Consider the following 288,358-nt stretch of genomic DNA (forward strand, 5'->3'; position numbering starts at 1 on the left):
TCCTCCCCCCCCCCCCCCCCCCAAAAAAAAAAACAAAAAAACAAAACAGCATTAAGAAGAAAATTCAAATATCTTGGATACAATTTGATCTTCATTTTTTGTGAACATGAAATGTTGCATGTTAAGCTGTCTAAAAGCATAGTATTTTCTACCAGAGCTAGTGCAAGGTATTTTCACAGGCATTTTCTTCAAAATGGTGTTGCTGTGGTCTGTGTTGCATAGAGTCCCATTTTACCCAGAAAGCAGAGATCATATGGGTTGGGGCATGCTCAGTTCTGGTGGTATTTTAGAACATACCCTGTTGACACTGAACCTCCTTTAACGTGCCTGCAGGAGTGCACATGTATTTTGTCTTCATATGCAGCGGGAGCAGCCTTTTTATAAACATACACATTGAAGATATGAATGGTGTGGACTTGGCAGCTTCCACACGGAAGTGGCAATCTCACAACTTCCACCTCTTAGTGCCAGCACTTCCAGATGTAGCTGTCGAACTTATACCATTAAGTGCTGCCAGTGAAGTAGTGAGGCTGCAATTTTTAGTTAAATTGTGGAGGTGGAAATACTCTATGGGATAAAGAAGATTGACTCCTTTAGTCCCTTGGATAAAACCCTTACGCATTCCTTCGATGTAGTGTAAAACCAGATGTGGAAACTTTTTTCCCTTACACACATATCCTCTTTGTAAAATGGAAAATACACATGTAGGGGTCTATTCAGTGTTTTTTGTGTTGGAAAAAATGTACTGGTGCTGAACCTTAAGGGTGAGGTCACTATGGCTCCACACCTAAAGTAGCCACACCCATGTTACCAGCCACGGAGCATATAAAATGGCACCATTGAAAATAGTACACAAGTCCCTAGGGCCAACAAAAGAACCCCTAAGAGTGACAAACTTATAACATATGTAGATGAAAAATCAGCTGAAACAGGATAACTCCAGAAAAACAAAAATATTTTCCCCTTGTACTGCTGTAAAGATAGCAGGTGTAAATGACAAAAACTGATATGTTCCATTCACTATATTACAAATTAACAACTACAAATAAAACAAAAAATTAACACAGCTACCACACTACTTTGTTAAACTAAAAATAAAATTCTTTTCTACCTGTGTTGGTCCCGGTTTCTGGTTTCTACTTTCCTCATCTTCTCTTAACTCTACTTTCAGGATTTCCTGTTTATCATTTTTCGGCTCCTTTTCCTCCCTCCCCCCCCCCCCCCCCCCCCTGTCTACACTTAGTTCTTTCTTACTATCCAATGTTCAGTTTCCCTCTTTTGACTGTCTACCGACAGCTTGCCCCTCTCTCAGTATGTGTCCCCTCTCTACCCATCCGGCATCTCTTCTGCGGCTGCTGCTTCTTCCAATGAGCAGCAGCATTGGGCAACTCGGAGTAAAAGGTGCGAGGCCGCCGTGCTCAGATGCGCCTGTTGGCTCTGCACCCAATCTGGGCACAATATATAGAATCCAGGGGATGATGTCTTAAAAGAAAAAAAAAAAAGATATAGGATTAAAGGAAGAAAGATGCGATTTGTGATTAACTCATTTTATGATGTCAAAATGTTCTTTAGTTCAAAAATTAATTTTAAGAAACCGATTCTTCAATCTATGGTATTACCAGGGCCGCCGAGAGGCAGGGAAGAAGGGCAAGATTCCCCAGGCCTAGCCTGCAAGGGCAGTTCAGTGCTGGCCATAGAAACATAGGTGGTGTTATGGAGCGGCAAGTGCCACCCCACACAAATGGCTCACCACCCCGATTGGCAGATCTGACAGCATGTGTCCCAGCACTGCAGCCCCGCACCTGCTACTCCTTGCTTTGCCCACTGCTGCTGCTCATTGGGAAATGCAACGGGAATGGGACTTATATATACCGCCTTGCCGTGGTTTTTCCAACTACATTCAAAGCGGTTTACATATTATATACAGGCACTTATTTGTACCTGGGACAAAGGAGGGTTAAGTGACTTGCCCAGAGTCACAAGGAGCTGCAGTGGGAATCGAACCCAGTTCCCCAGGATCAGAGTCCGCTGCACAGGCTAACAGTGAGAGATGGGAGGGGGGGATGAATTGGCAAAGGAGAAAAAGTTCCGGTACACTGTATCAGTTCAGAAAAAAGCCCTGGGTCTATTCAAAGTGATTTAACCAGCAAGAAATGGCTCCTGGTCATTTAAATGGCTTTTCTGTGGCTAACCGGGCATATTCAGTGACACTTAACCAGTTAGTGTTGCTGAAAATGCCTGGCTAGTACCTAAGCTAAAACCAGCTACTTTGTTGTGTGTTGGGGGTAGAGCAGGCACTTAATTGGGCTGGGATAACTGCATAAATAGGACTTCATAAAACAGTCCTTTCTTTATGCAGTTATCTTAGCCAGTTAAAGGATTTGAATTAGAATAATGCTGGCAATGGTCAGAAAATCGCTGACTGCTACTGGCTCAATATCGGGCTTGTACATTTTTAGTTTCGCCCAGCCCCCCCCCCCCCTCAAAATGTCTGTGCGCTGTGGATCTCTGCGTGTAAACAGAGACTTTCTGCAGTCAGTATTTAAATGCTGCTATTTACATGTGGATCTGTTCTAAAATAATGACCGTAAGTGTCCTCCTTTCATTCAGTGACGCACAAAAAAGGGCAATTCTATAACCTAGGTATGCACATTTAGTCGTCTAAATGTTTAGAATAGTAGCATTTACATACCTATGTGTGCACATAACCTAAATGCTAGTACAACACCTAAGCACTATTCTGCAAATACCGCTTAACTTGCATAGCACATACTTACAAGGGGGGGTGTACACAGAAGCAGAGCATGGGTGGGACACAGGAGGGGCCTCCACTTAGTTACCAAATACTCTGTTTTGCATGTAACATAGTAGATGATGGCAGAAAAAGACCTGCACGGTCCATCCAGTCTGCCCAACAAGATAAACTCAATATGTGCTACTTTTTGTGTATACCTTACCTTGATTTGTATCTGTAATTTTCAGGGCACAGACCATATAAGTCTGCCCAGCACTATCCCCGCCTCCCACCCAGCCCCGCCTCCCACCACCGGCTCTGCCACCCAATCTCAGCTAAGCTTCTGAGGATCCATTCCCTTGCCATACACTAGCTCTGTGGCTGGCTTAAGTACAGGCACCTAAATGCCGATTTCCTTTTACGCTAGCATTCTCTTATGCAGGGGTTCTCAACCCAGACCTTGAAACACACCCAGCCAGTCAGGTTTTCAGGATATCCACAATGAATATGCATGAGAGAGATTTGCATACAATGGAGGTAATTAACTTAGCGGGGTTTAAAAATGGACTTGGGAGGGGGGGGGAATCCACTGCTTATTTCTAGAATAAGCAGCATAAAATGTATTGTGCTGTTTTGGGATCTTACCAGGTACTTGTGACTTGGATTGGCCAATGTTGGCAACAGGATGCTGGGCTTGATGGACCTTCAGTCTGTCCCAATATGGTAATACTTGTGTACTTCTATTCATTGTGGGTATCCTGAAAACCTGACTGGGTGTGTCCCGAGGACTGGGTTGAGAACCATGTTCTAATGGAACCTAGATGCCTGTGTCCTATCCTCCGGTCATCTAATTGGAAGTGCCCAGTCATCCGATTACCCCCAAATGGTACAAAGCTAGCACCAATTTAAAACATGTAAATTATCAGGCTTCCGCCTTGGCTGCTATCTATTCACTTATCTTTCGTGCATGTCATAGTTGCATCCAAGTGCATATTTCATATTTACTCACTCTTGTGTTTTGTATCAGAAATCAGAGAATGGCATTGGGAAGTTTAAATATAAATAGGTGAACTGGATTTGTAGGTGGATAGGGGTGGGGGTAAGTACCTGGGAAAGGACTGTGAGAAGAACACACTTCTTTTAAGTTGTAGGAATCTGAGGCACTATTGTGAAAGCTTCTACTTTAGCCAACTTAGCTGTTATTTGAGCTGGTGGTCTGGAGGTGTTAAATGTCTATGCTGTGACCATTCCCCTGAGCCATTCCATCTCCACTAGCCTCTGTGGTTAAGGGAGGCAGGGTGCTGTCTCACTGGATACTGGAGTGATACCTTCATGTAAAAGTATTTCTAGGTGGGGCCTGCTGCCTGGATCATAGCAGACATTAAGAAGGTGCAGCCAAGGCACTTGGGCCTACCGTACCATGATGGCCCCAAGCCTGCCTGATACTGAAAAAGATATAGTCTGCCAGTGTTCTTCAGGACCCAGATTTCTGCCCTGGGCTCTGCCATGTCTAGCACTTGCTTTGGCTTTGATAAGAATGTATAATATGCTAGTGAAAGTTCTATGTTATATTTTTGTAGGTGGCTGCCTCAAATGAGGGATATATTTCTGCACCTGAAACCATTTGTGAATATCAACAGTGTACTTCAGTACCAAAAATGGAAAGAGGTAATAGAACAGTGGCTTGATTGGCTTACTTCATCTTGTGTTGAGAAATGCTGATAAGCATCATAGTGCTTGAGTACAGGTACAGTAGGAAGGACTTGTTTGGTACTGTGGCCAAGGATGAGAAATGGAGCTGACTGGGCAGTCTCCTCAGGGAGCAGCCCGCTCTGATGCTTAAAGGATTTACCTGAGGCCCAGTAAGCACTAACCTTTCTCTTGTTAAAGAAGGAATGGCTGCAGGCACTTAATTGTATGGGCTGCAGTAATCACTAGATGTAGAGGAAGGATGTGCTAATGAATAAGCAGTGGGTGATTATTTATTTAATTTTGGTAGCGGTGGTGGTCATTTTGCTAGGATTGTGGGAACTGCAGTGTCACTCGCCTCTTCACAGGTAAAGTGTATCCACTGTCCACAACATTTACTATGTCTGAAATGCCAGTGCAGCTCTCTGAAGAATACTTATTTAGTGAATGACAGATGGCTGCTCTTCTTTTTAATGTTTAGATGCCAGCTTTAGGGAAAAATCTGAAAACTATGGGTGACAAGTTTTAGTCCCATGTGCAGACACATGGGTAGGACTCTACCTTGTTTTGGCCAAGTCCTGAATGTTGTTTAAAATTGGACTTTGGAACATGACCTCACCTTGAATAAAGGGGAAATGAATGTTATGGGTGGGTAGAAACCCGTGCGATGAGGGGAGCTGTCTTTTAAGGTAGAAATGGACGAATACTGCCAGGTCTCGGAGGAAAAAAGTTTGGGAAGAATGTTAGATTTGGAGCTTTCTCTGGTTGGCAGACACGAGGTGCTGTGCAAAAATATTATCTAAACTGAGAACAGTTAAACACCTTCATACAGTGGAGTTTAGGCTGGTAGAAAGTGCAAAAATACTTCTTACACTAGATCACTGCAAGTGCTTCTAGATTGGTTTCCTCCTAAAAAGTGAACAAGCCTCTGATCATTCAGAATGTGACAGCCAGCATAACACACTGCCATAAACGAGAGGGCATCTTCCAGTTTAATATCTCTTCGCTGGTTTCCTATTACTTTTTGAATAATACAATTTATGATACTAATATTGGCCTTCAAAGCCTTACATGGGATTGGACCAGGATTCTTATTGGTTAATTTGGAGACTGTTAAGATCATGCAAGTGAAAATCTTCAAATTCTCTTTTTTTTTTTTTTTTAAAGAGAGTTAGGCCCTTATTTACAAGCTGCATTAGAACATGTGAATTGCCATGTTGACTGCTAACAGTTGTGGCACCTTAACAGCGGGTGGGGAGGGGAATATACAGCACAGTTAATGCGTGGGTAATTACCATATGTTAACTATTAGCATAGCAGATAACAGTGGAGCAGTTAATATCAACTGCCTCAAGTAGAGTAGCTGACTCTTTGCCAGTCATTAACCTGTGATAAACAAATTTCCTGTGCGTTAACCGAATAGCATTTCCCCACCAGTTAACCCGCAGCCTTTGCAGTTAACAGTGTGGTAAGTTTGGCAATTAACGTGCAGTAATAGACTTCACACTCGAGAAATGCCTTTTAAAATCTATACTTTTGGAATCTGTCTCTAAAGCTTAAAGAACTGAAAGAATGCGGTATTTTTCATAAATGTTTGCACAAATTGCTTGGTGGTGCAGAGATCCCAAGTTACCCAGTTCCAGGCTGGTTTGGAACTTGCATCCCAAAGCAGTGTGTGATTTGTGGGTCCTGATCATGTTCATTTAAGTCTGTGCTGCAAGTCCCATAATGCAAAAGGATTTGGTGGTGGTGGTGGGGGGGGTGATCAGAAATTCAAATGTCTCAAAATTTCCATCCTGGAACTGGGTAACTTGGCTTCTCTGGTGATGAGAGGTTTTTAGATCTTAAAGATTTTGACTGAAAAAATGTACTTATCGTGGAAGTGGCAATAAGAGCAGTGAGTTGTTTTATTTGGTCTTAAATGTTTGGTTTTACAATTGTTTAATGAATTGTGTATTAACGAGAGAGTTATCAACGTGGGCTACTGTTAAGATGAATTATTTTATCACAAGTTGTGCTACTTTAGCATACAGCCCATTGTTTTGCAATCAGACCCTGTGGTAGAATAACACGTCTTAACAGTAGCCTACATTAATAACTTCCCTCCTAAGTGCTGTAACCCACCTCTTTTACTAATGCCACATTAATTCATGTTAAGCACACAGTAGATTGATGGGCCTTGTCTTACGTAGTGGGTGTTTAATGTTTGCAGTTGTAACTGAGGGGTGTAATTTTTGTAATAAAATTCCAAACAAGCTATTGGTGGAGGCAGTAAAAGGAACCAGCACTGGGTGAGGGTGGGAAGGCAAAAGGTGTGAGGGCCAGCTTGATCGTGAGCACCTGTTCTGCTATGATGATTTATTTAAAATATTGCCCTTCCTGCAACCATCACTGGATGGTTTAATAAAAGAAAAGAACGCCAGTGTTAAAACAGGAAAGTAACCATTCACACAACACAGAAGACTAAAGTGGGAGACAGAGAGAATAAACAGATAATTTAATGTTTAGTGAGTGAAGCTGAGGAAGGCTTTTTTGTATGATATAGGTAGATGGTGCTATGGGATAGGGTGCTAATGAACTGTGGGTATGGATATGCAGTAGACAACAGGATTGGACAGAGACACTGATGGTAATCAGAGTAGATGACAATTGAGGGAGAGCACAGTGGGTGGAAGGATGCAGAATATTCTACAAAGGGCTTATATTTCTTTCTTCCTTTTATATTTTATAAGGGGACCATTCCGCAATGCAGAAATGAAGCTGATGCACTAATGTTCACAAAAGGTACACACAAATTGAATCTCAGTTTTGTAATGTTCCTGAGTCTCCTTTTTAATTTTAATACTAAGTTGTGCAATAAAGGGTGGTACTTGAAGCCTTTACACTGCAACATGAAACAACAACCTTTTTTTTTTCTTGGCCAGGAATGAAAATCTTGATCCGACAGGTCTTATTCTAGTGAGCATCCTGTTTGGTGATTAAAGGATTTACCTTGAAGCCTTTTTATTTATTTATTTATTTATTTTTTGTTTCTCTCTTTCTGTGAAAGTTATGTGGTAGTATAAACTCTTGCCAGTTTTTTTTTTAATTGAGTTGTGAATTCTTACGTTTTTCCAAAAAATGAGACATGAGGAGCAGGACGGAGGTGGACCCAATGGTTTTTGGAAGACTACTCAAATGAGGATTTGAAATCTGAGTCAAGACTGCTGTACTTGCGTTAAATCAAATCAATCTGGTGAAATTACCACAGTTCTTTAATAAAACAGTGTAATGTCTGAAGTTACTTAAGATACTTTAGTGTTTTGTTACTTAACCTAATCACAATTTCTGTGGCTCACCTGACAAAAAATGGGCTTGTGACAAATGGTTGGCTTACTAATTAGTAGCTTTGTGGGGAGAAATTAGTAATTTTGAGAAAGGAAGAAAAAAAACCTGTCAAGTTCTGTCTTCCTCTTCAGTTCAATTTTTACGGTGCTTTTTCTCACCTTATGAGGCTCCAATGCTCAGAAGCACCCGCATTTGATAGTACTTGTGCCAGTACTGCTCGCTGGCTCTGAGCGCAATGAGCATTCAAATGCATGTTGATGAGGTGTTTCCCTATGTCTCCCCATTGCTCAGCAGACAGAATGCTCCAAATAAGGGTGATCTTTCTGCTGTCAAACCTATGCCAGCTCGGAGCTGGCATTAGGGTTGTGTCAAACATGAGAGGAATAGGGAGACCAGTGTTGCTGGTGGCTAACACTGTAAACCCTGATGAGATTTCTTTCATAAGTTTACAGTCAGTAACCCGATGCCCTCAAGCACAACTGCAAGGCAGAAGCCAGCTTAGTACCATTGCCATTGGAGCTACCAGCACTTTAGATCCCGTCCATTTCCCCAAATGGTCTAACAAGGAACATATACCAGAGAAATAACAATAGAATATGAAAAAATACCACAATTTATGCTAAGCAAGAGACACTCGTCCTGCCAGACCTCAGCTCCCCTTTAACAGGGGCCAGGGGTCCTTAGGCTGGCAGAACTGCTTGCTCAAATGCAGTGAGTCTGTGATGCCTCCTCCTTCCCTTCTGGCATTCTGAGCATGCGTTTAAGAGCTGTGCTTAATGCACAACTCTCAAGCTCATGCACCAGACACTACCCTCCTGCTGAGGTCCCTAATGCTCAATGATGTGAGTGTGCCTAAATTTGCATCTCATTAGCCTTAAACATTAGGGAGTTCCTTCGCCACACTGTTTGGAACAGCACTGGAGATTTGAGCATCTTCCTCCTCGTGTGTCACAACCAATATCCTGTCTTTTGATGTGATGCAATGTAGAAACTTCTGGGTGTCTTAACTGCGTAGATCAGTGGTTCCCAAACCTTTCCTGGAGCAATTGCAGTCAGTCGGGTTATCAGGATATCTGCAGTTTTAATATTTGAGTTAGAGTTGCATGAATATTCATGGTATCCTGAAAACCGGATTGGCTACGGTTCCCCCAAGAGAGGTTTGGGAACATAAATTTTGGCCACAGCAAGACTGGCTGTGGGTTAGTGCATCTTGAGGAGTTACAATAACCTAGTTAAAATCAAAAGGAACTGTTCTGTGTTCTTCAGTTTATATTGCCTCAGCTTACTTGTTACGCTGGTTTATTTTTCCAAAGCGTTTTAGCTATGTAATATCACCCCTTTTACAAAAGTACCTAAGGCTGATTAGCTAAATTTAGCCACAGCAAGAATGGGTGTTGATAAAGTTAAGTCAGATCTGACCTACATGTTGGTAGGTAGTATGTTGCACACGCTCTGTGCACAAGACACATCCCTCTGGAATTGTATGTGCACATTCCATAGAGGCCTATGATAAGGGATAGGTGAATGGTTGGGAAGGGGGTGTCATTGATGTTTTATGTCAGGCAATTGGAAGAGGAGATCATAGAATACTGTGTAAGACCAGGGGAGGGGGGGGGGCAGTGGTTTTTGTTTCATCAGGGAAAGGGCAGCAGAGAAGGAAATTTGAAAGATTGGGGCTGTTGAGAAAAGGAGACGTGATATCAAACAATCTGCTTGCCTATTGTAAGGATTTATAGGTTGGATTTTTTTCAGTTCAGCCAAATAGTAAGGGACTGTATTGGAGGCATGTTTTAGGTGGGACCTGCATGGGCTTACAATAGAAAAGGGGGGAAGAAAAGGAGAAAATATCCAGGGTAGAAAAGAAATATGTTTGTTTTTATCTAGACCTGTTTAGTCATGACTAAGTCAGAAAAACATGCAGTAACTGACCAGCTGACTGATGGAAGGATGACACCCCCATCCCACCTCCAAAGATGTAACAGTAAATAGCTCCAGATAGTATGGCCATTCCAAAGAAAGCAGCACCTAAGTGGATGGAGTAGCATTGTGGTCGGTGAACAATGGGACCTAGATTCAATTCCCACTTCACTCTTTCATTTCAGTACAAATATGTGAGCCCTCCTGGAACACAGAAATACCTCCTGTACCTAAACATATAAGTGTGTGTGTGTGTGTGGGGGGGGGGGGGGGGGGGGGGGGGCGGCTATCGTAATGGTGAACCTCCTAGGTATAGTAGGTTTTCTCTGTTCCCTGAGGGGCTTACATACAAGATGAAGGGGTTTAGGTAGGATTTGTACCCGAGTCCCTTTGTGTGACGTCCACTGCACTGAGCACTAGGCTGCCCTGCTGGGATGTCTGTGTGGTCAGTTTACTAGGAATGCTTCCAGACAGACATTTTCTACGTTCTCCCCCCCCCTCCTTTTTTTTTTTTTTCTTTGAAAATGGGAGTTACAGATGAATGTGTTGAACATTAAGCTGTCTAGCTCAAAGCCATAATTGAAGCAGAAATTTCATTTTTCTGGTTTGGTTATGGCTGTGAGCTACATGTTTCTTCTGAGACATTTTTCGGCAAAATGTCTCAATTTGGAGTTTGATGTCATATCAAAAATGCCCCTCCCCCCCCTTTTTTTTGTTTAGTTGAAAGAATTTTCAGTCTTACTTCAGGACGTCCACCACCTGCAATTTCATACTATGGATAGGGTTCAGTCAGCCCATTTTGTATAGGCACCTGCTGGAGCAGGGGTGCATAGAGTTTGCCCCTGGCCCACGTACCTAACCCCCACAGCCTGGCTTACTCTCCCATTCTTCCCTTGTTGAACTTGAACATAGACTGAAATCATTTCTGTGCCAACTTAAGACTGTGGCATGGTTTAAAAAGGGTTCTTAACCTTTTTTTGTTTGTTTCTTCACCCTTTTAACTGATTAATTAAACCTTGTACTCCCTAAACCAACTGCCACCTACTATACCTGTCACAATGGTTAACTGATAACAGTACTAACTGTTGCTAAAATTACAGTAGTACAGTTATACTACCAAAGAAGTAACACTATAGTGCTACAAGAATTGTACATAATATTGTTGAATAAAATAACCACTTACCAATGATACATACCAGGAAGCATTTTGTTTGTATTTATTTCAATAACTTAATTTCAGGCAATAGAGCGTAGTAAATTGCCTCAAATTTTAAGACCACCTCTACACCCCATTTGACTTCTTCCTGCACCCCTTGGGGTTGCAGGCGCCACTGATTAAGAACTTGTGGTTTAGAAGAAGGGGCAGTGATGGGTTAAAGGAAGTTGAGTAATAGAGGAGAAAGAAGGGTGAATGCTATGATGGTGCAAGGAGGGGAGAATAGTGCAGTGCTGAAAAATGGAGTGGGGGGGGGGAGTGAGGGAATAGGGTCTAGGGCTGATGATCACAGGCAGAAGTGGGGCTGGTGTGCTGAAGGCTGAAAGGAGGGATGATAGTTGGATCTGCTGAAAGTGAGGGGGGATGCTAATGAACAACTAGAAATCTTGGGTGACACATGGCAAGTGATTCATTTTCAAATCAAATACATGCTTTTCCTAGTGGTTGGAGTGGCAATAAGTCTTATGTATGGTGACAACATTGGCAAAGGTTGCATTCAGTGTGTCTTAAGTACTGGGAATTTTCAACATCTGAAAGTTGGTAATGTATTGCAGGTCTGGAGGCTGAAGTGTTTCCTAAAAGAAGGAAAAGTTCAAACAAGGAAAAAAGTGAACCAGACATCTAACATGAAACAGTTTCAAGATGGTCTGATAATCTGAAGGTACTACAAGAGAATCAGCAGAAAGCCATTGAACTGGATGAAGAGACGGAGGGTTAAAGAAACTGAGATTTCTGTGATGGCTGGCTCCTTCTATCACCACCATCATTGCACTTCAGAAAGCTATGCCATTGGGCACAGAGAATTTCAAAAGTTGACTTCCCAGTTCTTGTGTTTCCTAAAATACCACTTTCAAGGAAGATATATCCTGTGGCTGTGGGGTCCGTATTGTCATGACTTAGTTGCCAGTTTTTCTGTAATTTGTACAGGGAAGCAAACAGAAATCCTTGTGGATGAGCAATTCAGGATGAAATTGGAGTTTTAGTAGTATTGCAACAAGAAGGGGGGAATGGGCAGAGTAAATGAGCTTTGCAGTCATTCACTACTGGTGTGTTTTTATGTTTCTATAAAACTGAAAGCAACATATGAGTGATTAATGATTAGCACAGGAGACTAGTCACAGTATTAGTTGATTTAAATAAATAGTATGGTGCTGCTGTTGGGTTCTGCACAACACGCATTTGTTTAGGATTGGTCTATAGAATGGAGGTAGTTCTATAAATTGGCGCTTCTAGTTAGGTGCACCGATGCTGGATGCCAAGATACTGTCATACCAGTGTGTGTTGGCATGGGCACACTTCAGATTAGGCATGACCATTTAGCTCATGTCATCATGGCAGGTAGCAGTGGGTGCCCTTACATTCACCAAGTGATGCATGTAACTGATAGTATTCTGTAAGTTATGGGCATCACTTGGAAACATGTCCATGCTCCACCCCCCACAGTTAGCCATTATACAGGTTAGGTACTACATTACAGAATAGTGTCTAGTGCACATAACTAACAAGTGTTGGCACCTATGATGCTCATAAATGGTGCATACATCTAGGCACCAAGTTACAGAACTACCTCTGCTGTGACCAGAAACCCACAAATGGAAGAAAACGTTTAAAATAAATTCAACCTGAAACAGAAACAAGTCAGCAGAGTCAATTCTGCCAGTTTACGATGTAGAGTGGAAGAGTAAATTAATGGTCACAGTAGTAGGCCAAGAACCAGCAAAAACAGGTTCAAATCCCACTGCAGCTCTTCATTATCTTGGGCAAGTCACTGAGCCCTTCCGATACAGAAAAATACCTGCTAGATCTAAATGTACACTGCATTAATAAGTTTCAAGCTTGCTGCTGGTATAAAATAAAATAACTACTTTTGAAGTGCAGTCTTTTGGTGGTCTCCCCAAAATGTATTTCTTTATGAATCAGCATCAGATTTATACTTGAATCACAGTGTACAAAAGACGCTGGTTGAACTTGGGTGAAGCTGTTAGGAAGGCATGTTCAGCAAACTCATACTTCATCTTATTTTAAAATGGTGCAAGATCAGCAGGCAGGCGAATTCTGTGGTTTCCTGTTTTTAAATTCTACATATTTCTGCATAACAGTAATTCAGGGCATAGCCAGCTGTCACAAACCATACAGAAGTGATTACCGGTAGACTATTGTTCAGGAATGGATGAGATTAGTGTGACTGGTATGAGAATGTTCTCACAAGGGAGTTGTCAGCATCAATAAAGTTCTGTGTAGAGACAGACCCCTAGTGGCTCTACCAATTGTAAGAAGTAACCTTTTCAGCCAACCAGCTACTTTGCAAGAATTGAAAGGATTCTTCTTGCCATTGAGTTAATGGTAGGAGAAGACATTGCACCAGAGTGGAAAATGACTGGTATAATTAGTACAGCTTAAAGACTCTTTGTACTCTGGCAATTTAATGTAAACCCCAGACCTGTGGATCTGGGAAACCAATTTTACTACCTTCTATTTATGTTACATTGAATTACCTTGGAATGGGACACAGATTAGTGTGCAAAGATCTGTTAAAAATGAACTCAGCCTAGACACAGTAGTTACAGTTATACCCCAAGGTTCTCTGGAGGTAGATATTACACTCAAATTGTATGTACTACATAGAAATTATGGTGCATAGTTTAGAAGCCCTAGTTGTACTGGCATTTAGAGGTCCATATTGCATGGACGTTCAGGTTTCTATTTTAGAAAGGCAGGATATGGATTAGAGAGTGACATGGGGATAAAGTTTGTCTCTGTCCTGTCCCAAGCTGCAGAAGTCTTAACCACTTATGATTTCATATTGAAATCTTTTTATTAAAGTATAAAAAGGAACAATATGATGTGGAACTGTTGCTTAGAAATCACAAATAGAAAATAATAATAAACCTAATCAACTTGTCTTCTTAGAAGATGTACTGGTAGTAGGAATGGACAGGATCCCCCCATGCAAATTTTGCAATTTGTGGCCAGCATGTTTTTCCAAATAATCAAACTATTGTCTTTATCATTCAATCATAAACATGCTTCCATTAACATGCATCAAAATAGAAAATTTTGTCCTCATCCCTGTCCCATTCTCTAATATTGATGTGTGAAACTGCTCTATGTCAGTGGCAAGGGAGCATGGTCTGGGGGTGTTTGGCACAAGACATGGATGGGCTTAAAAAAATGAGTGTTCATTCCCCCTTTCAGAAAGGGAAGGAAAAAAAAATCACTATCCAGAAAGATGGACGTCTGGAGTTAAGACCTGTCACCTGGAATATTCAGGGCACTCTTGTTGGAAGGGTCAGGAACTAGGGCCAATACCAGGCAGACTTGTATGGTCTGTGTCTCCTATATGGCAATCTGGTTTAGGTTGAGCTGGAAAGGGCTTAGACAACAACTTTAGTAGATGGAACCTGAGGTCTGTGTCCCGCAAATGAGAAGACAAATAGGCTGGAGTGGGCTTTGATGAAAACTCCAAAAGTTGGAACATGAGGCTAGAGCTGGGCTGACTTCTATGGTCTATGCTCCAGCAACACCAAAGAAAGACCATAATCAAGTATATAATATCACGTTCATTGTTGATTTAATCATGAATTGATGAGTGTGACTATTGGGCAGACTGGATGGACCGTTCACTTACTATGCTACTATTAATCCTCTCTGCTAGTGGGCTGATGTGCAGACCTCAGCTCTGACCCAGGTTTGAGCATCAGATATCACCTGACCTGGCGTGTGGCAATCTCTTAGCACACAGTGCCAGTGAATCAGAGACAAGTCAGATATGTGCACACCACCAGAGTTCCAATTTCTTTCCTTGCATGCCTGTAGTGCTGCGACATGAACCGAAAGAGAGAGGAGCAGATTTTTTTTTTTATTTTTTTTTTTTTAAGTACCATTAAATTCTTGCAGGACTGGGTGGGGACAGGTTAAATTCTTGTGGGGATGGCTAAGACTTCTGTCCCCGTACAACTCTCTACTTCAGATGTCCTAACTTGGATTTTCCTTAGCCTCCCTCCGGACCGGCCCAGAATGTGACTGATGGGTTGTGCACGCCTTCCAGCAGGTGGAGACTGAGAAAAAACTGTGACTCTAGAGAGCCAATAAGAGCCCTTGTCAGACAGAGAAAGATCCAGTAATCTCAGTCTCCAGCAGGTGGAAGGTGGTGAGTCCTTCAGTCTCATTCCTTTTCTCTTTCTTGGTAATTTCTATTTTCTGCTGAAAGGTTCAGGTTATATCTGTGCATTAAAAAAAAAAAAAGCCAAAAAACCTGCTTGTTAGGGGCTGAGGTCCGTGGGGGTCTCTGTTTGCCCCGGGGGTGTCACACTCGGTGGGCGAGTCCCTCCCCTCCTATTCCTCCCTGAAGTAGCAGCATTCTGTGGTCACTTCTGCTGTTTGGTAAAGCAGACTGTTGTCAGGAGCAGTCTGACTAAGTGTGTTTTCCTCCAGCTCTTACTGTTGAGAACTGTTAAGAACTGTTGAGGCAGGGAGAGGCAGCTACCTTTAAATTTTAAAAGCTTGAAAGATTAAATTCTAAGCAATCCAGACTTTGGGTCTGTGATTGCTTACAGCGTTGCTGTGTTTTCTGCCTGAGATTGGGCAAGCAGGGCAGCTCCAGATCTGTTTTAGCGAGTTAGCGGTTTTACTTTCGTTTTCGCGCCTCTTTGTTTACCTGATCAGCTGTTCGCGATGTCGGAGAAGTTGCGGCGGTGTTCTGTTTGCCAGCGTCGGGGCCTCGCTTCGAGCGGGGTGTGTAAATTCTGTACGGCGGTTGACATTTCTCAGGTACAGGGTGCAGGTCTCTCTGTTTCGTCAGCGCCGGTGGGCCCGCTCTCGGGAGGGTCCGATTCTGGTGGCGCTCAGGCGGTCGCATCTCCCGCTCCTTCACTGCCGGTTTTGGCGGGAACATCTGCCATTTTGGATGCGGCCGGTCCTAGTGTTTCTCGGGCTCCTCAGGTCTCGTTGCCCGCTGCTCCTGCTGCGGTCCTAGCTCAGGGGGCGGTCGGTTTTCCCCCTGCTTTTGTAAAGCAAATGTATCAGGCTTTTTTGCTGCAGCAGTCTGCCCCTGCTGAACCTCCGGTAAAGAATGCTGTGGAGGTTTCTTCTGTGCCTGTGAAACGGTTCAGACCGTCTGAGCAAGCAGAGCAGGATGATTTCTTGGAGCCTGAGCAGGAGTTCCCTGCTCTGGCAGAGGATTCTTGGGGTCCTGAGGCAGACTTGTTTGAGGATTGTTCTCATATGGGTGATGGTGAGGAATCCCTTCCAGTGGGGGAGGATCCTTCGGTAGTCAGAATTTTTCATAGGGATGACCTTCAGGAGCTTATTTCTCAGGTTTCTTCTATTCTCCGTTTTGAGGATGAGGATAGTAATGTGGTGGAACCTAGGAGGGTGGATTTGTTGATTAAAGGAGTTCGCAAGTCCGGTAAGTCTTTCCCCATGCATCAGGACATTAGGGATGTTGTCCAGGCTCAATGGGAGCGCCCGGACTCTGGTTTTCGGCTTGCTAGAACCATGAACAGGCTATACCCGGTCCCGGATTCTGATAAAGAGCTTTTAAGTCCTGTGGTTGATGCAGTGGTATCCGCGGTGACTAAGCGCAATACCGTCCCGGTGGATGGCGGCACGGCTTTGCGGGACCCCCAGGAGCGTCGGATTGAGGCCCTTCTGAAAAATGCCTTTGATGTTTCGGCTCTGGCTGTGCAGGCCGCTATCTGTGGTTCGCTGGTGGCACGGGCGAGTTTTCGGTGGTCGGAAAGGATTTTAGACCGTTCTGATGATGACCTTGCTGCTATTGATAATGACGTGGCTAAGCTGGAGATGGCTTCAGCTTTTCTGGTAGATGCTATGTATGATTTGTTGCGGGCCTCTTCAAAGTCTATGGCTTTCTCGGTGGCTGCTCGCCGTACTCTGTGGCTGCGGGGTTGGTCAGCAGATGCGGCTTCAAAATCTAAACTTAGTAGGTTTCCTTTTAAGGGTTCCTTTTTGTTTGGTCCTGAGTTGGATAAGTTGGTAAGTAGCCTAGGAGAAGCTAAAGTCCCACGGTTGCCGGAGGATAGGCCTAGAGGTTCTGGGCGTGGACAGTTTTCGGCTCGTAGCAGAGATCGGGATTTTCGCCGTTTTTGTTCTGCACGAGGGTTTCAGGGCCCGCAGTCTCGATTCTACCAAAGGACTCAATCCTTTCGGGGAGGTCGTCGGAGAGGTCGCGAGTCCGGGGGTTCCTTTTCCTCCGCCTCCAAGTCCCAGCAATGAAGGTGTGCGGGCCCAGCCTCTTCTCCAGGTCGGTGCTCGGTTAGCGCAATTTCAAGAGAGGTGGGCCCAAGTTACTTCAGACCAGTGGGTCTTAGAAGTTATTCGCGACGGGTACGCGTTAGAGTTTGCTCGTCCCTTGTCAGAGGCTTTCCTGCAGTCCCCTTGCCGATCTCATGTCAAGGCTGCCGCGGTTCGGCTTACTCTTCGCAGGCTGCTGGATCTTCGAGCGATTTCTGTGGTGCCAGCAGCAGAGAGGGGCCAGGGCCGGTATTCCATTTATTTCCTGGTACCCAAAAAGGACGATTCATTTCGTCCGATTTTAGATCTCAAGGCGGTCAATCGAGCTCTCAGAGTGCCCTCGTTTCGGATGGAGACTCTTCGGTCCGTCATTGTTGCAGTGCGGGACGGGGAGTTTCTGACTTCCCTCGATCTTACAGAAGCCTATTTTCATATTCCCATTCGCCCGGCTCATCAGCGGTTTCTAAGGTTTGCTATTCTGGGGCATCATTTTCAGTTTCGAGCCCTTCCCTTCGGGCTAGCGACCGCTCCCCGCACATTTACCAAGGTCATGGTTGTCGTGGCGGCAGCGCTCAGAGCAGAAGGTATCTTGGTCCATCCTTATTTAGACGACTGGTTGATTCGGGCAAAGTCGTTCCAGGAGAGCGTTCGGGCGACGGCCCGTGTAGTCGAATTGTTGCAGTATCTAGGTTGGGTAGTCAATATGCAAAAGAGTCGTCTTCAGCCTTCTCAGTCCTTAGAGTATCTGGGAGTCCTCTTCGATACACAGCGGGGTCGTGTGTTTCTTCCTCCGGCCCGAGTGCTGAAACTGCAGTCCCAGATTCGGATTTTCCTGCAGAGATCCAGCCCAGCAGCGAGGGATTACCTTCAGGTTCTGGGTCTGATGGCAGCGACGATAGAGACAGTGCCCTGGGCCAGGGCTCACATGAGGCCTCTGCAGAGGTCTCTTCTATCCAGGTGGTCTTCCCAGACCGGGTCGCTTCTTCACAAGTTGTCACTGTCGTTGTCGGTGAGGGCCAGTCTACGTTGGTGGCTTCGGGAGGCCAACTTGACCAAAGGCATGCTTCTGGATCAGCCCGACTGGGTAGTGGTCACGACGGATGCCAGTCTTCAAGGCTGGGGAGCTCATTGTCAGGGGCAAGTGGCTCAGGGTCTTTGGTCCCTTCCGGAGTCCAAGTGTTCGATCAACTTGTTGGAGACCAGGGCTATTCGTCTAGCGCTTCGGAGTTTTCTTCCACTGCTCGCCGGTCGGGCAGTGAGAGTCATGTCGGACAATGCCACAGCGGTGTCATACATCAACCGGCAAGGAGGGACGCGGAGTCTCCCGTTGGAGCGAGAGGCGTCACTGCTCCTACATTGGGCAGAAGTCAATCTGGTGGCACTCTCTGCGGCTCATGTAGCAGGGGTTCTAAACGTTCAGGCAGACTTTCTCAGTCGTCACATGCTCGATCCCGGGGAGTGGGCGCTCAGCGACGTGGCGTTTCGTCTGTTGGTAGATCGCTGGGGAGTTCCCAAGATGGATCTATTGGCGTCCGCGGCCAATGCGAAGCTTCCTCTGTTCTACAGTCGTCGCAGAGATCCCAAAGCGCTCGCAGTGGACGCTCTTCTTCAATCTTGGCCGGACGGTCTAATGTATGCTTTTCCTCCATGGCCTTTGATCGGGCGGCTGCTTCAGAAGGTAGAGAGTCACAAGGGTCGTCTGATTCTGGTGGCGCCGGATTGGCCTCGCAGGCCGTGGTATGCCGACCTTCAACGTCTTCTGGACGATCTTCCCTTCAGGATTCCGGTCACGCAAGATCTCTTGTCGCAGGGTCCGGTCGTTCATCCGGATCCGGGTCGATTTTGTCTTACGGCATGGCTCTTGAGAGGGCTAGGTTGATCAGAAGAGGTCTCTCTGCTCCGGTCGTTGCTACAATGCTGCGTTCTCGGCGGCGTTCCACTTCTCTGAGTTATGTGCGCACTTGGAGGATTTTTGAGAGTTGGTGTGTGGAGTGTAGTTTGTCTCCTTTTCGGACTTCGGTTCCGCAGATTTTGGATTTTTTGCAGCGAGGGTTTGACAAGGGGTTGGCCTTGTCATCCCTTAAGGTGCAGATTGCGGCGTTGACGTGTTTTTGCGTGGTCGTATCAAAGGGAAGTCGTTGGCTAGTCATCCGGATGTCGTTCGCTTCCTCAGGGGGGTGAATCTTCTTCGGCCTCCCTCTCAATGCTCGTTTCCTACTTGGGATCTGAATGTAGTGCTTTCGGTTCTTACCAAGCCTCCTTTTGAGCCTTTAGCATCCTGTACGTTAAAGGATTTGACTCTAAAGACCGTGTTTTTGGTGGCCGTTGCTTCCGCGCGGCGAGTTTCGGAGCTGCAGGCGTTGTCGTGTAGGTCTCCGTTTTTGGAGTTCTGTCCCGATCGCGTAGTGTTGCGGCCAGTTCCGTCCTTTCTGCCCAAAGTGGTATCTCGGTTTCATGTCTCTCAGCCGGTTGTTTTGCCTGTGTTAGGTTCGTTCGGTTCGGAGGAGCAGCAGAAATTGAAGTGTCTGGATGTCAAACGGGTCCTGAAGCAGTATATTAAGTCGACAGTTTTCGGCGGTCGGATCGGTTGTTCCTCTTGATTGGAGGTGCGCGTAGGGGCCTTATGGCTTCTAAGCCTACTATTTCTCGGTGGCTCAAGGAAATGATTGCTTCAGCCTATTTGCTTTCCGGGAAATCTGTTCCGGAGCATGTTAAGGCTCATTCGACGAGAGGTCAGGCGGCTTCTTGGGCAGAGCGTTGTCTGGTGCCTCCAGAGGACATTTGTAGGGCGGCGACCTGGTCGTCCTTACATTCCTTTTCTAAGCACTACCGTTTAGACGTTCTCAGTCGGCGACGGGTGGCTTTTGGAGAGAGTGTGTTATCGGTGGGGCTGCTAGGGTCCCTCCCATAATGGTACTGCTTTGTTACTTCCCATCAGTCACATTCTGGGCCGGTCCGGAGGGAGGCTAAGGAAGGATAAATTAGGCCTTACCTGCTAATTTGCTTTCCTTTACTCCCTCCGGACCGGCCCAGATCCCTCCCTTCAGATATTCTGGTGTGTTTTGTTCGGATGTTCGTGGTTTTGTTGTTTGGAGCTGTGTTGCTGGTTTATTTCTCTAATGTAGGAATATATAAGCAAATAAATAAGTAACTTCTTGGTTAAAGAAGGCACATAAAGATATAGAAACAATACTGTCCAAATTTCTGGCTGTTTGTTTCAGGCACACACCCTTGGTTGGCAAGGTGCCGGTGGCTGCTCAGGTTTTTGGATGCACAGAGTAAGTGTTTTGCTTTCTTCTGCTTTGGTACTCTGTTACTGGATCTTTCTCTGTCTGGCAAGGGCTCTTATTGGCTCTCTAGAGTCACAGTTTTTTCTCAGTCTCCACCTGCTGGAAGGCGTGCACAACCCATCAGTCACATTCTGGGCCGGTCCGGAGGGAGTAAAGGAAAGCAAATTAGCAGGTAAGGCCTAATTTATCCTTTTTTTTCAACTTGCATGGCCTCTCTCAAATCCCCTCTATATAGTTTTAGATGATGATTAGTGTGTGTGTGTTCGTTCTTTGGACAGATTTTTTTTTGTTACATTTGTACCCCGCGCTTTCCCACTCATGGCAGGCTCAATGCAGCTTACATGGGGCAATGGAGGGTTAAGTGACTTGCCCAGAGTCACAAGGAGCTGCCTGTGCCTGAAGTGGGAATCGAACTCAGTTCCCCAGGACCAAAGTCCACCACCCTAACCACTAGTTTTAAGACCAGACAAATAGGCAAAGTCTCCGATTTTAAATACCCCTACTTTAGAACATAAGTATATCCAGGCCTTCATTTTCAAAGCATTTAGACTTACAGATTTCCATAAGTTACTATGTAATGTTGTAAGGCTGAGTGCTTTGAAAATACACCTAAATTTATATCCCCACCTAAGCAGTTCACAATAAAACATACAGGGTAGGTCTATTACTAGGTTTCAATTTACTGTTTTCAAGTTTACCTCTTTTATTGTATTTGTTTATTCTTAGTTATTGTTATGCTGTTAAAATTGTAAGTTTTATGTTAAACTGTACCTGCTGGACACCACCTTGGCTGAATCTCTTCAGAAAGGCAGTTAATAAATCCCAATAAATAAAATTGTACCAACAAAACTCATTATTATAAAAATGTACTTGCATCTGCTAACATCTTATACATTAAACTGCAGCAATAACACAGAGTATACCTCCCTCAAACAAAAGGCTTACATTTTAATCACTTCTTAAATTATACTCTAGGTACACATAAGCACAGTTGCCCTGTTAACTGATTCCAACTCAGCAGACCAGCCAGTAAAGGTGGCCAAGGACCATTTTCAAAAGTATGTTTCAAACAATTTTCTCTAGATAAATATTTGTTTCCAAAGAAATTGTAATAAATACAATTGTATCTTAAATACTACTTTTCTTCATCAAATTGGAACACAGCTATGTTTTAAAAAGCCTGACTTTAGGTACGAGTGCAAAAACTAATTCTAGTGTTTAATGTGAGCAGATAAGTATATAAAGTAAATTATGTTGAGATAGCACACTAATTTGTTGTCTCTTTAACAACATAGGGCTCCTTTTACAAAGGTGCACTAACAGACTTAGCCATTTTATTTCTATGGTCTTAGCATTTAGCACAACTTAGTAAAAGGAGCCCATAGTCTCATTAGTTCTTCTGAAGTCTTCCAAAGCTACTTTCTTATGTTGGGTGTCTGAAGAAATAGTTCCAATTGCTCCAGCTGTGAAGTTGTCTGAAGATCTGCCTTCCAGAATCATACTATACTAACAAAAGAAAAACCTCTCTACTCTTGACAGTATGTGTAGTTTTGCTTAATAGTGTTTTTTTTTTTTTTTTTTTACCTACACAAATAGCAGTTATGGAAAAATGGTTTCCACCTACTTTAAAAGCAGTGTCACTCTTGATACTTTATTGCTGGTCCAACACCAAGGATGCCCAATGGTCATGACTGAGTGGGCTTTTGTTCAGAAGAGTTTTTCCTCTCATTCAAAGCAAAAGTAAGCTATACACTAATTGCTCTCACTTTTCCAGCTTCAATTGAAATTCACCTATACAAACACAATAAATCTATTTTATATTCACTTCTTTCACACTACAGTTCTCTTCCAAATATAGCCAGTCTTTTCCAGCTATAATTTCAGTGAAGCCGAGTTAACTAAGATGCCCTTTTACCAAGCCACAGTAAAAAGTGGGCATGTGGGATTAACCATACACCGAGGCTATTCTTTACTGTCGCAGAAGAAAACATTTTTTTAACTGAGGTCCTTAATAGCCACATGTTAATTTTTCTTTTGGCACATGGCTATTTACTGCCTGAGCCCTTACTGCCACCTGTTTAGTAGGCAATAAAGGCTCACATGCTACTCCTGCACTAATCAGGCAGTGATGGCCATGCATGGCCTGATTACTGCTGGACATATAAATATAACTCTCAAAGAAATTGGCAAAAGAAAACTAAAAAAAAAAAAAAAACAAACCACACACACAACTGTAACTCTGTGAGGTGCATTCATATTGTTCTAAAGGGTAAGGGAAAAAGCTTCTGATTCAAGCCCAACCTCCAAACCAATAGTTATAAGTTAATGACAAGGGTGGAGTTTTTATGTATATAATGGGTATATTTTTCATCATAGCATTTATGTATATGACTATCTCCACAGAGTATATGAGGGATCCAAATAAAACATGAAAGAATCAAATCCAAACTTAACTTTCAAGTGCAAGTGCAGGGAAATGTGTGAGTCATTGGTTCAGCACGCCAACTCTGGCCATAGTTTCGCTAGAGAAGTGCTGTATCAAGGCGTGAGTAACCAGAAGTAATCACTCATGAACAAACTTCCTGCTCACTAATGGGGAGAGTGTTTCTGAGTGACTCTGGTAGGTGATTATCTGGCATCCAGGATCACCAGATGGTGTGATTTAATATTAAGCTAGATGTGGAGAGGGTTCGTTTAAACATGAATGTTCTAGACTTAAAAAAAAAACCACAGGGAATTACCTCAAGTAATTGCTGTCTTGAAGAGAACATCTGGAAGAAGTTGGAAAGCAGTGGGCAAAACTGAAAGGAGGTATTGTAAGGGCAACAAACCTTTTTATAAGGAAAGTAAATAAAAGTAAGAGGAAAAGGAGGCTGCTTTGGTTCTCAAAAGTAGTAAGCTGATAAGGTAAGGCAAAAGAGGTTAATTTTTATAAACTACAACGGATTACAGAAAGAGGAAGACAGGTGACAATATCTGGAAAAGCTAAGAGAAGCTGGTAAAGTAGTCAGGAAAACAAAGATAACAACGGAAGAAAAAAAATATCCAGTATGGTAAAATGGGGGGGGGGGGGGGGGGGGGGGGGGGGGGGGCTGATATGTTAGTGATAGGAGGAAGTGACATTGTGAGTATCAAAGGTGAAGGGGAGCAATATGTAGAAGCTGATCAAGGCAAGGCAGAATTGCTTAACAAATTTTTCTGTTTTGTGTTCACAGCTGAAAGGCCAGCAGCAGGACCACAGCAAACAAATAGGAATAGAGGAGTGGTAGTCCCTGAGAACTGTGTTTGTGAGGAGCTGGCTAAACTAAAGAACATAGCGATGGGGGCAGATGGCATACATCCAAGGGTACTGAAGGAACGTAGGGAAATTTTAGTGCTTCCACTGGCTGACCTTCTCAATGCTTCTCTAAAGTCAGGAGTGGTCCTGGAGGACTGAAGAAGAGCAGATTTTACTTTACACTGGGCTTATATCCCACTAATACAGTGATAGTTCAAAGCTGGTCACAGAACAAAATAAGAGTGAACCATATGTTCAGATGATATAACTTGGACATTTCAAGGTACAATAAACATTAAAACTATAGAACCATAAAAATCAAGATAATGCATTAAAATATTTCTGAAATTAAAAAAGCCTTCCATGACTTCTTAAAAAGTAAACAATTTCTCATTAAAGTTCTAAAGGTAATAAATTCCAAAATGATACTGCCTTATAAGAAATAGAAGTTGTCAACAGACTCTTTAATCTACCATCACATACAGACAGAAAGTGTAATAGATATATGTAACTTTTTAAGTCTAAGTGCTTTGAAAATACACCTCAAACAGTAGCATACCAAGGGTGGGGTGGTCCACCCCAGGTGCAGGCAGCAAGGGGGTTCACAGAGCAGGCACATGGCTGTTGGCTCTGCCAGTCCCCTCCCCCTCTGTTAGTTCCTGTTCCGGGACAGGGGACTGGCAGAGCAGACAGCCATGCACCTGCTCCGCACATCCCCTTGCTGGAAGGAAAGGTCTAGTGATGCGCTTTGGGGGAGAGGGGTGACACGCCAGGGTGTGTGTGTGATGCGCTTCGGGGGAGTGGGGTTGTGCAGTGGTGGTGAACAAGCTAGGAACACCACTGGCCTGAAAGTCTCTTTAAACATATTTACAGCTAGTAGAAATAGTGACCATTTTCAAAAGATAATATGGGGCTTCACCTTGCAGTACCTATAAATTATAATCCCTTATTTAAACAGCACCCACAACTGCACTGGCAGCCAATGCAGATCATACAAATATGGAGTTACATGAAAGTAGATCAACTTGACTACCGTGTTCTGAACTATCTACAACCTATAACAACGACGTTTTCGTACAGAATGAAAAAATACTACTGCAATAATCAATTCTGGAGAGAATTAGGGATTGAATCTAAAGGCAGAAAAAGGAGCGTGCCAAACGTAAGGAAGACAGCAGGCAGGCAATGCGGAAGTGCCAATGACTGGCGCTGGACAATGCTTCAGCTGGCGGTGGGTGGGAAGCGGCGGGGCAGCAGACCAAAATGTGCTCCCCCACCTCGGGCTCTGCCCCCTCCCACCACAAGGTCAGGCTACGCCCCTGGTTCAACTGATCCCAACCATACAAATGTAGTCTTCTTTTTTAACTTAAGCCTTTAAAGTAGTGATCCAATTCACTATGATACTGAAACAATTTGCTGGCCCCTCTCAAGAAAGCGAAAGTAACGAAGAGGTTGGGAACTTCAGGCCAGTAAATCTGACCAGTAAATTAATGAACATGCTTTTAAAACAGAATAGTAAAGTTTTTTTTTAATACAGTGGATTACACGACCCAAGGTATTATGGTTTCACTAAAGGCAGGTCTTCTCAGACAAATCTGAGTAATTTCTTTGATTGGGTGATCATAGAGATGGATTGCAGGAGAGTGCTAGATGTGGTGTATTTATTTATTAGTTGTCTATGCAGAACCATATCAAAGGCTTTGCTAAAATCTAAACTTAATGCCCTCGGTATTGACCCTAAAGTGACCAACTTGGTTAGGAACTGGTTGAGTGGAAGGTGACAGAGGGCATTGTTAGATAGAACTCATTCTGAGGAAAAAGATGTTACCTGTGGTGTGCCACAAGGTTTGGTTCTTAGGCCAGTTCTTTTTAACATTTTTGTAAGCGATTGCTGAAGGGCTGTCTGGTAAGGTTTGTTTTTCTGTAGATGATACCAAAATCTGCAATATGGTAGACACCCCTGATGGTGTGAATAACATGAGGAAGGACTTAGCAAAGCTAGAGGCCTGGTCTCGAATTTGGTAGTTTAGATTTAATACTAAAAAATGCAGGGTCGTGCATTAGGGCTTCAAAAACTCAAGGGAACCGTACAGTTTAGGGAGTGAAGAACTTTTCAGCCCAAAAGAGGAGTGGGACTCTGGTATGATCGTATGTGATGATCTTAAGGTAGCCAAACAAGTAGAAAAGGTGATGGCGAAAGCAAGAAGGATGCTTGGGTGCATAGGGAGAGGAATGGTCAGTAGGAAAAAGGAGGCGATGATGCCCCTGTATAAGACTTTGGTGAGACCTCATTTAGAATATTGTGTACAATTCTGGAGACCACACCTTCAAAAACATATAAACAGGATGGAGTCGGTCCAGAGGGTGGAGGAGTGGCCTAGTGGTTAGGGTGGTGGACTTTGGTCCTGGGGAACTGAGTTTGATTCCCACTTCAGGCACAGGCAGCTCCTTGTGACTCTGGGCAAATCACTTAACCCTCCATTGCCCCATGTAAGCCGCATTGAGCCTGCCATGAGTGGGAAAGCGTGGGGTACAAATGTAACAAAAACAAAACAAAAAATACTAAAATGGTCAGTGGTCTTCATCATAAAGCAGATAGAGACAAAGTTAAATATCTCAATATGTATACTTTTGAAGACAGGCAGGAGAGGGGAGATATGACAGAGACATTTAAATACCTATGCAGCATAAACATATAGGAGGCGAATCTCTTTCAACTGAAAGGAAGCTCTGGAATGAAAGGGCATACGATGAAGATGAAAGGGGACAAACTCAAAAGTAACCTGAAGAAATACTTCTTTACAGAAAGGGTGATGAATTCAAAGAATAGTTTCCCAGTGGAAGTGGAGATGAAAATAATATCTGAATTCAAGAAAGATTGGGACAAGTATATAGAATCTCCGAGGGTAAGAGGAGATGGCGGCATGGATGGGCAGATTGGATAGGTCATGAAGTCTTTATCTGCCTACATTTTTCTGTTTCTATTCCCACCACTGGCTGAAATGAGTAGAAAAGGCCCCTGTTGACACAAGCTCTCCTGCACGAGCCAGCACATGCACACCTCCTATTTACTCATATAAGCTTAGCATGAACATTTTCATGTTTTACTCTGACGCCTGAGCATGCATGTTTTGGATCTGTTGCCATCCCATAGTTGTTGTAAAATCCATCCCTTGAAAGCTGTTGTCAGTGACATCACTAGCATTGCACTTTGTTTCATTATTCTTTCCAAAATCAAGAGGGTTTGGGTATTCCTCCATTCAAACCATCCCTTTTTCTAACCTGGAGGAGAGATGGGAACTATATAGATGTGTACACATACATGCCTTTGTGGCATACATTCTGAAATGACTGATATTTATAGAATGACTAATTGTAGAAACACCTTTGATTTTTATTTCCATTTGTTCAATTATTTATATTCCCCCATTTGCATAATTATTTGAAAATGCAATATCAATGTACTATAATGAACAAATATATGTTCTTTAAAATACCTTATTTGCTTATAATTCTGTTCAGTGGTTGTGAGTTTCATCTGTTAAGAATCTATTTTAAAATAGAGTCAGATGACCCTGTTAGTAATTTTAGGTAGGGAAATTATTGCTAGTTCTAGTGCTAAGTCACAAAAGTACATTTTAGTTAGAAACAGTGAAGCAAACTACAATGTTTAAGTTAGTAAGATTCATGGCAGCAGACAGTTACAGGAAGCAGTCTGTGCCAGGTCTGTTCAATTTTTGTAAGAGAATGTGTCAAGCTTACACTGCAGGCTGCATTGAGGTCTGAATGAACAGTGTATATGCCCTGGGCAACTGTGAAAACAAGGAACCAACATTAAAAAACAAAACGAAAAAAAAAAAACCAAACAAACCAAAACAGTGGAGCTAAGGGAAAGGTAGATTATAATGACTATCCAAATTATCTGATAGTCCTGTGCAATACTAGCATTCATCCAAAAAAAGTTGTGCATGAAAGAGAGAGATGTGGAATTAAGTGGAGGCCTTGCTTTAAGGTTGCTATGGAAACTGCATGATCCACTTGCTGCAGGTCAAGTCGATAGAGAAGGCTTTCTGCAAGTGAAGCGAGCAGAGAAATATACTGCCACAGTACACTACAATCTTCTTAACAAACCACTCACTTGAAATAGTTATGTGACAGAAATAGACAACCAAGCAGCAGACTAAAAATAAGGTCTGGTATTATGTGTGAAAGATGTTTCTCGTTCTTAAAACAATTAAGCTAATGTAGCAGGATTTTAACTGTATTGCCTTTGGCTTTTTTTTTTTGTAATAGATTCCAAGCAGAACATCTGAGTGGTTAGTTGAGGATGGGCAATACAAGGGCTGTTATGTTACTGCCCAACCTAATGTGAAGGGGAGACAGTGATGTGAAAACTATTTCCTACAGAGGGCTCCTCAGACATCCATGTGCCAGACACTCTGAACAGAAGATTTCAGCATATTATCTACAATGACACCCAGATGTGCGGACTGTGAAATATTGCAGGAAGACTTTAGGAAATTGGAAAACTGGGCATCCAAATGGCAGATGAAATTTAATGTGGCCAAATGCAAGGAAAGAATAATCTGAATCACAGTTACCCGATGCTAGGGTCCACCTTGGGAGTCAGCGCTCAATAAAAAGAGGGGCCACATCTGCTCTTCTCCAATCCCACGGAACCTCTCCTGTCTACAATGATTTATTAAACAAATCTTTAAGAGGCCCCTCCAGAACCTCTCTGTGCTCCCTCAATATCCTGGGGTGGATCCCATCCAGTCCCCATGGCTTTGTCCACCTTTAGATTTTCAAGTTGTTCACACACACTCTCTTCTGTGAATGGTGCTTTATCTGCTCAATTCTCATATGTACTTTTGTCAGTCAATCATGGTCCTTCTCCAGGATTTTCTTCAGTGGAAGCAGAAATATTTGCTTAGCAAATTTGTTTTTTTTCTTCATCATCCACATAGCGGTTCGTAGCATATTTGTCTCATAATTCCATTTTTAGTCTTCCTCCTTTCACTAATATACCTGAAGAAATTTTTGTCGTCCCTCCTTACATTTCTAGCCATTTGTTCTTCCGCTTTCACCAGACATCTCTCTCTCTTGGCTTCTTTCAGTTTCGTGATCAAAGTGATGGACATTGTGGTTGAGTTTGTGTTCTGTCAACGTCAGCCCTGAAGTGTCTCAAACTAGTTCAGGCAAGAAGGCACTGCAGTAGACTAGCTCCGGTCTTAAATGTTCTTAGGGTCTAGGAGCCAGACTTGGAACAAATTGAATAATTATGCACATTTATTAATCACACATTGATAATGTGCTCAATGTGATGTACTGCAAGCTAGCTATTTATTAATTTATTATGACATTTCTACCCCGCATTTTCCCAAGAAAGCGCAGGTTCAATGTGGATTACAAAACTATGAAGCAATACAAGAATTACTATTTTAAAAAGTACACTAACAGGGAAGGAATGCATAAGAGGTGACTGCTCTTCTCCACTGCCTACCCATGTGCAGCCTATTTAGAAATAGAGAGAGACTTTAGGCTGTGGTTGCTAAGGCTAAAGTTGCAGCTGCTAAAGGGGTGGGGGGGGGGGGGGGGGGAGGCAATGCACTCACCCACCTAACCCCAGAAGCTGCGGCCTCAGCCTCTCTTCATTGGCCATCTGTCCTCAGGAGCTACAGGTTTTAACTCCTTCCCACTGCTTGCACACCTACTCTCTTTCATCATCACCTATCCAGTCACCCCAGCAGCAGCCTCTCTGCATCTCTCCTTCAACAGAAACTCAGGGCTAGATATGCTGAAATGCAGCAACACTGCTAGCATGATTGATTAGTAAACAGGCCCCACTGCATAAGATGGGACATTGCAGTAAATAATGCTGTTAGTGTCTTTTAATAGATCTAGCCCTTTTTGTTGTGAGCTGAGAACAGAGAACTACTGTACCTGAATGTAACTCACTTTGAGTGGCTAAGGAAAAGTTGGGAGCTAAATCTAACTGAAATATTCACCATTGCAACTCACTACTGCAAAGAATGTACTGCAGAGTACAACAGTCATGGATGCATATTTGCTTTTCTTAAAACAAACAAAAAAAAGTCAATATCCAGTCATGCTGCCTGTACAAAGAGTTAACACACTGGCTCAATTTTACCATATTTTATTTTTTCTGAAGGCAGTTCCAGATCAAATTTTCAACATTCTGTATCTTAAGAAAAAAAACCCCCAAACCATGAATACAGAGCAGACAACCTGTCATTTGATTATTCTGGTTAAATGTTATTTGTACGGAACGGCTTACATGATAGTAATATAGAGGCTCATTTTCAAAGCACATAGCTTTACAAAGTTATACAGTAACCTATGTGCTTTGAAAATTAGCACCATAGTGTCACATTTTAGTCAAGATGCTACATTTCAGAGCTTTACCCCAAAAGAGACACTCCTGGTCTAAGAGCCTAGAAACCAGTTTAATCATACAGATTTTATTTCAATAAAACTAGAAAGAGAACAAAAGAGAATGTGTGCAACATATTCATGTACAGAGCATATAAAAAAACTTCTAAACATATCAAAATCTAAAACATGTACAGAACAGAATACAAACTATTCTTACTTTTGTCAAACTACAACTGTACAAATATCTGAAAAATGGTGTTTACCTCATAGAAAAGCAGCAATGTTGCAACAGGCAAGAGGGGAGGATACATTACAGAGTGCATGGGATACATATGAAAATATGGCACATTTGAAATTCCGTATTTAAGATTTGCTCAATATAAAAAGTGTCTAAAAATGATTTAGATAGAAATATCATGCCTGAGACTCCATGGGCATCCACGTTGGCAGTGAAAAGCACCATCCCAGTGACATACTGACATCACAAGTAATGGCAGAATACTGTAACTACGTATACACACAACCTTATACTATAAATGCCACACAACACTTCAAATCCTTGAAAAATGCAAATAAAAAAATACAGTTGCACTGAATTTAACATTTTACATTAAATAAATCTTGCTAGTCTGTGCTTTATCTTTTAATTAAAATTCTCCCTTAAAAATGACTAATTTTAATGGGTATTTCATCCAATTTTACCTTTTCCAACTGCTAAAAGAATTCCTAACCCCTCCACTCTATTTAAAATCAACATCTTCTAGGACCTGCAAAATAAGGCCAATATAAGCATCTCATTTATATCAAGTACTCTATGTTTTATTATATATATATATATATATATATATATATATATAATATGAACGTACTACATTTATGACAAGCTTTGGAAGTTACACTCAAAGTCTCAGGTTTCAGATTTTGACACATATCTATGTAATATTTTTAATAAGAAAAGTTAACAAGTTTCCCTTTAAAAATAAAATTTTGGGAGTTATTGTGCTTAAATCTCTTTTCTGTTTTCTTATTTTTAAAATTTTATCTACTTCCTATAGATACCTTGCCTCTTACGCCACTCTTTATCCCTTCTTGAAGGTGTCCCCCTTCCTGTCTGCTACCTCTGCTCTCTTCGTGCCTCATTCCAATATTTCATCTTTTCACCTCTCCTGCATTTCCTTCCCCCACACTCATCGCTTTCCCCTTTTACCTCTATTCTCCTCTCTCCTTCCTTAAACACTGCCTCTTATACAGTGGCAATCTCCCGGAGCCTAAAATCACTGATAAATCTAATGTCCTCACTCCCTAGTGAGAAATAGCAGGGGATGCTACAAAGGTAGCATTCTTAGCCCTTGGTGGGTAAAGAATTAGTCCTCAGATGGGGCCATTGCAGCAGATCTCCATTATATGATGGCTATTACTGAAATACCTAAAGTTTACATTTTTTGGGGGGTGGGGGAGAGAAAATTACATCCTTGACTAGACTTGAATGAAGGGTCCTGGTTCTGACAAAACACTCCCTCCCCTCTAAAAAAAAAAAAAAAAAAAAGGACAGTACCCTGGAGTGGAAAAAAAAAAAAAAAAAGACAGCACTGCTGCCCAGTTTTAATTAAAAAAAAAAAAAAAAAAAGAGGAGAGGCAGCAGACTACAGTGATCTGGCATGAGAGGAGAGAAGAATGTTACAGCCTAGCAGAAGGGCTGGGAAGAATTAGGAGACTGTGGAATGACCACTGGGGACAACGATACAACAGAAGAACCAAAAAGGACCCTCACAGTCTTGAAGACAAACACCACACAGCGAAGGTGACAAAAATGGGAGTTAGATGCTGCTTGCTGTACTAAAATTTTACTACACTGAGCATCGTCTAGCTCCCAATTTTGCATGACCATTGGGGAACCATAAATTCTGCAGCAGGAAATTAAATCTCTGCAATAGAACATCCACCTATTGACCTTCAGTTTTTCACTTTTACTAACAATGGCTAACTTCCTTTTATAATTTCAAATGGAGAGTCTTCCTGATGTCAGTTATTACATATTTGCGTCCCTCATTTTCCACAGGTAAAAGAACTCCAGACAATTTAAATTCAACACTGTTACCCCATCTCCCACGTCTGTCAAGCCAATATTAATACAATGTTGGGCTGGTATCAAGCATCTGGCACTGTGCTGCAGCCAGCCACATCTCATTCTGCTTGCTAAAAATCAACGTATCTGTTGACAAATCCTTTTTTTTTTTTTAATTTCTTTTTCTTCAAGTCAATTGGCAAATACTTTATCAATAAAAATTGACATTTGTTGAAAGACTATTTACTAGAAAAATAAACCCTGAAAACTGGGCTAAGTTATTTTCAAACAAAAAAGTCCCTTAAAAATATATCAGATTTGTACCATAATTGTACATTTCTCCCAAGCTACAGTTACATTTACAGAACTCCAAGCCCCGACTCTGAATGCCTGCGCACAGTGTGCAGAACTTGGTCAGCAGTTCTGGAAACATTACACTGCTTCTCACAGACCGGTTCTCATTCCACAGCTCAGACCTCATCCATAGTGTCATTTTACAGTGCTCCCCAGTTTGACAGGAGCTCACTAAATTAGAAGTCAAGTAGCAATCTGGTCCCTGTTATCCTTAGCAGTCAGATATACTAAAAAGATTTCCTCCCATTTTACATCTAGAGAGAAAAATTACACAAGATTCTAATGCCACTTCAGATTACTGACTGGCTTGTAATCCTATGGTGGTTGTTTTTGTCTTTTGCAGCTGTTGCAAACCAGTGCATTAAAATGATTCAGTGGGAAATGGATAGCTCCAAGTATTCACAATACAAGCCCTTCCCAACCATGGATTTTCAGTACACAATGAAATTCTTTAACAGCACACAGAAGAAATCTGCCAAATTTATGAAACTATTGGTGTGGGATACAAATAGCCTAAAATCCCACCACCACCTTAAACTTTCCTTGGCAGCAGAACCCCAACTGAATCTTGGTATCTCAGTTTTTCTAATACTTCATCATATACAGTGCTAGCAAAGAACACTAGATAATAGTACAGAGTTCCATCACTCACTGTCCCTCTTTTCAGCTCAGCATTCAAAAACTCCATTGGTCATGCAAAGCATGTGTTAAATCGGAACTTGACCTAGTATTACACAGTTTCTTATGGTATTATACTTACATTTAACTGAGCTTTTATACTAAGGAACTAGCACAGTGTCATTAAATACATAATTCATCTTCAGTGATAGTGATTTTGTTCTTACTGGCTCTTAATATAATCAGAACAAGCATCACCTATCTTGTAAGGCTCCAAAAACACAAGAAGGTAATGCTGCACCAGAACACTCACCCACAGCACCAGCACAAAGAGAATTTTCAAAGTGAGGCCAGTCTTAAAAACTTCACTCCCTCAGCTCAACAGTGGGCTTGACTTTCCCCAAGTAGGGCCTAATTCTGGTCAGTCTGTGAACAGTAGCTCTCAGCCACATTTATAGCCAGATGAAACCTGTGCACATAAATGACATTTTTACAAGTATATGCTTTATTTTTCCACCTTTGGCTGCCTGCACAGAACAGTGAGTGCAAAATAGGCAGACATTTAAAAAGTATGCGCACATTATACTAATTATCAAAGAGAAACTACCCACAAAGTAATATGCACACTAGAACAAGCCGTATTTGGGCTATTTGAAAACTGCTCCCATTTACACTGTGCTTAATTTACTGACTCAGATATCCTATTACAAATGTTATCAGCCTGTAACAGATGGCATCACAACTGACAAGCAGAAAGGCACTTCTTAAGAAGCATGATACATGATTTTAAAAAATACTTTACAGATGCATCAGAGTGACAACCATACATGAACAGTTTTAGCTGAAACACATACATGATGAAGAGCTGATAGCAACTTAACATATTTTGACAATCTTGGTGCATGCATGGGTTGCCATGTTAACACGCACGTGACTGAGTTGACATGTGCATTCTTCTACTTATATGAAAACACAGCTCCTATAAGACAACATGTGCTCTTTAATATGGCTAGAAGTAAAACACCAATGCAGTGCAGGAGCTGATCACTACCAAGTCTTGAAAATGCCAGTAAGTTAAACAGTTGTCAGTTCTCCATTTACAAAGCATCAATAATGAAACATTTAGGGCCCCTTTTACCAAGCTGTGTTAAAAGGTGCCCTGTGGTAGCACTGGCGCATGGATTCGCAGTGCACCGAGGCCCCCTTTTAGCTCAGCAAGTAAAAGGGGTTTGGAAAAAAAAAAAAAGCAAAATGGCCATGCAGTAAGTGAACCACTTGCCGTGCGGCCATTTCCCCAGGGAGCCCTTACTGCCACCCATTTAGTAGGCAGTAAGAGCTCCCGTGCTACTCCGCTGGTAACTGGTCGGCAATTACTGCCGGGTAAGCCCCCAGCACTAAAAAATAAAAATGCATTTTCTAGTGTCAGAGTTGGCATGTGGCAGGCAGAGGTCGAGACTACAGCCAGGCTCCTGTAGTAGGCTTGATTTGCCATGCGCCAACGAAGAGGTACCCTATCGCCCTTTAGTAAAAGGGCCCCTTACTGAAAATATACTAACAAGAGTAGTGAAACAGCAGCCTAAGAACTGAGGAAGCTGGAATTCAAATTCTGCTTCTCCACTAATGCTCCTTAAGATACTGGGCAGCTCGCTTCACCCTTCATTGCCTTAGAAACAAACAAAGCCCAAATTACTAAGATGCATTTAAGCAATAACAGAGTTTACTGGCAAAAACTGAGTTATTTTCCAATAACACAGCTTAATGTGGGATTTACCACAATGCAAATTAAATAATGAGCTGCAAATGCATGCAAAACATCTTATAACACAAGCAGTGGCCACCACCACTGCTTGTGCCAAACCTTGAAAGCTGCATTATTCATGCAAAGTTAACACATGGAAGCACCAACCACCAATGCATGACCAGATGCTCCTATGGAGCAACTTAAAAGGGCCACTGTTTAGCAAGAGATTTAACGCCCCCCCCCCCCAAACTCCATTAAAAAAAACTGCAACCCCTGGCCCCCCATCCCTTCAGCATTTACTAGACCTTGGGGGGTGAGGGGGAGGGGACAAGGTGTCTCCTTCCTGAGTTGAGGGTGGGAAACAGAAGTGAATCTCAGGCATATTCCAATCAAAATGGCACCTCAGCCCCCCCCCCCCCCCCCCACAGCAATATCACAAGATCACAATTACCGGGCTGAACCCACTATTTTGACTGAGGGAGCCTCTGGGGCAGGGGTATATCCCCCCCCCCCCCCAAACAGATCTCAGGTAGGTGCTAGGCAGTGGGTTCAAAAAGTTATTTCTTAAGGGATTGGGAGGTTGGGAGTATTTTATTTCTATCATTGATCTGGTCCTTTAAAAAGATAATAGGTCCAACTTGAAGTCTGCTGCCTCAGCATTGCTGCAGACAAAACAATTAATGTTCCTAACTGCAGCAACACAAAATTACACATTTTAATGTAGTAAAGTGGTACAAGGACATGTTATTTTACTGTGGATTATTTGAGAGGGACCTGAATGTTAACACCTTGAGCTGCTAATGAAAAGAGTGAGTTTCTTCTTCCGGTTGACACCTAGTGCAACAGCCTGCACTTGTGCCCCACTTGACCCTTTTCCCGTGTATATTTTGTTCTAGGGGGACTTTTGTGCATAAACAATTCAAAATTCTGCATACTTTATTTGCAATTTCTTTGTTGAGAATTACTCATAAGGCCTGGCTCCTCCCTTCCTCAGACCAGACATCTCAGTTCCACCTTCCCCATCTCTATGCCTCCAATCTAGCTTGAACCACACTCCCTAAATCTGATCCTCCTCCTTCTCCACATAAGACCAACTCTCAGTTTTGTCTACCCTTCTGAAGTGAACATCTCCCAGCTTTCCCTCTGCACCTGTTTTCCTCCCTCTCCCCACTCCCTGCTCAACTATTCTCTTTACCCCCTTCAACAAGAATCCACAGCGCTCTGACCCCTACTCTACCCTATGCCCCTTCCAGTTCTTTCTCCCTTTCTCACAGAAGACCTCCAAGTTCTACTCTGTTCCTCCATGGCTTCTCTCCCCTACACCAGAATACACCCCCATTCTCTTCCTCTCCTCCCTTGTTCTCTTCACAACCCCAGCTCTTTCTCCCCCAGAACACACAACCTGCCCAGCACCCGAGGCATATATCCCCAGCTTGCTCTCAAATCCCCCCCCCCACTCTTCAATTGAGCACACTGCAACATGGGAAGAAAGCTGTAGCATATGGGGCTCTGTCCTCCCCTCTGCTGTCAACCATCAGACAACTAAACGTGTCCTGCATAGTTAAAATCAGCAGTTAGGCCCCAGTCGATTGAGGAGGAGGATGCAGCTGGACATGCAGTCACTCTCAAGAGAAGGGGTCCATGCAATCATCAGGCAGCTTTTGCCTCCTAGTCCATTTGCAGAATTCTGCTGCCCTGAGACAATGCATTGTGTATAATTCCTCCAATATCAACAATTAAAAAAAATAAAATAAAAAAATGTGATGTTACCAGATTTCATAGGTGGTACTAAATAGAGTCAGTCAATGCCCTTTGCACCCCAAGAACTCATCTTGATGCCAAAAGATCATCCATTGGTGCAAATACAAGAAATGGGAATATTATGTGAAGGCACAAATTGCTAATGTAATTATTTGTACTTGCTCTAAAATATGCTGTGACTCTCCAAGGAACTAGGCTGCGACCAGGAAAAAAAAAAAAAAGCTTGGTTTTAACAGACGTTCCCTGGAAACTATCAAATCCCTCAGGAATAGGCAGCACAAAATGCAAACATTCTCTCCCCTCATCAAATTTGTTCCCATAGTTGAATTTATTATAGAAAGAAAAAAAAGATCACACCTACAGTACAAACACAAATGAAAAAAATAAATACAAATGCAAACAATGATCTTATTTGACAGCTATGCTTTTTTTCTTGGGGTTCTGGTTTTGTTCTATTAACAGTACTGAAAAGGAAGGGTCATCTTTTATGGTCTGTGCTTTTGCATGTCTGTCCTTTATATTACTATCTCTACAATACTGACTTCATATCTCACACTCACTACCTCCATTACTTCAAGAGTCAAATTTTCTAGCCTTCATGAAACTGTTCCAATTAACTGACCTGTTAAAAAGAAAAGATATTTAAAATGTCAAATTGTCATATAAAATATTTTTTGGAAATGTATAGTGCTTTTACACCAAAACTGAAGCATTCTGCTAATCGTACAATTTGAACAGAGTCAACTGAAAATGTACTTTGTGAAAAATATTTTAAGTGTCTGCAAGAACAGTGGCATGAACAGCAGCTACTGTCCTACCATGAACATTTCCAGGTGTACCACATCCTTTTCTTCCAAGAAGGGTACAAAAAGGTTTGGATACAGAGGCAATCCAGATAAGAGACACTAAGGACTGGAGTTAACTGCGCTTGCATGCACTAACATGGTAGCGTAGTTTAAAATGCATTATTAGGCACCAAGTCCCAATGTATAATATGGGACACATGGTAAATAGCATGTATTAACCCATTAGTGCCCAACGTTCCCATAAAAAGCCATATGGGAACAAATTGATTGTTAACATTGGGCACTAATGGGTTAATGTACTGGTGCACAGTAATGCCTTTTAGTAAATCTACTCTTACGTATATCAGTCCTTTACCTTTTGTCTATATGATAAATGGAAACTTCTGTTTCAAATTCACAGCCTTAATGGGCAACTCAAAAATCATGCAACCCTTAGATACCTGAGAGTCGGGAGACCTTGCCTCAGTTACCAGCAACTCTATCTACACACAAAAAGTGTGGGGTTATGGGGATTTGTCTGTTACAGCTGTTGATCGTTAGATTATATTGGATATATTATTGACAACTTTCAATAAAGTATTTTGGAACCCCCCCCCTCCCCCCCAAAAGTAAAGTGTAATAAGGGTGGGAGGAGAGACAGGTAAAAGATCTTGCACCAGTGTCATATCTGGAGATAGAGGTTCTTTTGTCTCTGCTCTTCCCAACACAATCACTTCCAGTATTTTTAGATCTACTCTGGGACTGTATCATAAAACACTTAGCATAAAATCTGTTAAACGTATAGCTTTGGTAAAGATGACAAAAGGTTTCTACTTACACTAGCTAGAAATTTAACACTGGAGTGCACGCAAACACCCACAGAAGAAAATATTTTATAATTTTAGCCCACTTACCAGAGGGAAAGGGACTCAATGTTGTAAAATTTAACACAATTGTAGTGGCATATTACATAAATCCTCCTTTAAACTCTAACATACACTTGGAACTTTCCTTCCCGAGACATTCAAACTTTTTAGTGGGCTCTTCTCTTTTCTCCTTACACACATGTACACCACCTTGCTCTTACAAAGCTCCACCTTCTGCGATTGCCCATGTGAATGTATCATTATACTGAATCCAGCCCTGCATCTTAGAATAGTGGCAGGGGACAGATAGCAAGATAGCTGTAGTTTGTCCTGGGGTCTGCAGCCTTCTGATGTGCATCTCCATGCCTCATTCTTGTGTGTGCAACACAGGCTATGCTGCCAAGTACAGCACACCATGCAGGATCTGGGGCAAAGTTCTAATGACTCTTTCCAGCCTGGTCACAATCTGACAAAGCAGAGGACAACTCGGCACTATAGCAATTGAGAAAAAGGACTCAGGTGCTTCTGGCTTGTTAAACTTTCCCCTCTGCAAGAATATCCCACATAGAAATCAGGATAGAGGAGAAATGGGAGTTTAATGCCAAACCAACTTCTTTCCCAGCCTTACAAATGTACCTAAGTGTTCAAGTGATATTCAAAGCAACAGGTTGATGTGTATGAGCCTTGCAAGACAGCGTCATCTAAATTTTAAAATATTTTCCTACCAATGGCTTCTGTTTTATAAAGATTGTTTGTGTTTTCTTCTGCTATACCCTGGGTTCATACCCATTCTTATTCCTATGAATGAGTACGAGAGGTTTACAATTTCACATTTGCTAAGTTGACAAGCTGCACACCAAGGAAGACTTTGGGAACAATGCTTGCCACAAAAGGGTAAAAATTAGTTCACTGTTCTGACCAGAGTCATCCTGATGATGGAGTATGGCTTCTTCCCACCAGCACCTGCTTCTAATTACAGGACCCCCCCTCCCCCCCCCAAGAAAAAAATCACTGACTAGTGCAAGAGAAGTTTTCCTCTAAAAGCTGATAATCTCAAATAACCACCCAATAAAGTATCCAGCAGATGTGCTCAGGAGTTACTCATAACACGATAGCCAGCGACTCTACAGATGCACCCAAGATTCACAATGCAGTTCAGGTGCAAACTAGCACAATCTCTGACAGTAGATTAAGTGCTACACACACAGATAACTTGCTTCTCCACTAATCTGTTGATAGCGTGATACAGATGCTAGGAGATCGCTGCTGGTTGGGCTGGTGTTTGCCTGGACCTGGAAGATCTGTCCTTTCTGAGATGTAGATCAGTTTCTCCTCCTGCAGGCTACAAGCTGAAAATCTATTGACTTCTGTGCCAGTCTCTCCACCTCCACTTCCAGCAGTGCCGATACTGGCTGGGTTGCTGGAAACAGACGAGCCACTCACCTGCTCAAAGGATTTACTGAACACGGTAGTAGCAGTGCGGACCAAACTGTGGCTGCCAGGCTTGGGAAGTGACTGGCTAGTGGTTAAAGTCAGTCTCTTCATGGAGACCAGCTCCAGGTTGTCACTCATGGCTCTCTGAGTTTGCTTTCGAACTAGGTAGTCTCGACAAGATTCTCCGGTAGCATCTCTCTCCCTCCCCCCAGCTCTTCCTCCTGGAGACCTGCGTTGGCTCTTCCCTACAGCAATCTTGTTACAGCTATTGCTGCTGCTGCAGCTATTGCTGGATAAGGCAGACTGACTTGTACTAGAAGTTGCCCGAGAACAAAATCCTTCATCCACCTCAGAAATTTCCATTAGCTCTTCTTGAAGTGTTAGATCGGTAACATCTGGGCAAAGACAAAAGAAAAAAAAAAAGTCAGTCAACATTCAGAACATGTAGTAAAACAGGAATGAGAATGACAGATTTCAAGCCTGAAGCAACCAACTGCACCCAAGCAAAATATTCACAGAAGCAGCATCAAAATGTTTACCAGCTCTCCCTGTAGAACGTGATAAATGAACAGCATATTATTTAAGCAGTAACTAAAGCTAAATGGATCAAAAGAGCATGCCAGATTAAATCACTTTTTGATTATACCTAAAATTTCTCCCATTATTCATGCAGGTTAGCAAGATTAGAATAGCAGATGCCAATATGAAAATATAAAAACCATTCATGGACAGTAAACATATCAAACTGTCCAAGCCAAATTAAAATCACATTAAAATTGACATTCATCGGTTCTTCTCCCACCACCAAGTATGATTCTTATAGCTTTAACAAACTCCAAAGTCATTGCACTACCAAAGAATGGAAAGGGTCATACTGCATGTGAAACGCTTGCTGCCAACACTGCCTGTTCTAGGGGCCTCGCTATAGAACAAGGTATTACACAACTGGAGGCTTGTGAAGGTGCATATTTTAAAAAAAAAAAAAAAAGTGCTTCCAGAAAGAAGCCTAAATTCAAAAAGGGAGGATGCAGACTTTTAACAACTTTAAAATCCTCTTTAATAAGGTCTTCAACAATGATTATAGTAGCTCATTACAACGTATTGTGAGCTCAGGGGCTTTTGGAATATATTTGAAATATGCCAAAGATAGCCTCAACTTTTCTCCTGCTCTGTGAATGAGATTCTTTGTTTTTCTTTATCTATTCATAAATATTTTAACTGCTTAGATGTGTGCCCAGTACATGGTATATCGAGCAATAGGGCAACTTGAACCTTTCAGTATTGCTTATTCTTTTCATATAGTTACATACTCATTCCAAGACATGCCATGGGAGGAACAGAGTCAGGTTTTCAGAAAGGCATGCAGGTTATATCTCATTTCTTTTGAATGGGGGAGGAGATTAGACAATATCATGCATATCTACTGCAGAGCTCTTTAAAAGGGGAAGGCAACAGCTTTTCTCCAAACCAGAAAATCCATGCAGCAGTGACCCTTTCACCCTCAGGTACCTTGGAGCACAGCTAGTACTGTACTCTGCCAGGTGAGTTTACTCCATCCTCCAGCATTTTCCTTACAGATTTTTGCCTTCTGATCTCTGCCACGCCTCTGCCCTCAGCAGCTGTGTCCTGCACTCCCTGTATGTGTTGTGCCTCATTGTCTGTGAGTGCTTTGCCTCTCTCCCCATTCCCGCTCCTCTCGCCAGTCACACCTGTGATACTAATCTCAGGAATGACTAAGGTGCCAAGCTCAGACGTATCATTAGAAGTGTCGGGTTGTTCTAGAATGGAAGATGACACACCAAAAGAACAACAACAAAAAAAATCAAATCAAAGATGAGTGAAACAAAAGATGGTGAAAACAACAAAGTAAAAACTAAAACTGTGCCAACATAAAAACAGCAAATGAAAACTGCAATGAGATGTAAGGTTATGGAGTTTTCACACCCAATTATACATAAATGTTAAAAGTAAATTGAAACAGCAGCAGCAGCATTCATGAGAATGACAGTTATCAGTACAATGATGTGCACAGGATGATCTCAAACTCCAGTCAACCCAGCCTCCCCCCTACCCACACCCCTCAAGCACAATAACCAACCCAGGTTTAACTTTAACATAGCCAAAATTATGCAAATAAACTTGAGTTAGACAAAATGTAAGCAAATCTCTCATCCTGATGTGTTCTGGCTAGCATGATGTAAAGCACTGGACCTGTTGTTGCTCTTTTTGTTTGTTTTTAAATAGAGGTCTTATGAGACAGGGAGCCTGAAACCTGACCCCCAGATAGCTGCTGAACAGCACCACATACACCCAATAAGCAAAGCCTATGCAGAAGGCATCACACCTGCACTAGGCCAATAAAGAATTAAGGCTAACTGCTGTTTCCATGGGCCCACATCTCATAGAAGCAGAGAGGCCAGTAATGATGGGTAGAGAACTCAATTTTGATGGTTTTTCTTTTTCTTTTGAGAGATCCTTGAGAGTTCTGGGTGCCACTTTAGACCCTATGATACGAATTTACAGGTTTTTGCCTTGCTTAAAAGAGTTTTTTGGAAATTGAACAATTTGAAGAAAATCAGACATTTTCATGTTGAACAGTATACACTTTTGGATCAGGTTTTGGTTTTAGCACAGCTTGATTAGTCTAATTGTGTGTGTATGTGTGTGTATATACGTGAAAGCCACGGTCAAAGAACATTTCACCTTACGATCACAAAAATCAATAACCTAAAACAAGAAATAAGACACTTATAATACATATAATGTTATAAATTAGAACAGCACATCCTGTAAAAATGTATAATAGGCCATGATTAAAAAAAAATATTAAACTGACATATCTGTATAGCAATGACACGAGTGTTTGAGGGGGAAGACTACAATTGAGCCAGATTTGGTGCATACCTGTTTTCACACTGATCTGGTTATTTTAGCCCCTGAAGCAGCCATTTGGCTATACCTGGCCAAGTTGGGCTCTATGTTCGAAACCCTCCACTCTCGTTTGCATAATAAAGATGTTTTTGTATTATTTTGGACTTCTGCAGTCGTTGTGGTCTGCACACCATTTCCTTCTTCCTGCTGGTAAAAGTATGTGCTGATGGATCTCTGAAGATTTTTTTTTTTGCTTTGACTGCAGCTGCTGTTTGCCATCACCCTAGTTGACTGCCTATTTACCTAATGGTTAAGCCGTTGCCATCAAAGCTTCTGAAATAATGCTATTTCCTAGTCTGTGCTGAGGTTTTGTATGTAATGCCTACTAACAGTCAATACTAAGATATGTTAAGTGCAAACCCTCTGCAATAAATTGGTGTGAATGTTCTCAACTGTTAAGGAAGGCAGCCAAGCAGTTTACACAGGACAATTAGCTACACCTCAGCTGCATTATCAGTTACCCCAGGTTAAGGATGTCCACATTAACTGCAAGGCTCAAGCCCCACCCAATCCAAAGCCCCTAATGCAAATTTCACTGACAGGTGTTTAATGTGGCAGTTGGTGAATATTAACAGTTAACATGCATTAAAACCTATGTTAAACACCTTACACAGCTTAGTAAATAAGCCCCTTTGTCAGGCAACAAGCATGAGCAGGTCAGCATTTCCTATGTCTCTATCTGACAGCAGAACTGCCCTGAAAAAAAACCCCTCTATTTGGAATTGTTCTCTTGTTGAAGGCCTTTGCTGCTGTGCTTGCAGGTTCTTTGTAGTGCTTATAATACCAGCACAGTAACAAAAGAGAGGGTAACAGCATACAAATATAAACAGAAACACACAAAAAAGCAAACACTGGGCCTTCAGGACTGAGAAAATGCTGTCCTTTATTCTGACAATGACCCAAGTCATTGTCAGAATAAAGGACAACATTTTTCTCAATCTTGAAGGCCTAGTGTTTGCTTATAATACCAGCACACCAGACTGCCAAAAAAGGGTCGAACAGACACGAAAAACATGAACAGAGCATGAGAGTGATCCTATCCACATTAGGGTGTGTGTCATTTCTGAAGTGCTCATAGGAAAGCAGCTTCTTATGCACAGTACTTTTAAAAGTAAAACGTTTCTGCCCCATTGAGGTGTATCCTTTCATTGAAAATCATCTTGCAGCAGTTGTTCAAAGCTATTAAAGTGTTTTCTTCATAGATAAAAATACATATAACCTCCCCAAAGCAGTGCTTATCAAAATTGTGTAGATGTGACCACATTATTGTGGCCACACAGTATGCAAACCCAGGCGGCCTACCTTTTTACCTGTGTAGCAGCTCCCTGCCTCCTACAGCATCATCATAGCTAATATCATTATCCTCTGCCTTCCATGCAGCCCACACTTACCTAATAGCAGAAGCAGCTCATTAGGAGGTGTGGGCCGCTAAGTTATTTTCCCCCCAGTCTGCCCAAGTCACTACCCAAATGAAGATTTTATGACCCCATTTGGGGTCATGACCCACAGTTCAGGAAGTTCTAAAAATTAAAAAGGTACTTCTAGCTAGCTGAACAAACGTTATGTAGATACACAGGCAGGAGCAGTGGCTTAGCTAGGTGGGGCGCAGGGGGAGCGGTTGCTCCCCCAAATGGATTTAAAAAAAAAAAAAAAGGCGCCTATCACATGCACTGTGTCTTCCCGCTTGCATGCGGTGCCACAACGAACACAGGATGCGCTGGATCGTTGTCGTCGCCTGCCAGTCAGACGCCATCTGCTCTAACCCTAACAGCACTGAGACTGAAAACAGACTGCTGCAGTGCTGCTAACTGAAGAAGTCAGTGATTAGCCTAACTTCTGAGCCACCCGCACCCCCAACGAACGACCTTACCACAAGGAAAGACGCTGGCTGGCTAAATAACCGGCCGCTGCTGTGTGCGTGGACAACCTGCTCTCAGAGAGCTCTCTTGACTAAGTTCTCATCTTCACACTTCTCCAAGCAGCACTGTGGGGGGCGGGGCCAGGCCCAGGGATCCTTCTCAGGCACAGGCTCATGGTGTGGTGCAGGCTGCAGCCCAGCTGTTCAGTGCTCTGAGCCTCGACCTCAGTTTTGGCTGTGTGATCTGAGCTCTTCATCTCTGACTGAGATGAGGTAAGGGACCACGCTGTGCTCTGTCTGTGCTGGCTGACTGTGTGGGCTGGAAAGTGGAAGGGTTCCACCTCCGCAGCACTGGCTGTTTCAGCTAAAATATCTTGTTGGAGGGGGGGGGGGGGGGGGGGGGGGGGGTTTACAGAAGGCAGATGAACAGTCTTCCTAGCCCATACAGCAGGAAAACAGGGGGGAGCCCAACAGAATACAAATCAATGGACAGTCTTCATATCTCGTGCAGCAGAAAAATGGGGGAAGGGGAGAGAGACACTCTTTTGCAGCCTATAAAATAAAATTGTAAAATTAAAAAGGGAAGAGGTGGGGCTGCACACACAGAGCCTTTTTTTTGCAGCCCATAAAATAAAAAAGGGGAGGGGCTGGACTGGAAAGGGTGGTGAGTCACACACACACTTTTTTTCAGCCCATAAAATACATGGTCAAGACAAGAGGGGTCATCAAGGGAAGCAAGGGGAAATGTCAGACAAGGAGGTTGAAGAAAACAGGAGATGAGATGTTCCTATCTAATCCATTATACAGACTTTAGCTCACCCAAAACAATAGCAAATTCTAAAGCAATAGCAAACGTTTATTAAAAATAAATGCATGGTCTAAAGCTGTTCTAGTTGGATAGGCAGTGCCTTAAAAGGTGGAGGAGAAAAGATTTTGTTTTCTTATTTGACAGCTTTTTAATTTATTCTGAAAGCTTCCCTTATCTAGATATATCATGAAATAAAAATTGAACATCACTAAAACAGGTTAAAAATTATTATAGCTGGTAGAAACAACAGTTATCTCTGTATTTTGTGCGCATTTTTCTACACTGTTCTATACAATACAGATGGCAAAATTTCAGTAAGACTATCCTGTTTCTTGATCTTAACTGTTCATCTTAACTGTTGCTGTAATCTGCCTTTGGGAAGCCTGGTGTTATAAAGGTGGAATATACTGAAATTAAATGGAAGTAAAAATTAAACTCTCCTTTTCGTTGGGGCACATGGAATCACATCTGAATCTGATGTCTGTTTTGGTGGCCCTTTACTAGGTGAAAACATTTCTGTATGAATACAGGCGGTGAGGGAGGGGGAGTCCCTATAGCCAGCCCCTCCAAATGACACAATGATTTAAAATGTAGAACAAATTAGTACTCTAACCAATGAAACCAATACTTCCTCTGTGTACATCCATATGCTGCACAAGCGAGCATGTTTAATATAAGTGAGATTAAATAAAAATGCTACCAACAGTAAAGAACAAGGATGTAGCAGCTCATAGGTTTGCTTGCTTTATTTTGAGTGTACTAAATGACGGCTGCACAAGGAAGGAGGAAACAGACTAACTTAATTGGTTTCAACTTTTTTGACATCATCCCATTTCCTGTTTTCTTCAACCTTCTTGACATTTCACACAGTATCTGGCAGTGGAGGGATTTTGTATTGCTGTTACTGAGGGAAAGGATATCCATGCATTCTATCACAGTTGTACCAAGGATAGTGAAAAGAAAACTAGGCAAAAGGAAAAATGGGAGGGGAGAGCAAGGCAATCAAATTCTCAGAGATAGGCATAACTCTCAGTAAAGAGCATAAATCCTTTGAATATTTAGCTCATAATTGTTACTTTATGCTGGGTTTTCTGCATTTGAGTTCAGCTTTGTTTATTCAACTTCAGTTTTTCTCTGTTTTTTTTAAGAGGCATAATAAAAAACTTGTAAGTTGATTAAAGTGTTTTAAGTTTCAATAAAAAGGTATCAGCGTATATATTTGCTTTGTATTTATTAACCTGTATTTCTTTTTTTAATTTTTATTTTATTATTTATAATTTTTACATTATTCATCAAGCTTTACATCTTGAACAGAAAAGGTACTTCATCAAAGAAACAGAGAAAAAAAAACAAATACATCCTTAATTCACAATTAAGAGTTAACAGATAAGTACACTTAAGTCCTCAGTTTTGTGATCCAAGAATTACACATGTGGAAAATAAAGAAGAATATAATATTAAAAATTATTAAACCTGACTAAACAAAGAGTTCCTATTTCAATCATAGCTCTATATTCCCTAAAGATCTCAAACTCTTCTGGTAACGAGAAAATTAACCTGTATTTCTGTGCATTCAGATTCAGTACTGTACCAGCACTATCACTAAATTCACCTCAGCATTTTTTGCTGCCTGTTGTATGAAATCCCACTTCACAGTACACAAATGCCAACATCTTACCATGCTAATATAAACTTCAAGTGTAAAAAAAAAATTTCTATGTTTGTATTAGTGTTTGCACTTGGCTGCCACTTGGCAGTACAGTGTAAAAGGTCAGAGAAGTTCCTGTTTGGTTGTTTCCTTTATAGGGGAGTCAGAGCCTAGGTACATTCTCCTTCGAAGATGTGCTAATCCCAATGAGAAGCAGCCACCAGTGTCCTCGACATCTGCATAGAGGTTGGGGACTGCTGTGAGACCCATGAACATTGGGAGCAGTGGTGCGTTAAGTGGGTCTCTACCTGTCTTGACGCCAACTGCTGGGCAGGCTCCCTGGGACTGTCCAGCGTCGGACCCAACCCTAAGGTGACGTGAGGGTTGATGTCCTCGTCAGCATCGAGCAGCCTCAATGCTGAGCTTCAGGCAAAGGCCAAGAAGCATTGGCATCGGTCATCCTTGACAAACAGTGCCAGGAGTTCTGGGATGTCGAGGGATTTGGCACCCGAGAAGCATCGGCGCCGGGAGGATCGCTCCCCCTTTATATAGGAGGTGCTGATGTGTCGGTCTCATAGTAGCCAGGACCAGCCTCCCATCTCAGTCCCATCAATTCTGCAACCTGTCTCGGAGCTCGCACCCCAGCCTTTCCTAGCGTCTGCTCTCGATCAGTGCCTCCGGGCCCTGCTTCTTGAGCTGCTGGATGGCCTCTTGCAACGGTGTACATCAACCTACCCTGTCTCCAGTTACGATCTTGCTTGGCCCTCAGCCTGGTGTGTGGCATCTGATGCCGGTGTCAACATGTGCCTTGGGTGTTGACTGCCACACAAGTCATTACTCCCTCGACATTGGTAGAGGAAGCTTCACAGAAGTCAAGGTGTGAGCAGACTCCTCAACGACCTCTCGAGGGCATGGCTCCTCTAAGTCAAGGCAGGCTCTATCTCAGCCCTCCCACTAGGATTTGCTGTGACACCAATGAGGAACGCTCAGGGAGGCAGAGGAGGATCCAAGGTACTTTTTGGAGAATGAGTCCTAAGACATCCTTTCTGAACCCTCCCCTACGCTTGAAGACCGCATGAGGTCCCCTCAGAGTTTATATTGACTGGCGAAACTAGCATTATGTAAAAACTTTTTGTTGTTTCAGGATAGATTATTTCTGCAAACCTCAGGCGTGGCGATGGGAGCAACGTTTGCCCCCACATTAGCAAATCTATATATTATTGCCTTTGAGGACAGGTGGCTTCATCAATCGCCGTGGCAGAGCAAGGTGTTTCTCTGGCGTTGTTTTATCGACGATATATTCATGCTATGGCATGGCAGCCCTCGGGAGTTGGAAGATTTCAAGAAGTGGTTACAGTGGGGGAAATAAGTATTTGATCCCTTGCTGATTTTGTAAGTTTGCCCACTGACAAAGACATGAGCAGCCCATAATTGAAGGGTAGGTTATTGGTAACAGTGAGAGATAGCACATCACAAATTAAATCCGGAAAATCACATTGTGGAAAGTATATGAATTTATTTGCATTCTGCAGAGGGAAATAAGTATTTAATCCCTCTGGCAAACAAGACCTAATACTTGGTGGCAAAACCCTTGTTGGCAAGCACAGCGGTCAGACGTCTTCTGTAGTTGATGATGAGGTTTGCACACATGTCAGGAGGAATTTTGGTCCACTCCTCTTTGCAGATCATCTCTAAATCATTAAGAGTTCTGGGCTGTCGCTTGGCAACTCGCAGCTTCAGCTCCCTCCATAAGTTTTCAATGGGATTAAGGTCTGGTGACTGGCTAGGCCACTCCATGACCCTAATGTGCTTCTTCCTGAGCCACTCCTTTGTTGCCTTGGCTGTATGTTTTGGGTCATTGTCGTGCTGGAAGACCCAGCCACGACCCATTTTTAAGGCCCTGGCGGAGGGAAGGAGGTTGTCACTCAGAATTGTACGGTACATGGCCCCATCCATTCTCCCATTGATGCGGTGAAGTAGTCCTGTGCCCTTAGCAGAGAAACACCCCCAAAACATAACATTTCCACCTCCATGCTTGACAGTGGGGACGGTGTTCTTTGGGTCATAGGCAGCATTTCTCTTCCTCCAAACACGGCGAGTTGAGTTCATGCCAAAGAGCTCAATTTTTGTCTCATCTGACCACAGCACCTTCTCCCAATCACTCTCGGCATCATCCAGGTGTTCACTGGCAAACTTCAGACGGGCCGTCACATGTGCCTTCCGGAGCAGGGGGACCTTGCGGGCACTGCAGGATTGCAATCCGTTATGTCGTAATGTGTTACCAATGGTTTTCGTGGTGACCAGTGGTCCCAGCTGCCTTGAGATCATTGACAAGTTCCCCCCTTGTAGTTGTAGGCTGATTTCTAACCTTCCTCATGATCAAGGATACCCCACGAGGTGAGATTTTGCGTGGAGCCCCAGATCTTTGTCGATTGACAGTCATTTTGTACTTCTTCCATTTTCTTACTATGGCACCAACAGTTGTCTCCTTCTCGCCCAGCGTCTTACTGATGGTTTGTAGCCCATTCCAGCCTTGTGCAGGTGTATGATCTTGTCCCTGACATCCTTAGACAGCTCCTTGCTCTTGGCCATTTTGTAGAGGTTAGAGTCTGACTGATTCACTGAGTCTGTGGACAGGTGTCTTTCATACAGGTGACCATTGCCGACAGCTGTCTGTCATGCAGGTAACGAGTTGATTTGGAGCATCTACCTGGTCTGTAGGGGCCAGATCTCTTACTGGTTGGTGGGGATCAAATACTTATTTCCCTCTGCAGAATGCAAATAAATTCATATACTTTCCACAATGTGATTTTCCGGATTTAATTTGTGATGTGCTATCTCTCACTGTTACCAATAACCTACCCTTCAATTATGGGCTGCTCATGTCTTTGTCAGTGGGCAAACTTACAAAATCAGCAAGGGATCAAATACTTATTTCCCCCACTGTAAATCAGTGCCACCCAAGGATACAATTTACTATGGCCCAGATGCACTAAACCTTAACAACCCTTTAACGACCCTGTAACGAAGAAATTCCTAATCATTGCATGCATTAAAGGCCTTTTTCCGACGAAGCAAGCACCTAACGAAAACGGAATACAAACAAATAACTACCATTGTAATGCGGACGATTCGGGATGCACTAACAATACCGACGATTACACTGAATCATTACCGTGACATATTAAACGTATGGTCAGAGCAGTCGTAAAGGCCTGAGCTGTCATCTCCCCGCTTCTTCCCTGCACCTTAAAATTCCAAGCTGGCATGTTGAAAAACAAAATCAACAACACAAACATGTGGCTCCCCGCTTCCCTCTGCATACAATACAAATGAAACGAAAACAAAATCAACAACACAAACATGTGGCTCCCAGCTTCCCTCTGCATACAATACAAATGAAACGAAAAACAAATCAAAAAAGGACCGGGAGGGGGCAAGGAGCGTCCTGTATGGACCGGCCTTGCCCCCCCCCCCCCCCCCCCCCCCCGAGGTCGCCGCTACTCCCGCTTCTGCATGTATTAAATAAAAATAAAAACAAAGAAACAAAGTTTAGCAGCCACGGTCCCCCTCCCTTCCTCTCTCTGTTTTTCTCCTTCTCCCACAGCTCTGCCTTCCCGCCATCCTCTGCCCCCCGTGCCCCGCCCCCCTGAGCTCATCGCTGCCGCTCCCCCCTCTACCGGAACACCTCCGCTTTACCGGCCTTGCAGCGCCTCTCACCTCTGTGTGAAGGCGCTGCACGGGCAAGAACAGCTGATCGGCTATCAGTGCTGCCTTCTCCGACGTCCCTCTGTTCTTCCTGGGCCTGTCCTCCTTTGATGTAAGTTACCCACATCAGAGGAGGGCGGGCCCAGGAAAAACAGAGGGACGTCGGAGAAGGCAGCACTGATCGCCGATCAGGCTGTTCTTGCCCATGCAGCGCCTTCACACAGAGGTGAGAGGCGCTGCGCGGTCCGGTAGAGGGGGGAAGTGGCGGTGGCGATGAGCTCAGGGGGGCGGGGCTGTGGGAGAAGGAGAAAAACAGAGAGAGGAAGGGAGGGGGACCGGGGTAGCGGCGACCTCGGGGGGGGGGGGGGGGGGGGCAAGGGCATCCATACAGGACGCTCCTGACGAGCGCCGTTGCCCCTTTTATTTTCAACGTGTTTTTTTTTGTTTGGGGTTTTGACGTTTTTTGGCATGTGCACAGCAGCCAGCATAACGCTTGGCTGCTCTGCGCATGCTTTACGGGCAGATTAACGACGGGGATTAAACTTCTGTAATGCATTTGACTTTCAAATACCGAACCGAACATGTGGGACTTCTGTTTTTAGTGCATTCTTCGTTTTTTTCTAATTCGGTTTCGGAATTTAACGTGTTCGGTGTTTTCACGTTTGGTTGATGCATCTAGCCCTACGTCCTGTTCAAATGCTTCGATTAATTTTTTTGATGTAGAAATTCATTTAACGCATCACACGTTTGTAACGAAGGTATACACCAAACCAACAGACAGTAATACCATTCTCGAGTTTAGCAGCTGTCATCTGAGAGCATTGAGGGAAAGCCTCCCTTTTCACAATTTCTTAGGTTCAGACAAATCTGCACCAGGGAAGAGGATTTTAAAATTCAATCTAAGCTCTTTCAAGAAAACTTAAGACAGAGGATGTATCCGCAAAAAGTTCTGCGGAGAGCATATTTACGGGCCAAATACAACAATAGAGACTTACTCTTACAAGGCAAACCACAGATTGACCAGTCAGATCCAATGATGACATTTGTGATGCGGGTTGTTCCAGGAGGCAAGGGGCAGCCAGGATTATTAGACAACACACCCTCTATTTGCACAACATCAACTAAGAACAGCTTTTTCTAGGGCAAGAAATTTAAAAGAACTATTTAAGCCCTGCTCAGCTACCAACAGAGGACAATGCAGTAATGGATGGGACACCAACAAAACCAACTGTAAAACTTGTGAAATAACATTGGAGGCAAGTAGCTTTTCACATAATGGACGAGTATACCATTTAAGACACCGGACTACATGCCACACTTTGAATGTTATATATTACATCAGATGTCCATGCAATAAAGTCTATATTGGTAAGTCAAGCAGAACACTCCATACCAGGATACCAGAACACTGTTCAAGAATCTCGACTCAAAACATCGGTGCACCGTTTGTGCAGCATTGTATACAGCACCAGCACACGGTATCTGACCTGAGATGCATGGTGATAGATCATGTAGTCCCGTCAGTGAGGGGTGGTGATCTAAACAAAAAATTGTTACAGCAAGAAACATTTTGGATTTTCCATTTAGATACTGTGGAACCCAAGGGATTGAACACTTATGTCAATTGGGGATGTTTTATGTGAAGCGAACCGGGAGATGAGGTATACATTATGACGTCAAACCACTTCCGGTCCAGGTCACCTTAAATGAGACGCCGCCAAGGGTGAGTTCGGTGTGGCAGTCGAAGGAAGAAGGTGGCACAGTGGAGGTATGCACAGGCCAGGAACATGTTTGCTGGGGCAAAATGGTTAATATAAGGATCGACAGGCATTTTTCTTTTTTCTAACAGACCCGATGTTTAGGCATTCACAGCAAAACAGGCACCTGTCGGGGTTGTCAAGATTCGGGGTGTTAAGACTCCACAACAATGAGTCCAGATAAGTGACTACCACAAGCCTGCCATCACTCAGTACTGTTACAATTTGAAATATATCTGCAAGGACAGTGGCAAAAATTGCCAAAGAATTAAAAATTCAAATAAGAGTAATCAAGAGTGAATATAACAGTTTGACTCCAGATTGTTTTACCTACCATTAAGTTATATACACTAATAGTGATAAGTAGATTTAAGTCGCACAGGTTGACAGTTATAATGTATTACACAAACAAGCAGAGGGACACCAGATCACGCTCTGTGGCAGGAGGCTGTCTGGATGTGGCACTGGGTTCGCTAGCATGGCATGTTCCTTCGAACCACTTATCTGACAGGCAAAAACAACTGTCCTGGCCGACAGGATGAGCAGAGTTATGCAACCACACGAGTGGTCCCTCAACATGGGCTTTGCCCACAAGATCTTCCGAGCATGGGGCACCCACTCATTGGATCTCTTTGCCACTCAAATGAATCACAAAGTCTCTCAGTTCTGTTCCAGGCCCACGACAGACTAGCATGGGATGCCTTCCTCCTTCATTGAGGACAGGTCTTTTGCATGCGTGTCCTCCTACTCCTCTTGTGGGGAAGACTTTGTTGAAACTTGAGCAAGACCACAGGACCATGATCTTGATCGCGCCTTACTGGACTAGGCAGATCTGGTTCCCTCTTCTTCTAGATTTATCCTCCAAAGAACTATGGAGATTGGACTGTTTCCCAATCCTTATCACGCAGAACAAGGGATCTCTTCTGCATTCCAACCTTCAGTCTCTGGTCCTCACAGCCTGGATGTTAAGAGCCTAGAATTATCTTCCTTGGGTCTGTTGGAGGGTGTCTCCCAGGTCTTGCTGGCTTCTAGGAAAGATTCTACCAAGAGGTAGTATTTCAAGAGCAGATTTGCCATCTGGTGTGAGGGCAAGGCCCTTGATCCTCTTTCTTGCACTACACAGAACCTGCTTGAATACTTTCTACATCTTTCCGAGTCTGGTCTGAAGACCAACTCCTTAAGGGTTCACTTCAGTGCAATAGTGCTTACCATCAACGTGTAGAGGGTAAGCCCATCTCTGGACAGCCTCTAGTGTTCGCTTCATGAGAGGTTTGCTTTTGTCAAACCCCCCTTTATCTGTGTTATGGAACCTCAACGTCATTCTCACCCAGCTGATGAAAGCTCCTTTGAGCCACTGAATTCCTGCCATCAGAAGTACTTGACCTGGAAAGTCATTTTCTTTGTGGCTGCGCCATGGTCTTCAGTCCACATTCACATCTCATTACTGCCTGGAGCAGGATACCCGACGCAACAGTCGGTTTCAGCATTCAGCATTGCAGAATCTGTTTGGGGTCTAGAATCCAACTCCATCCTCCAGGCCCATTTTATTATGTTCCAGGCTGCACTCTCAATCAGTTTGTATATACTTGCAGGCTAATCTGAGTTATGTCCTCGCCGTTGCAAGGCCTAATCAACCAATGTTGTTATTTTTGATGTGCCTGGATGCTAGGGATACTCCAACTGTGAGAATTAATGGTCTGCTTGTCCTCTGAGAAAGCAAAGATACTTACATGTAGCAGGTATTCTCTGAGGACAGCAGGCCTTAATACTCTCACAAAACCTCTCGCCTTCCCTTGGCGTTGTCTCCTATTTTTTTCCTTTTTTTTAAATGCTGTATCTAAATGTGGTAACTGCGCTCTCATGGCGGGTGGGAAGGCACTCGCGCATGTGCGGTGGAGTGGCTCCTGCACTCCACAAAGCTCTATTTTTTTAGCACGTTACAAGCTCCAGACCAGGCAATGCGGGGATCACGTTACCCAATTGTGAGAATATAAGGCCTGCTGACCTCAGAGAATACTTGCTATAGGTAAGTATCTTCGCTTTTCTCACAAGTGGTGCTCCAAGGTCCTGTGCCTCCACAGAGGCTCTTGAATATATGCATGGATCCATAGGGCAACCAGACATATGCCAAACTGAGAAGTCACTGTGAGAACCTTTAACAGATGCAATAGTGCTATAGTAATGCACTACACCCCCCATGGTTAGCATGGCAACCTTACCCACTTGCAGCTACACTGAAATGTCTATTAACACAAATACCATTAATGCTAGGCACAACTGAATCCTGTCTGAAAGACTAAAGTTATTGGAGGGGAAAGAGGAGTTATATAAACGCATAATGCTCTATTATATATTGTGAACAACCTTTATTATGGTTCTGAAAATCCAAAAGGTTCTTGTTTTTATTTTTTTAAATAACTACATACATTGCTTTGGTTAGAAAAGGTAGAAGAGGGAGGGACATGCCTCTGGCTCTCTTGTTTTAGCTGTTTCATACTGAAAAGCATATGTACTTTCACTATGAAAGTGGGTGCAGAATTCACAGGTAAAGTATGTCCATGGACTTTGTAGCTATGCAAATAGTATGAAAATTGTCCTTGTGGCAGGTAATGTTCTAACTGTTTACATAGGTAAAAAGAGCATGCATACTTCTCTTGCAGAATTTGCCTGATTTTCAGAGCAATAGTATATGCATATATCTGCTTTGAGTTGAAACTTATCCCAGGAAAACACTGTGCTTACATTTGAACACGCCCCCTAGAATGCTCTCCCCTCTAACCTCCATTTAGAACATTCCTGGACTTCATTTATAAACTTCTCTTTTTCAGGATGCTTTTGAGCAAGGTCAGCTATCTCCATGCCATGCAGAGAGACTATCTCGGGGCGCAACACAGAACCATGAAATTGGACTTTTTACTATGACTTAACATATGGATTTCTGTTCTCTCTAAATATTAGTTTTTGTACACCACTCTGAAAGCCTTCTAAAGGCTGGTATATCAAATTGAAGTAAACTTGAAACAATTTTGCTTAAGTGTACAGATTTCTAAACGTGGCCCTGAGAATGCCTGTGCTCACTGCATGTGAAGTACAAGCATGCATGATGCACATATGCATGCACTTTTACCTGTATGTTGGATGGGCAATTTTTGTAGCAGATCATTTCTGCAGGTAAAGTACTGTCTTACCTATGGAAATAGCCTCAAAGGTTACATACTAAACATAGAAATCAAACTTTCTCTACCTACTATAAGGGGCCAGCCCAAGGGGTAATTACACCCTAGGCAAACCTTCAGCTTGGCACCCCCAACCCCATCAAAGGGCAGCTCAAGACCCTCCTCCCCTTCTTTCCATATTCATCTCCTCTTTCTCTACCTTCTGTAGTCCAGCATCACCTGCCACCCCACCACTGTAGTGTCCAGCATCTCTCCTTTGCCTACCCCCCCCCCCCCCCCAAACAATGGTGTTCAACTGCTTCCCTCTCTTCCGGATCTCCACTTTTTTTTTTTTAGTGTACTATAAGATTTTTTAGCTGTTTATTATTGTTACCTTTAATGTTGTATATATGTAGTGTTTGCTCTATCTGTAGACTCCTGAAGCAAGCCCTTGCGGCCGAACATGGCTTGAGTCTTTTGTTACCCACCAATAACGTTTCTGCACCACACTGCTTGCTTCTGGAACTTTTTTGTCACCTTTGCTGTTGCTTCAAAATTTACAGTATATTGTTTTAGAAACCTAGCTATGAAATGGAAGGCTGGACTGCATACCTTTGGCACCCACACTATATGAAAACTCCACATGGGGTCAGGGAGGAGGAGTAATGTTGTTACTTCACTTGTAGTTGGGTAAAGTGAGGTGCAAACTTGAACTAGATTTTGTGGAGGGGACAGTGTTGCTTAACCCTGCACCATGCCAAAAACTGATGGCCACAGATTTACTTCCATGTACAGAAGGCTCACTAAAAGATATAGTGAAGATACATACTTGTAGGCAGGTATTCTCCGAGGACAGCAGGCTGATTGTTCTCACATGTGGGTCGACGTCTGCGTCGGCCCGGAAAGCGGCAATTTTGCAAGCAAAAAAATCAAAAAAGTTAGCCAGAGCCTTCTGGAGTGTGAACCATGCACACCGCGCATGTGCGGAACGATTCCCGCCCGTCACGCGAGCGTTCCCGCTCAGTTTAATCAAAAAGCAAATAAACTCCTCCTCCAAAGGGGAGGTGGGCGGGTTTGTTAGAACAATCAGCCTGCTGTCCTCACATTGGGGTATCCCTAGCACCCAGGCTCATTCAAACAATGAACATTGGCCAACTGGGCCTCACAACAGCGAGGACATAACATAGACTGACCTGAAACCATAACAACTAACAGAGTGCAGCCTAGAACAGAACAAAAAAGGGTCGGGGGGGGGGGGGGGGGGAGTTGGATTCTAAACCCCGAACAGATTCTGCAGCACCGACTGCCGCGTCGGGTATCCTGCTGAAGGCAGTAGTGAGATGTGAATGTGTGGACTGATGACCAGTTGCAGCCTTGCAATCTCTTCAATGGAGGCTGGACTAAGTGAGCCACTGACGCAGCATGGCTCGAACATTGTGAGCCGTGGACATGGCCCTCCAGAGTCAGCCCAGCCTGGGTGTAAATGAAGGAAATGCAATCTGCTAGCCAATTGGAGATCGTGCGTTTTCCGATGGCGACTCCCCTCCTGTTGGGATCAAAAGAAACAAACAACTGGGCAGACTGTCTAAAGGGCTTTGTCCACTCCACATAAAAGGCCAATGCTCTCTTGCAGTCCAAGGTGTGCAAACTGCTTTCGCCAGGGCGGGTATGAGGATGGGAAAAGAAAGTTGGCAAGACAATTGACTGGTTCAGATGGAACACCGACACCACCTTAGGCAGGAACTACTCTGTTATGATGGAACTTGATATAAGGTGCATGCAACTACCAAGGCCTGAAGCTCACTGACCCTACGAGCTGAAGTAACAGCCACCAAGGAAAACAACCTTCCAGGTCAAGTACTTCAGATGGCAGGAATTCAGAGACTCAAAAGGAGCTTTCATCAGCTGGGAGAGAACACCGTTGAGATACCATGACACTGGTAGAGGTTTGACAGGGGGCTCTGACAAAAGCAAACCTCTCATGAAGCGAACAACTAAAGGCTGTCCAGAGATAGGCTTACCCTCTACAAGGTGATGATAAGCACTAATCGCACTAAGGTGAACTCTTACGGAGTTGGTCTTGAGACCAGACTCTGACAAGTGTAGAAGGTATTCAAGCAGGGTCTGTGCAGGACCAGAAAGAGGATCTAGGCCTTGCTGTCACACCAGATGGCAAACCTCCTCCATTTGAAAGAGTAACACCTCTTGTGGAATCTTTCCTGGAAGCAAGCAAAACCTCGGGAGACACCCTCTGAAAGACCCAAGGAGGCGAATTCTAAGCTCTCAACATCCAGGCTGTGAGAGCCAGAGACTGAAGGTTGGAACGTAGAAGTGACTCCTCATTCTGAGTGATGAGGATTGGAAAACAATCCAATCTTCACGGTTCTTCGGAGGACAACTCCAGAAGAAGAGGGAACCAAATCTGATGCGGTCAGAAGGGGTGCAATCAGGATCATGCTTAAGTTTCAGCAAAGTCTTCCCTACTAGAGGTATGGGAGGATACGCATACAGAAGGCATGTCCCCCAATGCAGGAGGAAGGCATCTGATGCTAGTCTGTCGTGGGCCTGAAGCCTGGAACAGAACTGAGGGACCTTGTGATTGATCTGAGTGGCAAAAAGATCCACCGAGGGGGTGCCCCACGCTCGGAAGATCTTGTAAACTACGCCCATGCTCAGAGACCACTTGCGAGGTTGCATTATCCTGCTCAACCTGTCGGCCAGACTGTTTACACCTGCCAGATAAGTGGCTTGGAGGAACATGCCTTGACAGCAAGCCCAAAGCCACATCTGGACGGCTTCCTGACACAGAGGGTGAGAACCGGTGCCCCCCTGCTTGTTGGTGTATACATGGCAACCTGATTGTCTGAATAAATAATGATTTGGTTGGACAGCCGATCTCCTGAAAGCCTTTAGAGCATTCCATATTGCTCTTAATTCCTGGAGGTTGATCTGGAGACCTCTTTCCTGAAGGATCAGGCTCCCTGAGTGTGGAGCCCATCTACATGAGCTCCCCACCCAGGAGAGATGCCTCCGTCGTCAGCACTTTTGTGGCTGAGGAACTTGAAATGGTCTTCCCATGGTCAATTGGATCGAATCGTCCACCAGTGGAGAGAATTCTAAAAGCCAGTGGACAGTTGGATGTCATCCTCTAGATCCCCCGCAGCTTGAAACCATTGGGAAGCTAGGGTCCATTGAGCTGATCTCATATGTAGATGTGCCATGGGCATGACATGAACTGTGGAGGCCATGTGCCCCAGAAGTCTCAACATTTGCCGAGCCGTGACCTGGTGAGACGCTCGAACCATGGACCCCAGGGACAGAAGATTGTCCGCCCTTGTCCTCGGGAAGATGAGCTTGAGCTGTCTGAGTGTTCAACAGGGCTCCAATGAATTCCAATGCCTGGACCAGGGTGAGATGGGACATGGGATAATTTACAACGAACCCTACTAGCTCTAGCACCCGAATAGTCATTCGCATGGACTCCAGAGCACCCTCCTTCAAGGTGCTCTTCACCAGCCAATCGTCAATTTAAGGAAACACAAGCACTCCCAGTCTGCGTAGCAACGCTGTGACTACAGCTAGGCATTTGGTAAGCACTCTGGGCGCAGACACCAGGCCAAAAGGCAGTACACAGTACTGGAAGTGCTGTGTTCCCTGCCGAAATCGAAGATACTTCCTGTGAGCTGGAAGTATTGAGATGCAAGTGTAAGCATCCTTTAAGTCCAGAGAGCATAGCCAATCGTTTTCCTGAATCATGGGAAGAAGGGTGCCTAGGGAAACCATCCTGAACTTTTCTCGGACAAGAAATTTGTTCAGGGCCCTTAGGTCTAGGATGGGACGCATCCCCCCTGTTTCTTTTGCACAAGGAAGTACCTGGAATAGAATCCTAGCCCTTCTTCCCCGGTGGAACGGGTTCGGACTGCTTGGGCCTTCAGAAGGGCGGAGAGTTCCTCTGCAAGTACCTGTTTGTGCTGGGAACTGTAAGAATGAGCTCCCGGTGGACAATTTGGAGGTTTGGATTCCAGATCGAGGGTGTATCCTGACCGGACTATTTGAAGAACCCACCAGTCGGAGGTTATGAGAGGCCACCTTTGGTGAAAAAATATCAACCTTCCCTGACCAGCAAGTTGTCCGGCACAGACACTGAGTCAGGCTATGCTGAACTGGAGCCAGTGAAAAACCCGTCCCTTGCTTTTGCTGGGGAGCCGCAGAGGCCTTAGGCGCAATGCTGTTGACGAGAACGAGTGCGCTGGGATTGAGCCTGGACAGGCTGCCAAGAAGCAGAAGTGTACCTACTCCTAGGATAGGAATAGGGAGCACTCCTCGTCCCTCCAAAAAACCTCCTAGATGAGGAGATGGTAGCAGAAGACGGCCCGCCGGGAGAGAGAATCCATAGCATCATTGTACTTCTTGAGCTGGTCAACCAGATCTTCTACTTTCTCACCAAAAAGGTTATCCCCACGGCAAGGAACATCCGCCATCTGCTGCTGGGACCGAATGATCCAGGTCAGAGGCACGCAGCCATGACAGTCTGCGCATCACTATACCTTGGGCAGCGATCTTGGATGCTACATCAAAAGTGTCGAACACATACCCTTGGCTGGGAATTTGCGACACGACTTCTGCTGCCTGACCACCTGGTGAAAAGGCTCGGCCTGCTCCAGAGGGAGTGCATCAACCAAGCTAGACAGTTGCTTCACCAAGTTCCACAAGTGGATACTCGTGAAGGGCTGGTATGTCTGGATTTTGGCAGCGAGCATAGCGGCCTGATACGACTTCCTCCCAAAAGAGTCCAAGGTTCTAGATTCTCTGCTTGGGGGCGCCGAGGCATAGTCCCTAGTACTCTTGGCTCTTTTGAGAACGGAGTTGTGAGCTACCTGAGACTTCATCAATCCAGGCTCCCCATGATCCGATATGGGATTCCGTTCTTTTCGGGATCACGGGATTAGACAGAGGGAACGACCAGTTCACATAAGACTTCCTTCAGTACATTATGCAAAAGGAGCCGTTGCAGCCTCTCTAGGTGGAGAAGGATAATCCAGAACCTCAAGCATCTCAGCCCTGGGCTCATCCTCAACCTCCATAGGGAAGGGAATAGCCGCAGCCATTTCCCTGGACAAAGGATGGTAAAGGATAGACTCTCCAGTGGAGAAAGTCTCCTTTCTGGTGGAGGGGAAGGGTTCAGAAGGAATCTCATAGGACTCATCAGAAGAAAAGTACCTGGATCCTCCTCTTTCTCCCACAAACGCTCATCTTTAGTATTGTGCAAGACATCTCTCAGAGCAGTCCGAAACTGAGCCTGCCTCGACACCGAGGCGTCCTCGATGGCGGGTGCCGAGAAGTCGACGCCCACCTGGACTCTGGTGAAGCTTCCTCCACCGACGTCAAAGGGGAGTCGACCTGGGTGGCAGGCGGCACCGAGGTCGGGCACCTCACTGTCATGATTGCAGGAGGTCAAATTATTGCTGGACATACTTATATTAATATGAAATCAGTTGGACAATGTTAAACCACCTTCTGACCTCTGATAACTCTCCCCCTCCCCCTCAGGAATCATTGAGGATGAAATGGACCAAATGGTGCTCAGAGAGGCCTGATAGCCCTTAGGTTTTCTCAATTACTCCTGATTAACATACCTTTGTTCCATCTGGGAGCAGAGCTTCAGAGCAACCAAAGCCAGACATACAGGCTCCATCACTAGGGATTTCAAACAGGACAACCTGTGAAAGTTGTCACCTTTCCTGACTTCAGAAAGTATCTGGAGTTCTGTAAAGGAAATAACTGGGAAAGAGAGAAGTTTTTGATCTCTCTCTGCTCCTGTTCCCTCTCAGTTCTTATTAGGTATAAAGCAGAGCTCATGAGGGCACTAGGGCTCTCTCTCTGTCTTTCTCTGAGCACAGGTCTACTGCCCCCCCTCTCTCTGTCCGGGCACTTCTCTGTGTCCAGGGCACTAGGTCTCCCTCTTTCTCTCTCCCTGCAAGCAGAGCACACCGGGCTCTGCATGCACTACTTCTTCTCTCTCTTCCTAAACACACACAGATACAGGCATATACCAGCTACCTGTACTAAATGCTGTGAGCCAATGCATATATGCAAATACAATATACTTTATATATCCAAATCTGTGTGGATTGCGTATTCTTTGGGAACCCACTGCCTCTGTGAAGTGGACCCCGCGACCAACCCTAGACAACGATAGCTGACATCTTGGGGGCTCGTCCGGGATTTGGGGAGCTCGTCTCGGTTTCAAAAAGAGGATCTCCAGCTGGTTTTTGTTCTCAGATTCCACCTGAAAACAGCACAGACGACTGATTCCTGAAAACAGCACAGACGCTGCCCTCCGAACAAAAGATGTTTGAAGAGTGGTAACTATAGTAGCCACTCATAATGTATAGTATCTGTATAGTTGATACAAGCATTCAATAGTGATAATACTTAGTAAACATTATTTCTGTTGAGGTGTTATATAAGTTTATAAGTAAGTGAGTAGTTAGTATACTTTAATAATCAGTGTGCTTCTAGTATGGCACAGTTTCCGTTTAGTGTGGGATGTGTTCTCCTTTACCCAAGTCTCATTACAGGAACTATCGTCCGAATATGCACAATTGGTTTGACCAATTGCACAGATGGGGTATATCGCTATCAAGAAATACCCCCACCATTCCCTGAAGGAAAAGACCTGGTTATCCTGAGTTTCTGCAATGCAGCATATTGATGTTTTCTTATGTGATGCCCTTGCTGTGCTAATACATCTATATTATGGATGTGCTTAATGCCACACACCTTAGTTTCTACTCTTTTATTTTTCTGTGGCTAAGGGAGTGAATATTCTTTCATCGCATGTGAAGGGTGTATCCCACCCAATTAAAAGAAAAAGAAACTTCTATATTCAAAAAACGTTTCATCCGGACATAGTTTTTATACAAGAAACCACAAGAAACCCATTTGTCATCAGTGGAAGCTAAGAAAATGAAACAAGACTGGATGACTGTTTTGCTCCTGTGTCAGGAAAAAAGAATGGTGTTGCCATTCTCCTTGACAAATCCGTGAAATACTCTGTTTTACAATTAGATGACTACATTAGTTACTATACAACAAAAATAGGCTTTACTTAATGCTTATGCACCAACATTGATGACCCTGACTTTTCTCTGCATTGTCATCACAACTAGCACTACTACATCATCTTTGGTGGAGATATGACTATACCTTTAGATACCATACTAGATTGAAAATCCAAAGTAAAGGCTAAACCTTTGAAGGCTACTGAGGCCCTCTCACATCTGCTCAGATCTTGGAACCTTATTGATTCCTAAGGATTACTCATCCTGCTGACTGAATTTTACATTTCATTCCATACCACATGCCTCTTTGAGGCTGGACTACTTGTTCATTTCTAAAAGTTTAGTATCTGGTATTATGAAAATCTCTATTGAATCCGTTCACATCTCAGATCATGCCTGCATAACACTTTCTTTATCCACAGACATATATAGACAGTTAATTCGAAAGGATGGAGGTTCAACCCCTCCCTTCTTCAGATGAGGAGTTTTGTAAATCCATTGTAAGATGGTCATCAGAATATTTTATGGTAAATGATACTCAGGATGTGTCCCTTTAGTTGTGTTTGGGATGCCTATAAAGCCTATCTGAGAGGAGAAATTATTAAATACACCTCTTTCAAAAATAAAGCAAGAAAGAGGAGCTTGATAGGCTCAAAGTGGAAATTAAAAAGCTTGAAGCCGAGTACTTTCATAAAGCAAATTCTTCATTACTGTTGTCTATATAGAAACGGAGATTCTAGTTTAATCAGACACTTAGCAAATCAGCTGATTTAATGCTATTTTCTCAGCACTCCACATATTATGCTGGCTCTAACAAAGCTGGTAAACTGTTTAGCCAATTTCCCAAAGGCTAAGAGAAAATCCACACATATATCAGCCATCCAAAAAGATAAAGACACAACTCTTACTAAAAATGATGACATTCTAGAGTATTTGTGATTCCTATTCAGGAATTTATAACCCACAATAGATCATCTGATTCTCAGGTCTCTGATTTCTTGAACAGACTTCAGAATCAAACCTCCTCAAGTCTGATATTGATAAACTGAATTCTCCTATAACTACAGAAATCGCTTCTATTTCTTCTCTAAAATCTGGTAAGACACCTGGAAGTGATGGTTTAACTACTGAATACTATAAAACATTCTCATCTCTTTTAGCACTCAAAGCTTCTTAATCTTTATATTTCATCTCCACAACTCAAAGTAATGGTACATTTGCAGAAGCCAATATTGTAATCCTAGAAAAACATTGCAGGAATCCCATGTTACCTAAGAATTATAGGCTGATCTCCTTATTAAATTATGATTGTAGATTTTTGTGAAAATCCTGGCAGAGAGGCTACCTAAAATTATATGTACCATTATTCATCACCCCTCTCAACCAGGATTTATCAAAGGTAGACTAGCTTCTGATACCAGAATTTGTCACATATCCTTAACTATGCCCAAAATATGACTGACTCTGCTTGTGTAATATCATTAGATGCTGAAAAAGTTTTCAATTATATAGACTGGAAATTTCTTTTTTTTTGTGATGATATGGTTTAATCCATTGCCCGCTTTTTCATAAATGGTTCCTTAACACCACAGTTTTCCTTAACCTGTGGAACCCGTCAGGGGTGTCCACTTTCCCCACTGCTTTTCATTATTGCTCTTGAACAATTAATTGCTATAAGATCTTCCCCCAACATACAAGGTATCTGTTGCCAACACTCAAGTAAAACTGTCCACGTAGGCTGATGACTATATATTTCTGTACTAGTCGTCTTCCAGATTATCGAGAATTTTGGTGAGCTCTCTGGATATACCATTAATTGGACTAAAATGTAAATTTTTCCCATGAATGTTCATTGTGTGCCAGAAAATTATATATCCCACCGACTGTGTTGGTGTAAGAAGGGCATAAAATATTTAGTCCTCACTTTTAAATCAACTTTACAAGAAACTATACAAGAAAATATGGATAGGGTTTTAGGTTTACTGAAATCTTCCTGTCAAATCTGGAACTCTGTTTCTCTCTTGGTGGGGCAAATTGGAATCTATAAAAATATTATCATCCCCATTATTTTAAGTATGTTACCTGTTAAATTTCCTAGATCTTTTAAGATAGACAACTTGCTGTCTAAATTATGGCGTGGGAAACCACCTCATATAGTTCTTAAACTAATAAATCCAAGGGTGGGATTAGATTCCCTGACTTTGAATTGACTTCCTGAATCAGTACATCAAGCTCCAGCTCTGGCTGTCTTCAAATCTAGGCTAAAAGCTTACTTTTTTGAGGCTGCTTTTAAATCCTAACTCCACTTGTTCAGTACCCATGTCTTTTATTCATTCCCACCTTAAATAATTCCCTTATCCTTTACTTGTCCTTGTTTGTCTGTCTTGATTAGATTGTTGGCTCTGTCGAGCACGGGCTGTATCTTACATGTTCAGTGTACAGCACTGTGTGCGTCTAGTAGCGTTATAGAAATAATTAGTAGTAGCAGTAGTAGTAGTATAATCAGTCTTATCTATTAAAAGCTGCCACATGGTAGATGAGGGATGATACGGATCATTCTTTACCAGTATGGTTATAACTGGAGTTAACAATGGTCTTACCATATACCCTTGAAAAAACAGAATGGGAACCACTGGATTTAAATCTATTGACGGTCATAATGTTATGCATGCTACTTTGCTATTAAATGTTTAGACAAAATACAGAAGCACCCCATTATGCATACAATTTATAGGCCTCTATGGGGAAACCCCATTTATAATTATAAATAAATTACATAGTGTGGTCTGAATGGTGTTCGTTGGGCATGTTCAGACTTTCTGATGTTATGGATGGGAGATTCTCTCTACACTCAGTACACTTAATTCCAAATTTCTCTACCAAATTCCCAATGCCTTCAGATTAGATCTGCAATTGGCTCTCACTTACCCGTTTCTGACCTTGATACCACTCCACTGGTCTCCCAGTGAATATAAACATACACGCAGGACAGCTTGCCAGAGTTAAAAACATGATTTAAAAAGCATTGGTCAGGAAAGAGACCGTTCATGCCTGCTGTACCACAAATTCTGGTTGAATTCGGGTTCAAATTATATTTACATTCAAAATTAAATCTGTGAAGAAAACCGATGCCCCCTCCCCCCCAAACCATCAAAGAATATGTTTCATAACAAATTCAAACCATATGGAAGAGAAAAATGCAGCCTTGCTTCATCCTTGGAATTAATCAGCATTTATACAACTGATGCCCTGCCAAATGGCAACCAGAAATCACACAGCACATAATCATACCTTCGGTTTCCCTGGCTGTCTTGTCTCATTATTTCCAAGCTATGCCCACATCCACCTTCTCATGCACTCTCTAGTTTACTGTTATGTAAAGGAAAGACAATGCAACTCAGTGTTCAAAGTCACTTAATTTTGCACCTGAGGCAACACTGGGAACAGCATATTATTGATTGCTGGGTGGGAGACCTCCAACTGTGGGTTCTATCAGGTAAATTAACCCTTTGAGTGGGTCCCAGACAAACATGTGTGTTGTTCCCTTATTTGAACTTCCCCCCTACCATGGCATAATCGGATCATCTCCCATCCCAAGGCACAATCAATTTCATCTTGCCATCACTCAACCATGCCCGCTGTCCAGAGTAGGGGGAACAGCAACTTCTACAGAGGAAAGCCACCAAGCAGGAGAGGAGGCAGCAGATAAAAAGCACTAGTTACTAACTTCTGCTGGAGAATGGCAGAAAAGAGGGAGAAGGGGAAAGGATATATTAGAACTTCCATGGGCACCTGCTGACTTACTAAAGCAAAAAATCTGCCTTAGTAACATCTAAACTTAGTACACCTGACAACCCCTCCCCCTCCAATGTTTGGGCTTAGGCAGATGCTAATTTGCCTATGCCTTAACCTACCCTGCTTACTCTCTCACCCACCCATCCCCACTACAAAGTCCCCATAGAGCAGAGAGCAAGAGCAAGGAGAAGACAAACTGCACATGCCCAGGCCTTAAAAGAAGCAGTGCATGCCCCAACATATGGAACACCACACCAAATATCCTCAGTCTCTTTCCTTTGGTTTGGGACCAAATACTGGATGTCCTGATGTAATAAAGGAAAAACTCATTAAGGACAGCACACGCTTCGGTGGTGGGCTGCAATCTGTAATATTAGCAGTCACACTGCTTAATTTTAGAATATACATATTTTAAGCAACTAAAACACTATAGGGTTGATATTCAAAGCGATTTAACTGGCCAGAAACTGTCTGGGGTTATCTATTAATTCAGTGGCACTTAATTTGTTAGTACCACTGATTATCACCACAGACCACTAAATTCAAAGGGGGTTATTTTGCGGGCAGAGTCAGTACTTATGCAGTTAAGTGCCAATATTCAGTATTAAAATGTGTTAAATTTAGCAGTTTAATCAGGCTGCATAAAGTCAGTCCTCTCTTTATGTGGCATTGCTTATATGGCTTAAGTGCTGAATACTGCATTTTAATCGCATAAGAGATAACTGGCCACAAACCCGGATACTTCAATGCAGGTGCTTGGACTTGGCTTGGCTTTGAATATCTGGAAAGAACACCAGCAGCATTTAAAAAAAAATGCTCACCCACCACAGGCTGAATATTAACCCCTATATAACTATTTATGAATGTAACAAATGTACAAGTCATCACTTATAAAGCTTAGCTGGCACTATGCTAGACCAGAGGTGGGCAAACTACAACTCAGAGGTCAGAAATTGTCCTGGAATTCTCTACGTCCCAGTTGGAATTGAAAAAAATTACATATTTACCAGCTTGCTACCATCAGAAAAAGACCAGTGCCACACATGACTCTATATGGACTTGAGGGAGCTAGTGTCAGTCATTCCAGTGATGTATTGAGCTATGGGGATGGGGGCACAGTAAGCATGCAAGCTCAAAGCCCCGCACTGATTTACTTTTCTGCTGGTGCTGCCACTACCACCCAGGCTGTGTGAGTAGGGTTACCATATTTTGTCCCCCAAAAAGGAGGACACATGCCCCGCCCCCCCCACCTCGCCCCCTTTCATGCCCTCGCTCCACCCCGTCACATTTCCCCCTCCCCCTGTCAACACCACCCCGTCACCCCCCCCTCCCCCGTCACCCTCCTCCTCTTACCTTACTACTGCCCTTGTGGTCTAGTGACCCTCTTAGGGGCAGGAAAGAGCCCCTTCTTCCTGCCCGGAGCGCTGCCCTGCATGCATCCTTCCATCCCGTTGGTGATCTCGGCACCGATTCAAAATGGCCGCTGAGAGTTGAAGTCTCACGAGGTCACTTCAACTCTCGGCGGCCATTTGAATCGGCGCCGAGATCACCAACGGGATGGAAGGATGCATGCAGGGCAGCGCTCCGGGAAGGAAAGAGGGGCTCTTTCCTGCCCCGAAGGCGGAGAAGAGGTCACTAGACTACCAGGCAGTAGTAACTAAGGGGAGGGGAGGCTAGCAATCTGCCCGTTTGTCCGGATTTCTGGACAAACTGGCAGGCTGGTTGGGCGGGCCGTCATAGCCCACCAGCCTGCCCGTTTGTCTAGAAATCTGGACAAACGGGCAGATTGGCAAAACCCGCCCGGTTGCCCGACATGTCCTCAAAAAGAGGACATGTCCGGGTAAATCCGGACATATGGTAACCCTAGGTGTGAGGGCTCTTACTGCAGGGCCTGTCTGGGTACACTAATATGTTCTGAGCACAATGACAATTTTGTTGCTGCCAGGCCCAGCCCTGGAAATGTCAAGAAGCTGGGGGGAAAGAGGGTTTGGTTCAATGAAGCTGGGAATGAGGCCAGTGGAGGGGGCATAAGGATAAAAAGTTGAGAAGGGATCACTAGGGATGGAAAGGCTTTCATCCCATATCAATATACACTTGGGGGAAATTAAAGCTGCCAGCTAAGAAAAGAGGAAGAAGGAAGAATAATTGCAATTATCTTGGAGTAAAACATTTTACTGTCTGATGGCAGCCCACTTAATTTTCAATCATCATGCTAAAAACAGCAGTATGCCCCCCAGGCAACTGGAGCAGGCCATAACTGTAAATGACCCCAAGGATAGAAAAATATTTGCCCAACTTGCGCTACACACATTATAACATTTTGAGGGAATCTTAAAAAGGCTTACATGATGTACCTGATACACATATAAATTAAAGTGTGCCTAGGCAGTGACCCTATGCATACCTTTAAACTTTAAGGGCTCCTTTTACAAAGCTGCGCTAGTGATTCTGGCACGGCAAATGTGACAAAGCACATTCAATCCCTATGGGCTTCATCATATTTGCTGTGCTGAAATCGCCAGTGCAGCTTTGTAAAAGGAGCCCTAAATTAGCAAGTCCTGAAGTAGAGTTCATAATTCACATGTATACTCTGCATTTTCCTTCAAGGAACACCAGGAACCAGGGGAATAGCCACGGATAGGCCTGGGTCCATCCTCTTTTGGCTCAGGCCATTTAGCATGAGAACCAAGCATGCACATAGCAAATGCCACAGCCTAGAGGTTCAGGATTTCTTCTGTTGGCAGTGCTTGGGGGATCCCTGTCAGTCAAGGTATTCATTAAAAAAACCAAAAAAAAAAAAAAACTTTTTGCGCAGGGAACCACAGAGAGGAAATGCTCATGCTCACATATACACATGTTGGCCCCTGAAAAATTACGTTCTGGTGCCACTACTGGGTACATACAGCACATTTCTGAATGCAGTGAATCTGTAAGTCCCCAGCAGACATGTATATTTACATCTGCTCCAGAGTAGACAAATATACGTGTCTTGCTGCAATGAAATGGCAGTTTTAAGAAGGGATGTATGCTGCTGACAGCCACTTATATGCCAGTTCTAAAACTACCTCCTCATGTTATATGTGAGGAAGGAAGGAAAAAAATAAAAGGATTCTTTGCTAGGAGAAAAAATGAACTGCAAGAGTCTGTGGTATGTCATCCTATACTGAGCTGATATGAGCACACCTCTTCATTCCCCCAGGGCCTCAAGTTTACCTAACAGTACTGGGGTGAGAATGCTAATAACAGTAATAGTGCTCCTTTATTCTTCAGTCTGTCATTCACACCCACAACCAAACTGTTAGATCACTTGCTGTGCATGCGTGCTAGAAAACTAGCAGCACTATGGGGTGCCGGTTAGATGACGGATGCTGTACAAACAAATTATTAGTAGCAGTGGCAGTGAAATAAATAAAATTGAAACCTTATTCTTGAAAAAGAAAACCTTTAAAAAGAACACTATCGTGTATTAAAAAAAACACAAAAAACTATGGTCATATCAGAGAAAGTCTCTCACGGTGCACACTCCTGCTCAGTACAAAGCCCCTTAGTTTCTCAGGCTCTACCAACAATAGCAGCATGTGCATCTGTTCTATTTTGGAACATTATATTAACAAGGCACCATGTGATTCTAGATTATCGTCTTAAACACCATCTGTCATCCAGGGTATTCCTCAACCCACTTCTGTTATCTTCTCATGCCACGAAAGCCTCTCTCTTCTGGATATCAATGGATTGTAATGCTTTCTTGTGCTAAACAGAAGACAACAGGTGTAATGGCTAATTCACCCATCCAATCTACCCAGTAAGGTGGTTAGGATTTTTAAACTGCTGTTCCAGGTTGCTTTCTTCCATTTAGAAGTGCAAAATGTCAATATTCTGTGGATCACAAATTTAAGCAAGATTCTTTTTCTAATCTGAAAGTTTATACCCCTGGTAGGTATATGGTTAAGTGTAAAAACTGTCATTTATCTTCTAAACTTTTTCAGCTTTCTCCTCATCCTGACCTCAGCTCATTCTGTGTTACATATTTTGAACATTCTTTAAAAATGATGGGCAAGACTCAGGTTTCCACCTCCCTCACTGCCCATAAAAAAGGGACTTCCGCAGCATCTAAAAATCACTCTACCCGAGGACCTGGAATTCAGCAAGTCCAAGTGTTTTCTTAAAACAAACAATCTCTCTACTTAAAACAAACAAAAATTAGTGCAATCCACACACAAAACATGAGGATATCTGGAAAACTGTCACAGCATGGGCTCCCCGGTTTTCATCTTTAGATTAGGTATCTATAATATACGTACACCCTTTAAACACACACTAATCCATTTACAAAAAGGGACAGTACTGCCTAAACTGCAGATATCTTGCTACTGAAGGTGCTTGTGTTTAGTCAGAAGGGCATATTTCTTACCGTGTCTCTTCCACCTATGGCCTCGGATTGACATGCTAGTCACAGGCATTTCTCGATATCCTAGATGAAGATGGTGCAATTTCTACCTGAATACATTTTGTGCCTTCCTTATTAGACTTCATGGCAGCCCTTGGGGTAAAAGATGCCTTTATTGCATTAGCAACCTGAAATGGAGAAGAGAAAAAAAAATGCTTTTTCAACTTTAATATCAGGAATTAATTTCAGCAAAATAATACTGACCACTTAAGCACACTGGGCGCTGTTTAAAGGCAAAGCACACTGATTTAAACATATTGTATATATATTCTCCTGAGGCATACTAGGAAGGTCCACCAAGACTTTACTGCAAATTTAGGAAATTGTCATCATTCAGAAGACTGGGCATCTGAAAAGCATGCACCAGGGTCCTATTTAGGCCATTACTTTAGATTAACCGATTTTTCATTTTATAGCCTGCCTTTTTGAAGACATTTATCCAGGCAGTGTACAGCATGATTTTCTTGTCGAAATACTGGCACATGTGAAACAGCATCCATGTGGAAATGATTGTAGAACTGCACATTCTACATGTGTAAATGCTGGTCATGTTATAATATCCATGTTTAGAACACAGGTGTACTGGATGTGGCATGGGTGGCACTGAGGTCTACATTTCTATAATGTATTCCACAAAGATTACACATCAATGGTGGAAAATCTGAATATCAGTTCACAAACAAACCCAACCTCATTTATCTTTTGGACCTAGAGTTTGTATAAGGGGTTGCTGGAGGAGATCAGAGCATTTCAACTGCCTAATTGTCATCCGTGTCCACAGAGGTATGTCTGACTCCCTTTCCTTGTTCTTGCTTACAGCCCAGTTGGTGGTGGAACAGAGAAGTGGTGACTGACCTCAATAGCTAATTGCAGCAGGAACATGGCACATAGGATATATAAACCCAGAGTCCAGTTCTAGGATCTTAAAAATGAAAAGTACCCTCAGCAGTTGGACAGCTTGACATGTTTGATAAGACTGTCATACATCGTGTCAGCAGCTGAACCCCTTATTCTGCACCAAAACACAGAGGGAACAGCCCGTGCCCATCTACCTAAAGGTTACCACAGCCCTTGCCTTTCTAGACACTAGGAGCTTTCAGTCTGTATTGGCAATCACTGCAGATCTCAGCCTGTCTAACCTCGTTCATCACAGTTGGCTCAGGGCCTCTTTTCTCTTAAACCACACCTCAGATATATAGCCTTCCCCCACACTGTACAACTCAGACAGCAACTATGACCTAGTTTATGAAACAGCCCATCCATCCGTGCTGGGGGTTCAGTCTGTACATCTGGGCATCAGTCACTACAAGGGAGGAGACCTACTGCAACAAAAGCCTTTCGCTCTTTTAACATGTAAGGGCATATCACCGAGATGTCTTCCTAGATCCCAGGCTCCTGCCATGATGCGTTATAAATCTGGACTCACTCTGACATCCATGACAGGTTTGAAAGCAGCCAGCTCACTGGGGGATGGATGCTAGGTAAGCCCTGTACTATCCAACACACACAATACTGCATGCACATGCTATAAAATTCCCTATTTTCATTACATTTTCCTGATGTCCAGTGCATTCCTGTCCACAACGCCCAGTATGTCTCAACACACGACTGTTGATAGAAGATCCCACAAAGAAAATGGCTCATGACCCCCACAATTATACCCCATACTAAGGCAAAAGATCAATACACCAGGGTCCACTGCAAAACCAGGGTAATAACAGAACCTTTAGCCTCCTCAAAAACTGCTTCTGCTCTCTGGATGGATTGGAGGAGAACTACTCTACTGCCCCCGCAAGGTGTGCAACATCTTTCTGGCATGCTGCATGCTCAACAATCTAGCCCTATGCCACAAACAACCCCTTTTGGAAGGTGGTAAGATAGAACAGCACAGTAGTATAAGGAGTTAGCTCATCCCACAGCTGGGTCTGGCAACAAGAACTTACCTCATCCATAGCATTTCCAGTTATCAAGGTGCACATTAACAGTGACTGAAGAACATTAACATTTTTCCCTTCTATAACTAACATCTTTTTTTCCCTTTCCATCTCCTTGCTCCCCCCACTGTCAACTGGGCTACTATGACACACAGGGTGTGGGGATGGGATGAGAGAACTCGGAAGGAGCCAGTGATTTCTCATCCAGAATCAATGCACATCATAAAACCGCTTGAAAATCATGGAGGTCCCAAGAAAATATATGCTGCTGAAGTTGTAGCTAAGGGTGTAGGGTGGTGACCTTACAGGGCACCATGGCTGAGAGGTTGCATATAGTGCAGGTGTTCCTAGAGGTGCCACAGTGGGGTAGCTGGTATGTAGTTGACCTAGGTCACTCTGTAGCCCGCTCACCTCTTGCTGCAGGGACACCCCCGCCACAGAATGCTACCTCCTGCGACAGTCCAACCAAAGTCAGCAACCTCTCTGTCAGCTCTATCTGCTGTTCTTGTAGGGCCAGTTTCCTATATCCCCTCTGGCCAAGGATTTTCCTCATTCTGTGCCAGAAGCACCTCATATCGAGGAAGTTCTCTGCTCCGAGCTACACTAGTCATCCTATGGAACTGCATCAGGGGAATCTTCAGCTAGCTCTAGATGGACAAGGTTAGGGTGAGGTGGATGGCGGAGTTTCTCTGCTAGCTCATAATCCCTACAAGGGGCAAGGAAAGCAGCTTGCTTCCCCTCAGATGCTTTATCACCTTGCTCTGTTCCAATCTCCCTGCATGTCTTCTCAGTAACCTGGTTACTTGGTATGTCATGGCTGCACACTATCTGAGGCCAGAGGAAGGTGGAAACAGCACGGTGTCAATATCCCATTGTCACAGTCATGTACACATACAATGACTGCATAGATATCCCAATCCCAATGCTCCTCCATGCCAGGGCAGGCAGAGGGTGTTATTCCTGATGAATATAATACAGCATATAAAGGCTGAGCTATCTGGTAGCTCAGGCCTTCAGTATGAATCATGTATAGCGAAGATACTTACCTGTAGCAGGTATTCTCTGAGGACAGCAGGCTGACTATTCTCACAATTGGGTCGGCGCGATCCATGCCGTCACAGGAACCGGCATTTCATATAACAAAATGTTTGCTAGCACTTTCTGAGCACGCTGCGCGTCGGACCGTACATGTGCCGAGTATCTTCCCACCCGCCGTGCTCCACAGTTCAGTGAAGAGTAAAAAGTGAGAGAGGGATAGAGGCGACAACTCCAAGGGGAGGTGGGCGGGTATGTGAGAATAATCAGCCTGTCCTCAGAGAATACCTGCTACAGGTAAGTATCTTCGCTTTCTCTGAGGATAAGCAGGCTGTATTATACTCACAATTGGGGTATCCTTAGCATCCAGGCTCAACCAAAACAACAAAGGTTGGACAATCTGACCTCACAATGGCGAGGACATAACATAGATCACCTGAAACTATGTACAACTAGCTGGGAGTGCAGCCGGGAATAGAACAAAAAGGGCCTAGGGAGGTGGAGTTGGATTCTAAACCCCAAACAAATTCTGCAGCACTGACTGCCCAAACTGACTGTTGCGTCGGATATCCCTGTCAAGGCAGTAATGTGATGTGAATGTGTGGACTGAAGATCATGTCGCAGCTTTGCAAATCTCTTCAATGGAGCTGACTTTAAAGTGAGCCACTGACGCAGCCATGGCTGACATTATGAGCCATGACATGGCCCTCCAAAGTCAGCTCAGCCTAGGCATAAGCAAAGGAAATGCAATCTGCTAGCCAACTGGAGATTTTGCATTTTCTGATGGCGACTCCCCTCCTGTTGGGATTAAAAAAAACAAACAACTGGGCGAACTGTCTGAAGGGCTTCGTCCGCTCCATGTAAAAGGCCAGTGCTCTCTTTGCAGTCCAAGTGTGCAAGCTGCTTTCGCCAGGGTGGGCATGAGGATGGGGAAAAATTGTTGGCAAGACAATTGATCCGACACCACCTTGGTAGGAACAGGGTGAGTGCAGAGGACTACTCTGTTGTGATGAAACCTAGTATAAGGTGCATCCACTACTAGGGCCTGAAGCACACTGACCCTATGAGCTGAAGTAACAGCCACCAGAAAATGACTTTCCAGATCAAGTACTTCAGATTCCAGGAATTCAATGGCTCGAAAGGAGCTTTCATCAGCTGGGTGAGCATGACGTTGAGATTCCATGACACTGGTGGAGGTTTGACAAGGGGCTTTGACAAAAGCAAACCTCTCATGAAGCGAACTAAAGGCTGTCCAGAGATAGGCTTACCTTCTACACGTTGATAAGCACTAATTCACTTTACCCGTTCTACACCACTCAGGATTTTTCACACCTCAATTGTATTTCCCTTCAGCCATCTTTCCAAGCTGAAAAGCCCTAAACTCTTTAGCCTTTCCTCACGAAAGGAGTTCCATCCCTTTTATCATTTTGATCTACTGACTGCCTGGAGTGGCAAACATGGTCATGAAAGCAGATAGTGTTTCAGAAGATGTGTTTCATTACAATGAAAGGGGTGTTAAATAAGACATTTTATTTGTTACATTTGTATCCCACATTTCCCACCTATTTGCAGGCTCAATGTGGCTTACATAGTACCGTAAAGGCGTTCGCCAATTCCGGTATGAACAAATACAGTAATGTTGTGTAGAATAAGGTTTGTGTGTACAGACACATTAGGGAATCGTAGAGAGGAAAAGTTTTTATATGTCCATTACTGTCAGGTTCTCAGGTTCAGAGCCCGCGGGGCCGGGCTCTGAAGCAAACGTGAGCCCTTGGGCTGCTGCCGAGGAGCGACAGCAGCAGGAAAAACCCACCAACCAACACTGGGCAAGCACACCGGCAGGGACTGCAGGCACTGCCAAGCGAACCGGAACACATGGACTGGAATCCCCCGGACTGGAGGACACAGGACTGGAACACCGGACTGGAGCACACCGGACTGGTCTACACAGCTTCACCTGCACTTAGCTACTAAGCCCCCCAGGAGTTGAGCTCCTGGGTTCGAGTAGCCGGCAGGACTTACTGGATACCGGATGACACAGGGACCAGGACTGAAACAGAAGTGCTCCTAACTTAAACTGATCTACGTGCTCCCAAGCCCTAAACCAGCAGGAGTGTTCCTAACAGTAAACTTACAAAAGGACTTCCTAAGCCCTATACTAAACAGGAGCTCCTAAGCCCTGCTCAAGAAAGGGACTTCCTAAGCCTAAACTAACAGAGCAGGGAACTAAACACAAAGCTAACACAGGTGCTACTAAGCACCAAGCTACAAGCAGAGCTCTACACTAACAAGCTAAACACAAAACTAACAAGCTACCTAAGCACTGCTCTAGCCAGCTAGATACAAAACTAACAAGGTGCTTCCTAAGCACTACTCTGGCAAGCAACCAGAAGAGCTCCTAGCACTAAAAGGGAAGACAGGGTTGCCACAAGGAAAAAGCAGGGAAGCTAACACATAAGCCAAAAGTGCTTCTAAAGCACCAAACACCAACAGCAAAGACTGCAATGCTCCCAATAGCACAAACACCAGAAGTACTTCTAACAGCAAACTCTGCAGTGTTCCTAACACCACCAAACCCTGAAGTACTTCTATCAGCAACAGAGCTTCCAAAGCCCTACACACAGCAATGCTTCCAAAACCAAGAGGGAAAAGCAGGGGAACCAAAAGGGAAAAGCAGGAAAGCTAAACACACAGTCACCAGTGCACACTGCACTAACACTAACCTGGCCCTTAGCAAAAGCAAGCAGGGAAACTAGACACAAAGTCAGAAGTGCACACTGCACCACCCTACCTAAAGCAAACACCACTGTTGCAAAGGCCCTGAAGGAAACACCACCACTTCCTTATTAAGGCCCTCCCTGATGATGTCACACTCCCTAGACCCAGGCAACAGCACAATGACCCAGAAAGCACACTGAAACCCATAGAGGCCCAACCCACACCAATGCAAAACCGTGAAGCACTTGAAGCCAGTACACCCAAAGAGAGGTAGAGCTAACTCAGTCCACCCACCCACACAGCTGTAGTAAAGTGAACCAATTAGCTCCATGCTGCTGGAAGCTGCCAGCACAGAGAGACAGAGCCAGCAGCTCAGAAAGAACAGACAAAGAAACAGAAGCCAGCTAAGAAGCTGACCCCCAGGAAAGAGGTAAGTTATGAGAGGGGTTCTGACCCCAATCATAACAATTACGAGCTTTGGTTTTGTTGTGTTGCAGGGTACAGGCATTTAAGCTGGGTTGGTAGGGTATGCCTTTTTGAATGAGTTACTTTTAATGATTTCCGGAAGTTTAGGTGATCATAAGTTGTTTTCACGGCTTTGGTAATGCGTTCCATAGTTGTGTGCTTATGTAGGAAAAGCTGGATGCATAGGTTGATTTGAGTCCTTTGCAGCTTGGGTAGTGGAGATTTAGGTATGTTCGTGTTGCTCCTGTTGTGTTTCTGGTTGTTGGGTCTATGAGGTCTGTCATGTATCCCAGGGCTGCGCTGTAGATAATTTTATGAACCAGGGTGCAGATTTTGAAAGCAATACGTTCTTTGGGAGCCAGTGCAGTTTTTCTCTGAGGGGGTTAGCGCTTTCGAATCACATTTTTCCAAATATAAGCCTGGCTGCTGTATTTTGAGCGGTCCTGAAGTTTCTTTATAATTTGTTCTTTGTATCCCGTATAAATTCCATTACAGTAGTCTACATGGCTTAGTACCATTGATTGTATCAAGTTGCGAAATGTTTCCCTCAGGAAGAATGGTTTCACGGGTTTGAGTTTCCACATTGAGTGGAACATTTTCTTTGTTGTAGATTTCACTTGGTTCTCTAGTGTGAGGTTATGGTTGATTGTAACACCGAGAATTTTCAGGCTGTCTGAGATAGGGAGGGTATAATCTGGGGTGTTTGTATTGTATTGGGATGACAGGATGTTTTTTCTGTGTTGAGGTTTAGTTGAAATGCATTTGCCCATGAGTCCATGTTATTCAAGATGAGCTTGATTTTCATTGGTGATTTCTGTCAGATCACGTTTGTAAGGAATGTATATTGTGACATCATCTGCATAGATGAAAGGGGTTAAGGCCTTGGTTGGGTAAGGATTTGGCTAGTGGGGTCATCATTAGGTTGAAAAGGATCAGTGATAGTGGTGATCCTTGAGGTACTCCGCATTCTGCTTTCCACGGTGGTGATATGTTTGAGGTTCATTTCACTTGATATGTTCTAGTGGTTAGGAAACCCTTGATCCAACTAAGTATGTGTTCCGCCAATCCCGTAGTAATCTAGGAGTCTTAGTAGTATTTTATGGTTTACCATGTCGAACGAACTGGACATGCCAAATTGGAGGAGAAGTATGCTTTTGCCTGTTGCTATTTCCTGCTTGAATTTGGCTAGGAGGGTATTAGTACTGTTTCAGTGCTATGGAGGGGGCGAATCCTGACTGTGATTCATGTAATATTGTGAATTTGTTTATATAATCAGTAAGTTGTTTGGTTACCATGCTTTCCATCAGTTTGACAACCAGTGGGATTGATGTTACTGGGGCGGTAGTTTAGTGATTTCGTTTGATTTTTTTCTTGGGATCTTTTGGTATTGGGGTGAGTAGGATGTTGCCATTTTCCTTAGGGAAGAGACCTTGTTGAAGCATGTAGTTTAAGTGGGATGTAAGGTCTGCTGTGAAGTGGTGGGGGCGGATTTTATTAGGTAGCTGGGGCAGGTATCCAATTTACAGTGAGAGTTGGAGAACCTATTAATCGCCTGGGTGACTGTTTCCGTGGTGAGGAGAGCGAAGTTACCAGATTCAGTCCGCTGGGTATTCACAAGGGGTTGGGTCCAAGCCAGTGATGAAATTTTCGATATCAGTGTTGTCCTGAGGTAGCGCGTTATGTAGGTTTGCAATTTTTTCATTGAAGTATTTAGCAAGGTTGTCTGCAGATGGGATGTCTGTATTGGTTGTGGTGACCAAGGTGATGTCTAGTAGTTTGTTCACGAGTTGGTATAATTTCTTTGTGTCTTTGTAATCTGGCCTTATTTTAGTTTTATAGCATGACCTTTTGGTCTGTCTTATTGCATATTTGTCTTTTCTTCGTATTTGTTTCCATGTGTTGAGTGTGTGTTCATCTTTTATTTTTTTCCAACCTCGTTCGAGTTTCCTGGATTGTGTTTTATTTTTTTCAGTTCTTTGTTGAACCACGGTATCGAGTTATGCCTATGTGACGTTCTTGTTTGTAAGGGTTGCTATTTCGTCCAGTATGCTTCTGCATCTTTTATCCCATTCTGAAAGGTAGTATATAGAGTCCGTTTGTGCTGTCCATTTGTTTTTGTATCTGTTGCCAGAATGTTTCCGAGTCTATTTGGCCTCTTGTGCTGTAGGTTGTGTGTTCTTGTATACAGTGTGAACCCTTTTTCTGCCATTTTAGGGATAGGTTTAGTTTGTAGTGGTCGGTCCATGGTGTTTCTGTCCATTTAATTTCTGTTATTATTAGGTTCTGGTCTGTGGACAGATGGTGTGAGATGAGGTCGAGTGTGTGCCCTTTGACTTGGGTTGATTGCATGTGTGGCCATTTAAGATCCCATTAGTGGAGGAATTCCTTGCATTCTCGTATGTTGGTAGAGTTCGGGTTTGTATGAAAAATACTTACAATGATGTGACAGCAACCCAGATAACCAATATAAAGATCTAACAAAAAAAAAAAACACTTATAAATAAATGTATTAAATACTTTACTCTTTTGGCTTGGGAGGGGCAGCACTATATGCCTCTCTGCACTGCATCTGGGAGAGCATGTAACCATGTGGTCACCAGCAGCCAGAGTTATGGTGATGCTTAGTTAGGTTACGAGACAATATAGAGGGTAAGATGTAGGTGGATGTGTGTGGGGGTGGATACTGAAAGAGCTTTGGTGGTGCAGCTACTCCTTTGGAAACATGGAAAGCTTGGAGCTAGCAACAGCTGCAATTGCACAAAGGAACTGGTGGGATCAAAAACTCTCAGTCTTCAAATCCTATTTTTCAAAGAAACCTTTACCTTTTTATGGGCATGTTATCTCAAGGTTTCCTGATGTGGCAAGTAGTACTCAATTAAGACAGAAGTCCTTCCTTAGCTGGAAGCCAAAGGTTTCGGCCTTGTGTCTTGTCACTCATGGAAATAATCATGGAAATATGTCTTTCGGGAATCCAGTCAGTTGGAATTGTTACTTAAAGAAAACTCTGATGTATCTTGTAATTCTTGAGGTACTTATGGATAAGTATTATTTTTGCTGCAAAGTCTTAATTTAATTCTTACATCTGTATCCCGCATTTTCCCACCTATTGGTAGGTTCAATGTGGCTTACATGGAACAATGGGGATGGTTACAAGGTAACAAGTGTGTGTGTGTGTGGGGGGGGGGGGGGTTAATAATTCAATAAGTATAGCGAGAGTTTATAGAGGTCTCTCATAGAAGTAATGGGTTGGGCAACGGCCTTAGGAAATTCAGTTCGGTTTGCATGAATCATTGTTGGAGAATTGCAAAGAGAGTCAAATAGGATCGCAACAAGTCGAGTTGGGTTGACTTATTGGTCGGTCAGTAGCAGTGACGTAGCAAGGGGGGGCGGGAGGGGCGGTCCGCCCCGGGTGTCAGCTCGGGGGGGGGGGGGGGTGCTCTCTGCCAGCCCCCCCCCTCAGCGAAGCGACACCCCACCCCCCCACCAGCTCCCGCACCCTACCTTTAAAAATAATATCAGGAGGCGAGGCGCTGCCCTGCACGTAAAAGAACTGTGGACCGACGGGCCTTCTCTCACTCTGTCTGTCCCACCCTTGCGGAAATCGGAAGTTGCGTCAGCGGAGGGCGGGACAGAGTGAGGGAAGACCCGACGGTCCACAGTTCTTTTACGTGCAGGGCAGCGCCTCGCCTCCCGATATTCTTTTTAAAGGTAGGGTGCGGGAGCTGGTCGGGGGGGGGGGGGGGGGTCATCGTGCTGCACCCGGGGGGGGGGGGGGGTGCAACGGCGAACCCCCCCGCCACTGGTCAGTAGTTATGAGTAGGGATGAGTTAAGATAAGTGTTTGGGTCCAGGATGGTTGCTGTGAGCTTGTGCCTTTTTCATTCCATCTGTCAAATTTATGGATAGATCTGATTGGTTAGGTTGGTTCAGTGGGGATGTGTTTTTCGAATATATGGGCCTTTAGGTGTTTTCAGACAGTTAAATAGTTGTCTTTCAATTTTAAGTCCTTTGGGAGTGTGTTCCAGATTTTGGTACTGATATAGGAAAAACTAGCTGCAAGAGTCTATTTATATTTGATGTCTTTAAATGATGGGAAGTGGAGGGTGAAGTATGATCTTGCTGATTTGTTAGTGTTCCTAATTGGTAGGTCTACTAGGTTTGTCATGTAGCTTTGAGTCCAGGATGTAGTTAGTGTTTTCTTTATGTATAGGCAACTTTATTTGTTGGATCTGAACAGACTATGGCGCTCATTTTCAAAAGCACAGACTTACAAAGTTACATAGAGGCATATTTTCAAAGCACTTAGCCTTCCAAAGTTCCATAGGTTTCTATGGAACTTTGGAAGGCTAAGTGCTTTGAAAATATGCCTCATAGTAACCTATGTAACTTTTTAAGTCTATGTGCTTTGAAAAGGAGCCTCCATATGTATTTATATTTTTTTTCTTTGCTCTCTTGGAATATGCTGATTTCCTCATGATGTGGACTTGATGATCGTTGTTTTCTAGGACCATGTATGGTCTATTATGTTGTTTGACTTCTTTGAACTTTTATTTCATCTGCCTGTATACTTAGTTTTATGCTCATTGTGAAAATAAATAATAAAAAAAAGGAACCAGTGATGTGGCAGTGGGCACATATCAAGGTCAGATGTACATGTTGCTATCACCAGTCACAATGGCTTTGGAGAAAGGCACATTCAATAGTTCTCATAACAAAGCGACTAGTGAATTCCTTCCAGGAGGTCAATATAAAGGCATGTGCTTGATTGCCAGCTCCACGGACATTGGATGTAATTTTGCGATATTGTATGGTTTATGTATTTATTCTGGAGTTAGCTCACATCTTTTTCAGTAGACATTCAAGATAAGTACCTAGAGTATATGAATGTAACTTACCTGTCCCAACAGAGTTTACAATTTTATTTTTGTGTCTGAGACAATGGAGGATTAAGTACTTGTCCAAGGTCACAAGGAGCAGCAGCAGGATTTAAGCCAGGATTCCCCGGTTGTCACCCTAGTGGTCTAACCATGAGGCTACTGTATCACATCCCTGATTACGTGCTGTTGATAACTGAGCAGCAAGATGCTACTCAGCATGCATGTCATCAATCATGTTGATGGTCGTGAAGAGGTACACTGGCAGCTCCCTTCCTCCCAAGTGTGTGTGTGCCAAGGCTATGGCTGTGTGCACATCTTATAAGAGATCAGTGTTCTAGTTGTGTGGTGTCAGCATACATCTAATGGCCTGGCCCAGTATAGATCTTCATATTTTGCTACCATGACTGACATAAGATGCACCGACCTTCTAATCTAGATACTGGTATGGCTGTTATATACCTTCATCTGCCAGCTGCTGTCAGAGCTGCTGCAGCATGTCAGGCTGGGTTCCCTAGATAGCTCTGAACCTGGTTTTGAGGGCCTCAATGTTCCCCAAGATCTTGACAATATCTAGAGCATGAGAGAAAAGCACATGCTTTAGCAGATGTCTACTTTCCAGACACTGCTCCCTACCATCCTCAGACCCAATTTAGGTAATCATCTACAAAATCAATGCAAATTATGGAACAAGTGTTAGTGCTGTTGGTAGAGAGTTCGGCACATTAACAGCCAGGGTTTGATTCCTGCTCATGCCACCACCACCCAAAAGTAAATATTTGATACAGAAAAAGATGCCTTGCACTCCTGGCCCTTGTATTAATGTCAGCTATTTGGATGTGTTACATTATCCCTGTATGTCTCACTTTATGAGCACAATGTGCATGAATTTGCTCTGCCACACTGATGATTGTGGCATGTGTTATTTAATCTTAATCTTTTTTGGGGGAGTGTGTGGGAGGATTCTGCCTGCATGCCTTGCTAGCTGCTGCCCATACCAGATTCAGTGTGAGCTTCACCTATGTTTTTATTGCTCTCTGAAGTGTAGAAAATCTCAAGAGATCATGGCACTATATTTTGGTGGGGGAATGTGATGCAGGATGGCTGAGCATTACTGGTGTTAGCTGCTTGTTCATGCTTACCTTGCCAAGATCATCCAAATTAATTCCCAGACCTTCTTTGCTGCAGCATGGCCTGGCCTCTGTCCCCTGGGCACCAGACATGCCTGGAGGTTGCTCTCTGTGTCAAAGAAGTTTCTCTCGTTACTGGCTGCCACTCTGGTAGTCTATAAAGGTGGTGTACTAGATGCGACATGAAACCTGAAAAACCTCTTGGCTCTGCAAGCAGGATCAGGCCAGCCCAAGGGTATCCAACATACAAGGTGAACCTTCAGCCATGTGCCCCATACTCCAGCATCTACCATCCCTTCCCTACCCATCCCCAGGCTCCCCCTTCTCTTTCCTCCCTCCTCTCCTCCCGCATCCAGTATCTCATCTCCCCTTTCCTCCTTTGGCCCTATGTCCAGCATGTCTCCCCTCCCACTACTGCTATCACCCTCTTTCTGCCCAGGCTGCTACAATGATATTCTGCACCAGCATGGGACTCCAGCATCCGTGCTCAAGTGCTGCTGGGCTTTGCCATCCTTTTGATGTATTTCCTGTTGGGGGAGAAGGGCAGGACACAGCAATGCCTGAGTACAGGACTGTACTGGTTGACCCCACAATGGTCCAGGAAGAAGCAGGTTAATGACAGCAGGAGGGAAAGAAAGGAGGGTGCACATACTGGCTATGGGACCGAGGCAGGGAAGGGGAGATAAGAGAACATTTCTGTCACACTGCCATCCCTGAATGCTGCCACTCTAGGACAATGCTTAGTCTGCCTAGCAGCAGGGCAAGCTGTGCCATGCATGTGGGGAGTGCATGGAGACACGTGCAAATAGCTAGCACAGCTTTGCATACACATGTAGCCTATACAGTGTAAAACACCACCACTTGCATGTGGATGCAACCATAGGCACCCTGGCTATTTTCCACATGCAGGTCATCTGCTATGCCAAGATCCCCTTGAACCCTGATCTTCAAATGCCCTGTGTATGCTGCCTTCCTGTTGGGCACAAGTATTATACATGTATATCTGTCTGCCATTTCAAAATATTTACATGTTGATGTCAACCACTCACTTTTTTTCACATCATTGTCAGAGGGGGTGGAGATATCCATATTTTAGACTGGTCTTCACGTTCACCACCGTTTGTTTTTGGGTTTGTTTTTTTTAACACCGTCTCCAGCCTCCATGTGCACACCTAGACATCTCTTTTCTCTCATATGTGTGTTTTCTAAAATGGGGATCTTTGTTAAAATATGCCCAGGGAATATGTTGTCCTTGCCATTATGCAATAGGGTTCTGCATGAAGATGGGTGCATGTTGCATTTTCCATAAGATGAAAAGCCATTTTTCAGAGTAGCCACACTATTACACTCACGCCAATAAGCACCAAACACAGGAAAATACCCAAATCAGAGGCAGAGTTTGAGGGTCACACCAAAGGCCAAACATTATCCGACCTTTATAAAATCCAGTTCCTACTTGCTATAAAATTAAACTGTTTAAATAGCATTTTAGATGTATATATACTGAACACTAGCTCGTAATAGAAATAATGGTGTATATGAATATGCTAACTGAAAAATATAGAAACAAAGATGCAGAATGTTACCATAGATGGAGATGAGTAATGACCCTATCACCTCATCTTGTTAGGAAACTAATCTAATCCCAATACACATGCTCCTTGTTATGACCACCATGTTAGAGCTGTACAAGGATCCTTGCAGTCAGAAATCAATTACTTTATTAGGTAATATCAGTATGAGTTAGAAAATGGGGCAAGCTATCAAAGTAAAGTGCATTTTACTATCCAATGACAGTCTACATTACTTGGCATCCAGTATAAGTTATATACACCATAGAAGCTCTTAACTGTAAGATCACCTAGGGCAGTGTTTCCTGACCCTCTCCTAGAGGCACACCAATCTAGCTGTGTTTGCAGGATTGGCACAATGAATACGCAAGAGACAGGTTTGCATTGACTCTTGAGTACGCAAATTTCTCATACAGACACATTACAGGTATCCTGAAAACTAGACTGATTAAGGTTGCCTCCAGGAAACAAATCTAGAGATTCATCCCCTTGCAGTCTCTCCCAAAACAGTACTAAAGAATCTTCTAGGTGCTCTGGGTTTCAGGATATTCATAATGAATATGCATGACAGATTTGAATACAAGGGATGCACATTTAATCTCACACATCATCATTGGGGAGATCCTGAAAATCAGATTGGCAAAAGGAATACTCCAGGCCTGACTGCACATACAAAGATTTTCACAACAGTTAATACTAGTGGTCTAACAAACATTACACACACAAAAAAAAAACACAAATGGCCAAAAACAGACCCTACCAGCAGCGGTTCTGGATACAGCTCCAGCTGGGCTCTATATAACACATCATCCAAAGCTTTCCGGGCAGGATCCCACGCTCCATTGTAACTATGAAAGAGAAAATATCACCCCCCGCCCCAAAGAATATATATTAAAACCACTGCAAAATGCTAAACAAACTCATCCCCTCTGCTATCATGCAGTTCTGCACGATGGGCAATTTGTCTTTTGCTGGCAGCTGGGTGGACGGGGGCAAGAAAGGGGGTGCTGTAAAAGTCTTTAGGATAAGCAGTATTTCTAAAAAGTCCCAAACAGTTAAGCAGCAAGAAGTTAAATGACTCGTGTAAACAAATGACATGCGTTATACTACTGGGAATCAAAGCAGAGTTTTTCATAGCTCTGAACTTTTTAATTCTGCTGCATTAGGATGTGAACCCAGGAAGCAGTATAGTTTCCACAATAAATATGCAGGAGGAGATAAAATTAACAAATACTGCATTCCCAATGTTGCAGGTTCACCAGCACAACTTTAGAAACCACTGTATCAGTAAACATTGCTACCTCTTTTCTGAGAAGTTCCAAGAAGAAGAAGAAATTTCTCTGGTAAGTGAACACTATTTTGCTTTGTGGTTTGGGAACTTAAAGATTGGGGTTTAAAGGAGGAATTGTAGGCTAGTGTTAGGCAAAATAAAAATATAAAAAGCAAATTTTATCAACTAATCTCCATAGTCTTTTCCACTTAGTTTTAAAAACTCTGTACCACAACATTAACAGATAGAATCTAGCAGGCACTGCAGGATCTAGTTTAGTATTAAGGGGGGAATAAAACGAGAGAGAGAGGGAAAAGCAAGCAGGACCTAATTTAGTATTAAGGGGGGGGGGGGGAATAAAACAAGAGAGAGAGAGAGAGAGAGAGAGAGAGAAAGAAGGACCCAACTTAGTATTAAAGGGGGGGGGGGGGGGGGGAGAAAAAAAAAAAAAAAAAAGAAATAGAGAGAAAAGCAAGCATCATTAACTAGCTGCCATAGTGTACAAACCCTTTTACCATAGCTTTAAAGTGAAATTTTCTCTAGAAATAGGCATTTTCCCCATAGTTTTAAACTGAAACCTTTTCTAGAGGTAGAAGCTGAACAGCCAAAAACTCTTCTAAAAGGCAGTTATTTTCTGTTCCATGGCTGCTGCAGAGGTAGCTCATTCAGTGATCTCAATTAAGTGTTAATTAAGGTGTGGGGAAGTAGAATACTTGCATAGGTTGCTGAGGGAAAGATGCACTAAAGACTCGTTAAAGCCCTTCCTTTACCGATTCCCTTAGCGAATCTGTAAGGAACGGGCATGCATCAAGGAAAAGGAATCTAAATGAGCTGCTCATTGTAGCTCACTTGCATTCTCTATTCCATCGGTAAACAGTCGGCCAGTCGAACATGCGCAGAGCAGCTAAGTGTTACGTCTTGCCCCATCCTTGGCCACCTTTAAATCTAGACTGAAAGCCCACCTCTTTAACATTGCTTTTGACTCGTAACCACTCGCCTCCACCTACCCTCCTCTCTTCCTTCCCGTTCACATTAATTGATTTGATTTGCTTACTTTATTTATTTTTTGTCTATTAGATTGTAAGCTCTTTGAACAGGGACTGTCTTTCTTCTATGTTTGTGCAGCGCTGCGTATGCCTTGTAGCGCTATAGAAATGCTAAATAGTAGTAGTAGTAGTGTTATGCTGGCTGCTCTGCACATGTCAAATACTCCTCTGTGCCGCCCAAAAGGAAGATGCCGCGCCGCTCAACCCCTCCACGGCCTGCTGTAGCAAGGCTCCAATGCGGCTCGATCCTAGCAGGAGAGTGCAGTTGAGGACGTCCATCCAAAAAGACGTCTTTTTTGGACGTCCCCCCCTCCCCCCGCAATAATAAAAACGTCCTTTTTGGACCTGCTTCACTCAGCTGAGAGACCTGGAAGTCTCTGAGCCAATCACAACGCGCTGTGATTGGCTCAGAGACTTCCAGGTCTCTCAGCTGAGTGAGCACGTTGAAAAAGGACGTTTTTATTATTGCCGGGGGGGGGGGGGGGGGGAGGACGTCATTTTGGATACACGTCCTCAACTGCATTCTCCTGCTAGGATCGAGCCGCATCGGAGCTGCTAAACGCTATTTGCCTGAAACCATGAAAACTCCTTTTTATTATCTGGCGGAAACGTGAAGGCACATTTTGGGTAGAGAACGGGAGCATCTGAAGTTTCAGAGAACAAAAAAAGTAGCCCGGATTAAAAATCAAATTTGGGCTCTGGTACTTCCTCCTGGACCATCTCTCGCTGCCCATTAGTATCTACAGGAACACAATTTTAAATGCAACAGTATTAAACAAGACAACTAATAACCAGCTCTAAGGCTTTTTAAGGGTGTTTTTTTTTTTTTTTTGTTTTTGAGTGAAAAGCACTTGGATGCTTTTTTTTTCTTGTTACATTCATAGAAGTTTTTCAAACCTGCGCCGCCCCAACAAGAGGTATAGACCTCTCGTTAGATTTTCCACGGTTAGGCAATCGGAAAACGGTAGTGCATCTCATTACAATACGGTTTCTACACATTATAATACTAATTTGCTCATCTGCATTCAGTTTTCGTTAGCTGCTACCGTGATCGGAAAATGGCTGGGAAAAGCCTTTAAGTGCATGCCAGGGTTTACTACTTGCTCGTTAATGGCTCGTTAAGTTTAGTGCATCTGGCCCTGAGTCAGCTTCAAAGAGCCTGTTTAAAAAAAGTCCCTTAGATTCAAAACTATATAAAGAGGAAAGGTCCCACTGAACTTTCTTTCTGAAAAATTCCGAGAGAAGAGGACATTTCTCTGGTAAGTGAACGCTATTTTGCTTTGTGCTTTGGGAACTTAAAAAATGGGGTTCAAAGGAGGAATTGTAGGTTAGTGTTAGGCAAAAAAATATATATAAAAAGCAAATTTTATCAACTAATCTCCATAGTCTTTCCCCCTTAGTTTTAAAACCTTTGTACCACAGCATTAACAGATAGAATCTAGCAGGCACGGCAGGATCTAGTTTAGTCTTCCCACCCGCCCACCCCTAGGACAACTCTTCAAGTATAGTCAGTTACTGTAATTAGGGTAACAAGCAAGGAGTGCTCGTACAGAGTTTTAAATACATTTCATTACCATCTAAGAAGGAAACACTAAATAAATCATACAATATACTATATAAACTAAAAGACACTTTTATATTAGGCTAATTTCCTTAATACTGTAGCAAGTTTTAAATTATTGAAAAACTCAGATGGAGTCAGCAGTCCAGCAGGGAGAGGGGTGCTATCCAGTCTTTTGCATTGAGTTGTCACTTGTATGATTATCTCCCAGTTGGTGAGATGTCATATGTGTGTGTCCGATGCAAAGAGCTCCTAGCTCTCAGAGAACGTGACCGTTCTCTTGAGGCTAGAGTAACAGACTTGTTGGAGCTGAGGGAGACAGAGAGGTACATAGAGGAGACCTACAGGGATGCTGTAGAGAAGTCCCACTTCCAGTCTGGTAGCCCATCCCACCTTGGAGGAGGGAGGTCTCCTAGAAGGAGAGCATCACCCTGGTGAAGTAGGAAGTACTCCTGTAGCCAGGACCTGCCCACCAGGGGATGTACTATCCTCTCGCACCGAGGATATGTCTCCAAGTGCTGCACGGGAGGGAAGGGTTAGGACAGCTGTTGTAGTTGGTGATTTGATCATTAGGCATTTAGATAGCTGGGTGGCTGGTGGACGTGAGAATCGCCTGGTGACTTGCCTGCCTGGTGGAAGGTGGTGGACCTCACGCGTCACCTAGATAGGATTGTAGATAGTGCTGGGGAGGAGCCAGCTGTCTTGGTACATGTGGGTACCAATGACATAGTAAAATGTGGGAGAGAGGTTCTGGAAGCCAAAATTTAGGCTCTTAGGTAGAAAGCTCAAATCCTGATCCTCTAGGGTAGCATTTTCTGAAATGCTACCCGTTCCACGCGCAGGGCCCAAGAGACAGGCAGAGCTCCAGAGTCTCAATGCATGGATGAGACGATGGTGCAGGGACAAAGATTTTAGATTTGTTAGGAACTGGCCAACATTCTGGGGAAAAGGGAGCCTATTCCAAAAGGATGGGCTACACCTTAACCAGGCTGCTGGCATCGGCATTTAAAAAGGAGATAGCAGCTTTTAAACTAGAAATGGGGGGAAGGCAGACAGTCAAAAGCGTATGGTTCGGGATAAGGTATCTTTGAAAGACATCACCAAAACAGGGAAGAAAGGGTATCCTGATAGTGAGGTTGCAAAAGAGACTGTAGTAGATCAGGTGTCCATAAATAAAAATAAAAATCAGGCAAAAGATTGCAAATTAATACTGTCAAGTACTGAGCATGATGTATATAGGAACAAACATACTTTGAAATGTCTATATGCGAATGCCAGGAGCCTAAGAAATAAGATGGAAGATAGAATATATTGCACCAAATGAAAAATTAGACATAATAGGCATCTCTGAGACCTGGTGGAAGGAGGATAACCAGTGGGACATTGTCATACCGGGGTACAAATTATATCGTAGTGATAGGGTGGATCGAATTGGTGGAGGGGTAGCATTGTATATTAAAGACAGCCTTGAATCAAATAGATTGAAAATTCTGCAGGAAACAAAACACTTCTTGGAATCACTGTGGATTGAAATTCCATGTGTAATGGGGAAAAGGATAATGATAGGAGTGTACTACCGTCCACCTGGCCAGGATAAACAGACGGATGCAGAAATGTTAAAGGAAATTAGGGACGCAAACAAACTGGGCAACACAATAATAATGGGTGATTTCATTTACCCTGATATTGACTGGGTAAATGTAACATCGGGGCACGCTAGGGAGGTAAAATTCCTTGTTGAAATCAAGGACCGCTTTATGGAGCAGCTGGTACAGGAGCCAACGAGAGAAGGAAAAATTCTAGACCTAGTCCTTAGTGGAGCGCATGATCTGGTGCAGGAAGTAATGGTGCTGGGGCCGCTTGATAACAGTGATCATAATATGATCGGATTTGATATTAGCTTTGAAGTAAGTATACACAGGAAATCAAACACGTTAGCGTCTAACTTTAAAAAAGGAGAATATGATAAAATGAGAAGAACGGTGAAAAAAAAAAAACAGAGGAGCAGCTGCAAGGGTCAAAAATTTACAGGCCAAATATATTTCATGTATTAAAAAAGGAGGACGGAAGACCAATTGACAGCCGGCGTGGTTAAAAAGTGAGGTGAAGGAAGCTATTAGAGCTAAAAGAAAATCCTTCAGAAAATGGAAGGAACCGACTGAAAATAATAACAGCATAAGGAATGTCAAGTCAAATGCAAAGCACTGATAAGGAAGGCTAAGAGGGACTTTGAGAAAAAGATTGCGTTGGAGGCACACACACATAGTAAAAAAAATTTTTTAGGTATATTAAAAGCAGGAAGCTGGCTAAAGAATCGGTTGGACCGCTAGATGACCGAGGAGTAAAAGGGATGATCAGGGAAGACAAAGCCATAGCGGAGAGATTAAATTAATTCTTTGCTTCGGTCTTCACTGAGGAAGATTTGGGTGGGATACTGGTGCTGTAAATGGTATTTGAAGCTGACGAGTCAGAGAAACTTAATGAATTCTCTTTAAACCTGGAGGATGTAATGGGGCAGTTCTACAAACTGAAGAGTAGCAAATCTCCTGGACCGGATAGGCATTCATCCCAGAGTATTGCTAGAACTGAAAAATGAGCTTGCGGAGTTATTGTTAGTAATATGTCATTTATCCTTAAAATCGAGCATAGTACTGGAAGATTGAAGGGAGGCCAATGTAACGCCAATTTTTTAAAAAGGTTCCAGAGAAGATCCGGGAAATTATAGACTAGTGAGTCTGACGTTGGTGCCGGGCAAAATGGTAGAGACTATTATTAAGAACAAAATTACAGAACATATTCAAAAGCATGGATTAATAAGACAGTCAACATGGATTTAGTGAAGGGAAATCTTGTCTCACCAATCTACTACATTTCTTTGAAGGGGTGAACAAACATGGATAAAAGTGAGCCGGTTGATATTGTGTATCTGGATTTTCAGAAGGCGTTTGACAAAGTACCTCACAAAAGACTCCAGAGGAAATTGGAGACTCTTGGGATAGGAGGTAGTGTTCTATTGTGGATTAAAAACTGGTTAAAAGATAGAAAACAGGGACTTCCGGTGGAGCCGAAAAACAACATGGCTGCCGTGAGCCGAGCTCCGTGAGACCCCCGAACGAGGCCCCCAGGTCCGCGGAAGCGGGACCACCACCCGAAGAGAAAAACATTGGTGGAAATCAGTGGGAATTCAAGGCGGCAAACGGCAATATTTAAAAAGCTCCGACGGAGCAGAGAGAGAGGAAAGAGTGACCGAATCGTGGTGAGCTTCAAGATGGCGGCCGCTGCCGGGACGAGCCGCTCAGGGAGAGAGCACTGAGAAAGAGGTAGGCGGAGAGCAGCAATAGCAAATTCCTGTGGTGGCCCTAACGTGGGGTGAAGGCAGGAGCTGCGAAGGCGGGAGAGAAAGGGAGTAAGATCCCCAAGTAAGCTGCCCCTCCCTCCCCTCCCCGTCGTGGTAGAGCAAGCCCACAGCAGCAGCAGGGGAACCCTGCAGAAAACAGAAGGAGAAGGGATCGAGCTGTGGAGCAAGAGAGCAGGAGGAGAAGGGGGAGAACGCTGTTCTGACCCACAGGGCACTGGGGGAGAAGGAGAACTGGAGTGAAAAGTGGAATTAAAGCTGCCGGGAGAAGAGCCCCCCCCCCACACACACACCGGTTGAGCTACTGCTTTAAGTAGAGATACTAACTTTGGATTCTAGATAACAGGAGAATATTAAGCAGTTCCAGAGAGCTGATGTGGTGGGAAGAATACAGAACGTCAAACACTACAATTGAATCAGCATCCACTACCCAAGGGGACAATATTCAAGGTGACACCGGAGGTGTATAAAGGTTCCTATCACGCAAGGGGCGATAAGAAGCACAAGGAGCACAGCCATCAGGAGTACAGAGACTGTTTTAATAACGTACGCCTGGCTGAAAGAGACAAAGAATGCCACCGAAAAAGAGTTTGGATAAATTCAGATACGGAGCAGACCAGGCGGGGAAGGCGAAGCAGGAGGTGGCAGGACCTGCACAGGACGCAGACAAAATGGTTACGATCCCCTCGGACTCCGAAGATGACATCCATAGAGAGACGGGGGAGAACTCTGAAGAAATCACCAAAGCTGATGTGGTGGGATGGTTCAAGGAGCTGAAGGCAGACCTGGAAGGATACCGAAAGAACATCCAGGGAACACTCAGAGAGATCAGGACGGAAATTAAAGACATGGGGATTCGGGTGGAAGAAATAGAGGAGAAGATGGAAACAGTACAGGCTGAAGCTCAGAGGAAACATGTAAAGTCCCAGAAATCAGCAATAGAGATCCAGCAGTTAAAAGATCAGGTGGAGGACCTGGAAAATAGGTCCCGCCGAAATAATCTGCAGTTTAAAGGAATACCAGAGCTGGACATTTTCAGCAATTGTGAGGCGGTGATCCAGGAACTGTGTCAATACGTCTTAAACCCGGAGGGTGAAGCAGGGCAAAGGACCATTAGTTTGCAACGAGTACAACGCAGTGCGGGCCCTCAAAGAGGAACAGCCCCGAGAGATATCATAGCCTGTTTTTTGGATTTCCCTATTAAAGAAAGGATTTTGACAAAGGCAAGGCAACAGAAGGGATTAACTGGAAAAATTACAAAATAGGAATATACCAGGACTTGGCAGGAATAACGCTGCAGCATCGAAGAACAATGGGAGAAGTGACTAGTTACATAAAAGATAGAAAACAGAGAGTAGGGTTAAATGGTCAATATTCTCAATGGAGAAGGGTAATTAGTTGGATTCCCCAGTGGTCCTTGCTGGGACCGCTGCTTTTTAACATATTTATAAATGACCTAGGAGATGGGAGTGAGGTAATTAAACCTGCTGATGACACAAGTTATTCAACGTAGTTAAATCGTGGGAGGATTGTGAAAAATTACAAGAGGACCTTACGAGACTGGGAGACTGGGCGTCTAAAATGTGAGATGACATTTAATGTGAGCAAGTGCAAAGTGATGCATGTGGGAAAGAGGAACCTGAATTATAACTACGTCATGCAAGGTTCTACGTTAGGAGTCACGGACCAAGAAAGGGATCTAGGTGTCGTCGTTGATGATACGTTGAAACCTTCTGCTCAGTACGCTGCTGCAGCTAAGAAAGCAAATAGAATGTTAGGTATTATTAGGAAAGGAATGGAAAACAAAAATGAGGATGTTATAATGCCTTTGTATCGCTCTATGGTGCGACCGCACCTCGAATATTGTGTTCAATTCTGGTCGCCGCATCTCAAAAAAGATATAGTGGAAATAGAAAAGGTACAGAGAAGGGCAACGAAAATGATAAAGGGGATGGGACGACTTCCCTATGAGGAAAGGCTAAAACAGCTAGGGCTCTTCAGCTTGGAGAAAAGGCGGCTGAGGGGAGATATGATAGAGGTCTATAAAATAATGAGTGGCGTGGGTAGATGTGAAGCGTCTGTTTATGCTTTCCAAAAATACTAGGACTAGGGGGCATGCGATGAAGCTACAATGTAGTAAATTTAAAACGAATCAGAGAAAATGTTTCTTCACTCAACGTGTAATTAAACTCTGGAATTTGTTGTGGTAAAGGCGGTTAGCTTAGCGGAGTTTAAAAAAGGTTTGGGTGGCTTCCTAAAGAAAAAGTCCATAGACCATTATTAAATGGACTAGGGGAAAATCCACTATTTCTGGGATAAGCAGTATAAAATGTTTTGTACTTGTTTGGGATTTTGCCAGGTATTTGTGACCTGGATTGGCCACTGTTGGAAACAGAATGCTGGGCTTGTTAGACCTTTGGTCTTTCCTAGTATGGCAATACTTATGTACTCTTACTATGCAAAAGAGATATGCCCAAATATATAGGATGTCGGGTTTAAACTTGCCCTTGTTTATGCTAGGTAGGGCATTATAATCAGGCCATCAATTTTTAGGTGTTTATAAATTGTAATTTAGGAGTTTCATTTTCCAACTAATTATGGGTTCTTTGAAGGTACAAAATAAATTGTGTTTACTGGTGCTCTCAATCTACAGGTCCTATTGCTGGGCACCCTTTTCCTGCAGAATCAAATACATACATTTGTGTCATTTATTAGTGAAGAAAGGGAGGAAAAATTGAGCAAAGGGAGACTGTGTTAAGGGACTTGGTATTTTTCCAGTGTTTATTCAATAAACAGCAAGGGCCCTGTTTACTAAGACACACTAGAATTTTTAGCAAATGCTAAACGCTAGAGACACCCATATATTCCTAAAAAGGCTAGTGTGCCCTTAGCGCTGCTTTTTAAACAGGGTCCCTAGTTTAATTTTTTGAATCAGGGTTGTTTTATCCATATTTATTAAAACTAGGGCTGCAGATCAATTAAAATTCTAACTGCGATTAACGGTATGATGTTTATTGTTTTTCCCCTACTGCAGGTCCTTGAGACTCTGGGTAAGTCATAACCTTCACTAACCACTCACAAGAAGCTGCAGTAGGGGGAAAATAAACAAACATACCTTTAATTGCGCAATTTATTGTAATTATAAATTTTAATCGAAATGCAGCCCTAAAAAAAAGTTAAAGAATAAGAAGTAATGAAAGGATAAGAAATACAAAACTGAAACATTACAAATTAAAAGTCTAGAACAGCCTTACAGTTTTCACAGTCTATTTGAAACCTAAAATAGTGTTCAAACTTACAAGGCAAAATAAATTCCTGTTAACATCTGCACCATAAATTCTGGCGAGACTGGTATTCTGCTCTTCATTCCTTTATATTTCCTCACATGTTGCCGAGGATAACCACAAACACAGATTCTAAGAAAGGAAAAAAAATGTTAACATTAACAAAAGTAATAAGTAATAAAGTCCTCATGAATATAATGAAAGCTTGCTGTGCACAGTGCAATTGGAGTCGACATGAACTATATATACTCAAATAGAAACCATGATTTTTGGCCAAAAAGAAAATAAAAATGCACTTTGGTTTATATTCAAGGCTTCCCCCCTCCCTGGTGGTGTCCCTCCTCTTCTACTGCCATTCCCTCCGAAGTGAAAGAGCTCCCAAGGCTGTTACTGGAGGTCACAGCAGCCATTTTGACTGCGGAGATGGCATGGGTAGAAGCAAGTAGGAATTGCACCTACCCCTAACTTGTCACCTGACCACGAGAGCAGCCCAGCAGGCCTGGAAGAGGGGGAAGCCTAGGAGTAGGGTCTGAGAGGGAGAAAGTGGGAGCTCTCTCAGTTCGGGGGGGGGGGGGGGGGGAGGCGCGCAGCACTGGTGGAAGGGGGAGGGGAAGGAGAGAGGAGGGAAGAGAAGGAGAAGAATACTGGAATATAAACTCTTGGTTTATATGGGAAAATTAGGTTCTTACCGTGATAATTTTCTTTCCTTTAGTCATAGCAGATGCAGCCATTACAGATGGGTTGTGTCCATCAACCAGCAGAGGGAGATAGAGAGCACACTTTTTCAGTGCCTCATACCAGCTTGCTCCACTGCCTCTCTTCAGTATTTGAAGCTTCCAAAGCAGTATGGCAAACCGCAATGGGAATAACATGAGCTTTCCTCACAGCGAACGATGGCCCTACAACAAAGGGCATTAACTCAGAATGGAGGGAATGAAATATCCTCCCGGAGGGCATAAACTCATCCTCCAAAACATGAAACTGGAGGGAATTAAGTCATCCTCCTTTAATTGAACAAAAATCCTGAAGACTGTTTTCCGACTTTCTCCCAAGGCCGGAATCTCCAGGAAACATGAACAGAACCTGAAATAGATTTACAGCAGATAGCAATCAGACAGGGAGGGATCATGGCTGCATCTGCTATGACTAAAGGAAAGAAAATTATCACGGTAAGAACCTAATTTTCCCTTCCTTGTCATCAAGCAGATGCAGCCATTACAGATGGGATGTATCAAAGCAATCCCTAGATAGGGTGGGAACAAGCCACACCACGCGCCAGCACTTGCGCTCCAAAATGTGCGTCCCTCCTGGCAGCCACATCCAGCCTGTAATGTCGGGCAAAAGAGCTTAGAAGCCCATGTTGCTACACTACAAATCTCTTGAAGAGAGAGTGCTCCAGTTTCAGCACAAGAAGAGGAAATTCCTCTAGTGGAATGTGCCTTAAAGGCATCAGGCGGAGGCCGGCCGGCAAGCAAATAAGCTGAAAAGATAGATTCTTTGAGCCAGCGGGCAATAGTGGCTTTAGACGCTGGAGACCCTCTGCGAGGACCTGATAGCAAAACAAACAGATGATCAGAGGTCCTGAAAGAGTTAGTAACTCGCAGATACTGCAGCAGAGTCCTGCGCACGTCCAACAGGTGCAATTGCCCAAAAGATTCTGGAAACTCCTCCTTGACAAAGGAGGGCAAGAAAATAGGTTGGTTTAGGTGAAACGCTGAAACCACCTTAGGCAAGAAGGAAGGTATGGTCCAAACCGTGACCCCGGACTCTGAAAATTGCAGAAAAGGGTCTCTACAGGACAGCGCCTGGAGCTCTGACACCCGTCTCGCCGAAGTAATGGCCACTAAAAAGATGGCCTTCAGTGTCAAATCTGTCTCTGAAGCACACCGAAGCGGTTCAAAGGGAGCACCCTGAAGGGCTTTCAGCACTAGCCCCAGGTTCCAAGCTGGACAAGGTGCATGCACGGGAGGACGGAGCCAAAGCACCCCTCTAAGAAACCGTGCCACATCTGGATGAGCAGCTAAAGACACGCCTTCAACCTTGCCACGCAGGGAGGCCAATGCTGCCACTTGCACCCGCAGGGAATTATAGGCCAAGCCTTTTTGTACACCATCCTGCAAAAAGTCCAGAATCGGCGAGACAGGAGCCCACAGGGGTGTGATCTCTTTGGAAGCACACCAGACTTCAAACTGGCGCCAAATCCTGGCATAAGCCACGGAAGTGGAATGCTTGCGGGCTTGCAGGACAGTGGTAATTACTTTATTGGAATAGCCTTTGTCTCAACTGCGCCCTCTCAATCGCCAGGCCATAAGACCAAATCGGCCGGCGTCCTCCATGGTCACCGGACCCTGTGACAACAGGTTGGGAACCAGAGGTAACTGAAGGGGATCCTCTACGAGCATCTGTCGGAGGTCCGCATACCAAGGCCTCCTGGGCCAACCGGGGCGATGAGAACCACTTCTCCTGGATGCGGCCGAATCCGCAGGAGCACTCGCCCTAACAAGGGCCACGGAGGGAGCACATACAGTAGGCCCGGAGGCTAGGGTTGAGCCAAGGCATCCAACCCCGCCGAGCGAGGATCTCTCCGTCTGCTGAAAAAGCATGGGACTTTGGCATTGATGCTTGTCGCCCTTAGATCCATCACGGGCTTGCCCCACTTGGCACATATCTGCAGGAATACTTCATCTGCAAGTTCCCACTCCGCTGGATCGATCTGATGCCTGCTTAGATAATCGGCTTGCACGTTGCTCTGACCTGCAATGTGAGCTGCCGACAGAAACTGTAGATGCAGCTCGGCCCAGTGGCAAATTTGTTCGGCCTGCGCGGCTAGAGCTCTGCACTGAGTGCCGTCTTGTCGATTTATGTAGGCCACTGCTGTCGTGTTGTCAGACATCACTCTGACAGCCAATCCTTACAGGGTCACTTGAAAAGCCAGAAACGCCTGAAACACCGCTTTCAACTCTAGGCGGTTGATGGACCACTCCGACTCCTCGGGTGTCCATAGACCCTGGGCACGCTTCCCCTTGCAATGTGCGTCCCAGCCTTTCAGGCTGGCATCTGTCACCACTAGGCACCAATCGGGGTGCGCCAGCAGCATTCCTCGCCGCAGCATGCTGTCTGAGAGCCACCACTCCATACTGAGTTGGGCCGCAGGGAGCCAAGAGAGTCTGCATTGATAATCCTGAGATACTGGAGACCATCTTTGGAGTAGAGCATACTGTAGAGGTCTCAGGTGCGCTCTCGCCCAGGGCACCAGTTCCATGGTGGCCGTCATCGATCCAAGCAGCTGGACAATGTCCCAAGCTCGTGGGCGGGGCATCCTCAGGAGCAGACGGACCTGATTCTGAAGCTTACACCGCCTTTGCTCGGGTAGGTACACATACCCCGAGGCTGTGTTGAACCTGGCCCCCAAATATTCTAGAGACTGCGAGGGGGTCAGGTGACTTTTGGCCAAATTGACAACCCAGCCCAGAGATTGAAGTACTGAGACCACTCTGGCTGTTACATGCTGACTCTCTGCAGCAGAGTTTGCTCGAATGAACCAGTCGTCCAGGTATGGGTGAACCCGAATACCCTCTCGCCTTAGAAAGGCAGCTATCATCACCATAACCTTCGAAAAGGTGCGGGGAGCTGTGGCGAGGCCAAAAGGCAAGGCCCGGAACTGGAAATGCTTTCCCATCACCGCAAACCTCAGAAACTTCTGGTGCGGGGGCCAAATTGGTATGTGCAAGTAAGCTTCTTTCTGGTCCAGAGACGTGAGAAACTTTCCTGGCTGTATCGCCGCAATGACGGAACGCAGGGTTTCCATGTGAAAATGCCGCACTCTCAGGGACTTGTTTAATTCTTGTAAGTCCAGAATAGGGCGAAAAGACCCTCCTTTTCACGGCACCACAAAGATGGAGTAGTGGCCGCAGCCGTGTTCGGCGGGAGGTACCAGGGACACGGCCCCTATCTGAATCAGACCTTGCAAAGTCTCCTCTACCGCCGCCCGTTTGGCGGCAGAACCGCATTGGGACTCCACAAACACGTCTCTTACAGGGGCATCAAATTCTATTCTGAAACCGTCTCTGATCAGGTCCAAGACCCACTGATCTGAGAAAATGTTGGCCCACTCCTTGGCAAAGAGGGAAAGACGTCCTCCGATGACAGGACTCGAGGAGAGGGCCGGCGCGCCATCATTGAGAGGGTCGCCCCTGAACTCCAGGCCTTGAGCCAGTGGCTGTGGAACGTTTGTCCGAGCGAAAGAAGTTCCTCTGCTGAAAACGGGCACGAAAAGTGAACCCAGCAGAACGCCCCAGGCGGTACCTTCGAGCTTCACGGAAGCGAGGTCTGTAAGAGGAGTGGACCGCCGCACCCTTAGAGGAAGGCCGAGGCCTATCTTCGGGCAAGCGCTGGGGTTTAGCCTCACCCAGGCCCTTCACAATTTTCTCCAACTCCTCACCAAACAGGAGAAGGCCTTGAAAGGGCAACTTCACCAACCTTTGCTTAGAGGCCATGTCCACCGCCCAATGCCATAGCCAAATGCCATGTGTTTAGCCGAAGCACTGACAATATCATAAAGGGCGTCAGCAAGAAAGGACAAGGCCGACTCCATCCACGGAGCCACATCTGAAAAGGGCTCAGCTCTATCACCGGGCTGTTCCACTGCCTGTTGCAACCAAGCCAGGCAGGCTCTAGCAGCATAACAACTGCATGCAGACGCCCGAATAGTGAGACCTGCAATTTCAAATGACCGTTTAAGTGCTGATTCCAGTCTACGGTCTTGAATATCCTTCAGGGCAACACCTCCTTCAACAAGGAGGGTAGTTCTCTTTGTCACAGCTGTAACTAGGGCATCCACTTTAGGCATAGCAAAGCGAGCCATATGCTCCTCACTCAGAGGGTATAATTGCCCCATAGCCCTGGAAACTTTCAAAGGTCCCTCGGAGTCAGCCCATTGAGCCGAAATAAGCTCTTGGATGGAGTCATGCAAAGGAAAGGCTCGAGCAGGCTTTTTGGTACTAGCCATCCTAGGATTCACAGAGGAGGCTGTGCCACTGGCAGGGTCCTCAATAGAGAGAGCCTGCAGGGCATCAGAAATAAGCACTGGCAGCTCATCACGGTGGAAACTCCTCACCGCGGAGGGATCGTCCAGATCCTGAGTCACTTCTGCACCAGACTCTGGGTCCTCAGACCATGAATGCCTGCCAGAGTCCTCCGAATCCTCGCAGCCCGACCACGGGGGGGGGGGGGGGAATGGAGGTGCAGCACTCTCTGAAGGGGAAAGAGCCCTTCTGCGCTTCATATTCTGCCAATTGTCAGGGAATAACGCCTCAGAGGGCATACCCAGGCTAGAATCCATCGGGGGGGCATTAGAAGAGGCCCCTGCAGGGCTTTGTGGGAGAGCTCTTTTAAGCATGTATGCTTTATGCATTAATAAGACAAAATCGGGGGAGAAAAACTCACCCTGGGCACCCGGATCTCTGCCGGGGCTAGTAGCTCTCATATCAGCCTCACTCCGAGGCCTCCCCCCCGGGCTCAGGACTCTCCGTCTCAGCGGAGGTCGCGCCATGTGGTAAATTCAAAATGGCATCTGCTGCCAGCTCAGAGCGCGAAGAATCGTCGCTCGCCATGCTCGGGCCGGTTCTAACGTCTGTACAGCACGATTTACAGAGCCCCGCTGCTGATCTGCGCTTGCCACACTTGGAACAGCGCTTTACTGTCTCCGCAGCCATCGCCGAAAACGGCGGTAAAATTCAAAATGGCGGTTCGCGCCAAATCGCCCCGATCGCGGGCCCACCCCGGAGGAGTCACAAAACACTCTTACCTCACTGGACCGAGTATCACAGCTCCGGTCCCACAGAAAAAGGCAAGGAAAAACCTCTGTTCCCTTTTTTTTTTTTTTTAACGCTGCGAGGATAGCAGAGGTAAATAGAACTCCGGAGGCTCAGGTGAGTGGGGAAGGCAGGGACAGGGCGAACCTATGTGCCTTTAAAGTGAAGCTGCTATAGCCTCCAACACCCCTGCTAACAACTGGCAAAAGCACAGGAGCAACCTCCAGGCAGATTTTAGATGGAGCTCGGAGAAGCTGCAGCCACTCTGCTAGTGGAGACAGAGAATACTGAAGAGAGGCAGTGGAGCAAGCTGATATGAGGCACTGAAAAAGTGTGCTCTCTATCTCCCTCTGCTGGTTGATGGACACAACCCATCTGTAATGGCTGCATCTGCTTGATGACAAGGAAGTAAGTTAACATTTTTCTGCTAACAATAGAAGGGCGGGGGATGCGGACAAAAGAATGGGTTTATATGTAAATATATATGGTATTCCTGTGTCTATTAATGCCCCCCATTTTTCTGTTTCAAATTCAGCTTTTCCTGGTGTGATGGTCATTCTGCATATAAATATTCACAAACCACACTTCTTCCTCCTCCTCAAACTCTCAAGTCTCATCACATCTATTGAACTACTATCCTAAAAGCCCTTTCACTAAGGCATATTAAAATTTTGCAATTATGGAGTGTTAATGGCCCAAATTAATACATAGAGGTGAAGCCTCTGTGTTAACTGCTCAGGAACGCGAACTGTGTTGTCTACTGCATTAACAGTCAACGTGAAGTACCACACCACAAATTAACCCCTAATTCTATACAGCTCACCATACGTTAGTCACTCAAATGGAAGTTAGGCACTTAACTGCACTTAGGCACAATCCTATAAGCGAGCGCCTAAGTGCTTTAGCGCTTACCTGCAAAGGGGGTGTGCATGTGAGTGGGGCATGGGCAAGTCAAACACTTAGGGACCAAACTAATAGAATACTGTCAGATGCACACTTAAATTCCAACATTTAGGTGCTAACATTTACATCTGCCCTTTCATATGATTTTTTAAAAACATTTATAACCTGCTCAATCCACAATGTTCTAGGCAGTTTACAATATATGTGTTAGCACCTAAATGCCAACAGCCTGTATTCTATAACAGAATCTGGGCCCCCAGACACTATTATAGAAAACTCTCTTAGCACACAGGGTACCTAATTTTTGGCACCCTTTATAGAATTGCCCCCCTGAGTGTAAGGCACAGTGCACACCCCATTCTGAATGTGTCAGTTAATGCAGGAATTACTGTGTGCTAACAGAACAGTTCTATAAAATATACTTGTAAGGCACGTTAATTTAACACATTTACATCCCACATTATCCCACTTACTTGCAGGCTCAATGTGGCTTACTCAATGTAGCGCCCAGCCCCGCCCAGTGCATCCTGGGATGCGCTGGGCAGGGCTACAGACCATACAAGGGAATCGCTCCCTTATATGGTCTGTAGCCCTGCCTAGCACATCCCAGGATGCACTGAGTGCCGCCATTTTGCGGCGGCGTCAACCCAAGGAAGAGGAGGGAGGCAGGCTTTCTCCCTCCTCCAAGGTATGGGGGCCGGGAGGGGGTTGTCTTTTACGCTGGACCACCAGGGATTGGTCAGACAACGCTGGGGGGGGGGGGGTGGAGTTGGGGTGGGCTTGAGGTCCGCCGGACCTCCAGCCCCCCCCCTCGCTCGCTGGGTGGGAGGGGGCTTGGCTGGCGACCACTAGACCACCAGGGACCATTTTCTGGGGGGTTGGGGGGCTGGAGACCCACCGGATCTCCAGCCCTCCCTGAACCTGGGGGGGGGGGGTGGGATCGTCGGGGGGACCGGAGGTCCGCCGGACCTCCAGCCCCCTGTTGGAAGGTTTGCTTTGGGGGGGGGGGGGGGAACGGGGGCCTGCCAGCATGCAACTGCATGCTGTACAGGTCTCACCATTCCTCCCCAATGATCTGCAAACCCTAACGCCAGCTTGGAGCTGGCGTAGGGTTTGCTGCGACCAGCGACCCAAATTTTGGCACGCTGGCCACTGATCATTGGCAATGAATGCGCTGAGCCCTGTTTAGCATGCATTTGCATGCTACTTGCGCGCGAGGGCTCTAATCATGGGGTGGTAGCAAAAGACGGTGCTAGTATGGCGCTAACAGCCTCTAGCATCGGCGTTTGCTTTTGATCATGAGGGCCTAAGATTTCTAACGTTAGAGAGCCTAGTTTTCTGTTCCTTGTGCTCCAATGATCTGAAAGATCAGAAATTTGAACAGCACACTTACTCGGAGACAACTGTAAAAGCAAATTAAAGAGAGTCATGTCCAAATGATGATAACAAAATATGTTGAGCAAATAAGCCACCAATAAACTAATTCATAATGACACAAAGGATGTTTAATAAAACATCTATATTACTGCTATATCATGAAAATAAAAAAAATTATAGTGTAAACAAAAAGCTAACAGGAAAATACTATATAATTACAGGCTGAGTAAATAAAGGGTCTGCTTTTAAAGAATGAAGCAGTTTAATTATCTGCTCTCTGAAAGGTGACCTCAGCAGAGTAACTCTGGCAGCAAACACGACTCTCATGCCATAACATGAGTCTGGTCCAACAATCTCATTCTATAGAACAGGTAAAAAAAAAAAAAAAAAAACCGGGCACTTTGCTACACCCTTACTAACACAAAATAATTGAGAAGAGGCAGCTGTAGGAAATGCAGGAAAAGTGCAAATGTTGAAAAAATACTGCTAACCTAAAAGAACTTGTTATAGGAAAACTAAAATGGTTTTAAAATGCAAGCTTTCAGGACCAATAAGAGCCTTTCTTGGCAAACCAGCAGAGGGTATGAAACTACAGCCCTAGAGATCCGATTCACAGATCAAATTCATCTGTTCCATGTTCATGAAACCCAGATCCATTTTCAGTACTCGGAATCATGCAGTCTGTATAAACAGGGTGTGGTTGGAATCTTGAAGCATCTACTGCAGAATACACACACTTCTCCCTCCTACACAAAGGCCACCACCCTTCACAAAAGTATAGTTTAAATAATACCTGCTGTATACTTTAATTACTCATGGCTGTTCTCCATTTATGAGAAAATACCCTTCAACACATACACCCTGGAGCCAGACAAAAAGACGACTTCTGCTCCCTTGCCAACAATTTAACAACTCAATACGCTTACTCTGACCCCAATGTTATACTCAATCCCTCATCTTCTTCCTTCCATCCTTTACCATTTCCCTCCCATTCTCCTTGTCTACCTTCCCTATTCTAGTTCATTACGATCTTTTCACATGTCCTTTGTAATGCCTTTCATAATGTAAGTAGTTATGATCATCACAATTTATAATACTGTTCCTACATTTTCTTCTTTTTACTGTATTCTTTACCATGTAAGATGCTTTCCTTTTACTATATAAGCAGCACTGGACCTGCTGTATGTGGGAAAGAGCAGGGTACAAATGTAATAAATAAATAAATACATTTGCATTATTCCAGTCAAGAGAGATGCAATTTATATTGTCCAGCACCACTCAAGTTAGGTCTCTATACAGAAGATGAACCTTTCGGGCCAAATTGAACTTTTTAGATCATGGAAAGGGCTGGGGAGTCTGTGAGAGGTGGATGGCGGGGAGAAGTGGGAAGTGGGATTTCCAACCTAAATAATAACTTCAGTTGCTCAACGTTTCCTCTCTTCCCAACTGCTCCAGAAATTTTAGAGAGACTCAAAGTTAACAAATATATTAGGCATACATTTCTGAGCAACAGTTGTCTAACCAGTCAGCCAACAGTCTAACCATGGAGCAGAGCTATAGTGCTAAATGGACCCCTAAATGGTTTGGTCCCAAAAAGCAACAAGGCAAACGATCCACAAACTCCAATGTGGAAACAGAGCAGAACGATGAGAGATACAAACAAATCTTTATTGTAGAGTTTCAACCTAGTACAATGCCAAATACAGGCTGTGTTTCACCCAAAGGGGCTGCACGTCAGAAGCTATAATATCTTCACCAGTAAACAACTGAGGGGGTCTTTTACTAAAGATTAGCTTGAATTATCTGCAGTAGGGCCCATTTTATTCCTATGGCCCTACTGTAGATAACTCAAGCTAATCTTTAGTAAAAGACCTTCTAAGTGATGTATTTACTATTTTCCACCTTACAAAATTAATTACCAGATTAGTATGGCACCATAGTAGGAAAAACCAGCACAATCAAAGGCGTTCTCTGCAGGAGTTACAGAGAAAGAAACAACAGGTTTTAGCAGTCTGTTGGATATGTGCACAGAAAGAAAGAGAGGAGTCAAAGATATCTCATCGGCTCCTAATCTTGGTGTTAAGGAGGGTGAGAGTTATCTGCAGAGCTTTAGACACTTCTGGCCATAAATAACCATCATGCTGGAGCACCAAGTGGTGGATGAGTCAATTTTAATGTGTTATTGTTATATTATTATTTGTTTGAAGATTAATAAATTTTGTTTTTTTAAGAAAAGATAATTTGGTTCCATTCTTTGGATAGCCTGGCTTATTTTCCCACCTTTTTATTTTTCGTTTCACGCTTCGTGGGATCTATTGAGTTCTCCACTGTTTGTGGATTCTCTTTAGACTGGAGCACCAAGTGGACCACGGAAAGTTTTTCCATAGGCTGGTTGTGGCTCACAGCTATAGTTTGGGAAAAGCCTTTTACAGAGCATCAGCTGCTTTACCTAAAATTGTAGGTCATGCAGCTCCTTGTGACTCTGGGAAAGTCACTTAACCCTCCATTGCCCCTGGTACACAATAAGTACCTGAATATATGTAAACCGCTTTGAATGTAGTTGCAAAAACCTCAGAAAGGTGGTATATCAAGTCCCATTTCCCTTTCCCAAATGGCTAACTTGTATAAGCTCCTGATAACAGGACAAAATGTGTATAATTTTTCTGAACAATCATGCTGCCATCTGATCGCACACTAGTACATGTGGAATAAACTGCAGCTCTTCCATATAATCCAAGTCCCCCCATTTACCCCTCTACAGCTAGTGGTTGGCAAGCCTGACATCATGGTGCCACAGTACATCTGCTGAAACGTTACAGGAAAGCAGAACACATGGTATTTGCCAAGACTCATAAAAATATCAAGTCACTTCTTGGAAACTATTCATGTTTCCAGGGAGAGCAGCACACTGCTCTGCAATCTTTTCAGAATGATTTCCCTAAATTGGCTGGCTCAAGTCCCTCATCCCTTTTGAATTTTCTTTTTTTTAACCTTTAAGACATTGATGACAAAATGTAAACCAATGATCTATATTCCACTGACAATCAGAATATGAAACCCATAGTTTTCAGTAGAAGATTTCATCTTGCTTTAGCACCAATCATGTCCCCAAGTGGTTGGGGTGGCAATACATTAACCCCACATATTCTACGGGCTCTGTCAAAATACCAAGGCACATCCTCTGCCCAGACCATGTGCTTGATCTTACCATAAAGAGTACAAGAATCAGGCGTCAAGCTTAAGGGTAGTAACCAACTTTTAGTCTTAAAATAAACTAAATTACTAGTAAGAAATGAGAATTTGGCTTTTTATTTACAATCAGAATGAGATTTATATATTCATACATAAATGGGAACAGCCAAGTAACACATCATTGTTTAACCAACTCTAACCAGCTGAATTGCTATGCCAATGCAGTCAGGGGAGACATTAAAATATAAGCCTGTAATCATAAATGTGTGCTTTCTCCCCAGGGAGCAATTAGCAGCTCTTTTCTCTTTCCTGTCTACCCTCTGTGGATCCCTGGCAGAAGTGCTAATACTTTTAAATGAACAATGTGGTCTCATGTAAAGAAACATGAAGTTATAAGTCTTTAAGGCAGCATTTCCAAACACTGGGGCAGATGCAGAAAGCTACCGTAAGCAGAAGTGCCTGGTTACTGTGAGGTGTACCCACAGGTTACTAGACACAATGCATAAAAGAGTTCAGTACAAAAGTTAACTCGTGCAGCACACAACACGAGTGCACAGTATGGGGTCCTTTCACTAAGCTGCAGTAAAAACATGGCCCTCGTGCGCCCTTACACAGTTCTTTCCCCATGCGCTAAAGGGCACTTTTACTGAAGCCATTAAAACCTCGCTTTTCTATTTCCCCATTAATGGCTGTGCACTATTTATTTACTTTGATTTTGCTCACACCTTTTTCAGTAATAGCGCAAGATGAGTTACATTCAGGTACACTGGATATTTCTCTGTCCCAGGAGGGCTCACAATCTAAGTTTATACCTGAGGCAATGGAGGGTTAAGGAGTAGCAGTGGGATTTGAACCGACCACCTCTGGATTGCAAGACCAGTGCTCTAACCACTAGGCCACTCCTCCACTCCACTATTGTTACCATTAGCGCACGGTCATTTACAAAAATTACTGCAGGAGCACATACCGCCACCTATTTGTAGGCAATAACAGCTCCTGTGTTACCTAGTGCAAGAAGGCTCTCTCCACCCCTGACATGCCCTCAAAAAAAAAAAAAAAAACCATCACCAAAGATTAGCACGATTAGTGCATGCACTTTCAAAAACTACCGTGTGATGTTTAGAATGTCCCGAAGTAGTCCATTTGACTGCAAACTGCTTAGCAGAACTGCTGTGCGATGGGTAATCAAATTTTTCTACATAAATAAAGGTCAACGTATTACTACTAAGCAAGGATGGCTAATTTAGGGGGTCTTTTACTAAGCTGTGGCAGCGTTTTTAGCACGTGCTAAACGCTAGAGACGCCTATAGGAATATATGGGCATCTCCAGCATTTAGCCTGTGCTAATCATTAGCGCACACTAAAAATGCTACCAGCTTAGTAAAAGACCCCCTTAGATCTGGATTTTGAGGCTCAAGATTTCCACAATCTGAGTCTACTGCCGAAAGGAAAGAGCTCATTCCAGACATACCAGAAGTAAAATGGAAACTAGTTAAGTGGTGCTTAATGACAGCAGATGAGGGATGTTTGGAAGCAGAAAGCTTACTTGTCCCTCATTCCCCTTTGGCTAGCTGTTGAGTCCACAGCATCTCTCATTACAATTATATATAAGGCTGGCTGATGCTGGAAAAGAAGTAGTGTACCTGAAAACCATGTGCTACTACAGAAATTTAATCCAGACTTTTGCTCAGTTTTTTCAGCACATATTCACTTCTGATCATGAGAAAAGGAGAGAAAGGAAGGGACTGAACCTCTGAAACTGCCTTCACCACAATGTAAGGAAACAAGAAGGCAACCGGTCCACTCGATCCAACATGGAAAAGAAGAGAGAAGCAGACATTATGTAGAAAATTAGTTCATTTATTGGTTATCAAAGCTTCCATGATTCACAAACCAATGCCCGACACAGCCATTTTTCACCTGGGAGCTTTGAACAACATAAAGACTGCTTCATTCTTCATCACGTTACAGTGAATCAGTGTATGCATATTGCAGCTATAGGTGTTGCTTCTCCCATAGAAATGGATTGTGGGTTTGTTGTTGTTGTTTTTTTTAAGAGTTTGTGCTTTCCACTACATACAGAAGCTCCACTTCTACAGTACTGAAACTTTCTACAGGCCTTCCTCCATACCTGTATTAATGAGGTGCCTAATATTATATCACTACTTAAGTACATAAGTATTGCCACACTGGGACAGACCGAAGGTCCATCAAGCCCAGCATCCTGTTTCCAATAGTGGTCAATCCTGGTCACAAATACCTGGCAAGATACCAAAAAACCTCAATACATTTTATGCTACTTACCACAGAAATAAGCAGTGGATTTTCCCCAAGTCCATTTTAATATGGACTTTTCCTTTAGGAAGCCGTCCAAACCTTTTTTAAACCTCACTAAGCTAACCGCCTTTACCACACTCTCTGGCAACAAATTCCAGAGTTTAATTACACGTTGCGTGATGAAAGATTTTCTCAGAATAGTTTTAAATTTACTACTTTGTAGCTTTATCGCATGCCCCCTAGTCCTAGTATTTTTGGAAAGAGTAAACACACGCTTCACATCTACCCGTTCAACTCCACTCATTTTATAGACCTCTATATCATATCTCCCCTCATCCGTCTTCTCCAAGCTGAAGAGCCCTAGCCGCTTCAGCCTTTCCTCATAGGGAAGTCATCCCATCCCCTTTATCACTTTCAATCGCCCTTCTCTGTACCTTTCCTAATTCCAATATGTCTTTTTTGAGATGTGGTGACCAGAACTGAACACAATGGAGTGATACAAAAGGCATTATAACGTCCTCATTTTTGTTTTCCATTCCTTTCCTAATACCTAACATTCTATTTGCTTTCTTAGCCACTGCAGAACACTGGGCAGAGGGTTTCAATGCTATCATCAATGACGACGCCTAGATCCCTTTCTTGGTCGGTGACTCCAAATGTGGAACCTTGCTTTAAGTAGCTATAATTCGGGTTCCTCTTTCCCACATACATCACATTAAACATCATTTGAAATTTAGATGCCCAGTCTCCAAGTCTCGTAAGGACCTCTTGTAATTTCTCACAATCCTCCTGCGATTTAATAACTTTGAATAATCATTATACGCAGGTACTTTCTCTGTCCCCAGAGGGCTCACAATCTAAGTTTTTGTACCTGGGGCAATGGAGGGTTAAGTGACTTACCCAAGGTCCAAGGAGCTGCAGTGGGAATTGAACCCAGGATGCCAGGCTCAAAGCCCGCTACACTAACTATTAAGCTACTCCTCCAACCCTACCTGTGACTAGAGCTGCCTTCCACCCCAACTGCCAGATGAAGGGGAAAGGGACTACAGAACTGTAGACAGAGGTTTTAAACTCTGAAAAAGTGTTTTGACATATAAACCTGTCATTTTGCCATTTGAAACAACCTGAGTCTGAGCACATCTCACAGGGCTGCCTAAGCATACGGGCACAAAGTATGTTTAAAGTTTACCAATGGCTCAATCTAACCTTATCCACAACAGATGAAAGAATTCCTAAATTTTCTAGCCCTGTTCTCCGCTACATTTCACTCTGAATTTCTATGGTTAGTTTTAGAAGGTTTTAGATACATAGAATGGGCTAATACATGGAAAAATAGGCTGTACTGTAATGACGGGCTACATCTTTTTGTGACGGGAAAAAGGATCCTTGGGGCGAAATTCAGACATTATGTTTCTAGAGATTAAAACTAGAGGGCGGGGTGACAAAAGGAAACAAGGGAATTCAGAAAGTCACCTCCAAAATAAACATGGTGGCATAGGGGAAGCGCATTCTAAATATAGAAAACCACCTAAACTCACTAAACACTGAGTGGAGGAGTGGCCTAGTGGTTAGGGTGGTGGACTTTGGTCCTGGGGAACTGAGGAACTGAGTTCGATTCCTGGCACAGGCAGCTCCTTGTGACTCTGGGCAAGTCACTTAACCCTCCATTGCCCCATGTAAGCCGCATTGAGCCTGCCATGAGTGGGATAGCGCGGGGTACAAATGTAACAAAAAAAAAAAAAAAAAAAACAACACACGGAAAGCAATGAGCACAAATGCTTGTAGTCTAGGTAAAAAGGTTCAAGACTTGAAAGCCCTGATATTTGAACAAAACTTGGATACTGTTGCTATTACAGAGATGTAGTTCAATGATTCCCATGAATGGGATGTGACCATACCAGGCTATAATCTTTTTAGGAAGGATAGAGAGAGCCGTAGAGGTGGTGGAGGAGTGGTGCTGTATGAGAGAGACAATATCAGAGCGGCTGAAATGTGGGAACTTGGGGGAAAGGAAGCAGCTTTATGGATCATCCTCAAAAAAGATGGAACCTGTATCCACACGGGGGTTACCTACAGACCTCTGGGACAAAACTGAGAAGCTAGACAAGGATCTGATAGAAGCTATTCAAAAGATTGGTATGAAAGTGGAGGTGCTACTGTTGAGAGATTTCAATTTGTCTGATGTGGATTGGAATGTCCTCTCTGCAGAATCGGAAAGAAGTAGGGAGATTGTGGACGCCTGTCAAAGTGCCTTGCTCAAATGGTGACGGAACCCACGAGGGAAGGGTCAATGCTGGATCTAGTGCTCACGAATGGAGGAAGGGTTTCCAATATCCGGGTGTGTGCTCACCTATGTAATAGTGAACATCACACGATATGGTTTGATATAAGGGCAAAGGCGGAATGCGGACACAAAACTCAAAGTACTGGATTTCAGATGTACTGATTTTGATAAAATGGGGGAATACCTGAAGGAGCTGTCGGCGTGGGAAGGCATAGGAGAAGTAGAAAATCAGTGGTCAAATATGGCAACTGATCTTTACACAAGGAAAGGAAACAAAAACAAGAGAAACAGGAAATCTATATGGTTCTCCAAAGAAGTAGCTGAAAAAATAAGAGCAAAAGAGGCTTTTTCAAGAAATACAAAAGAATGCAATGAGAGGATCACAGAAAAGATTACCAGATTAAACTCAAAGAAGGGAAATATGGCTAGCGAAAGCAAAAGCAGAAGAAAAAAATGGCTAAATAGCTAAAGATGTAAAGAGAGGTGACAAGACCTTTTCCAGATACATTGGAGAAAGGAGAACAGATAGGAATGGAATTGTAAGACTGAAAGATGCTAAGAATGGCTATGTGGAGAGTGATGAGGATAAAGTGAATGTGTTAAACTATTACTTCTCTTTGGTGTTCACGGAGGAAAATCCTGGAGGAGGACCGCGGTTTGCTGCCGAGGGAATATCTGGGAATGGTATGGATACTGTGCTGTTTACGGAAGAAAGAGTTTATAAACAGCTTGAGAATCTGAAGGTAGACAAAGCTATCGGGCTGGATGGGATACATCCCAGGATACTGGCGGGACCTCTTAAAGATTTAACAGATCTTTAGAGACGGGAGAGGTTCCGCGAGATTGGAGACAAGCGGATGTGGTCCCTCTTCATAAAAAGTGGAGACAGGGAAGAAGTAGGAAACTACAGAGCAGTAAGTCTCACGTCAGTGGTAGGAAAAATAATGGAGTCGCTGCTGAAAGAAAGGATAGTACAAACCATGAGAAGAGATCTCCAAAAGTTAGAAGAATGGTTGAGGGTCTGGCAGTTAAAATATAATTAGTGTGCTCTATTAGACGTTAGTTAAAATTTAAATGCCAAGAAGTGTAGAGTGATGCACTTGGGATGCAGAAACCCAAAAGAGATACCAAATAGGAGGGGAGAGATTAGTAAACGCGACTCAGGACAGAGACCTTGGGGTGTTGGTGTCGGAGGATATGAAGGTGAAGAAACGATGTGACAAGGCAACGGCCGTGGCCAGAAGGATGCTAGGCTGCATAGAGAGGGGTATAACCAGTAGAAAAAAAGGAAGTGTTGATGGCCCTCTACAAGTCATTGGTCAGGCCCCACTTGGAGTATTGTGTTCACTTTTGGAGGCCGTATCTTGCTAAAGATGTAAAAAGACTGGAAGCGGTGCAAAGAAAAGCTACAAAAATGGTATGGGGTTTGCATTTCAACCCGTATGAGAGACTTGCCAATCTGAACATGTATACCTTGGAGGAAAGGAGAAACAGGGGTGACATGATATAGATGTTCAAATATTTGAAAGGTATTAATCCACGAACAAACCTTTTCTGAAGGCGGGAAGGTGGGAAGAACTAGACATGAATTGAGGTTGAAGGGGGGCAGATTCAGGAGTAATGTCAGGAAGTATTTTTTCACAGAAAAGGTGGTAGATACGTGGAATGCCCTCCCGCGGGAGGTGGTGGAGATGAAAACGGTAATGGAATTCAAATGTGTGGAATAAACACAAAGGAATCCTGTTTAGAAGGAATACATCCACAGAACCTTAGTGGAGACTGAGTGGCAACGTTGCTAATTGGGAAGCTAAACAAGTGCCGGGCAGACTTCTACGGTCTACGCCCTGATCGTAACTGAATAGATATGGATGGGCTTGAGTGTAGAATTTAAGGGGTTTCGACATTAGCTTCAGAACTTTTAGTACAAGAAGAGTGCTGGGCAGACTTCTACGGTCTGTGCTCTGAGAATAACAAGGACAAATCAAACTCGGGTATACATATAAAGTATCACATACCATGTAAAATGAGTTTATCTTGTTGGGCAGACTGGATGGACCATTCAGGTCATTATCTGCCATCATTTACTATATTACTATGCCAGAAGAGTTGAACTGAAAACATACCTCTTAAAAACTTTATAACTAAGTGAACTATCCATGTTCTTTCCGCTTCCTAACTGCAAACCAGTCTTGTCATTTTCAACCTAATTGTAAACTGTAAGCTACTTTGAGCCAAAACCTGTTTTCGGGTAACAGTAGGATGGGTAGATAAGTAAATAGATAAAACTCCTTTTCCCAAAGAAAAATGCATTGGGTCACATTTTGAGTAGCTCATTTCTCTAAGTCGAAATCCAATCTGACCCATTTTCAAACTTGTGGTGTCTTTAATGGTTTTTCCTCTCATGCCAAGTTTCACCACTCAATTTTTGAAGAGTTACTTTACCCAAAAAGACATTCAACCTCTTTTGTATAATTTTTTTCCAATTTCAGTTTGGTTGAAAAGACAAAAAAAAAAAACCCCACACCTTCTAGATCGGCCTTCATGTATTTTAGAAATTCCGTAAAGGCAAACAAACATGATTTCAGAATAAAGCATCCTTCAGATCTGAAATGCAGCCTACTTTACATGTAAAGGAATCCCTCAGCACAATGATTTAAGAGCAGTGGAACTCATAATGAAGCTGCACTGCCACATAACAGAGAACAGTGCCCTACTGTGAAGAACAAAACACTGCTCAGCAGTTGAGAATTCACTGACAGACAGCTGAAGAATTCACACAAATTTATGAGCAAGTGGAAATAATTTTGGAGAATGAGTTTTGGATAAGGGAATCAATTGCCTGGCAGACAGATGCACGCTTCTGTCCCTTTTCTAACAGGAACTGGATGTGGGACTCCACAGAGCAAATGTTCAGGTAGCATAACAGGTGCTTTAATGGCTTGAAACTGTACAGATCCTGGCGTACAAACCTTATCTCCTCTTTCTACAGGAATTGCTGAAAACTAGCTCCTGTGGCAGATGCCTGCCTGGCAGCACTAAGAATAAATGCACTGTTTTAACAAGTGGATTTTGTTGACAAAAAAAAATAGTATGAATAAAATAAAAACATGTGTCATGAGAAATTTAAGGTTAGCTTAGAAATCTAGTCAAAAGTTAGTTTGTGATCAAGACATCAAATAAAATCTGTAGCTCTCATGAATGGCTCATCATATTTGTCAAGAGGCGAAACGGAGTTCATGTCCAAAATAGTGCCTTTGCGCAAAGAAAGGTCAGAATTACACACTCAAAAACATTCATAGTTATGAACTACTTTCCTTATAAAATATGTTTCAAGATGGGCCCGAGATCGGGGCGTGTCAAGATGGCGGCCGGAGCGTTCGTGGATCGCTCACGGTACTTTTGCTGGGAGCCTAATTTTTGTGTTTTTCCTCTCAACTGAAATGCCTCACACCAAAAGGAAGGGGCTAGTTAAGGTAGTCAAGGGCCTGACGCCAGCGGCCCGAACTTCCTCCCCATCCCAACAAACACTGGACCGATTCGCGACGCCTATCCAAGGAAATAGGGCGAGCGAAGCTGAATTGGGAGCTATTGGAGGAGCCATATCTCCCTCAGCACTGGAAATATCTCTTTCGCCGCCAGATAATCGACCTCCGCCGCCAGCGATTTCGGGGCGGAGGGAGGAGGATGAAGCCACTACGGAAGGCGTGTTGGACCAAACCTCAGATGGCGCTAACTCCCCCCCGAACGCTGAGGATATTTCTTTGGAGGGGAACCCTCCGGCGGAGATAAATCTGCAGATGATATGGAAGATACTGCAGGGTTTGAGCCAGACGGTAACAAAATCTGCTCGAGAGACTTCTCTGTTAGTAAGTAAAATTGACTCTCTGACTAATTCCCTTGAAAAAACTAAGCAGGAATCGGTCTTACAAACTGAAGTACTTCAGCAGGAAGTTAAATCTTTAAAATCTGTGACTGAATCTTTAGTAAGAGATAAAATAGTAATCCACAAGAAAATTGAACAGTTTGAGAACTTTAATAGAAGATTGAATCTCAGAATATTGAATTTCCCCTGGATTAAAGAACTGAGTCCTATTGAAATGTTCAAGAAATATTTAAAAGAAATCTTGTTATATCCAGATTCAGCTATTCCTCCTTTAAATAGAATATATTACCTTCCAATTCCTTTGCAAGCTGAATCGGGAGACAAGGGTAAAACAACTGAAATGGGGAATATAACTTTGGACCCTCAAGCACAACTGGACATTTCAGTAATATTAGACTCATCTCTATCTGAAATTGAACAGCGCAGAACTCTTTTGATATCTTTTGTTTTTGAACAGGATTTGAATGCTGTGCTGAAGTTATATTTCAAAAATGCTTTAAAAACCTTTTGTGGCCAAAGATTGTGGATATACCCGGATGTTTGTAAGACAACTCAGGACAGGAGAAAGATATTTCTTTCATATAGAGAAGAGACCCGAGCTTTGGGGGCAACATATTTACTTGCTTACCCATGTAAATGTCTGGTTAAATATATGGGAGTAAAATATATATTTTTTGAACTGGAACATCTTAAAGCATTCTTAGCGATGAAAAAATTAGCCATTACACCTGCAAAATAATTGATGTTATCAGATTATCAATAGTAGTAAGGGTAAGATAGGCCAGGCCATAAACGATTATTTTCTTTTTCTTCTTTGAGATCTCCTATAATCTAATTCACGTTCCCCCTGGAAGTTATAGTTGTGGTCTAATTAATTGTATAACCTGTTCTTACTTGGTGAATTTGTGTATTTGCAAATTATTAATAATATAATTGTTTAGATTATTGATCAAGGTATACAATGTATTACTATTTACATGTTTTACGTGTAAAAAATTTTGAAATCTAATAAAAAAAAAAAAAAATGTTTCAAGATAACCTCAATTGTGATTTCCTACGTCTAAAGAGAATCTGAAAAGATGTAGCTCACTGGGTCTGTCCATGGGCTTTATTTTATTTTTTTAAATTGAAGTCTTTATTAAAGTTTCGGAGAATTAACAAGTTATGTACATTTAAGTAACAGTCAACAGAGTCAAAGTAGCATAGCTTTTAAATCTTATAGAACCCCAGGTAGCACAGTAAGGAACTCCCAAAGAATAGGTAACAGCACACAATTAACTTTGAAATTTATCTGACAAGTACTAAGTATCCCAACCTCCCCTCCCAACCCCCCCAAAAAATAAGGGGGGAGGGGAGGGAAGAAGGAACCCCCCCTCACCTCCAGCCCTCAACAAGAACAGTTGGAAATAAGGGTGCCAAATAGCTTCCCATTTAGATATCATTATACAGCGTTGAGCCCAAAGCCTCTCCATTTCGCACATGTACTATAGCTTATTAAGCCACTTAACCACTGAAGGAACCTGCGGGGACTTCCATGAAGCAGCCAAAGTAACCCTGGCCGCCAACATAGCTTGACGAACCAGTAGAGATTGTGAAGTAGTCAGGCCAGGCGGTTTCTTAGGAAAAAGAAAAAACTCAGGAGACCACTTTATTAGCTTAGAGAGCCACCTCTGGAGTCTGTACTACACCAACTTCCAGAAGGCTCGAACTTTAACACAAGTCCACCAAAGATGTCCCATGGTGCCCTCCTGCCCACAGCCTCTCCAACACAATGAAGACACCTTCGGAAACATATGATGAAGGCATAGAGGAGTCAGATACCACCTATATAAAACTTTTAGTGCATTTTCTTTAAATGGTATAGAGATAGAAATCCTGGACAAAGCACATTCCATAAAGTTCCAATCATCATCACCCAATGTCACCCCCAGCTCCCGATGCCAACGCACTCTATACTCAACAGGGGCCCGAACCCGCCAACACTGAAAAGCGTACAAACAAGTGATCAAACCCCTTGTCCCCTTAGAATCCTCACACGGGTCTTCCAAGAAAGAATCCTCTCGCAAAACTTTTGCCTTTATTCCCCCAGCAGAAAGAAAGTGCTTCACTTGTGTATAAGCAAAAATATCCTTAGAAGAAATTGCATAAGTTTCGGTCAAGCTATGGAACGGAATAAAGGCATCCTCATCAAAAAATTGGCCCCAGGTCTCCAGACCCACTGAGAACCAATTCGTAAAAGTCCCGGATTCAAGGCCTGGAGGGAAAAGTGGATTATTAATTACTGGTGTAAGCTTAGAAAGTATCAAGTCCTGCTTAACATATAAGCTATCCCAATAATGAAAAGTTATCAAAATTGAGGGACAATCTATACTTCCGAGGAAGCCATATCAATGAAAGCAACTGACACGCCAACCAAGTCCTGTTCCAAGTCAATCCACCTCTTATGGGGGCTTGCATGATACCACTCAATGGCAGCCTGTGCCTGAGCAGCTTTATAATACCAGTACACATTCGGAACACCTAACCCACTCTTTTTTTGGTCCCGATATAACAACGTTCTAGAAAGACGCGGCTTTTTATTGGATCAAATGAAATGAAGAAGGCGATTCTGAATGCCCGAAAGGAGCGAGACAAACAGAGGAAGGACTTGAAAGAGATACATCAAGCGTGGCAGCACGTTCATTTTCAATGTAGCAATCCATCCAAACCACGATAACTCAATGGCACCCCAAGCCTCCAAATCTTTATATAAATCCCTCATCATTTATCATTTATTCATTTTATATACCGTTTCTTATTGCTGGTGCAAAACAGAACTGTTTACATTTTTAAAAAAATACAACCCATACATACAAACAAATAAGAACTCCAATCATTGACAGAAAAGCACAGCAACCCAAAATGACCAAGAAGGACATAACTAGTAAAATCTACAAATTAAATACAGTTAAGCCTGAACTCCTGCACCTTCTCTACTATCATAAGTTCTATTCAATACAGTTTATGAAGAGAAAAGTTTTCAGAAGTTTTCAAAAGTGAATGTAGGACTTATCTAATCTAATCAAAAGAGGAGGATAATTAGCTGATAATAATTCAGAGAATTTGCTAGTAAGGAAAATCCCCAAATATTTAATACCTCGGGTCACCCAGCAAAATGAAAAGGCTTCTTGTAAGGACGCTAAAATTGGGCCAGAAATACCCACTGCCATGGCCTCCGATTTAGACATATTAAGCTTAAAACCAGAGACAGAGGAATATTCCGTTAGAAGCTTAATCAGATTAGGCAATGAAATTAAAGGTTTAGTTAGAGAAAGCAATATATCATCAGCAAACATTGCCAACTTATATGCCCTCCCGCGAGAGGTGGTGATGAAAACGGTAACGGAATTCAAACATGCGTGGGATAAACATAAATGAATCCTGTTCAGAAGGAATGGATCCTCAGAAGCTTAGCCAAGATAGGGTGCCAGAGCTAGTGCTGGGCAGACTTCTACGGTCTGTGCCCTGAAAATGGCAGATACAAATCAAGTTAAGGTATACACAAAAAGTAGCACATATGAGTTTATCTTGTTGGGCAGACTGGATGGACCATGCAGGTCTTTTTTCTGCTGCCATCTACTATGTTACTATTAGAGTTAGTACGAATAGCAATGGCAAGAGGCTCCATGACCAGTGCAAATAGCATAGGCGAAAGGGGACATTCCTGCCTAGTCCCCCTAGATAAAGGGAACATAGGAGAATTACCTCCATTAATACGCACACATGCTCTGGGAGAATTATAAAGAGCTTGAGTCCATGGGTTTTATTTTAATAAAAGAATAAAGGAAGCTCCATCTTCAGCAAAACAGAACTTTTCACGATTGTAAGAAAATTTACATCAGTAAATATGCAAAAACAGATCCGTCCACAAGATTTTGCTAGTGAGTTTTGTCTAAAAGTTCAGAAGATAGCTTCTCATTTTGAAAGTAATCCTCTTCAGTAGAAACAAAAACCTGTGAATAAATCACAATCTTGGTCTGAGTTTTCAGTTATTTCAGAGTCTCATTTAGAAAACAAATTCTAAAACCATTAACAATTCTTTTTGCAGACTAGATAGTGTTCATCCATCCATAGCAAAAGCTTTGAAAGTTCCTTTTTTGTCTTTAAATGAAGGAGTTATGCCATCTGCATTGAAAGTAGCAGCATTCAAACCTTTGATCAAAAATTCCAAATTAGATCAATCACTGATAATTATCATCCCATCTCTTCATTGCCCTTTTTTGCAAAAGTAAATTGAGCGAGTTGTGTTTGAGCGATTAGATGATTATTTTAGATCATCAATTTGGCTTTAGAAAAGATCATGATACGGAAACATTGTTGATTTCTTTACTGGATGGTGTCAAGACTGGTTTTGACAAAAGGAAAAGTTCTTATCGATTACCTTAGACAATACTGCAGCTTTTGACACTATCATAAAATTTTACTGAACCAGTTGCAATCCATTGGACTAGCCGGTACTGTACTATGTTGGTTAATTATTTATATATATTTTTTAATCTAGTAGGAGGCATTGTGCATTTAATGAACCAGAGAAATCTGAGTTTGTAGCATATTCGACTGGAGTTCCACAGGGTTCCTTGTCTGTCTGTGGTGCTTTTTAAATCTCTCTTATATCATTATGCATGTTAATGTTTTGGGAAATATTTCTGAGGAAAACTTTAGGAGTCATACCTGGAGCTCTGGGAAAATCAATACTCTCAACATTAATCATCCACAATAACATCTACCTTATCATTCAAAGTTTCTGGTCCAATATCATTTTCAGGATCATAACCACTTCTAGCTTCTGTTGAACTTCATTTATTATATCAATTTTTCACTCTCAAAGGGTTCAGTCAAATTGTCCATGTAACTCTCCAATAAGATTATATCTGAAACAAAGTTATTTACTACCGCTGTCAGGTCCCGAAGCGTCTTCCAGATGACATTCAATGTAACCTCCATGGAAGCCAAAAACTCAAAGGTGATTTCTCTTGAGGTGTTTAGAAGTGGTTCCGCTGATTCGGGTTCTGCTGTAAACGTCCTCCGTTTCAGCATATGCCTCTAACTTACTCCTCCACTCCTTTGGACATGGTGGTTGAATAATTCGGGAGCGATGGAGTTGCTTTTCCAGGTCCAAGAGCGTCGATGCTCCTTCACCAGCGCTAATCAAAGGACTCGCCAACCCTTTCATCTGTGAAGCCTGTGAAAACTGGGATTTGAATTAGAGACTTAAGTATATGTATTGTTAAGTAATTTCTGGTTTTTAAGAGAGAGAGAATGTAATCAGATGTATTATTTCTAACTAAAATCTGGACAATAAGTATGTTCACATCGTATTTGGTCTTGAAGAAGCCAACCAGATGAACAATGTGGAATAATGAATTAGATGAGTAATATCTGGGGATAATCAGGTTAATACCATGTTTTCTTTTTTTCTGTTTACTGTTTAATTGCTTTCCTTGTCTTATCTCACCCTCCCTATTTTTCTTCACTTTGTGGTCTAAGAAAGAGAAAGATTGTATATAATCCATATATCTAGTTGGGATTGTTTTCTTCTTATCTTGTATTAATGTGCAGTCATCTCTGTATTACTGTTTGCAAGTGACCCTTGTAAAATGAAAAATTATAAATTAATAATAAAAAAAAAAAAGGAATGTTTTGGCAGTGCAATACAAGTTGTACAACGATGACATTCAATTTTTGTTGCTAAATGAAAATTTCTTTTGAAGACACTTTCACAAAGTTGTTTGTCTTATGAAATCATTCAATGGATGGAAGGTAATCGTTTAAAAATAAACACCTCTAAAACTCAAATTCTTATGTTATCAGGTTTTACTGAGGTGGATTTCCCCAATGTATTTACCATGAACCCAGTAGAAATCCCAATAATGAAAGTTTGGGTGTCCAACTTGATACTACATTTTCAATGAAGAAACAAGTTCAGAATGCAACTCCAAAGGTCTTTTATAAGATTAAAATAGTTAGACGTATTAGACCTTTTGTTACAGAAGATAATTTTCACAAGGTTGTTCAATCAGTCCTCTGATAGACTACTGCAATGGCCTGTTTATAGGCATTACAAGTAGTTTGCTTAGGGCTCTACAAGTTACTCAGAACTCTATAGCAAGAGTTATTATTGTGAAGTCATATTATGATCATAATACTCCCATCATGAAGTCTCTGCATCGGCTTCCTGTGAAGTTTCACATTGAGCTTAAAATGTTATTGTTGGTTTTTAAAGTATTGAATGGTTGTGTCTCCCCAACACTCAGCTCCACTCTAAGATGTTATCACCCTTCATGCTCTCTGAGATCTTCTCAAAAACAGTTGCTTAAGATTCCATCATTTCAATAGGTTCACTTGGAGGAGTATAGATCTTCTATTTTTTTATGTTAAAGGACCCAAGTTGTGGAACTCTTTGCCTATTGAGCTCTGTGTTGCACAGAATATTGCGCAGTTCAAAAACAGAATTAAAGGCCCATTTGTCTGTTCAAGCATATGGGTTGTTAGATTAATAGTGCTGTTTTGCTTTGTAGTAACATATGATCCTGTATTTATGTTGAGTTTATTTTAAGTGGTTTGATTTTGTATTGTTATATTTTACTTTGTATGTATTTTTGTACCCCACTTACAATGCTTCAGATATAGCGGGTAAGAAATAAAGTTTTATTATTATTATTCCACTTAGTACTACTCATTAAGCAGAAAGCTGTCAGGGGTGCAAGAGGCACTTGAGCAGAACTCTACTAATCACATTACCCAGCAAGCTTTGACTCATTTGTTCATTAAGCTTTCAGCCACTCAACAATGAGAACCGCAAATCATACTCTTGGAATACCACATTGTATACTCTGGAAGTACATTTTACAATGCTTATTTGAGAAGTGATTTGTACTTAAGGGGAAATAATGCACAAGCAAAAAAACTCATCCACTCCTGAATACATTTCTTTATTTTTTTTTCATATATGTTGGCCACTATATCACAATCTCATTCCAGTGCCAAAAACTGTGTTCCCCTCCCCTACCTTCCAAAAGCCCTCAGCTGCACATTATTTCCAACGGCCAGTATATTGAGAAATAAACTTATAACATGAAAAAGACCTCTTGCTTACGTTTTAATTTGCCTTCTTGTTCTGGGCACCAGTAGCTCCCTTCACTAGCCCATTTAATCTGCAGGCATTACATTACAATATACTTCTATATCGCTGATACTCTCAGGTTCTTAGTGGTTTACAATAATTAAAAAACCAAGACAGTCTCTTGGGAAGCAAAAAAACAGAATCTTACTCAAGAACTAATTTTGCCCCTACATGGTATTTGTCACTTTAAGGATTAAAATATATCAAAGAAGTGGGTTAGAGGCACCAAAGCAAGGGGGCACTTCCTATGAGCACATATTGACAGAAGTTGTGTTGTGGCGCATACTCCTAGGGAAGTTCTGTCGAACTGCACAATTCACACTGAATTTCTCCCAGGGCATAGAATTTGTATGTTTTTGTGCAGAATTTTCTCAAGCCAGTAGGTGTAGCCATGATTGAAACATATCCTTTGCCATCTTCTTCCTGGCACCAGGTGTATCTTGTGGCCTGCAATTCATACAGTGCCAACGTCCTATTTTGTTCTTGTGTGATTGAACAGTGAAGGATTTCAGCACTAAATGGCTCACTTTGAAAGAGCTGTGCAGCACAACATGCAAAAACCTGCACTGCTGGAAGGCGAGCAAGAATGGCAGGAGACCGAGTAGAAGAGTTCGGGGAGAGAAACTGGAAGAAACTAGGTAAAAGGATGGGTGTGGAAGAGGAGTGAAGGTCTGTGGAAGCTGAGGGGGGGGGGGGGGGGGGGCAGAAGACAGGAATCGAGAGAATTGGCAGCTACAAGAAATCAGCACTACCGGCAACTCAGAGCTCCTCTGACTCTGGATTACTAAGAAAAAAAGTTGCTGAAAACCACAAGAATTAGTTGTAATCAACTACTGCATTAATATACTCCTGAGGAAATATGCACTAAGCATTCAAAAAAAAAAAAACAATCTTTGTTTTGAAGTTTAAAAGTACTATTCAAAGACAGTTATACTGTATTTTGATAATTAATATGCACAGAGAGGTGTGGTAACAAAAAAAGGGGTGGGGAAAATAGGCTCTATTCAAACAATGGGGCAGACGTATAGATTAGTTAAAACAATGATTTTTATTGTGAATAGGTGACTCAACACAGCCGTGTTTCGGCGCCGTAGCGCCTTCCTCAGAAGTCTATAAAAACAAATATAATGACAGATATAATACATAAATACTGCATACAAAATAAATATATCAGTGTACGTATATACTAAATGAAAATCTCAAAACATACGAGTTAAAACCAAATGAACATATACAGATGTAAAAAACAGCAAAATTATAACCAATTTCAAATACATAAAAGTAATATTAAAATAACAGTCATGTAATCTCTAAAAGTATTAAATGTGAAAAAATGGTGTTGCAGAGTAAATGCATGCATCAGTAATGCAAAAACAAATGCTTATACAGGGAGTAAGGTAAAATTATGTATCATACCTGATAATTTTCTTTCCATTAATCATAGCTGATCAATCCATAGACTGGTGGGTTGTGTCCATCTACCAGCAGGTGGAGATAGAGAGCAAAGCTTTTGCCTCCCTATATGTGGTCATGTGCTGCCGGAAACTCCTCAGTATGTCAATATCAAAGCTCCAACCGCAGGACTCCGCACTTAGAGAATTACACCCACAAAGGGACACTCTGCCCAGCTCACCACCGCCGAAACGGGGGAGGGGAATTAACCCAGCTCATCCCCACACAAGTGGGGGAGGGGAATCCGTCCAGCTCATCCCCGCGGAGCGGGGGAGGGACACCACCCCGCCGATGCGGGGGGATCTGGCTTATCCTGCAACCGCAACCGCGGGAGGAGCTGACTGACCCTAACACCGCCGAAGCGGGAGGGGTACAAAGCTGCCCTACAGCCGCACGAAGCGGGAGGGAGCGTCGGCAGAATTTATGTCTCAATCCAGCCCCGTAAAACGGAGGGGAGAGGAATGCAGCAGCTCACTGTAACACAAACTCGTCTCAACTCTTGAAGAATCCAATTGAAAAAACTTGAACACGAAGACCTCCTGAACAGGAACTGAAGACTAAACTTGAACCTGAAATGCAACCAGAATATAAACAGTACAGATATCTGGGAGGGGCTATGGATTGATCAGCTATGATTAATGGAAAGAAAATTATCAGGTATGATACATAATTTTACCTTCCATATCATCATGCTGATCAATCCATAGACTGATGGGATGTACCGAAGCAGTACTCACCCAGGGCGGGACATAGAAATCCCTGACCGCAACACTGAAGCTCCAAACCGGGCCTCCGCCCGAGCAGCCACAGACAAGCAGTAATGCCTGGAGAAGGTATGGGCCGATGCCCAAGTTGCCGCCTTGCAAATCTCTTCCAAGGAGACGGACCCGGCCTCTGCCATCGAGGCCGCCTGAGCTCTAGTGGAGTGAGCCTTCAGCTGGATAGGGGGCACCTTCCCCGCGGCCACATAAGCCGCTGCAATGGCTTCCTTGACCCATCTTGCCACTGTAGGCTTAGCAGCCTGCAGACCCTTACGAGGACCTGCAAACAGGACAAACAGATGATCCGATTTCCGGAAATCATTGGTCACTTCCAAGTATCTGATGATGACACGTCTCACATCCAGATATTTGAGAGCAGAATATTCCTCTGGGTAGTCCTCCCTACGAAAGGAAGGGAGACAGAGCTGCTGATTCACATGGAAGCGAGAAAATCTTGGGCAGGAAGGAAGGCACTGTGCGAATAGTCACTCCTGCCTCAGTGAACTGCAGAAAAGGCTCTCGACATGAGAGTGCCTGGAGCTCGGAAACTCTTCTGGCTGAAGTGATAGCCACCAAAAAGACTGCTTTCAACGTCAGGTCTTTCAAAGATGCCCTCGACAAGGGTTCAAAAGGCGGCTTCTGCAAGGCTCTTAGCACCAGGTTGAGATTCCACGCAGGCACCACTGAGCGCAGAGGAGGGCGCAGGTGATTAACTCCCTTGATAAAACGTACCACATCTGGCTGCGAAGCCAGGGAAGCACCCTTCAGGCGGCCCCTGAAGCAAGCCAGAGCCGCTACCTGGACTTTAAGGGAACTGAGCAACAGGCCTTTCTCCAGACCTTCTTGCAGGAACGCCAGCACTGAAGAAATTGGAGCAGTGAAGGGAGAAAGTGAGCCTGCTTCACACCACGCTGCAAAGGTACGCCAAACCCTGGCGTAAGCAGTAGAAGTAGAGCGCTTCCTCGCTCTCAGCATAGTGGCGATGACCTTGTCTGAGAAGCCCTTCTTCCTCAGACGCTGCCGCTCAATAGCCAGGCCGTAAGACCAAAGGGGGAGGGATCCTCCATCACCACGGGACCCTGATGCAACAGGCCCTGCTCCACTGGCAGCCGCAGAGGGTCGTCCACTGAGAGCCTGATCAAGTCCGCATACCAGGGACGTCTGGGCCAGTCCGGACCCACCAGGATTATCCGGCCCGGATGCTTTGCCACCCGGTCTAGTACCCTGCCCAACATGGGCCAGGGCGGGAACACATAGAGAAGCTCTTGTGTCGGCCACTGTTGGAGAAGAGCATCTACTCCCAGAGATCGAGGGTCCCGTCCTCTGCTGAAAAAGCGCGGCACTTGGCAATTGGCCGATGACGCCATCAGATCTAGGCTCGGCTGGCCCCAGCGCTTCGTGATGTCCAAGAATGCCTGAGCCGATAACTGCCACTCTCCGGGATCCAAGGTATGGCGACTGAGAAAGTCCGCCTTGACATTCATGACTCCGGCAATGTGGGCCGCTGACAGCTGTTCCAGGTTCGCTTCCGCCCACTGGCATAGATTCATGGCTTCCTTGGCTAGAGGGGCGCTCTTGGTACCTCCCTGGCGGTTGACATAGGCCACAGCCGTGGCATTGTCCGACAGGACCCGTACTGGCTTCAACGCCAGTACCGGGAGGAACTCCAAAAAGCGCCAACCGAATGGCTCTGAGTTCCAAGAGGTTGATAGATCACTTTGCCTCTGCAATAGACCAGAGCCCCTGCGCTGTCCTTCCCATGCAGTGGGCTCCCCAGCCCGTCAAAGAGGCATCCGTTGTGACGACAATCCACTCCGGGGTCACAAGAGGCATCCCTACAGACAACTAGTCTGTCTTCAGCCACCAGCTCAGCGCCTTGCGCACTGCTGGGTCCAAGGGAAGGCGCACTGCATAATCCTCCGACACCGGAGTCCAGCGCTGCAGCAGAGAGTGTTGTAGTGGTCTCATATGAGCCCTGGCCCAGGGCATTACTTCCATCATGGCCGTCATAGAGCCCAACAGCTGCACATAGTCCCAAGCCCGAAGCGGAGAGGCTACTAGGAACTGGTCCACCTGAGCCTGAAGTTTGACAATCCGATTGTCCGGCAGGAACACTCTGCCCACTTGGGTGTCGAATCGAACTCCCAGATACTCCAGGGACTGAGTCGGGCGCAGCTGGCTTTTCTCCCAGTTGATGATCCACCCCAGGGAGCTCAAAAGAGCAATCACCCGGTCCACAGCTTTGCCGCACTCTGCATAAGAGGGGGCTCGGATCAACCAGTCGTCCAGATAAGGATGGACTTGTACTCCTTCCTTTCGCAGGAAGGCCGCGATGACCACCATTACTTTGGAGAAGGTCCGCGGAGCAGTAGCCAACCCGAACGGGAGGGCTCTGAACTGGAAGTGTCGGCCCAGGACTGCAAAACGCAGAAAGCGTTGATGAGGAGGCCAGATGGGAATATGCAAGTACGCTTCCTTGATGTCCAAGGATGCCAGGAACTCCCCTGCCTTCACTGCCGCTATAACAGAGCGGAGAGTCTCCATGCGAAAGTGCCGAACTTTCAAGGCCCGATTGACCCCTTTGAGGTCGAGGATAGGCCGTACAGAACCTCCTTTCTTTGGTACCACAAAGTAAATGGAGTAACGTCCCTTGCCAAGCTGATTTTCTGGCACCGGAACGACCGCACCCAGGCGGATCAGATTGTCCAAGGTCTGCTGCACTGCCACAGCTTTGACCGGAGACTTGCAGGGAGAGAGTACAAACCCATCTCTTAAGGGTCGGCAGAACTGTAGCTTGTAGCCGTCTCTGATGACTTCCAGCACCCAAGCGTCTGAAGTTACCCTGGTCCACTCGCCCAGAAACGAGGACAGGCGTCCTCCAATCTGCACTGGGCCATGGACCAGGACCCCGTCATTGGGTACGAGACCCTGGGGGAGGACCGGAGGGCGCACCTCCGGGACGGCGGTCTCTGCGAAAGGAATGCTGCTTGGGGGAGAAGTTCCTCTTGAAGGAAGAGGGGGCAGAGGAGCCCGACTTGCCCGGGCGGTACCGACGGGCTTCCTGAAACCGTCCTCTGGAGTTACCGGGGCGAGCACTGGCCCGAGCCCTGACCTCTGGTAACCTCTTGCCCTTAGACGTGCCGAGATCGGTCACAATTTTGTCCAGCTCGACCCCAAAGAGCAGCTTGCCTTTAAAAGGCAACTTAGCCAGGCGGGACTTAGAGGCGTGGTCAGCAGACCAATGTTTCAGCCAAAGCCAGCGCCGCGCAGAGATTGTCTGAGCCATACCTTTAGCCGAGGCTCTCAAGACATCATACAGTAAGTCTGCCAAATAAGCCAAGCCCGATTCCAGGGCCGGGCAATCAGCCCTCAAGGAAGGATCCGAGGGGGAAGCCCGCTGCACAATCGTCAGGCACGCCCTGGCCACATAGGAGCCGCAAACTGAGGCCTGCAAACTTAAGGCAGCCGCCTCGAAGGACGACCTTAAAGCCGCCTCCAATCTTCTGTCTTGGGCGTCTTTTTGGGCCGTGCCACCTTCCACCGGCAACGCCGTTTTCTTAGTCACCGCAGTGATTAAAGAATCCACGGTAGGCCAAAGAAAGGCCTCACGTTCACTTTCAGGCAAAGGATAGAGGCGGGACATAGCCCTAGCCACTTTGAGGCTCACTTCCGGGACATCCCATTGAGCCGAAATTAAGGTGTGCATGGCATCATGCACGTGGAAGGTTCTAGGCGGGCGCTTCGTCCCCAGCATAATGGCGGAGCCAACAGGGGCTGAGGGAGAGACGTCCTCTGGAGAGGAAATCTTCAAAATGCTCATGGCCTGCACTAACAGGTTGGGCAAATCCTCTGAGCGAAAGATCCGCGCTGCAGGGGGGTCATCCGCTCCATCTGAGCGGGAATCCGTCTCCTCCAAGGAATCCCCAAAGGACCGTTGGGAGAACTCAGATACGCTGCCCTCATCTACATCAGAGGAGACAGAGTCCTCTAAGCCCTGGGAATCCACCCGAGGGCGTTTACTTCCGGGGGCCTCAACCCCTTTGTCGGACAAGGGAGAAGGGGCAGCGTTTTGCATAAGGAAGGCCTGATGCAGCAGCAAAATAAACTCGGGGGAGAAACCCCCCAGACTGTGTATTTCAGCAGCCTGGGCCACAGCCCTAGACGCACCCTCAACCGGCGCTCGCAAGAGTGGGGGAGAAACATGCTGCGCATCCAAGATGGCGTCCGGCGCGACACTCCGCGAAGGAGCCGCGCGGGAAGAACGGCGCTTAACTTTAGCAGCTTTTTTGCCGTCGCCCAAATCAAGGGCGGCCATGGCATGAACGTTTCCCAGCTCAAGGGCGGCCCAAGAAGAAGCCATCCGAGCAGAGTGGCCGGCCAAGATGGCGGAGGCGAGCAGCGGGGGATGGGCGTTTATGGCGGGAAAAACCGCCGCACCGGAGGAAGACCTGGGACACTGACCGGCCTCCAAACTGACACCCAACAAGGGCGAATCAGACTTTAAAACCTCCGCATCCCCGCTAGAAGCGCACACGCGGTCCGGGGAGCGATTCTTCGTGCCCTCGCCCTCCGACGCCATAGGCCACGTGGAGATCGATCGGGGAACCCCCTGCCCGCTATAAAAAGGTAAAAATTACCTGCTTCTCGCTCCGAGCTGTAACGACCTGGTGTCCCAGTGAGTAGCTGCAATAAACGTTTAAATAAACGTCGAAATAAACGCCCTTAAGGACGTCCAAAATTTTTTTTTTTTTTTAACGGAGCCAGCGGGAGGGGGGAGAAAAGGAGGGACCTGGCGCCACCAGGTTTGCACTTGCTCAAGAACAGCCCTCAACCCCAGGTACTCAACAAAACCTAAAGATTAGGCTTGGAGACCTAGCCAGAGCTGCTGCTGTGTGTGACCACCACCTGCTGAGATAGAGAACATACTGGGGAGTTTCCGGCAGCACATGACCACATATAGGGAGGCAAAAGCTTTGCTCTCTATCTCCACCTGCTGGTAGATGGACACAACCCACCAGTCTATGGATTGATCAGCAAATGCTTATACAGGGAGTAAGGTAAGGTGTGATGTTTACACAATAGACAGCAAACACAGGGTTCCAAACAGTATCTGATTGGTTGCATACAAGAGTCTGTAGGTGTCCAAAAATTGTTGGCCAGAGAGAGTACAAGGAGTATACAAAGAGTGACAAAGTGGCAACATGATGTATAGACAAAGAGAGTGTATAGATGATAAGGGGTGAGGTAGATTTGAGACATGCACATGAAAAAAATAAGCCCATGAAAAAAATATATATGAATATATATGTGAGAAAATAGACAGAGTGATAAGGTGCTAAGAGAATGAGAGAGGGTATGGGGGGGGGGGGGGGGGGGGGGGAAGAAGGAGGGAAAAACAGGACTAAAATAGGAAAAAAAATATCAAAAAAGGGGTGTATCAAAAATAATCAGGTAGAAAAATGATATCAGAAAGAAAATTTCCACGTGGATGTATAACTAACCTTCAAGAAGTGTTTCAATCTTTGAGGTGATTGGCACACTGGGGAAAAAAACACTAAGAGGCATATTTTCAAAGCACTTAGCCTCCCAAAGTTCCATAGAAACCTATGGAACTTAGCCTCCCAAAGTGCTTTGAAAATATGCCTCTAAGGGATACACAATCCTTTCTGAAAAAATAAGAAATAAATGGATATGTTCAAAGTGGATATCTAAAAAAATAGGAAATGACAATATACCAGATAGGAGAAAAATATGAAAAAATAGGAAATGACAATATACCAGATAGGAGAAAAATATGAAAAAATAGAAAAAATAATGTATAGAATTATAAATATAAATATCAAGATATTAAAATGTAATAGTGAAATAATGCGTACGTAGGAATCAGGGGGTAGAGAGATGTAGCCAAGGAGAAACAGGCAAACCTAACAATGAAAAATATTTACTGACCTTCCAAAGGAGTATTCAATGGTTAGATGGGTAACACTCAGGAAGATAATGGCATAAAGAAATGCACAGTTCCTCCTGAAAGAGATAATGGGTATGGGAAAGGATCAACAAAGACTACTGATCGTAATCAAGGAGAAGGAGCCATATGAATAGGAATGAAGACCATGATGTGGATTGACTGATGGGAAAGCCTTTGAATGCTCTGGTTGGGAATGACAAATGTAAAAAAATGTAGAGTAAGAACCGGTAGTGCATGTCTACTGGGGAGCTGTGGAGAAAGGTGTGAAGAATATGACTAAGCATCGCCTTCAGATGAAATGAAGAGAAGGAGCAAAGTATTGTGGTCTGCTCGTGTGGACTGCAAAATGAATGTATGAAAGATTAAGTAGAAACTAACAGGAAGAAGATTGATGAAACTTGCACAGGTGGACTAAAAACGCCTAAAAAAAATGTGATAACATATGGCACCAGTATGGCTGAATGTATATCCAAAAGACGTTGGGGCAGAGGTTTTTGATCATAAAAAATGCCACGAAAAAGGATGCTGGAAAAAGGTGCGTCCATAAATTAGCGTGCGACGTGCAGGAAGTGAATAGAGGTTAAAAGTCAGAATATTTACCTTAAGAGCGAGCGAGTGGCGATGCAAAAATCTCAAGAATATTTGCACATCCGAAACCGGCGTGCGGTTTGGCCGAAGGATAAATGCCTGAAAAATGCGCCAAAATAAAGGGGGCATGGTCACATCTGACAGAGAGGTGTGGTAGCCATGTTAGTCCACTTTTAAAGGTATAATCACTAGAAATAAAACATGGAAAAGAAAATAAGATGATACCTTTTTTATTGAACATAACTTAATACATTTCTTGATTATTTTTTTATTACATTTGTACCCCGCGCTTTCCCACTCGTGGCAGGCTCAATGCTTACATGGGGCAATGGAGGGTTAAGTGACTTGCCCAGAGTCACAAGGAGCTGCCTGTGCCTGAAGTGGGAATTGAACCAGTTCCTCAGTTCCCCAGGACCAAAGTCCACCACCCTAACCACTAGGCCACTCCTCCAGGTTGCTCTTCTTCGTCAGAATTCTTTTTTTTTTTCACACAGCCATATTTCCTGGTTAACCGTCGAGGATGCTTTGTATCTCCATTTGTTGCATTATACTCGTTTTGCAGAGATAAAAAGTTATTGATGTGAAAGGAGGTTTGCAGATTACAGTACATCACAAAGATACAGTAACTACACTGGAAAGTTCTGATGCATCATTCTGGCATGTAAAATTTCTCATATGATGTATACACGTTGGCTCTCTTTAAAACAAGAGTCCTCACCCTCCCAAGTCCTCAAACAGGGTTCAGGCTTTGGAGGCACACAGTGGTACAGAAAATAGAATACACTTTCTTTGAGCCATTCCAACTGTCTACTTTTTTGGAAAGGAAAGTATGGGCCAATGCCATCACTCTGGAGCCCTTGTGCGTCACTTCTGAATCCACTGATGAGTAGATGAGAGGGCTAGTAGACTGTCACATTTTGGCTAGGTGATGTTTAATTTTGTTTCCTGCTAATGGTTTTTCCCTTTATTTTGAGGACTTAGCAGAGATGGTTTATGCTTTTTTTTTTTTAACTTTGTAAACTTTTACTAAATTTTTGCCATGAAAATAAACCACAGCAATATAAAGCGAATGATACATACCTGTAGCAGGTATTCTCCGAGGACAGCAGGCTGATTGATTGTTCTCACGACTGGGTTGACGTCCATGGCAGCCCCCACCAACTGGAAGAAAACTTTGTGGGCGGTCCCGCACGCAGGGAACGCCCACCGCGTATGCGCGGCCGTCTTCCCGCCTATGCGCGACCGTTCCCGCTCAGTTGAATGACAAGCAAAGGAATGAGAAAAACGCAACTCCAAAGGGGAGGAGGGAGGGTAGGTGAGAACAATCAGCCTGCTGTCCTCGGAGAACACCTGCTACAGGTATGTATCATTCACTTTCTCTGAGGACAAGCAGGCTGCTTGTTCTCACGACTGGGGTATCCCTAGCTCTCAGGCTCACTCAAAACAAGAACCCAGGTCAATTGAACCTTGCAACGGCGAGAGCATAACAGAAATTGACCTACGAAGAACAACTAACTGAGAGTGCAGCCTGAACAGAATAAAATCGGGTCCTGGAGGGTGGAGTTGGATTCAAACCCCAAACAGATTCCGCAGCACCGACTGCCCGAACCGACTGTCGCATCGGGTATCCTGCTGGAGGCAGTAATGTGATGTGAATGTGTGGACCGAAGACCACGTCGCAGCCTTGCAAATCTCTTCAATAGTGGCTGACTGCAAGTGGGCCACTGACGCTGCCATGGCTCTAACACTATGAGCCGTGACATGACCCTCAAGAGTCAGCCCAGCCTGGGCGTAAGTGAAGGAAATGCAATCTGCTAGTCAATTGGAGATGGTGCGTTTCCCGAGAGCGACCCCCTTCCTATTGGGGTCAAAAGAAATAAACAATTGGGCGGACTGTCTGTGGGGCTGTGTCCGCTCCAGATAGAAGGTCAACGCTTGCTTGCAGTTCAATGTGTGCAACTGACGTTCAGCAGGGCGGGTATGCGGACTGGGAAAGAATGTTGGCAAGACGATTGGTTAAGATGGAACTCCGATACCACCTTTGGCAGGAACTTAGGGTGAGTGCGGAGTACTACTCTGTTATGATGAAATTTGGTATAAGGAGCATAAGCTACCAGGGCCTGCAGCTCACTGACTACAAGCTGAAGTAACTGCCACCAAGAAAATGACCTTCCAGGTCAAGTACTTCAGATGGCAAGAATTCAGTGGCTCAAAAGGAGGTTTCATCAGCTGGGTGAGGACGACATTGAGATCCCATGACACTGCAGGAGGCTTGACTGGGGGCCTTGACAAAAACAAGCCTCAAATGAAGCGAACGACTAAAGGCTCTCCAGAAATGGCTTTACCCTCTACACGATAATGGTAAGCACTAATCGCACTAAGGTGATTTCTTACTGAGTTGGTCTTGAGACCAGACTCTGATAAGTGCAGAAGGCATTCAAGCAGGTTCTGTGCAGGACAAGAACGAGGTTCTAGGGCCTTGCTCTCACACCAGACGACAAACCTCCTCCACTTGAAAAAGTAACTCTTCTTAGTGGAATCTTTCCTGGCAGCAAGCAAGACGCGGGAAACACCCTCAGACAGACCCAACGAAGCAAAATCTACGCCCTCAACATCCAGGCCGTGAGAGCCAGAGACTGAAGGTTGGGGTGCAGAAGCGCTCCGTCGTTCTGCGATATGAGAGTCGGAAAACACTCCAATCTCCACGGTTCTTCGGAGGACAACTCCAGAAGTAGAGGGAATCAGATCTGACGGGGCCAAAAGGCGCTATCAGAATCATGGTGCCGTGGTCTTGCTTGAGCTTCAGCAAGGTCTTACCCACCAAAGGTATGGGAGGATATGCATACAGGAGACCGTTCCCCCAATGGAGAAGAAAGGCATCCGACGCCAGTCTGCCGTGTGCCTGTAGTCTGGAACAGAACTGAGGCAGCTTGTGATTGGTCTGAGAGGCGAAAAGGTCCACCGAGGGGGTGCCCCACTCTCGGAAGATCTTGCGTACCACTCTGGAATGGAGCGACCACTCGTGCGGTTGCATGACTTTGCTCAGCCTGTCGGCCAGACTGTTGTTTACGCCTGCCAGGTATGTGGCCTGGAGAAGCATGCCAAACTGGCGGGCCCAACGCCAGACCCTGACGGCTTCCTGACACAGGGGGTGAGATCCGGTGCCCCCCTGCTTGTTGATGTAATACATTGCAACCTGATTGTCTGTCTGAATTTGGATGATTTGGTAGGACAGCCGATCCCTGAAGGCCTTCAGTGCGTTCCAGACCGCTCGGAGCTCCAGGAGGTCGATCTGAAGACCTTGCTCCTGGAGCCCATCGACATGAGCTCCCCACCCCAGGTGAGATGCATCCGTTGTCAGCACCTTCGTGGGCTGTGGAATTTGGAAAGGACGTCCCAGGGTCAAATTGGTCCACCAGTGCAGCGAATTGCGGCAACTGACGGACAAGCGGATGACATCTTCTAGATTCCCGGTGGCTGGGCACCACTGGGAAGCTAGGGTCCATTGAGCAGATCTCATGTGAAGACGAGCCATGGGAGTCACATGGACCGTAGAGGCCATATGGCCCAGAAGTCTCAACATCTGCCGAGCTGTGATCTGCTGAGATGCTCTGGTCTGGGAAACGAGGGACAGGAGATTCTGCGCCCTCGCCTTGGGAAGAAAGGCCTGAGCCGTCTGAGAATTCAGCAGAGCTCCTATGAATTCCAGAGATTGGACTGGCTGGATATGGGACTTCGGGTAATTTATCACAAACCCCAGCAGCTCCAGAAGGTGAATAGTGCACTGCATGGACCGAAGAGCTCCTGCCTCTGAGGTGTCCTTGACCAGCCAATCGTCGAGATACAGGAACACGTGCACCCCCAGCTTGCGTAGATACGCCGCAACCACCACGAGACACTTTGTGAACACCCGTGGTGCAGAGGCGAGCCCAAAGGGCAGCACACAATACTGAAAGTGCCGTGTCCCCAGACGGAATCGGAGATACTGTCTGTGAGCTGGCAGTATCGGGATGTGAGTGTAAGCGTCCTTTAAATCCAGGGAACATAGCCAATCGTCTTTCTGAATCATGGGTAGATGGGTGCCCAAGGAAAGCATCCTGAACTTTTCTCGGACCAGATATTTGTTCAGGCCTCTCAGGTCTAGGATGGGGCGCATCCCCCCTGTTTTCTTTTCCACAAGGAAGTACCTGGAATAGAATCCCTGCCCTTCCTGCCCGGGTGGCACGAGCTCGACCGCATTGGCGCTGAGAAGGGCAGAGAGTTCCTCTGCAAGTACCTGCTTGTGATGGGAGCTGAAAGATTGGGCTCCCGGTGGGCAATTTGGTGGAGTGGAGACCAAATTCAGGGTGTATCCGCACCGCACTATTTGGAGAACCCACTGGTCGGAGGTTATAAGAGGCCACCTTTGGTGAAAAACTTTCAACCTCCCCCCGACCGGCAGGTCGTCCGGCACGGATACTTTGATGGCAGCTATGTTCCCATGGATCCAGTCAAAAGCCCGTCCCCTGCTTTTGCTGTGGAGGCGCAGGGGGCTGCTTAGGCGCACGCTGTTGACGGGAACGAGCGTGCTGGGACTGTCCCTGTGCCTGAGGAGGCCTTCGGGCCGGCTGGGAGTACCTACGCTTGCTGTAGGCGTAGGGAACAGCCTGCCGGGCCTGGGAAAAACGTCCACCTGCAGAGGTGGATGCTGAAGGCGCCCAGTGGGAGAGCTTGTCGAGAGCGGTTTCCCACTGGTGTAGTTGGTCCACCAACTGCTCGACCTTCTCACCAAAAATGTTATCCTCCCGGCAAGCGACATCCGCCAGCCACTGCTGGGTGCGGTTGTCCAGGTCAGAGGCATACAGCCAGGAGAGTCTGCGCATCACTATACCTTGGGCCGCTGCTCCAGATGCCACATCACAGGTGTCACAGATACCCCTGGACAGGAACTTTCTGCACGTCTTCAGCTGCCTGACCGCCTCCTGAAAAGGCCTGGACTGCTCCGGAGGGAGCTTGTCGACCAGGTCCGCCAGTTGCCGCACATTATTCCGCATGTGAATGCTCGTGTAGAGCTGGTATGATTGGATGCGGGTCACGAGCATGGAAGATTGGTAGGCCTTCCTCCCAAACGAGTCCAGAGTGTGAGACTCCCGCCCAGGGGGCGCCGAGGCGGTATCCCTCGAACTCCGTGCTCTCTTGAGAGCAGAGTCCACAACCGCCGAGACATGAGGCAATTGAGGCCGCATCAACTCTGGGTCTGAGTGGATCCTGTATTGGGACTCCACTTTCTTGGGGATGGTGGAATTAGATAGTGGCTTCAACCAGTTCCGAAGCAGTGTCTCCTTAAGGACATTGTGCAATGGCACCGTGGAAGACTCTCTAGGTGGTGATGGATTGTCGAGGACTTCGAGCATCTCCGCCCTCGGCTCATCCACAGTAACTACGGGGAAGGGAATGCTGATAGACATATCCCGGACAAAAGAGGCAAAGGAGAGGCTCTCAGGAGGCGAGAGCTTCCTCTCCGGTGAAGGAGTGGGGTCGGAGGGAAGGCCCACAGACTCCTCTGAGGAGAAATATCTGGGGTCCTTCTCCTCCCCCCCCCCCCCCCCCCCCCCCCACGAGGCCTCCTCCTCGGTGTCGGACATGAGCTCTCTCAGCTCAGACCTCAACCGGGCCCGTCTCGACTGCGAGGAACCACGTCCTCGATGATGGCGTCGAGCGGTGGACTCCCGCGCCGGCGAGGACGAAGCTCTCTCCATCGACGTCGACTCCACCTGAGTGGCAGTCGACACCAGTGCCGCAAGCGGCGTCGGCGTCAGAGGCCTCAACATCAGGCCAGAGCTCACCGGCGCCTCTATCAACGGCACTGGGGGCGCAAGCACCCCCGGTGCCGGCAGAGCCTGGCGCATCAGCCCTTCCAGGATCCCAGGAAGGATGGCTCGGAGGCACTCGTCAAGGCCAGCTGTCGGGAAAGGCAGGGGGGCCGGTGTGTGTGCCAGTGCCGGAATCTGTTCGGGTCCAGGAGATGGTACCGAGATACTCGCGGACCCACGCAGCGACACCTCTTCGACTGAAGGGGAACGCTCCTCCCAGCACTGCCGCTTCCTGGGCGTCGAGTCGTCCCTCGATGTCCCGGAGCTGGCAGTCCCGTGCGCCGTGGGCGACCGATGACGGTGCTTCTTGGCTTTCTTGCGATGCCCGTCATCGGCGCTCCGCGGAAGAGATGAGGAGGAGGTGGAGCCCCCCCAGCCTCGAGGTATTGGATCCAACAGGGTTCGGTCCCGATGGCCCTGAGCAGCGAGAGTGGCCATGGCAGACTGCCCGCGCGGCCGCTCACCACCGCCGTCACCGGCAGGCCAAAGGTACCTGTGCTTCCTGGGTCGATGCCATAGTCGGCGCCGACGTCGAAGGGCCGGTGCAAGTTCCAAAAAGACGGTCCCACAGAACTTGCCTCGCTACCTGTGTCCGCTTCTTAAGCCGAGACACAAGGTGCATGCCTTGGAATTATGCTCCAGGCCGAGACACTGGAGGCACCAAGCGCGAGTATCGGTCTGCGAGATCTGACGGCCACACCGACCACACTTCTTGAATCCGCTCAGGACCTTCGAGGACATCGACGGAAAAATCGCGTCAGTGAAGTCAAAATCGTCGATGGTGGCGGTGAAAAGCACCCCCGAAAAAGAAGAATCGATCGCGCAGCAACGACGCACCCTCGCGGCTAAGAATGATGAGGAAAACTTTTTTTTTTTTTGGAGAAAGAAAGTAATGCGAACGCGTACTCGAATAAAGAAAAAACCGTGGCTAGGCCGCAACCGGTTTCCGGGGCTAAGAGAGAGACGGGAACACGTCTCTCTCCAACGCGGAACGGAAAAAAACTAAGCGAGAACGGTCATGCACAGGCGGGAAGACGGCCGCGCATGCGCGGTGGCATGCCCTGCGTGCGGGACCGCCCGCAAAGTTTTCTTCCGATTGCTGGGGGCTGCCGTGGACGTCAACCCAGTCGTGAGATCAGCCTGCTTGTCCTCGGAGAAACAACCTTTTACAAATTTTACCAATTTCCCCTTCCCCTCTCTCATCTCCCCTATCTCTTCAATTTTCCCATTCTCCCCCACCATCTCAGCACACCCATTGTAACTCCTTCCCCAACCACATAATAACAGTTATTTCCAACGGTTAAAATGTTCTATCCTCAAAACCAGGTCCAGTGTTTGTATCCAACTCTGAAGTGTGGGGGCATCTCTATTTCCAATTCCCTGCTATTAAATCTCTGGCTGATTCCTTATTCCACCAGCCTTCTCCGCTCCATTCGTAATCTCCTTGGCATCAAGTTCAGAAGGCACACCTTGGGTTTTACCTGCATCCTTTCCCCCCCCCCCCCCCGCAATGTGCTTTCTTCCTCCATCCCTGCCCCCAAAACTACTTTAACACACACCAACCTCACCTTCTCCACACCCTCTCCAACATCTACCCAAGACTACCGGATAAACTCTTAGCATCTTCTCCAGCAAAATTGAAATCTATAAGGAATTTTATAAGCATAGTACACATTGAGTACCTCCCTACTGTTTCACAGATCCATTTCCACACTCCTCCTGAGATTTCCTCTGCTAAATCCTAACTTCAAAGCCCTCATTCAACTAAATTTAACAAAGTTCCTTCCCCAAGGAAATCATGGAACTTTATAGTTTCCTTCATTCTTTCAAAGCACCCCATAAGCTCTCAAGTTCTGTACCTCCATTCAATCCTGTCTATAATGCCTATTCCCTGCACCCTCATATAGTCCAGTACTTGCAGAATGGAACCTACCCTGTTTCCCCTAAAGTAAGACATCCCCCGAAAATAAGACCTAGTAGAGGTTTTCCTGAATGGTAGATATAAGGCCTCCCCCGAAAGTAAGACCTAGCAAATTTTTGTTTGAAAGCAGGGCCCCGAGAGCCGGACAAGGCCGCCCCCGGGCCACCACACCCCCTCACCCGAGGTCGCCGGGCCCCCCCCTCCACCCACCCTCCGTCGCTCCTGAACTAACCTTAAACACCTCCTTTCACCTTCGCAGTAAGCAGCAGCAGGGCAGACCTCTCCTTCCTTCTGTGCCCCGCCCTTGCGGACGTTACGACAGGCGAGGGCAGGACACGGAAGGAAGGAGTTGCCTGCCCTGCTGCTGCGAAGGTGAAAGGAGGCGTTTAAGGTTAGTTCCGGGAGCGACGGAGGGTGGGCAGGCCAACCCCGATGTTTCCCCGAAAAATAAGACAGCCCCTGAAAATAAGACCTAGCACATTTTGGGGGGCAAAAATTAATATAAGACAGTGTCTTATTTTCGGGGAAACACGGTATATTCTGCCTGCAAACCAAAAAACCGTAAAAAAACCAAAACCATCTTCTCACCCTTTGGCTAAAGCTATATGAACCTAACTGGGCCCATCCCTCGAAGACTCTTAATCTCATTTCTCACACACATAAAATGACTAGTAAACTAGTTGCACAACTCCCTCTTTCAACCCTTCCCCCCTTGATGCTCACAACAAATATTTAAGATCAAATTTACCCCACCAGGCCCAGGCTTCCATCCTCCCAGCTCCCAATCCAGCATGTTTCATCTGAGTCACTAGATAAATGATGAACATTTAGCAATGCTAACCCCCTGCCCTCCTTTCTGCAGTAAAATATCCTCTTAGCTACTCTGAGCCTCCTGTCCTCCTAAAGAAATTTGATAATATCTTTTTGCAATTTAGCCCAACCCCCCCCCCCCCGGAATAAATACAGGAGTCTAGGTAAAACTTATTTTGACTCCCGCTAACCTCCCCCACCAGGATAGATAACCTTCAAGCCACTGTTTTAAATGTCTGCAAACTATAAAAAAAAATTATGCTCAACCTATATTCCCAAATACCAAACCATACCCTTTGTCCATTTAAAAGGAAAGTGTGGCTGCAACTGTACCATTTCAGCCAAACATTTAACACATCTAATTTATCTAAATTGACTCAAAATCCTGTAACTTCTCAAACTCTCAGATCTCTCCCATAAAGATTGATGCCAAAGTGAATTATAAAATAAGATTATCTGCAAATAAAGTGAAGACACTTTCCTGTAGCAGGCATTCTCCGAGGACAGCAGGCCTTATACAGGTAATGCAGGTCTGCGCTGCCAATCAGTTTGTAACAAGCTTTAAAATAGGTCTTTTAGCACGAGACATGCTCCATTGTGCATGCGTGAGTGCCTTCCTGCCTACCGCAGGACCAGCAGTATGATATAAAGCATAATAAAAAGGAGACAACTCCAAGGGGAGGTGGGAGGGTATGTGAGAATATAAGGTTTGCTGTCCTTGGAGAATACCTGCTACAGGTAAGTATCTTCACTTTCAAGGACAAGCAGGCCTATAATTCTCACAGATGGGAATCCCTAGCTACCAGAAACAAAAAACAGCCAGTGGTCAATTGGCGAGGGCAAAAAAAGTAATTAACCTAAAACTATATATAGCCTGAGTAAGAGTGCTGCTTGGAACAGAACAAAACGGGACTAGGAGGGTAGAGCTGAACTCTAGACCCCAAATAAAATTCTGCACCACTGTCTGTCCAAATTGACAGTCACATCGGGTATCCTGCTCAAGGCAGTAATGAGATGTGAATGTGTGAGATGTGATTGTGTGGACTGCAGACCACATCGCAGCCTTGCAAATTTCTTCAACAGAGGCTGACCTCAAATGGGCTACCAATGCAGCCATGGCTCTGACATTGTGAGTCCTGAAAGAAGTGAAAGAAATGCAATCTGCCAGCCAACTGGAAATGTTGGAAATGGTGCATTTCCCAATGTCAACCCCCAGCTACTGGGATCAAAAGAAACAAAAAGCTGGATGGACCGTCTGTAGGGACTGGTCTGCTCCAAGTAAAAGGCCAATGCTTGCTTGCAGTCTAAGGTGTGAAGAGCGTTTTTGCCAGAATGGGCATGAGTTCGGGGAAAGAATGTTGATGAGACAATCAACTGGTTCAGATGGAACTCCGACACAAACTTAGATAGGAATTTCGGGTACGTGCGGAGGACTACACTGTTATGATGAAACTTCATAAAAGGCACTAAGGCCTGAAAATTATTGACCCTGGGAGCTGAAGTAATAGCCACCAAAAATATGACCTTCCAAGGTCACGTACTTCCGATGACAGGAATCAAGTGGCTCAAAAGGGGCTTTCAAAAGCACAGAAAAGTGCCAAGATCCTTCATTGAACTGGACAAAGATCTTTACTTGCACAGTGTAGATCAATCATATGTATGACCTGACACGGGCCGTGTATCGGCGCAAAGTGCCTGCCTCAGGAGTCTACATCAGAAATGGTAGAAATACGTATTATATAGCCATATCTAACAAACTAAAAAAATACATAAATGAAATTTATAAAATTATCAAAAATATACAAATGTATAATAGAATTAATATAGACACACAAACTATATGGCGAATACATAGAAATCAGTGATAGTCAATCACCAATGATATAACACCAAAACACTTGAACCACAGTGTTTGTAATTAAAACTCATTAGTGGATTACATGAGTGGTGAGACATGGAATGACGTGAATATGTGTGATGAAACATAGAAAACTAATCCACAGACCTAGAATACATTTTAAATATGTGAAAGTGAATGTGATATATTAATAAAAAATAAGGCTCACCATATATCTTCAAAGAATCCTTAAATTAAGATTGCCCGGCAAAGGTATAAGAATGAAAAATCCTTATCCTTAAGTGTGACATGATTATCATGAGCACATGTTCAAAAAAAAAAAAAAAAAAAAATCAATGAATAGATCAAAATAAAACTTTTTCAGAAAAGCAACATGGAGCATATGCTATGAATATATATATGAACCGAAACCAAAACGAATATAATCATCACTAAAAATCCAACTTCATGTACAAACACTGTGACGTAGTTTAAACGAGACCGAGGTACAACAAAATCCCACAGAGCAATCTCAAAATAATCTTAAACTTCTTGAGTTGCACCATAAATAAAAACATCCAACCCCCCCCCCCCCCATGACATACTAATACTATGCTTGCTAACAACTCATTAATGCAAATAATCACAGCTTTCTGGTTATCTTATATAAAACCAGTCCCAATAAACTGACTTATCATGCTTAGAAACATGGCTTAATGTTATGCTGTTTGTACTTAACAAGAATTAATTGTAATACTGCATCTTTCTCTTCAAGATTACAATCAATTTCAAGTTAAGTACAAATAGCAATTTGGAAGATCCTAAAACTACAAACCCATATTTGAATGTCTCACCTTTCTAGTGCCTCTCCTAAAAAGCAATAAAAATAGGTTAAGAACACAACTTATTTACAGTTTAAACCATAAGCTCTTTCAAAAGAAAACTGAAAGCATAATTAAATAGTCAAACTAAATTGCATTCAATTAAGTGGAAGATGAAATAATAAAATCAGGGCACGCAAACTATGAAGATTAGCTCATACACAATTCGTTCTATGCCATCTAAGAGACAGGAAGCAACATGACACTACCAGAGACAGGAATTATTAAAATGAAAAGATCAAGTGTGCACGCTGATAAATTCATGTGTTATATGACTGCAGCTCTCCTCTTTCAAAGAACACAGATGGTTTTAAACCTGTTTAAAAACTGCACCAAACTGTGAAATGCGCCGAATGTTGGCCTCTGTTCAAGGTCAACCTTAATAATGCAAATAGGCTCATAATCTAAAATGAACAGTTCTATCCTCACACAACACCAGCCATGAGAAACCACTATCAGGACCCATTATTGCCACTGCACAGCTATCACTATCCTTCCCCACCAAATACACACATAGGCTCAAAATGATTCTACAGCAAAAGACCAGAAAACCCAAATGTCATTGTGGATTATGAACAGAGGAGGTTCACTAGTATGTGTACTATTTTTTTCAAAGCAGTATAACCAATCCTGACAAAATCCTCTGCAATAGTACAGAACATTGTGCTAGACCAGAAGCACCACTGTTAACAGGGAAGCGATTCTTTTTTTGCCTTCGGCAATCAACTTTTAATTAAAAAAAAAAACCAAACCCACAACCCAGCTTCTGTTATTTCCTGTTAATATTTGTGGTTGAGAAACAGCCAGACTCATCAGCAGAAACAGTTAGGCACTTCCACTGTAAACAAGAAGCTCCACAGCACATTTTTACCACTCTCCTGTACTTTAATATCATCCTTGTATAGTGTTTTGAAACACAAATGTCCGCACACCTAGCCTACGTGAAAATTACAAGGTCTCAAGGATCTAAGTGGCACAAAACTGCAACATTTCTTGCTCCAGGCTCACTGGACTCTATCCCACAGAGATTTAGTCACGTGAACATTTCTTTAAACATCCATAAATGTCAAAGAGCCAAGGCCAAAATGAAAAAAAAACTTTATGTTGGGCAATGTTGCCCTGAGATGGCATTGCCCAACCAGACATTTCCAAATAAATCCTGTCAGTTAAAGGTAAATTATTTCAAAATTATACCCTACACAAAGACTATAAAGTCCAAAATAGGGGCTTTTATTTTGTTCATTAAAGGAAACCTGACCTGTACAAATGTAGAGAAAAGAGTTCTCGTTTTTGAAAATGATTAGGTGGCTTTAACTTGGCTGAAGATAACTCTTTCAAAAGTACGTGTACACTAAATCTTCTATGCCACACCCAAATAATCCATAGACTCAAAACAGAGAAATAAAAACGTTTAAATAAAAAACTGAATCCAAGCCACTAATAGTGGGATGTGCTGGTTTTTATTATATTATAATCACCACCACCACTTACCTTGAGCATATGTGGCACAAGGACTGTAGAGACACCAAGGGCAGATAGGATAAAGCAGCATTGTAACAAAGTAAAAGAAATGCCAACACGTCAAACCTAAAAAGAAAAAAACACGTATGTTTTAATGTTAAGACCCCAAATTAGTTTTCTGAAATAGCTGTAAAGAGGGCAATGTACAATCTCTCTCTATAATCACCTTGTGTGCTGCTTCCATGTTACCCAATAGAAAACCCACCACCTCCTCCTACTTTCACTTGCAATTTTGACTCTATGTAGAGCTCAATGCATCTTGCCTAAAAAACTTAATGCAGCCCCTGCTACCCCCTAACCTCACACCTCCAATTACAGTAGTAAGTTTTCAGAGCAAGCTACTCATACAGCCCCACATCCAACACAAGTACCACAGAAGGCTGGGTTTGTGCCAGGTATTTGTGACCTGGATTAACCACTGTTGGAAACAGGATACTGGGCTATATGGACCATTGATCTGACCCAGTATGGCTATTCTTATGGAGGCATCAAAACCACTGAGAGAACTGCAAGATGTTACAACTCTGAAACCACACACACTTCAAATCCTTCTCAGAAAATTAAGCAATAAAAGTTCCATTTTTAGCCTAATGTATGAGACATACCCTTTCTAAAGCCAGCCATACCAGGCTATGGAGGAGGGAAACAGGATTCAACCCCAAAGCTTCTTGTGACGTTGGTTGAATCAATTTGCTCTCCAGTGCCTCATACTAAGATCCTCATTTACAAACATGCACTGACAACACACATCAATTCAAATTTAGCAGGTAGTGAATAGACCTAAAGGAGAATGAGACTTGAGTTACTTAAGGTAAAATTATGTCTTACCTGATAATTTTCTTTCCTTTAACGCAGCAGATGAATCCAGGAACTAGTGGGTTAAGTCCGCCTACCAGCAGGTGGAGATAGAGATAAACAAACTAAAGGCAGTGATGCCAGACGGCCAGCTCCTTCTTCAGTTAGTATGTCATTCGTAAGCATTTGCCAAGGCCAAAAATATGAAACCAACAACAACCAGAAACCATCCTCACTATGAAAAACAAGAGAACCAATTAAGAACTTTGAAATAACTGCAACTTGATCCAGAAATCAAAATCCTTTCCGTGTTCCCATATGTGTCTGAACTCTGCAAAAGAGAACTCTACTACTACTACTAGACATTTCTACAGCGCTACTCTGAAGAAAAAAAAATTGCCACACTGCGCGGAAAGTGAAAAAAAACGTCAGCTGAACTAGGAAGGGATCTGGATTCATCTGCTGCGTTAAAGGAAAGAAAATTATCAGGTAAGACATAATTTTACCTTCCTTGACACTTGCAGCAGATAAATCCAGGAACTAGTGGGATGTACCAAAGCATTCCTTAAGTAGGGTGGGAAGCCGACGCTCTCCGCACCAACACTCCTGCCCCAAAACTCGCATCCTCCCGAGCAGACACGTCTAGCCTGTAATGCTTCACAAAAGTGTAACGGGACGCCCAAGTAGCCGCCCGACAAATCTCTTCCAGAGATAAGGCTGACGCCTCCGCCCAAGAAGCCGCCTGTGCCCGAGTAGAATGCTCCTTCAGAGCCACTGGAGACACCCGCCTCTGTAGCAGATATGCCGCTCCAATGGCTTCCCTAATCCAGCGAGCAATGGAAGCCTTAGAAGCCGCCTCACCTCTTTTCGATCCCGACAAGAGCACAAAGATGATCCAAGCGTCGAAACTCGTTAGAGATCTGCAAGTACCAAAACAAGGCTCTCCCCACGTCCAGAAAACATAGCGAGGCAAACTCCCCCAGATAATCCTCTCTTCAAAAAGACGGAAGATAAACCGCCTGATTGACATGAAAAGACGAAACCACGGCACCGTCCGGATCGACACCCCTGCTTCAGAAAACTGCAAAAAAAGAATCTCTGGAAAAAAAAGCCCTAATTTCAGAAATCCTCCTAGCCAAAGCAATGGCCACCAAAAACACTGTCTTAAGTGTTAGATCCTTCTCAGAAACCTTATTCAACGGCTCAAACGGAAATGCCACACCGGGCACGGCTGCCGCAAAGGAGGCCGCAGCCGAAGAGCCCCACGTAGGAAACGGACATCAGAGTGAGCTGCTAAAGAGGAACCGTCCAATTTGCCCCTAAAACAAGCTAGCACGGCCACCTGCACTCAAAAGGAATTATATGCCAATCCCTTTTGAAGATCATCCTGAAGGAACTCCAGAATAACCAGAATGTCTGCCCGAAAAGGCGATTCAGCACGCAATGCACACCACACCAAGAAAGCTTTCCACACTCATGTGTACGCTGCTGAAGTAGACTGCTTCCGTGCCCCCAAAAGAGTGGCAATGACTGGTCCTGAAAATCCCTTCTTCCTCAGCTGCCGCCGCTCAATAGCCAGGTCGTAAGACCAAAGCGGGAGGGATTTTCCATCTGTTCTGGCCCTTGATGCAGCAGATCGAGAGTCACCGGAAGTCACAACGGTGGCTCTGAGAATGCTCGAATGAGATCCGCATACCACGGCCGTCAGGGCCAGTCTGGGGCCACGCGACTGACCCCCGATGCGGCAAAGAACTCTCCCTATCAGAGGCCCTTCTTATCCTGTTCCTTTGCTCTTCCTACTGTATTGTAACTGTACCTGACTTCACTATGCACTGTATTGTATTTATTTATATTTCAACGTTTTTATTGATGACACTTCAATAAAATATAGCCCATTAACCATTTGTACACAGCCTCAAAGATATAAATGTTCACAGAGAAATTTTTTTTTGTTAACTTCCCAGATCGCCATCAACTTTTTCACATTTTATCCCCATCCCCCCTCTCTAATGTTATGGATGACCCTATGCCATTTACACATTGTTTTAGTAGTGACTGTACAGGGAATTCTCCTATTCAGTGTTGACATAACATTTAAATATTCAAGATTTCCTGCCGTCAATACAAGTTGTTCCATACAGTCATCAATCATTTAGTTATTATACCCCTCTTCTCGCTGTTTTATGGACAGCATGTAAGTCATAATCCCTATTAAACTGTGACCTATATGGTCTTCAAACCTTTATATAGTAAAACTGCTTCAAACTTAAAACTAATCAGGCAGGTATTCTATCAGCCAATTTATCACCAGTCTGTACCTCTTTAATGTTTCTACCTGTATTCCAGGAGATTACACACACTTTATGGGCATACATCAGCTTTTGGTCTTAAGTGTGAAAGACAAAGATTTTTGGCCGTATTGAACATGGTACACAACTTGCATCTTAGTTTTTTTTTTTTTTTCACCTTCCAATTAAACCAACGCTCAAAGGAACTTTTTACAGCAAATTAGTAAGCGAACACTCCTTATAATCCTTTCTCCCTACCCCCCTCATCCCCCTCCTCTCTCCCTCCTTGTTTCCCATCGGACGTGTGCATGTAGAAGTAAGGTCATAAATGTGTATCTTTGCCTGCTTCCCGTTCATAACGTGTTAAGTACAAGGCTCCGTCCTCTGAGTTAATGTGTCTAACACTGTCCCTCAAAGTTTTAGAAAACGTGCCTTATGGCGGCATGAACCTTTTGCCTCTCTTGCTTCCCATGTCATCAGTTGGTGTGTCTGGTTGCGCCAATGTCAATATTCAGGAGGCTTATCTGAAGTCCAAGATTGTAATATGCATTTTCTCGCCACCAAACACAGCTTACGACATAAAAGTGTTTCATCTGCGGTTAGGCCCCAAAATGCGCCTGGGTAGTCCAGTATCAATTGCAGGGGTGTACCCACTATTCTACGTGATATTAGTGAAGTCAAATAATTTACTACCTTCCGCCAGTAGCTCTGAATCATTGTACATTCCCAAAATGCATGGTAAGAAGTGTTCTCCACAAGATTACATTTCAAGCATTTTGGTGTAAGAGTCCCCCCTATTCGGGACAGTTGAACTTGGATGATATAGGCTCTGTGTAACACCCTGAATGCACATTCCCTGTAATTGGCTCCACTTATTAGTCTGGGAATACTTTTAATATAGGCTTCAACATCCCAGTTAGATAAATCTGCTCCCGTATCTGCCTCCCACCGCCGACGGAGCTGAGTCAACCCCACCCACGGTGTCAGGGTCCACAGCTTCTTCTGAAGCTGCGAGATTGATGGGGCTTCATCTGAGATATCAAAAAATTTCTGAATTTTCTCGCCTAATTGAAGTTTAAGCGCTTCCCTATCCAAGGATTGAATATAATGCTTCATCTGACCATAACTAAAAATGTGCCCCCATTCTCCCTCTAGTGTGAGTTGTTCTAGAGTTTTTAATTTCCCTTCCCCATCTAAAATCGTCTTCAAACATACAAAACCTTTTTCCTTCCATTGTATAAAGACCGGATTTTCCAACCCTGGTGGGAACATCGGATTTTCCCTTATAGACAACAATTCTGATACATTCGGGTTACCCCCCAGCTTCCTCGCCAAACCTCTCCAAGCTGCTCGTAAAGGTAACAAAAAGTATACAATGTTTCAACGTCTGTGGCAGTGAAATGTTTTCTGTATGCAGTAGGGTGATTAAGTTATAAGGACTAAAGTAAGCTTTCTCCAACTCTAGAGGAGAACGTATGTGCAAAGAAAAAACCCAATCTCTCACCACCCGCAATAAGCTAGCATGGTTATAATCTTGTAAATTAGGGAGACCCAGTCCCCCTTGCTGCCAGGCCCCCAGCAAAAAGTGCAGCTTGAGCTTAGGTTTCTTTCTTGCCCAACAGAACCGCCCCACTAACTGATAGAATCGTTTAATGTCTTTTTGGAGTAATTTCAACGGCAAAACCTTCAGGACATATAACCACCTGGGCAGAATTACCATTCAAATAAGGCTAACCCGGCCTATCAATGGCACAGGTAATGCCCTCCAGGTTTCCAGCTGTTCAGTTTGACTGAGCAACCAAGTGACATTCAACTTGTATATATCCTCCATCTGAGCCGTCAAAAGGACCCCCATGTATCGAAACGAGCCATCTGCCCATCTCAAAGGGAAATCTTTGTTCCAAAGAAATCAGGTAGTCAAAGGAATAGCCAAAGCCTCCGACTTTTCTAAATTAAGCTGAAATCCGGAGTAATCTCCAAATTCTGCAAAAACTTCTAGAAGATCTGCAAGGGAATTGCGAGGGTTAGTAAGAGTCATTAACAAATCATCGGCAAATGCCGCAATTTTAAACTCTGCCTTCCCAATCGATATTCCTCTAATAGTCTTACTAGAAATTATATCTCGGATTAAAGGATCTAAATAAAGAGCAAAGAGTAACGGTGACAGTGGGCATCCTTGTCTGGTTCCCCGATTAATCTCAGAAGTCTCCAACCACATTCCATTTACCAAGACCCCTGCTGAGAAGAGGTATACAAGGCTTGAATTGCTTGCACGAACCAGCCAATGAATCCATATTTAGTTAGAACAGAAAATAAAAAGGGCCATTCTACACGATCGAACGCCTTTTCGGCTTCGAAGCTGATCAATGATGCTTGTTCCGCAGAGCTCCTTAATGTATCCAATGCCATCAAGATACTACGCAAGTTTTTAGTAACCGAACGGCCATGAACAAATCCCACTTGTGCCTCATGAACGAGGTTTGGCAATACCCTTCCTAATCTGTTAGCCAATATTTTTGCGATCAATTTTACCTCAAAATTTAACAGGGATATGGGTCGGTAAGATGTACTGTATTTAATAGTTCACTGTAAGCCGCTTTGGGGCTGCAAAACTGTGGCAAAAGGCGGGGCATAAATGGCCTAAAATAAATAAATATAGAAGCTGTTGTTCCGGCCATGGCTGGAGAACAGCGCCCAATCCTGTGGATCCTCGCTGCCGTTTGCAGCTGAAGAATTGGGGAACTTTGGCATTGCAAGCCATGGCCATGAGATCCATTACTGGTCTTCCTCAACCTTGACAGATCAGCCGAAAAGCCGAGTCCGACAGCGTCCATTCCGCTGCGTCCAAAAGAGTGCAGCTGAGAAAATCTGCTTGAACATTGTCTAGACCCGCAATGTGTGCTGCCGACAGACTCTGAACATGTGCTTCCGCCCATACTAAAAGATGAGATGCTTCCACTGCCAAGGGAAGACTGCGAGTGCCCCCTGCCGATTGATGTAGGCCACCGTCGTGGTGTTGTCCGAGAATACACGAACTGCCTGCCCCTGCAGAAGGTCCTGAAAACTCCGCAGTGCATTCACGACTGCTCGCAACTCCAGATGATTTATCGGCCAAGTCGCTTCGAGAGGGGGTCCACGATCCCTGGGCTACTCGAAGACAATGGGCTCCCCAGCCCGCAAGGCTGGCATCCGTCACAACTACCACCCAATTGGGAGACGCCAGAGAAACACCCTTCTGCAAACTGGCTAACTGGAGCCACCACGCGAGACTGTCCCTGGCCCGGCTCGACCAAGGAAGGTGTCATTGATAATCCAGTGACGTCGGCGACCATCTGCTCAAAAGGAAATTCTGAAGAGGCCGCATGTGAGCCCATGGAATGACCTCCAAGGTCACCATCATGGAACCGAGGAGCTGAACATAGTCCCACACTCGGGGAGCACAACAACTCAATAAGGTCTGTACCTGAGAAAGCAATTTGATCCTTCGCCCCTCGGGGAGAAACACCTTCCCCCGCTTCATATCGAATTGCACTCCAAGATACTCCAGACTGAGTAGGAACCAGGTGACTCTTGTCCATATTGACCACCCAACCTAAAGGATTGCAACACTGCAATCACTCGGTCGGTGACCACTCCTCTGCTGTCGTCGCCCGAATCAGTCAGTCATTGAGATATGGATGCACTCGAATCCCCTCCTTCCGCAGGAACGCCACCACCATGACCTTGGAAAAAGAGCGTGGAAGTGTGGCCATTCCGAAAGGAAGAGCCCGAAACTGGAAGTGCTGACCCAGCACCACAAATATGAGAAATCTCTGATGGGGCTGTCAAATTGGAATGTGCAGGTAAGCTTCCCTCAAATAGAGAGCCGTCAAAAATTCACCTGGCTGAACAGCAGCAATAACTGCCCTTAATGTCTCCATGTGGAAGTGACGAATCCGCAAAAACTGATTTACTTTTCTGAGATCTAGAATAGGCCAAAAAGCCTCTCCCTTCTTTGGAACCACAAAGAAGATGGAGCACTGACCTGTGCGCCTTTCGAGAAGAGGAACAGGCACGATAGCCCCTATCCTTAGCAGGTCTCGCAAACATTGCAGAACCGCTGTCCTCTTGGCTCGCAATACACAGCGGGACGGGAGAGAAGAATTCTAGCTTGTAAACTTCTCGCACCACATCGAGGACCCACTGGTCCGAAGTAATTCTGGCCCACTCTGGAAGAAACAGAGAAAGCCGACCACCGATCTGCTCTCCTCCCGAGTGGACCTGCGCCCCATCATCAGGAGGCCCGAGAAGGAGCCCCCTGACGAGAGGGGGGTCCAGCCGGACGCTTCTCGTTGTGAAAGGAAGAACACTGCCCAAAACGAGGACGCTGAAAGTCTGCGTTGGACCGTCCCAGGCGATACAGTTGCGTTTCTCTGAAACATGACCTCGAGGTTCCCTGCCTGGAAGTAGACTTGGGTCTATCCTCCAGAAGACGCTGAGATCTGGAATCCCCCAAATCTTTAACAATCTTTTCTAGGTCTTCCCCAAAAAAGCAATTTCCCTTGGAAAGGCAATTTAATGAGCCATTGCTTAGAGGCCATATCTGTGGCCCAATGACTGAGCCACAGAAGATACCGAGAGGAAACGGTCAAGGCCATGAGTTTGGCCGAAGCACGGAACAAATCATACAAGGCATCTGCCAAGTAAGCCAGCCCAATATCCATCAGCGACATCTGAGGAGTTCCCGGCATATCAGACTTCGAAATCGAATCCATGACAGAATGTAGCCAACTGAGACAAGCTCTAGCTGCATAAGAACTACAAACAGAAGCTTGAAGTGTCAAAGTGGCCACCTCAAAGGCACGTTTTAAAGAGGCCTCTAGCCATCTGTCTTGCATATCCTTAAGTGCCACACCACCTGCCACTGGAAGAGTAGTCTTCTTAGTGACCGCCGTCAACAGGGCACCCACTCTAGGGAGAGCAAACTGCTCTAAACGGTCCACTGAAACCGGGTACAGCCTGGCCATAGCCCTGGCCACTTTCAGACCCCTACCCGGATCCACCCACTAGGCCGAAATCAACTCTTCAATAGCTTTATGTACCAAAAAGGCCTTAGAAGTTCGTCTGGTACTAGCCATCTTGGGGTTGACCGCCTGAGAAGCTGCAACCTCAGGGTCCTCTATATTCAGGGCTTCCAGCGCGCCTGAGAGATAAAGGAGGACAATTCCTCCTTACGTAAAATCCTCACAGCGGAAGAGTCCTCCGGTTGGTCAGCGAGGACACCGTCCTCCATGTCCACTACCCCCGTCTGCTCAGAGAGAGCCACCACGGAGGAAGCTGCAGGCGACCGTATGCAGGACCCCTCCTCAGACCTCAAAGAAAGCCTAGGCTTTTTAAGGGAGGAGAAATCCTCTGGGGGAAAACCCCAAATCTCTTGGTTACCCCCAGACCCCTTGAGAGAATCAAAGGCCAAAGCTGTTGCAGCTGCGTGAGAGGGGGGGGGCAAGGCCCTTTTCAACAAAAACACTTGGAGTAGCAAAATAAACTCTGGGGAAAACCCCTCCCCCACAACGGAGTTGGTCACAGCCATGGCACCTGCATCACCACCCACAGTGCCTGACGGCCCCCTGATCCCCTACCAGCAGATAAGAAGCTTTGCCCAAAACCGCTACCACAGCCGGCTCCGCGACCGATCGCAAAATGGCATGAGAATTGCCAGGCTCCGGGCGGGAAAGCACACTCTCGGGGGGGGGGGGGGGGCACCTCTCTGTCGAGTCCCGCCAAATCAGCACACCCCGCACTGCAAAGACCCACCGCCAAACGCTGTTTCCCGCATCTAGGTCCGGACTTACATGACAGTCACCCGACTGATCTGTCAGTGTTAAGCCTCGAGCCACTGTCCATTTTCATGGATGTATTTCTGAGGTTGTTTATCAGTAAAGTTACATCATATGTAAGGGACTCCTCACATATGATCAATCTTTTGAATGATTTTGATGGTGACTTGGATGATCTTACCTTGGTTACTTTTGATATTGAAGCTTTACATGGGAAAATTAGGTTCTTACCTTGGTAATTTTCTTTCCTTTAGTCATAGCAGATGAAGCCATTACTTATGGGTTATGTCCATCAACCAGCAGGGGAGATAGAGAGCACTCAAACTTTCACAGTGCCCTCTTGGCCAGCTAGCTCCACTGCCTCTTCAGTATTTGAAGCTTCCAAAGCAGTATGGCAAACCACAATGGGAATCACAAGAGCTTTCCTCACAGCGAACGATGGCCCATCACAAGGGCATGAACTCATAAAGGAGGGAATGCACATCCTCCTGGAGGGAATAAACTCATCCTCCTTATTGTATAAGTGGAGGGGAACACCTGCGCCTCCTGGAGGGAATCACACATCCTCCCAACACACTGGAGGGAATAAACTCATCCTCCTATTTATAGAACTGGAGGGGAACACACGCGCCTCCTGGAGAGAGTCAACACATCCTCCAAAAAAACATGCTGGAGGGAATGAACACATCCTCCTAAATTTAAACTGAACATGAATCCTGAAGATTGTTTTCCAACTTTCTCCCAAGGAAGGAACTTCAGGAAATTAGAACAGAACCTGAAAAACAGATTCACAGCATACAGACAATCATACAGGGAGGGCTCATGGCTTCATCTGCTATGACTAAAGGAAAGAAAATTACCAAGGTAAGAACCTAATTTTCCCTTCCTTGTCATCAAGCAGATGAAGCCATTACGTATGGCATGTAACAAAGCAATCCCTAGATAGGGTGGGAACAAGCCACACCACGCGCTAGCACTTGTGCACTAAAACGCGCATCCCTCCTGGCAGCCACATCCAGCCTGTAATGTCGGGCAAAGGAGAGCTTAGAAGCCCATGTTGCTGCACTGCATATCTCTTGAAGAGAGTGCGCTCCAGTTTCAGCCCAAGAGGAAGAAATCGCTCTAGTAGAATGTGCCTTAAAGGCTACAGGCGGAACCCTGCCGGCCAGCAGATAAGCTGAAAAGATAGTTTCTTTGAGCCAGCGGGCAATAGTGGCTTTAGACGCTGGAGACCCTCTGCGAGAACCGGATAGCAAAACAAACAGATGATCAGAAGTCCTGAAAGAGTTAGTAACTCGCAGATACTGCAGCAGAATCCTGCGCACCTCCAAAAGGTGCAGCTGCCCAAAAGATTCTGGAAACTCTTCCTCTGAAAAAGAGGGCAAGAAAATAGGCTGGTTTAGGTGAAAGGCTGACACCACCTTAGGCATAAAGGAAGGCACGGTCCGAACCGTGACTCCGGACTCTGAAAATTGCAGAAATGGGTCTCTACAGGACAGCGCCTGGAGCTCTGACACCCGTCTCGCCGAGGTAACGGCCACCAGAAAAACGGCCTTCAGTGTCAAATCTTTCTCCGATGCTCGCCGAAGCGGCTCAAAAGGAGATGCCTGCAGGGTTTTCAAAACTAGCCCCAGGTTCCAAGCTGGACAGGGTGCTCGCACTGGAGGTCGGAGCCGAAGCACCCCTCTAAGAAACCGTGCCACATCTGGGTGAGCAGCCAAAGACACGCCTTCCGCCTTACCACGAAGGGAGGCCAACGCTGCCACCTGCACCCGCAGGGAATTATAGGCCAAGCCTTTTTGTACACCTTCCTGCAAAAAGTCCAGAATCGGCGAGACAGGAGCCCGCATTGGAGCAATGGCTCTGGAAGCACACCAAGACTCAAACAGGCACCAAATCCTGGCATAAGCCACGGAAGTGGACCGCTTGCGGGCTTGCAGGAGAGTGGAAATAACTTTATTGGAATAACCTTTATCCCTCAATTGCGCCCTCTCAATAGCCATGCCGTAAGACCAAAGCGGCTGGCGTCCTCCATGGCTACCGGTCCCTGAGACAACAGGTTCGGTACCAGAGGTAACGGCAGAGGAGCCTCCAGGAGCATCTGTCGGAGGTCTGAATACCAAGGTCTCCTTGGCCAATCCGGGGCGATGAGGACCACTTCTCCTGGGTGCAGCCGAATCCGCAAGAGCAGGCGCCCTATCAAGGGCCATGGGGGAAACACATAAAGTAGACCCGGAGGCCAGGGTTGAGCCAAGGCATCCAACCCCGCCGAGCGAGGATCTCTCCGTCTGCTGAAGAAGCATGGGACTTTGGTATTGGCACCTGTCGCCATTAGATCCATCACGGGCTTGCCCCATTTGGCACAGATCTGCAGGAAAACTTCGTCTGCCAGATTCCATTCTGCTGGATCGATCTGATGCCTGCTCAGATAATCGGCCTGCACATTGCTCTGACCTGCAATATGAGCTGCCGACACTGAAGATGCAGCTCGGCCCAGTGGCAAATCAATTCGGCCTGCGCGGCTAGTGCTCTGCACCTTGTTCCGCCTTGTCGATTTATATAGGCCACCGTTGTCGTGTTGTCCGACATCACTCTGACAGCCAATCCTTCCAGGGTCACTTGAAAGGCCAGAAGCGCCTGAAACACCGCTTTCAACTCTAGGCGGTTGATGGATCACTCCGACTCCTCGGGTGTCCATAGACCCTGGGCATGCTTCCCCTTGCAGTGTGCGCCCCAGCCCTTCAGGCTGGCATCTGTTACCACCAGGCACCAAACGGGGAGCGTCAGCGGCATTCCTCGCCGCAGCATGCTGTCCGAGAGCCACCACTCCATGCTGAGTCGGGCCGCAGGGAGCCAAGTAAGTCTGCATTGGTAATCCTGAGAAAAAGGAGACCATCTCCGGAGTAGGGAATACTGTAGAGGTCTCAGGTGCGCTCTCGCCCAGGGTACCACTTCCATCGTGGCTGTCATCGATCCCAGCAGCTGGACAATGTCCCAAGCTCGCGGGCGGGGCATCCTCAGGAGCAGACGGACCTGATTCTGAAGCTTGCACCGCCTTAGCTCGGGTAGGAACACATAGCCCGAGACTGTGTCAAACCTGGCCCCCAAAAATTCTAGAGATTGTGAAGGGGACAGGTGACTTTTGGCCATATTGACGACCCAGCCTAGAGATTGCAGTACTGAGACCACTCTGGCTGTAGCTTGTAAGCTCTCTGTTGCAGAGTCTGCTCTGATGAGCCAGTCGTCTAGGTACGGGTGAACCCTGATACCTTCTCGCCTGAGAAAAGCAGCTACTACCACCATTACCTTCGAAAAGGTTCGGGGAGCTGTGGCGAGGCCAAAAGGCAAGGCCCTGAACTGGAAATGTTTTCCCAACACCGCAAACCTCAAACTTCTGGTGCGGGGACCAAATCGATATGTGCAAGTAAGCTTCTTTCAGGTCTAGAGACGTGAGAAACTCTCCTGGCTGTACCGCCGCAATGACGGAGCGAAAGGACCCACCTTTTCGCGGCACCACAAAGTAGATGGAGTATCGGCCGCAGCCTTGCTCGGCGGGAGGCACCGGGGTCACTGCCCCTAACTGAATCAGACCTTGTAAAGTCTCCTCCACCGCCGCCCGTTTGACGGCAGAACCGCATCGGGACTCCACAAACACGTCTCTTACTGGGGCATTGAATTCTATTCTGTATCCATCTCTGATCAGGTCCAGAACTCACTGATCTGAGGAAATCTTGGCCCACTCCTCGACAAAGAGGGAAAGCTGTCCTCCGATGACAGGCATCGAGGAGAGGGCCGGCGCACCATCATTGAGAGGGTCGCCCCTGAACTCCTGGTCTTGAGCCACCGGCTGCGGAACGCTTGTCCGAGCGAAAGGAGTTCCTCTGCTGACCACGGGCACGTGAAGTGAACCCAGCAGAACGCCCCGGGCGGTACCTTCTAGCTTCACGGAAGCGAGGTCTGTACGAGGAGTGGACCGCCTGGCCCTTAGAGGAAGGCCTCTGCCTATCTTCGGGCAAGCGCTGGGGTTTTGGATCACCCAGGCCTTTCACAATTTTCTCTAACTCCTCACCAAATAGGAGAAGTCCTTGAAAAGGCAACTTCACCAACCTTTGCTTAGAGGCCATGTCCGCTGCCCAGTGTCGTAGCCACAGACGACGGCGAGCCGCCACTGCTACTGCCATTTGTTTAGCCGAAGCTCTGACAAGGTCATAAAGGGCATCAGCCAGAAAGGACAAGGCCACCTCCATCCACGGAGCCACATCCAAGAAGGGCTCCGCTCCATCTCCGGGCTGAGCCACTGCCTGTTGCAGCCAAGCTAGGCAGGCTCTAACAGCATAACAGCTGCATGCAGACGCCCGAACAGTGAGACCTGCAATTTCAAAGGACCGTTTCAATGCTGTTTCCAGCCTACGGTCTTGAGCATCCTTCAGGGCAACACCTCCTTCAACAGGGAGGGTAGTTCTCTTTGTCACCGCAGTGACTAGGGCATCCACTGTAGGCATTTGAAAACGAGCCATATGTCCCTCACGCAGAGGGTATAACTGCCCCATAGCCCTGGAAACTCTCAAAGGTCCCTCGGGGTCAGCCCACTGAGCCGAAACAAGCTCTAGGATGGAGTCATGCAAAGGGAAGGCCCGAGCAGCTTTCTTGGTACTAGCCATCCTGGGATTACCCGAGGAGGCCATGCCACTGTCAGGATCTTCAATCGAGAGGGCCTGCAGGGTATCTGAAATAAGCGCTGGCAGCTCATCACGGTGGAAAATCCTCACCGCGGAGGGATCATCCAGATCCTGTGGTAAATCCGCACCTGACTCTGGTTCCTCAGACCAAGAACGTCTGTCAGAGTTCTCCGAATCCTCACACCCCGACCACGGGGGGGGAAAAAGGTGCACCACAATCTGAAGGGGAATTAACCCTTCTGCGCTTATCTTTAGGCCAAGCATCCGGGAAAAAAGCCTCACTGGGCAGTCTCAGGCCAGAATCCATCGGGGGGGCAATCAGAGGAGCCTCAGGCGACCCTTGAGGAAGGGCTCTTTTCATCATGTATGCTTTATGTAGCAAAAGCACAAAATCCAGGGAGAAAATCTCACCCTGGGCACCCAAATCCTGTCCGATGCTAGCCACTCCTGAAATAACCTCATCTCGAGGTGCCCCACCCAGCTCAGGTCTCTCCGTGTCCACGGAAGACGCGCCATGTGGTGTAAGCAAAATGGCGCCCGCTGCCAGCTCAGAGCGGGAAGAAACATCGCTCGCCATGCTCGGGCCGGCTCCTACGCCAGTACAGCACGATTTACAGAGCCCTGCTGCTGATTTGCGCTTGCCACAAGTGGAACAGCGCTTTACATTGTCCGCAGCCATCGCCGAAAAACGGCGGTAAAATCCAAGATGGCAGTTTTGCGCCAAAATCGCCCCGATCGCGGGCCCACCCCGGAGGAGTTGGAAAACACTCTTACCTCAAAGGATCTAGTGTACAACTACGATCCTGCTGAAAATCAGGTCAAAAAACCTCTGTGTTTAAAAAACGCGACGCGACTTTTTTTTTTTTTTTTTTTAAAGCTGTGAGGAAAGCAGAGGTATTGAAGACTCCGGAGGCTCAGATGAGTGGGAAAGGCAGGGAAAGGGCGAACCTATATGCCTGCATCCACTGTTGGTGGGTAAGGCCAGGGAAAGCAAGGCAATATGTCCACATACACAGAGGTATGGGTAAGGCAGGTAAAGAGCTAACCTATGTGCCTTTAAAGTGAGGCTACTATAGCCTCCAACACCCCGGTTAACAACTGGCAAGCCAGGAACCACCTCCCGGCAGATTTTTCTGGAGCTCGAACAAGCTGCAGCCACCCTGCTAGGGGAGATAGAGAATACTGAAGAGGCAGTGGAGCTAGCTGGCCAAGAGGGCACTGTGAAAGTTTGAGTGCTCTCTATCTCCCCTGCTGGTTGATGGACATAACCCATACGTAATGGCTTCATCTGCTTGATGACAAGGAATGTAACGTTCCTCAAGAATGAGCTCTAGAGATTTTAGTGGAAGTTCAGAATGATAGACCCAGATCACCCAGGGTTCCTAAAGCCTTCATCATCCAGTTGGCAATGCTGGCGCTTAAGAGAAAACTTCTTCTGATTTCAAGATGAATTCTACAAGCAAATCAAAGGTACAGCGATGGGGGCAACAATGGCACCTGGCACTGCCACCTTACCTTGTATGTTGACCATTTTGAATTCCTATTTTTACCTGAACACCCATTTTCAGAGGAAGTCCACTTCTGGAAAGATATATAGATGACATTCTGATGTTATGGAGAAGCAATGAAGAAAGGCTACAGGAATTTTATGTATGGTTGAACTAGCTGGATCCAAACCTTAGATTTGCTATGCATTATGACAATCAACAGATTCCTTTTCAGGAAAACCACAGACAAAAATCAATTTCTGCACTTCCAACAGTTTTCATAATAGGAATCTGAAAGAGAACCTTCCATTCTCACAGTTTTAAAGATTACGGAGGCTATGTACATCCTTCGATGAGTTTGAGAAGCAGACCACAACACTGCCAAGACAGTTCCAAGAGAGGCTACTTGCCACAATGCATTAATGAAGGTTTAAATGAGGCAAGGGCAGCTGACCGGGACACTTTACCCTAGGACCGACAGAATGAGACCAGACATTGTATGTTGTCTGAAGTTTTCCAACATGTCAAGTGAAAAAGATACTGAGGAAACACTGGCATTTATTGGAAGGACATTCATGCTTTAAAAATAAAATATTGACAGCCAACGCTCGGAGTAGAAACATCAAAGAAGTAATAGCACCATCAGCTCTGCCAGTTGAAAGAATGTCATCTATTATATTTTCTGGTCACCGCCCTTGTGGGACATGTTCAGTCTGTATTCTAGCCTTAACTTTAGATACCTTTACACATCCACGTACAGGATGGATTTATCATTTGAAACATAATTCTAACACCGAAAGGAATGGAGGAGTGGCCTAGTGGTTAGGGTGGTGGACTTTGGTCCTGGGGAACTGAGGAACTGAGTTTGATTCCCACTTCAGGCACAGGCAGCTCCTTGTGACTCTGGGCAAGTCACTTAACCCTCCAATTGCCCCATGTAAGCCGCATTGAGCCTGTCATGAGTGGGAAAGCACGGGGTACAAATGTAACAAAAATAAATTGTCTGTCCCTATTCCCTTATCTATGTTGGAAAAACGATGAAGAAAGAGAAAAATAGAATTGAGCGCTGAAGTAATGTGCACAGAAAGAATATCACTACTCCTCTTGTCCAACACTGTCTGGAGTTATCACATACTTTTGATGAGGTAAGATTTTTTTGTATTTAATGTCATCAACAAACCATGGCATGGAGGACACACAGATCAATTACTGCTACAACAGCAGCAATGCATTATTTTTGAACACTGTTCAACCAGCACAGTTGAATGCAGAGATTGATTATTCAGTATTTTTATGAAACTACTGTCTGCCACTGTGCCTTTTTCATGACGTTCTCCTTGATTCCTTTTAATGTTTTATTGTTAATCATATTTTATTGGTATGTATTTGTTTTTATCATGACTCTGTATACCTTATGTCCAGTGTTCAGGAGATCATAAGATTTTAGACCAGTCATCAGGATTAATTCATAACTGAGTATTCAATATTGTTGAGAAATTGCTGTTTGTCATCCAGATTGTTTATTTATTTTCATGTTGTGTTTTCATTCACTTTCATTGTGTTACACTTAAAATTCGCATTTCATGATGCAAAGTTGCATTTGTTGTGTCATTTTTATTTACATGTCTTTTTTGTCATATGCTTGTTATTAATGAGACCTCTTCATCCTCCATAGATTGTATTTTATTATATATATTTTTTTATGTTTGTACTCTGACCTGTTATATGTTGGCATAGTTTATACTATATTGATCACCCATCCTTAGAAGTAAATAACTCATGAGACTTCTCCATGTTTCCTTGCTTATACAGTGATACCTCGGTTTTCGTCGATAATCCATCCGAAAACAATCGGCGAAATCCGAAACCGACGAAAACCGAGGCACAACGAGAAACACCACCACACTGCGCAGGAGAACGTGTGGGTCGCCCTTTGTTTTCGCAAAATTAGCAGCGAGGTCATGTGGCACGTAGACGAAATCAGAGAAATTTTTCGCAGAAAAAAATCAACGAAAACCAAAATCAACGATAACCGAGGTATTACTGTATATGTCTGTCCAACTTACTTTTTATTGATCACCAATCATTACTGCAATTTAGAGTCTAATGTACCCATATTATTTCATCTCATTTGTTTAGACTGATTGTCAATTGTCACTATGGTCAAATGCACATTTTTATCATTCACTGTATATATAGACTTGATTTATGTACTTTTGTGAGAATAGCACCATATTTATGTTTATTCAGAACTCTGCCACATAAACTATCACAAATCATGGAGTGTTTAGCACTGTTTAGTGATTTTGTCAGACATAATTAATCTGCTATTTTTTTTCTAGCGTTTTGTCATTATTTATGTATACTTTTTTATTTTTAGGCTATTTCAAAACTTCATACAAGGCATTCCTCATCTGATGACACTAGTACACAGTCACCTGTCTATTCACTTCACTATGAGCAGTTTGTTTTACTTTTTGGAGTCTTCTTTTTAACCTGAGTTTTCCAAGACTTGGTGCACATGCGTGTAATTTCAGTTTCTTTTGGTGTGCTTTTTTGGCGGTATGTACATTGATGGTTTGGAGCCTCGTTCTGGATATGGGTTTTATAAGGCATAATGTCAATGTGTGCATCTTTAGTTTCTTTTGATGCGTTTTCATGGCGGTTTGTACCGCATCAAGTTTATGGATTACCGCTCTGAGGTATGGTTTACTTATTGCATCTTCCTTTTGCTTGAGGATAATGTGTAAACCTGAGCCTGCCTGAAGAAACTTCAGCAGCCAAAAAACTATACACCTTCAACCATGTTCATCAAATGCATTCCACCACCAATGACGCCTCTAATTTTTAGTGAGCTTCCTGAGATTGGATTAGATTTAATAATTTGATATACCGCCAAATATATCAATGCCTAAGTGGCTTACAATAAAATCAAAATACATACAAAAAGAATACAAACATGCCAAAAAAGTCAAGGACATAACTCAGTAGTACTATACAGATAGTTCATCATGTACTATAGTAAAGTCTTCACGACTGCCAAAAATAACCTCCATGCAGAATCGACAGTCTGCTCCCCAGGACATGAGTGCATATAAGTGACCAAAAAACTAGAACTCGACCAGAATCCTTTGGGACTCTCTACATGTTCGGTGTCCTATCTTTACCTGATTAGCTGAACACAAAATTAGGGAGGGTGAAAGGCCAAAGACATGGTAGTCTTCGTAAGACTACTTGCAGAAGGAAAAAGAGCTAACAGAAGGCAGAGAATGGGCCTGGAGCATTACCAATAATTTTATCTTTATATTTGGGTAGCCCATTCCAAAGAGTGAGATTCACCACCACCATGAGTAAACTGAAAGCCAGTGAATGATGTTTTCTAGCCGTGAATCTTGGATACGAATTGGAGAGATCTGCGTGTTTTGCTTTCTAAATGCTGCTGAGGCTCTGCAGCAGTGGTTCTCAACCTCTTTTCAATGCTCACATACATGTGGACACTGCAAACATGACCTTCACAGATTTTTGGTCTGACGAAGTGTAACAGTTCTTATGAGTTAAATGTAAACATGCTCTGTATTCACTAAAATCCAATCTCCCCCCCAACAACAGGTGTAGATCAGAACTAAGACATTTCTCCATGGAAATCACCACACAAAATACTATTCTGATTCTCAAGTCATCTGAGCAATAGCAGCATAATCTTCAACACCAGGCATACTGTGAAAACAAAACCTGAAAAAAATTCTAACATGTCATACAACAGTAGCACTAATTACTATGATTCAAAACAGCAAGAGCCCCACCTATGAACAGGCAGAATTACAATTGTTACACTGGGCCTTAAAAACCAATAAACCTACTACACGAAAAAACATAAAAGGGACTGCTATAGTTCTCTACGCAAGCTACATGCGAAACGAATATCACATCTCAGTCACATGCCAAACATAGGCAGACCCTCCTTACCAAATACAGAACAAGAGCAAGAGTTTGAGTGAGACCAGATTGCAGGTGGGGGAGGGATAATGGAGAGAGAGAGAGATGCCAGACTGCATGTGAAGAGGGGTGATCCTGTCAATTTAAAGGTTAAATGCAGTTATAACTGAGGCTACAAACAGCAACTCAGCTGAAAAAATTAAATTCCTTAATTTTTTGAAGTGTAACAAAGTCACGTGTTAATAGAAAGTAAACTAGTGCTACTGCATTGGGGGGGGGGGGGGGGGAGCCTCTAGCATGTAATGCTAAAGAAATCCAATCCAATACATATAGTTAGGGGGCTTTTTTTTTTTTTTTTTTTTACTAAAGGAGGTTAAGCCCTTAATGCACAGTTATCACACACTAACAGGCTACTGCAGAATGCATTTAAAGCATTTTGCTGAAATTTGCCCGTTCATACATGTTAACCTGCAGGTTACCTATTTTCGAGAAATATTTTTGGAGGGTGTTCCTACATTATCCAGCTAGCATGTTCTGATTTGCGCACGCTAAATGGATAACACAAAGTTAATGCAGGACCACCTGGTGCCTCCTAATAGGAGGAAGTTAGTGCTCCTGCCTCATACCGCAGCCAGACTCATATTTGGAAAAACTAAATAAGAAAGTGCAAAACCCTTAAGAGAGAAACTGCATTGGCTCCCACTCAAGGAACGCATTGCGTTCAAGATCTGCACGATTGTACACAAAATCATCCACGCAGACGCCCCAATCTACATGCTTAACCTTGTGGACCTGCCTCCCAGAAACGCCATTAGATCATCCCCAGCTGTAAAGAACTAAAATACAAGCTGACACATGCTACAACCTTCTCCTACATAAGCACGCAGTTGTGGAATGCATTACCTACAACCCTGAAATCCATTGACGAAATAACCAACTTTTGCAAAGCTCTGAAGACACACCTCTTCAACAAGGCCTACAAAGAGAACCCATAACTTCACAAAATTACTTCACCAATCCACCCAGTTATTAAAAGGACACCTTTTATATTATCCTGTTTATCAGCTGCACTCTCTTTTCCCTCACTTTTCTCTGAACATTACTAATTTTAAGTGTACAGATACTATTTGTAACTGGCACCCTGGAATAAACATGTCTTACATAACTCTGTAAGCCACACTGAGCCTGCAAATAGGTAGGATAATGTGGGATACAAATGCAATAAATAATAATAATAAAAATAACTCTATGCAGGTGCCACACGCTAATGACTTTAGGGAACAATCTGCATGAAAATATTTTTTTAAATCCCTCAAGTTCCACATTAAACCTGGGCTTAGTGCACAGGAAAGTCCCATGTTAAAGCATGTTAATCCCAGATTTCACCGCACTTTAGTAAAATGGCCCCATAGAGGCATATTTTCAAAGCACTTTGGGAGGCTAAGTTCCATAGGTTTCTATGGAACTTTGGGAGGCTAAGTGCTTTGAAAATATGCCTCTTAGTGCTCTAAATAGTTGCTTTCTGTAAGCATGCCAGAAAGGTTTGAAGAAAGACGTGTAGCACAATATCTGCAAATCAAATTATCTTTTGCAAATAAAAGCACATGGTCATCTGTATGTGTGATCAGGTGTGGAGAACGCCAAGCTTTTTTCTGTTATATACACAGCCTTCTCTTCACCACTCAAAAGAGAGTGGTGTGGAGGAGTGGCCTAATGGTTAGGGTGGTGGACTTTGGTCCTGGAGAACTGAGTTCAATTCCCACTTCAGGCACAGGCAGCTCCTTGTGACTCTGAGCAAGTCACTTAACCCTCCATTGCCTGCCGCATTGAGCCTGCCATGAGTGGGAAAGTGCGGGGTACAAATGTAATAAAAAATAAAAAAAAGAGAAAAAGAAGCAATGCAAATAATTCTGGGCAAATGGGCACAGCTGCAGGACTATAAACAAACTCAAAATGGAAAGTGTTAAATGCATCTGTCCACTCTTTCAAACAAGCAAAAAAAAAAAAAACCTTAAAGTCTGGCAAAATCTACTCCTCTAAACACAGTCTGTAATTTATTTTATTCTTATGACAGCCTACCAAGGATTACCTGTTTTGAGCTGTTAACATTTCCCGCTGTGGATGAGGCCCACTGTACACAACCCTGCTGAGTCCATGCTGGGAAAGTGCCCCCTCAGTAAGCACCATGGATCCAATGCTAGAAGGCTAGACAAGAAAAAGGGACACCAACTCACAAATCCACTAGGTCAGGTTCAAAGCAAGCACAACCCACAAAAATAAGCAGAGAAAAAGATTCCACAACTATAACTGCACCAAATACATAGGTGTTATTGTTATTTTTAGATTCAAAGGGACATTTCTCAAGGTCTGGAGGAAGGTGGTCAGCAAATCCCTACCAAAACCTTGCAAAAATTGTTTTTTTAACCCCTCATATGCTAGCCGATGAAGCAATATAGAAGCCTCAGAAAGGCTGAGTGCAGTATTGAAGGCAGAAGAACTAGAAAAGTCATACCTGGGCCCGATGCTCAAAGCAAACCGGGCTTGCAACATTTCATTTAGACTGGTTTTAGCCAGTCTAAATGAAGCGTTATTTTGCAGGTAAAACGAAGGCTTTCGGCCACTGCTTGACCATTTACGGAAGCAGGGACTGCAAGTCCTATGCTAATGATCTCTAGTATTAAAACGAGCTCATTTGCAATTCCCTCAAATGCTCAGAACCCCCCTCCCAGTCCTAACTACCGACAGCTCAGGCACTGACAAGAAAGTCAACACGGCAGCATGCTGAAGCCCCTTATCTAATCCTCCCCCCCCAACCTTAAAAAATCCCTGGTAGTCCAGTGGGCCCACCAACCCCCCCCCCCCCCAGTGGTATTCCCTCCTAGGGCTTATATGGTACTTAGACCCTGCTCAGTGCCATCCCAGGATACACTGGGCATGGGCAGGGTGCCGCCATTTTGAAGCAGCTGAGCCCAGAGGCAGGAGGGAGTAGGCATTCATCCTTACTCTTAGGAAAGGTATGTGGAGAGGTCTGGGTGAGGAGAGATGAAGTCAAGATCTGGGGGGGGGGGGGGGGGGGGAGCGAGGCCAGGATCAGCCAAATGGGACTGCCAGGGATTTTTTTTAAAGGTGGGGGAGAGGAGGGATCCACTGGACCACCAGGGAATTAAGCGCATTGGGAGCCCTGGACATGTGCACAAGAGCATGTGTCAAGAAAGTTTCAATCCCTTTACCAACCAATGCACAAACACAGTGTGCACATAGTTTGCATGCTGTTAGTGTTGAGCATTGGTCAGTAATTCAGACTGTGTTCCATCCTGTGTTTTCCAGTGCTGTTACCTATAGCACCAGAGTACTGCGCACCTCTCCCCTCTGTAGCTGTGTGTGACATGTCTGCTAAGTCCCTGAGGAGCAGTAGAAAAGAAAGCCTGGAGACACAAAGATGGTGACATTGGTGTGGGAGTGGGGGGAGGGGGAGGTGGCAGCAGTGCTCTCAATCAAAATGATCACGCAAGTCTCCAAAAGCATGTCAGCTGCACTGAAAGATCGACTGAATAAGCTCCTGTTGGTGGATGAAATTGGGGAAAAGTTTTATTCTCAAGTGTATGAGATAGCAGGGGCAAAGGGTCAACACAAAATGAGGTGGACCACATTAATGAGCAGAATGCAGAGCTAATAAGAGAAAATGCCATACTTTTGGGCAGAGAAAAAAGATCAGAAAAATATAAAAAGAAACAATGATCAGCTTACCAGAATTTATGAAGGATCACAACTTAAAAAGATATTTGAGGGAAACAGCTTCCAGAGAAACATGTTCAACTGCACTGTGAAAGAGTACAAAGAATCTGGCCACTGAGGTAGCAAACTGCAACAGATGATTATGAGAGCATTTGGGACGGGGAGGGTGGGGGGGAAGTGAGCTACAACAGATACAAGCTACTATTCAGCTAAAGGAGATATGGCTGGAGGATGGCCCCTAGGAACACTAGTGGTATGAGTACGAATAAGAGGTGTATGTGGTGATTGAGATGAGTGCTGGACTCTATGGAAAGGGGCAAAGGGGAGAAAGGGCCACTGACTGATTTTGGGATGGGACATAAGGGTGTTAGGAATTACAAGGGCCAAGAGGGTGGAGTACTTAAGCTCGTGGGCTGCTAGAGTCCTGAGAAAAGTATAAAAAGGTACAGATGTTGAAGAGATGCAACTTGGCGAATGTAGTAGTCACCTTAAACATGGATGTATTCACTCACCTGATGAAGGCATAAAGTCTTTTGCAGAAAAATACATTTCACAAACATGGGGCACACTAAACTATAGGAAGTCAGTCGGACAGTGTGAGTGCTTCTTATACCAGCTAATAGCAAGAGTTAATCTTGATACATAAGAATTTATCCTTTGAAGTGGGACTCGGAGGGATGTTATGATGGGGAGATTATATGGGCACAAGATTCTGTTATGTAACATATATGCCCCAAATATACACTCACAAGATTTCTTTGAGAAGGTTATTAATAAGGTACTGAAATATCCAGAATATAAGCAAGGAGGGGGGGGGGAGGGGAAGAGAGAGAATTCTAAACAGTGAACACAAAAACAGACTGCAAGCCAGGAAGGATAAAGGAATCAGTGGGAGGCACAGAGTATAAATCTCTATGGAACAGCTGAGGTTATTAGAAATCTGGAGGTTACCGTTTCTAATAACCTAAACCTCTCATTCTCAAAGCTATCCCTGGTGATAAGAGCAGCTACAATAGAGATCTCGCACCTATCAGCTACACTACCATAACATTAAAGAGAGAATAGAGAGGAAAGGCAAGCAGGAGGTAGGAATTCACCAACTTATGTGGGGTTTTATCACAACCATCAGTTGCATTTTCATTACAGGAAAGAGTGCAGGGGGAATGAGAGGCGTTAAAAAGCTCAGCAAAGAGGACAGAAGCAGATTTTGGAGGGGTTTTTTTTTTTTTTTCAAAGTCTCTGTAGGCACAGGGAAGAGAATGTTAAGTACAGAGAGTTTTTCTCAGAGCATCCCCTGGCCTAAGATTAGCATAGAACAGGGGTTCTTAACCCAGTCCCCGGGACACTAAGCCAGGCTGGTTTTCAAGGTATCCACAATGAATATGCATGAAACAGATTTGCATACCATAGATGCAATGCACGCAAATTTCTCTCATGCATATCCATTTTGGGTATCCTGAAAATCTGGCTGGTTGGGTTTGTTCCAAGGACTGGGTTAAAAACCTCTAGCATAGAACTAAAGGTGCTAAATGAACCCACAGAAGAAGTTGAGGTATTTGACAGCATACAGCTGCTTAAAATGGGAAAGACTCTGAGCCTAGACAGCCTGAGCTCAGAGTATTAAGTGCTGAAATTCAAGCTCCTGGGGCCACCAAGAGATGTGCATATTTGCATTTTGCAAGGAACACTCATCACATCAGAGAATAAAACAAGCTTTCACTGTGGTGTTGCCTAAACCAAATATGACCTACCTTTTGTGGATACCTACTGCTCTATATCACTTATTAATGTTGACATCAAAATTTTGGCAGCAATTCCGACACTTGCCTAGAAGGGGTGCTCTCCCTGTTAGTGGCACACGATCAGGATAGGGTTTGTTCAAGAATGGCAGAAGTTACAAATGTAAGAAAATTAATCAAAGTGGCGAGTACTGGATGGTGAGGGTTGAGGGAGAAAATGGTGCTAAGACTGAATGCAGAGAAAGCATTTGATAATATATGTTTAGGGCATTAAAAAAAAGATGGGTATAAAGGGTAACTTTGTGGAATGTACTAGGGAACTGTACAATGTGCTAACAGCAAGGTTTTTTTATTAATTGAGGGGGAGGGATCTTGGACAAGTTTTTACTGTGTGGTGGTTCTAGGTGAGTGTTAATGCTTTCACCATTGCTTTTTAATCTAGCTCTAAAGCCATTAGCAATCAAGCTAAGGCAGGTAGAGTGTTTTCAAAGCAGAAAAGAGGGAGAAAAGGTAGATTAAGTTATATTACAACTAATAAAAAATACACATCAAGCAATTCTAGACATCCTAAAATCGTAGGGAATTTGAAGCTTTCCCAGGACTGCAGGTTAAAATTTGATTAGCTGGTGCCCTGCCACTGGAGGAGGTATTCCCATTTAAGTGGATCCTGGGACCCAAACTCCTAAATACTTTATCTTGCCTAAGTTAGGGCTGCTGTGTAAGAACATAAGTGTTGCCATACTGGGACAGACCGAAGGTCCATCAAGCCTAGCATCCTGTTTCCAACAGTGACCAATCTAGGTTACACATGCCTGGAAAGATCCCAAAACAATACAATACATTTTATGCTGCTTATCCTAGAAATAAGCATTGGATTTTCCCCAAGTCCATCTTAATAATGGCTAATGGACTTTTAGGAAGCTATCCAAACCTTTTTTAAACCCCGCTAACTGCTTTTACTATATTCTCTGGCTACAAATTCCAGAGTTTAATTACACACTGAGTGAAGAAATATTTTCTCTGTTTTAAATTTACTACTTTGTAGCTTCATTGTATGCCCCCTAGTCCTAGTACTTTTGGAAAGAGTAAACAAGCAATCCACGTCTACCCATTCAACTCCACTCATTATGAACATAATTAGGGAAAAAGTAAAGCACGTGGGAAAATAGTGATACTTCCCAGGATTTCAAGTAAGCATCAGACAATGCCCGGTTATGTCATGTCAGTGTGAAGAGCATATCAAGAAAGGCAATTTTAAAATTTATATGAAGAAAAGGGGCCATAATAAGCTAGGCCAAACTGATACAAATGTAAAGAGCAGGGAAGGTTAGGTTTATCAGGATTTCAGAAATACAATATGGAGTGTCAGTTCTGCTTCATTTGGGCATGATTACGGATGGAGGTGCTGGGGGGGGGGGGGGGGGGAGGTTCAAGAGGCTGGTGTTGCCCTACTCTCCACTGTACCTGATGCATCAGCAAGGAACCCAGCTGCTGGTAGAGGGGGCCTGAAAAGCAGGATACCAGCTGCAATAGGAAGGGGGATTAGATCCTAAACCTTCTTATGCTTGCCATTGGTGGGCAACCCGAGTTGTCTACAACAAGGAGTCTTTCAAGAATAAGTGGAGAGAAGATAGTTACGTCGCCTCCGTTTTCTTCCTCCAAGTTCAGCATGTCCACTTGCTTGAGCAGCTCCACTACCAGTATCATATGCCTTGTGCATGGTTCTTTGCATATGTACAGGTATGTCACCAAGTACAGAATAATGGGATATGGAAAGAATGAAATAAAGGGGTGTTCTATTGTGTCGAAGGAGCCAATGAAAATTCCATTTTTCACTGGTATGGGCGTGTGGAGAGGATATAAAAGAGGAACCACTGTGACATGTTAGCATCCTACTGGCAAGAGAAGCTGAGATGCGGGGTAACAGAAAAAGACAAGAGAAGCTATTTAACGAGGTACCCACTATTCTGGTAGAAGTAGATGTAAAGTTTCATCACTTATCTACATAGTGTAAAAATGAGGTTGGTGATATCAGAAATGTGCATGAAATGCAAAAGTGAATGGGATTCTGTGGCAAACTGGCAGAGGGAATGTTGGGGGTAAACATATTGTGCATAATGGGCAAGCCTTGCTGCTGGAGACCTTACAGGAGTGCCTGCCAATCACCAGGTGTACCCCAGAAGGTACCAGCTAGAGCGTACACACCCCTGTGCTCAACTGAACTTCAACAGAACAGAAGCCCGAAGTCCAGAAGAGACCGTTCACTGCCTGCTGGAGATGGAGGAATACTGAACTACCAGAATGCATACCATCCAATATAACAGACTTCAGTTGTGCCCTCTATCTCCACCTGCTGGTTGATGGTCATAACCCATTAGTTTCTGGATTCATCTGCTCAGATGACAAGGAACTTAAAGTATATATGAAGATCTCCCTGCTGCTGGCAAAGAAATTCGTGTGGGTGACTTGGGTGGGGCATGAGCTACCCACAGTGTTTGTGATGAGATAAGATGATTAACCATGCAAATGGAAAGGATGTCTGTACAGATGGCTAATCATCAGGTGCTGGAGGAATTCAGAGAGACTTACCTGTCTTCGCATGCTTGCCAGCTGAAGCATGTAGGGCAATCAAGGAACTAGGCTACCAGAAGGACTAGAGACCTAGTGGGTAAAGGTAAAGGAGGGTAATGGGGGTGAGAGTAAGGGAGGGAAGGCATTTGCTAATAAAAAGGAACAGACGCCAATATGATGGAGAGAGGATATTCTGAGCATGGTTACTTGGTTGTGACTGGTAAACAATGTCTTTTAGTTGTAAATGTTGTGTAATTTGCAAATGTTCATTCACATATTTGGTCAATAAAAAACTGCATGTCCTATTTTATACCTATGGACCACATTGCACTCAGCACACACTAATGTCCCTTAGCACACGCCAAGCTTTAGTAAAAGAGCGCGTTAGATTATTAAGTGTTATTCTTTTAAGATGGCCAGGGATCATAAGAACCATTGTATCGCTCCATGGTGCGACCTCAACTAGAATAGTGTGTCCAATTCTGGTCACCGCATCTCAAAAAAGATATAAAGGAATTAAAGAAGGTGCAGAAAAGGGCGATGAAAATGATAAACTTAACCCTCCATTGCCCCAGGTACAAATAAGTACCTGTATATGTAAGCCGCATCGAGCCTGCCATGAGTGGGAAAGCGCGGGGTACATATGTAACTAAAATAAAATAAAGGAAATGGAACGGCTTCCCTATGAGGAAAGGCTGAGAACGTTAGGGCTCTTCAGCTTGGAGAAAAGGCGGCTGAGGGGTGATATGATAGAAGTCTACAAGACAATGTGTGGAATAGAGCGACCGATGTGAAACGTTTATCTACACTTTCAAACAACAACAAAACCAGGGGACACAAGATGAAGCTAGGATATGGTAGATTTAAAACAAATAGGAGAAAGTTTCTTTACTCAGCGTTAGACTCTGGAACTCGTTGCCGGAAAACGTAGTGACAGCAGCTGGCCTTACGGAATTTAAAGGGGGTTTGGACAGATTCCTGAGGGAAAAGTCCATTGAACATTATTAAGAATTAAGGGGGGGGGGGGGGGGGGGGGATTTTGCCGGGTTCTTGAAGCCTGGATTGGCCACTGTCGTATACAGGATGCTGGGCTTGATGGACCCTTGGTCTTTTCCCGGTATGGCGGTGCTTATGTAACTCAGATGCCGGTCATCTTTGTAGTTTGTTCTGGTAAGGGGTAAGGTAGGGTAGGGGGATAATCTTGAACATATTCGATAAAGTTGAACTGTACACAGGGTTGCGAGGTTGGAGGGTAGTGAAAGGTTTAGAACAAAAAGAGGATCATGTGTTACCCAGTTGTTGCTGTAAGATGTTTTTGCTTATTATTTTGTTATGCTTGCTCATTATCTTGTAGCTGTTCGATGTTACTGTTTGGATTTGTTGCTTAGTTGCTTGATATTGGGTATATTTTATTTTGATCCTGAATGAAAACCATTAAACCTTAAAAAGAGCCCATTAGTTGCTTAACAAAATTTATGATGAGAAAAGACAAGCAGATTTGATGAAAGCAATAAATTAGTGAGTACTTGGGGAAAATGGCCTTGTCTACATTAATATGCCTCAAAGGCTTACACATGTAGAGGGTGAAATGGTGTAGTAATGGAAAGTAAATTTTGTAAAAACGCCACTTAAATTGGTAAGTGAAGTTGGTGCCTATTTTAAGGCTACTTACATAGGTTATCTGTGGGATTTTTGTCTTTATAAAACTACCCCACAAAACAGAAATTGCAGCTAAAATATGTAAATACTAGTAAAAAAGGCCCGTTTCTGTCAGAAATGAAACGGGCGCTAGCAAGGTTTTCCTCGGAGTGTATATTTGAGAGAGAGAGTGTGAGAGATGTACAGTGTGATAAAGAGTGTGTCAGACAGTGTATGTAAGACAGAGAGTGCGTGAGAGTGAGTGTGCACCCCCTCCCTTTATGGTCTGAGGCCCCCCCCTTCCACCCCCACCTTTCTGGTCTTAGGACCCCCCCACCCCCCTGCAGCCAACCATGTCCAGCAACCCTCCCCTGCAGCCACCCATGTCCAGCGACCCTCCCCTCCCCCCCCAGCCACCCATGTCCTGCGACCCTCCTGTCCCCCTGCAGCCACCCATGTCCAGCGGCGACCCTCCTCTCCCCCTGCAGCCACCCATGTCCACCGACCCCCCCCCCCCACTGCCGCCACCCATGCCCAGCGACCCTGCTCTCCCCCTGCCCCCCTCCAGTCACCCATGTCCAGCGACCCTGCTCTCTCACCTGCTCCTCCTTCATTCACCCAGGTTCTGTTTAACGAAATCTTCGGGGCAGGCAGGAAAGATCCACGTTCCTGCCTGTCCGCTGCTGGCGCTCCCCCGATGCCAGATTGCTGTTGAAAATGGCCGCCGAGACTTCCAATGGCGGTCTCGCGAGACTTCTGTTGAAGTCTTGGAGGCCGCCCTTGTAAGTATCGGTGGCCATTCTGAACAGCGATCCGGCATCGGGGGAGGTCAGCAGCGCCAGCAGCAAGCAGGCAGGAACGTGGATCTTTCCTGCCTGCCCTGAAGATTTCGTTAAACACAACCTGGGTGGATGAAGGAGCGGCAGGTGAGAGAGCAGGGTCGCTGGACATGGGTGGCTGGAGGGGGGGCAGGGGGAGAGCAGGGTTGCCGCAAGGAGGGTCTTAGGACATGGGTGGCTGGAGGAGGGCAGGGGGAGATGTGCTTCGGGTGGGGGGAGGGGGGTGGGGGGCTTCTTTGTTTCCGCGCTTGTAGTTTTTTTGATATGCCACTCCCTGCCACTTGCTCCGAAGTGGCAAGGAGCGGCGCACTGACAGTTGATTTCCCAGGCAGGGGAAGGAGTAGGGAAACACCCTACTCCTCCCCTTGCCTTGGAATCAGCTGTGAGTGACGTCATCCTGACTACGGAGCCTTGCTCAGCAACTCCAGGAGCCACGGACACAGGCAGTCCCACATTAGAACATTGGTGGTGAGAATTATTATATAGGATACGTGGCAGTGGTGTAGCAATGGGTGGGGGAGGGGGTCACAGGGGCCTGGGCTCCCCCACTTTGGGCTCAGGCCCCCTCCAAAACTGTAGCACCTATTCAATGGCTGGTGGGGCTTGGGCATCCCTGCCAGCTGAAGGGTTCTGGGCCCTAGTTGCCCCTTCCTCTCGTGCTGTTTCAGGGACGAGGAACCCTGCAGCGTGCTTCCAGTCCCTGATGCTTGCAATCCTTGAGCATGCTCAGTTTATTTGTAGCATTTGTATCCCACATTTTCCCACCAATTCACAGGCTCAATGCACATGAACTAAGCATTCCTAGGGAGTGCCAGTGTCTAGAGGCATGATCCTAACTTTCTTGTTCCCAGACTGCACAAAGGGAAGGAGGTGGCGGCTCAGGTAGCCAATCTCTTCAGCTGATAGGGTTTCAGCATTCCCACTAGCAAGGGTGTTATTTTTTATGTGGTGGAGGGGGAAGGAAATGTGTGATCTCTCCTAGTCCACCCCTGGGCCCTCCTCCCAAAAAAACAGACTGCTATGCCCCTGGTACACAGTTGAATTACCTGTACAGGTGAGTACTTTAGAACTACATGTGTACTTTGTGCCTATACCCAGGTCATGTACAGGTGCACATCCTACCTATCATACTGCATATTTGTATGTGGGGAGGAAAGGTAATTTTATGAAGAGGCATTTTACATATATTAAAAAAATAAAAATAAAATAAAAACTTTACAAAATTAATCTCCTTAAAATGCAGTGTTATCTACTCTGGCTGGTATAGTTCATACCTCCTTAGATAGGTCTTCCTATTTACACATCCCGCTAATGATATGGATTTTTGCAGTGTTTTACAACAGCATATCTATTTCATTAACCACACTATATCACAAAATACACACAAGAATAATTCTTCCTACATACCACCAGCTCAGAGACTTGAGAGCTACAAGATAAGACTTGGAATAAGATAGCATGGGCACCTTAAGTAAAACTGTCCCCCTAAGCTGTGTGACACGCCAGGGATCTGGACAAGCAAGAATGCCTCGTTTAAAGCTCCATGAGATGGCTGACACTATTTTACTGCTGGAGAAACTATTATTGGTCAAAACAGTAAGATACTTTGCACAAATCGACCATGGAAATACAGAATACAAGCTGAAAATAAAATCTCAGATACCCACAGACTCAAAAAAACTTCAAATGATTTTCTGTTATGGAGAAAATGAACTGCTCAGCTGTAACATTCTTCTGTCTTAAATTAAACAGATTACTCATCTCATACTGATCATGCGGAACTAATCAATTTTCTCCACATGCGCCCCTCAAAATCAGAAGAAAGGATTTGGGCCCATAGACAAGTACACTGAGCTAGGACTGTTCAAGAAATAGCTTACCTCATGGTACACTGAAGGTTTTGACAGGGAAGGGACGGTAAAAGAGAGCACCTTGCTTTGTCCATGTTTGTCCACAATTTCCTAAGGCAGAAAACAAAATCAAAAAATATTTTTTTTTCTTTTTCATTCAATTTTATAGCCCATCCTATTGACTATGCCCAGAATGGGTTATATGGTTTACATCTATGATAAAGATACAATACATACAACTTATGTTCAATTACAGACAGTACACACAAATATAGAATCAATTAAACCAATCTGCAAGCTTAACAATTAAATAGTCCATCAGAACTCATTAAAAGTCTCTTAACATGCCATGCTAGTGGACCCCGGGTGCGGTAATGCTTCCTTCATCAGCATTGCTGCACAGGAACCGCTAGTGTGGCTTGGTAAAAGGCCCTAAAACAAGTGAGTTTTTATAGCCTTACGGAAACTTAAAAGATCATTAATGGATTTCACCACATGAGGATGCTTATTTCATAACCAAACCAATGAGTAAGAAAAAGCTCATGAGAGGAAGAAGTGACATCACTGACCGGGGTGGCAGCATAATCATGGAGCTCCGTCGAGGCTGTTCAACTGAAAATATCGCGCTTTTTTGCCAGGCTTCCTAAAGTCCCAGATAGTAGGGGAAGGCTCCTAGTGCTATGCTGCCAAAAAAAGAGCTTGGAGAGATTTAGATACACGATGGTGCAGAGCAAGAAAACGAAGGTGGGCATGGCGGGGCCTGAGCCTTGAGAGAGAGCAAGATGGCGCCAATTCCCTCGGAGGTGGAGGAAGAGTGCTCCGCGGATGGTGTGACAGGAGACCAGTGAGATTACCAAATCGGATGTGGTGGGGTGGTTCCAGGACTTGAAGGCAGATTTGGCGGGGGTTCGAAAAGATGTGCAGAGTGCCCTGCAGGATATTCGGGCCCTCGGGGCTCGCGTCGGTGAGGTGGAGGAGGGGCTGGTGATGCTCAAGGCGGACATGGCAAATCTTTGTTAAGAAGATGGATGTGGAAACTACTGAAGTACAGCAACTTAAGGAACAGATACAGGACCTGGAAAACAGGTCACGGCGCAATAATTTGAGATTTAAAGGAATTCCGGACATTGATATATTTAGTAATTGTGAAGCAGTCATACGGGAGCTGTGTGGACATATATTGTCTTCAGAGGATGGTAATCAATCTTTGAACCTTCGCATACAAAGAGTGCATTGAGTTGTGGGACTGCAACAAGATTCCAACCCGAGGGACATTGTTGTATGTTTTGCGGATTTTCCCACGAAAGAGAAGATCTTGATTAAAGCACATCAGCAAAAAGAGATCCACTGGAAAAACTATAAGACTGGAGTGTATCAGGACTTGGCAGGGTCTACTTTGCAAAAACGCAGATCTTTTCAAGAAGTTATGGAATTTATGAGATCAAAGGGGATCCGCTACAGGTGGCTCTTCCCATTTGCGGTGTGGCTGACGGTGGACGGGAAATCACGCAAAGTTAAGACTCCAGACGAAGCATGGTCAGAATTGCGCGCTTTGGGATGTAGTGGAATTCCAGCTCAGGCAAAGCAACCAGTTGCTGCAGTAGAAGCTAGGGCGAATTCAGCTTGGCAACTGGTGGTGGACCGTGGAAAGAAGTCCGACAAGTATGCTTCTTGAAGAGAGAAGATTTAAGAGAACTGGTGGAAGATTCTTTAAATCACTGAGGACAGAATGTAGATAAGAGAAAATGCAGGGTGTGACCCATGCAGGAGGCTTGATGGGGAAAGGGGAGGAGGGATACGGGTCTCTGGAGAGAATGGGAGTAGTGGGAGCATGTTGGATGAATGTGAAGGGGGAAGGAGGAGAGGATAAGATGATGGGATTATGGGCGACTTCTGTAATTTGTGGGTCCAGGGGGGGGAGGGGGGGGAGTGGAAGGAAGCCTGGTAGGAGTGAAGAGACGAATGAGTGCGGTGGTAAGTGTGAGAGAGGGGTTGGAGGGGGGTCAGGGGACAGATCTAAAAGTGGGGTTGTTCCTCGAGGGATGGCTGACTTAATGACACAGAGATCTGCAAAAGGGAGGGTGTGGGGAGGGGAGAGAGACAACTATTTTTGAGCAGGCATTTTCACCATTACAAGGCTGATTTTGGATAATGGTCTGTTGTGACAGGATAACCAGTTTGCCTCTTGATTAGGTTTTAAATTAATGTTTTTAGCAGTTTATGTGGTTGAGTGTCTCGGTCTCTTTCCTTTCAATGATGACGCTCTTTTCCTTATTTATTAGTCTGTACACCGCTTTGACCTACCCAGAAAAGGCGGTATAGAAAGTCTTTTTAATAAACTATAATAGAGAAAGCTATGCTTGGAAGTAGGAAAGGACTAACAAGAATTTATCATGCCTCCTATTACAGGAGGCTCGGCTCATAAAATATATCAGTGTGGGAAGGGCTGCTGGGGGGGGCACTTATGAACAGAAAGAATGGGGGCGAATCTTTTTTAAACAAAGGTTTCTATGGCTAGTAACTTGACAGACAATGGATATACGATGTTGTAACCAGTCCGCTTGCATCGTATCTATGGTACTGTCAACAATCAGTGCTAGCGATCTTGTGGTGAGAGTGGCACCTTTGTGCGTATTTGGTGGACTTGCCCCAAGGCACAAAGATTTTGGGACCATATTTTGCAATAATTCAAAGAAAATAACTCAAAGAAAATACAAATACGCAATAAGACAAGCCAAAAGGTCATACTATAAAACCAAAATAGGGCCTGACTACAAAGACATGAAAAAACTATACCAACTCGTGAACGAACTACTAGACACCACAGTGGTCACCACAACCAACACAAAAAATACCCCATCTGCAGACATACTTGCCAAATACTTCAATGAAAAAATTGGAAACCTCTGCAACACGCTACCTCTGAACATCACAGACATCAAAAACTTCTTCGAGTGTATGGACCCAATCCTCAGTGAATACCCAGCGGACAGACTCTGGACTAGAGAGTTGCACAGGGACAGAAATCTTACCCATCCCCGCCCGTCCCTGCTGGAATCTTACCCGTCCCCACCCATCCCCACTGGAATCTTACCCATCCCCGCAAAAATTTAAACCATCCCAACCCGTCCCCACCCATCCCCGCAAGAATTTAACCCATCCCCACCCATCCCCGTAAGAATTTAATAGTACATAAAAAAAAGTTCCAGTCAGCTCCCTCAGTCTCTTTCTGGATTTGAGCCACAGCACTGTAGGCAAGGAAGGAACGGAAGTTGGAACTTGGAACTCTGGTGCGCACATGTAAGATTTGTCTCTGATTCACTGGCAGTGTGTGCTGAGAGGCCGCCACATGCACGCGCCAGTAGGTCAGGTGACATCTGATTCTCGTGCCTGTGTCAGAGCTGAGGTCTGTGCACCAGCCTGGGAGCAAAGAGGATTAATAGTAACATAGTAAGTGACAGCAAATAGACCTGAACGGTCCATCCACTCTGCCCAATAGTCATACTCATGATCAATTCATCATTAAATCAACGAATGTGATATTATATACTTGATTATGGTTTTTCTTTCGTGTTTCTGGAACAAAGACCACAGAAGTCTATCTGGCCCCATCCTTATGTTCCAACTGCTGGAGTTGCCATCGAAGCCCACTCCAGCCTATTCATGTTCTCATTTGTGGGACACAGACCGTAAAAGTCTGTCCAGCACTGTCCTCATGTTCCAGCCACTGAAGTTGCTGTCTAAGCCCTTTCCAGCCCATCCTACACCAGATTGCCATGTATGAGACACAGACCATACAAGTCTGCCAGGTATCAGCTCTAGTTCATCACAGCCAGAGTCACCATCTAAGTGTCACTTGACATATCCACACACATGCAGCCATTTAAGGTTAGGTTTTATATAACTTCCATTTTCTAATTAGAGATCCTCTGTGTTCATCCCACGCCTTTTTGAATTCCGTCATCATTTGTGACTCTACCACCTCCTTAATGGAAGACTTTCCACATTTATGCTGTTAAAGCAAGGAAGAAGAGGAGGAGGAGGAGGAGACAGCACTCAAATAAATTGGTATTCGGTAGATGAGAGGCTGGTGCAGATGCAGCTTACACTTTCACAGGAAGCCCACAGAACTGGGTCCATCCCCGCAGGAACTGCCTCCGTCCCCGCGGGAACCCCGCAGGAACTGCCTCCGTCCCCGCGGGAACCCCGCAGAACTGGTTCCATCCCCGCGGGATTCCCGCGGGGACGGAAACCGTGCAGCTCTCTACTCTGGACAAGCTTCGCTCCCCTCACAGATGAAACAATCAATCAAGCGATTAATAGGTTCTCCAAAACTCACTGTAAATTGGATACCTGCCCCAGATACCTACTAAAATCCACTCCCCACCGCTTCATAGTAGACCTCACATCCCACTTAAACTATAGGTTTCAACATGGTCTCTTCCCAAAGGAAAACGGCAACAACCTACTCACCCCAATACCAAAAGATAAGAAAAAAAAAACAGATATCACCAACTACCGACCAGTAGCATCAATCCCACTGGTAGTCAAACTGATGGAAAGCATGGTAACCAAACAACTAACAGACTACATAAACACATTCACAATACTACACGAATCACAATCAGGATTTCGCTCCAACCACAGCACCGAAACAGTATTAATTACGCTCTTAGCCAAATTCAAACAAGAAACAGCAACAGGCAAAAGCGTACTTCTCCTACAATTCGACATGTCTATTGCGTTCGACATGGTAAACCACAATATACTACTAAGCATCCTAGAATACTTAGGGATTGGTGGAAGTGTACTTAACTGGATCAAGGGTTTCCTAACTACTAGAACAAATCAAGTGATATCAAACTCGAACATATCATCACCATGGAAAACAGACTGGAGTACCTCAAGGATCACCACTATCACCACTCCTTTTCAACCTAATGATGACCCCACTAGCAAAGTCCTTATCCAACCAAGGCCTTAACCCTTTCATATACGCAGACGATGTCACAATATACATCCCTTACAAACATGACCTAACAGAAATCACCAAAGAAATCAAACTCGGCTTGAACATCATGAATTCATGGGCGAATGCATTTCAACTAAAACTGAACACAGAAAAAAAACACCTCATCCTATCCTATCATCCCAATATAACACGAACAAACCCACCAACATAACCACCCCAGACCACACCCTCCCTATCTCAGACAGCCTGAAAATTCTCAGTGACAATCAACCCAAATCTCACACTAGAGAGCCAAGTGAAAGCTACAACAAAGAAAATGTTCCACTCTATGTGGAAACTCAAAACGAGTGAAACCATTTTTCCCCCGAAGGAAATATTTCGTAACTTGGTACAATCTATGGTTCTAAGCCATCTAGACTACTGCAATTGGAATTTATGCGGGATGCAAAGAACAAATCATAAAGAAACTCCAAACTGCCCAAAACACAGCAGCCAGGCTCATATTTGGAAAAACGAGATTTGAAAGCGCAAAACCCTTAAGAGAAAAAAAAAACTACACTGGGTCCCAATCAAAGAACGTATTGCATTCAAAATCTGCACCCTCATCCACAAAATCATATACGGCGAAGCCCCGAGATACATGACAGACCACATAGGACTACCTCATAGGCCTACCAATCAGAAACACATCAAGATCAACATGAACATACCTAAATCTCCACTACCCAAGCTGCAAAGGACTCAAATACAAATCAACCTATGCATCCAGCTTCTCCTATATAAAACACACAATTATGGAACGCACTACCAAGCGCCATGAAAACATATGACTACCTAAACTTCCAGAAACTACTAAAAACCAACCTGTTCAAAAAGGCATACCCTAACGATCCAACTTAAATGCCTCAATCTTGCAACACAACAAAATCAAAGCTCATACTGGACATCACTAACTGGCATACCCTAACGATCCAACTTAAATGCCTCAATCTTGCAACACAACAAAATCAAAGCTCGTACTGGACATCACTTAACTCTTCTTCCTTTATGATTCCTCAATCTGTCATGCATGTACTTTACCACAACCTCACTTGTATTTGTTCATACCGATATTGGTGATCACCTCTATGGTACTATGTAAGCCACATTGAGCCTGCAAATAGGTGGGAAAATGTGGGATACAAATGTAACAAATAAAAATAAATAAAATAATATTTGCTACCTGGGTATCCCAGTGACAGACTTTGGCTCGTGGTTTGCTCAACACTGGCCTGCAGGGGCTTCCAGCTACGCTCCAGAAGTTTGCTGTCAGCGTGACTACAGCTAGTCGATTGGTACTGGTGTCAGCCTGAAGTGCCATCCACTCCCCAAGTTCTTAAAAAAATTGACTATCGCATGTCTAAACTTACAGCCTTGCAGTGTAATAGTTTTCTTCACTTTACCAAAGTCTTGTATCTTTATTGTAAACGAAGAACAGGGCAGGTAATGTTCTGCCACTGAGCCTTGGGGTGTGACACCTTTATATGTGTAATTTATGTATGTTCTGTGGATTTGGTGTTCGTGTAGACCTTCCTTGTGGCATGGGATGAGGTGGACTGGATTGGTTGTGTTTTGGGTTTTTTTTTTAAAGTTTAATCTTTGGTGTTCTTATAACTAGTGTACTGAAGAGCCACCATTTGTATGGGGCTGTTATTCTTACGCATGATTGCTGTGTAGATTATCAATAATTCATAATAAAAATAAATATGGAAAAAAAATAAGTTAGTGAGGGAATATTTTGGACTTCAGAGGGTCATGTGCATCATCACTTTTACTGGCTATAATACGAAAAAGAACCAGATAGGATGAAAGCTCCCACAGAAAGGCCTCTTTGGAACAATATTTAATCAAGTCTAGTTTTTGTAAAGACCATCTTTCCCTGAACAAAGGGTTTGAAAAATATGCCTTTTGTAATGAGTGTCAATGCTCATTTATGTTCTGTGGGATAAAGACAAATGTATTAAGCATATTCCCCATAAAAGCATAGACTTTCAAAGCCTATGGCCCACAAACCTAAAGCAAGGTTCAAATGTGGTTAAAATAACTGTGTGCTTGTTTTACAAGAAAATATATCATAGCTGCCACATGAGGATGGAAAAGCATTTCACAAAACTCACAAGTATATTCAATATACTCTTTCTATAACTGCTTGAATAGATCGACAGCTAGCCTTGTTGTTATTATATCTCTGTACCACCAAATGTATTTCTGCTCCCTGAAATGGTGAGGCCATTACAGGTTTTTGTAAGCCACACTGAGCCTGCAAATAGGTGGGAAAATGTGGGATACAAGTGCAATAAATAAATAAAATAAATATAAAAATACTTTTCCCCTTACGCCTGAACTGTGAGACTCGTGCTTATGTGCAGTACACACCTTCCTACCACCTATGAAGATTAATTTTTAAATGTAATCTAATGCTTTTGATTGATTATCCTATGGCAATTTTCTGATACCACATAAAAACATAATAAATATCCATTTACAGGGATGTTTTTGTAATCCAGATTTGGATTTTTAGATCGCTTTTTCAAGTCACACTCAAGGACACTTGCAAGATGGCTACAATAAGCTCCTGTCACACAGCCCTTAGAATGTACAAAGGCACCTCTAAGGCAAGAAAAGATGATGATTTATCCAAGGTTATGGTGGCATATCAGTGGTAGAGAAAGGTACAATTTAAACCCTGGTTCTCAACCTATTACTCTAACCATTAGGTCACTCCTCCTCCTAATGTAGGACAAAATGAACTGTGTGAAAAAGCCTGTCTTGTGAAACAGGGAGGTGTCCACTGCTAAATCAGAGCCTCAGGTTGGACAACATCAGGATCAGGCCCTTCCTCAGTGCAGAAAACACAGCACAAGCTTCTGCTGAAGATGTTTCACTCCGCAGCTATGGCACCCAAAGGCTCCTGGCAGAGATGATTTATTTTCCGTTTCCAAAATAGTAATCCTGGAATGAATCACAGCTGAAGGTTCACAGTTAAGACCTCCCATTTCCATGAGTGTGCCACTGTCTAGACTAGACAAAAGGCTTCATGTTTCCAGTGTTTCCAGCTAGCATATTCTGATTTGTAAACTGTGCTGCTTTCTGGAACCGTGGGTGACATGCTACTTCCACAGAACAACAGTAGTCAGCTTCCACAAGTAAATCCCTCTTTTCTACCCTTCCCACTGTCCACATTTTGTTTTCTGATGTCTGCGTATGTGCATCTGTGTGCGTCGAAGATGTCTGGAAAATACAAACCAGATTGTAGACGCCAAGGAGGAGAGCCTCGATGCAGCCACTGCTCTGCAGATTCCTGCTGGCTGAGACCACAAGGTAGCACCACATCAGTTCTGGGAGAAACTGTAGCGTGAATCGGCGCAGCTGCTCCTCGCCACTGCGATAGAATTCAAACAGCTGGTGGCAGACGGGTTCCAGCAGCTAGAAGATCACAGCAAGCTAGTTAAGTGTCAAATCAAAACATGGATTCTACACAAACTGAAAAACAACAAAAAAGTTTCAAAGATACACTTCAACATTTTGAACACATTCACCTCTTCAACTGTTTATAAGCAGTTTCAAGCATAATCATTCTACCATATAACTTGAGTAAATCCTCACAAAACACAACTGGATTTCTCACTACTTTACAGTAGTAGTTTAAGGCAAGTTACATGTCATCAAAACAAAAGGCCGCACCTCCCACCTGCTACAATATACCTACCGTGAACAGCAAAGCACATAAATCAATGTTCCCAGTTACTTTCCAGCTTCACAATACACATTTGATTTAGCTAAAAGACAACCCAAAGGTTTGTAAGTACAAGCCTCCTTCTAAAATGACTTGCTGTTTGCTGTGTTCAGAGAGCTTAAGTAGAAAACAAATACAACCTCTGCAACTGCAGCCCTGAAAAAAAGAAAATTTTTCCTAACCCAAACAAAATCACCTTATGTTACCAGAGCAAACTTTTTCCTTAAAAAAAATACTATTAAGCACTATGTTTTGGTTAGACGTATCAAAAAACCTGTACACTTAGCTTCTGAAGTTGTACAAGTGCTGTTGAAAAATCAATCTGTAATTTCACAGCTCTAAGGAATCTTTAAGGTGGTGTGTTAGTCCAATAAAAAAAAAAAAAAAAAAGTGTAACCTTATATTTTTAGAATTCAGAAAATCACTAATAAAGTCTTCAGTTCCCACAACTATATCGGTCTGAGGAAAAAATGTTAGCCAGCCATAATTATCAGTAGCCCTCATCGGGATACTTCCACAGAACCAAAGGAAAGGCTCTGGATAGTACCAAGGCTGGGTTAAGCGTTATCCTCCACGATGACTCATCCTTTGCTACCCTTTCAGGCATCTTTGTAACTTACATTTTAGGATTTTCTGGGTTTCATTTTTATGAAGAGTTAAATGCTATTCTCTTCTCTGAAACATTTGACAAAAAATAGAAGCACACTAAAAAAAACAGCTCAGGACCCAAACATGCAGTTTCTCAACCATCATCTCTCTTCTTCCTCTGTACAGAAGTGCAAAACCAGAAAAACAAACTGAAGAGCAGCAATGGCACCAGCAAAGCCTAAGCAAGGCCTTCCAAAAATCTGTGTAAACCTACATTAAAACATGCACTTGTCCACAGGCACCTGCTGTATATTAACGCCTGATCACTTCTACCTCAAGACTGCTTCCATGCAAACCAAGGCTTGAGCACCAGTGAACTTATCTAACCTCTAATGCCTCATCAGAACATACTAAGAACTAAATTAGGGGTAAACCAAGGAACTTCCAACAGTCAGGTGCAAGACACTCCTTTACTGGCAAAGTACCAACAGTTAAAAAGACCCAACACGGGGTTATGTTTTGGTGGGTAATGGCCTGCTTCAGGGGTCACAAATGCTCTGTCAGGTATATGGTTGAATAAGAGAAAGCTATGAAGCAACATCAAAATCTAACAGCAACAGTGAAACACATATGAAAGTTGTGAATAAAAAATAAGCCAGCTGCAACTGCTGGATTTTGATGTTGCTTCACAGCTCTCTCTTATTCAACCATACACTTGACAGAGCATTTGTGACCCCTGAAGCAGGCCGTAACCCTCCAAAATACAGCCCTGCATCAGGTCCTTTTTAACTGTTGGTGATTAGTCAGTAAAGGAGTGTTTCTTACACTTGACTACTGGGTCTTAGCACTCTTTATGTGGGGGTTCTCTCCTTTACTTTTGGTCAGTATTCATCAGAACATACTGCTAACACTGAGCTTGACCAAGAAAGATGGGCTGGTACACAAGCAAAAGCCTGAAAAAGAACAGTTCATTCTACTTAATCACCGGTGGCAGTCTGCACCCTTAGAGTGGGGGAGACCTAGCAGTGTACATACCTCACTCTGTGGCTCCTGGATAACTTTGTACAAAGCTGAAACCAGAGAACCCTTGTCGGTCAGATTGAGTGCATAGCTGGAAATGGATGCTTCAGGAAGGGTCTGAAAACCAAAGGCAGAAAAAAGTGTGTGGTATTTTGCTTTTGCAGAAAAGTCCTCTCTCAAACTGCCTGACCTGACAATCTAAGGCAATGCAATACACTTAGATGCGTTTTGTGTAATCAGGGAAGGGGGAGCATGGAATATTCATGACAAGGGAATTTGACAACTACTAAGTTTTTAGCTTCTCTGGGAAGGGTCAAAACATCAACATTTCCACCACATAACTGACGATCCCAACCATTATCCTTTTGGAAGCACCAGTTCCACAAACTTTAGCAGTGGTTCCCAAACCTTTATCCAAAATTATTCCAATTTAAACAGCTTGTAAACACAAATTATAAAAATAAAGTCTTGACTCAAATTTTTCTTTCTTAATTAATTTCTCCGAACTCACTGATGCCCTTAGGTAGTAGGAATATCACCAAGGCAGAAAGGACTTAGGAGAAGCAGGATCTGGCCTATTGTAAAAAGGCTTGCAGTGCTCGTCACATATCTTCTTGAATTTGAATACTATGTTACACAGTAAGCAGCATCATTCTATTTATTCTTTCCAACCCAATGGAAGTTGAGAAAGAATGCTAGACTACCAGGGCAGGGCGGTGGCTGAATCCAGGTAAGTGGGCAGAGCCCAGTTACCTCACCTTCATTTAATACAGAGTATTGGATAACTGAAGGTCTTAACTAGGACTCTATTGTACTGTGTGTCAAATGCCCTCTGAAAATCCAGATATACAACATCTGCAGTAGAGAAGCCATCTAATGGTTTGTACAGGGGATCTCAACCTCAGGACACACAGCCAGTCAGGTTTTCAGCATATCCACAATGAATATGCATGAGATAGATTTGCATGCAACACCTTCAACGTATGCAATTCTCATGCATTACTCATTGGATATCCTGAAAACCTGACTGGCCAGGTGTGTCCCGAGGACTGGGTTCAGAATCCGTAGATTAGTACAATGAGCCAGGAAAAAGAGGAACCAGATTTGATTCCCACTGTGGTTGTACCACAGAAAGGCATATCAAGAATCCAAAAAACGTAAACCAGTTTACCTTTATCCACATGTTGACCCATTCAAAGAAATATAGCGGACTGGGGAGGCAAGTTTCCCTTTGCTAAATCCATGCTGACTGTCCCATTTGCCCTATGCATATGTTCAGTAATTTTGTTCTTATAAATACTAATTTACCTGGCACAAACATCAGCACCATGACTACAGATTTCTACAAGAAGCCTTAAGGCAGGCATGTCAAAGTTCAGTCCTCAAGGGCTGCAAACACACCAGGATTTTAGGACATCCCTAATGAAAATGCATGTGAGAGATATGCATACAATAGATGCAGTAGGCATGCAAATCTCTCATGCATATTCATTAAAGACTTATTTTGATGACGCAACTATATTTATTTATTGCATTAGTATCCCACATTTTCCCACCTCTTTGCAGGCTCAATGTGGCTTACATTAGTACATAAGCAATGCCATACTGGGAAAAGACCGAGGGTCCATCGAGCCCAGCATCTTGTCCACGACAGCGGCCAATCCAGGCCAAGGGCACCTGGCAAGCTTCCCAAACGTACAAACATTCTATACATGTTATTCCTGGGATTTTGGATTTTTCCAAGTCCGTTTAGTAGCGGTTTATGGACTTGTCCTTTAGGAAACCGTCCAACCCCTTTTTAAACTCTGCTAAGCTAACCGCCTTCACCACATTTTCCGGCAATGAATTCCAGAGTTTAATCATCATGAATAGTGAAAATATGTAAGAAAATATACATTTAATATTGCATAAGGATCTTGGGTAACATGATAATGATAAAGCAGGATGGTAGAATAACAAGCAAATATCGTGAGGCTTCTGGATATATGTGTAAGGGTTCACATTTGTTGATCTTTGTGATATGCCTTGTCAGAGAGATGGGTCTTCAGTAGTTTGCGGAAGTTGGTTAGTTCATAGATCATTTTTAAGTTGCCCCACAGTAGGAATACATATTCATTAGGGATATCCTGAAAGCCTGGTCTGCTTGCAGCCCTTGTAGGCTGAACTTGGGACAAACCTGCCTTAAAAGGCATAGTCACCAGCTCAGGATCATCCTTGCAATAACTCAATTAGTCATGACTTTCACTCATTTTATATCTTGTTCCCAGATTGTGACTCAGTGCTTCTAAGACCAATTCTAAGGGTACACCCAGCTAGTTGGGTTTGCAGGATATCTACAATGTGGATGCATGAGAAAGCACACTAGGAGGCAGTGCATGCAAATTCATTGTGGATATTGTGAACAGACTGGCATGAGAACCCCTAAACTAGATATGAAAAGTGCCAGGAAGAAACTTTTGCTAGGAAAAAAAAAAAAACCACGATTTACACTAGATTTTACTAAAACAGCCATGATTCTTATGACCGTATAAAAACATTTTCAGGGATACTTCTGTTTCAGGAGCTTCTTTCAACAAGCACATACACCAGGAAGGTTTTCTATTTCACTTGAAAAGGTATGTGATGTGTAGGATGGAGTTAAAGACAGGAGATTACCTTTTTCCATTGGTAACCAACATCTGTTATAAAACAGTCAGCCACTTTCCCTTCCTGCACTTAACCACACCCATCCACATCTGTTTCCTTACTTTGGACTCTTGTGCTTAGCCTTGGTAGGGGGTGGAGGATAATTTTGTAACAGGATGCTTATGTGGAAATTCCTATGATTTTATAAAATGGATTCCTAAAACAAGCCCCAGCAGCTCGCAGATTTACACCTGCTCCAAAGATGATGCAAATGGTATCTGTACTCTGAGTGTACTCAAATATTTTATAGGACATGCACTTAACCTCCTCTACTCATACTGCACCCCCCCCCCCCCAAGGAATGCCTATGCACAGATCGTGTAAAACCAGGCACATACCCCTAAAACCTACACTTACATACCTGCAATTTTATAAATCTTTTCCCACATCAAAATGGGGGAGGGGGGAAATTTTATAAAACTTCTTTCTGCATACATCATACCATCCCAAACTGTGGGTTGGGACCCTAAGTAGGTCACAAACTAGGTGGGCTTTCTACAGGTGCATCATTATTCTGCACCTCCTTTCAAACTGCCTCTCCCCTTTTTCTGCTTTCCAAAACCTCCAAACTACCCCCACCCCGAAAATAAATCCCTGCACAAACTGACTCCACTCCCTAAAACTACAACTGCACACCACTGTACAAACTGCTGTAACCCTTAAAAACTACAAGTGCCCCACCATCCTACACGACCACCACCTTGCAAACTGCCCCACCCGAGAATTACCCCTCCCAAATGCCCCTACAAACCACCGCACCCAAAATTAAACTTTGCAACTGTCCCCCCACAGCACTAGCTGCCCCCCACTCCCAAAAGCTACCCCTTGAAACTCACTCCAAACCCTGCAAACTGCTCCCTGCAACTTTCCTGCAAACTCCCCCTACTAAAGCAACACCACCCTGCAAACTGGCCCACCTCCAAAATCTACCCCCCCACACACACACAACTTGCCCACACCACAAAATATATCACCTCCCCCTGCAAGTACCCCACCAGCAGACAAGTGCACCACACCAAGAACTGCCCCCTATAATGGCTCCACCCCAAAAATAAGCCCCTAACTGTACCACAATCCGACCACACTGCCCCAACTGCATGCACCCCCTGCAGTAGCCCTGCAATTGAATTATCACATGGTCTTACTCAGCCCCAGGCAAGCTCAGTATGAAAGCACCAGGCAGGGTGCCTTTTATTTTCTTACCCCTGCTTCCTGGAATAGTATTCCATCAGAAATCAAAGCAGAATCATCCTTACTCAAATTTAAAACTGCCATTAAGACATGGCTATTTAGGCAAGCCTTTAGCACATAAAAGATTCTGTACTCTCTCTCCACTCTCTTTTTCCCTTTCTTTTAAGCAGAACTGTGTTTGACTGTTTGCTTTCTTAAGATTATAGAGTTCCTTTCTTAATGTTGTCGTAAACCACTTAGCTCTGTACTCAGGAATAACGGTATAGTAAATTGAAATAAGGATAATGATCACCAACAAGAAACCTGCCCTGCAGCTGCCCTAATATACTACAAACTACCCCCACCTCCAAGAATACCCTTTAGAAACTGCACCACTACCCCTCAATACCCCCCTTCCCCGCCCCCAGACAACACTTGCTATACAAATACAGAACACCCAGAGATATATTCATTCACAGAGGGGTCAGAAAGAATATCACGAGTGGAGGAGTGGCCTAGTGGTTAGAGCACCGGTCTTGCAATCCAGAGGTGGCCGGTTCAAATCCCGCTGCTGTTCCTTGTGATCTTGGGCAAGTCACTTAACCCTCCATTGCCTCAGGTACAAACTTAGAATGTGAGCCCTCCTGGGACAGAGAACTATCCAATGTACCTAAATGTAACTCACCTTGAGCTACTACTGAAAAAGGTGTGAGCAAAATCTAAATAAAATGTTCTGCATGTTTCCCCACTTGAACTGTGAAAAGAAAATGCAATTAACTACAGGGAAACCTCGGTTTTCGTTGACTTCGGATTTCGTTGACGTGCCCACGCTGCTAATTTTGTGTTCTCCTGCAGCGTTGTTTCTCGTTGTGTGATCACTGCCTGCTCTCAGACAACAGATTGCAAATAAGAATTATTGCCTCGGTTTTCGCCGATTATTTTCAGACGGATTATCGACGAAAACCGACGTTTCGCTGTACTACAAATTTCCTCAATCATTCATCCCTCATTTTCTTACATTCAGTATCTTATAACCCCCAGCTCTCCACTGACATTACATATTTGCTTAAACGTAGTACTAAATGCAAAAATTAGTGTTCAATAAGTGCAAAGTCTGGGCAGTAACTTTTGGGAGGTATCCCCAGCATGTGCCCTGCAGCTACCGCACAAGGCAGACATTTAGCTGCATGGCAGACAGCATGGACAAACTAATACATCAACCAACCTTGATCCTCCTCTCCCCCCCCCCCCCCCCCCCCACATCGCCTATATTCTGACCTTCTTACACATATCCCTGTGATCTGCATCTACACCAGAGCTTCCCAAACTGTAGGTCGGAACCCCAAATGGGGTCACAAAACCTGCCTTTGGGGGTCACAACCTAGATGAGATCTCCATAGGTGCATCATTATTCTGCAACTCTAGGGAGGTGTTCATTTTAATTGGGAAATCAAAGGGTCACAGCCACAAAAAGATTGGGAAACACTGATCTACACCATTCCTCACTCTCTTGATGAATTTCCTGACATCTCCCTCCTCCTGGCACTTATGGGGAGGGGGGGAGGAAGACCAGATGATCCTGTCATCAGGCAGAGTGTAAAATGGCAGCTCTGACCCTAATAGTAGTTCCACTATAATACTTCTAAGGTTCAGGCTGCTATACCACAAGACCACCGTTAAGAGCTGGATCCACCATTCTTCATCCAAGCCAGTGACAGGGCAAGAACACTCAAGGGATTGCTCTTGTCCCCTACCCCTTCCGTATGTGGCATGAGGATAGAGGTGGTGGCAGAGATGCAGACTGAAGCATTAGGAGAGGGGAATCAGAACAGTTTTATTTTTAATTACAGCAGGCCTAGTTTAACTGCCTTGTCAGTAGCATGAGCGCATGTAATACTTCTTCAACAAGGCATTACATGCATCCATGGGTTAGCATGTGCCATCCACACCCTTCTCCACTCAGGTCCTGCCCCATAAGGCAGCATACAGTTAAAAGGTACTGCAATCTGCGCAGCAAGTTACCACATTCATGAGTTAACAGCACACTTTACAGATCATTTTATGCTATTATTCAGGGTTAGCACAATATTAAAGCAATTGTGCATCAAAATATTCCTACAAAATAAGGAAACAATTTAAGCATGTGCAAAATATTAGCCATTCATTTCTTTCCCCTAAAGATACCGCAAAGCAGAATGAATACTGTTAACTCTCCTCTGCATCAGAAGAAATCATAAAGCACTAATTTTGTTTGCTTTTATTCATAAAAAAAATTAAAAGGCTAGTGAAAACAAGCTCCTATTGTCTCAAAAAGTAAAATGTCCAGGTATTTTATGAAGGAGCTTACCTAGGCAAAACACCAACTCAGTTTCATAACACTGTGCGTTCATAGCAAAATATTTCCCAGTTGTATATGTATTCATAAACAAACTATGGAAAATCAGTTATATAAGTTTTAAACAAGGTCTTCAAGTGATGTGTATTTTCTTCCCTAACTGTGCTTTAACTTCTGCTGGATCTCCTGCATCCAATATGGAAATGTCATTCCAATCAATCAGACTGGTTTTCCACTAATTTGATTTCATTTTTAATATACACAAACGTTTTTTTTCTCTCTCTCTTTCTTCACATATTGCAACTAGTTGTTGCTTCTTTTAATGACGTTAATAAACGCAACAGAAATAGCAAGGTTACCGTTTTAGTTCAAATTAGCAGTCACAATGATCTAAAATCATCGAACTGAACAAGGTCCGAAATGAAGCAGTAGGGGAAGAGGAAAAACAGAAAGATACGTACATGAATACAAATCATGAAAAGGGGAAGGCTCTCTACAAAAGAAAGAACAAGAGGAAGGAAAGGGGAGCTGAAGAGAGTGCAAAGGTGCGCTGCCTTTGCGCTCTAAGGATAGCAGGTTTGGCTCCCGTCCTCTCCCCGACTCCCCCAGTCATTACATACACAGAGGAACACTTTACCTTAAACTCGGAGAGCCACTCCTGCACCTCCCCTCTCTCCGCCGCCTGCATCTTCACGCATGAGGCTCCGCGGTCCGCCGCCTTGCGCGGGAAGAAAAGGAAACAGCGGTCAGACCCCGACAAGCCGCAAAACCACGCAAGCAAGCGCTCCTCCCCGCTCCGCTGCCAGCTACCCCCGGCGCGCGCGCCGCGCACACGCCTGCACTACCAGCTCGAGCCAGCGCATGCGCACCCAGTTCAACTCCCCCCCCCCCCCCCTCCCAAACACTCACACGGACTTGTAAACCACCTTGCCTTAATCGGCGCCGCAGAGGAGCAGGAGGGGAACAGCGTAGAAAAATCAGCGGCGTTCCGTTTAAAAAAAAAAAAACAAACAAGTCCCGCCCCTTCCTGAGGATGGGGTAGCTGTCTTTCAAAACAAGCTCCGCCCCTTTCCGGAGGAGGTGGCGTTTCGTGGCAACAATCCCGCACCCGCAGGGAGAGCAAAAATGAACTCGCATGCTATGCAGGAGTGACATAAGCCCCCTCCCCCCCTCAGTGCGTTACATCCCAATCTCCTAAATTCTGGGATGAGTGTGTGTGTTGAGAACATTAGATATAGCAGGAGGGCTGTGCAGGAGAAAACGACTAACTTTTCCAAGTTCCCCCTAAGTCCGTTGGAACGGTGGCCGACTGAAGAATTACCAATTCTCAGGGTCCTGACACAGAGCCTTCAGACAAGAGACACCATCCCGCATCACCAACCTCAAATAAAAGTTAAAGCACAATCGGAAAAAAATACTTTGGAAAGCAGTTCTCGGGGCGACTAGTTATACACGGGATGGATGGGACAGGAGGAAGCACTTTGAAGCACTGGTGGTTCGTTGCTTAGTTGTCAATACTACTACTACTACTACTTAACATTTCTAGAGCGCTACTAGGGTTACGCAGCGCTGTACAATTTAACAAAGAGAGACAGTCCCTGCTCAAAGAGCTTACAATCTAATAGACAAGTGAACGGTCGGTCCGATACTTGCAATAATTTCTTCCATACTCCTCTCCAGATTGTGCCTTGACTAAACCCCAAAGTTCTGCAACCGCTGCCAAGTAATTTAAACGGGTTTAAAAAGTACTGAAAGCAGAATGTCATTTTTTCAAAGAATATTTGACAACGATGAATCGAGCTTTGCAGCAAGCATGTGTCTACTTCCATGAGCTCTTTGACAAGATTTCCCAGTAGAGGACTGGCATTAGACAGTGGGACCCAGGGCAGAAACTAAAGCAGGATTCAGGTTGCTGAAAATATAGAAAAAAAAGAAGCCTTTACCTTGCCCCCCCTCCCTTTCCCTGAGGGGGGGGCATCTTGCAGAGGACAGGGAGGTACAGAGGTCTCAGGGCAGCCCAGAAACAGCACTGACACCTTTTAGTTAAAATGTTTAAAGTGTTTAAAACGCTCCAGCACTGTTATAAAACTAAGAACTCAGGTGCCCATAGATGCTAGAGGTGTGTTTAAATTTTATGAGTTTATAACTGTGGGGGGCAGGGGCATATCTGAGGTTAGGCGGTAGGGGGGGCAGGGGCTAGAGTGAGGGGGCACATTATAGCCCCCCCTACCGCCGTCAACCCCCCCCCCCCACCGCCGTCAACCCCCCCTACCGCCGTTAACACTCCCTCCCTCCCCCGCCTACCGCCGTCACCTACCCTGAGGTCCGCTTCCTCCGGCTTTTTAAAATATTGCTTCAGCTGGCGGGGGACCCCAACCCCCCGCCAGCCCAGCCGCGATCTTTAACTTTTTCATCCTCGTCGTGCAGCGCGCTGTGAAAGCTGCATGCATCTTTAGTTCCAGTTGGATGGAGTCTGACGTCGCAGCACGTTGACGTCAGACAGACTCCATCCAACTGGATCTAAAGATGCATGCAGCTTTCACAGCGCGCTGCACGACGAGGATGAAAAAGTTAAAGATCGCGGCTGGGCTGGCGGGGGATTGGGGTCCCCCGCCAGCTGAAGCAATATTTTAAAAAGCCGGAGGAAGCGGACCTCGGGGTAGGTGACGGCGGTAGGGGGTCCGGGGCAAAATCTGCGGGGGCCCAGGCCCCTGTGGCCCCACGCAGATACGCCCCTGGTGGGGGGATGTGCAGTGAAGTCTGTTACAAGGTTCCTGATTGGCTGTCTGAGGCCCCAGGGAAAGCTGGGAGCCTGAGGGGCATGTGGGGGGGGGGGGTAGTGTGGAAGGTGGCCAATAGGAGCCAGGATCTGGTAAAAGGCATGAAGTTGGACCAATGAGGTGGCAGGAGGCAGCATGACCCATAGATTGGCTTGAATTTCAAGCCAATCCAGGGGACAGGAGAGGTGGAACAGCAGAAAAAGAATAGCAACCAAAGTTGCCAGCGCTGCGGGTTTCTCGCCCAATTGGGCTCCTTTCCGCGACCCGCTGTGGCTTTTTCACACCGTGTGCGGGTTGTGGGATTTTGGGCGGCTTTTTTTTTTTTGCCCTGCCGCAATTTTTTTGCACAGCCGCGGCCAATAGAAGCCCCATGGAGGCGGACTTAATGATGTCATTTGTATGCAAATGACCTCATTAATATTTATTATTGGTGTAATTCATATGCAAATGACTTTGTGCGGTTTTGGGGCTGGTTTTGGGCGTGGAAATTTTTTTCCATCTGGCAACACTGCCGCGAGCTGGAGACGGCAAGATGGCGGATCCCGGCCCCTCGGGAGAAACAGTGAGCTCCGCCTGGGCGGCGGAAATCGCAGCGGAGGTTTCGCAATTGCTGGAATCATCGGTGGACACAAAGTTGCAGAAAATCTCTGAAAAGCTACACAACATGGATCGCAAGTTGGAGGGCCTGCGAACTGACATGCCGAGCTTTCAGCAAAGATTATCAGATATGGAGGATCGGAGCGCACAGCAGGAAGGCCAACATAAGGAGTGGCAAAAGAGGATCTCCCGGCTAGAACTGAAATTGGAAGATCTGGAGAATAGGACAAGAAGGAATAACCTTAGGCTGGTGGGGATCCCTGAAGCCATAAGGGAGGTGGATCTGATAGAATTTCTTGAGTCCTGGCTGCCCAAGATGTTGAAGTTGAAGCTCTTGGAGAACACTTTGAAAATAGAACGCGCGCACCATACAGGTCAGCCGAGACAAGATGCACAGTGCCCGAGAGTGGTAATCTGCAGAATATTAAATTATACTCACAAGCAGGAGATATTGAGAGCATGGTGTTCACTTGGCAAAGTGTGCTACGAAACACATAGCGTGCTATGTTTCCAAGATTTCTTGTCAGCAGTGGCAGCGCAACTACTACTACTTACTACTTCTACTTAACATTTCTAGAGCGCTACTAGGGTTACGCAGCGCTGTACAATTTAACAAAGAGAGACAGTCCCTGCTCAAAGAGCTTACAATCTAATAGACAAGTGAACGGTCGGTCCGATCGGGGCAGTCAAATTGGGGCAGTCTGGATTCACTGAACGGTAAGGGTTAGGTGCCGAACGCAGCATTGAAGAGGTGGGCTTTAAGCAAAGACTTGAAGATGGGCAGGGAGGGGGCTTGGCGTAAGGGTTCAGGAAGGTTGTTCCAAGCATAGGGTGAGGCGAGGCAGAATGAGCGGAGCCTGGAGTTGGCGGTGGTGGAGAAGGGTACTGAGAGGAGGGATTTATCCTGTGAACGGAGGTTACGGGCGGGAACGTAAGGGGAGATGAGGGTAGAGAGGTAGTGAGGGGCAGCAGACTGAGTGCATTTGTAGGTAAGAAGGAGAAGCTTCGTTTTGCATTGCTGTACCCGGCCCGGCTGAGAGTTCACCACGATGGCAAGCCCCATTTTTTCAATTCACCAACGGAGGCGTTGCAGTTTGTCAAGCAGAGTACTGGCGGAGCGGAGAAGGAAGCAGGGGAGACGGCAAGCTGAAGTTAGTTGTGACCTCACTGCGAGTGATAAGGATGGTTGGTACTGTTTAAGAAGGAGACCCCGGACCCATGAGGGTTTTGTGGGGAACAAGACATGTGTTTGCAAGAATTTTTACGAGAGGCCCGGCTAAGATATGTCTGGGTAATCAATGGATGGGGGCTTAGTCCTGGGATTGTTACCAAGTGGAAACTGTGTGATATATTGCTGGGAACTGTATGGTGTTTTGGGGTATAATGTTTAAGTTTCGATATTGGAGGAATGAGATATAACTGTGTTAGGTCTCGGATAGATTATCTATTCATTTCGGGCCCCCTTTTCTCAAAAACTTTGGAAGCGAAGATAGGTCCATGTGAGATCTCAGACCACTCCATCATATGGGTGAAGCTGGAGACGGTAGGTGGTAGGAGAGGGAAAGGGGGTTGGAAATTTCCATTTGAGCCATATAGGGACACAAAGTTCAGGGCCATGCCGATGCGGTAAGCGAGGTAAGCGCCGCAGGGGGGCGCCCACCTCTGGAGGGCGCCGCCGCGGTGCTTACCCTCGCCCCGCCGAGGACTTTAAATCTTTTGGCACCAGAGAGGGGGGTGCCGCCGCTCCCGCTGCGCTTCATGATCCTGGCACCCCCCCCCCTCCCGCACCAGCCCTTTAAATTTATTTGCAGAGCGAGAGCAGCACCTCGTGTGCAAGTAAAAGAAGCGGATCCGATCATCTCATTGGGCCTTCCCTCACTGTCCCGCCCTCCTCTGACGCAACTTCCTATTTCCTCTAGGGCGGGACAGTGAAGGAAGGCCCAATGAGATGATCGGATTCGCTTCTTTTACTTGCACACGAGGTGCTGCGCTCGCTATCGCATCGGCAATTTCTTTTTAAAGATGGGTGGCAGGGAGAAGACGAGGCAGGGTGAGGGTGGGGGACAGATGGGGTGACCGTGAAGGTGGGGGGGGGGGATTCGGATAGCAGAAGGGACTGGGTGGGAGACAGATGGGGTGAGGGGGACTCGGATGGGCAAAAGGTACTGGGTAGGAGACAGATGGGGTGAGGGGGACTCGGATGGGCAGAAGGGACTGGGTGGGAGACAGATGGGGTGAGGGTGGGGGGCACTTGGATAGCAGAAGGGACTGGGTGGGAGACAGATGGGGTGAGGGTGGGGGGCACTTGGATAGCAGAAGGGACTGGGTGGGAGACAGATGGGGTGAGGGGGACTCGGATGGGCAGAAGGGACTGGGTGGGAGACAGATGGGAGAAGGGGCATGGAGCTGGAACTGGGGTCTGAAAAGTGAGCAGGAGGGAGAATAGGGTCAAGCCTGGGGCAGGGGTGGATGGGAGAATCAATGGATCTGGAACTAGGGGCAGCCGCAGGTGGGAACTGGGAGCCGAAAAGAGGGGGCAGTGAGAGAGGGGGGATAGATCCTGGATGGAATGGGGAGTGAGAGGGAGGGCAGACCCTGAATGGATGGGAGGGCAGAGAGGCATGGATGGGAGGGCAGGGCCCAGGGAGAGGACAAATTGCTGGAAGGGGAGGGGAGAGAGGATTGCTGGCTATGGATGGAGGAGGGAAGGGCAGAGAGGGACAAGGATGGACATGGGGGCCCAGGGAGAGGACAAATTGCTGGAAATGGAGGGGAGGGGAGAGAGGAGGATTGCTGGCTATGGATGGAGGAGGGAAGGGCAGAGAGGGACAAGAATGGACATGGATGGGAGGGCAGGACCCAGGGAGAGAGGAGAAATTGCTGGAAATGGATATAGAGCAAGAAATGAAGAAGAAAGGAGAAAAGTAAATAAATAAATGGAAAGGAAGCCCTGGAAACAAAGTTAAGAGGACAGATAGCAGCAGAATCAGATACTGGGCCAGCATGATCAGAAAAAGAAAGTCACCAGACAACAAAGGTAGAAAAAAAATCATTTTATTTTCATTTTAGTGTTTGGAATATGTCCACTTTGAGAATTTACATCTGCTATCTTATTTTGCAATGTATAGCAATTTGTTTCTAAGAATATTGCTGACAATTCCTTTCAGTGTGGCAAGTGGTGAGCGATCATTTTCATGGGGGGGGGGGGTGATCATTTTCACGGGGGGGGGGGGGGGGCGCCAACTGATAGTCTGCAGGGGGGCGCCAGAGACCCTAGGCACGGCCCTGACAAAGTTCCAGGAACTCTTGCAGGGAAAGTGGCGAGAGTTTGAGCATTATAATACAGAACACATGGAACAGCCTTGTCTATACTGGGAGACAGCAAAGGTGGTCATGAGGGGAGAGATTATTGCTTATAGGGCATGGACGAGGAAAATGAGGGATAAAGAGATACTGCATTTGGAGCAGGAGGTTAGGGTGCAAAGGATAAAATATGGGACATGCCAGACAGGAGAGCAGAAATTGTCTTATTTGGCCTCCCAGAGAGAATTAAATGAACTACATGAGAGAGCATAGAAATCCACTTTGTACTATAAACACCAGCTGTTTATGTATGGGAATCAGGCAGGGTCTTTGTTGGGCCGTTTGGCCCGGGGGAAAGGGAGCTCACCCAGAATTCTGCAAGTGAGGGTAGACGGTAGAGTGCTTTGATCTACACAGGACATAGTAGAGGGATTTCAGCAGTATTATGCAGGACTGTATAGGAAGCCCAAGGGGATAATGTCTGATAGTGCAGTGTTTTTCGACAACAGTGAACTCCCGAAGATCTCAGCTTCACAGGAAAAAATTCTTAACTCTCCTATTATGGAAGGGGAGCTGATGTTGGCACTGCAGCAGAGCGATTTCCATAAGACACCGGGACCGGATGGGTACGCTATGGCATTCTAAAAATTGTTGCAAGAACAGGTGACACCACCTTTGTTGAAACTATTCAATTCCATGGCGGGTCTGGAGCAGGTGCCAGAGGCCCTCAACATGGCTAGAATGATTGTCTTGTTGAAACAGGGTAAGGACCCGGAGGAGATAGGGTCATATAGGCCAATATCCCTGTTGAACTGCGATGTTAAATTGTACGCAAAAATATTAGCGAATCAGCTGGCCAGGGTGCTTCCGGATCTGGTGGTGTCTCCGCAGGTGGGGTTCGTGAGGGGAAGGTCAGTGGTAATTAATGTGAGGGCTCTTATTGCTTCGTTGGAGAGGGTGAAAGAGCAGAGAAGACCTTCTTTGCTTGTCAGTTTTGATGCAGGGAAGGCGTTCGACCGGGTGGTTTGGCAGTTTATGTTTGCAGTCTTGCAGAGAGTAGGCATTGAGGGCTTCTTCAGAGATGCTGTGGGGGCCCTCTACTCGAACCCCCAGGCATTTATGTGGATTAATGGTGAAAGGTCTTCTGTAATTCCGATTAGGAGGGGAGTGAGACAAGGGTGCCCTCTTTCCCCCTTGCTATTTGTTCTTGCGCTGGATCCCTTGATAAGAGAGATCAAGTCTCATCCGGAAGTGGCAGGAGTAACATGGGGTTCATCCGTATTTAAGGTACCTGCTTTTGCGGATGATATTCTGGTACACCTCACGGATCCCAAGACCTCTTTGACAGCACTGAAGAATGGCTATCGATATCAGGACTATATAAGATTTTATGGATAATAGGGCCCCAAAAAGATACAACGGCTGTCACAGCATGTTGGGCGCTGGATTTGCAGAGCCCCACTCTGGAGCTAGACTATAAAAAGCTAGTGTCCCATATACCCATGCTCTCGGTCAATGCAAATCTTAGAGAATGTTAATTCAGAATCTTGTATAGAGCATACATGTCCAAATCACAGGTGTTCAAGATGGGAGGGGTGCCAGACCCGCTCTGTTCCAAGTGCCAGCAAAGGGAGGGTACGTTCTTTCATTGTCTCTGGGAGTGCCCTATTATAAAAGCTTACTGGGAAGAGATATCCATGTATTTGGAAGGTTCAGTGAAGTCCCGGATTAGTCTTACCCCTATGGGGATTATCTTGGATAAATACGAGCTCTTTGTCCTCCAACGAAGGGGAAATCAACAATTAATACGTAAGGCCTGCATATTGGGGAAGAAATTGATTATGAATGGGTGGTTAAGTGTGGCCCCGCCGGACTTCTGGCACTGAAGGAACAGACTAAATGATCTTTTAGTGCACGAACGTAGGGCGGTGGGACCCTCCCAGAAGAGAAGGGCTTGGTTCCTGGAAATATGGAAACCTTACATACAATCACTGTCTTCCAGGACGCGAAGTTTAGTGTTAAATGGCCTATGATTTTTTTTTCTCTGTGTGTGGGTGGAGGGGGGAAGTAGGAGGGGGAGGAGGGGGGTTTGGAGCGGGAGGTAGTTGGAAGGGGGGACTCATTGAGGGTGGGGGAATTGTGGGGGCCCCATTTAGGGTCCAATTTTACTGTATGGTCCCAGTGAAAATGTTGTTTGCTCTTTGGGGAATCATCTCGAACATTGCTGATCCACAAGAATGGTCTAGCTGGAGAACAGGAGGCTATAAGAAACAAAGTCTCCTGCTCGGTCTTAGAGCTACGCAGCTGAAGGATCTCCTGCAATTGCAGGACAGAGGTGGTTGTACTGATTCTATCCTTTTTGTTGTCAGACCATGTGATCGGTTGGACAGACTGAAGAGGTTGAAAGTATTGTTACATGTAACATTCCAACTAGATGTTTAAAGGGTTGAAGGGGGTGGGCGGGCTATGGGAATGGATGGGAAAGAAAAATGTTAAACTGTTGATGATAAGATATATTCGCCGTATTTCCCTGGCAGGTTTGATTTTGTACTATGTTTATCCTTGTTTATGAGGGTTTGCTGGTACCTCTTTTGATATATCATCAATAAAAAATGTTGAAACTAAATCAATGTTCGCAGGGTCCAGCAGCGTTTTTTGCCTATTGCCAGCTATTTCATTACGTACGCACTTAGGGTTACCATATGTTGTCCTCTGAAAAAGAGGACACATGTCACGCCCCCTGCCCCGCCCACACCACGTGCCTTTCGGATCCTCATCCTGCCCCCTGTCACATATCTCCCTCTCTTCCCCCCTGGGTCACATATTCCCCTCCCCCCCGGGTCACATATTCCCCTCCCCTGCCCCCCCGTCACCTCCTCTCCCCCTTGTCACATATTCCCCTCCCCTCCCCTTACTTACTATCTACTGCCCTGGTGGTCTAGTAGTGACCTCTTCGGGGCAGGAAAGAGCCCCCTCTTTCCTGCCCGGAGTGCTGCCTGCCCTTGCCCTGCATCCTCCTGGGTCTCGGCTGGGGATTCAAAATGGCCGCCGAGAGTTGAAGCGGCCTCGCGAGACTTCAACTCTCGGCTGCCATTTTGAATCCCCAGCCGAGAAAAATGAAGGGCAAGGCAGCGCTCCGGGCAGGAAAGAGGGGGCTCTTTCCTGCCCCGAATAGGTCACTAGACCACCAGGGCAGATAGTAAGTAAGGGAAGGGAGGGCAGACCCATGGCGCCACTCGCCCGCCTGCCCATCCGTTTGTCCAGAAATCTGGACAAACAGGCAGGTGGGGCAAAACCCGCCGGACACCCCGGACATGCACTCAAAAAGAGGACATGTCCAGGGAAATACGGACGAATGGTAACCTTAGCCCTCATGCTCCGTCTTTCCGCTGTGTTTTGGAGGTCATATTTCTTACTTTTATTATAGATTTCCTCAGGCTTACTCCACTAAGGCGTTCCGCTTGTACGTTCGCCGCTCGTGGGTTACTGGATCGCCTTTTTGTACTGCCGGGGGGGGGGGGTAGATGTTATCTCAGGAGCCTCAGAGCTCAGTCCTGCGGCGTCCTACCCCTAGCCTAACATCACGCGACTCCTCCTGCGAACATTGATTTAAAAAGTCTTGAGATGACAACAAGGACCCGTCTGCCTTGACTAGACTTTCCAGCAAAGTTAGCCCAATCTCTCTCAACGATTGGAAAAAAATCAATTCTGCCCGGCAGGAAGTCCGTGTTCCCCTGCAGAGGCAGCCATACACTACTAGATGGATTCTGCTTCCACAATGGAAACAGATCTCTCCACAGGGTTCAAAGAGGTCTGAGCAAGATACTCCCACGAGCTCTCTCTGGCAATCTCCTCTGGGGAGCATGGAGCAAATAGTTCAAGTGCCATGGATGGAAATGGGCCCGCTCCAAGGATACATCCATGTATGTCGTGGTACCCAACAACCAATCCCGCAGATGCCGAAGCAAACATGCCTGATTATATTTATGAAGATCGGGATGTCCCAGGCCTAAGTTCTGGGTGCCCGTCATATGGTGCCACCGCATTTTTGGTTTCCGGCCCCCCCCCCCAACAAAATTTAACCACCATCCGCTGAAGTAACACCAAGTCCCACCGTAATAAACAAATAGGTAAAGTTTGTAACACATACAACCATCTAGGGAAAACAGTCATACGATAGAGATGTAATCTACCCAAGAAAGACAATGGGAGAGTGGACCAAGGCATCAACTGTTCCCTAGTCTCTCTGATCAACCTTGTGACATTGATCTCATACAAGAGTGCTGGATCCATCGACAACTGTATGCCCAAATAGCAGAATGATTCCTGCGCCCATCTCAGTGGGAAGGCACTCCCCCACGACTGACGCAGTCTATCTGAACTTGCCAGTGCCTCCAATTTTGTGAGATTAAGGTGAAACCCTGAGAAATCCCCATTCTCCGCCAAGCTTTCCATAAGCTGCGGTAAAGAAAATTGCGGCTCTGTAATAAGCAGTAATAAGTCATCTGCGAACGCCGCCGATTTAAAGGTAACATAGGAGCCAACTTTTCAAAATTATTGGGGGTGCTAAGCCCAATGAAAATAACCCCTCCCTGGACACATACAAGGAATTTTCTCAATATTGGGGGTGCTCAAGCACCCACAGAGTCGGCTCCAATGAAAGGTAATGTCCCAGATCTGCACCCCATGGATGTCCGGGTTATCCTGAATCTCCCTCAAAAGGGGGTCCAGAGTTGAAACAAAGAGGAGCAGAGACAAGGGGCAACCCTGTCGAGTCCCCCTTCTAATAGGGAACCAGTCTGACAGTATGCCATTGGCAGATACCTGCGCTCTCGGGTCTACATACAAGGTCCGCACTGCTTGAGCAAACAGTCCCTCTATACTACATGCTTCCAGCACCCCAAAAAGAAACCCCCACTCCATCTGGTTGAATGCCTTTTCTGCATCAAAGCTGATTAATAGGGCCTGAGGTTCGGCCATCAAGGATGGGAGAATTCGCACCAACCTATTAGCCATAATCTTGGCTAGGAATTTGACCTCCGTGTTAAGCAAAGAGATTGGACAATATGAATCCGGATGATCAGAGGGCCTACCTGGCTTCTGAAGAACTATAATTTGAGATGCTGAGGTAGATGCCGTCGTTGAATAAAGCTATTAAAAACTTCTGCCAAAACTGGGCTTATGTCATACTGCAAAAGTTTATAAAACTCGTTGCACAAGCCATCCGGACCCGGGGCCTTGCCCAAGGCACTCTAATTACCAGCTCACATCTTCCACCATTATGGGCGTATTCAACTGAGCTAAATCCGGCTCTGAAACCCTAGGTAAATCCAGATATACCTCACTGGCCACAGGTGGTTGGCTGCCGTGCGTAAAGCCTAGCAAAAAACTCCGATAAGACCTTATTTATAGCCCCATCCTCGTGCTTCCGAACTCCGTTCGAGTCCAACATCGTGGATATTTTATAATGCCCTGAGCTGCCATGCACAAGCTTAGCCAAGAATCTGCTGCTCTTGTTCGCAAATCAATAAAGCTGGAACCTATAGTACGCCTGGGACTTCTTCGCCTGTGCATGCAAGAGTTCATTCAGGGCCTGCTGAGCTTCTAATAATTTTGTTTTTTATCCGCAAGGAGTGTTCTGCCCCATATTGTTTATGAAGAGATGTTATCCTACTTTCCAGACGAAGTACCTCCCGACGCCTCACTTTCCTCTGGAAACTGACATATGATTTCCCCATGGAGGACCGCCTTCACCACTTCCCAAAAAAGAATTGGGTCGGCCCTGTGAGCTTCATTAGAATCCCTGTAAAGCTGCCACTTAGAAAACAAAAACAGCAAAAAGTGTCTGTCTCTATAAAGAAAGGAAGGGACCCACCAAGCACCTCCCGAAACAGAAGAACCTCCCCCTTGTATCCTTAACTCGACCCAAGCACGGTCAAAGATCCGGACATCCACCACCTGGGTCAAAAGCTCCCTTGAAAGCAACAAATAATCTATTCTGAACATCGTGGAGCGCATATATAACTTTGAATGTAAGCACAGCTTTCTTAAAGTCTCTTCAACTGTAGAAAATATGATGAAAACAGCACAGCATTCCAAAATTCATGGCACAGAATTCAAAGTCTTAATCTTCAACAAGGGCCCCCTAGTTTTACAAAGGTAAGTTAGGAGTTGAACCTTTTCTCAAAATTGTAGCGGCAAAAATGGCGAAAAGGAATTCAAAGACGCTCAGAAATCCTTTTGCTTTCAACAAACTTTATTACACTGAACAGCTAATAACCAATCAGAAAAAGGCATCCCATTCTATTGGTCCGTTCAAACCATGTGGAATTATCATGCCATATTGATAAATTAAATGCTGTTACCATAAGGTTCTAGATATATTTCCATGCATTTGAGTTCTTCAGGCCTATGATTGAACTCTGCACAGTGTTTAACCATAGGGGCTTCCAGTTTTTTAGTTTTCTACTAAATGTGTTTTCAATTTTCACTTGGTTTGTCCCAAATTCAATAGTCCACATGGGCAATGCATAAAATATATTACCTGAGTAGTATTACAATCAGTGGTACTCAATATAGTTATCATCTTATTTCTTTTAGCCCACCAAAATTGATTGCCTTCTTCCATGTTTTCACACACTGAGCACTAACCACATTTTCAATGTTCCCTGCCTTTAGATCTAAATGTCATACGAACATCTGAAGTAGATAAAATATCAGCCAGATTTTTGTTCCTGGCATAAGATACCATGGATTGGGACTTCCAAAACAGATCATGTGTGCCTAGAACTTTCCAATGTTTTTGTATAATTTGGGCTATTTTGAGGGTAAAGTCAGTGTATTTTAAAATACACACAAAATCTTTGATCTCTTTCTGAGATTTGGAATATAACATCAATTGCTTAAATAGTGCTCTCTTATAGGCTTTTTTTTTACAACTATGTGAGGATATCCTCTGTCCATAAATTTGTCTATTAATTTAATCACTTTTTCTTTATACTTTTCTTTTGAATCACAGACACGACAATATCTCATAAACTGAGAGACGAGGCTGTTTTTAATGTGAATAGGATGCATACTGTTGAATATAAGCAAAGAGTTGCGATTCATAGGTTTTGAATACATGCTAGTACTTATTTGACCCTGCTGGAACTGTCATTTGTCTACACTTCTCCACTGATTACCCCTTTACCATATTGAACACATTCATGTATTATTCTTGGCCTAATTTTTAGCTGGGATTCCAGTCCAGGGTTTGAATTATAGAGTTGAGGCTGGTTCCTGCTTAGCTGTATGCCCGAGATTGAGTGCCTGAAGAATTTAAGTGTACATCCTGCTACCCAACCTCATGGGTGACATATAGGCTCATTTTCAAAAGAGATAGATGTCCAAAAAGTTACATAAGTCAGCATTTGGATGTTTAACTCACAGAAACATCCAAATCAATATTATCAAAACCTCTTTTTGGATGTCTTTCTCGGAAGTCCGTCAAGGACTTCCAAATCGCAAGGAGGCGTGCCAGGGGTGTGTTCAAGGCGGGACTTGGACGTTCCTAAGACATGTCTTTCAGCAATAATGGAACAAAACAAAGACTTACAAGACTAAAATGTTTTGAGCTAGACCTGCTTTTATAATGAATAGCTGCAGTAGGAATTGAACCCACTTCCCCAGGATCAAAGTATGCTGCACTAACCACTAGGCTACTCCTCTACTCCACATAAGAGGTGCCCCAGATGACCACTGGAGGGACCTGGGGATCACCTCCCCTTACTCCCCCAAATCACAAAACATTTTTCCAAACAGTACTTTCAAAAGGAAAAGATAGACTTTTTTTGTAGAAAATTACCTTTCCTGTTCTGATTTTGGAAGTTTTACAAAAAATGTCCAAATTCACACTTAGATGTCATATCCAAAGATGCCCCTTCTGTATTTGACTTGTCCAAAGTCACAAGGAGCAGTGGTGGGAATTGAACCCATATTGCCAGGATCAAAGCCCACTGCACTAAACATTAAGCCACTCCTCCTCTGTTTCGGATGTCTTTTGTTCGAAAATGGACCCAAAAAAGGATGTCTAAATCACAGGACATCCATGGTATTTTCGAACACAGAAGATAGACGTCCATCTTTTTCGAAAATGACCTTCTTTCCTGTTCGCAATTTGGACATCTTTGTAAAATGTCCAAATTCTGATTTAGATGTTTCTTTTGAAAATGCCCCTCATAATGATGTAATCAGCATTGTCAATACAGAAAGGTTACATAAGATGTGCCCTAGAGGATCAGATAAAAGCTCCATTAAGTCCAGAAATCAGTCTGGAACAGTAGCTAATTGAACTCTCAAGTATCCAGCAGGATCCCAAGGAGTATATCATACTGTACAAACACGTCTATCCCTATGGCCAGTAATTTTGTTTTCAGGATAGTTTCTAAATTATTTTGCCTGCCATCAACATCAAGTTCACTGGTCTGATGTTTCCTGGATCACCCCTCCAACCCTTTTTAAAGATCCTTTTTAAAGATCAATGTAATGCCAATCGTAAGGTACTTTTGGTGGCTTTGATGGAGATCTTTAATCTAAAAACAGACTTTACAAGTTAATTTTTGATTTATTTCAGAACTCTTGGATGTATACCATCTGGTCCAGGTAATTTGTTTCTCTTTAGTGTGTCAATTTTCTCCCTGGTTCACTAAGATGTGTTTCAGGTTCTTTGAGCCATCATCATCAGAGTGTTTCTGGCATGGGTATCTCCTGACATCCTCTGTTTTTGAGCTACAGTCTTGTTCTCTTTGAATGTCCATTTTTTACACTTTGGTCATCTAATAGTCCAATTAGTTCCTTCATTGGCTCTTTGTTTTAAATGGACTTGAATGTATTACTAATGTTTACAACTATGATGTGGTTCTTTTCAAATTCTGTTGTGGACTGCCTTATATTGCTTCTAACTTTCCATTGTTTATGTTCTTAATTATTTTCTTCATTTGCATCACTTTTCATTTTTTGAAGGATGTCCTTCTTGCTTTAATAGTCTCTTTCAACACATCATTTAACCATTCTGGACGTAGTTTAGTCTTCCATCAGCTTTTTCTAATGCATGGAATACAATTGGCCTCGCCTTTTCAATTTCTCTTTTTAGCTTCTTTATAACTAATTTCCTCATTTCACCATAATTCTCCCTTTTAAAATTAAATACAACTGCAGTAGTTTTCTATAAAGTTATCCCTCCAGTGATTTTGTCAGATCTGATGGCATTATGATCACTATTGTTAAGCAGCTCCACCATTGTTTCCTCTTGTACCAGGTTGTGCATTCAAGCGAGAGCTAGATCCAGAGTAGTTCCCTCTCTCTTCAGTTGTAGGACCAGCTACTCCATGAAACAGTCATTTGTTGTTCTTTATATATTTATTCAATTACCAGAAATATTCCAAAAAATTTTGTACAGAAAATAGCAAACTGTATATTAAAAAAACAAACACCAAAACATACAGTTATTAGCTCATAGATAAATCAACATACTATCTAGTCCACCAAAATCTGTGTGGGGGGAGCAGAAAATACAATTTCAAAGGTAACCTTTACTAAGCTATATAAATTATTAAGGGGTCCTTTTACTAAGGTGCGCTAATGATTAGCGTGTGCTAAATGATAAGAAGCTCATTATATTCCTATGGACATCTTATCATTTAGTACGCACTAATCATTAGCGTGTGCTAAATCTGTTAGCACACCTTAGTAGAAGGGCCTCTAAGTTCCCCATTAGCTGGCCAAAGTGTTATCTCTTACTAGCAGGCATAGGCATCACTGGAAGCAACAACACTGGGGGCTGTCAATCCCTGCAACTTCTAATCATGTCATACTAGATAAGAATTGGAAAGCTGAGCAGACTTATCAAAATATTCACGTTTACAATGAAAACTGTGTCTTACTCTGATTTAACTCAGAATGCTGTTCAGGTTTTGTTTTGGTTTTTTTTTTCAAAGAGTATGAAGTTTAAAAAGGAAATATACTTCATACTATTATAATAATGTTGGCTAAAATAATATAATACATAGGGATACAATGCCATACCTAGGCACATGCCTGGCAACATACTAAACTGGGTTACTGCATTAATAACATAGTACTACAATACTATGTGTTATATAGATAGATATCTATGTGTGTGTGTGTTATACAGATAGATATAGACATAGATATAGGTACACATGCCAAAAACCGGTAATTTGGTATTACGTAGGCGATAACATCCACATAGATTGCTGTAGTTCTTATCAGTATCAGATTGTATTTCTTGGTACTTGAGGATCTTCTCTCTGTCCACGTGATTCACCAAGTAATCCCTTGGGACTCACCTCTTTGAGAATAAACCCAAGATATTTAATCTGGAGGTGGTCTAAAATGGAAGCCTTAGAGAACAGGCTGAGGTGAAAGAATATTCACCTTTATAAATTTTCTAAGGTGATATATTCAAAAACTATTTAAGAGAAGCCATGACAGAACAGTGTGTTTTAAGCCTGTAGAATTGCCTTTATTGATTCTTGAAGTACATTTCTCTAGTTTGTGTTAGTATGGTCATGAGCCCAGGTCGAGGCCTAGTATAGGGTTTTGGCCAAGGCCTAGAGTAGACCAAACAGGCACTACGCACTACCCCAGCCACCAAGCCCAGCACACACACAACAACCAACTAGCACCACCAGAACATAGGAGATAGAGCACCCTACGCCTGGAATAAACTTCCTGAGCCCCTACGTCTTGCCCCATCCTTGGCCACCTTTAAATCTAGACTGAAAGCCCACCTCTTTAACATTGCTTTTGACTCGTAACCACTTGTAACCACTCGCCTCCACCTACCCTCCTCTCTTCCTTCCCGTTCACATTAATTTATTTGATTTGCTTACTTTATTTATTTTTTTGTCTATTAGATTGTAAGCTCTTTGAGCAGGGACTGTCTTTCTTCTATGTTTGTGCAGCGCTGCGTACGCCTTGTAGCGCTATAGAAATGCTAAATAGTAGTAGTAGTAGTAGCATTCAAGTGGGCCTCATGGTCTACCGGGAACCCACTCGCACAGAGTCCAAGCGTGCGGGCGTCATGGCCAAACAGGAACTGGATCACACACTGGGAAGGGAGAAAGAACAACAAGGAGTCCCAAATGGGACAGGAGCACCAGCAATGCACACAGCACTAGCTAAGAATGGAAGGGAAAGGGGACTGACAGACGTTCCTATAGGAAACACAAGACTGTGCCACAGGTAGTCAAGGATAAAGGAAGCCACACAAGAGAACACTCTAGGCTGTACCATACAGCACACAAGGGAAAGGGAAAGCCACCTAATGTCTTGTCTGGGATGAAGGTGAGCCCTTAGGTCCCGCAAAGCCCCGAAGGACCTCACAGGACAGCCGTGCAACCCCAAGTCTTCACCCGCGGCGACCGCCATTCACCGGGGGTTGAGCCCCCAGCTGCAGGCGGCCAACCGGACTTCCGGAACCGCGAGGTTGACGGTCTGACCCAGCACTGGAACCGGGAGCGGGGAAAACAGGTAGAAAATCAGAGAAGTCCAGGAACAGGCAGCAGGTCAAGGTAGGCGGCTATCAGAGTCGTCCAAAAACAGGCAACAAGTCAGGGCAGGCAGCTATCAGGGCTGTCCAGTAACAGTCCAAAGGTCAAACCAGGAAAACAAGGGAACGCACAGAGAACAGAAGCACATGAAGACTGGCCTCGGGAAACAGTACCTGAAGCAATGTCCTGTTACAGCCCCGCTCTTTAAATACTGTCAGCATTCAACCGCCCAGCCCCAGATGACTTGGCCGGCCAATTGGAACCCGTCTACTGAAGAAATCCCTCTGGTTGGTTCCGTCCAGTCTCTCAGGCGGAGCTACAGCACCGGCGTCCCAATCTAGTTCCTCTGAGGTAGAGCTTCGGGTTCCCGCGCCCAAAAATGGAGAAGACGCCGGCCATCGCGTCTCAGCACCATCTTCCCTGCTAGTGCAAGCACGGACTCTGTAGCTGGCGACTGAGAGCCTGGAAGCCACGATCGCCGGCCTATGGGCCCGGCTGCGGACAGGGCGGCTATCGCTGTGACGGGTCCTGGCTCTTGGCTGCGGTTCTAGAAAGGCCGGCCATCGCCGCAAGGAATACCGGCTCAGCCCCGACTGTACTCGAGATAGGCGGCCATCCGGGGAACCATTGGGTAAGTCCTCTCTGGCTGCTGATCTCTCCTCCCGGCCCTTGCTTCCCGCAGAGGAGCAGCCTGAGGGAGCGAAGGATGTGACACCTAAGAATACACAATGCTAACCTCACAACATACAGGGATAAAGGGAACTGCTATATAGGAATACACAAGGCTGTGCCACATAGCACTCAAAGGTAAAGGGAATCCACACACAAGAATGCACAAGGCTGGCCTCATATCATACAGGGATAAAGGGAACTGTTGTATAGGCATACACAAGGCTGTGCCACACAGCACTCAAAGGACAAGGGAAAGGTAAGCAAACAGAACTTTGCCGTAACACACACAGATCAGATCAGGAGCAGTGCTCATCAGAAAGAGGAAACAGACACAGCAAAGAAGGAATTAAAGCAGGCTAAAGGAAAAGGCAGCTTCAAAACACAACCTGCCAGAAGCAGGGCTTACACTGCAGACAAAGGGTTAACACAGAGGAAAGGGAAACTTAAACAAACAAACTGGAAAAATACAAGGGAGAAGCTTACCACAAACAATACAACACCAGCCAAGCAGAGAATAGACCCAGGTGCAGTGTAGTGAGGCAATCAAGCACACGCTGGGAACACCCAGCACTCACACAGAATCTACAAGCTACAAGGAGAGAAAGCAAATCTCCAACGTAAACACAGTGTGCATGAGCACAAACAGAGAGAGAGAAAAGCTGGCTTCAGCTGACAGCAATCAACACTAAAGCAAGAGAGGTAAGGAGAAGTAGAGTAGATCAGGCTTCTGACGGTCTGCTGCTTCAGCCGTCAGCTCAGCCCCTGACAAGCCAATCAGGAGTGAGTCCCAAACATTCCCCTGCCTATCTAGCAGAATCATAACAGTTTGATCAGCAGGTGGTGCATGTTATGTTTTAAGCTGTTACAAAGAGTTGACCTTTCCCTTCTTTATTTAACTCAGATAAAGGAAATGCCTGTAGTGATGTAACCAGCTTTTTTGGATGTTGTTTTTCTGGGCTCTGACTGGCCTGGAGTTTGAAATTACCCAGTAGTACTGGCTTTTGCTCCAGTCCTAGTCAGGAAGAAAAGAGAGCAGGATGTCTTTGCTGAGGCTCAGTGAACAATTATATGTCCTGATCTTCCCAGGTACTTTTTAGAAAGTAAACAAATGTTTAGTTAGTTTTCTAATTGATCCATTTTTCAGTTACCTGTTATTGTTTGCTGATTTTCTGTCCACTGTTCAAGTTCTGAGAATAAACATATTTGTTTGTTCTCCCTGCCTGTCTAGACTAATAAAGAATCCTGGTGGTTTGGGGGGGGGGGGCTGTGAGTGCTTTCTGGGAACTGTGGGACCACTGGGAGTGTGGATCCAGTAATCTAGAACTCAATGGGGATAATTTAAGAGCAGGAGACTCGCCCAGAGGTGGTTGTGACCCAGTCGGTGGGAAGAGTGTGCTAGTGTACAGCACAAGTGGACCTGAGCTGTGCTGGGGGTAGACCATCTAAGTGGCCATGGGCTAACCCCAGGCAGGTGGCTAGGCGTTTTGTGACAGAAGCTTTACAAGTTCCTCACAAAGCTTTATGTAGAACATCCAAAGTTTATAATTTTCAGCCTTTGAAAGGGAAGCATTTGTCAGATCTAAGTCTATAGCTATATGGAATTTACTGATTCCTTGGAAATTTCATGGGAAGAAGGATTATGTACCTAACACTTTGCTTGTTCAGTTGCTCATTTTGACTGTGATTTTCTGCTTAGATTTTTCTTTTGTGCAGTTCTGTAATACAAAAATGTGAATATTTCCTGATATGACTACAGCCACTCCATCAAGAATGAAAGATGTCTTAGTTTAGTTTATTTAGTATTTCTTATACCACCTTTGCTAACTTAGCAGATCAAAGCGGTTTACATAAGAGATAGAAAGGAACTACAATATTCATATAGGAAAGATAAAAGCCATCCACACAAGTTAGAGAGGGGGAAGGGACCCTGTAGGTATGCTATATACAGGAGGACAACTCCTAATATACATCCAGAGGTACTTAGCTGACAGAACACTACTAAATAGCATTTATTCTGGACTTATGTCTAGGGGAAGCGTACCTCTTTGGCCCAATGTCAAGCTATTTGTGCTGGAAAAAGGAACAATGCCACAGATGGAATATATATTATTTATTAAGTAAAGAAATATTATATATATATATATATATATATATATATAGTTCTGAAGCAAAATACCAAGAAAAATACAAAATAACTGCTATAAAAATAGATTATCACCCAAAATATAGATAATGAAATATGATTATCCTAATGGACTAACTAAATGAGTGATTACACAACCAATCACAATACTGATATCCTAATGATTAGCATGAGAAGTCATTTCACACATCTTATGCAAAATACAGTTAGCAGCTAAATTCATAGACCATAAGTCATGACATACAACCCATCTGTCTCAGACAAAAGCCAAGGACTAATTATGCCCATGACCATAGGTAGTAAATCCTGGTATCTCACCCTGCAGTCTGTGGCAAACTTCCAATGGTGAAGAAGCAGATTCCTTCTCTTAGACTCAAGCTGAAGCCTCAGCGAGTCTCTCAGTCCAGGAATAAAGTCAGAGATCTGTATTCTGGACACAGATTACACAGTCATAAGTAAGGCCGTAAACTGTAGCTGAGCTAACCTTGTGAATTTGTTACAAGGTATGCAGTTCACTGGTGTTTAGGAAAATCAATCTCTGGCTCTTTTCGAGCCTTCTATCCACCTGCAAGTCTTCTGGTCGTCTCCTTTCTCCTTCTCTTCAATCCCAACTTTGGCATCCATCGGTCAGATGATACCTGTGGACCAATCACAGATGGTGAAATAATGTCCAGCCAGCTTCATGGCCATGAAGTAGGCCTTTGTTCTAGGCATGAAACTGTTATCGAAAGCATGCAAAACCTCCCTGTCTGTTCACATACTCCTGGAGCCATGTGTGTCTCTCTCCTCCAATCTTCCCAGGAGATAACTGACTAGTTTGCAACACAGAAAATTAAAATCCATATTGTTATAATAATGGCTGTATAGGCCAAAACCAGCAAAGGTGAGATCTCAGGTAAATACTCCTACAACCCGAGCAAGGGGGAAGGGAGTAGAGGGGGAAGGGAAAGGAGAAAAACAAAAAGGGGGTAGGATACTCCTCTAACGAGACAGTCCAAAGAATGAGATCAAAGAATGAGACTTATGAGACCAGTGGCGCTACATCTAGTGGATCTCTTTTGGCTGTGATTTCTCACATTCCTTCCCTACTGATAAGGGGAAAAGCTCCACTGTTTTGAGCTTGAAGGAAGGTTTCCACTTCCCACCCCTATCTGGTCAGGAAAAAGGTTCCCTGACTACTTGTCAGAATGCAGGTATTTCCCCCTTTTTCTTACATGGCTACAGAATTCCCCGTTGGCCAATTACCAACCTAGGCAATCAGAGCTGGAAGTTTTCTCTCTCTCTCTCTCTCTCTCTCTTTATTTTCTGAGTCACTGCTACTCTACTTTGGAGCATTTTAAGTGTTCAGCTCCTTTTTTTTTTCTAGCTGCTTTTTTCCTGGCTTTCTGGCATATTGGCTTTTATGTAAGACCACCCTGCAAGCTGTGCTGAGTTCTAAGGAGGGGCAAAATGGACTTTGAAATTTGCTATTCTTAAAATATGCTGTAAATTGATTCCTGGTTTGTATGCTGTATCCCTGATTTACTACTACTACTACTACTTAACATTTCTAGAGCGCTACTAGGGTTACGCAGCACTGTACAATTTAGCAAAGAAGGACAGTCCCTGCTCAAAGGAGCTTACAATCTAAAGGACGAAATGTCAAGTTGGGGCAGTCTAGATTTCCTGAGGCAACTATATGCAGAGATACATTAAACTCCAGTACACAAATAAAAGCTTATTGTCTGAGGGCCCTGTTTACTAAGCCAAGCTAGAGGCGCATTAGCGTTTTTAGTGCACACTAAGCATTAGCACGCTAACCATGTAGATGCCTATAGTATTCCTATGGGTGTCTACACAGTTAGCACATGCTAATTTTTAGCATGTGCTAAAAACACTAGCATACCTTAGTAAACAGGGCCCTGAATGTGTTATCTGTGCATTTCTTTGGGAAACTAAAAGAATTATATATAAGCCTTGACTTGCAGTTTAGACTGCAGCCTTGCCCACAGTACAGATTTGCTTAGCGATTAAGTAGGGTAGGAAGTATAGGCTGTGGCCTGGTAAAGAGTCTGCAAGAATAGGCTGTCTAATGATCAGGCAGACTGTGGGTTAGTTGTGCACAGAACTCACAGTAAAATGTGGCAGAAAGATATAAAAATATTTCCCAAAATTTTGGGTGCCAGAGGCTTGATCAAAAAGTACTTCCAAAAAGAAGCTCTCTTTGGCACAATGCAAGTACTATGACAAGCATTCGCAATAAATTTGAGAGACTGAGATCATACTACACATGCCCTGGTTTAGGAGTGAGGTTCATTACTGTTATGCTATGTGCAAAATTAACCCATTTAGAGAAATTGTCCTCAGGTCAACTGAGAGCACAACATAAGATTCAGCAGTAAAGCTGGTGAACTGCTTTGCATCTCTGATAGTGGGGATAGAATAAATTACTCTTCAAGGGGTCCTTTAACTAAGCTGTGCTTAAAAGTGGCCAGTGCTGCTGTTAGTGTGTAGGATTCCCACACACTGCAGCCACTTTTAGCGCAGCAGTAAAATGTCTGTGTTTGGTTTTTTTTGTAAATGGCCATGCACTCATTTCTCCATTTGTGAGTGGCCATTACTGCCAGGACCCCTTACTGCCACCTATATTTAGGCGACGGTAAGGGATCCTGTCCTACTACCGTTCTAATTGGGTAGAGTGTAGTAATATGCCCGTTCTACCTGATTAGCACAAGCATGCCTACTCTCCACCCCTAGCACGGGATTAGCAAGCACTAAGTGGAACAGTGGGATGACTACCTTATGAGGAGAGGTTAAGACAGCTAGGACTCTTTAGCCTGGAGAAAAGGCGGCTGAGGGGTGATATGATAGAGGTCTACAAAATAATGAGTGGGGGAGAGCGGACAGATGTGAAGCATTTGTTTACGCTTTCTAACAATAATAGAACTAGGGGACACTACTACTACTACTACTATTTAGCATTTCTATAGCGCTACAAGGCGTATGCAGCGCTGCACAAACATAGAAGAAAGATGAAATTAGAATGTGGTAGGTTTAAAACAAATTGGAGAAAGTTTTTCTTTACTCAGCGTGTGGTTAGACTCTGGAACTCATTGCCGGAGAAGATAGTGACGGCAGCTGGCCTTGCTGAGTTTAAAGGGGGTCTGGACAGATTCCTGAAGGAAAAGTCCATTGATTGTTATTAAATTCTGGGTTTTTGCCAGGTTCTTGGGGCCTGGATTGGCCGCTGTCGGAGACAGAGTGCTGGGCTTGATGGACCTTTGGTCTTTTCCCAGCATGGCAGTGCTTATGTACTTATGTAGTGCTGTGGGACGCCTCAGTGCATCCCACGGTATTGCTCTTTTAGCGTGCAGTAGGCCTACCACAGCTTAGTAAAAGAGCCCCAAGTCTTGCTGAGTGACCTTGCTGTATATAATCTATACCAAATCTCAGCCAGTTGGCACTACAGTGGAGATATGGTAGGATGGAAAAGGAAGAATACATACTGACCACATATTTATTTATTTTTATTACATTTGTACCCCGCGCTTTTCCACTCATAGCAGGTTCAATGCGGCTTACATATTATATACAGGTACTTATTTGTACCTGGGGCAATGGAGGGTTAAGTGACTTGCCAAGAGTCACAAGGAGCTGCCCGTGCCTGCAGTGGGAATCAAACCCAGTTCCCCAGGACCAAAGTCCACCACGCTAACCACTAGGCCACACATATGACAAAGAGGGGCATTTTCGAAAGGGACATCCAAGTTTTGAGGAGGATGTCCTCAGAAAACGTCCCCATCCAGGGGCAGGGAACCTGTATTTTCGAAACAAGATGGATATCCATCTTTCATTTTGATAATACGGTCAGGGACGCCCAAATCCTGAAATTTGGTCGTCCTTAGAGATGGTTGTCCCTGATTTTCGGCGATAATCGAAACCAAGGATGTCCATCTCAGAAATGACCAAATGCAAGCCATTTGGTCGTGGGAGGAGCCAGCATTTGTAGTGTATAATCGAGTTGAGTGCATTAAGAGTGGCTAACATATTTTCATAGTTGGCATGTATTGGACGGTGTATGTGTGTTTTCTTCAAAGCCCGGTAGCAGTAGGTACAGTTTAACATCAAACTTACAATTTTGTTAATGGAATAAGAGGAGTAAAATGTACAAGTATAAACATGAATTCAATGAAAGAGGAAAACTTGAAAACAGAAAAATTGAAACCTAATACTAGAACTACCATGAAACAGGATCAAAAATATACACATTTAACAGTATTGAAATTCAAATAACAGAGATATAATATGATGTCAGCATAATATTGATGGAACATCTAATATGCACACAATTAGAACCTTCAAATAATATTGCTATGATACTAATGTTTTTCTACAATACAGCCATATAGCTGAGGGGCTAAGTGCAGATATATAGATGGGGTCAAGATGCGTGGTACAGAGTCAGTTGGGATAAATAAATGGGTGGCTGAACTAAAGGCATGTTCTTTGTACAGTTAATCAAGATTAACTGTACAAAGATATAAGGAACTGGTCTAAGTTACAGTGGGTGCAGAATGGGTGTATAGTCAGTTTCTAAGGTGCCACCTGCATCTGTCAATACTGGCCATGTCAAAAGGTGTCCACTTGTAACTTACAGTTCAAAAGTTCAGGAAATGAACACAGCTCTGGTGCAGCAATAGGGCCATGGTGAATATGTTCATAGACCCAGTTCAGTAGAAGAAACCCCTTAGAAACTAATGAAAAATGTGACTAAAAATGGTTAGGTAGACTCCTAAAGATAAAGGAGATATTATACTGCTACTATTATGCCACAAAATTCACATGTGTTCCACAGTGAATCCCACTGCCACCTCCTCCCTCCCCCTTAGATATCAGTACCCTCAATCACAGTCTCTATTGGGTCACCTCTTGGCTTATTTATCACAGGATTAATCTTAACCCATGTAAGTCTGAAGCAATTTGGTTTCTTAGAAAAAATACTCTTATTTCCTCCCCTGCTATTCTGAATATTCCCATTTCTCTTCAGAGCTCAGTTCAGAGTCTGGGTATTCACATTTATTCTCATCTCTCCTTTAAAAAGTACAGATCTCAAGCCTAGTCTACCTCTGCTTTCTCATCTTATAAAAAAATGTGCTATTTCCACTTCTTCCTTGGAAAAAAAAAGGATCTGCATGCTTTCATCCATGCATTAGTACTTAATCATCTGGATTACTGTAATGCTCTTTATCGTAGTTTCAAAATCCCATTGCTGAAACGCTTCCAAATAGTGCAAAGTACCACTGCCAAAGTGTTGCTTAATTCCAAGAAATATGATCATACTCCTTTACTCCCTATGGAGTTTCCCTGGCTTCCAATTTCTTTTATGCTTGGATTTAAGATCTTATCTTAGACACAAGCACCCTGAGATATCTTTTGAATCTCCTTCTCCTACACTAGAGCCCACATTTTCATATCTCAGCTCCATCTTCTTAAGATTTTACTCCCACTGCAGATTCATCTTAATGTCACCAGACACTCCTCATTTACAGTTCCTTTTACAAAGCTGCGCTATCGATAAGCAGCGTGCTGAATGCAAAGAAGCCCATTCTATTCCCATGGACTTCTTTGCATTAAGGGGCCCTTTTACAAAGCGTCGGTAAGCCCAATGCGGGCTTACCACACGCTAACCTGGAATTACCGCCGGCCCAATACGGCCGACAGCGGTAGTTCTGTCTTGAGTGTGCGCCATTTCCGGTGCACCAGGAAAAGTTTTTATTTTATAGTGCGGTGCTAACCTGGCGGTAATTGGGCATCGTCGCACGCTGCCCAGTTACTGCTGGGTTACCACAGGAGACCTTACTGCCATACTGCCACCTCAATGGGTGGCGGTAAGTGCTTCCCCCACATGGCCATATGGTAAGAGTAATCTTACCGCATGGCAAATTTTTTTTTGGGGGGGGGGGGCTTTTTACCCGCTGCAGTAAAAAGGGCCCTGGCATGTGGGAAAAACTGCCCCCCCCCCCCCCCACTATTGCAGGGCCCTTTTTCCCGCAGCATAGTAAAAGGACCCCTCATTTCTCCGCTAATCAGTAGTGCAGCTTTGTAAAAAGAGTCCTTAGTTATCTTTCCCCCGACTCTCTGGAATACTCTACCTCCTGAACTCAGAGCTGAGCACACATATTCTAAGTTCAAATGCAGTTTGAAGATTTGGCTTTTCACCCAAGGTTTCAGCTTTTCAATAGCAATAATCCAATCCATGGGCTCTAGATGACTGCAGTCCTTCACTGAGACCTGCAGTTTCCTCAGCTCTATGTCTTTATGGTTTATTTTTTTCCTTATTGTTTTATTGCTCTCAGTTGTAATGTTGTAAACTGCCTTGGTTTGATTTGGAGGCCAGTCAAGCAAATTCAATAAACTAAACATTGTTGTCAGCTTGCAGAGGTTAGAAAACAGAGCTCACCATTAAAAAAACAAAAACAAACAAACAAGAAAAAACAGGAAGGAAGAGGACATACATGAATGGAAAACCTGCCAAAGGCAATTGATCTGTTTGAGGACATCAAAACTGTTGCCTTGTAAAGATCATAAATTGATATGTAAATATATATATATATATATATATATAATAAAGAAAGCAACAAATTCTACATAAGACACTGAAAATTCTAAAAAGAGGGCTGTTGATATGAATACATAATAAAATCCATAAATAAAACGAGTGAAAAATATGCATGTACGCAGCAAGAAAACTATAAGGTTAAGGCACTGTGTCAAGAAGCACTATACCTTTACCCACAATAAAACAAGAACAGTGTATACACTAAAATGAGCATATCACCCACAAGAGAATAAATGAAAATCTCAAATCTTAAAACCACCGCACGCTGTGAAGTGAACAAATGAACCATATTGAATAGTGGAAACCTAAAAAACAATGCCTACCTTTGGGTAGTCAAAATTAGTAATTATGCCTGGTGCAGAAGTGCAGCATAGCATACTGACACTGTCAGCTGTTCAAAAAGGAAAACAAAAAGTATGTACATTTATGGAAGCCATAACATTTCACCAGTCAGCCTGCCTCAGTCTGGATCCAACATGCAAAGCTACAAGGTCCAAGTTAAATTTAGCCTACCTAGCTGTTGTGGTTCTGGTTCACAGGTATGTGGTGAAGATGTATGCAGCAGCCTTCTCTCCTTCCCTTTGTGCCCCCCCTTAACTCCACTCTGGCCCTGCCTAATCAGGGTTGCCAGGTGGAAAATTTTTTCCCCACCCAAACAAGCCCAAAACCCGCCCAAAGTCAAACCCCGCCCCTGACACCCCCACCCCCGTCGTCATCAACCCCGCCCCCGCCGTCACCGGCCCCGCCTCCCTCATCATCGGCCCCGCCTCCCCATCGTCAGCCCTGCCTCCCCATCGTCGGCCCCGCCTCCCCATCGTCGGCCCAGCCCAGAATGTCACTAACCCTGCCCAAAACGTCACTAACCCCGCCCAAAATGCCACTAGCCCCACCCCCATGGCCCGAAAAACCACTAAAAAAAACGTCGAAAGACCCCAAAACAAGCCCAAAAAACTGCAACCCGCCGCGGGCAAAACTTTCCTGCGGCGGGTCGTGGAAAACCGCCCAATTGGGCGGGAAAACCGCCCACCTGGCAACACTACCTGCCTTTTATAGTTCCTGGTTCCTCCTGTCTCACTTCCTCCCTGGGCAGGGCTAAGGGTTTTAAGGTGGCTTGCAGTATCTGAGGAATGCTTCTTAAGGGTGAGGGGCAGTGTTCTGTATACCCCCTCCCAAAGACATTCTCACTTTGTCATTTTGCCAGCAGCCTTTGAAGGTTTCAGTGCAAACCATGTGCTCAAGCAACTATTAAATGTCCCTATGAACTAGTTTAAAAGCTGCTGTATCTTCTTTTGAAATGTTTGCACCAACAGCTTGGTTTTATCCTAGTTAAGGTACGGCCCATCCTTTCAGAACAGGTTCCTTCTTCCCAAGATCATCATCTCATCCATACATTGTGCCTCTGGGGTCCTGGGTGTGGAACAGAGAGCATTTCTGAAAATGACATCTAGAATTAATCTAGGGTAGCAATCTCTTATCAAAATGCCTACATCTGGCTTCCAAAGACTCTTACTGCATCTTATTACATCATTAATACCCACATGTACCTAGACAGCCAGCTCCTCCCCGGCACTTTCTAAAATCATAACTAGGTGATATATGAGGTCTGCCACCTTTGCATCAGCAAGGCAAATTACCAACCAATACTTACCCTCCTCCCCCAACAGCTGCCAGATGTCTACATCCCTAATGATGTAACCACCAACTTAAATTGCAGTCCTTATCCCTTCCCTCCTGGGCACATGCCTTGATGCAAGATGCCACATCTCCTGGATGGTAAATCCTAGTAATGGGATTGCTTTCTGACACACCATGGTGATGATTTCCTTTTAGGAGACCCAGCTCTGCCAAGGCAGTAGAGGGGCTGCCAGGTTGTAGGTGGGACTACTCTACTATGACCCTGAAGATCTCCTCTATACACCAGCATTGCCAAGGAGCACTAAAGTATTAAACTAGTCCATAATAAATGTATCACTTACACATTGTGGGTATTGATATACACATCTAAATTCCCACATATCTAGAGCTAGCCAGTGCTGTTACTTGGAGATTTCTAGTCTTAGTTCATTGGTTTGCATTTCTACAGAAACAGTTTTTTGACCATTACCAGAAAAAATGTAGATATTGCTAACCAATATAGGGCATTCACTCCATTTCACAGTGATGTTCTGAATAATAAGTTTCATTGCCTAGTTGTTCTGTTCTCTCTCCTGATAGGAGATTAGCATGCAGATAACCAGAGTATAGAACATCACTGTGAAGACTCAGAACTCTTGAACCAAAAATCTTCTTTAATGCAAATTCAAACAAAGGGAAATAACTTACAGCTAGATGTGCTGAACAAGAGCATCTGCCTTGCAGATTGGAGTCTGTTCTCAACTAGACCCCGTCCTCTAACTTGCACAGAGGGGCTAGGAGTATTACATAAGTACATAAGTATTGCCATACTGGGAAAGACCAAAGGTCCATCAAGCCCAGTATCCTGTTTCCAACAGTGGCCAATCCAGGTCACAATATGCCTGGCAAGATCCCAAAAAAGTACAAAACATTTTATACTGCTTATCCCAGAAATAGTGGATTTTCCCCAAGTCCATTCAATAACAGTCTATGGACTTTTCCTTTAGGAAGCCGTCCAAACCTTTTAAAACTCCGCTAAGCTAACCACCTTTACCACATTCTCTGGCAACGAATTCCAGAGTTTAATTACACGTTGAGTGAAGAAACATTTTCTCCGATTCGTTTTAAATTTACTACATTGTAGCTTCATCGCATGTCCCCTAGTCCTAGTATTTTTGGAAAGCATGAACAGACGCTTCATATCTACCCTTTCAACTCCACTCATTTTATAGACCTCTTATTATATCTCCCCTCAGCCGCCTTTTCTCCAAGCTGAAGAGCCCTAGCCACTTTAGCCTTTCCTCATAGGGAAGTTGTCCCATCCCCTTTATCATTTTCGTCGCCCTTCTCTGCACCTTTTCTAATTCCACTATATCTTTTTTGAGATGCGGCGACCAGAATTGAACACAATATTCGAGATGCGGTCGCACCATGGAGCGATACAAAGGCATTATAACATCCTCATTTTTGTTTTCCATTCCTTTCCTAATAATAAGTACATAAGTAATGCCACACTGGAAAAAGACCAAAGGTCCATCGAGCCCAGCATCCTGTCCACGACAGCGGCCAATCCAGGCCAAGGGCACCTGGCAAGCTTCCCAAACATACAAACATTCTATACATGTTATTCCTGGAATTGTGGATTTTTCCCAAGTCCATTTAGTAGTGGTTTATGGACTTGTCCTTTAGGAAACCATCTAATCCCTTTTTTAACTCTGCTAAGCTAACCGCCTTCACCACGTTCTCCGGCAACGAATTCCAGAGTTTAATTATGCGTTGGGTGAAGAAAGATTTTCTCTGATTTGTTTTAAATTTACTACACTGTAGTTTCATCGCATGCCCCCTAGTCCTAGTATTTTTGGAAAGCGTGAACAGACGCTTCACATCCACCTGTTCCACTCCACTCAATATTTTATATACCTACTACTACTACTACTACTACTACTACTACTACTAAACATTTCTAGAGCGCTACTAGGGTTACGCAGCGCTGTACAGTTTAACAAAGAAGGACAGTCCCTGCTCGAAGGAGCTTACAATCTAAAGGCCAAAATGTCAACTTAGGGAAGTCAAGATTTCCTGAATAGAGGTGTAGTGGTTAGGTGCCAAAGTCTCCCCTCAGCCGTCTCTTCTCCAAGCTGAAAAGCCCTAGCCTCCTTAGTCTTTCTTCATAGGGAAGTCGTCCCATCCCCGCTATCATTTTAGTCGCCCTTCGCTGCACCTTTTCCAATTTTACTATATCTTTCTTGAGATGCGGCGACCAGAATTGAACACAGCACCTAACATGCTATTTGCTTTCTTAGCCGCAGCAGCGCACTGAGCAGAAGGTTTCAATGTATCATCAACAACGACACCTAGATCCCTTTCTTGGTCCGTGACCCCTAACGTGGAACCTTGCATGACGTAGCTATAATTCGGGTTCCTCTTTCCCACATGCATCACTTTGCACTTGCTCACATTAAACGTCATCTGCCATTTAGACGCCCAGTCTCCCAGTCTCGTAAGGTCCTCTTGTAATTTTTCACAATCCTCCCTGCGATTTAATGACTTTGAATAACTTTGTGTCGTCAGCAAATTTAATTACCTCACTAGTTACTCCCATCTTTCTAGCTCATTTTAAACTAATAGAAACTTGGTTATTTTACAGTAGCATTGAGCCTGCCATGAGTGGGAAAGCGCGGGGTACAAATGTAACAAAAAAAAAAAAAAAAGGGGGAGTATGCAACAGGTACAGCAAAGTCAAATTGCTGCAGACAAATTGGAAGAGAATGGACAGGCTACAGCCTAGCATACACAGGGAAAGGAAATAGGACTTGATATATTACCTTTTTGTGGTTTTTACAACTATATTCAAAGCAATAGTATATACAGGTCCTTATTTGTACCTGGGGCAATGGAGGGTTAAAAGGCTTGCCCAGAATCACAAGGAGCTGCAATGGGAATTGAACCCAGTTTTTCAGGATCAAAGTCCACTGCACTAACCACTAGGCTACTCCTAGCCAGCCAATAGGAAAAGTCCCACAAGGCATAGGGAACAGGAACAGGTGTTCAGGAAGAGCCTATCACAAGAGTAACATAGTAACATAGTAGATGACGGCAGAAAAAGACCTGCACGGTCCATCCAGTCTGCCCAACAAGATAAACTCATATGTGCTACTTTTTGTGTATACCTTACCTTGATTTGTACCTGTCCTTTTCTGGGCACAGACCGTATAAGTCTGCCCAGTACTATCCCCGCCTCCCATCACCGGCTCTGGCACAGACCGTATAGTCTGCCTAGCACTATCCCCGCCTTCCACCATCGGTTCTGGCACAGACCGTATAAGTCTGCCTAGCACTATCCCCTCCTCCCAACCAGTCCCGCCTCCCACCACCAGACCGTATAAGTCAGCCTGGGCCTAATTCAACCTGCAGCTGTCAGTGGCTTAACAAAAAAAAAAACCCCACTGACCACCATGGGCCAAATATCAGCTGGTATGTATCCCATGGCATCTACACATGTAAATACCAGCTTTATATCACCATTTACGTGTGTAAATGCTGCACACCCATTCTAAAATGGCCTAAATATTCTATGTAGACTGTGAAATTCCTTATCATTCATGCCAGACCAGTCTGGATGACAGTGCTGTCCCCCCTACTTGCAAATGAAGATAGAAAAAAACACAAAGCTCAAATGCTAACTTCACTCCCCTTATAGAAGGGTTTGGAGCAGACTTCAGCCCTTCAGTGTATTCAATGGATTGTGCAGACCATGTGGCATGTATGCAGCAACTATTTGAAGCGGGGGAGTCGGAGAAACTAAACAAATTCTCTGTAACCTTGGAGGATGTAATGGGTCAGTTCAGCAAGCTGAAGAGTAGTAAATCACCGGGACCTGATGGTATTCATCCCAGAGTATTAATAGAACTAAAAAATGAACTTGCGGAGCTACTGTTAGAAATATGCAATCTGTCCCTAAAATCGAGTGTAGTACCGGAAGACTGGAGGGTAGCCAATGTTACTCCGATTTTTAAGAAGGGTTCCAGAGGAGATCCGGGAAATTATAGACCGGTGAGTCTGACGTCGGTGCCGGGCAAGATGGTGGAGGCTATTATTAAGAATAAAATTGCAGAGCATATACAAAACATGGACTGATGAGACAAAGTCAGCACGGATTTAGTGAAGGGAAGTCTTGCCTCACCAATCTAATGCATTTTTTTGAGGGGGTAAGCAAACATGTGGACAATGGGGAGCCGGTTGATATTGTATATCTGGATTTTCAGAAGGCGTTTGACAAAGTGCCGCACGAAAGACTCCTGAAGAAATTGCAGAGTCATGGAATCGGAGGTAGGGTATTATTATGGATTAAGAACTGGTTGAAAGATAGGAAGCAGAGAGTAGGATTGCGTGGCCAGTATTCTCAGTGGTGGAGGGTAGTTAGTGGGGTCCCGCAGGGGTCTGTGCTGGGTCCGTTGCTTTTTAATGTATTTATAAATGACCTAGAGATGGGAATAACTAGTGAGGTAATTAAATTCGCCGATGACACAAAATTATTCAGGGTCGTCAAGTCGCAGGAGGAATGTGAACGATTACAGGAGGACCTTGCGAGACTGGGAGAATGGGCGTGCAAGTGGCAGATGAAGTTCAATGTTGACAAGTGCAAAGTGATGCATGTGGGTAAGAGGAACCCGAATTATAGCTACGTCTTGCAAGGTTCCGCGTTAGGAGTTACGGATCAAGAAAGGGATCTGGGTGTCGTCGTCGATGATACGCTGAAACCTTCTGCTCAGTGTGCTGCTGCGGCTAGGAAAGCGAATAGAATGTTGGGTGTTATTAGGAAGGGTATGGAGTCCAGGTGTGCGGATGTTATAATGCCGTTGTATCGCTCCATGGTGCGACCGCACCTGGAGTATTGTGTTCAGTACTGGTCTCCGTATCTCAAAAAAGATATAGTAGAATTGGAAAAGGTACAGCGAAGGGCAACGAAATGATAGTGGGGATGGGACGACTTTCCTATGAAGAGAGGCTGAGAAGGCTAGGGCTTTTCAGCTTGGAGAAGAGACGGCTGAGGGGAGATATGATAGAAGTGTATAAAATAATGAGTGGAATGGATCGGGTGGATGTGAAGCGACTGTTCACGCTATCCAAAAATACTAGGACTAGAGGGCATGAGTTGAAGCTACAGTGTGGTAAATTTAAAACGAATCGGAGAAAATGTTTCTTCACCCAACATGTAATTAGACTCTGGAATTCGTTGCCGGAGAACGTGGTACGGGCGGTTAGCTTGACGGAGTTTAAAAAGGGGTTAGATAGATTCCTAAAGGACAAGTCCATAGACCGCTATTAAATGGACTTGGAAAAATTCCGCATTTTTAGGTATAACTTGTCTGGAATGTTTTTACGTTTGGGGAGCGTGCCAGGTGCCCTTGACCTGGATTGGCCACTGTCGGTGACAGGATGCTGGGCTAGATGGACCTTTGGTCTTTCCCAGTATGGCACTACTTATGTACTTATGTACTTATGTAACTAGAATAGCCTGCTCCTAGGAAGAGAACTACAATTACATCACTTTGTAGTTCTATCCTACTTAAAGAGTACAGGACACACATATAAACAAGCACCCTGTCTCCGTGAATATGGAAGCAGAACACTAGTGATTTTATTTCTTATGAAGCTTGATTTTGCACAGATAATCTAGGTAGGAGAAGTGATGTCCAAGTCAGGACATTCAAAATGAGCTGTGTATTTTACAAAAGGTTCACTGAATATGGAGCCTTTTGTAGAATACACAGGATTTTTCTCAAATCCTCATAGTTATTTGGCGGCAAGTATTGCGAGAACAACCATTTTACAAAAACTTTGTAAAAAAGTGGCATCACTCAGGCCTTTAAACATATGGCTGATTTGGGCACTGAGATTCTGTCATATAGGAGAATGGTAAAATCAGTCAGCCATGTTAGTATGGTGTAATAAAATGACAGAAGCAGGTGGCATTTATAGACTAACCAATTTACTGAAACATGAGCTCTCAAAGACCAGAATACATTTTACCAGTGCTGCATTTGATGAAGTGGACTCTGGTCCTCAGAAGCTTATGCTTCAATAGATTGGTTAGTCTATGAGGTGCCACTTATCCAGTGGCGTAGCCAGACCTGACTTTTTGGGTGGGCCCAGAGCTAATATGGGTGGGCACTATGTAAATAGGTATGAGTAGTGTTTCTTGAGATACTACAAAATAATGTCTTAGAATGCTACCCTGCATCAATATAAACCACATACATACTTAAAAAACCAATATTTGTAAATATAGCTACATTATGCCATATCAAACTCGACCAAACGTAAGTCTACTATAATGGCAAACATCTCAACACACATGACAGGATCCTGCATTATAATTACAGCAATGACATATAACCATGTATTCAAATTCTGGTAGCACCTCAATAATGGCAACAAAATCCCGTCACTGCCACCGCATCAGTCCACCCGAAGAAAACTGCCTACATTTTTTTTTTTTACCTAGGTACTGCAGAGACCATCCCCACCCAAAAACCCACCAACATGAGAAATAGACAGCTTTTTAAAAATTAACCTGGGCACTATTAAAATTTATTGTCGATGAATTTCTGGGTGGGGATGGGCCATAGGCGGTCGGTGGCCCAGCTGTTTGGGGAGGCTAAAGGGGACAGGGTCAGAGGTGGGGCTTACATCCATAACTTCTACAGAATACATCCAAAACTACTTTTTATTTTCTCATTTCCATCTTCCAAAATTCCAGACAGCAGATGTACAGAGCAGGACCCAAAGCAGTCCAAAACAAGTAAAATCAGAAACGGCATAGTTTACACCTCATTGCTTAACCAACCTTAGGCTTCATGTTTAGGTTTAAAAAGCAAAACCATGTGCATGTAAAGACTGGATAAACAAATTAAAACGAAGTTTAAAGCAAGTGCCCTTAATATATAATACTTGATAGCAGTAATGAAACAGTGATGGAATATTCACATAGCAAGCAACTTGAGCCAACAGATTTATTTTCCATTGAACATAATTAACTTTGTATGAACTTGGCGGCTAATAGTGTGCTGAACTGTACACATTTAGACTGACTCGACAGACCTTCCGCATGACGGAAGCCCTTCCCTCATTATTCAATACCTCTTTGTGAAATACTAGTAATAAAAAAGGCAAGTGAATTTTTTATAATATACCACTGCAATCTTCAAAAAAATCCACAAAACAAAAGGAGCAGGTTCCCAAATGCCATATTTTTCTTTTGATGTAGGCTCCTTCAATTTAGTTAATATTTTTTTTAAATTATACTCATAAATAGTAAGCCTGATTGTTAAGCATCTGATTCTCATAACATGATGTCTGTTTCGGAGGCCTTTTATTAAGTGAAAACATCTCTTAATGAATACAGGGAGTCCCTATAGCCAGCACCTCCAAATGACACAATGAATTAAAATTTAGAACAAATTGCATACTGTAACTGATAAAACCAATACTTCCTCTATGTACATCCTCATGCTACACAAGCTGGCATGTTTAAAAATATAAGTGAGATGCTACCAATGATAAAGAATGACAGTGGGGATAGAGCAGGCTCTCTCCCTCAGTCCCACTCCTTGCTCCTTCCTCCCTCCTTGGTTCCAATCTGTCCCGCTCCTCCCCAACCCCTCCCCTCCCCCAAAGAAGCAGTCAGACTCGGATACTTGCCTTCATTTCTACGATGCAGATTAGTCTGCCTGATTAATCGTCCATTTTCAGTTTGGTTAAACTGAGGTGAATCGGAGGTGGTCAGAGCAAGTTGTTAGCGTGTTGTTGTTCAATCGGCGGCCATTTTTACTCAATGATCATCGCATTCTTCCTTTTTATTTAGCGATAGCACAGAGGTAAGATCCAGTGGCAGGGGGGGGGGGGGTTGCGTTTCATCATAGGGCCAGGGCAAGGCCGAGTAGCTAGCGAGGCAGGCCTGCTGTAATCGCTAGGGTGGGAGTGCAGCGTAGCATGTGCCGTGCAGTTGAACCTGCTTTTAGCAAACTAGAGCGGCGTAGACGATGGATGAGACGGCGCGGGATGGCAATTATGCATTGCTGGCCGAGCGGAGTAGAAGTCAGATTTAGAAGAGATGCCAGTGCGGCTGCCCGAGACTAAAAAGCAGGTGGGAGGTAGCTGAGTGGGCCGGCGCTGCTGCGAGGCATAAAGACAGTGGCTGCTGCTTTTAAACTGGGTGGGCCTGAGCTGAGATTGGGTGGGCCTGGGCCCACCCAGGCCCACCTGTAGCTACGCCCCTGCACTTATCTCTGTCATAGGGTGAGAGGTTCACATCCTATCCTATGAAACATGGAGGAATAGCTAAGGCTGGCTTACCCATTAAGCAAATCAAGTGGTCATCTAAGCTTCTGTGGGGAAGCAAAGGACTGATGCAGTCAAAACAAAACAATAGGTCCAGAGAATCCTACAAATTCAATCAATAATCAACCATAGGAAGGTGATATATTTGCAAATAGCCATTTACTTGAGTAACTTATCTAAATCTGCACTACCCAAGCTGCAAAGGACTTAAATACAAAACAACCTACGCATCTAGTTTTTCCTACATAAGCACACAATTGTGGAATGCATTACCAAAAGCCTTGAAAACGACGTACGACCACATAAACTTCCGGAAATCACTAAAAACCAACCTGTTTAAAAAGGCATACCCTACCGATCCAACTTAAATGCCTAATCTCTGCAACACATCCAAACTAAAGCACGTAATGGACATAACACAACTCTTCCGTTCTCCGATTCCCTAATGCGAATGTGCCACATGAATTTGATCTTACCACAACATCACCCTGTATTTGTTCACATCGGAGCCAGCAAAGGCCTCTCCGGTACTGTGTAAGCCACACTGAGCCTACAAATAGGTGGGGAAATGTGGGATACAAATGTAACAAACAAATAAATAAATAAAAAATAAATGGCTTGCCAATCCTGTCTACGCTGCCCACATTTTTCATGCTTGCCTGAACTGTTACGCCTATCTGTTGCTGGAAAGAGTGATGTGTTTGCAATAAGCAAAAGCTTTGGCCATCTGAGTAGCCAGTGTTGCACCTTACAGATAAGAGGCGTTCATAAATTAAGAAGAAAGCAGGGATATTAGGTTGCAGACACAATAGCCTTCCGTGAGTGCATTCTTAATGCTTTGTACATTTCCAGGACACTGACACTGCATAAAACAAGAGCATAAGGATATTTGAAAGGACACTGGAAAAATATCAGTGACATAGCTTACATCATTTTATGTGGTTTTCAAAACGGAACAACTGAAATTGGGGGTGGGGGGGAGATTTTTCAATTTTTTTTTCATTGTGTTAATAGCACATGCTAATAACAAATGAGACCTGAAACAAAACTCTTTTTAAAACAGAACAAAAGAAAATAAAAAATAATATGAAAAGCAAAACAAAATGGAATAGCTTCCAATGCACACCCCTACCAATAAGATGTTAAATGTGTATATTGCCACTGCTTTTTGCACTATATTTTCTTATGGAACATGGCCATGGAAGTACTTTAAAGGGATATGAAAATGACGGAGAATGATAATTGAAGTGAGGATAAGCACTTTTTGTTTCTTGTCCATGTTTCTACCATCATACCATGACCATGCTTCACATTTCCTGATGTTGCTGTCCATTGCACAGAAACCTTGAATGTCTGAAAAAAGATAATGAGCCTTATGCATATTCTAGGGAAACCAATAATGTATTATAGGCCAGAGAATGGGAGCTGACCATGAAAAAATGTAAAAACAGAGTATAGAACAGAGAAGAGAGGGTTTATTCTGTAGTTTTTTTCAAACCAGGTCTATTGCTGAATGTCGTCACTCAAGCTGGACAGCATATTTTGCCAGAAATTCTTCTAAATCCTGCCCATTTCAGCACCTTACATGTCTGAGGAGTAATGGAGTTATAGAAGGAACTATGACTGCAACTTAATGTCAGTCTGGGCCACTGTACATTGGTAGAGAAAGCTACATGCACAGTCCATGCTTCAAAGCATCATATAATACTTTCAATGCTGGTTCCCATCCCAGTCTGTGATTTGTATCTGCAGATACAAATTCCAAAAGATTAAACCACACCCACAGGGTGTTTCTGGTCTAACTAATTATAAACCTTTATCCAATTTTAATGATTCTGAACATTTGGCATCAAAAGTCGCATTATCACACCCTACTGCTGGCCCTCCTCTCACCAGCAGCGCCTAACTTATATTATTAGTCACACATTGTCCTGGATAATTCACCACGACTAATTTCAGTGGTACATCCTTATGACTAGAACAGTTCAGTAAAAACACACAAAAAAGATCGCTGTTAATGACTCTGCATGCTGGGAGATTTGCAGTGGTGTGCTGGAGCGGGCTCTCAGGGGCTCGCGAGAGCCGTTTGTTAAGTTTTTAAGAATTTTGGGAGCCGGTTGTTAAAGTAGGCCTCCCCATGGCTACTTTAAAAACTGACTCCCAAAATGTGGGCTTGGGCCCCCTCCTGAATTCATCTTTACTTTGCTGGCAGTAATGCTGGCCCCACCAGCCAAGTAAATAGACTGCTGCTGCTCCCTGCTCCTTGTTTCTGACTCTGAGCATCAGGCTGGGACTTTTCATGCAAGTGCAAGAAGGTTCCATCATCTGCTCAGAGCCAGAAACAAGCAGCAGAGAATGGTGGCAGTCCATTTATTGGCTGATAGGGCTCGGCGAAGGTATGCCTAGCGTGCCTGCACAAGGGAGGGGAGAGAGAGGCATGTATTCCCCCCCCCCCCAAATTTCAGGGCCGGCTATTGCCGGAGAGAGAGCCCATTGTTAAAGATTTACCAGCACACCCCTGGAGATTTGTAGCATCAGAAATGCAGACAAATTCATAAATTATTTTTTAACATTAAATCGATTTAACTAGAAATTAAAAGGTGGTTTCGTAAAGTGCCTTTTCAAGTGCCTCTACTTGGGAAGGGGGTCTATGAGGTAGAGCAACCAGGTACCACATATGGAATGATTCTTTTGCAAGAAGCAAAATGAACTGCCTCTTGTGGACATCAGAAACTAGCACACCTTCCACCGTGTCCTTCCAAGACTATATTTAGAAGCAGAAAGATAGATCATCTAATAATAATCAGCTCTAGCACATGGAGGGAAAGGGAGTTCCCCTTTCAAATCTGCATGAGCTATGGGACCATTTCTAACAGACTGTGTGCCTCGCTGTTCCTAGGTTTCATTTCAACAAATCACTGCTGTTCTGTGGCATGCCTTCTATCTTTCAGCCTTCCCACAAACTTCTGCCTTTTTATAATTCTGTTCGGTTTTTTTGTTTATTTTTATGTTATTTTTACAATTTTACAATGAATTACAAGATTACACTCTTGATACAGCAAAGTGTTTATACAAGTCTAAATTCCAATATGGAACTAGTATAAGGAACCTAATAAAGATAATTTTAACACTCAAGTCCACTATAAGTAGATCCAAGATTTCCAATTACAGGACAATTCAAAAGAAAATATTAAAGTTAGTCAACATTTAGTACTGGATAGAATAATATTAAATTAAACTCCAACTGTTCTTTTAAAAGATATGAATGATGACAAGTGTGAAGGATCCATGAAAACATACTTAATTCTGTTTGGCTTTATTGTAGCATGTTTCATAAAATAGAAAGCTCTTCTGGTTTCACTTTGTCCATCTGTGACACTAATACAGCTGTGGGCAAACAAGAAAATGTGTATTAGTGGAAGAGCCATCAGCAAGGGAAGCAACGAGGCTGGTAGGGATCCAGAGGCTCCACCAGCACAAAACAGTGAGCAAGACCCAGAAGCGTTGGGGTGAGGGGTGAGGGATGAAGAAGTATGGATGGATGTGCAAGACACTTCAGAGTAATGCTTCATTCTCCTCTTTCCCAAAAAGAACTGCATTGCCATGCAATTCTAAATTTGCTATTTGTATGCTAGGTCAGTTTTTTTTGTGTGTGTGGGGTGGGGGGGGGGGGGTTGCTGGGTGACGGACAGAAAGAATGGTAGTACTGCTGCAGTGTTAATTCTCTCTCTCAACCTCCACCTCATAGTCTGGTGGCTAGTGAGCATCTGTCTCAGGGCTGGCTCAAGTAGTGCTTTGTCTGAGCAAATTTTTTCATTGGTACCCCGGGCCCTTCCTCACCTACAATCAGGTATCTGTGCCTGCCTGCACTCTCCCCCTCCCCCTCCCGTCTGTGATCCAGTATCTCCCCTTCTCTCACAAGTCCCCCCCCCCCCTCCTTCCTGCTGGACCAGATGAGGGCATGAGGCACTGGCTCTAGCAGGTTAACCCTCTAGAAGCCTGAAGGTAGACAGGAATGGGATTTTAGCACGCTTTATCACAGGCATCCTCGGCCTCAGTGCCTTACCTGGTCCATAGGTTGAGCTGGCCCTGATCTGGCCTACACAGCTGCTTCTGAAATCCCTCTCCAACAGAACAAACCCCCTCCTCCTCCTCTTCAATCCCAGTGCCTAAATGCTAGGAGCACAACATCCTCTTTAGAGGCTGATTCCGCACACAGTCCACATTCAGGCAATGTCTGCAGTTATGTGCTAATCCACTTCTCTTCCCCTATCCAGGCCCCCAACCCCCATTGTGATTTCCAGTTTCTTTTCTGCAGAAAGGCACTTCGAACAAGAGTCAGTACAGCGTGTGTAAATTTGTGAGCCAGTACTCAAAACCTAATACTGGCGCTAGAAGCGATTAGCACCGAACTAGCTCCAATGTTAATGTGTGCAGAATGATCAGAACAAGGCTCTAGTGCAGGAAACAACGTGTATGCCATGCAAATGAGGTCATTAGCTATTTCCTCCCAATGCTCAGAGAAACTACTACTACTACTACTACTATTTAGCATTTCTATAGCGCTACAAGGCATACGCAGCGCTGTACAAACATAGAAGAAAGACAGTCCCTGCTCAAAGAGCTTACAATCTAATAGACAAAAAATAAATAAAGTAAGCAAATCAAATCAATTAATGTGAACGGGAAGGAAGAGAGGAGGGTAGGTGGAGGCGAGTGGTTACAAGTGGTTACGAGTCAAAAGCAATGTTAAAGAGGTGGGTTTTCAGTCTAGATTTAAAGGTGGTCAAGGATGGGGCAAGACGTAGGGGCTCAGGAAGTTTATTCCAGGCGTAGGGTGCAGCGAGACAGAAGGCGCGAAGTCTGGAGTTGGCAGTAGTGGAGAAGGGAACAGATAAGTAGGATTTATCCATGGAGCGGAGTGCACGGGAAGGGGTGTAGGGAAGGACGAGTGTGGAGAGATACTGGGGAGCAGCAGAGTGAATACATTTATAGGTTAGTAGAAGAAGTTTGAACAGGATGCGAAAACGGATAGGGAGCCAGTGAAGGGTCTTGAGGAGAGGGGTAGTATGAGTAAAGCGACCCTGGCGGAAGATGAGACGGGCAGCAGAGTTTTGAACCGACTGGAGAGGGGAGAGGTGACTAAGTGGGAGGCCAGCAAGAAGCAGATTGCAGTAGTCTAAACGAGAGGTGACAAGGGTGTGGATGAGGGTTTTGGTAGAGTGCTCGGAAAGAAAGGGGCGGATTTTACGGATGTTGTAAAGAAAGAAACGACAGGTCTTGGCGGTCTGCTGGATATGAGCAGAGAAGGAGAGAGAAGAGTCAAAGATGACCCCAAGGTTTCGAGCTGAGGAGACAGGGAGAATGAGAGAGCCATCAACAGAAATAGAAAACGGGGGGAGCGGGGAGGTGGGTTTGGGGGGGAAAATGAGAAGCTCGGTTTTGGTCATATTTAATTTCAGGTGGCGTTGAGACATCCAGGCAGCAATGTCAGAAACTGCATATAAAAAAAACCTTGCCCTAATGCTGGAAACCTACTGCCAGCTCCCGTTGAGGGGTTAGAAGAGCGAATTTCTCATGCTTTTCCTTTTAGAATCTGCCGGATTTTATTTTATTTGAAAGAGGAAAGAAGCCCACCACACAAGAGGAACAAATGTGTAGAAGGCGGCGGGAGTATGAGCAAAACCGAAAGTGGAAGCACACATTGATGCCTGTTTTCTGCATTTAGTTAAAGATAAGCTTTTCAAGTGAACATATTTTTTAAACACTTATATTTAAGGCGAAGAACAGTGCTAATGTGTGCCTGCACATCACGGTTTGAATGGGCATGCACGCAATAGCTTCTTTGTTAGCTACAAAACTCATGTGTGCATGTTCCTCCCCTTTGCACATTCCTCCCCTTTACAGCACACATATAATTCGTATGCTGTTAACGCTGAGCATTGGGAAAAAAAACATTTTTATGCACTGGATCTGGCACTGTTCCCTTATAGCGCAGCATTTCCGAGCATCGGCCCCATCAGATCACCTTTAACTTGCCATCTCCTCCCTTTTCCTCTTTGTATATTAGGTTTACAAACTCACCCTAGTTTTAGCTTGCTTTGCAAAGTGAAAAACTAAAACAGCGGTCTACCCCACCAAAAAAAAAAAAAAAAAGGAAAGATGAGTCAAAAGCTCTGTGCTTTGGCAAACCCCTTCCTTGGCATGGCTGCTGTGAGCGCCATGACTCAACCCTGGGCATGATGTGTTTCAGCCCTGCAAAGGGTGGGAGCACAAGAATCAAAAGTAATATCAGATCTCCCCTCTGCAAGAGACCCACACAGCTCCAGTGCAGGCGTGCATAGACAGCCAGTACTAACCAGAGATCTGCCGTTCAACAGCAGAAGAAAAGCACCAAGCAGAGATAGCAGGACAGAAATCAAACCAAACAAGTGGCCAGACGAGAGGGGATCGGCAGGCTCACCACTCACAAGAGGAAGTGGCCCGCCGGGACAATGTAGCATGACGGACAGTGAGGCGAAGCAGCACTTTTAACTCTCCAGTTGAGCAACCAAAGACGACAGGGATTTCTCAATTCCCCCGTTATAGTCATCAAAAATAAAAGCACAGCACAGAACTGTGGCTGCGATCTGTTTAGCAAGTTTAAAGCAACAAGCGATATAGATGGGCTGCTCATTCCCCCCCCCCCCCCCTCCTTCCCTTAAGACTGTCACCCACACGCCCATGTGACTCAGACCACTGATCTAACCCTGGTAGTTTGGACTTTGGAGGCCAGCACAAAGCTCCAGAGAGGCTAGGCAGTGGGAAGTAGCGATCTGTCATGCACCAATAAACAGATGCAAAAATGCACATCAATGAAGCTCCTTCCTGACATGAGCATGGGCCCTGTCTTTGTGACCTTTGCCTCCTCCCAATCTGCATTGCTAGCTTTCTGAACATAACACATCAGCTATAGGATGCTATTCTTTGTACATCCATTGTTTAAAGTGTAACCTATTTGGATTTAGATCACACTTTTTTGAGTAGTAAAAAGGAAGTTACATTCAGGCCACTAGCTATTTCCCTGTCCCTGGAGGACTTGCAATCTAAAGTGACAATTTTATAAAATTGGCACCAAGATTTAGGTGCCCCAATGCCATGTGCTTAGTGCCAGTTCTATAACGGCTTCTTGGTGCCAAGACGGCATTGGAAAGCCTAAAGTTAGGTGTCATTATGCCAAGTCAATGGCAGTTGTAACTGTTGGTGCCCAATTGTGCTCTGAAGTGTGTATAACTTACAGTATTCTGTATGTTAGGCGTGTATCTTAGAGATAAGCCCATGACCTGCCCAAACTCCACCCATGTTTACTATCCCTTGCACTTATGTGCTAAATGATGTTGATGTGTATGTTAAAACAATACTGCCTATAGAGAAAAAAAACAGAGAGACCAATGTACACCAACCAAGTAAGACAGAAAAAAGCACAAAAGGACCTTCAGGAACAGGACAGTGTAAGTCTCTTTATTAGAAAGACCCGACATGGGCTGTGTTTCAGTGTTAATATGCCTGCATCAGGGGTCACAATAATTCTTCGCAAAACAATGCAGTACTGCCAATAATAATGCAAAACAGTGCAATCCCACTTCAAGGTCAATTATATATTTTCGCAATCCACTTAGAAAGAACCGCCAAAGTAGAAAAAAACACACGCGCAGTACTGCATTATTTTGCAAAGAATTTTTATGACCCCTGATTGCAGGCATATTAATGCCGAAACATGGCCCCTGTTAGGTCTTTCTAATAAAGAGACTTACATTGAAGGTCCTTTCGCGCTTTTTTCTGTTTTATAAAATAATGCCTAGCGCTTATACATATAAGTGCCATTATTCTATAACTTATATGCACAATTGGCACCGATTTATAGACCTGCCCTTCATGTCTGTACCTTAGTAAATGGAGGATTGAATGACTTGTCCAAGATCACAAGGCTCAACAGTGGGATTCGAACCAGACTTCCCTAGTGGCTAGCCCAGTGCTTGAAATACTAGACTACTCCTCTCCCATAACTGTTACTGAAGAGAAGCAATAAGGGTGACTCACGAAACTCCACAGACGCACTTCAAAGTCTATTTTCTGATTGGCAGAGTGCTTTTGCCAATTCTTACTGTAAAACAGCAACAGAAATATTTATTGAAAGTGCTTTCCAGTGATCCTGACCCACCCAGATAATTCTTGCGGTTTGTAGATTTTTCAGCACTAGCAAACAAGTCAGACTTGTCCATCGGGCAGCTCTTCAAAAAAATTCCTTGCAGACTGTATGTAGAGAGGGCAGTGATACAGAAACAGGAAAGAAACAGCAAATTGGTTGTAATGTAGAAGTAGGTCCCCCCCCCCCCCCCCCACACACACACACACACTCTTCCACTACCAAGGAGTTTCAGCTATTGTGAGCTGAGGTTACAGTGTGGAGAAACTAACCCTTCTAGATTAAGCTTCCAGAGAGTCCACTGTTACGACTATCCTGAAGAAAACCTCTAACTAACCAGGTTGCCCAGTAGGAATCAGATTTCTCTTGTTATCAAGTTTCTGGTTTGTTTCGTATACTCCTGTAGATTGTAACCAAGCCAAAGCGTGTGAGGTCAAGGTGGAAGGAGAAAGATAACTTCAGCAAAGATATGGAAACACTGAAAACAGGTCAGATGATGCAATAGTGCAAAGCTTATCTGATCTCACACTTTACCCTTTCAATTACAGGTGGCTCAACTTTATGAGGTAAACACATTCAATCTGATGAACTATTTTTAGACATCTGTAATTTTGTGCTAGTATATGATTTTTGTAAAGTTAAATGGAAGACAGCCACAGACCTCCAAAAATAAAGGTAAAACCTCACAGCTCTTTTAAGAATAACGGAGCAGTTAGATTGTAAGCTCTTTGAGCAGGGACTGTCTTTCTGTGTTTGGTGTACAGCCTTGTAGCGCTATAGAAATGATAAATAGTAGTAGTAGTGTACATAAAGCTCGCCATCACATAAGGGGAAGTGCGTACTTTATCTGCTTATCTTTATGCCAGCTGTTCACCTTTATCCAGATACATTTAGGCCCTGCCTCCAAAATGTCTGTAACCCTTCCTCTTATTAAACAGATAAAGTTTGGATGGACATTGACTTCTCTGTTCAAAATGTCCCTTCCCCCCACTTGTCAGCACTTGATACTGTCTTCATAAGTGCTTTTGAATATCAACTCCAATACAGATCTACTGATGGCTCGTCATTACTGCTATATTTACAGAGATGCCCTAGTGTAGCATTTTTTCAGCTGGAGATTTTGACCCCACCTCCCAACCCAGCCCATGCTCTGCCCTATTCTATCCATGCCCCACCCCATCTCTGTAACATTTCTCTGCCAGCCCCTTGACCATGAACAGCTGCAAATCTCACAGCTGACACTTCCTGCCTGTTAAACTCACAGTAGGAAGTGTCAGCTATGAAAAATGAACGTTTGTAGTCAAGTGCAAGCAGAGAAAAAGCTAAGCAGTGACTCCCAAGTCCCCCCAGGTTCCCAGAGAGATTCCATATTTTGGGCAGGAGATGTGTCATTGCATCCCCTGGAATTTTAGGTGTTCTTTTTGACTCTGAACTCACCTTGAAACCTCAAATAGACTCTGTTCATAATTATTTACACTTCATATTTGCTCTGCCTGCTCCTTTCTTCCTGATGCATTTCTTCATCCCCTTATCGTGACCTTGGCCTCCCTCTGTACTTATTCAGACATTTACAATTAATTCCATCCACTGCAGTTAAATTACTTCACAATGACTGTGTCACTCCTCTGTGCCAAACACTGGCTCCCTGTCATTTCCTGGGTTAAGTATAAGATTCTGCTACTGGTTTACAAATCACATTTGTCCTCTGCTCCTGCTTACCTCAACAATCTGCTTATCCTTCCCCCTTTGCTGTCTCTGCTCTGCAACAGATCGTGTGAAAAATAGGTACTGTTGCTGTCGGAAGTCTGTTTGGGGGGAGCGGACGCCCCCCCTGGCGACCCACCTATCTATGCCTCTGCTGCCAAAAGCAACCTCCTTACCATTCCTCTTGTGAATCCACTTTCCGCCACCTAGGCCCTAAACTATGGAATGATGACCTCCCCCACCATATTAGGAATCCACTCTCTCTCACGACTTTCAAGAAAGCACTCCAAACATGTTTATTCACTGAATCGTTCCCTTCCACTCATCAATAACCGTCTATTTTTTTTCTCTTCTTTTCTTAGTCCCCTTCCCCTCTCCTTCCTTCAATCTCTTCTGCTTGTTTTTAGTTTAAGTTAACTGCTTAGATGCCTAAGTGCAGGTCCTTACTGGTATAGCAAATATAATAAAAATAACTAAATGGTCCTCCAGTGTAGGAAACTTTACAGTGCTGTGGTTATGTAATGTTGAACTTGGCAAGCCTGATGCAAGAAGCAAATTGCACTTAATCTGCTTTCTTCCTAATGAGTGCATTTCAGTAAACCCTGTCCTCAGAGCCATTACAGCTTAAAATGTGAACAGCTCCTATATAAGAACATAAGAATACAAGCGTTACCATACTTGGACAGACCAAAGGTTCATCAGTCCCAGTATTTTGCTTCTAAGAGTGGCCAATCCAAGTCACAGGTACGTAGCAATATACCAAAATGGATTTTATTCTGCTCATCCTAGAAATAATCTGTGGATTTTCCCAAGTCCATCTTAATAATGACTTATGGCCTTTTCTTTTAGGAAAGTAGCCAAATCTTTTTTAAACCCCGCCAAGCTAACTGCTTTTACCACATTCTCTGGCAATGAATTCCAAAGTTTAATTACATGCTGAGAGAAGAGATATTTTATCTGATTTCTATTAAATATACTACTTGGTAGCTTCATTGTGTGCCTCCTAGTCCTTATATTGTTAGAAAGAGTAAACAAATTATTCACGTCTACCTATTTCATTCCACTCAGTATTTTATAGACTTCTATCATATCTCCCCTCAGCCATCTCTTCTCCATACTTAATAGCTCTAGCCTCTTTAGCTTTTCCTCATAGGGAAGTCATTCCATTCCTTTTATCATTTTGTTACCCTTGTTGAGCTCAGTATTTTGCACTATACTGGTGTATTTATCACAAAGAAACTGCTTTAAAAAGTTGTTAAACAGAGGTTTGGGGACAGATAAAGTGATGGGTACAGCATTTCAAGTGGAAGTGATGGAATGAGCAGCCTGTGTTACTAAGAGTGAATGCCCAAGGAAGGCAAATAGCTATGGGAGGGATATTATGCAGGCAAACCTCCCCCTTATTTTTCTAATCTTATTAATCACTCAGTTAATGAAACTAAGAAAATATGTTCCACTGTGGATTTCCTATTACAGAAGAACCAGTTTAGAGCAAAGTGTCCATTGGAGGGAAGCATTAGCAGATTTTTTGTTAAAAAAGCACAGAAATGAAGGAATTCAGTAGCGATGGATAGAGGTGGGGTGGGTGAGGAGTTAGGGTGTGTGTGAGTTTGAGTGTTGAGGAGGGGAAAAGCATGAAGGAATGGTTAGATAAGTCTGAGGTCCCTGCTGTGATTCACTTAGTGAAGATTATTAGGAAGGTTAGATCTACTGGTTGTCAGATGGATCCATGTCATCCTGCATTGTTGAAAGCTTTTCCAGATATAACCCTTTCCCCAATTCTAAACATAGTGTGCAGGTCCTTAGAGGAAGGACGAGTACATGCTAGTTTGTGTCAGGCAGTAATTTTATCTATCCTCAAGATAGAAGGACTGGACCCACAAGATTGTAAGATTATAGGCTGGCAACAAATCTGCTTTTTTTTAATCTAAAGTTTTGGAGCGTACAGTGTTGTGCCAGTTGATGGATTTTGTGAGAGACAGGTGGTCTAGTGGAGATCAGTCCAGTTTACACCAAGGACACAACATGGAAACAATGTAGGATAAAGTGTTGTTCCATATGTGATGTTGATATTACTGGATTTGGCATCTGCGTTTGATCTAGTAGACCATGAATTGTTGGTGAACCACTACAAGGAGACTGGAATAAGGGGTGCCATTGAAGAAATGCCTCAGCATTTTACTTCCTTGTATGCATTCCATAGCTTCTAACTGTTTGAAGGAAGGCAAATTTCCTTGATCCTGGAAGCAAGTGAACATTCATCCTTGGCTAAAGGATCCCAAAGCAGATCCTGATATAGCAAATAATTACTGGCCCATTTCTAATCTTCTATTTATCTCAAAAGTGGTACAGAAGCTGGTTTCAGCCTAGCTTCTATCTTATCTGAACAACACTGAGGCCTTCATATAAGCATATAGTGTTGACAAGTACAGGGGAATATACGGGTGTCTCTAACCTTTTAGCACACGCCTTTGTTAAAAGGGCCCACAATTTTATTTATTTGTTACATTTGTATCCCACATTTTCCCACCTATTTGCAGGCTCAATGTGGCTTACATGGTACCGTAAGGCGTTCGCCCAGTCCAGTAGAGAACAAATACATTATGATGTGTGGTAGGATAGGTTCATGTGTTACAGACACATTTGGGAATCGTAGGATAAGATTCAAGTGTTAAAGACACATTTGGAATCATAGAGAGGAAGGGTTGTGTTATGTCCAATGCGAGCTTTGGTTTCGATGTGTAGCAGGATCCAGGTGTTTAAGTTGGGTCCGTGGGGTATGCCTTTTTGAACAGGTTGGTTTTTAGTGATCTCCGGAAGTCTAGGTGGTCATAAGTTGTTTTCACACTTTTGGTAGTGCGTTCCACAGTTGTGTGCTTATCTCAGGTACTAGTACTGTCTCTAACGGACTCACAAACTAAGTAGTATATATTGTACCTAGGGCAATGGAGGGCTAAGTGACTTGTCCAGGGTCACATGGAGCTGCAGAGGGAACTGAATCTGGTTCCTCAGGACCACGGCCCACTGCCGACCGTTAGGCAGCAGCGGGAATTGAACCTGGTTACCCAGGTCTGCAACTCACTGCATTAACCATTAGGCCATTCCTAATACATTGCATCCACAGCAGATTGGTTTTGTACAGGATCCTTCCCACCCCCCACCCCCAACCTGAGTTTACCTTCTTTTTCCATTTCTCAAAAGTTGATGGTGGCAGCGATTTCCATACTCTGCCCTGCCTCCGGCACCAGCCTCTTCTCCTTATTGTGGCCCGCCTCTCTGATGTAACTTCCTGTTTACGCAGAGGTGGGCCGCAGTAGAGAAGAGGCCAGTGCCGGTGGCAGAGCAGTGTATGGGAATCGTTGCCACTGCTGCCTTTTGGAAAATGGAAAAAGAAGGTAAACTCGGGGAAGGGGTGGAGGGAGGAAGGAGGGAGATGTCAGACTGTGGCCTGGGGGGGGGGGGGGGGAAGTATTTCATCCGTGCCTCAGGCAGCTTCTTGCCTTGGGCTGCCCCTGACAGGACATAATACTGAACATGCACTTTTAGGCTTCACTGACTTCATTCTGACTAATTTGAATAGAAGTAAGAATATTCTCTTAATTTCTATAGACCTTTCCGCTGTCTTTGATTTAGGGGATAATTTTTGAAACAGAAAAACATCCAAAAAGCGGCACAGAGTGGCAGATGGACATTTTATTTTTGCCAAAACATCCAAATCGCTATTTTGAAACCCATTTTAAAGACATTTTTCTATGCAGTTCGTATGCAGTGTATCCAGATCACAAGCTCCTGAAAATCTACTACAACTGTGAGTAAATTAGCTACATTTATTCAATTAAGTAAATTTCAGAAGAACAGAGTCCTTGTGTGAGTGCTGATATGTGAGGTTATACTGACAGGATATTAGAGCATATGAACATTCTAAGATGGGCAGGGATAAGGTCTTCTTTCAAGCATGCATCATAGTGGAAGAGACACCTCCTTCTCTGGCTGGTAGCACATTCTAAAAAACACCAAAAGCTGGTTATGAAATATAATTTAGTCTAAACAAGTGGAGAAAGCATGCAGAGCACGACTTATGATATTCTTTCTAGCCCCTCCGCAGGTGGGGCAATTGAGGAGCATAGTTTGGGGGGGATGGGGCACGTTAGGGTATGTTGAGGCAGTCGCAGGGACTATTTTTGGGGTGGTGGTGGTGCAGTTGTGGATCTAAGGTAGTGTGGGAGTAGTTTTTGAAGGCGAAGGAAGATAACGGGAGAGTATTTTTTGGATGTGGGGAGTTAGTAGGGTTGTAGAGTAGTTCGCAGGAGGGTTAGTTCTTGGGGGTGTAGCAGGTTGCAGCAGGGGTGTAGCCAGATACCCAGCTTTGGGTGGGCCTGGACCCAAGATGGGTGGGCAGAAGAACCCCTCCCTGTCCCACAGGTGATTTGGTCTCTCCTTGTCTCACCTGCATGCCATCTGCTATTTACAAGGTATGCAGGAGGGACAGTTGTTGGGAGCTTTCAGCTGGTGAGGCTAGGGAATCCTTGCCAGCCACACCATAGGTGTGCTGCTACTGAGTGGGCCTGGGCCCACCCAGGCCCACCCTTGGCTACGCCACTGGGTTGCAGAGTGCTAGAACAGTTTTCAGGGTGGTGCATTGTGTATGGGTAATTTTTAGAGGTGAATCAACCAGAGGCATAGCCAGAAATCCATTTTTTGGGGTCCCACCCCAAGCTGCCACAGCCACAATAAAATATTACCTTTGCTGGTGGGAATGCCAAGCCCCGCCAGCTGAGGATGTCTTCTGTGTGAATCCCACCTGTGCTGAATGAGCAGCACTTAAACTCAGTAGGTGTGCTTTGAATGGTAACGCTGGCTTTCCTGCACATGTTCATAACTCTGCACATACCATGTCCTTGGCATCCCTACCTACGATGAAAGCAAGGGGGCCTGAGCCGAAGGACAATGAGGACAGCTTACGGAGTGGTAGATCAGTGGTGGATCAGTTGTGAGGGATTTGTGTTTGGGTTTGAGGCAATTTGTTGGGTGGTGGGGCCATTGTAGGGGGTAGTTTTGGGGGTGATGTAGTGTGCAGGAATGTGGGGCAATTTCAGGGGGTACTTTTTGAGCATGGGGTGGTAGTAGGGTGGTGGTGTAGTTGCAGGGGTATATTTTAGAGATGGGGCTGTTGCACTAATGCTGATGCAGCATTAGTGACGGCAGTTTGCGACATTGTGGTAAAGTTGCAGGGAGCAATTTATAGGTTTTTGGGTAAGTTTCAGAGGGTATTTTTTGAGGTGGGGCAGTTTGCAGCATGCAGGGGCATTTGAGAGGGGCAATTATTGGGGTGGGTGGCAGTTTACAAGGGATTGGTGTAGTAGTGAGGAGGTAAATTAGGGGGTGGGGCAGTTTGCAGGGTGATAGAGCAGAAGTGGTGGTAGTTTTTAAGGGTGGAAGCACACACACATCTACTCTCTTCCAAGTCCTGAGCTCCACTGGCAATCATCCCAACACTGCCAATGCCCAGGCAACGGGACTCAGCTGGAACCACTTGACCCCTCTTAACCAGTCATTAGCATACAGAATGTTTGGGGGGTTTTTCTCAACACAAGAAGAGTGGAAAGAAACCAACTTCAAGAGATCAGTCCAAATGCAAGAGTAAGATGCTCCCAAATCAAAACTTTATTTGGACCCTACACGGTCCATGTTTCGGCTTTAAAAAGCCTTCATCAGGGGTCAATCAATGAGTGCACATCAACAGTTGTCTGATGTGAATACATATCGTAAACTAATGGAAGACCCTACTATTGATTTATTGATAAAGATTCAAGAATTGACCAAATCTGCAGTCCAGTCTGGTTTTTTTAAACAAAGAAGGAATGTCAATTTTTGTGTCATTTACAACCAGTCACACCTATACTGTATACTGTCCCTAAAATCCACAAAAATTTGGAGGCCCCTCCGGGCAGGCCTATAGTGTCGTCCAGAAATTCGCTACTTGATCTGTAAATACACGGATTTCTTTTTGCGTCCATTGGTTCAAAGCATTGAACATTATTAAAAAAACATTTTTTTGTGGGTTTTGCCGGGTTCTTGAAGCCTGGATTGGCCGCTGTCGGAGACAGGATGATGGGCTTGATGGACCCTTGGTCTTTTCCCAGTATGGCGGTGCTTATGTACTTATATTAAGGATACATCTAATTTTTTACAAATATTGGCGGGTTTGGTTATTGAGGAGAAAACCTTGCTGGTTACACTCAATGTTCATTCACTATACACATCAATCCCCCAAGCAGACGCATTAGAGGCTGTCGAGGGGGCTTTGGAAACAAGACTGCGTCCTCATGTGGTTCCCACAGATTTTTTGATTAAATTGATCCAGATAGCATTGACCAATAATCATTTCATTTTTGATGATGAATTGTATCTACAGATATCTGGAATAGCCATGGGGGCCTCTTTTTCCCCTTCAATCGCGAACATCTTTATGGGATGGTATGAGAATCAGTATGTTTACACCTCTCCTGATTTTTGCAAGATACTCTATTGGGATCGGTATATCGACAATGTCTTTGTATTGTAACAGGGCACAGAAGATGAACTTTTGGGGTTCGTCCAAGCGTTAAATAGGTGCCATGCGAATATCAAATTTGATTGCAAATATCATTTGGTCAACATTAATTTCCTGGACGTACTAGTAAAAAAAGAAATGGGGGTTTTAAGAACCGATGTTTTCACTAAACCTACAGATAAAAATTCTTTGTTGATGTATGATAGTATGCATCCTCATCATTTAAAATGTAGTCTTCCTTTCTCCCAGTTCCTTTGGTATCGGAGGATCTGTGATACAGTGGAGCAATATCAAGAATCGGCTATTAGGCTAAAGGACAAATTTATGTTTCAATGTTTTTATTAATGACAACAGAAAAAAGAATTATACATGTGCACTACAAATATGTGGACAATAAAATAGCGTCAACTACTTTCAATAAACATTCCAATACATTCAGTCATCATTCTTTTATCTTTATCTCCCCCCCCCCACCTCATTATATTTCCCCCCCCCCCCCTTCAACTTTATTATTGGTGATGTATCACTTTGAATAGTATCAGTAACATCTAACATTTGGTTTATATTCTATATGTCATTATATCTATATGTATCTATATGGTATCTACCATCATCAGCATTAACATTAGTTTTGTCCTTATTCCCCCCCCCCCCCCTTTTATTATTCTGTTAAGGATTCCAAGTTTAACCTATATAAATGCAAACCTATAACCAAATAATATAGCTAATACAGCCAACATCTATCTATCTTCATCCAACGTTATCTAATTCCCCCATCTCTTTTAGTCCCCTTTTGCTCCCTCCCCCCTCCCCCTCCCTCTCCCCCTTCTGTTTCAATCCAATCTCGTTACAGTAACATCCAGGCTATAATATTTCATGTGTCATCACATCAGTAATTATCTCAAATCTATACATGTGTACTATTTATCACTAAACTTCGTATTCGATAATGAAGGGTTTGAATATAAGGTTCCCATATTGCCCAAAACTCCTTGGTCCGTCGAAGCGAACCTCTACTATCTTTCGCTTCCCATAGGACCAACATATGTAGACTATTTCGCCATTGCCAATAGGATGGAGCCTCCGTTGCCAGCCAACGTTGCATGATACAATGTTTCCCTATTATACAAGCTTTATATAGGAATTTACGCTCCCAACATCGAAGCGCAGGCTCAAATCCTCTATTTCCCAATAAACTACCTGAAGGTGTCAATCGTATCTGCTTATTCAGTAGGTATGCACAATAATTCTGTATATGTCGCCAAAATTGTTCCACCTCCTCACATTCCCATAGCATGTGAATTAAAGACGGATCTATATGATCACACTTAGGACATTTACATTCCGAGATCAGTCCTGCATGAAATGCCTGTTTAGGCGAGAAGTATGCTCTTGTAATTATTCTATATTGGGTCTCTCTATGTCGTGCACTTTGTATATGATCTTTAATTGTTCTTATATTTGCTAAAATCTCTGTTGCACTAATTGTTGTTCCCAAATCCCATGTCCATCTTTGCGCCACCTCCTCATACTGTTTAGGCGGCAGCACCTTAGTGAGTTCCCTATATATTCCAGAAACTGTTACTCTTTGGTATCCTGGGGGTAGGAAGAATTGCTCTAAAATCTGATACATTTCCTTAGTGTATCCTCTTGTAGTTAGTCTGGTTGTGTATGTCTTCACCTGTAAATATGAATACCAATCAATGTTTTGCTCCCCCACTATCCTCCCTAATTCCTCACATGTTCTGAACTCTCCTGTATCTTGATATAGGTCTGCCACCACTATTATCCCTGCTGTGGCCCAATCATCATATCTGCCCAATGTGAGTCCCTGTGCAAATTCTGCATTCCCTATCAAGGGTAAGAGGTCAGTGTATCTGGGGTTACCTCCCAGCAATTTTACCAAATATTGCCAGGTTCGTTTCATCGGTTCTAATAATATATGCTTCCTCCATTGGGACGGGATTTCCTTGGTGGCCGCATGTAGCAAATAGTATGGATGGTATGGTTTAAACAGAGTTCGTTCCAGCTGCCACGAAGTGTAGTCATCCGATGCTAATATCCAGTCTGCCAAATGTCTCATCAAACACGCCCAGTTATACCCTCTGAGGTTTGGCACTCCCAGTCCTCCCAGTCTCAAATTTCCCATTAATTTCTCTAATGCGATTTTAGGTTTTTTCCCCCCCCCAGCAAAAGTAAGATAGCATCTTTCGTAACTGTCTCATATCACTATTTTGTATATATAATGGCAATTGTCGCAACACATATAGCCACCGAGGAAAGACCACCATGCCATACAGACTGATTCTACCGCTCAGCGTTAGCGGCAAATTCTGCCATTGAGTCAATGTATATTTAGTATGTTGTAGTAATTTATCTATATTCTCCCGATATATTTTTTGGGGGTTCGCAGTTAATATGATTCCTAAATATTTAAGACTTCCCATAGCCCACCTTAACGGAAACTCCCCTTCCCACCGCTCTGGGATCGTTGCATTAGTAGGCATGCTTTCTGATTTTGTCATGTTCAGCAAGAATCCCGAAAAGGATCCGTATTCTTTGAATCTGTCCAACAGTACTGGTAGTACCTCCCTCGGCCTGGCCACATGTACTAATAGATCATCCGCAAAAGCGGAGATTTTGAATTCCCGATCTCCAATGTTTATTTCTGTGATCTCTGTATCTGTTAGGATTGTCCGGATCAGGGGGGTCTAATGTTAAAGCAAAAAGTAAAGGAGATAATGGGCAGCCCTGCCTTGTTCCCCTGTGAATCTCTATTGCCGATGTATAATCTCCATTAATAAATAGCCTAGCTGATGGTGTGTTATATAACGTGGCTATAGCTTGTACAAACTGTCCTTCAAATCCATATGCTCCCAATGTACTAAACATAAACCCCCAGTCCACTCTATCAAACGTCTTTTCGGCATCAAAATTTATAACCAGTGAATCTACCTTCTGTGTTTTAACCACTTCTAGCGAAGCTAATATTTGCCTTATGTTCTTAACTACTTGCCTCCCTTTTATAAATCCTCCCTGTGGTGTCGCTATCAAGTCTGGTAATATCCTGGCCAATCTATTGGCATAAATCCCTGCGAATAATTTTGCTTCATAATTGATTAGAGAGATCGGTCTATAGGATTCCGGTCTGTTAGGGTCCTTCCCAGGCTTTGGGAATACCACTATATCTGCCGACTTCAGTGTCTCTGGGAGTTCTTCCTGTTCCACTGCCCTATTGAATGAACGCATAAGTGGTTGTGCTATTTCTGGTTCGAGTAGTTTATAAAATTCGGCTCGATATCCGTCAGGTCCTGGGGCTCTATGGTGGGCGCTTTGTTTAATTGCTGTAGTGAGTTCATCTATTTCAATGGGCTTATTAATCCTCACCTTTTGAGTCTCTGTTATCTGGGGCATGGTTACGTTACTTAAGTACATAGCTGGATCTAGCAGTTCATCACTGTTTGGATTATATAGTTTAGTATAATATGTTAAAAATACCTGTCTAATTTCTTCGTCTGAGTGAACTACTTTCCCAGAAGGTTGTTGTAACGCCAAAACTTTTTGTGGTCCTTTCTTTCTCCTAATTAATCCTGCTAGGAATTTTCCTTGTTTGTTGCCAAATTTATAGAGATGATATTGATAATATATAGCAGATTTTGTCGCCCTTTGATGTATTAGTGAGTTCAGTTGTATCTGTGTGGTCATCAGTTGTTCTCTAATCGCTCTCTGATCTTTAGATCTATATGTCCTTCTTAACTTGACTAATTGTTTCCCCAGGCGGATTATTTCTTTTTCTCTACTTTGTTTCTTGTGACTACTATAGGAAATTATGAATCCCCTAAGCACCGCCTTAGCAGCTTCCCAGTATAATATGGGGTTCGAGATATGTTCCTCATTATGTTTCTTGTATTCATTCCATTTTCCTCTAATATAGGGAAGAAAATTTCTGTCATAATATAAATCTAAGGGGAACATCCATTTGCGTGTTTGATTTTGTGTTCCTGTGTTATGAAACATTATATATATTGGTGCATGATCAGATATGATAGTGGGATCTATTCCCACTTCTCGAATTTCAGTAACCCCATTTTCATCTATCAGTATATAGTCAATCCGAGATTGTGTTTGGTGTGCTCGGGAATAATGAGTGTAATCTCGAGTGTCAGGATTTAAAATTCGCCAGATATCGACTACTGCCAGTGTGTCACAAATAAGTGGTATCCCCTTCGTGTGATCCCCTTGTTTTGTACCCAAATTCTCCGTTCTATCCATCCCTGGCTCCGCTACTGTATTAAAATCTCCTCCTATAATTGTTCGAGCCTGTTGATCTTGTAGTTTGACCCGTTGTATATTTTTAAGTAATTTCCCAAAAAATGTTTTATTATATACATTAGGGGCATAGACATTGATCATTATCATCCTCACTCCATTAACCTTTACCTTAGCTATGATGTATCTACCCTCAGGATCACAGTACACATATTCTTGTTCCACCTGCAGTGATTTGTGAAATAGTATTACCACCCCCGCTCTTTTCTCCACTGCTGCCGCCTCTATCACTGTACCAACCCACCAGGACTTAAGTTTTTGATGTTCCTGTGTTGTGAGATGTGTTTCTTGTAACATAGCAATTGACGCTCCTTTTTTGTTCAACGCTCCTAATATTTTCTTTCTCTTTATCAGAGAGTTAATTCCTCCCACATTCCATGAATATAATGTTAACCCCTTCATGTTTCTCCATTAGGCTGAGTTCCTACTCGCATATTTTCCCCTCTAAACATTACGGGTCGCTGTCCCAGCTGCAGCCAGCCCGTGTATTTCCTTCCTCCATCATTATATAAATTTCTTACATCACATATATATACATATTTCCTAGATGTCACATTATAACAAACATTTTTTTCTCTTATCTGATCTATACAATAGCCCCTCCATCCTTCTTTCCCTCCCCTATCCCCCCCACCCTCTAAACCATATCCCAACCATCCTATTCGTTAGAGGATCACTTCATATCACCATCATTCCCCCCCCCCCCCCCCATCTTGGTTCTGCCTCCTCTATTTTCCCCTGGTAATATCCTCATCTCTTTATTTCTCAGTCCCCTTTCTATAATCTGTTCATATTCTGTTACTTCTCACATTTCTTCAAAAGTAAGGTCTTAGCACACATGTCCTGCAGGTCTTACTACTGTACAAATGTACAAACCATTGGATGTCTCAGGTAACTTCTCTACTGTTCTCTCCCATCGGGCCCGCCAGTATCTTCTGCACATATTCCTTCGCTGCTGGCACCTGCTCAAAGATCTTAGTAACCCCATTCTCATTAATTTTAAGTTTGGCGGGGTAGAGCAGCGCAAATCTGATTTTTTTCTGATACAGTTCCGTACATAGCGGGGGAAATGCCTTCCGCAGTTGTTGTACATGTTGGGAGTTATCCTGGAAACACAATATTTTTTTGCCTTGATATTGGAGTTGACCTCCTTTCCTTAGTTCGTTCACTATTTGTTGTTTATGACGAAAATTCAGGCTTTTGAAGATTACTATTCGCGGTCTTGAGCCAGCATTCCTTTGTGGGCCGATTCTGTGTGCCCTCTCCACCGCAAAGGTAGTGAAACTGCTTTCTAGTTGGAGTTCCCTGGGTATCCATTCCTCCAGGAAGCGTGGCAGATCTTTTTCCAAAATGTCTTCCGGCAGTCCCACCAGCCTCAGATTATTCCGGCGACTGCGGTTTTCGAGATCATCTATGTGAGACTCCAAGTCCTGCACTTTCCGTTCCAGGGCAGTATTGTCTGTTCGAAGCGTCGCCACCTGATCCTCCAGGTCGGAGGTACGTTGTAGGCCCGCATCCAGCTCGAGACTGACTGAGTCTAGTCTTTCATGCGCTTCCTCCGTTCGATCGTATATTTGTTGTAGTTTGCTATCCAGAGCCGCTTCCACAGCCGCTTTGATTTCGGCAGTGATTTCAGCGACCCAAGCCGATCCTGCCGATGACTCTCCTGGACTGCTAGGCTCCGCCATTTTGTTCGCCGGTGGTTTCGTTTTCTCCCGATCCTTACGGACTGTTTTTGTCGCCATCCTCTCAAGCTGATGACACAAATTTCAGAGAATATCTCTAGGGCTAGTTACCCTATCTCCCTGTAATTTCCTTGTATCTTGGGAGGCGTTTTAAAGTTCGTTTGCTGGGCTCTTGAGGGAATGAGCACGGAGCTTAACTTTTCAGCGTCTGCCCCGCAGCATGGCGACACGTGATCCCTTCAGGCTAAAGGACAAATTTAAAGAAAGAGGCTATCCAGATAAACTGATTAAACAATCTTACAAACAAGCATTATATAATCATTGAGAGGGTTTGTTACAACAGCAGGATCAGAATAAGAACAAAGTAAAGTCTGGGGTGATTCCTTGTGTTTTGAAATAGTCCAACAGTTCTCCGCAAATTGCAGCTATTTTAAGAAAACACATTTGCTTATTTCTGATCTGACGAAGAAGGGCAACCTTCGAAAGCTAATCAAGAAATGTATTAAGTTATGTCCAATAAAAAAGGTATCATCTTATTTTCTTTTCCATGTTTTATTTTGTTTGATTTCTAAGAAAACATTGGAAATCATGCTTACTCACGAAACCTTCAGGGACCATCACCTTATGTTATCCTATGTTCGGAATAATAATCTTCAAGACCAATTAAGTTATTCGGATGTGTAGTCAAATCATCAGCAGAGAGATGGACAGCATGTTAAATGTGGTCATTGCTCTATTTGCCAGGTGTCCATTGAAGGCTCTGGCTTTATTTCTTCCAAGGGTAAAAAATTTATTTTGAGATGTAACCCTCCCCCACTCCTGGGTTAAGCTGGAATACCAAATGTGTTCTAGTTCAGTTCTTAGGTAGTCTTGACCGGGTGGCACGAGCACATTCCCCAGAAGCGGAGAGAGGATTCAAATAAAATTAGGGAGATGGAATTGATTTAATAGTTTCTTTATTTAAAACAATTTTTAACCCAACAATTTAAGGAATTATAACAGACACACTAAATAATATTACCCTTAGTCACTTAAAATACTATGTTTTCATTTACCTTCTTTCAATAACTCTTAATTTTCCCCCCATTTAACAACTGTGACTATTAACAATTGTCCCCTTACTTTTGCACAGGATCACTTTATCAGCGGAAGTGTGCAACTGCTATCAGATACGTATCTTTGTTTCGCAGATCGGCTAGTTTCAACTTGAACTGCAACTATAAGTATCACTATCTCTACAAGCTTAGAGTTTTTGCTGTACTTGTACTAAGGGGTTTGCTACTGTATAGGGTGTCACGTCCCTCACCTCCTCTCCAGCAAGACACTCCGGCCGCCGTCATAGCGAGTCTGGCGCTCCAGTCTGTGCGGCGCTTGTCTTCTCTCGGCGTGGTGCGTGCGCCCAGGATCTACGTGTCCTATGTTTTGCCAGCTCCGCGCACCTCCGGGGCAGTTCAGGACCATCGACCCGCCTCCATGCTGATTCCCGTGCATAAATCACTGCTTTATACACTGAAATGACTCTTAAAGTTGTCTTTTACAAGCCTAAAAAGGTAGGTTAGTAGGTACAATTTTACTGAGGGTAGGGATCATATTATCTAGTTGGGCACAACTGAAAGAATTTTTTTGCTGCTGTCCTGTATTCCTCTCCAGCTGATGTTAGAAAGAAAACAGCACATCCATTTGCTTTTATAGAATTGAAATTTGTGCAGGGGTTTATTATAGTGTAGAGCAGGGGTGTAGCCAGACAACAGATTTTGGGTGGGCCTAGGCAAGAAGTGGGTGGGCACCAAATGTTCTCCCCACCCCCCACCCCAAAACCACCACCAAAAAGATACCTCAGCTGGCAGGAAAATGCTTCTTTCCACCTTGGCAGTTTGCAGCAGTCATGCGCTGAAAACTGAGCATGCGCAGGTGCCAGTATCGTGGAGAGTAGCGTTTTCGTTACCATCAGGGGGAAGTCTTCAGCTGGCAGAGCTTGGGATCTCTGCCAGCTACCGCTAAATGTGTGCTACTGTTGGGTGGGCCTGAGCCCTAAGTGGGTGGGCCCTGGCCCTCTCAGGCCCACCTGTGGCTATACCACTGGTAGAGCCAAGCAGATTTTATGACAGGAGATAACACGAGCTTATCTGACCCATTCTATAGGCTGAAGCCAGTAGATGGAATTTGCCACCATATTGTGTGTGACCCCAAACATTCACAGACGTCAATGCTGGGGAACTGATTCAATTCCCACTGCAGCTCCCTGTGACCCTTGGCAAGTCATTTAACCCTCCATTGCCTACCATGCAAACCACTTTAAATGTAGCTGCAAAAACCACAGAAAGGCAGTATATCCCATCACCTTTCCCTTTTTTTAAACCTCTGGAGGCAAGAACCATAGTCCATAGGTACAGGTGCTCTGGAGTGACAGACTTGTTTTTGATGCCACGGGAGGCTTAGTTTTTGTAGGGGGCAGCTTTAAGAAAGGCCCTGGCTTTGCCTGAGCCTCGGGGCCAAGTAGTGGGGATCCCTCCCCCACCCCCCAGAGGTTAATGTAGCTTCCTCATCTCAGAAGGCCCTACAAGCTCTACTATTACCCGTGGCCAAATACCTCAAGCCTGCAGTTCACCTCTGAGCTCGGAGACAATTAAACTAACCTCGCCTCCGAAGTCCTAGACCATGGAGGGGAAAGAAAACTAAAAGGATTTTAGGACCAGTAACCAGTAACCAGACAGATGGTAAGTACAAGTTACTAGTTGTTTATTTAAACCCAATTTGGAGTATGGAAAAAGTGATGTTCTTAACACATTAGGTTCTTTTGTAACATAAAAATAAATTTATACATAAACTAATAGCATAAATTTTTCTAACAGGTGCAGCAGTAGAACAACAGTGAAACCAACAGACAAGAATTAACCAAAGTATCTTATTTGTTCTCGCTCAATCTATACATTTCCTTTACATTGTGTGTCTCAAAAATCAATTATTTTGAATTACTTTATCTTTTACGTGTGAACACCCAGATTCAGTCTCTACAACAGGTAAGCCAGATTAAACTGTGACCTTTCAGTGTCCTTTTGCATAGGAGTGAAGACTTATCTTTGGCCCTTCTTGGAGCTTCTTTGTTCTTCCCCTTGCTTGTATGTTGGAGCTCAGGATTTTCTCGTTCACTACAGGAACCTACTGCCTCACCCTTTAAATCAACAAAAAAACCTTCCTTCCTGACTAACAGCAGGAACAGCACTAGCTGGGATTCAGGGATAACTGTGGCTTGCTAACTAACAAAATAAAGAATAATTGTATAACCTTAAATAGTTTCTCTGTTCTTGTACTGAGTTCCCTAACTAAGGAAGGGCACTCTTCATTGGATCTTGTAGTCACACTGCTCACAGCAACTTGGTCTCTCCAAACTCAAGCAATTTTCCACTCTAGTGCACCAGCATGTGAACACACATACTGCAAGCCCAACCTTAAGCTTGGAGACCAGTTTTCCTAGTGGCTTAACTGGGATTAATCCACTTGCATACACCTGTCTTACAACCTTGCACAGGGTCTCTCCACCTCAGTCTTAACTTTAAAACTTTTAAACAGCACACAAACAAAAAAAAAACAGTTTAGTTCTTTCTTTCTCTTGTTCAAATCCAACACCTTTCACCTTCAGCACACTTCACCTGCATTCAGTGTTTCAGCACTAAACACTGGCAGAGAAATTCCCTTTCAGATACTTAAACAGTACACAAAACCCCCCCATCAGTTTTAGAACTTTCTTTCTCTGCTCAAATCCAACACTTTTCACCTTCAACTCTCTTCACCTGCATTCAGGAATTCAAAGCTCACAGAAAAACTTACTTTCACACACTTTTCTGCTTAGAAATCCTGTCATGCACTCAGAGCTCTCCCAAACACATCTTTCCTCTTCAGTGTCTTTAGCCCCTCCTCCACTTCCTGGTGGCAAGCTGTTGCCAAGGGACACTGGGTCTCTGAGTCACCAGCTGACCTCTGCTGGCTAATAAGGTGTCAAAACACAGGGGGTTTTCCTCATGGACACAAATTAACATTTTTTCACAAACTCCATTTTGGAAAATAACTTTGCATAGGAAATAATAGAAAAGTTATATTTTTAGACAAAAACCCATAAAATTTCTATACAATCAGATCAAAATATCTTACAATCATTGGTGCCATCAAACTATACATACAGTGTATTTTTATATGTTTAAACACACATTTAAATATATTTACAGACTTTTATCATAAATCTGTCAAAACTCTTATAAAACTAGAAATGTTCACTCAAAAAAACAAATCCAACACTAAGAGCATTGGGGCAAGCCGCAGACAGCACAGCTCCGTGCAGGAAGTCCAGAACCACTTCTGGAGTCATAGCACTGGCCACCAACAATCTCTGGGAGCCCAGAGCCTCCCCCGGACCCCAGGTAAAAATAAAAAAATAAATATAACCCACCGGGTTACATTAAAAAAAAAACCTTGGGTTACATATGGGAAGCTTTCAAATAAATAAAAAAAGCTATCAAATAAAAAAAAACACACACACACACATAGACAGTCATAAACTTCACAAGTTTGCTATTGTTTTCAATAGTGTCTGCAAATGTTTGGGGTCACACAATATGGCACTGCGCGGGGGAGACGGCTTTAACTTTTTGATGTCATGCCGTCTCCTGTCATAAAACCTTCTTGTGTAGAGTGCACGCAGGTTCTGCTTTTTAGATGTGCACAGCACAGACCCCTAGTGGCTTATAACAGAATAAGGTACGTGACTTTTGACTACAATGGTGGGCACAGACACCCTTTGGAGGGAAATTGTTGGTATAAATACCAAGCCCAGTGGAAGTAGCATTGTCTTTGGCTTCTATACCCCAGCCATTGTACCACTTCTGTCAGGGGTCCAGGCTTGGCACTTTTCCTTCTAATTAAAAATATACCTAACTAAAAGGAAGAGGGTCTCTGGCTAGCAGGAGGGAAATACATCTAACAGAGCCAACAAAGCTGCTGCATTAGCACCATGTGAGAGCTGGAATGGGGAACTAGCTCAGCACCCTTCCTACAGAGATGAAAGGGAGGAATAACAAGATCAAACCTAAAAGAAACAAGCAGGGACCAGAGTAGGGTCCCAGAAGAAATATCAGGCAGAGGACCCTAGTAGCAAAGTTGAAGGGACTCCCTAAAAGGACTTTGTACCTGAAGGCTCAGAGAGCCCTATAGCCAGTAAGAGACTTACTATAGAGCAGCTTCTGTATGGAAGAGAGGTCCAGGGACAAAAGTTGTAAAGGACTTTTACCAGGAACATCTGCCAAATCACAGTGTTCATAAAGAAACCTAGTAAAGATTATAAGTGAGCAAAACTACCTTATTCTACTACTGATTGTATATAGCTGCCATTAACCTTTCCTATGTTTTGTCTGCATCATCCAAGTTAAAGTAAACCTTTTGATTCAGAACTGCAAATTCTGGCCTGGACTGACTTACTGGATGATGAAAGGAGAATGCTGAGTGAGTGTATTAAGGTGCCTTTCAGCATCCTAGCTCTTGATGGTCATGGCCCCTGACCTCACAAACCGGTCCTAAATTTCCTTGACATAACCTGCCCTGATGTTCATCAAGCAAAAAAGTGATACAATAGTTTAACAACACATCTTCATTCAGCTAGAAAAAAAAGTTGTACAAAACTGAAAGATCATTATTAGATCTAACATTTGAGCTTGAGAGTCACATTGTTGATATTAAACCTTGCTGTGCTTTTCAATTGAGTAGTGTTCTATTGTGGATTAAAAACTGGTTAAAAGATAGAAAACAGAGAGTAGGGTTAAATGGTCAGTATTCTCAATGGAGAAGGGTAGTTAGTGGGGTTCCCCAGGGGTCTGTGCTGGGACCGCTGCTTTTTAACATATTTATAAATGACCTAGAGATGGGAGTAACTAGTGAGGTAATTAAATTTGCTGATGACACAAAGTTATTCAAAGTCGTTAAATCGCGGGAGGATTGTGAAAAATTACAAGAGGACCTTACGAGACTGGGAGACTGGGCGTCTAAATGGCTGATGACGTTTAATGTGAGCAAGTGCAAAGTGATGCATGTGGGAAAGAGGAACCTGAATTATAGCTACGTCATGCAAGGTTCCACATTAGGGGTCACGGACCAAGAAAAGGATCTAGGTGTCATCGTTGATGATACGTTGAAACCGTCTGCTCAGTGTGCTGCTGCGGCTAAGAAAGCAAATAGAATGTTAGGTATTATTAGGAAAGGAATGGAAAACAAAAATGAAGATGTTATAATGCCTTTGTATCGCTCCATGGTGCGACCCACCTCGAATATTGTGTTCAATTCTGGTCGCCGTATCTCAAAAAAGATATAGTGGAAATAGAAAAGGTGCAGAGAATGGCGATGAAAATGATAAAGGGGATGGGACAACTTCCCTATGAGGAAAGGCTAAAGCGGTTAGGGCTCTTCAGCTTGGCTAAAAGGCGGCTGAGGGGAGATATGATAGAGGTCTATAAAATAATGAGTGGAGTTGAACGGGTAGATGTGAAGTGTCTGTTCACGCTTTCCAAAAATACTAGGACTAGGGGGCATGCGATGAAGCTACAAAATAGTAAATTTAAAACGAATTGGAGAAAATGTTTCTTCACTCAACGTGTAATTAAACTCTGGAATTCGTTGCCAGAGAATGCGGTAAAGGCGGTTAGCTTAGCGGAGTTTAAAAAAAGGTTTGGACAGCTTCCTTATTAAATGGACTTGGGGAAAATCCACTATTTCTGGGATAAGCAGTATAAAATGTTTTGTACTTTTTTGGGATCTTGCCAGGTATTTGTGATCTGGATTGGCCACTGTTGGAAACAGGATGCTGGGCTTGATGGATCTTTGGTCTTTCCCAGTATGGCAATACTTATGTACCTATGTACTTATGTGCCATGCCGGCATTGTATCTCAATTAAAACTCATTGCCTTCAACCTGTCCCGGAAGCTTTTGTCTGTACAGTTTCCCGACTATGCAGGAACCAACAGACATCATTGTACAGAGAAGGGCCTCCAGGACAGGCTGAAGGCAGTGAGTTTTCATTGCTGAGGTTGCCGGTAGCTGGAAGATTGGAGGACTGCAGATAGGGCGTTGTGGAGGAGTGATGGATAGCAATACTGGGTGTCACGGGGTGGAAGAAGAGAAAGAGAGACAAGCTGTTTTTTTTTGGGGGGGGGGGCTTCAAGTTCAACTAAAGGCAGTTTATTTGGGGGCACTGCCCCCCTCCCCCCCAAATTACACCAAGATGATATAGCTGGCTATCTATGAATATTCAAGTGCTGGCTGGCTAAGTTTAGCAGGCAAATCAGACCACATAAATAGCAGCCTCTTGCGGTCTGAATATCAGGCCCTGGATCTACAGAATGTCTATACCTTGTGGTATACACACTGTACATGTACAGCCAGGAAAGTCTCTACTCATCTCTCTTTTGTACGTTTTGTTATGGTGCTGCCTACTAGAAGCTATTGGCTGCTTTCTTTGGGAATTAATTTCTGTACACTATTGCCTTTATTTACTGTTTGCTCATATAAAATTGCCAACCAGATATTCACTTTAAAAAACTTGACAAACTAGTATTCAAATAAGCAGTTCATTTCTGGAAGCTGTACATTCTGTTGTGGAAAGAGCTGGGGCAGGAACTTGGTAGTATGCAGCAGAGCCAGGTACAGTACATCCACTCATTGGTCTGACTCCAGCTGGTGCATGCACTGCTGACAGGATTGCCACTCCATGCCCCTCGTCCCGCACCAAGCCCTTTGCCACACCCACTGTTGCACCCTTCCTCTGTGCCATCTCTCTAGAACCAACTGTCCACACTAGGGGCGCCATTTCAGAAGCAAAAGCTGCCACATGTACATATATTAGTTCAGCAACTTTACATAACAGAAACAGAACTGCAGTTACCAAACCCTGCAAAAAAACAAACAAAAAAAAAAATATTCCAAACCTATATAGTAAACCTGCAATAAAGTCCAGGACTCAAATAGCAACAAACCTACCTACAAAAAGGCAGCACCCTAGAATACCAATACTTCCTGCTGGTGTCAGACTGCTATAGATCCCTACACAGAAACCAAACACTAAGGGGTAAATATTCATCCGGTGGCAGTGAGCGCTTTGCTGACTGCTGCCTACGTTATTCCTCAATATTCAATGCTGGACCATGTCTGGGCTTCGGCATTGAATATCCAGTTTATGCAGCACTGGCTAACACATAGCCAGTTAAGTCAATATTCAGAACATAACTGGCCATGAGTGGCCAAATAAAGATAGGACTGTTTTATGCGGTCCCATTTATGCAGTTACCCTAGCCAGTTAAGTGCTGAATATCGGCTGACTCCACCCCCCGGAATGCTCCCCAAATAGCTGATTTTCATTTAGGCGCTAATCGCTAATTTTCAGTAGCAATAAGCAGTTAAATGCCCCTAAAAATTAGCGGCTAGCTCCAAACAAGCGATTTAACTGTTCAATGGCCATTTCTGTCTGGGTAAATCATTTTGAATATTGACCAGAAAGGGCCCGATATTCAAAGTGATTTAAGTGGGCAGAAGAGTTCCAGCCCACTTAAATCACTTTGAGCTGCTCAATTGCTGATATTCAGTGGCACTAAACCAGGCAGTGCTACTGAATATCATCTTCAATCTGCCATGTTGAAAGTGGGCAGGTCAGAGACAGTACAGGGGGCAGCACTGGGGAGGGGTCAGAGGTTATACAGGTGCCAGCAATATTCAGTGTCAGGACCTGAATAACTTTGGCTGGGTTAGTTTTGCGAGTCCGGGCACTGAATACTGGCTGGGACCTACATAATTTTTTTTTTCAAGTCCCATGATCCCCCTTCCACCCCTGATGTAGCCCCCTCCTTCCCTTCCCCCTCTCCCTGGCCCATGAGTCACAACTTCCCTCTCCCCTCCCCCCCCCCCGGAATGTCCCCCTGTCCAGATAGCACCCCCCTGGACCTACCTGTTATCCCTGATGGTCCAGTGGGGTCAATGGGGACTGGAGCGAAGCCCATTCACTCCACCTTGTGGCTGCAAAAACGAAATGGTTGCCATGACCTTTCATTGCAACTTGGAGTACTACACAAGGGACCACCAGGGATATCAGGTAGGCCCGGGAGGGGGGGGGGGGTGTCACCTATCTCTACAGGGGGGGTTGGGGTGCTGTTCTGGAGGGAGGAGGTTGTGATTTTCAGGTTGGGGGAGATCAAAGGGGAGGAGGGGCTGCATCAAGGGGTGGGAGAGGGATCAGGGGAGGCTTAAGAAACAACAACAAAAAAGTTATGCAGGCACTGGCTGATTCAGCAGGGACCCACATAACTGTCTTTTGTGGGCCTTGGCCAAATATTGGCAGGGACCCATATAAGATCTGGCAGCTAGGGCCCTTTCAATTAGCCCCAGATATTCAGTGCCGGCATTCGGACATGGCCCAGTACTGAATATCTAGAGCTAATCTAGAGGCAACTGTCAGTGTTTAAAAAACACTGCCTGCCACAGGCTGAATATCAGCTGGTAACAGAAATACCTCATGAAAACTACATGCTAGAATACTGGACCTTGGTCATATGCACAAAACACAGACAAACCCTCATCAAATATGAAACGAGGGACCACACATCTGTAATAGAGATATGAAGGCAATAAACTAAACTGGAAACCTCAAGAAGTCAGATTTTGCATGTATAGCAATATGAGAGAAACAGATGCTGAAATGACAAGAGGGAGTGTAAAAGTGCCACTGTGAAACTCAAAGGTGAAGAGGAGGAATAGAATCTGATAAGGATAAGGCAACCAAGCTAGTATTGCTTATGTAATCCAGGAAAGTTAAGCTTGTGAAGAGGCAGATTCATGTAAGTTAATCAAACCAGGAATGAAAGGGTGAATCAAATAAAAACCAAACGTTCTGGATGTTAACTGGTCTGCACACAAGCGAGCTTTTACCTAAGAAAAGCAATGTTTGGAACTGTTTAAGTGCATTTATCAGAAGAGTTACATTTGTGAAGAGGCAGATTTGTGTGAGTTAATAAAACCAGAAAGGAAAGTAACTCTGCTTCTATTATTCTGGATGTTAACTGATTTGCATTCATGTGAACTTGTAGCTAAGAAAAGCAATGTTTGGGACTGTTTAAGTGCATTTATCAGAAAAGTTAAGCTTATGAAAAAAAACCAGAAGATCTGTGGAAGTTTAAAACCAGAATCTTTGAGAGACTATCCTATGGAACTTTGGAAGGCTAAGTGCTTTGAAAATATGCCTATGTGCTAGCACTGAATACATTCCTAAGAGCAATTAAGTCAAGTACCTTCCTTTTGTCTTTCAAGCACCTTTCCCTGCTCAAGAGCAACCCCTCCCCTCTGGGTCATCAGCAATCAAAGGCAGCCAAAATCCTGGGCATTACAATGGACCGCAACTTAACACTAACATAGTAACATAGTAGATGACGGCAGAAAAAGACCGGCACGGTCCATCCAGTCTGCCCAACAAGATAAACTCACATGTGCTACTTTTTGTGTATACCTTACCTTGATTTGTACCTGTCCTTTTCAGGGCACAGACCGTATAAGTCTGCCCAGCACTATCCCCGCCTCCAAACCACCAGTCCCGCCTCCCACCACCGGCTCTGGCACAGACCGTATAAGTCTGCCCAGCACCATCTCCGTCTCCCGCCACCGGCTTTGTCACCCAATCTCGTCTAAGCTCTTTAGGATCCATTCCTTCTGAGCAGGATTCCTTTATGTTTATCCAACACATGTTTGAATTCCGTTACTGTTTTCGTTTCCACCACCTCCCGCGGGAGGGCATTCCAAGCATCCACCACTCTCTCTGTGAAAAAATACTTCCTGACATTTTTCTTGAGTCTGCCCCCCTTCAATCTCATTTCATGTCCTCTTGTTCTACTGCCAAGTGACAACCACAACAAAGAAAATGTTCCACTCAATGTGGAAACTCAAACATGTGAAACAATTCTTCCCGAGGGGAAAATTTCACAACCTGATACAATCAATGGTAGTAAGCTATGTAGACTCTGCAATGGAACTCTCCAGAGTCATGGGGGTGGGAGGGCAGCGCAATGGGTGGGAGTGGAGCCCAGCCCAGAGGGAGGTTTAGGAAAGGAAGAGTGACAATGGGTATCATAGTTGGGGTGGAGCTGGAAGGTGATAAAAGTGATGAGATTAGTGAGCACATAGTCTTTGGTTTCCTTCACCTCCACCAGGACCCCTGAGGAGAGGGGATATCCTAGACAAACCCAATAACCTAAGGCTGAATAAAGAGGCGGCTTTTGCCAATAAAAGCATTAACTGGAGTGTGAGGAGTCATCTGGGTAAGTAGAAAGGGTTAAACCAGCCCAGGAACAGAACAGGAAAGAGCCTGTTCTGTGCCAGAGGCAGCAACTCGAAGAAAAGCATCTCTGGAGGAAGGACAGACAGGGAAGTCTGATCCTGAGTGGGTCTGGTGACTGGGTAAAAGCCCAGTGGGACAGCTTACCACAGCAAGTGCAGCAAGCACAGCCTTGGCTTGTTCTGCCAGAAAGGATGGGTATTGGAGGACTGGTGGTGCTATAAATATGTAAATACCCTAGGATTAAAAAAGGGACTATTAATTAAGAGTTGGAACTTCTATACCAAAAGTTTTGGATTGGCACAAAAACCCAGTGCTTTTTTTGTGCCGGTACGCGGCGGTATGGCGTACCGGCACATTTTTTTTCAGGTCCCGATCCCGTCCATTTAATTTTGCCGGTCGCGATTCCCCTCTCTCCCCTGCCCTCCCCTCCCCTCTCCAAGTCGTGATGAACCGGCCGGCAGTGAAGACAGCGGTACTCACTGATGCAGGCACGCAGAAAATGCAGGGGGCGCGCAAGCAGGTTCGTCTTCTCCTCTGATCTCGCGTTGCTTCCCTCTCAGCCTTCAAGGGCAGGGGAGACAGGGGACATGTCGGACATGTAGGGCAGGGGAGAGAGAATTGCTGGCATGGAGGGGCGGGCAGGGGAGAGAGGGGACATGTTGGACATGCAGGGCAGGGGAGAGAGAATTGCTGGCTTGGAGGGGAGGGCAGGGGAGAGAGAATTGCTGGCATGGAGGGCAGGGGAGGGCAGGGGAGAGAGGGAACATGGAGGGCAGGGGAGAGAGAATTGCTGGCATGGAGGGCAGGGGAGGGCAGGGGAGGGCAGGGGAGAGAGGGGACATGCAGGGCAGGGGAGAGAGAATTGCTGGCATGGAGAGCAGGGGAGGGCAGGGGAAAGAGGGGACATGGAGGGCAGGGGAGAGAGAATTGCTGGAATGGAGGGCAGGGGAGAGAGGGGACATGTCAGACATGCAGGGCAGGGGAGAGAGAATTGCTGGCATGGAGGGCAGGGGAGAGAGGGGACATGTTGGACATGCAAGGCAGGGGAGAGAGAATTGCTGGCATGGAGGGCAGGGGAGGGCAGGGGAGAGAGGGGACATGTCGGACATGCAGGGCAGGGGAGCGAGAATTGCTGGAATGGAGGGGAGGGCAGGGGAGAGAGGAGAATTGCTGGGCATGGATGAGGGGAGGGAGGCGACATGCTGGGCATGGAGGGCAGGGGAGGGGAGAGAGAAGTGCTGGACATGGAGGGGAGGGCATGGGGGAGAGGAGACATGCTGGCCATGGGCAGGGGAGGGAGGAGAATTGCTGGGCATGGATGAAGGGAGGGCAGGGGGAGGGCAGAATCACTGGACATGGAGGGGAGGGCAGGGGGAGAGGAGACATGCTGGACATGGGCAGGGGAGAGAGGAGAATTGCTGGGCATGGATGAGGGGAGGGCAGGGGAGGGAGGCGACATGCTGGGCATAGAGGGCAGGGGAGGGGAGAGAGAAGTGCTGGACGTGGGCAGGGGAGAGAGGAGAATCACTGGGCATGGCATGGGTGGCTGGAGGGGGGCAGGGGGAGAGGAGGGTTGCTGGACATGGGTGGATGGAGTGGAGGGCAGGGGGAGAAAAGAAATGCTGGACATGGAGGCGAGGGAAGAGAGTGAGAAAGGAGATGAGATGAGGGAAAAGGAAGAGAGGAGAAAAACTGCACATGGATGTAGAAAATAGGCAGAAGCTGGATCCACTGGACAGTCAAGTCTGCGGAGGACCCAGCTTTTATATACGGATGTAGGGCAAGAAATGAAGAAGAAAGGCGGAAAGTAAAGAACAAAATGGAAAGGAAGCCCTGGAAACGGAGTTAAGAGGACAGATAGCAGCAGAATCAGATACTGAGCCAGCATGATCAGAAAAACAAAGTCACCAGACAACAAAGGTAGAAAAAAATCATTTTATTTTCATTTTAGTGTCTGGAATATGTCCAATTTGAGAATTTACATCTGCTCTTATTTTGCACTGGGTATACTGGAGCTGTAACAGCTTACAGAAATTATTTATAATGAAAAAAAAAATCACATCATTTTTTCTCCTATACTAGTATAATATTTTCAATGATGTCACGGTCTGTGCCCTGAAGAGCACAGGTACAAATCAAAGTAGCACATATGAGTTATCTTGATGGGCAGACTAGATGGACCGTGCAGGTCTTTTTCTGCCGTCATCTACTATGTTACTATGTTTATATGCGCTATGGCTGGTATAAGGGGTGTGGATAATGTGGGTGTGGTTATAATAGGGGTGGAGTCATATGTGGTGACTCCGCCCACAATGAGTACCGACACCTTTTCTTCTACAAAAAAAGCACTGCAAAAACCTCTTTCAGCAAATTGAACTTTTTTGATATAGACTGAACTGTTTATTAAAGAAACATATTGAGTTTGGATATCTGCCTGTTGCAGCGTTCCAGTAAAGTTCTGTTTTGCATAAAATAATGCAACCCTCTGGTGGCAGGATCTGGTGTTACATCAAATAACAGTAATTGATGTTAAGGAGTAATGATCAAAGGGTAAGGGTTCCTGGACAAATTTGACACCCACCAGGGAATTAAACCTTAAAATAGGTAACATTTATTTGTCTCATAAATAAATAAAGATTAAATTGTTAAACCATTTCAGATTGTTAAAGGAACAGTATTTCTATTTTTCTTATTACAGGGTTCAAGAACAAAAGACCTCATTACAACTTTCAGTTAAGTAGATACAGTTTAGAAATTGAACATACGGGATCTCGAATATGTAAGTATGTATTTTCTTCTCCCTCTCCCTCCCTTCTCTACAGGCCCAAATACCTCATTATTTAGTCCTTGTCCAATTCTTTATAGCAGGATACGTTGGCCAGCTTCAAAAATCTTCAGTGCCACAGGTTCGGTCTTCTTCTGGTACCTACTCTCTACCTTAACAAACTCAAAAAGAAAAAAAAAAGAAGCATCATAATCCCTGACAAGACCTGTATGAATGACATCTTTTATGATGCAGTTACTTTTTCCTATTTAGCTTTCTCCAAAAATCATAATTAGTAACCATGCCTACACCAACCAACCCTATATATCAAGTACAACTTCACACCTGATATTTCCCACAGGGCATGAACACACACAGCTTGAAGCCAAAACATTGTGGCTTCAAAGGTTTAGTTAAATCAAATAACCCTCTACTTCTGCAGACAAACTGTTACCAGAAACACTTACAACATGCTTTTCTCATATAGCACTCAGGCACACAACTTTCCTTCACAGCGCTGCCCACCCACATTTATCAATAGGACTTAGCAATCACTCACTCTGGCATTCCTTATTGCTTCTTAGTTTTATATAACTGCCAATCAAATTTTAAAAACAGCTTAAAATACTTCATAGCAACAGCTATAGTTAATTATGTTGCAGGTACTATACCCCGCATCAATCATTTTCTCTTTAAATAGCCAAAGCAGAGTTCTGAAGTAAAAGACTGAGATTTAGTGTTCAGTATTTAATTACTCAGTTCTTCAAAACCCGTTAAAGCATTTAAGTACAGCACATCTGTACCTCCCTGTCCAATTTCCCACATACTAACATTCTCTGATGTGAAAAATGTAAATACACCTCAGACAGCAGACTGAGAACTAATTTCACATCAGTTGTGATCTGATTATAACAGCCTGCTGTTATAATACAGACTTTTAAAATATTTAGTGCCACCAAACTTTCAAATGATATATGGAAAAATTAGTTAATTACCTGATAATGTTCTTTCCTTTAGTCCCAACCCCACTAACTACCCTTCTCCATTGAGAATACTGACCATTTATCCCTACTCTTTGTTTTCTATCCTTTAACCAGTTTTTAATCCACAATAGGACACTATCTCCTATTCCATGACTCTCCAATTTCCTCTGGAGTCTTTCATGAGGTACTTTGTCAAATGGTACAGAGAGAGTGGGAAGTGGACCAAAGACTCCAGGAGAACGGGAGATAAGATTTCCTGGAGTCACTGGTCAACTTCCCACTCTCTCTGTACTGTTATATTTACGTGGGAGTTAGTGTTCATCCACTTAGGTGGATTACTCTCTCCTTGTACTTTGTCAAATGCCTTCTGAAAATCCAGATACACAATATCAGCATGCTCACCTTTAGCCACATGTTTGTTCACCCCTTCAAAGAAATGTAGTAGATTGGTGAGGCAAGATTTCCCTTCACTAAATCCATGTTGACTTTGTCTCATTAATCCATGCTTTTGAATATGCTCTGTAATTTTGTTCTTTATAATAGTCTCTACCATTTTGCCCGTCACCAACGTCAGACTCTCCGGTCTATAACTTCCCAGATCTCCTCTGGAACCTTTTTAAAAAATTGGCGTTACATTGGCCACCCTCCAATCTTCCGGGACCATGCTCGATTTTAAGGATAAATTACATATTACTACTACTACTTGACATTTCTAAAGCGCTACTAGGGTTACGCAGTGCTGTACAATTTAACATAGAAGGACAGTCCCTGCTCAAAGGAGCTTACAATCTATTACTAACAATAACTCCGCAAGCTCTTTTTTCAGTTCTATCAGTACTCTGGGATGAATACCATCCGGTCCAGGAGATTTGCTACTCTTCAGTTTGTAGAACTGCCCCATTACATCCTCCAGGTTTACAGAGAATTCATTACGTTTCTCGGACTCGTCAGCTTCAAATACCATTTCTGGCACCGGTATCCCACCCAAATCTTCCTCGGTGAAGACCGAAGCAAAGAATTCATTTAATCTCTCCGCTACGGCCTTGTCTTCCCTGATCACCCCTTTTACTTCTCAGTCATCTAGCGGTCCAACCGATTCTGCTTCCTGCTTTTAATATACCTAAAAAAATTTTTACTATGTGTTTTTGCCTCCAACGCAATATTTTTTTCAAAGTCCTTCTTAGCCTTCCTTATCAGCGCTTTGCATTTGACTTGACATTCCTTATGCTGTTTCTTATTATTTTCAGTCAGTTCCTTCTTCCATTTTCTGAAGGATTTTCTTTTAGCTCTAATAGCTTCCTTCACTTCACTTTTTAACCATGCCGGTTGTCGTTTGGTCTTCTGTCCTCCTTTTTTAATATGTGGAATATATTTGGCCTGGGCTTCCAGGATGGTGTTTTTGAACAGCATCCACGCCTGATGTAAATTTTTGACCCTTGCAGCCGCTCCTTTAAGTTTGTTTTTCACTGTTCTTCTCATTTTATCATAGTCACACTGCACTATTCGGTCTACTGTTTATAAGATTAATTAATCTTCATTTATATTCCAGTTGTAGGTGCAGTGTACCTTTGACATTTTTTGAAAGTGATAATGTTAGGATAAATGTATGTATGTAAATATGTCTGTGTAAAACCTTTAAGCTTATTTTTCAAACACTTCCAAACAAGGGCATAAAGCAAAAACACTAAGCATATGAGCTACCTTATGTTTTCTGCCCATGAAAACATACCCTAGACCCTGGTTCAACGATGAGCTACTGTATATGCAAAAACTGTGCAGGAGACTAGAAAGAAAATGGGCCAAAAATAAAACAGAAATAAACAAAGACATATGGAGAAAAGCTATAAGAATGTACAAACACAATAAAAGAAAGCCAAAGCGGAACAGTACAACACATACACAAACCCAGAACAGAATACAAAAAAAATATTCAAACTCATGAACAACCTGCTGCAAACACAGGACACACTGGTGTCAACTGACACACCACAATGAGCTAGCTCAACATTTCAAACAAAAAATAGCAAAGACAAGATCTAACCTCATGATACCGCAAACTTTCATCATTGACTACCTACTAGACTGCGAAACCAACAATACCCATGCCATGGCAAAAAGAATTTGGTCCATATTCGAACCACCCAAAACACTACTGACTAAATACACACATCCAAATGTCTGCTAGACAAATGCCCCAACCACACAATGAAAAACTCACCAGATTGGATCATCAAGTGCATCACCAAACATATCACATATATGTTAGCAGAAGGACAATTCCCAAAAGACAAAAGCAAAATCATTCTCACTCTAATCCCCAAGAACACAACCAACAAGATCAGTGATCTCACAAATTACAACACACACTGAAACGGTCCTAACCACTCTGATAACAAAGTTCAGAAGCTTCATAAGCCAAGGTCAGAATATACAACTAATGCAATTCAACATGTCAAGCACGTTCGATCTAGTAGACCACACAACACTGATGACCCTGCTCGATTACATGGTAGTCAGCAGCATAGTGGGTTCCTAAAGACAAGATCCTACATTGTAAAGATGTCCAACCAGCTATCAACATCCTGGATCTCCAAATGTGGAGTACCACAGGGCTCACCAATATCACCAACACTGTTCAATGTATTGATGGTTCCACTCGGAAAAAAACTAGAGATCATGGGGTTTAACCCATTCATCTACACAGATGATGTCACCATTTACATACCTTTCAACAACAACATCACAGAAATAATGGACAAAGTCAAAACAGGTCTGGACCTTATGGAAAACTGGGCAGAAACTTTCAAACTCAAATTAAACAGGGACAAAACCAAATTCCTGCTACTGTGAAGCCCACATAATCCCATAGCCCACCAAAATTTCACAATAAACCACCAAACATACCAAATTGAAACACAGTTAAAAATACTGGGAATCATTCTCGACAAACACCTAATACTAGACAATCAAATATTAGCAGTAACAACAAATGCTTCAGAACACTAAGGAAACTGAGAAGGATCAGAGGCTACTTTCCTAGACAATCATTCCAGATAATAGTACAATCGATGATACTTTCACAACTAGACTACTGTAATGCAGTATACTTCGGTTGCAAGGAAAGCGCACTGAAATCGCTGCAAACCATCCAAAACACGGCGGCAAGGCTAATTTTCAAGAAGTCGAAATATGAAAGAGCTACCCCAGTACTCGAAACACTACACTGGCTGCCAATCAAGGCAAGACTGTTCTTCAAAGCGAGGACCATCATCTACAAAATATTATTCGATTTGACTCCTGAATGAATACGTGACTGACTTGGTAGAACTATCCACAAGAAATGCAAGCCCGGAAACCAGAAGCTACCTACTTCTTCACCTAACCAACTGTAGAAACATAACATACAAATCTATCTACATGGCTGGATTTAACTACCTGGGCTCTTAAGTGGTGGAACTCAATACCGAAGATCACAAGAATCATCACAAACTATCTTCAATTCAGAAAAGAACTGAAAACATACCTCTGTAAAAAATTCTTCAACAAATAAACTAGCTATCAATGTCCATTCCGATTACCAGTGCTTTTTTTGAGGGGGTACTGAGTACCGGCACCTTTTCCATTGTCTGTTAAAATTGACCCATGGACTCCAAGTTTTAATGAAAGAGCTTATGCTCTACACACCAATTCTGCCTTGTCATAGATTCTGTGACTGGTTGCAGGGGGCCTGGCTATTGTGGGATGAGTCCCTCTCAGTGATCAACCCACCCCTGAAGAGTGGCCTAGCATTTGAGTACCGGCACCTTTTTTGCTAGAAAAAAACGCACTGCCGATTAGTAATCATAAACTATCCTTATCAGCCCTGACCAAAAGGTAAACTGTAACAGTAAGCATCACCATAGGTCTCAACCGAATTGTAAAATGTAAACCAATACTGCAACTGTAAACCAGAACGTAATTTGTAAGCCACTTTGAACTGTAACTTGTTTTTGGATAACAGTGGGATACAAGAATGCATACATAAATAAATAAATCTAGAATACACTTGCCTTGCTCTCCCACAGGCTTGTGACTTGCAACAGCTGTTTAAATTGTAAGTTAACATTTTTTCTACATAAAACTGGTTTTGGGTGCATAATTCTTTTTAAAAAATTATATAGTAGTAATAATACAAGCGCTGTGGTTCAAATTTTGTTTGAAGTACCAGACCTATAGCTTTTTACTTCCATATCACTATCTCATTCTCTCTTTTAATCATTTTCAAGCCACAGATAGCTCAGGGGGAACACCCCCTGTTAGGCATTTTTCAGTGCTCACTCTCAGCAGGTCCCTCCTTAGAGGGAACATTGGTGAGTGGCCATGATTCCTGCACTCAACCTCTCTCTGCATAATAAAATACATGCACACCTCATGGAAACTGCAGATTAGGTTCATGGTGGCTTTCTGCATTGGCCTCAGAGTGAAAACTGGGCAGAAGGGAGCTGAGCACTGAAATTTTAAGGGACTAGACCTGAGAAAAGAAACAGATTTGAGGATAGAAATTGTCATTTGAAAAGAAAAATGTTACTTTTTGGTTGCCAGATTTAGCGTGTCTGTAAACTGGAAAGCTGACCATATTTTTTTGTAGTGTGAGAAGGAAAGTTAGACTACTTTTGAGAGGCAGTGGTATAACTACAAACTTTTATATTTACTTTAATTGAGGGAAATTGCTGATTTAGGTCTGGTTAAACAATGGCTGTTTTGAAGCTCTTGTTTAGAGAATACAGCTGTGTCCTTGAATACTGTTGAAGGAAGCAAGAGTTTATAAAAAAAAGTCTTTGCTTAATAAGTGTGTGGAGAAGGGTGCCACACTGACAACCAGAAGGTATTTTCTGTGAGATAAATGTAAAATTAACTCCTGTGACAGAAATTTGGGTGTGGCTGAAACAGAAAAATCATGGTGAAAGAAAGTGTGTGTAATATAGAATAAAACAAACAGACCTTTCTCAAGGAAACAAACTAAACAAGGCATTCAAGAAGAAATAGATGTGGGTAGCCCTTTATTAAAAGAAGGGTGTGACTATTCCTACTGGAGTATTGAATGTGTTTCTTTACTACTATGGCTTCATTGTCTTATTAGACTTAGAGCCTTGCTAAAAGAAAAAGTTGATAACATACTTTGGCTGGTCCTAATAATAAAAGGGGTTTAATTCATAAGAATTTTGAAGGACAGCTGTGAAATTGGAGATTCTTTTTTTGTTTGTTGGATTGGAAAATGAAAGAGGGAAGTGGCTGGGCTATGCTGTACAGGAATGTGATGAAGTGTACAGGAAGTTACTGGTTCCCTTTAACAACACTCCCTCATAGAACCACATTAAATCCTGAAGTACAGAGCTGAAATGCTTTGGCTCATTCAGTCAAGGCAGGCAGAGCAGAGAGACCTGGTTCAGGCAGTCAGATAAAATCTTTGAGCACAGGCATTCTAGAGGGGCCCAAGGAAGACAAGAGTAGTCCCTCCAGTCTATACTTCCACTAGAGATGTGCAAACAGCAGAAGTTTAATTGAAGTTTTACCTTGGAATCACGACATTCTAATCCTGGAACACTGTTTCTTCTAAACTGTGAGTGTGTGTATATGTGCATATGACTTAGCAGACCTGTGCACAAGAGAGAAAAAATTGCACACACAGAAACTTCCGGTTCTGCTATATTGTCAAAGCAGCAAATGCAAAGAAACTAGCTGAGACCCCTTTCTCCCAAACGCAAGCAGCCGCTAAACAGGGAAGAACAAGGAGAAGTGGTGAAAACTCCTTCTATCACTGCTGAGCTGGCTTTGGGGCTTATTTGCACCCCTCTATACAAGGGCCCCATAGAGAGCAACAGCATTTCAACACCATAGTCCTATCAAAATGCATGTTCTTGAAGATCTATTTGCACTTAGGGAATAGAAATCCACGGGAGATGTATGTGTTAGGCGGGGAGAGTCTGATAGGTACGGACGGGGAGAGGGATCTTGGGGTGATAGTATCTGAGGATTTGAAGGGACGAAACAGTGTGACAAGGCGGTGGCCGTAGCTAGAAGGTTGATAGGCTGTATAGAGAGAGGTGTGACCAGCAGAAGAAAGGGGGTGTTGATGCCCCTGTATAAGTCATTGGTGAGGCCCCACCTGGAGTATTGTGTTCAGTTTTGGAGGCCGTATCTTGCGAAGGATGTAAAAAGAATTGAAGCGGTGCAAAGAAAAGCTACGAGAATGGTATGAGATTTGCATTACAAGACGTATGAGGAGAGACTTGCTGACCTGAACATGTATACCCTGAAGGAAAGGAGTAACAGGGGTGATATGATACAGACGTTCAAATATTTGAAAGGTATTAATCCGCAAATGAACCTTTTCCGGAGATGGGAAGGCGGTAGAACTAGAGGACATGAAATGAGATTGAAGGGGGGCAGACTCAAGAAAAATGTCAGGAAGTATTTTTTTCACAGAGAGAGTAGTGGATGTTTGGAATGCCCTCCCGCAGGAGGTGGTGGAGATGAAAACGGTAACGTAATTCAAAAATGCGTGGGATAAACATAAAGGAATCCTGTTCAGAAGGAATGTGATCCTCAGAAACTTAGCGGAGATTGGGTGGCAGAGTCAATGGTGGGGGGCGGGGCTGGTGGTTGGGAGGCAGGGCTAGTGCTGGGCAGACTTCTATGGTCTGTGCCGTGAAAATGGCAGATACAAATCAAGGTCAGGTATACACAAAAAGTAGTACATATGAGTTATCTTGTTGGGCAGACTGGATGGACCGTGCAGGTCTTTCTCTGCTGTTATCTACTATGTTACTATGTAAGATGTCATGATCTTATTGTAACCCCCCCATAAGGGGTTACATTTTTGATACCTGGAGGGGGGTCCATCCTGTAGCATTTCCGGGAGGTCTGGGGGATCTTTGGGCCCAGTGCTGGCATTTAGTTGGTCTCTGAAGGCATCTCAGGGGCCTCTGGAGCAAGATCACGAAAAGCGCAACTGTTTTCAGTGCTGTCTGGCTTGGGAATGAGGTTTTCCTAGGCTGGAACAACCAGGAAAATGGCCAGCTTTGGCCTAGATGGGTCCCTGGAGCATGCATGATTTTTCATACATGTGCAGTAGCACTCCGGGGACACAATTAGGCCCAAACTAAATCTGGGGGCTTGATTTTTGAGCCTGTCTAATTGGAGTTCCAGAAAATTTGTGATTCTCTGTCCCTGGTATTTGGGGTCACTGGGGGTCCATTGGGATCCAAAAGAAAGGTGATCGCCAGGTGAAGAGCCTAAGGGGAACAAGGTAAGGGGTCTGGTGGCCTGGAAAAAGAGTTTGTTTTTGTTTCAATTGTGGTTTTCAAAGCGAGTGTGCTGGTGTTTAAGGGGTTAATATATTTTGAAATTTGTTTTTGTAGTTATGGGTTCCCAAGAACCTCTTAGGGTGAATTAGTGGGGTGATATTAAATATATATATATATTTAAAGTGGAGAAATCCTGAGGTTGATATTTGGGGTGATTTTAAGGTCTAGAATGTTTTGGGTTTTTTTTTTTTGGAAAATCCTCGATGGAGGACATTTAGGAGAATTTTAATTAATTTTCTAAAGTGGTTTCAGTGGATTTTGTGAAATTTAAAATTGGGTGACATCCTTAAATAAAGAGGACTTCTAAAAACTAAGAACATAAGTCAGTGGGTAAAGATGTGCACGAGTAGCAAAGAAAATTTGAACTTGATTGGTTTTGTTTTGCCTGTAAAATTTTGAAAAAAATGTTATTTTTCTATTATTTCCTATGGGAAAGCTTGAACTCAAAATGGAGACTGGAATGTTAAAGCAGGGTTCCATGAAGAACTGGAGGGAAAAAAAAATTTAAAGAGCTATCTGATTGGTTAATTTTGGTCAGATGGTACAGCCAAGCCAGGGTTTTCACAGTAACGCTTCCTGTGACAGTTACTCAGAAGAGCCTTGGAAGCTGAAGAGAGCAGTTGTGTGGACGAGTGCTGGTTCTTCAGTTTTAGTGTGCAGCCTTCTATGGGGCCTGAGAGGTGTGTGAAACAGTTCCTAAATGGACTGAGTGACTGGCCTCTATGGTTGAGGAAGTGTTTTGGCATGGTAATTGAAGTGTGTATGACAGGTTAGTCTAATAGAAGTGTATGGTAAATGTATTTATTTTTGTTACATTTGTACCCCGCACTTTCCCACTCATGGCAGGCTCAATGTGGCAATGGAGGGTTTAGTGACTTGCCCAGAGTCACACGAAGCTGCCTGTGCCTGAAGTGGGAATCGAACTCAGTTCCTCAGGACCAAAGTCCACCACCCTAACCACTAGGCCACTCCTCTAAGTATGTGCTGGTGAAAGGCAGTGGAAGTGAAAATTCTGTGTGGGTTCCAGAAGAAGAAGCCTGGTAGAAGAACATCAAAGACTCTTCATTAAAGAAAGGGAAAGTGGCTTAGTATAAGTCCTGAAGTTAGGGTTTAAATAAAATTATATATTTTTTGTTTGCCCTTAGCTAGAAAGGCCATAGTGGTTTAAAATGTAAGCCTCCTAAAAGGTATCTGCATCCAACAAAGAGATAGGTTGCACTAACACAAGCATCAAAAACAGGATTTTAAACAGAAAAAGGAATAACATAGCTGGTGGCACTGTCCCTGAGCTGCTGCCACTGCTGTAAGCCTTGTTTTTTGCAAAAATTGTGCTTGGGCAGAGGGGAACCAGCAGCAATGGTGCAACTGAAGCAACAACTTAGGGACAGTGCCATCGACTACAGAGCTTGGAGAGTTCTGACCACGGGACCGGGAGAGGTCTTCTGCTGGAGGGACTTGAGGATCCCCACCAGCCACAGCAAGGGAGATAGCTAATTATGGGAGAGCCTGAGTCCAAAGTGAGGGATGTCTAGGCCCCCTGGGCTCCCTGTGGATAGGCAACTGCAGCTATGTGATCCATTTATATTAATAAATTTATCTGAATAGCACCTGAATATTGCTGCTGTGTGGATAACCTTTGGTCCTGCTCCTGGTCCCTCCTAAAGTTATGCAGATACTTTTGTCCATATATTAACTTACTGTATAACGTCAACATTTTTTCAGCTAGCTTCCTGGGAAATTTAAATAAAAGCACTTATGTAACTAGCACATAGTTGGCCACTTTTGAATATCAACCCTGAGAAGCACAACAGGCTCTGAAGCTATTTCTCATGTTTTGGGCAGTTGTTCATAGTGAATGAGTATAAAATGTATGTCTTTGTTCTGCCTTCAACTCCCTCCCCGCTGCCTTTTTCAGAACATTGTTCCATCTCTTCCCCTTATTACAGATCTATGTGAATAAAAGGATGGAAGTACAAATTTTACTCTGGCATTCATTTTCTCCCTAATGACAGCCACATATTGTAACTTTTTATTTCTCATCTGCTGCAATATTAATTGTTACAGTCATAGGAGCCAACTTTTCAAAATTATTGGGAGTGCTAAGCCCAATGGAATTAACCCCTCTCTGGACACTTACAAGGAATTTTCTCAATATTGGGGGTGCTGAAGCACCCACAGCACCCACAGACTCGGCGCCAATGGTTACAGTTCACAATCAGGGCACAGGAGGTTGAGAGATAATTCATAGGACAGGCAAACAAACCACAGAGGGTAAGTCCAGCAAATAACTGCAGAGTCGAGCCTCATAAGGGACTTTCACTGGTTTAGCACACTTGACTAGTAGATACACTGTGTACCAGTTTGGGCCCTCAGCCCCCTATGGTGCAGAGGTGCCAAGGATGAGCAATTTTTGATAAGAAAATTTTAGCACACATCCTCTGCCTCTTCTCACTCCGCCCCCTAGCCCTGCCTTCCTTACGCTATCCAGCCTCACCCTCCTGCCTTCTCCAATTCCTGTCCCTCTAGAGACTACCCAACCATTCACTTGATGCTGATTTTCCCATTCTTACCCCCTCCCACCCATTTACTCACCCATCCAGTGGATGCTTTTTTCTCCTTTCTCACCTCCATTCACCCACCTGATGTTCCCCCCCCCCCCCATTCCCACCTCCACCCACCCATCTTGAAAGACGATGATCACGAGACCGCTTTCAGCTTTTTCCTGGCATGGTCTCACTCCTAGCTTTCAAGGAGCTGAGGCCATGATAGAACATGCTCAGTGGGCTAGGCGGGTGCTCCTTGCTCATTTAGGTACTCTGAAGGAGGGAGACAGTATCTAAAGCCCATTCCACAAACTTCTAGGGTAATAGTGGTTAAGCATGCACTATCAAAGGTCAACCAGCAATAGGAAACTGTTGAACAGAGACAACGGTAGCTTACACATCTGAAAGGGTGTCAGGTCAGAACACACCAGTATCATAACCACTTGCTCATCTTGACAGCTGGGATCAAAACTGTAGACTGGCCTGGCACAAAGTGGATAAAACTGCACTTGCTAGCTAAAGCCTTTACCTGCCTGGTGTAGTGTGAAGCTTTGGTATATTCCACTGTTCTGGCATGGATAAAGAGGAAAATACAATTATGCTTACTTGATAATTGTTGCTCTTTGAGTCCTGCCAGACTAGTCTAAGATTCCAATCCAGAAGGCTGTGGCACCCATAAAGTACTAGATAGTAGGGAGTTAAAGTGGCTCAAATTAAATTACTGTGACATAGTAATAATCAGTAGGAAAACAATTATGTTTCCCCTAGAGCAGCGTTTTTCAAATGGTGTGCCGTGGGAGTTGAGGGTCATTTATTAGTAGGGCCAGCTTAATTTGTGCCAGAAGGGAGTGTACCTTTTAAAAGTTTTCCCGCCTCTAGCAGTTAGTAACAGTGAACAATGATTCATATAGCCTTCTCTCTGATGCAACTTCCTGCTTCTGCATAGATGGTAAGCATCATAGAGAAGGCTACAGGGTTGGTGTGAGCAGGCTGTTTGAATCGCTGCTCACTGCCGCCGACTGCTAGAGGAAAGAAAACTTTTAAAAGGTACAAGGGGGGTGGGGGTCAAGAAAGACAAGGGGAGATGCCTGGTCGCCGACTGGAGAGGGGACAGGAGGGAGAGATGCTGGACCATTTGTGGGGGTGGGGAAAAATGTAAATGCTGGACTATTTGTGAGAGTAGAGGAAAAGAAAAGATAAATGCAGGTCTATTTGTGAGTGGGGGGGAAGAGAAGGTAAATGTTGGACTATTTGTGAGGGGGGAGGGAGAAGAAAAGGTAAATGCTGGACTATTTGTGAGGGGGGAGGGAGAAGAAAAGATAAATGCTGGACTATTTGTGGGGGTATGCCTTGACAATTTTAGCACCATGTAAGTGTAGCGTGAGACAAAAAAGGTTGAAAATTTCTGCCCTAGAGGTTGTATAGGGTGTTCTTTTGCCATGGCTGGCAAAATAATGGTTGGTGGTCTCTAGCCATGACAAAAAGAACACTAAATACATATTTGGCCTTTAGGACGGCACTGAAAACTCATTTGTTTCCCAGATCTTAAATTTTGATTTTATGTGGTTTATTTATGTACTTTTATTATTTCATTTCATTGTTCACCATCTTGAATGACAATTTCTTTGCCAAGAAGAGGGTATATAAAGTAACTTATTGGTCTAGACTGGTCTGGCAGGACTCAAGGAATAACAATTATCAGGTAAACACAATTGTATTTTCTTTACACTCAGTGGGGCAATAATAAAGCTCCTACTTCAAAGGATGTCATAGAAGCAAGAACCCTGGCGACTCTTCACCTTTAAATGTAAAAATCTAGTTTTTTTTTTTTTCAATGAGTTGGGCTTGATTCTGTGCACTGAACTACCCTCTAACTTCTCCACTCCCTTCCCTGATAATATACCACATGTTTTATCTGTGGAGAAGGTAGGTTCAAATGGGACTAGAAACAGAAAGGGACAAAGGAAATTCCTAAATGTAATTTGCCTCTGAAAAAGGTGTGAGCTAAATCCAAATAAATAAATAAATAATTGGTTGAAATCCAAATCCAAAGGCGCAGTACATAGTAACATACAAATGGGCTCATTTTCAAAAGAGATAGATGTCCAAAAAGTGACATAAGTCAGCATTTGGACGTTTATCTCACAGAAACGTCCAAATCAGTATTATCGAAACCTCTCTTTGGACGTCTTTCTCTGAAGTCCGTCAGAAGGACATCCAAATCTCAAGGGGGAGTGCCAGGGGCGTGTTCAAGGCGGGACTTGAGCGTTCCTAAGACTTGGACGTCCTTCAGCCATAATGGAACAAAGCAAAAACATCCAGGACTAAAACTTAGACGTTTTGAGCTAGCCCTGTTTTTATTACAAATAAGGGACAAAAAGGTCCCCCAAATGACCAGATGGCCACTGGAGGGAATCAGGGATGACCTCCCCTTACTCTCCCAGTGGTCACTAACCCCCTCCCACTCCAAAAAAGTGTGTTGAAGAACATTACTTGCCAGCCTCTATGCCAGTCTCAGATGTCATACTCAAGTCCATTACATTAGTTTAGTAGTAGGTGCAATGCGCTTCAGACAGGCAGACCCAGGCCCATACACCCACTACCTGTTCACTTGTGGAGGAAACTGTGAAATCTCCAAAACTACTACTACTTATCATTTCAAAACTCACCAGAAACCCACTGTACTCACATATAGGTGCCCCCTTCACCCGTAAGGGCTATGGTAGTGGTGTATAGTTGGGGGTAGTGGGTTTTGGGTGAGTTTTGGGGGGCTCAGCACACAAGGTAAGGGAGCAATGGTCAGATGTGTACCTGGCAGCATTTTATGAAGTCCACTGCAGTGCCCCCTAGGGTGTCCTATTGCTATCCTGGGATGTCAAGGGGACCAGTGTACTAAAAATGCTGGCTCCTCCTAAGTCCCAATGGCTTGATTTTGGACGTTTTATACTTGGACGTTTTTTTTTTTTTTTTCAAAAATGGCCAAAAAACAAAGACGTCAAAATCACAAAATGTCCAAATCACAGGACAGCCATAGTATTTTTGAAAGAAAAAGGAAAGCAGAATCAAGAGACTGGAACCAACACAATTAGAAAAAAATAAATGGCCAGACAGCAAAGGCACAGAAAATCATTTTATTTTTAATTAAGGATAAAGTAATGTGGTAGCTGTATTAATAAAGGGTAATAAATGCAAATAAAACATAAAATGGAAACTAAGGTGATACCTTTATATTGGACTGATTTTAATATGTTTTTGATAAGCCTTCAGAGACCAACACTTCCTTTGTCAGGTCAGGAGAGGATACCATAATAGCAGTGTACTGTCCTTACCTGACACGAGGCAGGAAAGTTTGGCCTCTGAAAGTTAATTGAAAAAGGTATTAGGCTAGTACAATTAAAAGGTATCACTTTATTTTCCATTTTCAAATGCTTGAACTGAGCATATGCAGAAGGGCCGGTGTAGGTGGCTGAAGTACATTGCCAATTGCTGCACTGCTGAAACAGCACGGTGGGAGGCTGATGCAGTGGACCTCTCCAACTAGCAGAGCTTGGGCTGCTCCACCAGAGATTTAACCAGTGCCACAATTTTGATGTGAGCTTAAGCTCAGTGTGTGGGGGGGGGGCAGGCCCCCTCGCAGTTATGTCCCTGGAGGGGTATAGATACTGGATAGGGGGTGTAATAGAGTGAACTGAAACAATCCCTCTTACCCATCCCTGCTGTCACTGGTGTAAATAAAATATTTTCTGGAATGGCCGTGGGATTGAGGTGTGTCAAGGGGTGGAGCCATGAGGTAGAGTAGGCGGAGCCAAGGTAGAGTAGGGTGGGGCAGGGCCATCTACTAAAATCTCCCTCTCAAAAATTGGGACCCCTTGGCAACTCTGCAAGTTTCACCTTGCAAGTGTAAACTGGGTATACAGTTTCTTGGGGACCTATTCAACAACGCACTGGTAACCTGAAAGAAAGTTCTGGAGCACTGGTGTACAAAAGTGGATGAAGCTGAGAATGCGTGTCTGGAGAAAGTCATAGGGAGAAAGTTCTAAAACTGTACCACGGGATCTGGAAGGAATAAACACCCAGACTCAAAAATGTTCAAATGTTCTGTGTGAAACATTTTCCAATGAAGCAGAACCATTGTGTGAAGTATGAGAGATAAATAAATTATTTCTGTATGATCTACAAGGGAAATTGTACTGCCTGAGCACTGGATTTAGGTAATGCTTGCATTTACTAATTTGCTTAAAGGAATAGAAGCTCCTTGTGAATCAATGTTAGTTTAGATATGAAAAAAAATTCTAAGCACAGAAAAGTGTTGTGCTCATTTGAGTGAGAGTGTGTAGTTTAACAGTGAGACTGACTGAAGCAAGACATTTGCAATAATATAAAAATTATTTTTTTCACACAGCAAACAACTAAACTGTGGAATTTATTGCCAACAGATATGGTCAAGGTGACTAATGCTATCTGTCCCTCTCAGGCAAGCCAGAGCTTCCCTGCTTCTGTCACAGTGTCTTGGGTGGCTTTTTATAAAAGATGCTATTATTGCTCTCCTCACCTGAGGTGTTACAAGAAGGAAAAGGACACATTCCTTTTCCCAGGATCCCACCCTTCCACTAGGTGCCTAGGGCAATCCCTAATCCAATCTGACAACAATGTAATAGGACAAGAAGCCAAGATTTTTGAGACATATAAGATTAAAGGGGGGGGGCTCCCACTACTATTGGCAGGAGGTTCAACCCTGGATTTGTAAACTGCAAGAGCTTTCCAAGTCAAAAGTTTACACACATAACACTACTACACGCATTATAGATCACTGCTAAGCTGTTTCCAACAGGTAAAATATGTATGCCTTCTACACTCCCCCTTCCTTAAAAAGAAAAAATAGTGAACAGGCCAGCAACACCATTTTTTTGTCCCCAAACTCCATTATTTATTAACAGTAGGAAACATCTTTATACCAAGACATTGCTAACCACAACTACAACCTACCTTTATCAAACTAGAGGCTTCTGCTGAATAGAAGAGGCAAAAGTTCTTGGACATACGGTGTTACACTTCACCTACTATATATGAAAAGAAATATAGTCACAATTACAAATCATAATCATGAGGTCACATATTTCTCTTCAATACTGTAGAGAGATTTAGATATGTTCCAAAGTGAAAGTCACAAACATAAGGTGTGGCTTTCACCGATATGCAAAAAGTCTTTTCAGAGGATAAATTATTGTGTACTGGTACCAGAATTCATTATTAAGAGATCCACGTGTATGGTAGGATGGTTGCAGAGCTTTGCTTTTCTCAAAAAGGCTGGAGGCTTTCTTAGGTCTTTTTCCTGTTTAAGGAAAAAAAGACAATGACTCTCCCAAAAACCTTTGGAAGCTGACTTCTGGCTTTCCGTGTGAGAGAGAAAGGCACAGCACATTCGTTCCCCAAAATTAGTGGCTGCAGGGTCATAAAAATTAAGGCTCGGCCAGAAAAAATTACTCTGTTATATTAAAGTGGTCTATCATTTCTAAAGAGAGGTTCAATAACACATTTCATCAAGCACGCACTGCACTCCACATCCACATATGTAAGGGTTGTCTCCTGGATGGATGCAACCCTTACATATTTAAAGTACACTCTGGTCCTCGTATCAGTGAAACCTCTACTCTATGCAATAAGTGGGACATCCAGATTTAGGATGGCAACCCACTGCTCCAAACTAATTTCTTACTCAAGCAGAATGATGGAATACATGGTAACAATGTGGCAACCCTCCAAACATACATAAATGTGCCTCTTCCTTAGACTGGTAGAAGATAGCAATAAGTGGTAGCTTAGACTGCAATAAACAGAACATTGCTAGAAATAAATGTCTCTATTTACTGATAAATAAAGTGATTAGACAGCATATTTCGGGCCCTGTTTACTAAGCTATGCTATAAGTGCGCTAGCATTTTTAGCATGCACTAATGCTAGAGATGCCCATAGGAATATATGGGCATCTCTAGTGTTTAGTGTGCGCTAAAAATGCTAGTGCACCTTAGTAAACAGGGCCCTTCATTTGTAACAGCAACCAACAATAACATTTTAAACAATAAGTCAATTTCTTTCACCATCTTCAATCAACAATTCTCAAGGCTACCCCGGGTGACTATAACTTTATTCAACTTGAAACCTACAAAAACTCAGTTTCTTTCTTTTTATCTCATACTCAGTGTTTCCACTGCTGCCATCTGCTGTGTCTGTCCAGTATTGCTGCACCTGATAAAAAGCATAAATTGCACAAGCATACAACACTTAATATTGAAACACTGCAGTGCTGGGCTCTCTACTGTCCCACAACTGCAGTAGTATCTGTCTGTCCTGTTGGTTTATATGGTGTGCCAGTTAGGATCAAACTCTTTCACTACCTGTCCTCCAGGGAGGATCAAGGTAACTGAGTAGTCTTGCAGTGGCATAGCCATACACAATGGGTACATTGTGTATGCACCCCCTGCCAGGAGCACTTCAAGTATAGGTGCTCCTTTTTCCCATGCTAGTCATAGGTGTCACTATGGTGTGTCAAGTGCCACCCCAAAAAACTGTCTTGCCACACCAACCAGAGTCAGCATACTCTGGCATCGCTTCCCTATCGTTTTCCTCCTCCCTTATCACAGCAGAGGAGAGAGAGACTGGATCAGGAAGGAGGAAGTAGGTAGAGAAAGAGATTGCACCCACAGGAGGGAACAAGTGGGTGGGTGGGAAGGAGAGAAAAAAACACTGCACAAGGAGGGAAGGGAAGAGGGGAAACATGTTATACAGGAAGGGAAGCAGTTGCATACCTAGCTTGGTTGGCACCCGGGACGGAGCACGCGCGCGCACACCCCCCCCCCCCCGGGGTGGAGCACCCCCCTCCTCCAAGCAAGAGGGTGCACTGAGCATAAGAACATAAGAATAGCCATACTGGGTCAGACCAATGGTTCATCTAGCTCAGCATTCTGCTTCCAACAGTGGCCAATCCAGGTTACAAGTACCTGGCAGAAGCCCAAATAGTAGCAACAGTCCATGCTACCAATCCTAGGACAAACAGTGGCTTCCCCCGTGTCCATCTCAATAACAGACTATGGACTTTTCCTCTAGGAACTTGTCCAAACCTTTTTTAAACCTAGATATGCTAACCGCTGTTACCACATTCTCTGGCAGTGAGTTCTAGAGCTTAACTATTTTTTGAGTGAGAAAATATTTCCTCCTATTTGTTTTAAAAGTATTTTCATGTTTTAAGTGTCACTTGCTCCAGTTGACATCTGAGGGGGCAGGGGACTGGCAGAGCTGACAGCCTTGTGACTGCTCAATGCACCCCCTTGCTGCCTGCACCTGGGGTGGACCACTCCCTCCACCCCGCCCTTGGTACTCCACTGAAGGGAATAGAAGAGGGGAGATGTTGCACATGAAGGGATGGAAAAGGTAGAGGGAGAAATGTAGCACATGAAGGGAAGAGGGGAGACAACTTGCATATGAAGGTTAGGGAAAGGTAGAGGGAGAGTGCTGCACAGGAAGGGAAGGGAAGGGGGGGGGGGGGAATGCTGCACTTGAAGGGAAAGGAAGAGAGATGGAAATCTAAATAGCTCTGAGACAGAAAAATGGAACAAAACTAAATGAGAAAGATCAGTGCCAAACACAGACCTAGGGCAGGAGGGGAAGAAAGGAGATGAAAAAAGAAATAGCAAATGAACAGGAGGCCCTGGAAACAGAGTTAAGAGGGAAGCAGAACCAGAGACTGAGAACAAGATGATTAGAAAAATAAAATCACCAGACAATAAAGGTTAAAAAAATGATTTTATTTTCAGTGTCATAATTGAAAATGTCAGTGTTGAGAATTTACTGTACATCTTTCGGCTTTATTATGCACTGTACAGGAGGACATGCATTTCTTTCTATTTCTATGGTGTTGCACGACATTCAGAGTCTGGTATATCTGCTTCAGTTTGTCTCCATTTCAGTTTTTCTCTGCACGTTTTTTGTAGTCCCCTATTTTGTATCAGGTAAGTGTCATATTCTGCATCTATGACTGAGGTGAAGGATTCTGCTAGCATGTAGTGTCTCTGTAGGAACCTATATCCTGTTCCAGTTTACCAGAAGCAGGTATATTGGTGCTCTAGGGCCAAGTGTAATATTTATGGCACTGTCTTTTCATAGGTGAGTTAGGGCTATTATGGTTTAGTAAGTTCCCTATATAGGTTTTGAGTGTCTTTTTGCAGGATTTTGTTCATTCTACAAAGTGTCTGGCCTGTTTGATAAGCAAGTAAGCAATATATTGACACCAGCATTTAATGTAGGCATAAGTTTAGCACTGGCAGTTTGTTTTGTATTCCTTGCATTAGCAGCTTGTAAAGTACACGAGAACAATAATAGTGTTATGTCTGAGTGCAAGAGCCTAATGATTAAGAACTGTGCAAATGCAATAACCCTAATTTGGCTAGAGATGTCCTCCTTATAGAAAATTCCTGGCTATGCCACTATAGTGTTGAGCCCACTGCCATGCAGTCACCGGAACAGGCTGCTTTCTTATAGATTTGCCCATCTGTCTGTTTTTAAATTGCCGTTTAATGGTCCTTTTTATTACAGGATCAACAGGACTAAAAGCAGTGTATAGGATCTGGGTGCATATGTTTGTAGATCTCCTCCCTGATCCAGGCATCAGGCTTCAGTTCCTCCACAGTCATGATGATCACATTTACACGTGTAGTGGACTTTCCACAAGTCCCATACAAGTTTCTGTATCATGCACTCAGCACAGATCCATTTTGAGAGTCTATCGTCTGTTTTCCTGGGCTCAACCCATGGATCCTGATGCAGCTCCAGTGGCGGGGACATGATAGTTATATCAAGTCCCTCCGGCAATCATGTCATGGCCACTCCTGGTTTCTCCCAGTGACGAACTGCCATCAGAGATGATCTGTTCCACTTCAGGGCTTGAAATGCTTCTCTCCGGAGAGATCCCTGGTGAGGGATTCTCAATTAAGCTTCCCAGTACTGGAAGCCCCATCTCAATGTCCTTCCTTACAGAAGTACAGCTAGGTTTAGAGACACTACTTGCTTGCTTTTTATTCCTTCAGTTAGGACAGTTGCTCTAATGGCACAGTTGGGAGGTGGCTAGAGGCATGCAACAGATTTTTTATTTACTTATTTCTAGTGCTTGATATACCAATTGGGGTCCATTAAGGTGACTAGTTTACAATAAAACAGAATCAATGGGGAGAGACAATAGGGTGGTGAGGGGGACAATTAGGTGGAGGCTGTAGAACCAAAGGCTTCAGAGAACAGATGGGTCTTGAGCAATGGCTTGAATCTTGTATAGAAAGGTTTCAAACGGATGTCAGGTGGAAGGGCGTTCTAGAGAGTGGAGCCAAGGTAACTAAAGGATGTTTAATGGGAAATAGTCATGCGAAAACCAGGAGGGGAGGGAATTGTGAGCAAGTTAGCAGTGGAAAAACGGAGAGACCATGTGAGAATGTAGGGGATAAGAACGGAGTTTAGGTATTCAGGAGCAGAGGAAAGATGTTCTTTCCATGGAATTTTATCCCACTTCTCCAATGCTTCCTTGCATTCCTTCTGAATGATGAGTCTCCCTAAACTTGCAAATAAGGTTTAATCAAAGCAGGCTCAACTCTGAGCAAAGTGTGTGCTACAGTCCAAGAGATCCTGATGAGGGTCCCCCATTTATCAGGACTGTTCAGAAGTGGATTAACAGATATAATACTTTCAGGCTCAGAGTGGATCAAAATACAGTTGATACTGTTCTAGTGACCCCTGCTGGTCAATGAGTGGTGCTGATACTAACTCAGAAGAAATGCCCCTCATGCCGGTGAGGGTCCTAGAGGTTCCCAGGGAGGCAGAAAGAAAGATGGAAGACATAGCTGCTTTGTCATATGACCTAGAGAGCAATTATGAGTCAAGATGGGGAGAAAGGGCAGTGGATGAACACCAACCACAAATTGGCATAGATTCTAATGAGGGATCTGAAAGGCACAATTCTCTTTACCCACAGCCTTTCTTTGAAATGCAGAGGCATCCTGTCTCCTTGGAGACCAGAATGAATATCAAATGATGCAACTCCGCTATGCATGAAGGCAGCCTGTTGCTGTTCTGTGATTGTTACAGCATTTCTCCACAGACTCAATATGTATACACTATGGAAGAAAGACAGCAGAGAGGAGATATGAGAGAGACATTTAAATACTATGCAGCATAAATGCACAGGAGGCAAGTCTTTTTTAGTCAAAAGGAATCTCTGGAACAAGGGGATATAAGATGAAGGTGAAAGGGGATAGACTCCGAAGTAACCTGAGGAAATAATTCTTCACAGAAAAGGTGGTGAATTTGTGGAGTGGTGGAGGCAAAAACAGTATCTGAATTCAAGAGAGCTTGGGACAAGTACATAGGATCTCTAAGGGAGTAACCTCAGCCTTCCCTCTCCCCCTTTCCCTTATTTTGCACTATTCCAAAGGATGACACCAGCCTCCCCTTCCCCCCACAGTGCTGTCATGGTTGAAATACAAAATGTGACCCCAGTATTCCCCCTTCTCTCCCTCTCCCCACAGTGCTGTACATGGTTGAAAATACAAAATTTGACCCCAGCCTTCCCCCTCCCCCTATAGTGTACTATTCTGTAGGGTGACCCCAGCCTTCTTCCCTCCCCCATTCCAAGAGGGACCCCGGTCTCTACCCTCCCCCTCCCCTCCCCCTTAGACTTCAATGTCCTGCATGAGGCTGCAGCATCTATGGTCAAGGTCAATTCCAAAACTGGTATTTGGCATCACATCTGCCGGCACTTCAATTACCCACATCCAATTGTGATGTGGAGGATTCCAATAAAGAAAAAGTGAGGGATGTGCATTCTAAAATCCAAATATCAGGTTCAGAAAGAAACATTCCCAGCAGCAACATGTCGTACAAAGTCCTGGGGAGAGTGATAGGGCCAAAGTGACCCCATCACTACTTCCCCCTTCCCCTGCCCTGACTTTGGCCAAGGGGGGTTGGCCTACTACCTCTGTTAGAAGGCTGAGTTGGAGAAGCATTGGGCCCAGCAGTTGATGGCCTGGATGGCTCAGGTGAGGGGCTCACTTGGGACATAGGGCTGACAGTTCTTGGGGAGCTGCCTGCAGACTGGTGGCCTTGCAGTAGCTGGGGGAGGGTGAAGGCCAGGGTGTCATTCTGTATTTACAGGAGCTGTAGTAGCTGGTCTTCAAAGTCTCTCCTGGCCCTCCAGTCCTCTCTCTCAGCTGCCAGTTTTTGCTTCATACCTGCGAGCTCCTGCTGCATGCCAGCAACCTCTTCCCTGAGCAGGACCTGCTGTTCAATTATCTCTCTTCCCAATGCTTTATCATTCTCTTCTCCTTCTTCTTGTTCCTGCTCATGGTGGCCAAGAACTTCATCATGGACTTGTGGGGGCATCAACTTCAGCCAGTTCTTCCACTCCTGATGGTGGCTCCTGCCCCTGATAATCCTCCTACTCCCATGCCACCATGCCTGTGTCTCCAATATAGTCTTCATCTGCCTCCAGCAGCAGAATGTTGGCATCCTCTGCTACTGCTGCACTTTCCTCACTGGAATATGGGGCTGGGGTGCATACTGTGAAAAGTTTGATGGTGGGAATGTAAATTCCACAGTGGTGACAATGTGAGATTTTGAAGGGTTTGTGAAGTGGCCTAATGGTTAGGGCTATGGCAACTGGGTTCAATTCCCACCTCATTCACTGCTCACCCATTTACTTAACCCTGTAGCTTGAGTGTTTGCTAGACAAAAATA

General features: G+C 44.2%; 1 protein-coding gene across 1 annotated transcript; it reads right to left on the minus strand.

The window, feature by feature from the left end:
• Window positions 1-36,309: 36,309 nt before the first annotated feature.
• FAM126A (family with sequence similarity 126 member A) lies at window positions 36,310-192,264 on the minus strand. The gene is given in 11 exon segments (XM_030201783.1): window positions 36,310-40,117; window positions 70,858-70,900; window positions 70,902-71,021; window positions 85,380-85,467; window positions 95,151-95,267; window positions 143,588-143,683; window positions 164,708-164,823; window positions 175,021-175,101; window positions 183,248-183,427; window positions 185,361-185,462; window positions 192,173-192,264. Coding segments are annotated over 11 exon segments (1,599 nt in total). The 5' UTR covers window positions 192,224-192,264; the 3' UTR covers window positions 36,310-39,512.
• Window positions 192,265-288,358: the final 96,094 nt, after the last annotated feature.

The sequence above is a fragment of the Microcaecilia unicolor genome, chromosome 1 (genome assembly GCF_901765095.1).
Source record: "Microcaecilia unicolor chromosome 1, aMicUni1.1, whole genome shotgun sequence".
Classification (NCBI taxonomy): Eukaryota; Metazoa; Chordata; class Amphibia; order Gymnophiona; family Siphonopidae; genus Microcaecilia; species Microcaecilia unicolor.